The sequence below is a fragment of the Scardinius erythrophthalmus genome, assembly GCF_964197995.2.
Source record: "Scardinius erythrophthalmus genome assembly, chromosome: 13".
Lineage (NCBI taxonomy): Eukaryota > Metazoa > Chordata > Actinopteri > Cypriniformes > Leuciscidae > Scardinius > Scardinius erythrophthalmus.
Genome location: NC_138233.1, coordinates 14,263,884 through 14,552,241, shown reverse-complemented (window position 1 = coordinate 14,552,241; position 288,358 = coordinate 14,263,884). Strand labels below are relative to the sequence as shown.

At 38.1% G+C, this 288,358-nt stretch overlaps 17 protein-coding genes across 21 annotated transcripts in view; 6 read left to right on the top strand and 11 right to left on the bottom strand.

Annotated features, from left to right (window-relative positions):
- drp2 (dystrophin related protein 2) overlaps window positions 1-1,202 on the bottom strand; it is a 116,551-nt gene extending 115,349 nt beyond the window's left edge. Inside the window, exon 1 of the mRNA XM_081382144.1 lies at window positions 1,075-1,202. The gene's annotated coding sequence lies outside the window, so the exon portion shown is untranslated. The remainder of the gene's footprint in view (window positions 1-1,074) is intronic.
- Window positions 1,203-48,292: 47,090 nt separating this feature from the next.
- On the bottom strand, window positions 48,293-61,657 carry cenpi (centromere protein I). Its single transcript, XM_081382142.1, has 20 exons — window positions 61,344-61,657; window positions 60,959-61,096; window positions 60,646-60,764; window positions 59,569-59,676; window positions 59,381-59,429; window positions 59,214-59,260; window positions 58,988-59,077; window positions 58,774-58,905; window positions 58,102-58,227; window positions 56,604-56,724; window positions 56,353-56,447; window positions 56,014-56,131; window positions 54,402-54,466; window positions 54,031-54,140; window positions 53,080-53,215; window positions 52,770-52,894; window positions 50,596-50,644; window positions 49,899-50,117; window positions 49,437-49,478; window positions 48,293-49,304 (listed from the first exon to the last, which is right to left on the bottom strand). Exons 1-20 carry the CDS (start codon window positions 61,504-61,506, stop codon window positions 49,155-49,157), a joined length of 2,202 nt encoding a protein of 733 aa, XP_081238268.1. The 5' UTR covers window positions 61,507-61,657; the 3' UTR covers window positions 48,293-49,154.
- A 1,528-nt stretch (window positions 61,658-63,185) lies between these two features.
- tmem35 (transmembrane protein 35) lies at window positions 63,186-65,966 on the bottom strand. Its single transcript, XM_081383275.1, has 2 exons — window positions 65,782-65,966; window positions 63,186-64,842 (listed from the first exon to the last, which is right to left on the bottom strand). Exons 1-2 carry the CDS (start codon window positions 65,899-65,901, stop codon window positions 64,480-64,482), a joined length of 483 nt encoding a protein of 160 aa, XP_081239401.1. The 5' UTR covers window positions 65,902-65,966; the 3' UTR covers window positions 63,186-64,479.
- Window positions 65,967-68,001: 2,035 nt separating this feature from the next.
- arl13a (ADP-ribosylation factor-like 13A) lies at window positions 68,002-73,920 on the bottom strand. The gene is made up of 10 exons (XM_081382337.1): window positions 73,839-73,920; window positions 72,626-72,739; window positions 71,357-71,427; window positions 71,016-71,265; window positions 70,350-70,455; window positions 69,960-70,165; window positions 69,570-69,666; window positions 69,215-69,482; window positions 68,595-68,711; window positions 68,002-68,363 (listed from the first exon to the last, which is right to left on the bottom strand). The coding sequence occupies exons 1-10, from the start codon at window positions 73,856-73,858 to the stop codon at window positions 68,299-68,301; spliced, it is 1,314 nt and encodes a 437-aa protein (XP_081238463.1). The 5' UTR covers window positions 73,859-73,920; the 3' UTR covers window positions 68,002-68,298.
- Window positions 73,921-84,123: 10,203 nt separating this feature from the next.
- On the top strand, window positions 84,124-92,816 carry xkrx (XK related X-linked). The gene is made up of 4 exons (XM_081382171.1): window positions 84,124-84,381; window positions 84,458-84,967; window positions 89,739-90,004; window positions 90,917-92,816. Exons 2-4 carry the CDS (start codon window positions 84,615-84,617, stop codon window positions 91,717-91,719), a joined length of 1,422 nt encoding a protein of 473 aa, XP_081238297.1. The 5' UTR covers window positions 84,124-84,381; window positions 84,458-84,614; the 3' UTR covers window positions 91,720-92,816.
- A 345-nt stretch (window positions 92,817-93,161) lies between these two features.
- Window positions 93,162-98,094, top strand: nox1 (NADPH oxidase 1; the record flags this gene model as incomplete). Its single annotated transcript, XM_081382091.1, has 13 exons — window positions 93,162-93,206; window positions 93,301-93,396; window positions 93,519-93,629; window positions 93,716-93,800; window positions 94,465-94,616; window positions 95,232-95,413; window positions 95,506-95,632; window positions 95,723-95,815; window positions 96,080-96,321; window positions 96,683-96,845; window positions 97,005-97,151; window positions 97,259-97,383; window positions 97,477-98,094. 13 exons carry the CDS (start codon window positions 93,162-93,164, stop codon window positions 97,601-97,603), a joined length of 1,695 nt encoding a protein of 564 aa, XP_081238217.1. The 3' UTR covers window positions 97,604-98,094.
- A 70-nt stretch (window positions 98,095-98,164) lies between these two features.
- Window positions 98,165-109,671, bottom strand: cstf2 (cleavage stimulation factor, 3' pre-RNA, subunit 2). 4 transcript variants are annotated; one of them, XM_081383539.1, is made up of 15 exons: window positions 109,501-109,650; window positions 109,046-109,124; window positions 108,782-108,951; window positions 108,526-108,662; window positions 106,672-106,791; window positions 106,344-106,466; window positions 105,168-105,270; window positions 105,019-105,081; window positions 102,292-102,351; window positions 101,348-101,492; window positions 99,685-99,842; window positions 99,417-99,541; window positions 98,862-98,900; window positions 98,520-98,653; window positions 98,165-98,344 (listed from the first exon to the last, which is right to left on the bottom strand). In XM_081383539.1, exons 1-14 carry the CDS (start codon window positions 109,583-109,585, stop codon window positions 98,531-98,533), a joined length of 1,530 nt encoding a protein of 509 aa, XP_081239665.1. In that variant the 5' UTR covers window positions 109,586-109,650; the 3' UTR covers window positions 98,165-98,344; window positions 98,520-98,530. The 4 variants fall into 4 exon arrangements, with proteins under 4 accessions (XP_081239665.1, XP_081239666.1, XP_081239664.1 ...); XM_081383540.1 differs by lacking the exon at window positions 102,292-102,351 and having other exon boundaries at window positions 109,501-109,671; XM_081383538.1 differs by having other exon boundaries at window positions 98,165-98,653.
- Window positions 109,672-115,420: 5,749 nt separating this feature from the next.
- bcorl1 (BCL6 corepressor-like 1) lies at window positions 115,421-134,616 on the top strand. 2 transcript variants are annotated; one of them, XM_081382318.1, is made up of 12 exons: window positions 115,421-115,593; window positions 122,462-122,546; window positions 122,659-125,223; window positions 127,462-127,597; window positions 128,264-128,707; window positions 129,602-129,810; window positions 130,059-130,328; window positions 130,826-130,992; window positions 131,466-131,611; window positions 131,713-131,790; window positions 132,782-132,956; window positions 133,029-134,616. In XM_081382318.1, exons 2-12 carry the CDS (start codon window positions 122,541-122,543, stop codon window positions 133,339-133,341), a joined length of 4,509 nt encoding a protein of 1,502 aa, XP_081238444.1. In that variant the 5' UTR covers window positions 115,421-115,593; window positions 122,462-122,540; the 3' UTR covers window positions 133,342-134,616. The 2 variants fall into 2 exon arrangements, with proteins under 2 accessions (XP_081238444.1, XP_081238443.1); XM_081382317.1 differs by lacking the exon at window positions 115,421-115,593 and adding an exon at window positions 118,595-118,765.
- Window positions 134,617-147,313: 12,697 nt separating this feature from the next.
- mid1ip1l (MID1 interacting protein 1, like) lies at window positions 147,314-149,283 on the bottom strand. The gene is made up of 2 exons (XM_081382470.1): window positions 149,130-149,283; window positions 147,314-148,440 (listed from the first exon to the last, which is right to left on the bottom strand). The coding sequence occupies exon 2, from the start codon at window positions 148,431-148,433 to the stop codon at window positions 147,942-147,944; it is 492 nt and encodes a 163-aa protein (XP_081238596.1). The 5' UTR covers window positions 148,434-148,440; window positions 149,130-149,283; the 3' UTR covers window positions 147,314-147,941.
- A 327-nt stretch (window positions 149,284-149,610) lies between these two features.
- Window positions 149,611-155,392, bottom strand: tspan6 (tetraspanin 6). Its single transcript, XM_081381896.1, has 8 exons — window positions 155,112-155,392; window positions 153,609-153,797; window positions 152,604-152,678; window positions 152,434-152,523; window positions 151,313-151,474; window positions 151,138-151,221; window positions 150,967-151,051; window positions 149,611-150,825 (listed from the first exon to the last, which is right to left on the bottom strand). The coding sequence occupies exons 1-7, from the start codon at window positions 155,196-155,198 to the stop codon at window positions 150,983-150,985; spliced, it is 756 nt and encodes a 251-aa protein (XP_081238022.1). The 5' UTR covers window positions 155,199-155,392; the 3' UTR covers window positions 149,611-150,825; window positions 150,967-150,982.
- On the top strand, window positions 155,192-172,097 carry chrnb5b (cholinergic receptor, nicotinic, beta 5b). The gene is made up of 7 exons (XM_081381895.1): window positions 155,192-155,300; window positions 157,038-157,118; window positions 168,687-168,832; window positions 168,911-168,955; window positions 169,022-169,131; window positions 170,041-171,004; window positions 171,727-172,097. The coding sequence occupies exons 2-7, from the start codon at window positions 157,076-157,078 to the stop codon at window positions 171,871-171,873; spliced, it is 1,455 nt and encodes a 484-aa protein (XP_081238021.1). The 5' UTR covers window positions 155,192-155,300; window positions 157,038-157,075; the 3' UTR covers window positions 171,874-172,097.
- Window positions 172,098-175,856: 3,759 nt separating this feature from the next.
- On the top strand, window positions 175,857-180,970 carry chrnb3b (cholinergic receptor nicotinic beta 3 subunit b; the record flags this gene model as incomplete). The annotated part of the gene is made up of 6 exons (XM_081381940.1): window positions 175,857-175,917; window positions 176,556-176,704; window positions 177,937-177,981; window positions 178,526-178,635; window positions 178,719-179,586; window positions 180,827-180,970. 6 exons carry the CDS (start codon window positions 175,857-175,859, stop codon window positions 180,968-180,970), a joined length of 1,377 nt encoding a protein of 458 aa, XP_081238066.1.
- Window positions 180,971-181,400: 430 nt separating this feature from the next.
- On the bottom strand, window positions 181,401-191,441 carry itga6l (integrin, alpha 6, like; the record flags this gene model as incomplete). Its single annotated transcript, XM_081382090.1, has 25 exons — window positions 181,401-181,451; window positions 181,628-181,753; window positions 181,882-181,980; window positions 183,025-183,135; window positions 183,299-183,406; window positions 183,581-183,757; window positions 184,080-184,182; window positions 184,385-184,459; window positions 184,872-184,951; window positions 185,051-185,134; window positions 185,626-185,782; window positions 186,139-186,254; window positions 186,342-186,485; window positions 186,571-186,722; window positions 186,919-186,983; window positions 187,998-188,087; window positions 188,304-188,424; window positions 188,787-188,882; window positions 188,965-189,170; window positions 189,305-189,521; window positions 189,879-189,989; window positions 190,110-190,347; window positions 190,516-190,607; window positions 190,761-190,888; window positions 191,269-191,441. 25 exons carry the CDS (start codon window positions 191,439-191,441, stop codon window positions 181,401-181,403), a joined length of 3,120 nt encoding a protein of 1,039 aa, XP_081238216.1.
- Window positions 191,442-211,099: 19,658 nt separating this feature from the next.
- nitr13 (novel immune-type receptor 13) lies at window positions 211,100-216,456 on the top strand. The gene is made up of 6 exons (XM_081382379.1): window positions 211,100-211,178; window positions 211,558-211,905; window positions 212,211-212,537; window positions 212,769-212,885; window positions 213,100-213,143; window positions 215,498-216,456. Exons 1-6 carry the CDS (start codon window positions 211,136-211,138, stop codon window positions 215,651-215,653), a joined length of 1,035 nt encoding a protein of 344 aa, XP_081238505.1. The 5' UTR covers window positions 211,100-211,135; the 3' UTR covers window positions 215,654-216,456.
- nitr14b (novel immune-type receptor 14b) lies at window positions 215,862-218,758 on the bottom strand. Its single transcript, XM_081382380.1, has 5 exons — window positions 218,708-218,758; window positions 217,948-218,319; window positions 217,085-217,195; window positions 216,599-216,669; window positions 215,862-216,317 (listed from the first exon to the last, which is right to left on the bottom strand). The coding sequence occupies exons 1-5, from the start codon at window positions 218,754-218,756 to the stop codon at window positions 216,297-216,299; spliced, it is 624 nt and encodes a 207-aa protein (XP_081238506.1). The 5' UTR covers window positions 218,757-218,758; the 3' UTR covers window positions 215,862-216,296.
- Window positions 218,759-221,734: 2,976 nt separating this feature from the next.
- LOC308701364 (uncharacterized protein) lies at window positions 221,735-224,318 on the bottom strand. Its single transcript, XM_081383616.1, has 6 exons — window positions 224,036-224,318; window positions 223,812-223,853; window positions 223,694-223,723; window positions 223,436-223,561; window positions 223,270-223,331; window positions 221,735-223,053 (listed from the first exon to the last, which is right to left on the bottom strand). The coding sequence occupies exons 1-6, from the start codon at window positions 224,073-224,075 to the stop codon at window positions 222,919-222,921; spliced, it is 435 nt and encodes a 144-aa protein (XP_081239742.1). The 5' UTR covers window positions 224,076-224,318; the 3' UTR covers window positions 221,735-222,918.
- A 1,290-nt stretch (window positions 224,319-225,608) lies between these two features.
- On the bottom strand, window positions 225,609-261,278 carry fgfrl1b (fibroblast growth factor receptor like 1b). Its single transcript, XM_081381863.1, has 7 exons — window positions 260,958-261,278; window positions 260,613-260,702; window positions 241,312-241,584; window positions 229,497-229,589; window positions 229,030-229,308; window positions 227,897-228,250; window positions 225,609-226,966 (listed from the first exon to the last, which is right to left on the bottom strand). The coding sequence occupies exons 2-7, from the start codon at window positions 260,683-260,685 to the stop codon at window positions 226,587-226,589; spliced, it is 1,452 nt and encodes a 483-aa protein (XP_081237989.1). The 5' UTR covers window positions 260,686-260,702; window positions 260,958-261,278; the 3' UTR covers window positions 225,609-226,586.
- Between the last annotated feature and the right edge of the window lie 27,080 nt (window positions 261,279-288,358).

Genomic DNA, 288,358 nt, shown 5'->3' with positions numbered 1-288,358 from the left:
AGATAAGGGAGGATTTACTGGCAGATAGAGAGTGATTGACGCAGCTCATGCAAGGTCAGCTCACCAAAATGAGGGCTCACAGAGGAAATGTGGGTATTCTGTCTACCGCAAAGAGCCTGTGTGTTTGTGACTGTGAGCCTGTGTCTGTGAGCCCTATGAAATCCGGTTGATTGTGTGGGTGAGATGTTCCAGCAATCTCTATGTGAGCAATTATGCATACGTTTAACTATTATTATGTTCTCCACTGGAGATAAGAACTTTCATTTTTATTACTCAACACAGAAATCAGCATATGCAATTAAAAAAAAGTGGAACACAAAATAACTGGCTCTTTAATAGCTAAAAAGAGCTAATTACTAATTTAATTAGTAATTAGCTATTTAAAAAAAATGAATTGCATCTATCCATCTGTCTATCCATCCATCTATCTATCCATCCATCTATCTCTAAGGCCTAACAAACCTGCAAACATCAGGGTTTTTAAACTTTTCAAACCTTTTTAAACCAAAAGGTTGCATACAAACTTTGATTTTTACAGTTAAAATAAAATTTCTTTTAAATCAATTCATTTGAATTCTATTTAATTCATTTTAAGTTCACCATAGACTGAGCAGGGTGAGAAAGAAATTTGAACCAAAAAAAAGAAAGAAGATGGAGAAGAAACAGGTAAACTCATAAAGCCAAAGTCTTCTGTCTCATGAGGTTCCACATATTAGGCTCGGTAGAGTATTTTTGAAAGACACCAAAGGCTACTGGCTTAGTCAAGGTCTCTTCTCCTAAAGAGCATCCTTTGAAAATTCACAGGTGACATGTAGCCAAGCAGAAAGCTCTAAAATTGTGCACTGATATTCCCTACAATGAGTAGCCTGGATTCGAAAGATGCAAAAACAAAATTAAAAAAACTGATCCCCCCCCCTGGAGATTTGAGCAGAGCTTCAATGGCAAACTGGTCTGTAGAAACAAGCTCAGTCCAGAAAGCCTCAGGACTGTGGATAAACCGACTGAAGAGTGTGTGATCTCTTCTCACCCTCTCTCAAGTGAAGACAGCTACAATTTGCACTTGAAATTAATTACCCAGATGTGAGGACGTGATTGACGTGGCGGCAGTTTCCTGGTGTCCGAGGCAGCGTAGAGAGGAGGCGTTCTCCAGAAGCCAGGAGCAGCTAGTGGAGCGGAAAGGAGAGGATGAGAAGACCTGGCAATTTGCGTATCCAGGGACCTACAGGAAGAAGAAGATCATATCGTCACCCTATTGCCGGAGAGAAGATGCGATAAGAGACTAAAGCGAACAGAAAATCAAACAGCTGCTCATTGCTTCCCCATGAAACTCTTAAATCTGGGCTGCATGCCAAGGCAATGTCTCACAAATGAAACTCAGCCCAGGATACCAAGCTTTCCCATTTCAGAGTTTGACAAGATGCTGCTGACCAGGCCTCCTTGTTGTGCTAATCTGGCTAATGGCTAAGCAGTGGAGACTGCCTTATCAGGGGACAACATGCTTTGTTCACACAATCCAAACAGCCATCCAAGCTCACACATGGCCGATGGTGGGAAAGCTAGGCAGACAGTGAGCGAATGCCAATGAGCATTGCCGGCCAAGCTGAGATTTCATTACTTCCTGGATGTGCTCTCGAGCCACAAACAGCTGTAGGCTGGGCCCGAGGTCTGCCACCTGTGCCGAGTTCCTCTGTAATCCCTAAAGTCTCTTTGCCGCCTGACCTTTAAGAGTGTCGATGGGCACAAATCCTATTTCGATAGCGGATAAGAGACATGGTTCCATCTACAAAAGGGCTACGTGAAGCTGCGTCACATACAAAACTGTCAGCGCAAGTACATAGGTGAGCATAAATTCTGAAGTTTAAAACAGAGCCATAAAAGTTTAATTTGTGGCTGGTAGGTAGTAACTAGCCAAGGCAATGAGACCAGCTATTTTGGAGCTGTAGCTTTCATTCATAATTTACATTATAGTTTCAGCTGAGAGTAAAAGTCTCTCTCTGTTTCCCAATGTCCCTGTCTCTTGTCATGCACACAAGGCTGTGGTGTCACTTAGCTGTGTATGAGTGAACTGATATGTGCAGGGGCTCTAGAAACACAGGCCAAATGAGAGCAGGAACCAGAGTTCCTGAGGGCTGACAAGCTACAAGTAGTCATTAATTTTAACATCTGTAGGGGGGAGGGGGGAGGGGGGAAAACAGTTCACCCAAAAATTAAAATTGCGTCACTTTTTATGCACCGCCATTACTGTTACAAACCTTTTATTCTATAGAACACAAAAGATGATATTTTAACAAATGGGTCATTCTCATAACATGTTTCAAAGTTATCTCTTTTCAACAATGAAAGCAAAGACAATGGGAAGGAAAGAATTTAGCACTATTTAAGAGATAGTTGACCTGAAATCACCATAGGACTGGGCTATTCAACTAGCTTTATTCGAAGGCCAGATTATCAAATCGAAAAGTCGAGGTGGGCCGGTGGGTTGGTTTGGGGGTTTAGCTTATTATTGAAACATAACAGTTTCAATAAATAAGCTAAAGTAGCCTAAACCTAAAAAAGTATGGTATTTGCTTGGAAATGTGGTACCCAACAGTATGCAGATATATAAAACCATAATAAATAAAAACTTGATAATTTACAGCTGTGTACAACTATTTTCCTTGGAACAAATAAATAAATTAATAATAATTATTTTATTTATAATTGTTATGTTTAAATGAAAATATTCTGACAGTGAGACTTGATAACCACAGGCTACTCACTCCCACTGTATAAAAAAAAATGCTTAAACAGGTTAAAAACTATACGCACCTTTGCAAAGAAACTGACATAATTTCATAACAAAAATGAATTATTTATTCCTCTACCCACCTTATAAATCTAATGCAATATAAGTCACTATAACATAGTATTCAATATAAATATTGCCCATTTCTGCCCAACCCATGGTAAATTACTACAGTACATTCATGGTAAATGTTTGTAAGGGTGATTAGGGGATGTAAAGTCTTCTAATTTCGTTTATGATCAGTCTTGTTGGGAATGTTGAGGCTGATTTAATCCGATTTAATACTAGTTAAATCAGAGTGATTTGTGGTTTGTAACAGAGAGGTGTCTGTCGAATTGAAACGCTTCCCACTGGTTGTCGCAACGCTGTTTAATATTAGTGACCGGGGCTGGGAGTAAACGCAACTGTGTGCTGGGCCGTGTTGAAACAAATAGTGAAACAACTGAAAACAGCGCTATTTGTTGATACTGTACTGACCGAGAAACCGCTTCAGATGATTCAGTGACGGAGCGGTCCGAATGAATCCGAATAGTTTTAGACCGTTATGCAAGTATGTTTAGAAAGAATCAAACCAAAAGAATGATTCATTCACGAATGATTGGTTTCACTGTTTCAGTCGACATAAATTCAGGGCACATATAATAACTGCTGAAATATTTGCACGTAAAACATTTCTCAGGTCAAGCACGAGTATCAAACTAAATTTGCCGCACCGCCAGGAAAAGAGGAGGAGGGCGGTTGGTGCCGTTGGGCCGGATGGAGATGATTGGCAGGTCGGATTTGGCCCGTGGGCTGTCAGTTGAACAGCACTGCCATAGGACCCCACTGACCCCAAAAACAACATTGTGCCCAATTTAAAAAAAAAAGGTTTGGAAGACATGTTTGGAGATTATTTTTGTGCAAACTATCCTTTTAAAGTTAAAGCACAAACAAGTGCTAAATTCTTGAGGGAAGATAACTGTTCGCCTCCGCTCCATACATAAGCATTCAGCCGGCTGAATCGAGAGCGTTTTAAGACCCCTCTGCACATTTTCACCAACAAGAAGTCTCAGGTGGCCTGGAAGTGAAACTTGGAGAAGGTTAAAGAGATAGAGACAGTATGACAGATTGAGTAACTACAGTGAAAAACACTCAGGCTATGTACCGGCCAGCACCAAACTGTGCCGCAAAGGACCAATGGCGTTTAGTCACAAACTACACAAACAGAGAGCTTGTCACTTTAAGTAAGGCACCATGCTGAAGTGTATTTACCACACAAGATAATCCATCATTCACCATGCTAGCTCCTCTGTCATTCCCTTTGCGCCCAGATAACGAACCATTTTTGTTGCTAGGAATCAGGAACGTTCATTCAAATAAACTTCAACATGGCTTCAGGAGCATGAAATGCTTTTTGATGGTGGGTCAAATCGAATCAAATAAGCTTTATTTACAGTGCAGATTGTCACAAACATGGTTTAAAGGGAGCCAGGCTTATCCTCAATACCTTGAATGCTAAGAGGAAAAAACCTTCGGAAGTGAAAGGATAAAAGAGCAATCTTCTTCAGGTCAGCCTAGTTGAATAAGTAATCAAAAGGCTGTCACTTACAGGTGATGCATTAGATTGACCTGAATGGCTCTAATGGATGTCACTCTATTTGCAGATAATAGGGTATATAGACCGTAGCAGAGGGTAATGTAATTAATAAAAACACCCAGTAAGAGCACATAATGTGCTTTCCCATCAGCCAGGCACAAAGAGAAACACAGATAGGCTAGAGTGTGCATTTATGTCAGCGAAAGAGACATACAGAAACTGAAAAATAAAAAACAGAGGCAGTTAGAGAGGAAGAGAGTGGTAGGTTGGTGGAACAGGCAGTGCAGCTTGAGAAGTGCCTCCTGCCACTCTCACTTGCACAAAGCCACGTCAGCGTCCCCAAGGTTACCATCTGCCTCTCAGCAGAGCGAGGCAGCTCACCACGAAACACACTTAATCACCGCGCAACCTCTTATACACTCATTTCCTGTCTTTCTCAGAGGAGGCTGCTCCTAACAGAGGGGATTTTTCAAAGTGCTGATACGCACAATGGCTGTCTTACTCATTCCAAAAAACACAAGTCTTCACGTTCACACCGCAGTTTCGCTCCTTCTTAGGAGCTTTGTTTCAACTAGCCACTGGCATACTGGAATCAATTCATCAAAAGCTTAAGCAGCTAATGAACTGAAGCAGCTAATGAACTGAAGGATGGAGGAAATGAGAGCATTCAAGGAAGAAAGAATGGATTAGAATATTATAGGGCAGAGGTCCTGTAGTGTTTTTGATGGTGGTGTTAATATGCTATATTGCAGCGTTTTACATTAAAAACTTGGGAACAAATGACATTTCGCGAAGAGTCTGAGCTATTTATGATGAGAAAAATGTGTTTTTCTGAATCAGTCTTAAGCCTAAGGTCTCTGAAAATAATGCTGGAGAATTCCCTCTCGGTATGGCTGCTTCCTCATTCCAAGTTCATTTTCAGGAGGCAAGTTATTTCTTTGTTATCAGTTTCCAGAGAGAATAAAATATGTGCATATTTAGCACTGCGAGACCTCTGCAGTCAAGCTAGCCGCCTCAATACTGCTGCACAAAAACAGACAACCCACATCACTTTGTGTTTACACCAGTGGTCAAAGATTTGAAGAAAACAAACATATAGCCTAGCCTACATACAGTACAGCTGCATTTACATAAACCCACATCTTGAACATATATATCCTGACATATGTACTTTAATGCAAAAAGTATCCACACAAAGCAAGAAAGACCCTCATTATCCGACTTAAAAGAATTAAAAGAGAATGATCTATTAACTCCAAGGCATTTTTTTGGCTCAGTCACACTCAAACACACCTCCACACATATTGGCTCAGTCACACTCAAACACAACTCCACATTTATCAAAGGTTTCTCAGTAACTACGTATATCCTTCCTTATAACTTTCTTCACTGCATACACACAGAATGCCAATGTCTTATTCAAGTTCTGCACGCTGCACACTGAAATAGAGCCTCACCAGAGGGGGTTAAGTAAGCAGATGAGCCTGAGGTGCGACCTCCCATGACTTATGCACACTTCTCCGCAATGGAACCATCTTGGCAGGATACAGATTTACAAACGGGCTCCAGCGTACCCAGGCCGCTACGCTACACTGCACGCACAAAGAGAAAAACATGAAAAGCTCAGCAGAGCCGGGTAATGAAAGATTATATGAAAGATTAGAGGACTAGCTTAACCATCTCAGAATTACTCAACCTTTACAAGCTCTGATGTCTCCATAACTATATTGGGGAGGATAATATGATAGGCATCATCTCCATCACTGACAAGTGAAGCATGGCAGAGAACAATAATCAATCCGGTCACGTTGATATCCTCCATCCGAAAGCTATGAAACTCAATCATGAATGTTTATGGGCTTTAAAGAATAATTACGATGCCACTTCATGTTATTAAAACTTTAGATGCTACATCTTGGAATCTGCTTACCACAAACATGAGTGTTTAATATGATAATATGATTTTAACAGCTTTGTCTTGGTGACACCAATGACACCAACAACATTTTATTTAATTTACACCTTTCTACAATAAAATTAAAGTGTCTTAAAACAGTATGCACCACAGATCCCTTTGCAATTTCACATGCATCAAACCTCGTTTGAATATTCAAGAAATGGTACACGGTTACTTTATTTGCATATTTCTTCCACGCGCTGATTGTACATTCAGAGTCAAAAATGTTATGAATAACTACAAGTGCTCCCAAGTTCCCCCATTAAGAAGCACATCTCAGAGCTGTACATTTCCTCACATCTCTACGCAGAAAGAGCCCATCAACTGCATTCCAGCAGAAAAAAAAAAAAAAAAACAGCTTTTATCGGCCTCAGCCCCTATGTGGTTTTGTGCCGTGATTGTCTTGATGGAACAGCGAGGCTGATGGCCACTACTTTCCACATCCAAACCCAATAGATATGGGGAGAGTGATGCCCTTCAATGTGTATACAGCCCCAGTATCAGCCCTGTAATCACACTTTCTTTTTCCCTAATGGAGTTTTGGTCGACTCTGTGAGATTGTTCCTTCTTTCAGGTCGATGAGAATACATCATGCTCATATTCTGGGTGATATTGATCTAGGACTAGTCAATAATGCCTTTTCGGAGATACAACAAACAACAAACCATACCAACACATGCAGAAAACTGATATGTTTGTTGAAAGGGGAGACTCTAAGAGGGAGGCCACATCCAAACTCTTTGATAAATAATTAAATACAAGCATATTCCAAACAGTAAGATATGGATAAACTATAAAAAGCGTATCTTATGTGCGAGTTATTTTCAAATGGCATCCATATTAACAGGAAAGATCTCCAATAAAAAACGTTTAATGCATTGTTATTGAATTATATATTACATCTTGTATAGCAAACACAGTATCTTCTACTACTGTATAAGAAATGATCTCAGTACTGGAAATTGTGAAAAAGTGTGAGAAAATCAAAGCCTGGAGTGCTGTATAACTACTTTAAACAAGCCATAAATCATCTACGTTTAGACAGTTTTTTTTTTTTTTTTTTGAGGACGGAAGTTGATGGGTGCAGTTGTCCTCATCCATCTGGAGGTTTTGGACCATATGACAGCACACATGGACCAACTTCTCTCATGATGGGCTGATGTCTTAAATCGGCAAAACTGAATTCATACTCAAATAACTCTATACCAGCAAGTCAAAGGTAAGATAAATGAAAAGTATTTCAAAAATATATTTTAAGACATGTCATGCTATAAAAGTGATTGGTGAGGAACAAAGGGTCTATACTTGCTTATCCCCGGAATACTTCTGATATTACTAAATTCTGAGTTAAAATCAAGACTGCATAAACCCCAACAGGGTGTTCTTTTTGAATGATGACTGTGCATCATCTCTTATTTAATACCGTTGAAGAATAATTTGTGAGAAAGTTTCCTTTTTTCCTGAAAATCTCTTGTCTGAACATTTTCAAGAAATCATATTTTCCCACCAAAATGATACCAGGACTGTAAACGCTGTAGAAATTCGTGACCACCTTAGGGTGATGTATTCATCGATTCTTACACTTAAAGGATTAGTTCACCCAAAAATAAAAATTCTGTCAGTAAACACTCACCCTCATGTTGTTACAACCCCGTAAGACTTTCGATCATCTTCGGAACACAAATTAAGATATTTTTGATGAAATCTGAGAGCTGTCTCACTCCTCCTGCAGGCTTATGGACACCTTAACTTGCTGGCCCAGAAAATGTATTAAAGACATTGTTAATATAGTCCAAGTGACTCCAGTGGCTCAATCTTAAGTTTATAAAGCGACGAGAATACTTTTTGTGCACAAAAACAAACAAAAATAACGACTTTATTCCACTTTTCTTTTCTTTCTCGAGTCTTTTTTACGTAGTGTAATAGGGTAGCGCATCTGTGTTGCACGTCACCACGTATCACACATGACCAGAGTCGCCCAATAGTGAGCCTACGTGGTGACGTGCAACACAGACGCGCTACACTTAGACACTACGTAAAAAGACTCGAGGTCCAGAGAGAAGGAAATGAAAAGTGGAATAAAGTCATTATTTTTGTTTGTTTTTGTGCACAAAAAGTATTCTTGTCGCTTTATAAACTTAAGATTGAGCCACTGGAGTCACTTGGACTATATTAACAATGTCTTTAATACATTTTCTGGGCCAGCAAGTTAAGGTGTCCATAAGCCTGCAGGAGGAGTGATCCAGATTTCATCAAAAATATCTTAACTTGTGTTCCAAAGATGAACGAAAGTCTTACGGGGTTGGAACAACATGAGGGTGAGTAATTACTGACAGAATTTTCATTTTTGGGTGAACTAACCCTTTAAGTCCAATAATAAATATTTTTTTAGAGCTAAATCATATGTTGTTACTTACCATGAAGCACTAACCCCATCATCAGTAAATCTGGAATTTAAATGCTTAAAATTGGAATAAGATAACTAAACTGAACAACCACATTTTAATTTAACAAAACATATTTGTAATCCATGGCATTTCTTTTACAAAACATGTTTTGTGCCAACCTTGCTTCACTCAAAATGTGTTAGAGATGAAGGTCAACACAAAAATGGCTAATAATGCTTTTAACTAGCAAACATCAAAGCACAACACCACATTATTTACAGCCAATATTCTTGTTTTGAGCACAAAAAAAAGTTATCTTAAAAAAAAAAATCCCCATTTAAGAGTTACATCTTGACTAGGCTCATATAATTGTAAACATTATAAAATAAATACTGGAAGGTAAACTTACCAAAACGTACAAAAACGTTAAGGTATAGTAATAGGTAACAAAAACGTAAACGTACCCAACTTTATGATGCCAGTTCTTTAATATGTTCCAAAATATGTTAAGGTATAGTAATAAGTCAAAGGTAAACACATAGCACACAACAGACATTCTACTGACAATAAGTAACTTTTCAAGTATGTCAATGTATTCTACTGACATGTAGTTGCAAAGTTACAGTATAGTTAGAAAAATGTCTCAAAATAAAGTGTAACCTACAACAACAACAAAAACAAAATTAATTTGTTGAGCCCCGTTAAAAGATTTCACTATGAATCATGCTATTAGCTGGGTTATAGAAGAAAAGCCCTTTACAAATTCACAGACCAAACACCATTTTTATTAAAACATTTGATTAGAGTGTTCTTGAGCCGTTTCCATGGTGAGTCTGTGATCATTCTTCCACAGTGAACTTTAATGAAAACTAGTTATGGTTATATGGCTATATCCTATATCCCATCCCATCAACAGACTAAAGATACTTCAGGAGAACCTTAAACATCTTTTGGAGCTTAGAATTCCACTGATCTTGCACTACTCAAACTTCACTTTATTTAGCACAACAGAATGCCGTTCATTTGATAGTTTTCCAGCTCATTTTGAGATATATTTTCCATCTCTATTTGTATAATGTTTTATTCCAACACGCATTACAAGGGTATGCTTCTCTTGCACTATTAAAATCCTCTGTTTGCAGTTGCCCTGTACTATGAACTGAATTTAATATTATCCTTGTAACCGACAAGACTGTGCAAACATGCTTTTCATTGTTTTTCGAACAAATACACAAGGAATGTCTCTCTCTACTAAGTCTATTCCCAATCATGTCAGCATGGGCACAACTGCAAACAGAAAGCATGCAACATATCACATTTTTATATCTCTTTGAAATATACAAGCCTTGTCCATGCAGTGAGCCTCATCATATCCAGTGCCACAGATGTCATGACACCACACACAGATGTCATGATGTTTCTTGTCCACACACAAAAAAAAATCCTGCGTCCAATCCACTCAGTTTCATGTATTCACACTGATGTCACTGAAATGATAGTAATACACGTGGGACCATAGCTATGTAGAACTGACGATGAGTTAAATTATGTTGACAGACATGTTGAAACACAGCCTCCAAAATGATCCTATTCAAGTGACATTTAAAGGCACAATATGTCATTTTTGCCAATAGAGGTCGCTTATTTAAAACAAAGGCATAGCTTGTTGATGCCATGAATGAGCGTGGAATCATGGGAGTGGTAATCATCTCTACAGCTGATGGAAAGCAATCTGAAGACGGGACTCATCAGAAATCATGTTCATGGTTGAGCTACTGTATTAAAGTTTTATTAGCATTACTGTGGTATGAAGCAGGGCCTGGGATATTTTTACCTTGCTGTCTATTATGCATATATGCCGCAGTCAGTTGCTGCCACTCCTTTCGTTTTTTTTTTTTTTTTACGATTAAAAGAATGATTGAAATTGCATTTAATGTCTCCCTCCTCCTTCCCTGAACTGTTACAGTTGCGTTTGATCACTTCAATTCACATTATTTTATCTTATTACATGGCTTGGCTGAATTCCAATGTAGAATGCGGTCTGTTATTTCTTGATAACAGACCACTGCGAAGTATAAAGGCCCGTTCACACCAAGCACGATAACTATAAAGATAACGATAAAGATAACTATATATGCGTCCACACCAACGACCGAAAACGGTCTTTTTATTCTAAGCACGCGCGCGCCCGAAGGATCCAGATCCATTTTAAATGCGCGAGACCTTTAAATTAGAATGGATTCTGATTGGCTGTCAGTGTTTTATCGTTCGACAGCTAGAAAAAAATCGTTCTGATAGTGATCCCAATGATATCGTTCCTCATATCTTTATCGTTATAGTTGTGATGTGAACTCTGTTATTCTTTAATATGGAGAACGATTTTTAGAATTATATCTTTATCGTTATCTTTATAGTTATCGTCCTTGGTGTGAACGGGCCTTTAACAAACTTGCCATGAAAAGCAGCGCATTGCTATGGACGCGGAACAGACTATTTTCTTTGGCGGAAGCAATACAATCGTTTTTAAATCAATAAACTCCTTTTTAAATCAATAATTCGTGTCAAATTATTTATTTATTTTGTAGGTAGCCATGTAATAAGCGGCTACCTTATTACAACCATGTATAGAGAGGTGGTCGTTATAGCGAATAACAACCAGGCTGATTCAAGACCCCTCCGCTTCGCGTCGGGGTCCTGTTCAGCCTGTCGGGGTTGTTATTCGCTATAACGACCACCTCTCTATACGTTATCCCTTACTCATTCTATTGAAATAGATGCTGTGCTTATTAATACTCATACAGGTTACTTTATCTAATATATTAAAATTGTGGGGTAATGCAGCACTGTTTTACTTGGTCAAAACAATCATACAAATACATTTGAGTGTGTTGAAAGTTATGTTAATGTTACTCAGTGGCTGCGTTCGCTCAGAGGCTGGTATGAGAGATTATTGTTGCACACTGCAGTAAGCTAGATCGATCTAAGAATATAATTTCAAAAGCTGGATGGCTTGTGTTGCTAAGTGCCATGCACAATTAATTTAATAATATATTATATGATGGGGAAAATGCTATACTTTTATTTAATATATTACATTTTAAAATTTATATATTATTTAAAAATGTACATATTATTAAAAGCAAAACTGACACTGAAGCATTGGGCTCAAGTTGCCAACCTCTCTCATTCCCCACGAATCCAAATGTTTCCATATTCGTGATGTAGGCTAGGATGTTAAACTATTACATATTAGCCTAAGTATGTAAACTAGGCTTTGTACTTCACTCGCATTTCATTATTGACGTAAATCATCATTCACATGTGCAAAAATGTGGTTGGTATAACACCACAGTAACTACTTATCGCAGTTTTTTCCTTTCGGTTTGTCTCAAAACATTTTATTTAAGTGAAATAAATGTTGCATATTTATTCCTTTTATATATATATTATATATATATATATATATTATATATATATATATATATATATATATATTATATATATATAATTATTTCCATTCATAGAAGAGCTGCAGATGCGTGATGTGACGATGTGTGGAAACCTCATGTTCTGTTATATGCAGCTATTTGCGCATGTAAAACATAACCCCTGGAAAACTAATTTTGTTCTTTTTAATGGGTCACAGACACTTATTTAATTCTAATTTAACAATCTCATTTAATGGTTAATGAAAAAAAAATAATAATTAAAACTAATTTCATAAAAATATTCCATGAGTGCATGAACTATGTTTATACCACTTTGATGATAGTCAATATGAACTTGTATGAACATTTCAAATGAAATAAATATATATATATATATATATATATATATATATATATATATATATATATATATATATATATATATATATAGGTTTGATTTTAAGATGCAACCTTACAAAGTAATAGAGGAGGAACAGAATCTCTCTGTTGTTGACACATGGATCTGAGATACAGAATCATTTATTAAGCTTCCTGCAAGAGTGATTTAAAATAAACAAGATGCCTTGATGACACCTCAAAGGGGAGCAAAGATAGAAAAACCCCTTGCATATCATCTTCAGTAAAACTGCACAAAAAAATTAAGATGATGTGATCAAACATCAGGCAAAAGCCTGAGGAATCATCTCATTGATGTGGTTATAGATCTAAAGCATGTGATCAGAGATAGAAGTAGAGCTCTTCACATACTATTCTTTTCCCCAAAGTTCTGGCGACTTAAGCCCCGTTCACACTACAAGCGACAAAGCGGCGCAATACCATTCATTTCAATGGGGAGCGGGCGATTTCCGGCGACGCAACAAAGTTGAGATCTGTTCAACTTTATGCAAATGAACAGCGACAACCAATAGGAGTGAAGTCAGCGGAGCCGTCACTCTTCAGTGCCGCGTCCGACCGAGGCAAGATGAATGAGAAGTTTATTTTAGTAGTCAGAAACTTTCCAATAATTTATGATATGTCTCTGTGTACAGTGGTACTCGCCGTGCTGACGCCGAGCCTGAATGGTTTCGTGAACTCCAGACCAGTATTTGCCCATTTGCTGCAGTTAAATAGCCGCGATAGCAAAGGGCACTCGCTGTTTCTCATTCATCTTTAATATTATGCATTTTATGTACTGATTCCATTTATATTTAGACTTTTCCTTCCAAAATGTAAGCTTGTAGCGGCAAGAAAACAGATTTGATGTCTACAACATGGGGTAACATCCGTGAATGTCACTCACAAACATTACTAGGCAACCAGTAGTGGGAACGCCCACTAGCGACCTCACCGCCAGCCACTGGCGACATGCAGCGACAAAGTCGCTTGTAGTGTGAACGGGGCTTTAGGCACTTTTGCACTTTCTCCATGTGCTCAGTCATCAGTCTCCGAAAGAGCACAAGTTTGGCAGGGTTTTCCTACCTGTCACCTGCTGAACCTCAGCTCCATGTCCACTCGACATCCACTTGTCTAAAGCCCTTCAGCTTGACAAACTCTGAACCCGCTCCTAAAAATACCTTACATACAATCCCAAACTCTTCCTAGCCATATGGCAGCCATCAATACAAATTACATACGCAGGGTTCAAAAAAGTAACTTTAGCCATACCCACTGAAAGTGAGTGAATCCAGAAAATTTAAAATACACTAGCCATCAAATATTTTGAAAATACACTATAGACACTGGCCTCGTTTACACTGTCAATGAAATGTGACCCATTTCCGATTTTTTGCTCACAGTTCGGATGTGTTCTATGGCAGTGTAAACAGGAAAAAAACGCATGCATTCGGATATTTCGAGATCGGTTTCAGGCTTCATTCATATGTGGAAATAAATCAAATACAAATCAGATATGTGCCAATGCGACTGCCATGTAAACAGGCAGATCGGATTTTCTGAGGCATTAAGCTATCTCTAATGACGAGAGCAATCTCGACGCACATCTGCAAAGGGGCGGATGGCCCGACGAGACGTTGTCGTTGTAGGAGAGGAATGTGGACAAACGTTGACACAACATAGGCTATCAAAGGTTGGCTTGCTCATCCTAAAATTTCGGACCCGCTGCTCCTCATTAAAGCCGGCCACAATATGCTCCTACCAGTCCTGAGAACTCTCTCGCACACAATAACTGGAGTATATGCGCAATGATGCAATGATGATGGCATTTTTGTCCTCCTCTGCCTCAAAGGCCTCGTTTACACTGCAGGTCTTGATGCCCAATTCTGATTTGTTACCCTTATCCGATTTTTTCGATCGTCCGTTTACACGTTCTTTCAATTGTGACCCATATCCGATTCATGCGTCCGCGGGAAGTAGCCTAATGCTTTAGAAAATCTGATCTGCCCGTTTACATGACAGTCGCATTGGCACATATCTGATTTATATCTGATTTATTTCCACATATGAATGAGGCCTGAAACCGTTTTTTTCCTGTTTACACTGTCAAAGAACACATCCGATCTGTGTCACATGTGAGCGAAAAATCGGAATTGGGTCACATTTCACTGACAGTGTCCATCTGTGCAAGAACCCTCTTTAAGCATGCACAATGTTTCAGTTAGTTTGGCAAGTGTAAACGCATGAATTGGATATAGGTCACAATTGAAAGAACATGTAAACGGACGGTAAATCGGATATAGGCAACAAATCAGAATTGGGCATCAAGACCTGCAGTGTAAACAAGGCCTAATAAACGTTTTAAATGTTGGGGGTCAGTGAGATTTGAACTGACTTTTTTTTTTATGTAACAACATTTGTATATTTCAGATAAATACTGTTCTTTTGAATCCGGGGGGGGGGGGGGGGGGGTATCAGTTTCCACAAAAATATTAAGCAGCACAATATTTTATATTTTATATCATTTTTTTAATTTAGAAGAACTAAAAATGCTGCAGAAGTGGAGCAAAACCAATCATAATTTTTACATTGACAAAAACTATAACACTGGGTCAAAAACTTCATTAATTCACAGCTTCTAATTAAACAGAGAATTTTTTTTTAATTAATCTCGGTCTATAGGTACAGTCCTTGGCGCAGCACTTCATGTAACACTGAAATTTCTCACTTCAAAGAGTTATTTTATTAACAGGCTGTCAAACAGACAAATAACACGAAAACCTCTTTCCGACACTGAAGCCCCATAAGATTCAAATCAATAGGCATTTTCATTGAAATAACAGAGTACATTGCTTGGGAGTCACAGCTGGTGGAAACTCACGCCTGTTAGCCACACATATCTAACAAGAATACAGCATTTCCACCACCAATCTTACAGCCTGTGCAGCAAATTTCATACAAGCGCTTTGCCTTATGCCGATAAAACACTTTGAAATCCCAAACCACAAACAATGCCTGGAGAAGGGGAAGAATGCCACTTGCCTTTGAGCCAGTTCCCCCTCCCCCCCCTCTCCCCCTCTCTTTCTCTATTCCAGTGAAACAACACAAGAACAAGCTGAGGCTCTCTCATTCTAGCGGGTGACTCATTTCCCACAATGAACAGTTCAAATCACTTGGTACAGATGACCCCATTATGAGCACTGTATTTAGAGACTCAAATAAATATGACAGCATGCCAAGAGAAAGCAGTAATTGACTCTGTTTGAACGTGTAAGGTGCATAATCATCTTCAGTAAACAAAAAACAGAGGGACTGTAATGTGCAGCACAAAATTGTTCCAACTGTGGCCGTTCGTTCAAACCAGCATCCCACCACCTCAGGCCTTCATCGGTCTCTGCTGCGCTGAGCCTTTGACAAATAAAGTGACAAGGCTCAGAGTGTTTCAGCATTTAAAAGTTAATGTGAGGGAAAATTAAAAGTGCTCTAAGCGATGTTGGGTGACGTCACTTCTTGGTGACGTTCGAAGTATTGTCAAACAAAACGGAGGCTAGCCTGATCCTCCTCATCCCGTCCCCTCCCCCTCCACTCCGTCCTTCCTGAAACAGTCACGAACCATTTAGAAAAAAAAAACTGGATTTCCCCACCTGTCCAGCAAAAACAGAGCCACCTGAATGTCGGATTGGAAGCCCTTCTGCCGGCGGAGTTCTTGCCACCTTTTAAACGCTTTTGCGATGCAAATTCGGAACTTCGCGTTCCTTCTCCTTTTCCCTATTCTTTGATATTTGTTCATCAGAACGTCATCTCTTTGGTCGTGTCTCGGCCGTATCAAAATTCTCATGAATACAATTTTAACGTTAGTCCTTGTCTAGGACATCTCTGCTAGAGCTAACTTCCCTCTTCATGCTTCTCTCTTCTCCACTCCCCACACCCCCCTTCATGTGCACGCGCACTAACCACCCAACTCCCACCCCCAAATCATTAGGGTTGGGCATCGTTTTGATTTGAACGATTCTGATTCCGATTCCGATTCTTCCTTTCGATTTCGGTTCTTTTCGATTCTCGATTCCGATTCTTTGAGGGGTGGAGTCAAAATCTGTCACATGCTCATTTCACAGAGGAAATTTTATTTTGATTCAATCATGAGTAAATTAGGAATGCCTCTGCACCAGACCAAAAAGCATTTATATATGCAGAACTTGCACCCTGGTCTGGACTCTCTGGATATGTATAAACTAACTCAATGCATTAAAGCTTGCTTTAAAACGCCATTGAGAACTTGTATCATTTTCCGGTCGCAGCTTAAAATGATTTTAAGTTTTAAAAAAAGATGTTAAAATATGTTATATTTAGCATTTTATATGCATCTAATAGCTACCTTGCTTAGCACGCTATAAACATTCTCTATTCATATGAAAATACCCCAAATCGCGTTGGTCCACGTGAGATGATTGACAGCTGTAGGGTACCATGAATGAGAGCGCGCTGATCACACACTGACGCGAATCAGGAAGAGCAGAGACATACCTCGCTGTGTTCACTGTTTGAGCACTTCAGATCGCATAATGAATAGAAATGTGATAAAATTATGAAATATTTTACAAACGTGATGATAAATCATTATTTCTCCAAATATGCGCACCATTGGACTAAGAGCCCTGGCAGATGCTATTGCGTATTTGAACACAAACCGGAGAAGATGTGAATGACTGCTTTATAATTATGAATTTATGAGTGATGATTTTTATTCAAAATAACGAACGTTACCAAACAGAATCAAGGAATGGAACTACCCGTTTTATAATTATTATTTTGCACTCCTGGCGTTACTAATGTTGATCGCGCAGGGTTGCCTGAGGAGGACGAGACAGTGGACCGCGCAGCACGTCGAACTAGCGCACTCCTTGTTAATTCTGTACACCATGATGCAGGCGTCGGTGTTTAGTCATTTGTAGTGCATCCATTCCTCCCGTGCAAGAAATAAGTCACATGTATTGCACTGTGGTGACCCAGGCTTTTTTAAGGTGAAATAAAGCCACGCTTTTGAGCAGCACGTAATGGCTGCAACAGAACAAGCGGGCGCGGGCGCGGCAAGCACTTCCGGAAATCCAGTGGCCACTATGGAAACCAAAACTTGCGCGTTTGGAACCGATGATCGAAAACAATTTTTCTAAACGATTCCGATGGAATCGTTATTTTGGAACCGGTTCCAGTTGGAACCGGTTCTCGATGCCCAACCCTACAAATCATTCTTGTCGGTTATTGGTTGGAACACTGTTTGTTATGTTTCGTGGTCCAGGTTGGGCCAGTTTGTTTTTCTTGCCGTTTGTGGAGCCTGGGCTGTCTACAGAGACCACGTTTTTCAGGGGACAGGCAGCTAGCGGATAGTGAGGAGATGTTTGCTGGATGTGACAAAAAATATTTTGGCATAAAAAACGCATGACATCGCTTAGAGCACCTTTAAATGGATAACCAAGTCAAGGTTGGGGTAAATCACATTCTGTTTCCGCCTCATTGAAGTTCCTCATCTCTGTAAGGGGAGGAGACCAGTCTCAAGTGAAGACTTTCTTATGGGTGCAATACACTACTCTGTCAACACGAGAAGAGAAGCAGAGCGTAAACTGCAATCGCATGGCGCCATACCTCCAACCCTGGAGTCCAACGCGAGAGGGCATTCAATTATGAAGTTGATCTGTCTCCAGGGCAACTGTATGATGCACTACGGTGCACCATCTTTCCACCCGATGGCTCATTTAGAGACATGGAGAATGGTTGGCTTGAGAAAAGACTTATTCTCTTCAGCACATCTTGCCATTTGTTTATATAATCCATTTAACACAGTCATGGGTTATATAATCTGTTATTTAATGACCATTATAGACCTTCAAATTTCTGTATGAAGCCTACATATAATGCAAAAAATGTGTACATCAATGCAATCACCATTATAGACCTTCAAATTTCTGTATGAAGCCTACATATAATGCAAAAAAATGTGTACATCACTGCAATCGTGGCTAATGTCATTTTGCACATTTATTTACTGTCACCACTTCTCAATATTGCAAAAATGTATTATTCAAAAATACAATATAATACATAACGTAATATACTATTGTTCAAGTTTGGGTTCATTAAGATTTTTGATTTTTTGAAAAAAAAGTGTTTTTTATCAAATGACAGTAAAACAATCCATTTCAAATAAATGCTATTCTTTGAACTTTCTATTCATTAAGGAATCCTGAAAAAAAAAAGTATACATATATAATCACAGTTTCCAAAAAAATATTAAGCAGCACAACGGTTTTTAACATTGCTAAGAAAAAAAAAAATTATTAAGCACCAAATCAGCATATTACACTGATTTCTGGGGGATCATGTGACTCTGAAGACTGGAGTAATTGTTTTTGGAATAATAAATAAATGGAATAGATTACATGTTAAAAATGTATTAAAATATTTTACAATATTAAGATTTTACTGTATTTTTGATCAAATAAATGCAGCTTGATGAGACTTTTTAAAATATTACAAAAATCTCTTGAACGATAGCATATAAATGTGGTAAAAGAAAAATTTTAATATAAAATAAATGATTTAGATCCCTCCAAAAGGAAAAGGGCAGTGGTCATCACAGTCATGTGGAAACCACAAGCTGCTGAATCGTGCTGAAAGCATCCGTCCGGGACATTACCCCGTATCCCACTCACAGACTCAGCTGTAGTTCTGTCTCATTCAGTCCGACACCTACAGAAACCCTGGTGCTGAAATCTGACATTCAGACACACATTTCCATTGGCCGTTTAAAGGAGCTTTCAAGGTCAAGCTAATTCCTCCACTGGGGACTTTGGTGAATAACAATTCAGGTTTCAGATGTGCTTAGACAAAAGATGTCGATTAGCAGATGTATCATATTAAGCATAAAGCCAGCTAGTCAATTCTTTTCTATTTTTGTCAATTGTGAGTGCCCTAGACAGCAATTTTGCTCTGCAAATTTCACTTTAGATATGTTTTTTTTTTTTCCTACAGATGAGTGACTTAGTGTAGCCAGTGACAATGATGACAGGCCATTAGCCACTGGAGTGTTGCCCTAATAGTTTTTGATGGAGTGGACAAGGCTTGTGAATTCAAGGGTGTGCAGATCAAGTGTGAGTGCCGCCCAGGTGAGGCAGAATGTGCATCACTCTGCAGACTGTTAGACTGTTAGTCTGCAGAGAAAAGAGGAACGCAAGAGCACATCATACAGACATCCTTTCAATTGGCCTGTTTTCACAGCAAGAGGGCATTGAGTGCACTGCCTATAGAGTAAAATACACCATGGACACAGAAAGGGAACAAGGGAAGCCTGAATAATCACAAGGACAGCTTGTCCTTTAAAGAGCAATCATCAGGTATTCAAAGAACAGAGTGTGACTCTGAACACTTAATTTTATGACATGCTGAGCACATCAAAATGTGAATAAAGCTTTTTTTCATGCCAATTGAAGGCAATTACAGAAACACAGTGCTTAGTTCTTCCCCCACAAAAAAATAGATAAAATATATCAACTGAACTGTATAATTTTTCAATATTAATTTTCATATGGAAAATGAAATTCTTTCAACACTGATTTTTAAATACAGTTTAAAATGCTGATATGTGACTTTACAGTTGTCTAGAAATAACAATTAAATAACTACTAAAAGTAAATGGGCAAAACTAACACCATAATGGACTAATGGACAAAATTGTCATTTAAATCAATAGTTTTAGGGAAAATATGTCAAATTGAACATTCTGACTGTAACATTCAGACTGTAATAATACATCCATTATTATAAAAATTATGAGACACCAAAGTGTGTTGAAAAATGCCGGCTCATATTACTTACTGGAATGATTCTCAAGTTCATAAACCAGCACATGAGTCAACGAACAATGTCTTCTCTGCATGAACAAGTAATTATTCCAACAATAGCTGTTAATAACACCTAGGCTATAACCAGAATGACAGTAACTATAGGAATTATTAAAGATGGTGACTTCATAACACCGGAAATAATTATTTTTATTTAACTATTTAACAGTTAATGAGTCCAATCAAGGCACACATTCATCCATCAAATCTTAAATAACCAAGAGCTTTGAATTCTTCTTATTTTTAACTGAGCATAGAGTGTATTTAGGTCACAAACAGACCACAAAACTCACGGGAGCAGCTTTTGGTGGAAGGTAGTGAATGGATCTAAAATCTTCAGATGAGACAAAGCTCATATCTCCCAGAACTCCACATAAAACAATGCAATGCATGCAAGATACGCATGAAAAATGTAAGATTGTCAGTTCAGTTATTCCTCCTGTTCATAAATGAACTGAGTGTGAACATAACCATATTTAGGAGTCTAAAACAAAACAAACCACCAACTGTATTCTGCCCCAGTATGAGCGTAGTATTCTTAGTGCTGTACCAGTAGGCGCCAAACACAAATGTAAGCCCAGAGAATGCCAGCTAATTTTAAAAAAGCAATTAGATTTTTAATGCACCATTAGGAGCAATGCATTCCGACAATGTTATATTGCTGAATTTTTCTTTCTCGTTCTAAAATCTCTTCTCTGGAGCTGGAGAATAAGAGCCACAAAAGCAATTACAGAACAATTCTGGCAGCTGGAACGTCTCATCTTACTTCCACCCTTACATATTACAGACTAATTAATTAATCCTAGCAATCATCGTTTCCCAATCAGCGGTAAAAGGATTTCAGTCTTAATGTCACTTTCTAAGGGCCGATGGTGATAACTTTGCCATTCTCAATCATAAATCCAATTTAAGTTTGCTAAGTAATGGCATCCATATTTATTGAAAGCCTCAAATCAAAGACCAATAAAGCCTGTAAATCTTCTACAGTACATCACAGGAAGCAAATGAAGGCGTCTTCCTCCAGTCCCCACAAGACACACTAAAAAGCCTGTCTCTCTTGCTCATAAATCTGTCAACTGCCTATCATCTTGGTTGCGTTTGATTATGCAAACTTGTTTTAACTTCAGGCAAGAGCAATACAGCAGATATCCAAAGTATTTCTGTAAGCAGAGGAAAGAGAAAAGGGAAAACTTACTTGCAACATTTCCATGCTACACACAGCTAGAGTAATCTTAAAGATGCGTTGTGGTGTTGTCAAGGCCATGCAGAACCTTCTGCTCTTCTTATTAAAACCCCACCAACATTTCCTCCCTGCATTAATTTCACTGCACTGATGAGAAATGGAGACAGAGTGGTAACAAATTGCTTTGGTGTTACAGAGAGAACACCCCCTGGAAAGAGAAGAGCACGAGACGCCTCCTCTAATTAAAATGCTCCCTTGTTTAAAAATGATGAGACATAATTAAAACCATTAAGTTTAATTTAAAATGTTCTACTTTTGCCTCGAAATGGCAAAAAAAAAATGCTGAATAAAATTTCCACCAAAAGAACTGCAAGAGAAGGGAGTTGCTTTAAAGAATTCGATAAAGGAAAGATGCTGGGTTCAATATAATTTAACCTCAAATCAACAAAAAAATAATTGCCTCATTCTCATTAAAGAAAATAAATAAATAAAAAGTTAAAGTGAAGCACTTACAATGAAAGATTTAAAAGAAGAAATGTGAAGCTTAACCACTCAGATTCTTCTGAAAAAAATCAAGCGTAGCGTCAGTTCTGACAGGTCACGTCAATCTCGATTCAGCTTGATGTATCAGACTCTCAGCTGATACACGTCTATCGATAGGAATACAACGCCTAATCGCCTATAACAATTCTAAAATATATATTTTTTATTCCAGAATCGATATTAATTCAGATACAATTGCCTTATTTTTGTCCTTGCTTGTAGATAAGGTTGACAGAAGTTAGCCACTTTCAGAGGATGAAATGTGTCGTCATCTATGAGTGTTTAGTGACGTAATATCCCAAGTGGACGCGCCAAAGCGTCGTGAGACTGAATGCACTGAAAAGCCCTCATGCTACTCATATGCTGAGAGAGAGATAAGACAAAGCTGCACGATTCATCTTTAAAAGACTGATCTCGATTCAAACACCCACTCGATCTTTCAATTCGTCTGTCTATTAAACTTTGACAAAATCGTACCGCAGCATTCAAATCTGTGTTGGCGCTGGCGCTGAGTTGTCATAAAACAGCTTCTCAACCTCATAGTATCATTATTTCTGTGATGCAACAGTTAAAATTATCATAGAAGTACTTGGATAAAAGTTTAAAGTTCAAATATGAACATTGATGTCTACGATAGCGAAACTTGGTGCTTAAAATAACGCATTTATCGCATTTATTCGTTTAGTCACAAAGTGGCGAAAAGTGACTGTTAAAAAATGTATTTGTTATTGAATCATTTATTCAAGAGAATGTAGTATTGTATGATGCTTCTGAAATAAAATTCAGAAAGATGCGATTTGTTTTCGTAAATATGACTCATCTTATACATCATGTACAGTCTGTATAAGTGTATGATTTAACTTTTCCCGATGGTCTAGTGTTACAAAAAAATTGCAATATAGAATCGCAATACTTGTAGAATTGCAATTCTTAAAAAATAAATAAATAAATAAATATTGCAATACATATCGTATTGGCACCCAAGTATCGTGATAGTATCAAATCGGGAGATAGGTGTATCGTCCCAGCCCCAATACAGTATATAAGCTCCTTCAGTATTATCAGCAGCTATCGCGTTTCTCAGGAGCGAATTACCCTCCTCCATCCGCAGCTCCTTCTCTCCCCTTGAATCAGAATAAATTCTCGAATTATGTTGTACTTTAAAATCTTGAATAAATTATATCTGAATGCATTCTTATCCATGCTAGGCTGCATGAATGCACAGGGAGTTCTTGCCCATAACAGAGCCATACCACCAATCCTAAGTGTATGCTAATTGTCAATCGTATTTGACGATAGTGGTCCTGACAGAACTGGTGTAATATGAGTTGTCAGCCTGTTTAAATCATCATTCTTTTTAGTTTTTTAGCATTAATCATGGCAACAAAGTTGTAAAATTGATTGATTTATCAATCAAATTAAAGATTAGCAAGCAATTTTATCACACTAATATCATGTTAACATGCATTGTTAATGTCTTGTGGCTATATTATTGGAATCATAATAACTATTTTAATGTTTATGGATTGAACCATTAGATAAAAGTGCCTCACTGTAACCAAGAATTTAGCTTCTTTTTTTTCTTTTTTTTAAGAGGGACAAGAGGAAATAAATGTTTCAGCAATAAACATACAAATATTGTGGATAGATGACCATCACAGCAGATGGCAGGTCTATTCCTCAAGAGCACGTCATACAGAAGCAAACTAATAATGTACACGCACACACTTCCATCTATCATTCTCCTCCTCTCTCCATATGCATCCAATTTATGGCCCTTTCTACTTCATTTCAAGCAATATGCACTTATCACCCACATGCAGAGGGATTGCCTTACGCTCCAACCTCATTCCTCCATCAAAAAGCAAAAAGTCCTGTAAAACCTTCAGGTCCACAGTAGACCCTGAAAGGTGTAATGCATATTTTTGAGATTACTTAAGAAAAAAAAAAATCAATGTCTTCTGTTATTGATGTTTACTATCTTTTATCTGCAATGAGCGGAAGTCTTCTCACTTTGTCTGATTTCTTTAGGCTGCAGTGGATGAGTGAGAGGGGCTTGTTTTCCCCCCATTTCTTCTGACATAAAGAGCTTTACCTTTCTGTGGGCAAAATATTTTATTTATTTACTTGCTGCACTGAGGTTGAGTGATGACTTCTCAAAACAACATTTCTGTACATTAATAATATTTTTTTCCTTTTTCTTTGAGCTCTTAGTATTGATCAGAATTGCATTATGGAGGTCACAGCCGCTATTACAGCTTTTATAGCTTTATAAACTTTATAAAAGATATGAGAATTGCTTTTTTCAAGCTTTTCGAATAGGCTACAAACTTGTTGTGCTGTTTTTCTTATCAAAAGAGAAAATACCTTTAAAGACTTTTAAATACTGTGATTTTCCATTAAACTTTATAGCATGTTGCTGGAAATAATAACAAAAATTAATGACTTTTAAAATAACTTTTATTAAATGGGTCAATCTGACTCTGAAACCTGGTATTCCAACTTCAAAGCTATTAAAAATATACGATGCATGCTCACGTGTGACTGCACATGAATAGAATTCTATACTACAGTAAATTAAATTAAATAACTGTAATGTAAAACCTCTCGTCTTATTGCTTTATTAAAAAAACACCACTACCTTCATGGTGTGTGACCACAGATTACCATGAGTAAAACAAAATTTTTCAGGATATAAGGCAAATTAAAATTTGCAATGATTACCAAGGACTCACATCAAAGGGCACAGTTTTTGTCTTAATTTGACAGTAAAATGGATGAATATGATGCCATTATGAACATATTCTGGTTAATGGACTGGTAAATGCTGGCAAGCACAGAGCATCTTAATAAACCCATTTGTCAGAGAACACCAATGATGGTCCTTTGATCGATAGTTTCCAATGGCCACGTCTCTGAGTGCTGTGTTAAAGTAACGTTTCAGGTTCAATACAAGCTAAGTTCAATCGACAGCATTCAGTGCACGATATAGCAATTACCACGGGAAATACTTTTGACTGGTCCCTTTTTTTTAAAAGACAAAACCCACTGTTACAGTGCACTCAAAAAAATAAATAATCACCTGTACTTCATTTAATTAAAGAAAGTTTTAAATGCAATTTAAAGTTTAATCATTTTAATTAAATCAGTTTATTTGGGTCAACACCGTTAAGTTGGATTAGGTAAAATTTACAGTAATATGTCTAACCTAACTTTATTATATTTGTCAAACTACATTTTCTTATGTTGGTCCCACTTAATTTAATAAGGTTAATTTACTTAATTAAACAATACTCACTATTGTCAGGTAGGCTTGCTGCGATAGTCGGTGTTACCGATGACACACGGTGTTCAGCCACACACCGAAAATTACACTGTAATTTGGATTATTTTATAGTAAAAATCATTTCGTTTAGTAATACAACTGACACTACAATTAGCCTAAACTCTGAACACGTCTACTCAATTCAGCATGAGCCGAACTACACAGCACAGATCAGCAGCAGGAGTCAGATTTCATTTATCAAGTTTATCAGTCCGATTTAATTCAAAGCGAAATGTAAAAGTGCCTATTTAACAAGTTTGTCATTGTACCATTTTATTGTCGCCCCTAATTGTCGCTAATTCTGAATGAAATGAAAACGCTCGCTCTGCTCCGCTCGTTCCCGCCAGTTGAACACAAGTGATTTAAAAGCAAGGTGCAAAAGAGGGAAAAACTCCAACGTGAATTTGTGCCATCTAGTGGTTTAAAGAGAATAAAGTCAAATGCCCGTTTTACCCAGGCATGCCTTTAGCCCTATTGTAGCCTGTAGAAATTCTCATTAACCAAAGGGGACCCACTTCATATTAAGTGTCTTTAACTAGTACATAACATTTTAATTAATAATTTGATACAATGCACTTATTATGTACATGTTTATATTGTAATTTTAATATTTCATTTAAATACATCTAATTTTACTGTCTATCCCTACCAATAACAGCAAAAGTGTTCTGCCAAACAAATTTTTAAAGTACAAATTTTTTTTATTCAATTATTTTTTACTGGTATTTCAGGTTAGTCATTGCATTAATTAATGTTGACATACAGAACCTTTTAGTAATGCGTTACCAACGAGTGTATGTAAAAGCACATATTGTATATTAATATAAAATGCAAGGGATCTGTCTGCATTTGTACAGGTGACATGTTAGTAGCTGACTGCAATCCTTCTTAAGTCTGTCATCCTCTTTCCTGCTTGGTTGTCAAAGCATTCCCAGATAAAACTCAAATTATCCCAGACACGCATCACCGAAACAAGTAAAGCAATTCAAGTAGATGTGACACATGAAGACCTCCCTAAGAAAAGAGGGAAAGCAGCCTGTGAGCACATACAGATCTTTCTCAATGATGAAACAGGATTCACACCCTTAAGCTTCATAAAGGTACAAGCGATGACAACATGCTTTGATGACAACAAAGCACGATTCGTCAACAAGAGAGTATCACAAGAGCTAAGCATGACACTTCACAAAACACATCTCCCCCCAAAGGAGTGATGGAGCTTCAGCCTTGCCTGGAACCAAACACAACGCACGCCTCCTGCTGTGGAAAAACGCATAAGCTAAAAGTCAAAGCACGTGCACCAACAAATCTATGTCTGTGGAGAAAGAAAAACCCGTCCCAAACACACAGAAATCTGCTCTGTTTTGTGAGCAAGACTTAGACTCTGCAGTCAGACTTCATCCTTGTCTATCAGCCTCAGCCAGCTCACCCACAGACCACCCACAGTGTGTTTACTGACCGTCTGGATGCATATACCACATAAAACATGCAGAGAAATGGCTGAAATCCACAGTTCTCATCGGACTGGCTGGTGCTATGCAGGGGTGCATCATTCTGCCTAGAAACAAATTATGTTTATAAGGTATCGGGTTTAAACGAGTGGTTTTCAGAAAGAATGAATAACTGGATTTGTTTGCCAGGATAGTGGAACCAAATCTTCAAAAAGCTGTGCTTGAGAAACATGGTAGTGAGTCGAATAGATATTCACAATCAAAATGGTATTCGGAATATTGTAACCCCGCCACTAAATTGCAGGTAATACCAAGAGCCAGCCACAGCGCAAACCCTCTTTTGGCATTAAAAAAACTATTGTCAGGATTTACTAAAGAGACACAGTGAAAAAAATAGTGATGAAAAGGCGTGGGCACAGCTAAATTTGCAGCGGACCTTAATGCATAAGCATTTGTAAGAGTTTCCCTTTCAGACGCAAAATCTATGGGAGGAGAATGTAAATAAATAATCCAACATGATTTACTAAGATTTGTGGTTATCAATTTACTGGTATTTGTTGGGGGGGGGGGAGCATCAACCCATTGTTTTGTGCTCTTTATTGTTCTACTGAAGAAAAAGAGTCACATACATCTTGGATGGCCTGAGGGTGAGTAAATAAACAGCAAATTTTCATTTTTGGGTAAACTGTCCCTTTAAGGAATTAATTCACCAAAAAATTATCATTTACTCACCATCTTGTATGACTTTAGCAGGGTGCACACTGTACTATTTATAATAGTCCTTTACGATTATGGCTTGTCAGACTGTACGAAAATGATCCTCGTTGTAAGCCATGTCACACTGTAAGATCTCAGTAGTCATTAATGTCAGACTGTATGGCAGTCAAGACGCGTTAAACACGGACATAAGAAAATAAGAACGCACATAAGAAAACTCGTCTGGAGTTTTGCATCATCATTCAATGACACGTTCCGTGACGGTGAACTTCATTACACGCGAGATTGAAATGGTGGCTACAATGAAATCTCTAACGTTAATTTTGGTCATGACTTGTCTTGAAAAACGACAATTTGACGTCGTTGTAGAAGTCTCACTGCAGGACTGCGAGTCAAATCTTCTGACACTGCCAGAAGGTAAAACTTGATAGGCTGTCAGTAAACATGTACAACTACCGATCAAAGACTTTTTCTTCAGCCTAGGATCAGAGGAATCTTTTAGGATTTGCAAAATTTGTCCAAATCGTTGATAACATCGTAGTGTGTGCACTGTGCACCCGGCTTTAATGTCTGGGCACATTAACAATATTTCTGCAAAATACTGCAGGCAAAATTAGTCCATTGTCTACTGTCAAAAGCGTAGCAATGTATGAAGCACAGCTCACACAGAAGTCACTTTCAAACGAAGCAGCTTTCTGTTCATCGAATTTGGATGACCAACATGAACATGAGCCAAATCTGCAAAGGGAACTTTTTTGCCGTCACACAAAACTCCGGAATGCACACATTCTTACTGAAATTAAAGCATAAAAGAAGTATCTGATTATACCAACGTGGATGTTTGCACAAGCTCTGCAATTCGAAACTCCAGTAAAGGCACGTCACGTTTATTTATATACGTGTTTTCATCAGCTGGAAACATTGTTAACAAAAAAACGCTCAGCACTCGCTGCAGATCAAGTTGACCGTCTGGTTTTTTGACGAACAATATGTAGATGTGTAGTGAGTAGAAGTGGATTGTTTCTGAATAGAAGTTTGCTATTTTGTGTTCATGTAGTACATTACGCTGTCTGTTGAAGTGTGTTTTCTCAGTTTACTGATGCACTTACAGAGTTTTCTGCACTTTTGTTACCTAATTTTCCTTGCATGCACATTAAGGAAATTATATGTTATTTAAGAACAATTGTTTGAAAAGTTAATGCACTTAAAAATGTGAATGTAATTTCATTTCAATAAAAGATGCGTGCTTGATTTGGTTTATATTTGCTTATTGCACTCGCTTGCGCCCTCTTGCTGGCATAGAAGACAATACAGTACTTTTTCCAATTAACATTAAGTAACACTATGTAAAAGTGAATTTTGCATAATCGGTCCCCATTAAAATACTAATACGCAGCTTTTAGAGGTAAATATAAGGTACAAAAGTGTACCTAGTGACAAGCTATACCAATTTTTCTTACAGTAGAAGACAATTAGCTAATTCTATATGAAAAAAGGGCCAGTGAGTCGAGTTCATGAAGGCCAGCAGGAAGCAGTTAGAGATAGCAAGTTGTGGTGTGATGTCAGGTTTAATTAGCCAACAGGGCCTGAGGACTCATTACTCACTGAGCAGAGGATAGGAGACTCAGAGGGAGAGAGCTGTTTACCACACATCCTCCTCTCTGGTTCCTGTTCATCACCACAGGGTCTTGATAAAGGGCACACAAAACCACCAACGACCCCCTTTAAAAATATGTCACCCATTTCAAAACATAACAGGAACAATTATGTGCATCTACTGTTGGGTATGAACAAGTCAAACACAGGTCAGCGATGTTGTGAATCATGCATCTAATGGGGAGAGGGAGAGGGAGAGGGAGAGGGAGAAATGGGTTTCACTCACTTCTTTTCATCCTATCACCCTTCACATATTCCAAAGCCTAAGCTCTTATTAGTCTGATATCGAACTGACCGTGGTTTTAGAACTGACATGTTTGCTTGACAGCGTTCGATCGATACCGTTTGCCTTGATATGTGTGATCACTGACGTTGCAATTACAGAGCCCCTTCAGTGATCCAGATGTGGTTCTTTTGACATAAATCATTCAGGATTTCACTGGTGTGAGACCATAGTCCGTTTCGGATTGATTAACAGGATAAATTATATCAGCAGTATAATGTTGCCCAAATACAAAGGACGCATTAAAGTCTAGTCTTTAATGTCTCTGATGTGAAGCATACTGTGAATACAACATTAAAACTAATGGTTAAAAGTTTGAAATAATTAAGTTTTTTTTATGTTTTAGAAAGAAGTCTCTTACAATTTAAAAGAACTGCTTTCTATTTTAATATATTTTCCTATGTAATTTATTCCTGTCGTGGCAAAACTGAATTTTCAGCATCATTATTCCCGTCTTCAGCAGTGTCACATGAACCTGCAGCTCAGTTATTGTTTAGTTTGTTGGGGGTGGGAAAAAAAGGATAAAAAATTTAACTTAATACTTTTCTTCAGCAAAGATGCTTTGATCAAAAGCAGTAAGACAGTAAGGACATTTATAATGTTACAAAAGATTTCTATATAAAAAAATGCTGTTATTTTGAACTTTATATATATATATCAAAGAACACAAAAAAAAAAAAAAATATATATATATATATATATATATATATATATATATATATATATATATATATATATATATATATATATATATATATAAAATGGTTTCCAAAAAAAATTAGGGAGCAAAAACTTTTTTTCAGCATTGATAATAACCATTCATAATAATTTAGCACCGATATTAATGATATTATTAATATATTGTATTATATTATATAACATTGCATGATACAATATATATTATATAATAAATAAATTGTAGGGCTGGTTTAAAGTACTTCTTCCTGCCTCTATGTATTAATGTTCATGGGTAGCCAAAATGGGTTCCATTCAGACCTTAACATTAAGTATTTTACTGTTATGTGTCAACAAGATTCAACAAGACATTTTCACCTGGCTAGACCCAATGTTTAGATCTGTTGTGGTATTTATGCAAATTGGCACATACATAATTAGATTATGCACCATTTGTCCATGTTAACAAACAATTTAAAAAAACTTGTAATACAATTTTTGTTTGTCTTGATGTAAGTTATCAACTAAAAAATTTTACCCTATTCACGTAAGAAAAAGAATGAATAAGTTAGGCGTATGAATAGGCTATATTTGGGTCTTTTTCGAATCTTTCCCCTAATGGGATTCTTCAAGACTTTTTTTTCCTTGCTCAGGACATATTGAGGATACAAAATCAGTTGAGTTTGCTTCTGTTGCAATTTGTTCAACCTTTTTTTCATAAAATGACTGGACTATATATCGCTATCACAGATTCGACCTTCCCGGATCAATAACTCGTGAGTTATTTGACAAATTACACTTATTTACAAATCAAAGTAACGTAGACAATGAGCTACAACCCACATTTCTCTCAAAACGAGCTCTATAATATAAATTGATCTATGAGCAGGCGGCTGAGAGACAAGTCCGAAGGGACCGTCTGCAAAGTGCAATTCAACCCAAAAAACGTGACTACAAAAATAGCCATTAACTTCAATGTTGGACACTGCACTGTCACCCAATTCAGTTTACACATCAATGGTCTCCCACTGGTCATGCTACACTGTTTTTGCATATTTTATATTGCAAGGGAACGCATAAGTTTTAAGTGGGAACGCAAATAACTTTGCGAGGGAATACAAAAGTTTTGCGTGGGAACGCAAAAGATTTGGGGGGGGGGGAATTCTCCCATCCCAATTTTTTTCCACCAGCACGTCCCTTCAGGGGCTCCATAATTTCACAATCACGGAAACAGAACCACTGCACGTTTGCTGAGGGTTTTCACCATAGACAGTATGTAAACGGTTTTCACCAAGATCAGGTTTGGCGCCCATCGAACGCTCATTCACAAACATACCACGACTTCTTTTCTTTTTATGAGTGACACAGATACTGTCTACTGATATTAACTTTAATCACCATGCCTTCAACGTTCAATGGCAATTGACTTCATAACTTAAAATTAAAAAAAAAAAATTGGTTAAGCTTACCCGTCTGTTTGTTCACGAGGACATAGCTGGTCTTGTTATAATGCATTGTTTTTCATTTTCCCTTTGTCTTTTTCTGTTCTGCGCCACAAAACATTTCCCTCCTCTTTTTTTCTTTTTTGGTCATGTGACAAATGTCGAAGGGTGAGCGGTTGACAAAATACATTTTTGAACTCATTCAAAATGCTAAACAAATTAAATGTTAACTATTTAAAAAATGAAAGCTTTTGATTTATAACTTTGTGTGTTAAAGGTACACTGTGCACCCTTTAGTCTAGCGGTTAAAAACAACAGCGTGCTTTTGCGGAATAACACTGTTTTGGTTGTACTTCGGTTCTGAGTGACTGTGCGGATGAATAGGTTCTTTCTCGTAACTAAAAAAAAAATCATACTGCTCATAAAACATTCAAAACTAGGCTTAAGAGATACAACAAGTTTAGATGGAAGGATCTTAAGCTGAGTAGCGGTAGGCCTATTTGGTAGAAAATAAATTCCAGCGCAGCTATAACAATCCATAATGAAATGACCTTTCACAATAGTTAAGATAATGCTTTACAATGAACTCTGTTAGAGAGCAACATATCTGTTCAATAAAATACCTTACTCACCTGCTGAGTAATTAAAAGACCATCTCCAGGTCACCTTAACATTTCCCCTATCTTTGAAAAGCCAAGCCAATGATTCTCGTTTTATTACGAGCTCTGTGTGTTCTCTTTTTGCCAGCACGCCCAGCAGAGTCTCACACACACACCATACACTCGTCAAAGTATTCGCTCGGAGGCCGAGCAACTTTTTTCTATGTAAGGATATGACAGGAGAGTGACATATGTACGAAATTTTCTGCAGAATCTATCTGGCTAGATCTTTAAAGGCATACAATATGTTTCCATAGTTATTAAGGGTAAGATGTTTTGGAAGAAGGATCGATGATGTATTTATTAAATGTTTTGTTAATATTGAAAAAGAAAAAGGAAGGTAGGCTACATCATGTACCAATCAGGAAGATTTTACACCTTATTATATGCACTGCATAAATCATGCACCCCTTTTCACAATATTACTGTTTTTACTGTACTTTTGATTAAATAAATGCAGCCATGGTAGGCATAAGAGACTTCTTACAAAAACATTACAAAATCTTAATTATGATCAGTAGTGTGTATATGTGAAACAATAATTGGAGAATCTCAGACAGCCATAAACACCCATTTGTTAACAAAGCAGGAATCCATTTCATCCAATTAAATCACATTTTGGATTGGATAAAATGTATTTTCAGACCGAGTCAGACAATAGTAGGGTAAAATGATAAACCATGTCTGGAAGCTATGGATTGTGTTTAATTACGCTTAGCTTGGGGCATATTGGTTATTTCAAAGTCTTTGTGTTGGTTTGATTATTAGAATGCACCTGTTCATTAGTCACATTTACCTCCATATTAATCAGCACTCTCAAAGATAATAAAGGCCATCCATGCATACTAATTGAAACATAAAATGATAAATTGAATTGATTTTTGGCAATATCGCCAGATGCATCAAAGCAGAATAAATGAAGGTAAAAGAGGCATTTGAGGTAAATGATTATCATTTGGTTAGCATCCTTTATTTATTCAACTGACGGTATTTAACTGATCCTTCCTCAATGTGTTGCTAAATTAAATTATATATGTCAACGAAAACTTCCTTCATTTTAAACCTAAGATCGCCTCAAAGCAGATTCCATGAAAAGCCCAAAGCCGGTCCTCTGAGTCTAACACTCCATTATTGATATGATTCAGAGCCTCCTGTGAGCTGGTCTTTGGAGGATGTTCCAAGTCTCTAACTCTCTTCCTCTTTCAATGCTGTCGGCCCTGAAGGCTCAATCCCTCTGGCGCACACCTGCTAGTTACAAAGACTTGCCTAAAATCACCCATATTTGTCCTCTAGAGTCAAACAGCAACAGTGCATGCTCATACACTAAGAAAGCTGTGTTGGCTTATTCAAATCTACATCTGGTCTACATTTGAACATACTCTCAAGTTTATAGAGTATTAACGTAAGAATACTTCTTAGTACGCAACTGATGGCCTGTATTTGGGAGATAACTTTTATGTTGAGGCTCCATCAAAAACTGATATGATGGGAGCAGAGGGAATGTGGTACAGGAACAAGCCAGGCTTTCTAACATCAAAAAATACCTGCTGTGAACAAACATTGAGGTATTATTGAAGGCAGTGCTTTTTCAACAACGTTTCTGCCATCCATTACAGCTTTAGCTACAGACGCCCCGGTGTCAATCCTCCAATAAAACCAACTCCAATGGGGAAACATATCATTTATGAGGGTCATTTGCATTTAAATTCAGATCAAGAATTGAGGATGTCAAGCTGGAAGGCCATGAAACAGAAAATGAAGCTTCAATAAACTGGGAAAACTGTTACACACAAAATCAGATGATGATCAGATCTGCTTGAAGAGGCAAGGCGATAATAACAGATGAGAAACTAATGGATATTGAACTTACTAAAATACTAGAATAATTGGGACTTGATTATCTTGGAGAGCCTCTCTCTATCCAGGTTTAATGTGCCGACAGTTGGAATAAGAACAATGGCATGGACTGTCAATAGTGTTATAGAGAATCGTGTAGATGATGCTTGCCAAGGCTTGGTTAATGAATTCTCTCCTCATAAATATTCATTTAGTGCATTTACCAACTGCTACTGAATCTAATTAACCCCTTAAGCCCTGAAGGCATTTTAGAGTTGTTTTTTCTGAGTGATATACACAAAAGAAAAGACTCATCCTAACTCCAAACCTATAGCAAGGAGAGTCCAAAGGTAGGTATCATCTGATAGAAAATGTTTTAAATTTGTAGAAAAAAAATCATTACATTTGAACATTCTCATCCTGAGAAACTGCTGATAAAAGACAAAAATATATATATATATTTTTTTATAATTTCTACAAATCTTTCTTATTTCACATGCTCAGGAAGGAAATAAGGTAGGAGGACCATTATTTTTTGAAGTTCCCCTTTATCTGGATTTGAATCTGAATTTTGTGGTGTCAAAATTATCTGAATTTAGTTTCTTCACATACAAAAACTCGCTCAAAACTATTATGCTGGTTGTTTTCTACTCCATGATTCTACTCTGTGAGACCTTTCAAATGACATAAAACATACTATCTGAGCTGTATCATGTTTTGACATATTACAGTACATAGTACAAAAAAAGTATTTCATTCGTTCTGAATTTTCATTTTATTTTATCAGCAAATAACTCAGTACTACTACTTATGAGTTAATCAAATTGCCTACATTGCATGCATCACATAGCATGCATTGTAAAGTTCAAATGACACCTATTTTGTGTTGATCAAGGCAGTAGTTTTGAAAAATATTTTTTTTTCATAGCTAGGTGGCGTACGCAGGTGCTACACTCTGTTTTAGAGGGACAACTCAGCACTCTGTAAGAGTTGATAAAATGGTTAGATGCATTAAAAAAATGTATCAGTTTCTAAGCTTTCAAATTACACCTATTTTGCGTTATTCCATTCAGTGGTTGCTTAGTCATTTGATTAAGAATTTGTTTGCAGGGGTGAAAAACTTCACTTCAGGTTTAAGGGATAATAACATCAAGGATGGTTTAATAGAAAGAGCTGATAACTATTCCAGTCCTAGAAGACCAGATTTTATCAGCTGACCAAATAAACAAATCATTCAATCATTTTGCAGCCAGTAAATTGAATAGTCAAACTATGACTAAGTTTAAGTCTGAAAAATTACTTTCATACAATCTGGACTACTGGTTATTCAAAGTCAAATGCAAGACAATAATTTCCAGAAGTAATGTCATAGTGAACAAATTTGCCAACAGCTCAAATATTGTGCCAGTTTTAACAAGATTACAGTGAGAGGATTATACAACTATGAAGCTTTCTTAAATCTGACACCCCTGTCACAGATGTGAAGCCTAAGCAGTGATCGGCTTCATAAAAATGGCATTTATGTCACTGCTATATATTAAACGGGCTATAAAAAAAATACGCAATGTGAACGAACATTAAAGGAGATCAAATGTGCATAGACACTTTTTGCCTGTAGCGACTCAGCAGTAAAACCTGGTTAGCACAAGTAACTTAATACTGTTTAATTGAATCATGTCAAGGACAAAAGCATCCTAACACTACATTAGATACACTTCGCCTGCTCCGCTAAAATTGATGTTTTAGCCTTTCATAGAGGACATTACAAATCAGTGTTTGCACTCTAGAGGGAAAATACATCTCGTATAGCAACACAAGATTATGCCTTGCATAGTTTTTGCCAGGTTAACATTCATCCGCCTTTCTGTGACTCATCACATTCCTCATCAAAACAGATCAGGAGAGGGAGAGAGAGAGAGCGAGCACTCAGAGGAGATCAGCTCTATAAATAAAAAGGATAAGGCATGATTAGCATATACTTCCTGCCCCCTTACTTATGCCAGTGTCTCAGCAGACAGGAGGCAGCAGATTGTTTCAAATCTCCGGCCTCTCCAGAGCGCCACAGGCTGTGGCAAACACAGACCGCCTCTTCACGTTATTAGTGCTGTGACCTCCAGAGTGTTAGATCAGGTATTGGGTGCAAAACTAGTGGGGAAGAAGAAGGCTTTGTCACGTGGTGTTGAGGTGTCTGGTTTTAAACCGTCCTCAATCGTACGTGGACATTCAAAAAGGTCAAAGCCAATCCAACAAAAAAGGTCATGCTTTGACATAATCACACAGCCGAATCATTTGGATCTGGTCTGCTGAACAGCTTGCAGGCAGTTTAGAATTGAAAACTTTAGGTTAGATGAGGGAGAAGGTCAACATCATGCCCTGGTAGGTACAGAAAGTTTAACAAGAACGCCATCTGGAAAGATAATCTCGTAATTTCGCATATATATTAGCCACAAGAAACATTTGGACCTTTATGTGATCACTGTTTCCATAGGAACATAACGTTTAACAGCCATCAGGACTCTCAAAATGAAGCAACAGACAAGAATCAGGATCAACAACCAGAAAATGATGCGAGAGAAGATAAGGAGGATAGAAACAGATTATAACAATTGTTAGCAGATTAAACAAAGCGTCCCTTAATCTGATGCATTTCAGATGTAAGAATAAATTGAGAGAATATGCAGGATAAATAATTTAAAAAAAAAAGAAGAAAATAATAAATAATATAATAATAAGTAATAAAATAAAAATTATAACTTTATTATTGCTGTTATCGTTGCTATTTATTATTATTATTATTATTTAAATTCAGTTCTTCTACATCATTTTCAGTGATATACTGTCAAAAACTTCAGTGTGAGTCCAACTGAAATTCCACCTGCAGCTATAATTCATTCTCTTTAGTACCGCAGTGATGACATTTTATATAATAAAATATGGAGGTGCAATTTGAACAGTGTTTTAAGTATCACAGCTCGCTTGGGAGATGGCAAGCAAATGGACTCAATTAATAACCCAACAATAACAAAGACAAAAACAGATGCTGTAGGCAAAATGAAAATATTCTGCCCTCACTTTCTTGTAATGGTAATACATGGTAATTCTTGTAATAAAGATCAAATGCTCTAATGAGTCACCGCTTAATTAAAACTTAGAATGAATGCAAGATTATATTTAGTTATGCAAAGCGATACTTGCCTTCAAATGCGGTCAAACTGACAGGTTTAAAGGGATAGTTCCCCAAAAATTTAAATTGTTATTAATTACTCAACATCATGTCGTTCCAAACCCGAAAGACTTTCGTTCATCTTCGGAACACAAATGAAGATCTTTTTGATGAAATCTGAGAGCTTTCTGTCCCTCCATTGACAGCTACGCAACTGACACTTTGACGCTTCATGCTTTTATTCACATTCTGTATACATTGATCAGCGAACACAAACAGAAGCTCAACCATACATGCTTTAAAGCACGAGAACAAACCTCATTGGTTCTTGCAGAAGCTCAAACGTGCTGCGTAACACATGAGAATGAACCTCATTGGTTCTCACGCGGCAAGCGAACATGCTTTAGCTTCCGATTACCACAACTGAAGTGAGCGCTGATAAATAAAAGCTTAATTTAAATCTGTTCATTATATATAAAGCAATCGTGTCTCTTCAGAAGATTTGGACAAAACAGCTCAACTCAGTTTACGATCTCTTTAAGAACTTTTTGAAGCGTCAAAGTGGTAGTTGCATATAGACTCAATGGAGGGACAGAAAGCTCTTAGATTTCATTAAAAATATCTTGTGTTCTAAAGAAGAATGAAAGTCTTACGGGTTTGCAATGACATGAGGGTGAGTAAATGATGACAATTTACATTTTTGGATGAACTATCCCTTGGCAGGCAAGTTGCTCTGAACAGGTTTCGTAAATGCTAATTAGAGAAGAATAACTTCACGCCTGTAGAGGTCTATCTGTCCTCCAAATCAAAGAATGAACAACATCTTGATAGGAAATGATCTGAAACCATTCACCTTTAATGAATGCCGCCCCTCTCCTCCCATTCCAGCCGAGAAACTATGCAATGTAATGACACATGCCACTAATGAAGAACATTTTACAATGCAGACTCCAAATAAAATCAGACAGAATTAATTACAGTGAGGCGGACTGACCTTTTCAGCTTGATAAATCATAAAGCGGCATTAGGCCTGTAGACATCCTAGAATGCCTGGCTTTGATAAACAATATCCTCCCTCCTGTATTGACCCAAGAAAAACACTGCACAGATATTATCAAACTGAGTTCTGACTGAAAGCGACTGTCTATCCTAGGTATCTAAAGTATTTTCTTTCTGGACCCATCACATATTTCATCATTTAGGCTATCGGTTCCTCCAATTGCATTCCATCTAGGCCTGTCACGATAACAAATTTTGCTGGACGATAAATTGTCCAAGAAATTATCGCGATAAACGATAATATTGTCGTTCTGAGACCATTTTCATTTCATATAATTATAATGGCATAATAATGCAGGTACACCTTTTCAACGATCTATAAACTTTTATTTCTAAAGAATATTAAACATTGAAAACGGAAAACATTTTAAATATCCCAAAAAATGAACAAAACAACCAAAAACAATGAAAGCAATGGACTCTTAGTGTCTGTTAACAAAATAAATGTCTGTTAATAAATAAAATGAAACAAAATTGCACTTCAAAAAATATTAAACATTAGGCTTTAGACATTATTAAATAGTGATACATTCCATAACAGGCAAAACTGACAGTTAGGACCTTTGTAAACAAATAAAAAAAAGCCTCAACAAGCCATATCGCACAATTTTGCACTGTTACTCCTGTTACTTTGTCCTCCTGTTACTTTGTCAAGTGATTGTGTACTGTCGGGAAGACGGAGACGCACTTTATTGCGTGCATGCTACGCACTGAAAATACTTGGTTAGGATTAGGGGTGAGGAGTGCGTGCGTATTACACGCCATAAAGAGCGTATCATATGCACGCAAAAACTATTTTTGGCGTATAAATGGCACGAGAAATAACATTCGTGGTATAGATACGCATTTTCATGTGATCGGGCTCGCTGTCGCAACTCACAACTAGCGTCTTCTCTCTCTCCCGGCAGTAGCCGCAAACACTCCCGCCGGCGCTTTCCCATACAAAGACCATGTGACTGACAAGCGCCGCGGCGCCGCCTTCTCACACAAAGACCATGCAACTGACAACAAGAGGGTTCACTCCTCCTATACGCTAAAGAACCGAGCGAGAGTGGTCATCCAGTCTCTTTGGTAGAGAGAGAGAGACGAGGAAAACAAACAAGCATGCAAATGGAATTATCGCGGCCGGAAAAATTATCGAGCTCATTTTTTTTTATCGTGCGATTAATCGACTTATCGACTATCGCGACAGGCCTAATTCCATCATTCCAATTTGAGCCCAAACTATCTTTTTTGTGGGGAAAACGGATCCCATAGCTTTAAAAAATAATCTTTTAACACTATTTCTAAAGCAGCTGCATGTTCTTTATACCTCTTCTTTATGAATTCCCATTTTGATTGGTACATTTCAATCACAAACCTATTCACAGAACTCATGATTGACTGGAGTGGGAAAGAGATTGAGTACTTGACAGTTGCCAAAGAAAGTTTTTACCAATCCTGAAGGAAAATTAAGCTCAAATCTTTCAAAACCATTCTTTGATTTGACATTTAAATGCCAGCTACACAGAGAAGTATGTTATTGCCTGCTTGATATTAATATGGTTTTATGACTTCTTAAGGCGGCAGTTAATAGAATATCTATATTTTCTTGTTACCACAAACACACAAATACATGTACGCACTGCTGACTGACAAGCCTGTACCAAAAGCAATTACATTTATTTATTTTTTCTACCAGAATCTAGAGGTAAAAAAGCTCCAATAAATCTTTTTTAACACACCTGTGCACAAGGCTCCGTGACCTTAATACAAAGCAAATACAAGGCAATTCACAACTGCTGTGCTGATGACTATAATTAGCACGCACTGGCTTACACAATACTTGGACTGATCATTTCAAAACATTCACACCCATTTAAATGGGTACAGAAACCACCATAAAGACCACTGTGTTAGCTACTGTGCTTCCACGGAAAAAAAAAACATGTAGAGACGGTCAAACATAGAAATTTGCTAAATGCCTTGGGCCATTAAGACAAATTAAAAGCAATGCACTGCAGTAGTCCGCTCTAATGCACTAATGTTATTGATTGCAAGTCATGGTTCCAGTTTGAGTCTCAGTCCGTAACAATATCTCGCACTAGAGTAAGAGAGGAGAGTGCTGCAATATTTGAAAAAACAGCTCTAAAAGCCCATCCAAATGCTGGTCTAATGCGGTTTTCTCAACCACTGATGCATAATTGGATGTTTGTGGTGATATAAAAGTAGGTCTGTGTATAGAAGGTGATGAACTCTTCAGAAAGCCAAAAAACTTTGGCTGCATCTCTTTCTAAATCAGTAGACAATTTGGGGGGCTATCAAGGGTTCACTATATACGATACGGTTATCTGCAATGTGATTATAATATGAGGTTGAGGATTAAAACATAGCTGGCATTAGGGGTTGCACAGACTAGTCGACATTAACCCTATGCCATGAGCTTTAAGCTCGATGTCGACTAGTTGCTGATCATGGCCTAGAGAGGGCGCAACAGGATAAGAAATCTCTAAAGAGAGTTAGTTTACATGTAGTTAGAAAGTTACTTTTAGTATAAAATGTCTGTTGGGGGACCATCAAATTAAAGTGTTAGCAGATATAAATAGACAGTCTACTAATTCCCAAATGACTGCTAGTTGACATGTACTTGCAAATTAAAGAGAGATAGTTGGCATGTAGTTGCAAATTTACTTTATAGTTAATAGAATGTCTAAAATGGACTATCAAAATGAAGTGTAAACATATAGTGTAAGTGTAAATATATAAATATAAGACGGAAAAACTCATTAGAAATGTTGCCTTGACAATTAACTGAAATAAAATATGTACTAAAATTACTAAAACGTAATGACTGTGTGGATGAAAATGGTTCTCTCTCATCTGGTTCTTTCTCATAATTAAAAAAAGAGAGAGATTGGATTATCCTTCAGCTCATAAAACATTCACTATTAGGCTAAGAGATCTACTAAGAGATATAACCAGTTTGTATGGAAAGGATCTCAAGCTGACTAAGTGAAGTTATTACTGTATCTATACCCATTAATGGACAATACGCCCTTTCAGCACAGCGTTACAACAATCCATAATAAAATGACCCTTCATAGTAGACAATGATTTCCATTGAACTCTGTTAGAGAGCTACATGGCAATTTCTTTGTTCAATAAAATACCTTACTCGCCAGCTATAATACTTCAAAATTAAAAAGCTATCTCCTCGTTGCTTTTACAACATTTCAAATTCAGTTCTCGCCGTCTCTGAAAAGCCAAGCCAACGGTGATTCTCTTTTTGCCAGACGACTCTCCTCTGTTCGCCGTTTTATTAAAACAGGCTATTCCCCAGAGGTTTGAGATGCCACACCCACACCATACACACGTCAAAGTAGCCAAAGCAACATTTCTCTATTTATGGATTTGACAATAAACTCACGAGCGAGTGACGTATCTACGCAATTTACTGCGAAAACCATCTCCTCCTGTCTAAAATATAAACACTTATAATAGGCTTACTGTAGTGAATCAGGGTAAGACAAAAACAAGTTTTGGAAGAAGAATTGATGTATTGACTTATTTAAACTTTGTTAATTTTGAACAAAACAAAAAAATAGTTACATAGCTAAAGTAATTGTGAGCTGCCAATAAGACAATGGAACATGGCCAAGTCCCTGGACAGTGAATTAACTAGAGAGAAAATATAGTCAGATTGTTGTACAACTGCAGACCAAAGAAGGACTACTTATGACATTTTAAAATCAAATGTAACTGAACAATTAAATGTTCTTAACAGTCAAAACACAACAGCCAACAACACCTGAGTCAACATCTTCGCTCTGTATAGTCACCATTATTACTATCTGTTCCATATTCAATCTGTCCTTTGTCAGTCTTAAAAAAAAAAGGAGAAACTATAAATATTTATTCAAGGAGGTTACACTGCATTCTCCTCTAATCTCCCACAGCGTGTCAGGCAAAACAGGAGAGCAAAGGTACATTCATCAATGCACCTGTGGATGACAGGGATGAAGAAATAGTGTTGTTTCTCACTCAGCCACAGAAGCGTCAGGCTGATAGACCTTTCTGGATGCCTGATATCTTTTCAGCGCACACATCTGTAATACTGAGACAGTGGTGTCTCACTCAATAAACAAGAGGGCGGATAAAAGAGAAAGAGTGACCAGGATTCAAGTGCAGTCACCAGATCGAACACTTACTCACCCTTTATTCAACTTTGTCCTTAAAGGACTGAGTTCACTAAAGTTCTCTGGTACATTTAAATTGAAAAACAAGACTTTGCTCTCAAGGGGTATCAGAATATTAATTTTTTCTGGAAATAGTAGCCTATTTAGTCTTAAAGGGGCACATTTGTCTTTGTTTACTCACTATTAAGTCTTTTTAAACCAGTACAACAACATTTCTTTTGTGGAACTTCAAAAAAGATGTTTAGTTGAATGTCCGACCTGCTCTCTTCCAGACAATGAAAGTGAATGGGGAGCAGGAGCTTTCAACCTTCAAAAAGTCAAATTAAAATGAAAACAAATTAAAGTGATCCATATGCCTTGTGCACTATATTTCAAATATTCAGAAACTTTTCAAGAGCTTTGTGTGAAAAAAATCTTGTTTGTCAGCTGTGGTCACCATTCTCTTTCATGTTATGGAAATGAGCAGCATGGACATTGTGCATAAGTAACTCCATTTGGATTCCTCATTCCTCAAAGATTTTCATTTGAATTTTTCTGAAGACAAGACAAAATGGTCTTTTAAACTTTTACTAAAACTTCTTAGTAAACTTTTAGACATAATGGTGTCAACTTGTTTTGTTCCCGGGTGCAAGGATTCAAAGAGTAAACGTTTAGCTGGATTGAATTATTTTGGTTTCCACTGAAGGATCCAGCACATTGTTAGCAAAGAATCATAAACATGGAGAAAATATAGAGATGGAAAATCTGAAAAACTTCAGTGTTCGTATTTACCATTTCAAACTGGATGACAATGAACATATTGTTTTAGGCCAAACGGAAGAAAGAAGGAAACTGACGTTTTATCAGTTTTACCCAACCCCCTGAAGCAAAACAACGTCGCATACAGTATATCCTAAGTCTTTGGTACAGGTAAGAAAGCTGTTGACAGTGTTCCATTTTTACCATAACGCTGCTAGTATACAACCTACGATACAATTTTCAGTGATAACCCCACTCTTTTTACAATAACTGTTTTGTTAATAAACCCCTGTCTGCCCGTGGACAAGGATACAAAAAGCATAAGTATAATCTGTAGTTTTCACATAAGATCTGGAGCTGTCAACAGTTTTGCAGATAAATATACTTACATTTCTCAGTCCAGGTAACACGGAGAACGAGTTAACTCTTCGACATTGTAACAATACAAAGTGGGTTGAAAATTGGTGAAGTTACAACTTAAAATGACTTTATTAGTAGTAGTATTAGTAAAGACTTTTTCATTGTTACACAAGATTTCTATATTAATTAAATCCTGTTATTTTAAACTTTCAAAAACATTAAGTAACACAACTGTTTTAAGAAGAATTTTTTTAAGCTCCAAATCAGTAATTTCTAAAGGGATAAAGTGATACTGAAGACTGGATTAATGATGCTGAAAATTCAGCTTTTCCATCACAAGAATAAATGACATTTTAAAATATATTCCAGTAGAAAAAAAATATTTTAAAGTGTAATAATGTTTCGCAATACTACTGTTTTACTGTATTTTTGATCAAATAAAATGCAGCCTTATTGACCATTAAAAAATTAGAGCAATCATACCAAACGTTTACACAAACCTTCGAACAGTATACATTTTTATAGTACATACACAAATTCAATAAAAGGAATTTAAAATAAATAGTTAATTAGCAGAGGCTTTTATCCAAAGTGAATTGCAGAAGTCTCATAGGAGGTACGAAGGGAATAACTCATGACTTGCACTATGTGGGGATCGATTCAGAAGACTTATGGTCACTAGCCTACGGCTTTACCTACTACTACACCACCCCCACAAAATGGGGTTTATTATTTAATTTATTTTACATCACTTTCTCTCTCCCCATCCAATAAACAAACATACATACACACACATTTTATATCACCACCTAAAATAACAGAGAACAAGCTTTCACAGGCATCACCTTTGCGGTTTTAGCATTCTGCAACTTGTGATGTAGTACTTTGTGTCCCCTTATCAATCCATATTAAGGCCGTCTTCTGAGTTTCAGTCTAAAGTAGTTTTCGGGGGCCCTGCGCATGAGGCCATGCGGCACAAGGCAGTAAATAAAACACATAAATGTGCCACAGCAGACAACCAGCAGACACCAGCCCTTTCAATGTTAATAGGAGAGCATTGGTTACCAGAGTTTAAATAATGGCCTCCTGCTTCTATCTCTTGGGTCAGGTACGCTAGGTGGCTGGATTTATTGAGTTAGCAAATTGCTTTTCTATCCTCATTCTTTGCGCCTCTTTCTGTCTGGTCATCCTTTCTTTTAACACAGCACGAGGATGATGGTGGATGATAGGGGAGTGATTGGCCTGTTTTTTTCACTTCCAGAGCACAGGACGTGTCTCAAGGCCAGGGGAAAGCACGGAAAGGTGCTCATCAAAGGCGCGGCTCTGCTGACACGTACAATTACCAAACTGTTTTTCACAGGACTAAAATGCTTTATTCCAGCATGGTTGGAGATGAGGCATCGCTGATGCTGATGCCAGTCAAGAGTGATTGTGATGACCGAGGATGACTCTGCTTTTCAACTTCCACAACTCAGAGCCATATTTGCCATATCCCTTGACTACTGGGTCATATATAATATATTCTATCACAACTTTCCACAACTAAGGCAATCAGAGGTCATGTGATTGCAGGCGAAAATATCAAAAGCCAGACAGGAGGAAAACAAGAATAGCAATTTATATAACCAACATTATATGCTCTGTACCCATAGAACTCACAAGAATAGAAGAAGCTAGACAGATGTGTTTATCACAGTATTGGCAAGGCACTGTATTAATATTCGTCAAACATTCTAGTTTGATCCCAAAACTGATTCTTAACAATATTATTTTCTGCCTTGCAAGCATTGGCATTCCCTTCGTAAAAAGCAAATCTAGTTCATTTAAAACATATGTGCCATCATATCTACATATCTTAGTCAGTGCCATTGTTTTGTCTCAAGTAAACACCAGTGAGACACATTTATAAAAGCTACTTGAATGTCTTAATTTAACTAAGGTCTATGCCTGGCTTAATCTAAGCCATTTAATTATAGTATCATCAGAACCTTCAAAGCAAACTTTGAATAGTTCATAACTATTTTTCTTTCGCCGAATCTGTTGCTATAACTCCTGACATTTTTAGATCCCTCCTCTAAGTGAGGCAAAACAAAAAAACAAGGTAAACTTCCCCTGATACTTCTTTGTGTACAAGCCACCGTCTGAGCAAATAAATAATGTAGTCCAAAAGTACATGCTGATGATGTGCGTAGGGAAAACAAATCACTAAGAAAATGAGTTACAATTCAGAGGTAGAGGCACACACTGCACCAATAAATGTTCTTGTCAAAACACATTTCAGAACGTGTCATCAGACTACACTTGCTGCTTGTCACATACACAATGACGACTTCAAGAGAGGGAATGGACATGCATGATCTGGGGAAAAAGAGAGGGTTGTGACAAAGGAATACATTTTGAATGATTGATAAATGCATTTTCAGATTACACAGAATGATTGCACATTCATGGTTCCCACAGACTGAGACAAAATAATTTCAGTTTTGAACAGTTCATGATTACCGCACTAGTATTTTCAGAATCTTTTATAGAGATTGCTGGGGAGGATTTACAAGTCAGGAACCACTCTTTTGAATTACAGTTTCAAACATTTATTTATTTTATTTCAATGACTTTTCCATGACTTTGAACATATTTTCAGGTTTGCCATGAATGTGGAACATTTAAAAAAAAATGGTGACAGCAAGGGAAGAGGATGAACATGCATGATTTGGAAAGGATCTCTAAGTGGAAGAGGGTTGTGACAGCGGCATAAACTGAATGACTCGTGAATAAAGTGGATGAGCTGATGACTCAGGTCAGGCGGATGACTCTTGATCATTTCAGCAGTAGCCTACTGTATAAAGTATTAAGATCGGGTACACATTTATTACTTTTCCTCTTATTGTGGCTGTTCAGCATGAACCAGCTCCAAAGGCTGACGGCATTTCAAAGAACATCAAAGCACGAGTCACAATAGCGCTTTTAAAGAAGCTTCTTCAACCTCGGATTGCACTACACAACATTGAAAATTGATGAACGTGATTCGGGGACAAATGTCAAAACCCGCACACATTTCATTTTCATAATGAGAAGTTAGACGCTATGTAAGGCCTATGTCTGTCTGGAAGAGAAGAGAGGAGGGAAATTTGTGTTCGAGTAGCCTAATTACAAAGTAAAAGAAAAAACAAAGAAATACAGCCAGAAACATTTTCAGTGGCCGTGCTCAAAAGAAAACGTAAAGTGAACGGTGTTCATAGAACCAAGAAGGAATGATTCTATGAACTGGTTCTTTTAGTGAAATTAAAAACATTGTTATGCGATTTCTAATCGAATTAATCTGAGACAGTAGGCCTAGCTTTTTGAAGTTTGATGAATTCAATATGAGGCGTTTTTCTTGGTTAGCTACTGAGAAGAAAAAAAAAAGAAAAAAAAAAACCCAGTACATTAAAATAATATCACGTTTCCTGCACTACTAACACTGAATCTGCAGCTGAAACAAAACAACATTCTTTGTGGAGTCGGTTCTTTTGAATCAAAATCAAATAGCGTGCTGTGTATAGTCCGATTCTCGGATGTCCAGGCTCGTTTTAGTGCATCAAAAACACTTCTAAATCAGTCGGAGCGGTTAGTTAATTAATCTGACTCATTTACAGAAACAAAATTACTTAAGTCATAATATTTAACTCGAACCGCTGAAATTAACGATCACATAGCATAACTTGGCTGCCAACCGACAGCAAAGGGCAGTGAATGCAATAGGAATTACATTTCTTCCTCAAAAGTAGGCAACTAAGAACGGATGAAACGGGAATACGTTTCAAAACCAGAACGTAGTCTATAACGTTAACTTCCCGGTAACATATAATTTACTTAAATCAGCTCATAAAGTCACTGGCAGATGAATGTCAAAGCATCACTTGCAAGATATTTTTTAGACCATCGGAAAATATAAACCACAAGGTCTGCTACACTGGACATGTCAACCGGTAAAACAAGAAAGATTAAAGATTGACAGTTAACAGCAGGCCTTTACACGATATCGGAGTTGGCATTAACAATAATTAGCATTATGTACATCACTAGCATAATTTATCGCGCGTCTCTAAATTTAAACTAAACGCTTAACGGTTCAAACAATCAACACGCTTGTGAAGTACGGCAAATAGTGTCTTACCTTTTCTTTTGTAAGGCGAGAAACAGCGAAAGTAAAGCACTTCAGATTTCCATTTTACACGGACGCTCAGATAAAAAGAGGAAAGCTGCGGGATGAGAGTGGAGAAGTGATGAACAGGCAGTCGGCGGTGAGCAAATAATCTCATACATGAACAAGGACATCAGCCGAGCAAGGGAGATATCGCGTAGTTTTGCGCTCGTGGAATTCATCGTTTGAAGTTCTGCACCTGCCTCAATTCATGATAACGCATCAGCTGTAATCCCGGAGGAGTGCGCATATTCTTCATTCACTCCAGATGAAGTTTGCTGGACGACATCGTGACGAGCTGTCGCTGAAAATAGCACGGTCGAGAGAAGCGACACATCGTCGCGAGGAATCTCCAGAGCCCGTCATAAACACGGAGATGTGTCACGCAGAGTTGAAGGCGCTCGCATTTATGAGACGGGCTGTAAAACGTAAAGCCGTAGAGCTTTGCTCACACTGCCTTGATGCTGAGATTTCCTAGGATGCACTTGGACCAAGTTACCTAAGCTTACAGTGTTCCTGTGGAAAACAATGGTCTTTATTTAATTTTTAAAGGAGCAGTCTTTATAGCGAGAAGCATAATGTATATCCTTTGCAATCAAAACACAAAGTCCAGTTTGAGGTTTTTGAATAAACCAACCTATTCTACATTTTTACAATTTAGGTCATCATCAAATGTTGCAAATGTGTGTAATCAATCTTGAAATCATCAGTACAATCCGGCATTTTAAATCTTAAAAACAGACTTGTGTGATTTACTCTGAAAATAATACAACTATACTTTGAGTCAAATATCATACAAAAGCGCAATCATTACAAGTTAACAGGTCTCCAAACAAGTCCTGTTTCAAGTCCAGTGGATCCTGACAAATGCCTGCAACACACACAATGCTACATCTGAGAGCAAAGGATTAATTTTAATGTGAGACCGGTCAACGATACATAGCCGCATATGGTTTATAGGAATAATAAACAAGACTTTTCATCAATCTTTGACATCAGTTTTACATCGCTATAAATAATGAGAATTGTATTCTAGATGGCAGTTAAAACAGTCATAATCATGTTTTTTTTTTCTTCAAATATTAAGGTTCATCACAATGTTTTAGTTCTGTTTTCTGTGCACAAATTGTAAAAATGCAAAAAAAAAAAAAAAAATTATATACACAACAGTAGACAATACTAGAAAGTAACAAAATGGCTTGTAATGTACATTTAGTATTTACAATGATGCAAGTGGTTCCTTTCTGCCCTATTAAGGAGGATGATTACAAAATATATACACGTTTTATGAATCCCCTGACTCCTGGATTTTCGAGGGCTGCCTGTCATCTTGACAGCTGGAGCCGTGGCCAGTGTTGGTCTGAATAAAGTTGTTGAGGCCATCAAAGCCTTGATTAAAGAGAAACTCCATATACCAGTTCCAGTACTTCCCGGTCTGCAAACATGAAAAGAACAGTTACTGTGTATGACTGAGCTCAAGCATGCTCTCGTGTCGATCAGAAATAAAATCGATGAGAGTCAAACATCATAAAAGGTTTTTAATAAAAAGATGATATAACATTAGTACCTTTATAGAACCAAGATCCACATCCTTCCTCTCCGGCCAACACTGATAAAGAGAGCATAAATATTCATCGTTCTCCCTCTGCTTTAAATCTCAGTAGTACACTGCTGAATGTTGCAGTCGGACCAAAAAAGGTACTTGTATTATTAAAGATGATGAAAACTCCAGTCTCACACAGCTTCCATGAATAATAAAATGTGATTCTGTATTAATGGATCCTCTATAAAAGATACATTAATACCTCATTTGTCTCTTTGTCCAATCTTAAAGTTATTAGTGAAAAGAGGAGGCTGCCCTGTCCCCAGTAGTGAAACAAGGCTTTACACTTGATGTAATATAATCATCTAATTAGCTTGCGCAGCTGAGTCCCATTCCTTCTCTCCAAATGAGATGACAGTCAAGCATCACTGTACTATTACGAGCTCTTGTGCTAAAATGGCACTAGTGTGAGAATGTCTCACTCACCCTCTGATGAAATTCGATGGCATAGCTGAAAAGTGCCGGGTGGTGGATGAGGTCGAAACGGCACCAGGGTTCTGCTACTTTGCTCAGAGCAATTAGATCCTTGTCGATCTCAAGGTCTGAACCAGGGATGTCCCACCAGGAGTTCCACATGGAGTTCACCATGGCTTGAAGGTTACGATTAAACTCCTTGTATGTGTTTCTGCTAATGTGGAAGGTTTGCTGTAATGTAAGAAAACATTAAAAATGAAACTAAATAAATTCAAGACTTGTCAGACAAGTGTTTGTTGGTAAAATAACATCTGGTGCCACTAAGGGGATCTTCCTGATTTACACAGTGAGACAAGAACCACCTTGTTATGAGTGAATAAAAACCTTCACCCATATATTTTAAATGACATAAAATTGCAATGCTGTGATCAAATTATTTGTCCATTTTATTCTCTGTAATGCCAGTGCCATGCTCATATTTTTGAGGCTTCTTTGTCTCACTGGGATTCAATCATGAAAACTCCTTTCGTCCCCAGCAGGTAAGGTGAGGATTACAGCAATAAATTGTAAATTCTTAAAAGCACAGCTTAAAGGTCTTTCTAATTGGCCTATTATGAGTAAATTATTCAGACACAAAACCTCCAGCATACACAATTGGCTTTTCATGAATTTGCTGTGTTCGTTTTATGACACAGTATCCCCACATTACCTCTCTCTGCTGCTCTTGTTTCTTAGCCAAGGTCAGATTCTTCCGGTATCTGAGAAAATAATAAAACAACAGGATTTTATTAATAAAATGGTCATATTATACATAATTAATCGTGTTAATAAAATGAGAGATGCTTCGGATGTTTTGGAATGTAGTCATGAGGGCAACTTTTATGTTTTTTTTGTTGTTGTTGTTGTTGTTGTTGTTGTTGTTGTTGTTGTTGTTGTTGTTGTTTTTGGAGCTTAGCAGCATCCAGTGGCTCATCTCAATTTCTATTTCTTGATAACCACAAAGTCATACATATGGCATCATGGTGATTTTTGGATGAACTATCTAGGGCTGCATCTAACAATTATTTTTGTTGTTGATTAATCTATCGATTATTTCTTCGATTAGTCAACAAATCTAACGATTATTTTTCAGATTAATCTAATGATTATTTTGGGGATTAGCTGATTTATCCATTGGCAAACTTTCCAATAAATAATAAGTACAACAATATATAATCTGTATTTTGAAGAGGGTAGTGCATCTGTATATTGTATTAAAATATGAAATCTATGAATGATGACAAAAAAAAAAAATCAGAAAGGGTAATTGTCATTTTATTATGAAATATGCAAACAGGAAGCGTTTTAAACTTTATTTTTAACTAATGGTACTATTTCATAAAATGTAAGATACAGTCACAGGCCTATTTAGGAAATGTGTTTACTATAGTCTGTTATTAATTACCATAGTGGGAGTATGATTTACTCAATTAACTTGTCCATTAACTTGTCCGAAAATGCACTTGTGTTTATCTGCAAAAAGGTTCACACACACTAGATTGCAGCCTAGGCTACTGTTAATGTAAATATAACATTAGTCGTTTGTTTTTAAAGTCTACATTAGAGACCTGCACGAGACGGATTTCTCCCTTAATAATTCCTAAAAAGCTGACATCTCAGTTCATCGCGATCTCACAAATCTCTGTTATTATCAATGAAACTGGCTGCACAATGAATCTGTCATTAATATCTACACTTTTTTTGCTATAATCAGATGATTTGCCAGTATGCAGAATTCAGCACTAAACAAAAAGTCCATTTTGAGCGGTGAGGGGATTCTATCTTAAATGCATCTGATTGGCCATTGCGTTCAAGAAATCAACACATATGTCTGTGATTGGCTACACTGTTCAACGCTACAAACATGTTATAAATAGATAGAGACTCTGGCCTGTAAATCGTTTCTATTTTGTTTTAGTTGTTCTTGTTGCTTTTGTGCAACAGCTGAATGACAATTTATTCGTTTTTAGATGTTAAATTTATAGATAATTCTATTTTGCGGGAGTCCCGCGAATCGTTTTATTCTCCCGCAACCAGCACACACACGAGTGCATTACCGCCCACGCCATCAGATCTATATTCCCGCGCCGCACTCTGTTGCATTGGGTCCCGCGGGAGTGCAGGTCTCTAGTCTACATGTGCATACACAACTTTTAAAAACTGGCAAATGCACTGAAAGCTTTGTTGGTAGATTTAAGTTTAAGTTATAAATTAAAGTCCATTTTATTGTCGCCGAATGGGGCATAGTTTGCATAGTGAACAAAGCACCTTTCTGTTCGGCCGGTGTAGTTTAAAGTATTCCCATATTTTGGATGATCGTGGTCTGTCATTTTCACCATGAGCGGGAGCAGAAGCCGCCATTACTCGATATTTAAACGTAAATAATTAATGTGACGCGTCGTCGCATTTCATGCGTGTCGACGTATTTTCATAGTCGACGTAATCGATGACGTTGACGCATCGTTGCAGCCCTAGAACTATCCCTTTAAGTCTTCACAGCAGCTCTGAAAGGTTTGTGTGCCGAAGCAGATGAAAGGATATTCATACTTCATTTCATCTATTGCTTACAGGCATCATACCATGGCAATGTAATGCATTAGAAGGTTCAGCTGTTGTCCTCAGTTTAGCCAGCAGCACACAGGTGTCCCACTGCCATGGGAACTGCACATGCAATGAAGAATAACTTACCCTCACATGGCTCACTCACCCAAAAGTACAGCAAACTCCTCCAGAAGATGCCTGTGATCTAGTATGGTCAGGCTAACATCTCAAGCAGAAAATCTCCAGGATTGACCAGAGTGATAAAATGACCCATAAAACTTATTATAGCTCACAACATAATACCTGTACATGATGTAGCCGAGCCGATCCACACTGAGAGAGTCTGTGGCAAAGAGAGCTGGGTAAAACACCCCAGCCGGAGGCATGATGACCAGAGGCAAGCTGTACTTCAGGAACATGTCACACACCTAGACATGACAAGAGAGAAATATCTGCTTTAGCACAAATTCATCAAAATCAGTGTTTCTGGTACTAAATCTACTCTGGTACGAAAATCAGCACATAAATCTTAGTGAAACTCAGGCAGGAACTTCAGTGGATGTCACTTTGCCAATAACATCATGTTAATTAAGTTAATCATAGCTGAGTGTACCGTCTCATAGAAGGCAAGTGTCTGGTTGAGCAGAAGAATGTGGCAGTTCTCCAGACGGAGTCCCTCAGATGCCAGCAGTCCTACAAAGCGCACCAGCTCCATAACTGAGTCCATGAAGCCAGACAAGGTCATAGTCCTAAAAAGGGGAGTGTATTATTCTTTTCACTCAGATGTTTTTTTTTTTTTTTTTTTTTTGAAAGCATACACAAAATAACATGTGAAAAACAAGTTCTCCTTGCAGAGCGGACTATATTTCTCCAAAAGAGAACAATAAATCAGCTTTAAACCACACCTAGTATACACCAGATGTGTCTTTGTGCTATGCTTGGCACTCACACAATTCACGCAGCACAGAGACTCAGAGCGAAAAAGGGAATAATAGGTGCATCGCATTGATGCAGGGCACACTGGAGCAGTCAAACAAGGTTTGCCCTTGATCATAATTTCTCCTTCAGCTGTGCACTTCAGTAATGTAATAAAAAAAAACAAATCAGCAGTGAGAGAAAAGCAATACACGACAGGCGAGGGAAAAAATCCACCACACTTCATTACACACCGTTCCACAGAACACTTTCGGGGTAAACGAGGTTCAGACAGAGCCCAACCACAGGAGCAGTTCATTGATCTCTTTTAAATATAAAATATTAAAAAAGCCATAGTGGTAAACCTCAGGCAAGGCTTTTAAGAGTACAAATCCCTGGAGTGTGGTCCTATTTCTTCACTCAGTAAAGTGCAAGACATATTTTAAGACAACAGCATTCACAACTTTTATAAATTTAACTTCTATAAAGCAACACGTTTCCAAGAATATTCAGTTGGTAATAAGGGGAGAAAGTGATTTTATTTTGTTTTTTGAAAATCTGTTGATGATAATAACTGATAAATTGTGCTTAATAAGACTAGGGATTATTATTAAACATTTAATATTAAGCATGATTTTTGGATACTCACATGGTGCTGTTGCTGTTAAGACTGATATCCAAACCGCCCTCCGATGCGCTGACGGAATGCCACGTCAGCCACTTCACCAGCATGCTATTCAGACATTCGATGACACTACACTGAGGAGGACAATGTGAAAAGGCACAGATAAATCAAAACCTGCTTTCAACTGCTGCAAGCTTAACCACAACACCACTCAAACATCACAGGAAGTGCAAAGATGCTAAGGCTTAAGTGTGGAAAGACTAATTCAATTATGTCTGAACTGTTTGAGCATTCATTGACATAATCTGGCTCGTGTAATACTCATGCTTAGCTCGATACAAAAAATAGGAAGGAAACACATAAGAGTACATAAAAAAAAAAAAAAACATACAAACCTTGAAAAATACCGTGGAGGTAAAATAAAGTTGCTTCAGTGGCTCAAATAGAAGTTTATGCATGTCTATAGACAAAGAAAATAAACATTGTTCAAGTTATAGTTTTATGTACAGGATGAATAGAATTTTCTACCCTGACCAATAAAATGCTAAACAATAAAATATGATATATACCTTATCAATAAAATATGTAAAAACACCATTAACATTAGGGAGTAATTATCTATGATATTAGTGGTCGACCGATATATCGCCGAGGCCGATATATCGGCCGATATTTGGAATTTTTTACATATCGGCATCGGCCGATAAATATTTCCGTTTGGCCGATATATTTCAAAAAGGTTTGTGACTGTGCATTAGCGCTTTTTTCCACTGACGGGAACAGAGCGAGCCCCTGAATACACTCGCTCTGCTCCGCCCAGCACCGTAAGACAAGCCACTCAGAAGTGAAGCAGACATCTGACAGACACAGTAAATGACCATTCGCATTCGCTTTCTAACCTGACGCTACATTGTGTTACACACAAAAACACTCCGGCGTGCAGCAGAGTCTATTCAAACAGTAGCCTACCGTGATATGTCAGATCCGCAGCCCAGCGGTAGCTCCAGTGGGGGTCACAGATGTGATATAAACGAATTCAAACAAAACTGAAAACATTTTACCTCACAAACAGTCAAAAATCCTGTGACTGGCTGTTCCTAAGATACGCGCGTTGTTCTCGGGTTACATTTAAACTAGACGCTGTTTTCCAACGGACTCGCGTGCACGGAAAAGCTGGGTCGCGTGCACTACAGATCAGTTGGTCGCGTGAGGTAGATGAGAGGAGAACACTATGTAATAATATTACGTTTGAAAATAAATCCTTGAAAATGTTATTCACTATCTACTGTATTTATTTATCCATGATTGGCGTAATATCGTGTGTAGTATACATTTTCATATGTTCATGTATGCAAATACATGTGACGGCTTGCAACGTTTTAAAGAAACAAACAAGCAAAACTAAACACATAAATCATTATTATTTAAATATACTTGAAGTAAAACAACCTGTTTAAAGTAAATAGTGTAAATAAACTATGTGAGATTTATATTTAACTATGTATTGTACATAAAATGTATAATTTCACATACTATTTTGTCATTAATTTATGAATATTGTTTCGATTGGTTCATTACTGATAAATGTTATTTGTAACCTGCAGTAAGCAGCAGTAATTATTTGACTGAAAAAATGACTAAATATTAAAGCAGACAAGAAGCTGCACAAAAACTTTATTTATTGAAGTGTTACCTTACCTTTTTGTTTACATTTTAACTTCTTAGTAAATATTTTTTTATTGCAAAAAGAATTTTGCATAAATAGTATGTACAATAAATGTTCATTTAGTTTCACCAATTTTCTTTATGTCTCTCATTTACTGTATTCACATGTATTGTATCGGCCAATCGGCCAGATTGCTTTCTCAATATCGGCATCGGCCATTAAAAATCCCATATCAGTCGACCACTATATGATATTGCTACCTACTTTTGTTTTCAACAATTTCCACTAAACCAGCAAATGCAAACAGTTTTTTGAAGAACCAAGAAAATTGGGATACTTACAAAAGCTGGGCATCAAGGGAATGTCACTGAGAAGATCCAGGATCTGCGGCCGGAGCAGAGAGCCATCCCACACACTCAGGAACTTATAAAGAAAACTCTCCGTGCTGGAGAATCCCTCCTGAAAAAACGTAGACACAAACCCTGTCAACATGGGACTGGAGGATTTAACAAATAGGGAGATCATTCAGGAATTCAAAAAAGGAATAAAGCAAAGCAGAAAAATGATTGATAGATTTGTGGAATAAACTGCAACATGTTTCTCATAAACACATCCAACTTTGAGGCTACCAAGGTTAATTTCCTATTGGGTAATATATTTCTTCTGTTGCTCGGTCGTACCTGCAGGAACTGCTGTGAGAAGAGGATGGTGCTCAGAAAGCGACAGGCTTCAGAAGTGTTGTCAGAACTCCCATCCACAGGACATAGTAAAAACTCTGCCAAAAAAACATGAGAATTAGCCATATTATGGTACTGAACTCAACTCGTAAAACAGGACTTGCATTTTAAAAATGGTAACATGCAGGCTGGGAGTGACTACAGAACTTTACATTTGACTGAAAAGGTTTGGCATTACAGCATGAAATATTTACCCTCTTGCAATGAGTGTCCAAGCCAAAAGTTAAGGCGCAGGAAGGCAGATTCATCCTGTACACAATCCAGGTAGTGCAGAGCCAGCGCTGATCCCAGCAGCGAACCCATCTGGGCAGGAAGCTGAAAACGAGTTATGACTTCAGCATTAAGCAGCAAAATGCTATGCAAGGTGCATCCACACAACATAGAGACAGTATATCATATACAAGAGCTGTCAAAACAGCTGGAGGCAAATAAACCAATTCAGTCAAACGTCTGGCTCCTTCAAGACCTGCACTGAAACCAACAATTTGTACAACAGTTAAACATTCTGCCATGCTACATTCTCTCACTATTTCCAAAACTGTAATTTGTGTCACTCTACCAACAGCTGCCTCTCAATATGGGAATTCAGCAAATAATAAATTATTAAATCTAAGTGACAGATTGACAACGGGCATGGCTGATTCTTTCTGTAATTAACGAGCAAATGTATCATTCATCTGAGAAACGACTGGTTCTAATGATGGGGTTGCCACAGTGAGAAAGAATCAATGATCCTTCCCAACGGCCAAAACTGCCTTCTTTCTTGATCCCTCCCTTTTGCAGACTGCAATATCACTTAAAACGTGGTGCAGGAACACTGTGAAAAGGTTCATTTTGTCCAAAATTAAGCCTAAATGTCATCAGACCTTTAAAAGAGATTTAATAAGCCTTATGTCAGTGGATCCGCCAGGTAGACTGTTTGCAAGATGCTCTTAATTTTTTTTTTTACTTTGTCAATTGAGACTGCAATATCATCACCTTCCTAAAATAATTAATTAATTATTTAAAATTTAATTAATTACAAGTAATTTTTTCAGGTTTCTCAAAAAAAACCACAAAAACTGAACCAATAATTGAGGTTGAGTAGATTTTCGTTCTTCTTGATGCAGCTGCCATCTGGAAAAGCTTGTATAATTGCCTAAGTCTTTTGACTTATGCAAAATAAAATGGCCTAAGTCACACTTTTGACATAGGCCATTATACTACAGGGGTAGAATTGCATGATCTGTTCAATTGAGGATGTGGGCGATTTTACCAGAGGTGGCCAGCATTATGAGGAGATGACTTATACAAAAAAATCATGACGATGCATCAACAACAACAAAAAAAAATCACGAGAGAAGAGCTTCAATTATTTTAGGAAGGTGACGATATGTTGCTTAGTTACTTAGAGAGAAGCCAGAGTTGTTTAATGTTCATCTGCTGTGAAAGATTGGGCAGTAATATCAAACCAATATAATGAGGTGGAAGATTTAATGACATGCTCATTGGTTAGTCTTGTGAGGGCTTAGCTCCACCAAGTGGCCAAACCAAAGTAGTGCAGATCTTTGTTTACAAATCACATGAGGTGAATGCAATGTAAATACTATGCAATATGACATTCTGTATTTAACAATCCCAAGAAATCTATCCTGTTTTATTGCTTCAGTTCTATAGATGATGCATATTGTGAGAAAGAAAAATGTGCATTACCTCTATATTGTGAATGTTCTCCAGTAGCTCTTTGAAGGAACGGAGCTCCTGCAGACGGAACACCTTCTTGCTGGAGCTGCTGTCGAACGCTGAGCTCAAGGGAGGTATCGCTAGATGATGTAGTTTCTATGAACATTAGGTAGTGAGAAACATTCATTTCATAAACTTTGATTTACTTAATGTCCCCCATTCCTATGATTTCACAGCATAACTTGTTAAGGCTGGAATACACTAGACAACCTTTGCCAGTCAGTCTGCAGATTTTGGACCGCTGCAGTTGACAGATTTCACAGAAAACTGTGCAATGTAAGATGGGCACAGACGACTACTTTTTTTTTTTTTAAGACTTCAAACTATGATTCCACTCAGTCTGAGGTTTTATGCTTGTTTGTTTTGGTTTTTATGTATTTTGAGCCGATTTTAGAATATATTGTTAGCATTTGTCATGCATCTCCTGGCAACAAAGTGCATGTTTCTGTGCAAGTTTGATGTTTGGGAATATTTAGTTGTTTAGTACATGATGCCCAGCTTTTATCTGTAACCAGAGACAAAATAGACAAGTGTATGATGCCTATTGCTTTAAAATCGGTTCAAGTTGATGTATTCCAGCCTTTTGTTGACAAGTCAGAGTTCTGCAAAGCTCTTTACAGTATTACGCTGATCACATATTACCCTCTTTCTGGAGGATGGCTTCTCTTTCACATCTAGGCTCAGGCTCTGGTCAACTAAAACTGCACCCTTGTTTTTTCTCTGTACAGCACTCAAAGCCACTTTCCAGGTGGAGTTGTGATTCTTGAATCCAGTCTGGAGAACAAGAAAAAAAATTGCAGTCTAAGAGCCTGAAACATTGATTTCTGCTGGAGAAAACAGTGATGAAAACACTAACCCTCACTCTTGCTGGATAAGAGAGCATCACTAAGTCTGGGCGAAACACTTTGTAGAGTACTAGAAGTTGTGTGAGAAATGGTTGTCTGCCCTTATAGAGGAGAAAGGGAGAAACACAAAGCACTTGTCAGATGAACTGTATTGAGTTAAAAAAAAAAAAAAAAAACTCACACTACAGTAAGTCTACATTTATAACAATGGATATAAGGCATTTATTTTAACTGTACCATTTTGGCTTGAATATCCAAAAGTTTCCTGACTCTGTACGGGTGAACTATGAAGGTGGGTGGGTGGAGGGGGGGGGGAGATCAGAAAAACAAGCAAATAACATGTTCATGTTATAATGTAGCATTCACAGACATATACAATTTAAGCCACTTAGTCGAAAACTCACCATGTTCCCGCATTGTTAAAAGGTATAACAAGTGGCAAATAAAAGGACACTGGAAGAAAAAAAAAACATAGCACATTAAATTAACACTGAAAAACTTATATTAATGAAATTATAAAACATATGCCAGTGGACTTCACAACATGGATATATTCTAAATTAAAAATAAGCATTTTCAAAGCACAACCAACCAGATTTTCTTCAGTCACAAAGCTGAAAATGAAGCCATAAATGGATCTCAAGTTGTCTTTGCAGTCAATCAGGTCAAAAACAGTGAGCACCCAACGGACAAAGAGAACCTAAAAAGAAAATATGTTACTAAGAGAGTGAACTAAAAGTTTCAAGTCACAATGAAATGAAAGTAATGACAGATCTTTTCTTCTATATTGTGACATACATCAACTTGTACTGGATTTTGAAAAGAAAAAAATGTAGGCCGGGAACTTGGTTCTATGCATCGGTTGTTGATTAGATTTTGAGATCTTAAAAAATGTAAGCAGATGAATGTAAGTTTGTGTGAACTCCAATGATTGGAGAAGTCCTGCGCGTCACCAGTGAGAAGTCTGTTGTTTCACCGGAAGATCAAGTTGTGACATTTTTATTAAAATAATAATTAGAGGTGCTCTAAGCGATGTTGGGTGACGTCACTTCTTGTTGACGTTCGAAGTATTGTCAAACAAAACAGAGGCTAGCACCCCCTCCCCCCCTCGGAACGTCGTCTCTTTGAACGTCGTGTGTCGGCCATATAAAAATTCAAGAGAATATAATTTTAACGTTAGTCGTTGTCTAGGACATCTCTCCTCTAGCTAACTTCCCTCTTCATGCTTCTCTCTCCTCAACTCCTCAACTCCCCACACCCCCCTTCATGTGCTCGCACACTAACCCCCCAACTCCAAATCATTCTTTTCGGTTATTGGCTGGAACACTGTTTGTTATGTTTCGTGGTCCAGGTTGGGCCAGTTTGTTTTTGTTGCCGTTTGTGGAGCCTGGGCTGTCTACAGAGACCGCGTTTTTTACAGTGTGTTCAGGGGACAGGCAGCTAGCGGATAGTGAGGAGATGTTTGCTGTATGTGACAAAAAAATTTTGGCCTAAAAAAACGTGTGACATCGCTTAGAGCACCTTTAAATGAAACATGCAAATGAATAACATGTTCTATAAATGAATGCAATTAATTAATTAATTCTCATTTCATGCAGACAAAAAATGCAAAAATGAAATGGGCACCCATTTCACCAATGACCAGGTCAGACCAATCATCAGCCCTTACCTGTGCATTTATTGGCATTTTCCCTACACATAGCCATGACACCCCCTTCACGATGGCCTCCTGTGGCACCACTGTGGCAGGTATTAGAAACTTTAGCACTCGGGTACAGTTCGCAGTTCCTGTTGGATAAACTGAAGTTGATCATCTGTGTGATGAACCACTAAAGGCATTCAGCAGAATGGGGATGAGCAACCACTGACATTTGTGACTGATCTCATTGCTATAATGTTTCTCATGATGGATTCCTTCTCATGTTAAGCAAACAAATACAGGTAGCTGAATAAATCCGTGTATGTCCTCCTGATTATATTACCTGCATTGAGGCTCAAAGCCAAGTCCAGCAGCACTGTGATGACTTCCGGAGAAAGACCTTTACTGACAGCCACTGTCTCCACCACCACTATATTCCTCTCCAGCTCATCATTCCCTCTGACTACTGTGCCAGCTTCCACTGTAACATACAAAAATACATGTAAATAGAGATTATGACACTTGAAGTTAGATGTGATACAGCATATGATGACGAGACAGTCAATACAGATAAACAAAATATCTAAATGTCTGAATTCGTCCTGAGTAGTTGGCAGATTTACAAAATAACGAAGGAAATAAACAAATAGATATGTTCTCACTGTTAAACTGTAAACCTCTAAACTGTTTTTGTAATACGTTTCTGTTATGTTTTCTGCTGCACTCACCCTGAGACAGATACTTCACCGCGAGACCAAAGGGATCCGCCTCGCCTTTTCTTTTTTCTTTTTCTGCCAAACGCAGACTTCTGTTGCTCGCAGAAGAGGCGAAGGAGTCTATTTCTCCCGATGGTTCGGAGACTAACCCCGTAAGGTTAGATAAATCGGCCATTTTATCGCTACATAATATTATTTGTTATTTCTCTCGTGTTTGTCTGCAGTAGCCGATTCAAACCAAACGCCAAATCCGCCGCGACCGTTTGGACATGCGCACTGGATCACTTCCTGTACAACAACCACGCTACCTCAATGAACTGAAGTGGAACAGCTATACTAGCAGCTACTCCTATATTGTTAATTATCTACTTGTGTGTTCTAAAATATAATTGTGTTGTTAATTTATTTTTTTAATTTTCTCATTTAATTTGTAGTTTACATTTAAAATGGTGAAGCATATTTTCCGTTTTGTGTCTTTTCTCTCTCTCTCTCTCTCTCTCTCTCTCTCTCTCTCTCTCTCTCGCTCTCTCTCTCTCTCTCTCTCTCTCTCTCTCTCTCTCTCTCTCTCTTTTCTTTTGTATCATTCGAAACATTAATATATTTTTATAAATACAAAGTTTTATTATATATATAGCTGATACAATGACGAGCTAAACCAGATGACCACAGATTTGGCCAAACTGAGACACCAGTTTGTAAAATCACTAGAACAGGTTTAATTTTTTTTTAGGTATCACAAAAACATCTCAATGAATAAAAATCACTAGCAGGCCTACTACCAGCCCGTCTACGGAGAGCCTTGGCACTTCCTATTAGCCCCATTGTATCGATCTTGGTTGCAGTTCCATTAGAATTCCACTGGAGGTGATCGCGGGCGAGTGCAGACTGAATGGGAGTCTATGGGGCTAGACGGCTAAATGTGTCTCTTTCACCCGATTGCCGTTGAGAAATCTTAGATTTTATTGTAAGTTTTGCAAGTTCAACATGGGTTATAGGTCGAAAGTTGAATGAACAAGTACTTATGTCCTTTCGATTTCTTACAGGTTGAGTTGTTGTTGCCCATAACACGCTAGCATTCTGCTAATGACGTCAGCATTCTGACGTCATTGACATTTTAAAAGACTTTTAAACCAAATAAGTGACTCTAAAAAATCTGACACCCAGCAGTGTGTAATTTCTTTGCATCTCCTTTCGAATACAACATTCAAATTACTAGACAAAAAATTATATCATGAGAAAAGTGGATTTTGAGGGTTTTTCGCCATAGACCTCCATTCATTCTGCACTCGCCTGCGAGCGCCCCCGCATGGACAGAGACGTGTTACTGCAGCCAGTCCAGAAACCGGAAGTAAGCAGAGAGTGCCAATTCTCTTCCTATTAGACATTCTCTGCTACTACTCAGAGCACTGCCGATCCACTCTATTTCAAGTAGTGTTTTAACGTAGAAAGTGCACCTCCGCCACCTACTGGACTGGGGTGTACACTGCAGCGTCAAGGTGGTTGGTTGAAATGTGACATAATAAATATGCACTAAAGCAGCAGAAAATTGACAAAATCAGGCAGAATTAACAAGATAATGAGTTGACTATATTTGATAAACAGAGATGTTGCTATCAAAAGGTAAGAACTGTAAATAGGGTACAATAACATTATAGCCTATTTCATGCTTTAAACGCTACTATGTAGCAAAATGCTATGCTTTAAACATTTCTTTCGGTGGATTGAAAATTAGTTTTGTATTTTTGTTTGTAAAAATGTTTTCCACTGCATTGAGCTATAAGCATATTCATGTTAATATATAGTACAATATGATAACTGTATTCAAAATAATTTAGTGAAAAGTGTGCAAGAGATGAAAATCACAAGTGTTTTTAATACTGTTATCCAATCTCAATGGTAAACTGCATAGAGGTTTTATTCTCAGCATCTGCATGCACAAACATTTTCTCTCACTGTCAAGTGCGGAACATGACCCATTCTGTTTAAACCAAGAATGCACAATTCATTTCTTGGACTATCTAGGCATTCTGGAAAGGTTTTAGACACAGGTCAAATCCATGTTCTCAGCTAGGTATTTTTACTCAGTACAAACAGCATATTAGCAGTATACAAACAAACATATAAGACAATTTTTCCAATTCTACTCCTTCCAGCACTGTACATTTTGAACGTATGAATTTTTTAACACACCTAATTCAACTGATCATTTTCTTAGTAGAGATGCATTACATGGACATTATGCAAAATTAGAAAGACACCTCAAATGTGCAGTGCTGTGCAGAACAGTATAGAGGAACACACTGATCGAAAGAAAATACAATAGATGGAAGAAATCTCCAAGACACAAAAACAACTTTCCATTTTAGTACTGAAAATGGTTAAAAAAAGAAAAGAGAAAATGTTGTAGTCCTGTCCTAAAATAAGTGGGGAAAAAAAACATAAGATTCCAAGGATAAGATTTTTATTTTATTTTAAGAGTCAAACTAGAAAATCAAAATTGACAACAGAAACAAACCTTTTGAAAATCAAAATACAAAGTAAAAATACAAAAAATAACAGCTACATTAATATAATATGCAGAACTTCCTCGTCTCTAAACAAACTGGTTTTATAATTTCATTTTTGATGTTTGTAAAACATTTTGAGGCTACAGAGAAAAGGTCTACCATCTAAATTATTGGGCAAAGTTTAACCTTTTAACAAATGATGTACAGCATTTCTTAATTAAAAAAAAAAACTTAAACCACTGGTTTTATATAGTACTCATCTACAGTAATTCAAAAAGTAAATAACATCAAAAAAATGGCTGACATTTGAAGTTAATGTACAGTCTAAGTGGCATTTGGAATATTGTTCAATGCAGGGCAAAAAACATGATATTAATAAATACAGTCAGCAGGGAATAACAGTAGTTTAATCTTTTGCTGCAAAACCACAGCCAAAACAGTTGCCACAATTATGGTGACTGTGGTGAGGATTTAGACATTTTCAGGTGAGACACGAGGTAAAGGTAACATAAGAACTGGTTTTCGGGCTGCTGGGACATAAATCACCTTTCGGGACTACTGTCTTTTTTTTTTCCGAGCATCTTCTCTACTATCAGAGAAACACAGATCTGCTGCCCGGTGCTCTCTGTTAAACTGTGGAGCTAAGAAACTTTGACTTTGTTCTTTTCCTGGGCATTGATCTGCTCTTCTCGTCTCTCCTCCCTCTCTGGCCGATCCTCACCCTGGCGAGTAATGAGCAGCCGGCATGTCAGCAAAATACCAAATACCAGGGCATGGGCATAGCGTTTTAGAGGATCTCCAACCAGCTGGTGGAAGAAGAGCACCGCTAGCATGACCAGTAGCAGAATAAAGTTGGCCACGTCTTTTGGTCTCCCAGGCACAAGCGTCAGAACAATTCCACATCCCACCTCAAGAGTACCAATAATCTTGCGTAGAAGTACAGAAGAAATGCCCATTTTTTTCAACACTGGAAGGGCCTTGGCATAACTCTTGTACGCTCTTTTCTGGAAAAGGAACGTAATTATGGAATTTAAAAGCAGGTAAAATACAATATTATCAAGAATATATAACAATATATAAGATAAATACATATACATTTTTAAAAAAATTAGGTTGAGTATAGGTTTAGGGGGAGGGGTTGGGTTAATCAATAGAAAATATCATTAACCTGATATAAAATCAATGGAAATATGTCCTCACTAACCGGCTATAGTAAAACAAACGTGTGTGTGTGTGTGTGTGTGTGTTGGATGCAAACGTTTGATATGCTTTTTTTATGCTCACACTGACCCAAATGTACTGCACTGAATTGTAATTATGAACTTTTTATTAAAGAAAGATAAAAATGGGACTGAGTCTATGACATCACAGCAGTTGCTGCACCTGCAGATGGAAGAAGATAGCCTAGAATTTGCTGGAAAGCGCCGCCATTGCCTTATCATGATCCGCTTCAAAAGAATTGTTTTAGAACGATATCACAAAACGATCACACGTATTTGAGAGCGATTGTTCCATTTATCATACAGGTGATGCGCATTGTGATGTCATAATTGACCTATTTATGCGGTAATAAAACAATGTTGCGGCTGTGTGCACATAATTCGCTGTTCAACAGCTCCAATGATGTTCAGTTGTTTTACAGTCCGACTCATTATTAAGAATATAATTATGTCTGTCATATATTTTAGATTATAGTTAGAACTATTTGCAGTTTTATTTCTATTCAACTCGATAGCCAATACAAAGAATATATATATATATATATATATATATATATAAATATATTGAATACACAAGCAGGCACTAACAGCACTAGCGGACATTTTATAGAAAATGCATAAACAGACAATTACATTCGCACCCCTCCTAAAACAATGCCGGCGCGTCCAGCTAAAGCTTCATTTGATTATTATTATGAGCGCTGCTAAACGACGATCACTTACCATTTCACTATAAGCATCTTTGCTTAATCTTGGTGTGAGTTTAATTGTACCCATGAACACGAAAAAGAGACCCAGTGCAAAGGAAAGGGCGACAATGGTTACTGTTCTTGGCGAGGCCATCTTCTGTAAAGTCTCCCTTAGATTGGCATCCGTTGTCCCGCTCCAGCTTTCTTCACTGTCCTGCTGAAGATGCTGAAGGGGGGAAGGGCTTGAATACTGTCAAATATGGCTGCATGTCGTTCCGCTACACTATATTAAGAAGCACCATTAGAGGGCGCTGTTGTCAATGATGTCCAACTGCAGTGCAAGCATGTTCTCAACATCAACAAACTTCCAAAGTTCTGATCGGTTTGTAGTTCCAAAATTCCTCAAAAAACATTCAGTTAGTTGTTAGTTTAATGGTGCCTGATTAGAAATAATAGAAAATCACTTCACTGTGTGGATTTACTTTCTTAATAATGATTTTAATGTATTTTAAAATGCAGATGACATTATCACCTAAGCTAAAAATATTTCCAATTGTTTTTTTTTATTTTTGTTTTCCTTCCAGTTAGCCTTCAGATAGCAAGCGAACAGCTAGTCTACTGGTTTAAAGGGTTAGTTCACCCTAAAATGAAAATTATGTCATTCCAAACCCTTAAGACCTTACATGATATCGGCCCACCAATAGTGAGCCGGGGTTTTGACGTGGAACTCGGAAGCGCTGCATGTGTGTACATAGACATACTATGTCTATGTGACATACTATGTCTATGTGTACTATGTCTATAGACATAGACATACTATGTCTATAGACATACTATGTCTATGTGTGTTTACGTCAGCAGCGTACGAGTCTGGCCCTGTCCCAAATGGCACACTTCATAGCCTATTATAAGCACTTTCGGTCTTTTGGACTTTACAATGGCTCAGGGGCGTAGTTTGTGGGGGGGATGGGGGGGAGATAACCCCCCCCCCCCCCCCCCAATATTTAAATCTATGCATTGCAACCCCGCATACCCAAACTTCAACCCCCCCAATGTTCAAACCAAATCTACGCCCTTGCAAAATGGCTGCCGAGTGCGCGTGTCCGTTAAGTCCATAGACTGTAAAAAAAAAAGGAAAAGAAAAAAGATTGAGACCATATGGTGTCCCATTTGTCATTTTAGGTTTCAGAAGGGTGTTCGCGAGCGACATACGCCCTCGATGCATCCACAAGACCGAAAGTGCACACTCCATTTGGGACAGGCACATAAGAAATTGTTGAATATTTTTTTTTGCACCAAAACGTATTCTTGTCTCTTCATAAAATCAAGGTTGAACCACTGTAGTCACATGGAATATTTTAATGATGTCTTTACTACATTTGCTGTCTATGAAGGGGCCAGGGAGCTCTTCTATTTCATCAAAAATATCTAAATTTGTGTTCCAAAGATGAACGAAGCTCTTACGGGTTTGGAATGACATAAGGGTGAGTAAATGCTGAAGAAAGCTCTTAAAAGGGATAGTTGAAAAATGAAAATGCTGTCATCATTTAGGCTACTCGCCCTCAAGTTGTTCCAAACCTGTATGAATATCTTTGGGATAATATGGGTAAACAAACTACCCAAAACTACTTCAGCGGAAGAAAGAAATGCATACAGGTTTGAAACAACTTGAGGGTGAGTAAATGATGAATGAATGAATTCAGGCATTTATATAGCGCTTTCATATGATGCCAGAATTTTCACTTTTGGGTGAACTATCCTATTCTTTAAGTCTTAGAGTCAAACAAGTTTTACTCAAGCTATTTCATCTCAAAAAAAAAAAAAACAGGTGAAAAACAGGTGTATAAGCTTAGATCAGTTGATAAAAAAAAAATAACAATGTTTTAAACTGGATTTATTTGTTCATATCTGGTGGAAACACTTCAGGGACGAAAAATCCCATCATGCATTTTTTTCTCCTTATAAAACCATGACACTTCTATAAAAAGTACAAAATGGCTAAAATGAAATGGATTCATATTTTTAAAAAGGTACATGTACAAATAAATAAAATTTCACAAAAAAGGGTAGGCAACTTCTTATTCACACCTGTAAAGAGCATCTCAGGTTCAAAGATAAATAAGTCATAGATAAGTAATTGCAATGTACACCATGGTAAACCATCAGATTGATTCATCGTATACTTTCTTAGGTTTACATTGATAAAGATATAAGTATGTTAATAATATAAAAGTCTTCACTAATAATACACTATCATCTTCATAGGAAGGCTCTTCAAGACAGAACTTCCTGAATGTTTAATTCTTTCTCAGTCATTACTCAACAATCTCTTAATACAATTACAATACAAATTCTATACATATTCTTATTACAATTGCCTCAAAAAGTCTTTACAAAAGTATTGATGATGACTTTCTAGCCAATACAAAACAGTAACTAGTTTGCAGATGGGCTCAGCTCATCATCCATGGGTAAAAGACATCGATACGTGGTTCAGCAAGCCATCCATTTGTTCATTCTTTGTGATAACCTTCATGATACTTTTTCTTCACTATCCAGAAACAATGTCCTGTTCCTGTCGGGCTTTGAGAGCCAAAATTGCTTTTCGGTAAAGGTCTATAGGGAAATTAAATGCTTTAAATTATAGTCTCCTACTTTTCTACAGATCAGGGCTGTCTGTTTTGAGCAAATTCTATTGTTTGTTTTATTTTTTAAAAAATCAATGTATTACCAATAAGTATGAAGTTCATATGCATGTGTTTAAAAATTCCTCCCACAAAGCCAAAATTCATCCAAAGAACAGCCCTGATTAAAATGAATAGTGGTTTAGAGGTCACTGATGCTCACCGAATGTAGTTGAAAGATCAACAGGCTGTGCATAAGCAGTGGGAACTTCCTCTGTGTTAATCTTGTTCTTTCGTTTTACTTTGACAGTCTTCTTTTTTCTCTTTCTTTCCTCTTTTCCTGTGAATAAGTAGGTTAAAAGCATGAGAGGGAAATGTGATGCTGTATTTCACAGTTTTAAGGACATACACTCCTAAAAATGAGAAATGAAAAAGTTCCAAAAGGTTTTTTTTTTGTTTTGTTTGTTGCAGCAATGCCATAGAAGAACAGTAGCAGTTCTTAAAATAACCAGTTTCTTCTTAGTGTAAAAAAAACCAAAAAAAAAAAACCATTTTAATAATGTAAAGAACCCGCTTCCACTATGAAGAAACTTTTGTCAAATGGAAAGGTTTCATGGGTGTTAAAGGTTCTTCATGGAACATCAATGCCAATAAAGAACCTCTATTTTTAAAGAGATAGTTCACCCAAATTCTGTCATTAACATTAATTCATTTTGTGTTCCAAAGATTAACGAAAGTCTCAAGGGTTTGGAACGTGTAATTAATGACAGAATTTTCATTTTTGGGTGAACTAACCCTTTAAGAGTGTATAAGCTTCCGTATTCAGTTGCTGACACCATGTACCTCTGGAGGGTTTGGAGACCTCACTGTTGGGGGATTCAGGAATACCCGAGTTCTCCTCTTTTACTTTAGCTTTGCGTTTCAGCTTTCCACGTTTTGGTGGCAGCAATGCACTGCTGGCTTTCTCTTTCTGGCTGCTGTGTTCCTGTTCTGCTTCATTTCCTTCTGTCTCCTCCACCTCTTTTTCATTTACTCCTCTGCTTGGACTCTCCTTCTTAATTTTAACCTTCACTTTCTTCTTTTTGCTTAATTTCTTTTTTAAAGAGTTCTCCTAAAATGTCAAGGGGTAAATCAATAAGTGAACTGAGTTAAATAACAGTATAGATTTGTTAAAATTTCCATGATAAAGATTTTTAACCTTATTTAGAATATTTTTGATTGGTTGCAGAGTCCCATTTTTCCTCTCAGTTTCACTGTGATGTTCTTGACGGATATCTGTTTTGCTTGTCCGTGTTCTGCAAGACAAGAACATCTTATCTAATTATTATATGTATACAAATTAGCATATAATTCACTACAGTTAAAAAGTTTTGGGTCCTTACGATTTAAAATTTAATTCATTTGATCAAAAGTGACCGTTAAACATTTATATTGTAGCAAAGTTTTTCTATTTCAAATAAATGCTGTTTCTATTCATCAAAATATCCTGAAAAAAATTAGCACGGTGTGTGTGTGTGTGTGTGTGTGTGTGTGTGTGTGTGTGTGTGTGTGTGTGTGTGTGTGTGTGTGTGTGTAAAGCAGCACTCACCTCTCCTCTTTAGATTTGTTCCGGCTCTTCTCTATTTTTCCTCTCTTATCTTTTTCTTCTGGCCCTAACGGTCGCCTCCCGTCTCTCATCACGCGGGCACAGAGGTCTGGGTAGTCCAGGCACACGGCTCGCAGTAGCCATCTGAGGCCTCGCAGGGTCTTTCTGTCTGACCAGCGACGCAGGTCCGTTGAGGCAGAGCATGGCTCCTGTAGATTAAGATCAGCTCAAAGTATATGGTAATACACTACTGGTTTACAAGTTTACACATTTACAAGTTGATACAATAAAGGAACATATTATCAGTTCCTCTACTCTATAATCACATCCTGAAGGTTTATCACATGTTTTGCATATGTCAGATTTTTATTTTTATTGGTCCACAGTACTCACAATATGGCAAATGGACCGGCTCTGGTTGACCAGCCTCTCAAGGGAAAGAATTTCAATGAGTTCATTTCCCAGCAGAGCATTCATTTTGTCCTGTTTATTGGCCAGCCTGTTAGGAGATGTAGAAATGGGCAAAATAATCTGGCCTGCAGGCAAATTCCAATAGTTACAAATTAGACACTGAATATGGCTTAGGGAAGCAATTGCCCTAAGTACCTTGTTAAAATTGATTTTTTTATATTGATTTTGAAATTGCCTTTTTTCCATTGTGGAACTGGACATTGTGTTGCCATGGAAACAGCCCCTTTTGACATAAGATTTTAAAATTGACATGTACTTGCAAAGTTACTTCTAGCCAATAGAATGTCTGTTGGGGACCATCAAAATAAATAGTTTTAAGAAGTATTAAGCAGACAGTCTATTAATACTGTAATGACTGCTAGTTGACATGTAGTTGCAAAGTTACTTAAAGTTAGTAGAATGTCTAAAGTGGATTATCTGCAATAATCTGCTGTGTGTCTTCTTTAAAAAGCCTCTTTTTGGTCTGCTTTGGTCTTTTATTCCAAAGCATTCATGAATTACAGAAATTTAAGTTCAGATCTATGCTCAGAAAGGGGGTGACAGTGAACAGGTTAATCAGTATAGCACTTGTAAACAGAGGTATCTTACACAAGAAGAGGCTTTCCTGCTACTCTTGGATGCTTCAGCAAGTCCACTAGAGCTTCTTTGACCTCTTTCATTCGTTGTCTGTCACTGGAATCCACCACAAAGATGATGCCATGAGCTTCACCGTAATGCTCTCTCCAGGACCCCCGAACCTCTTGAGCCCCACTCATATCCAGTATGTTAACCAAGTAGTTCTCCAGCTTTAATTCAGTGCGGACACATCCATGGGTGGGGCCTACTTCTCCAGGGGGCACTGAACAAAGTCACATAACATTAAAATGCAACAAATTGCAGTCAATTTATCTACAAATCTCTCAATATACATTTTCATTTATTAAAGTTACCTCTCAACATCCCTCTGACACAAGATGTTTTTCCAACCTTGTCCAAACCAACCACTAGCACTGTGATCTTCCTGTGAACATTTTTTAAACAAGGTTAATTCAGTTTTCTATAAAACCCTAAGGTCTTTTCTATATGAAGTGAAATGTCTTAAAGATCCCCTGTGGGGAATATCAAGTTTTTAATGTTGTTTATATGTCTATGTGGTGTTTTTAATGTGCTTTAAGACAAACCATGAGCAAATTCATCAGTCAACACCATTGTTATCTTCGTCACAAACATGTTGTAACCAATCACGTCAACGTGCGGGCTGGCTTTAGCATATCATTAACTATGACCGCTATGAAGCAGGGGAGTCTAAAGAGAAGCCAGGTTCCCCCAGTATATTTTTCTGTTGAAATGAAAAACCGAGTACATTTAGCAATATAGCCGATGAATTATGTATTATGACGTATATTATGATGTAATGATGAACTATATGCCTTTCTCCACTGATGTTCTAAGTTGTTCAAAGCTTTTCTAAGGATACTGATTTTTTTGAAGGCAGCTGTGTGATTCTGAGATGGCGAACGTGAACATGGTTTGTAGCAACACATTATTATCTGTTTGATAACATTGTCAAGCCAAAGGCTAATATCATTTACCGTTATGTGTCCGACATAGAGAGCGATACATAAAACACATTCTGATACATCGGCTTGTCGACGAGCCTGTCTATAATTCGCTCTTCCTCTTCTTCTGAATCAGTTTCTGGTTCAAACATTAAGGCTGAATTCAACCAGTATTTCCACTTGCCATTGTGTAGCGTTTACTACAGTAAAGTTGACTGAGTGGATCAGGTAGTCCGGGCTGGTGTGATTGAGTGGAGGTGGGGACCAATTTGCATATTCCTGGATCCACATATACTGACTAAAGTAGGGGTGTAGTCATTCAAGCTATTTTAAGGTATGAAAAAAAAATCCACAGGAAAAAAACCTTTAAATATGTCATTTTGGTGATCAAAGATGAGTTTTAAGGGATACAATTATACAGGGGGACTTTAAATTATCGCATAGTACTTCCATGTTTAATGGGTTATTTAAAAAATTCTAGTGTTTACGAGCGGTTTAGTTAATAAAAGTTGATTAAAAGGAATTAATGAATTCTTAATTGAAGCAAAATCCATAAAATGATCCCATGATGGGAACCCCTAAAAGGTTATATATGAAGAACCCTTTCTGATCAACAACGAACATATAGAACTGTATAGGATTTGCTTGGATGACTGGCACCTCAGGGGTTGCTGGAGTTTGGAGACCCAGCTGCAGCAATTGCTCATGAGGTTGAACATGTTGACCTGAGGAGGAGAGAACCAGGGAGAGCACCATCGTCTCCTTAACTCGTACCTGAAAGCATATAATGGGACACTCAATCAATGTACCCAACGCCTTATGCATGTGAACCTCAGCTGTTGTCTCTCGCACAAGCATTAACCTCAAGAATTAAGGATTCATTAGTAACTTTGAATTTCTGTCACCCACTGTAATACCTGTAATGTTTAAAGTGGCCTAAAAATAATATATCAAGCAGTATGATAAAAGATAGGATCCGTTATGAGAAAGAGCTGTTTTCACTTTGGTTTTAAAAAATAATTTGGAATATTGCTTTTGCCTGTTTATGTAAATATTTTCTTCAACACTTTTAATTAAAAAAATAATTTTATAAACCCTTCATTTTACAGCCAAAAAAAAACAAAAAAAACAAAGCAAAAACATATTTCTAGCCATCTTTTCATACTTCAGCATTTTAGCATTTATTCTTTATTTTCATGGCTTTACGAGATCACAACACAGCAAAAGAGCTGATCAGGCATTGTTTTTGAGCTGACTAGCAGAATGAACTCTTGAATACAAAGATAACCTGGTTATATTCACATACTGTAGCAGCTGCATGTATAAACACACAGTAGTCTACATTCACAGGTGTCTGAGATGTGCTTGGTCCATCACTGGACATCTGTTCAGCCCTTTAAGCCTTTAAAGAATTGTCTGAGTCCATTACGCTGTTCTCATTCTGAACACATGACCCCTTTTTCCAAGCAGCATGTACTGCAACAGCCCACCTATCAGTTACACTGTCTGTCTGGAATCGAAAAATAAGTTTAAACAAATTTTCTATATAAACATTTGACTGACACCTAAGGATGCTGCCAACAACTGTCAGTTCTAAAAGGCACATTTGACCACAGAGACAGTAGTACATCAACATATTAATGTGGATTCATTTATAAATACAGTGTAAACTTATTCTAGAACCAAAACATTTTTAATTTCAGAGTGTTTAAAATTTGTAAACAAAAACCCATGTCTACCTTCTCTGCACGATCACATATGATCATTAACAGCATTGATGAGTACAGGAACATATGCAGACACACAATTAGAACATCATATCATAGGGTTTATACAGTTACTAAACAAAATATATACACATCACATTACTCACAGTAGTATGTCAGAATCCATGCGTTTTTGTTTGTCTGTCCAGAGACATTTTGCACAAGGCTGCTAAAAACTAATCAGGCTCTACTTATTCTTCTAATCCCGTCACCTCATGAGGGAGGAGCTTGGAAGGAAAACCATCACATCCTTACAGCCAATCATATGGTTGAGAAGTTGAAAATACTGGCAAGCTGCCATTCTCTTTAACTGGGTTAACTGTAGACGTCAGCCAGGTTATTTTAAGCCAACTGTATGTAAACATCCTAACAAATACTTCGATGTTTTCGTTAAATGTGAGTTATATGAAATGCCTATTAGACATCTGCTTAGAGTTAAATGAGAAATATTTTTTTTACTATTATTATTTATGTTATAACATCATGGAATGACATCATACTGTTGTTCACACCTCTGGCAAATAAAGCATCTAAATTCTGCAACTTCAGAAGATTATTGCTGCTTCTTATTCAGAGTTAAAGGAACACTCCGACTTTTTGGGACTTTAGCTTATTCTCAGTATCCCCCAGAGTTAGATAAGTCCATACATACCTTTTTCATTTCTGTGCGTTCTGTAAGTGTTATTTGACGCACACACCACTAGCCTAGCTTAGCACAAAGACTGGATGTGAATGGATAATGGTAGCATACTAATCCCAATTAGTGACAAAATAATGCAAACATTTTCCTATTTACATGTTGTGATCTGTATAGTCACAGCGTGAACAAATAACAAGGCTATATGAGACAGAGATCATTTTTAATCGTATAAATACTGGGAACTATATTCTCACTGGGCGTAGGAGCACAGCTAACGTTACTTGGGTGTTACTTGGTTACTTCCGTAGTTAACATTTTGTTAATAACGTGTGAATAAAAAGTTTCTGTGCCGCTAGATAATCATATCTCTGCTATCAAACTACAAAAATGGCCGAACGGGGTGGAGTTGAACCGAGTGTCACCGCTGCATCCTGGAGAGGGGGCGGGGTATGAAGTGTCTCAATTGTATTTAAAGAGAACGTACCAAAACGAGTTGCTCTCAGACGCACATCAGAAAAGGGATAGAAAAGGGGCCTGTGGAGCTATAATAATGAGGAATTCAGACCCAAGCATTGCAGTTCCGCTTTATAGACTACAAATGTATGATTTATATGTAAAAAGGAACAATTTAAAAGCATGATATGTCTCCTTTAAGTGTTAACGAAAGTTATCGAAAGTTATCATGAGGACTGTAATGATTAAAGCAGATGTCTTAACAAATGTCAGTTGACCGGGAATATTTTAAAATGAGCCATTCATTAATAAACACGCAGAATCGCTGTTAAAATGCAGACCGGAAGTCAAAAGACAACGAGCGCAGTGTTGAAAAGGGGCGGGGCTACATAAGGTCCTACCTGTTTGGCAGATGATATTTAATGTCTCCGACAACATCCTCTGTCATCCCATTAGCAATCGCATTTTTCAAGACATGTAAAAAAGGTTTAAAAAAAAAAATCAAGATTGTGGTACATAGCCTACTGCTGTAGCTGTTTATGTCGTAGAATAAAACGTGAACATATTTTGAGCTTGTTTTAAACACAGACCTTATTTCAGCCATGTTTTGGTAAATTACTTATAATTCCATCAAATAAGCTTATTTGATGGTATTATAAGTAATTTACCAAAACGTGGCCCATTTTAGCTGACTTCACTCCTACGTTTTTGTTTAAATGCCTGAAATTTACATTTACAGTAACATTTATGCATTTGGCAGACGCTTTTATCCAAAGCGACTTAAATTGCATCTCAAAGGTACAGTTACATTCTTATAAGTTCTTGCTTTCCCTGGGAATACTTATTTAGATCTTATTTCCCTGAAATACAGATAATTTCTGCTGAAATCCTTTTATTTTTAACAGTAAATTGACACTATTGTCATTAGCGTGCCATACCAACACAATGAATGTATTTCATTTAATAGAAAGTTGAACAAATATTTCATTAAAAAAAACAATTAAAAATGAACTGTTCATGTTGTATAGGTGTGTTTCTGTGCATTAGTGTCTTTTGTGTGCATGTATGTGTGTTTGTCAAATATTTGTCAAACATTTTGTTAGAGATTAGAACAACTCAATTTCTGTGTAACTTCTGTGTAAAAGTGTGTGTGTGTGTGTGTGTGTGTGTGTGTGTGTGTGTGTGTGTGTGTGTGTGTGTGTGTGTGTGTGTGTGTGTGTGTGTGTGTGTGTGTGTGTGTGTGTGTGTGTGTGTGTGTGTGTGTGTGTGTGTGTGTGTGTGTGTGTGTGTGTGTGTGTGTGTGTGTGTGTGTGTGCAGCCCATTTTAGCTTAACATGCCATTTCTATTTCAGCAGCCACATCACCCTGTAACCCAAGACTGGTTGCCAACTGAAGCTAAGCAGGGCTGAGCCTGGTTAGTACCTCTCCACCAATAGGTGTGTGGTGAGCATTCTGGCACAATATGGCTGCCATCGCATCATCCAGATAAATGCTGTACATTGGTGGTGGTTGAGGAGATTTACCCCTTCCATATAAAGTGCTTTGAGGACCTCAATATATAAATGTAAACGAATTATTATTAATTATTATTATTTCTACCTAAAATGTCCTTTTTCACAAAAATCTTAGTTTCTTTTTTTAAATTAAAATATTATTTGAAAGAGCATGTCAAAACGTTGCTCATAAACCTTGTAAGTATACATTTTACACGAAGTCTATCAGCATTATATGACAGTCAATTTCAGGTCAAAGTTTCAGCAACCACACCATGACTGTCTTTCCTGCCCTTAATTCATATTTGGTAGACTGTAATTATGATAATAATAAAAAAAACGTTGTCTGTGCCTGACTGTCACAAGATTTCAAGTCAAAGGTTGTTTTAAGCACAATAAACAAACTGCATTGAATCTCAAACTTGATCTAAATCAACTTAATTTGAATGTATGATCTGCTCTGATCACTGTTTTATCAGCTGCTTTTTATTTTCTAAGAATTTTAGAATAACAGTTTAGAACACAGTGTTTACATCTGATAGAGTCACTGAGGGTCTGATAAACTGCAGCATTTCCTGAAGTGTATGATATACTTTTGACCACCAGAGGTCTTTAAATTTCAATTCAAGACATTTATATTTGTTTAGTCATTTAGGATCTATTAATCAAAACTACACTTAATATTCAGCAATATTATTGATCTAACTGCACTGACACTATCGGAGGAGGACCAAACTGAGCTGGACAATGACATCATTATAGTATCCCCAGAGCTGCTTTACAGCTGAATTGAACTCATTCCATACTTGATTATTTTTTCACAGTTATTGAACAAATCAACACTGAACTGGCTAGAAACTAAATTCATTTTTCTTCTGATTCCTTAGTTCAAGCCAGCAGCCATATCACCCTGTAGCCCAAGACTGGTTGTCCACTGAAGCTAAGTAGGGCTGAGCCTGGTTAGTACCTGGATGGGAGATCTCCTGAGAAAACTAGGTTTCTGCTGGAAGAGGAGCTTAGTGAGGCCAGTAGGGGGTGCTCACCCTATGGTCTGTGTCGGTCCCAAGGCCCCAGTATAGTGACGGGGACACTATGCTGTCAAAAAGCACCGTCCTTCAGATGAGACCTGATGAGACGAGGTCCTGACTCTCTGTGATCATTAAAAATCCCATGGCACTTCTCGTAAAAGAGGGTAGGGGTGTTGTATTTTTTGAACACATTAACGTATTGTTACAAAACTCGGTATGGGTCATCATTAAGATGCCCTGAAGGAGCCTGAGAAGTTTCGAACCAGCACCACCTAGTGGTAAAATTTCACTCTGGGTGTGGCTGATTTTCACAGGAGTCATCTCCTTAGATTCCTGAATCCTTGCTGAGTCCAACGATACCAAACATGCTAGGTTTTGTCTTAAAGTTTGTGTAGCGTTGTGATTTAGCGCTTAAAAAACATTTGACAATATCTTCAAAACCGTTAGACCGATTGAGACGAAACCACAGTAGGAAGTTTGGAAACATAGGTCGTTGGCTAGAACGCTAAAGCCCAAATGTCAGAATATTGATAGTAAGTGGCAAGAAAATGCAAACAAAGTCAGGTGTGGGTATTTATTTTATTTTTTTGTGATTATACATATAAATGTCTATAACTCCAAAACAAAATGAGATATTTTCACCAAATTTGACACACACATGTATGTCTCACTCTGAGGACACATAAAAAATGGTGGGATTTGGCCTATTGTTGGCGCTATAATAGAACAAAACATGACTTGACTTCAATACAGTATTGTGATATAAAATGCTATACTTAACGAATGCATTGGTTTAACAATACGAAACTCAATATGTGCCATCAGCACCATGCCCTGAAGGTACTCAAAAGATTGAGACATCGCCCCCTTTTGGTCAAAAGTTCAAAAAATGCTAATGAATTTTAAAAAAATTCGCCGATTACAATGGTCTTAATAGATCTCTTGGGTCACGCCGAGAACATAGATACCAAGTTTGCCGTATTTGGCCGAACTTCCTGTCCGCCATTTTGATTTTCATTCAATACCTACTTTTTCCTAGAAAAAATAAAAACTCCTAAACCGTTTGTCCGATTTTCAGTAAAAAAAAAAAACAGTATCATCTCCAGACCATGCTGACTAAAAGTTATGGATTTCGTGTCGATAGACAAAAACATTTTCATATACAACATATAGCACCAAAGTTGAGGCATGATGCCAAAATGACTATTTAGGCTTTATCTCTACAATGCCTTGACATATTGACACTAAACTTTGTATGTCATTGTCAACTCACTCTGACCACACCACATACATTTTGTAATTGCGCCACCTATTGATCGAAAGTGATAATCCATTAAATCATATTATTGGTGGCTGTATTTATTATTATTCAGCACTTTTGCCTAAAATCATCTTAAAATGTCTTTAATTGCTCCTTGCTGCAGTAGATCGTACACGCCATCTTTGTATGTCTTATCGTCTTCTTGAGCTTGGCCCCGATAATTGCTGCTTGCAGCTATATTTATGTCTATTACTGTAAAGCTGCTTTGAAACAACCTGTATTGCATAAATCACTCCAGTTGACTTGACTACAAAATACTTTAGGCGTGCATCCACATCTAAGAACTTCCATTTAAAACTGGATGTGAGGCCATTGCCAAAACAAAACAAATGCAACATCCTCTTTTCTCCTATGTAATCTGATCTGATTAAGTAATTACTGGCAAGCGCTTACTTCATCTGCTGACTAAACTCATGCACAGACATGAACGCAGGCACAGCCCCTGTCAGCTGGCTATGACACAAATGGAAACAGCTCAGTGACCATGTAGCCAGTCCTTACACCCGATTGAATCACAAGCTGGACAGCTGCACATACCATATTATCTAAGGTACAGTTCCACAAGCTCATGTATTTCACTAATCTCTGCATTATCTTATGATTCACTGGGCATTTGTGAGCATGACGGGGGTGTGGATTGGAGTCAGAGTAGGCCATTTGCATTTGTTCATTGGTCATGACTTGTTCAGTCTGGGACAATGAATCTGTGGGGGTGGGACTGCAGAGCAACAACAACAGCATACTGTGTTTTTCTCCTCAAATAGTGAAGACATCCAACCAACACACTGAATAAAAATCTCTATACTAACATTTAGATTTGGAAAAAATGAACAACCATCAATGAACCAACCATCGGCCCAAATTTTTCAATTTAAATTTAGACTGTGTTTCTAAATAGGAACTAACCATAAATATTAGTTATGTTTTAATTGAGGTATTTGATTATTCTGAGTACCCATGTGATAATGATAATAAATGATTATGCAATTGTGAATCACGTTGTAGCCATCTAGCAATTCTGTGCTCCTGTACATGGTTTTACTGCAGCTATATGGTAAACAGTTTCATGTACGAGACAAACAAAATCAACATATTCCCACATGTAACTTTTGCTGGACAATTCCAGTTTTCAATTTTACACACGACACGTCTAGAATGCATAGCATCTACAACCTAACTTTAACCTAAGTTTAGCATACAACAATTACACAACAGCAGTTGTGTGTTTTAAAGAATAAATTAAACTAGTGTGTTTACATGTAGTAGCACAAACAACTATAATGTGTGTTCTATCAGCACAATGTGTTCACAATACCTGAGAGTGAAGAGACGCACAGTGATGTGTGAATGTTCTGAGTGCAGGACTGACAGAAACTGACATAGCACTGTGTGGGGGTTTTCTGGTTACAGAATCCCCATGACTCTTTTGCCATTGTCCCTTGAATACACTAGACAAGTGGCCTGTTGCCTGAAGCCGGTTTCAGTTGCTACCCATGTTCTAGTCTCAGATCGCACACACGGTCAGTTGGCTGAACATCTGATGCATATGGCACACTATAATTCAGATTTCAAACCTTCTGCCGTCAGTCTGAAGGTCTGGTTAAGCGAGACTACCCATGTTCTGATGCAATAAAGCCACTTCCCCTGTATCTTTCACTCCAAATTAAAGCAGTTTAGAGTGAAAGAATTTTAGATTTCTAACATCTTTAAAAAAAATGCTGCTAATTATTTATTATATTTCTATTATATGAATTGTAATTATGTAAAATTCATATAATATGTATATATTATAAAATATCACAAATTGGATCTCAATGAATAAAATATTCAACTTGAAAATCTTTTTATATAATTTAACAGTCAGTGAAAACCAATATCATCAACATAGCTGGATTCAAAATCATACCAAAGATTTATGTAAAAAAATTTACTCTGAAGTGTGAAGTCGCACCTAGCCAATATAGCCAATCACACGGAACACGGAGAGCGTCAGTTTGATTCACTTCTTCGAGAGAGCCGCGCAATTCACTTCTCTGCTGAAGATTAAGAGATCATTGTGAAAAAAATATTTCATGAAATTAAATGCATTTACATGGCAGAAATAAACACTGCAAACGTTTGAGAAGGCAGATTTGTCAAGTTTTGGTCCACAATCTCTAACCCAAAATAAAACCTGTTTTAGCCTTATTACCATAGCAATGAAACCCACTAAAAACCAATCCACCTTCTTGAACCTGAAAAACCAGAGTTTGCTCAAAGTCTTAATCTGTAGAAACTGAAAATGGCTTTGAGCAACAGGCCATACACTGTGATAATTGAATGTTCCCTTCATTTTTTTGAGCAGCATATATATCAGGCTTGTGCACAATTCAGAATTGATTTGAGAATGACTCCTTAATTCCAATTCAGTTCTTGAATTTGAATTGAATTTGAATTGATGTCAAAAACAGGATCTAGAATTACAATTCGAATTTGAATTAAAGGAAGCAGAATTGCAATTCAATAAAAATTCAATGAAATTCATATACATATTTTAAGTGAAGTGTTTAACAATGAAGCTTTACAGTATATGTCAGATTGCATTATAAATGAAGAGTTCAGATGCAAAAGCCGCTAAATGCCATCTGAAATTTTCTTCTAGAATGATCATTTTTATCAAGCTCGTATATTTAAGTTCAGTAATTTCACTTAAATGACAATTAATAGGTAATTTTCATTGCCATTTAAGTGAAATGACTGAACTTAAATATACGAGCTTGATAAAATGTATAATTTTATTCAATTTCAGATGGCACTCAGAGGCTTTAGCATCTGAACTCTTCAAATGATATTAGTTTTAACTACTTGTACAGATTAAATTAAAAGGATATTTTTTTCCCCCAGCAATGAATGTAAAAAGCTCTAGTCACAGAACAAATAATTAAATTTGATTTATTGTAATTGTATTTAGTTGTATTACTGAGGTAAAATGTTTAATTCAATTAGTTACTAATCAACTTAAAACAAAATTGCTTTGCATAGATAAAGTTATCCAAATAAAGTAATCCAAACCACATTTATAATGGGTAACTAATAACAGTAAGCAATAACATTTCCAGAGTAACCTTCCTAACACTGAATGCATGCGAGACTCAACACATTCTTTCTGTTGTGTGACTGTGTGGAATTTTTTTGAATTGCCATGAATTTAATTCCACTTCCTGTCATTCCAATTCATATTCAATTCAATGTCCTTTGGGGCAGAGTAAATTCAATTCAAATTCCAATTCATGAATTGAATGGAGGCCAATTCTGAAATTCTGAATTTTGCACAAGTCTGATATATATGAAACAAGCTTTAATATATAGCTTTTAAACTGATTAAGCTTACGTGTATTCTTTTGAGCTCTTTGTGAAACTAAAGGCCTATTTGTTTGATTCTCTTGCTTTAAAATAGTCAGATTTTCCAGAATAGTCAGATCTTTCCGCTGCCTTCTCAAACTCACTGCAGCCGCAGTTTATTCCTGCCATGTAAATGCATTTCATTTAATGATTTTTATATTTTTTTATATAATAATATCTTATCAGATAAGTGAATTGTGTGGCTCTCTCACATGTTAATTTAAACTGACGCTCTCCATGTTGCGTGTGATAGGCTGTTTTCCACACGTGTCACACTTTCAGAGTTAATCGCAAACTCTTGATTAAACCAGAATTGACAGAAAAAGTTGAGCGTTGTGAGCCCGTTGAACCCTCATATGGATTTGTCAATTAATCTGACAGACTACTCTGAAACTCAGAGTTTGTTCAACTAGCTTCGTGCAACAGGCCTCAGAACAAAATAATTGTATTTATATTTTTGGAATTTGGTTGCACCTGGTTTCAAGGGCGAGGAGCCATGGTTGAAGAGCCATCAGATAAAGACAGAAGTCTTGAAGAGACATCACCCAATAAAGAGAACATAATTCTCCTAAGTTTTCAATTTTTCACATAATAAGAGTGACTGCAGTCAAATTGAGACCATTTTACCAATCGCACTGAGACCTTGAAAATTATGCCAAACATGAAAGGGAAAAATAATAGATTCATAAGATGCATTATGTGGTATAGACATTGTTGGTGAACTTTTTAGTGACTTGAGGCAGGGTGAGTGGAGGGGAGTAGAGAAAGTGATGCATAGATAAGAGAGAAGTATGGGCAAGGCGGTGTCCCATACACTCCTTCTTTGAGATCTTCACTCCAGATTAATGTTATTGTTTTATTGTGGGGTGTTTGATCTCATGTCTTAGCAGGAAAACCAAGATGCAGGTGTTTTCAAATGTTTTACTGTGGCTGACTTGGTCAGTGGCTTGTTTGCATTGTGAGTATTTACAAGGATGGTTTATGGTCCTGTAAGGTCCTTGATTTGTAATTTCTAAAAACCAATAATGTACAAGAATGTACATTGCGAGAATGAAATGCACAAGTGTCTGGTACAGGTAACTTTTCTAAGCACATGAATTTCACTATGAACACATACTGGTGAGTACCAGCTGGTACTGCTGCTTTCTTCTTTTATTAGAAGTTTGTCCATTAAATCTTCAAGCAGTATCACAGCCTCTCTGCTGTCCCCTGCCCTAGCATTTCATGTGAATACACAGACAGCCAACAAAAGAAATACATGTTATTTCAAGGCCTCAAAGATACTGCCATATAAATTATATTCCCGTTTCTTAATTTGCTGTTTGCCCTCTCTTTTGCAGTGAAAAGAAAAGGAAGGCGTACAGAATATAGCCTAGCCTATAATATTAGATGTATGCAATGCACTGCACAAATAATTTGTTTAAAGTCCCCATGAAATCAATTTTTTTTTGCTTTTAGTATGAATATGTTAGCCTTACTGTCATCTATAAGTTAGTTTGCTCCAAAACAATGGCAAAATTCGCATTTAGAAGATAACCATTCAAAACTTACAGTCTCTCACTTCCGCCAATGGATCAATGTTTTTGATGACATCACTCTGCACTTCAGCTGTCCAATCAAATGCTCTAGAATCGCCCCTACATCATAAATATATGCTGAAACTGTGGCTGGAATCGGTCACTTGTTCACACATTTACTATTTTCTACCTGGTGAATGCACAGAGGCCTAGTTCACTATGGGAGGCCTAGTGTAAATATGCTTTCCATTGGGGCGAATGAAGTCTGGTTTCACGCGAACGCGCGCAGTATGCTCGATAGCACAGAATGGATCATATGATCGAGTCTGTGCATACAAGAAAACCTATCTTACCTATTTGATTTATGCACAGAATGCTATATTTTAAAGTCATATGTAGGAGATTAGAAGGAGAAACGGTTAGAGAGGAGGACACTGCGGCTTTACCGAACTCAACGGCTCTGACTGACCAAGCTGTGATATAAAATTAATACTATTGGCTATTAGCCTATTTTTAATAAAAGGGGAGAAGCTTTTCGATATGTCACACCCTGTCTTCCTGTTTCAGTGGAAAACACGTCAACAAAATGCTGCCGTTTCAAGGTACTTCAGTTGCCTTTTAACCGCATCCGGTGTGCACTAGGACCTGTGGGAATCCAGCAGCAATAATAACAGCGCAGGCTTTCAGTCACTCACTGCATTTCGGGACACACCTGGCTTTCTGATCAGAGACAATTCCGTTGAAAGTCTCTCCTCGAAATGGAAATAATCTGACAGTTTAATTAATCGATGTTGGGAGCATCGTAATGTCTAGATCGGTACGTAGCATGCTTTAAAACACAGAAGATCATTAACGTTATACTATATAGGTACTAATGTTACTTTCCTTCCCAGCACTGCATATGTGGCAATGTGCATATGAGCCGAGTTCACATAAATGGACCACGCAGACGGTCATTTGAGATACGAAACATCGACGATGACGTTTCATGAACAATGACACTAACGCTGCGAGGATCGAGAGATATAAAGCGCACGAGAAGTGGCAAAGATGGAAAACAACAAGCCGAGCGAGCATGACATCACGGAGGTGGTGGCGCAGCAGCCCGCCGCGAACAAGAGCGAGAACGGTGTCGTGATGGTGATCAGCCACAGTAACGTCCAGCCACCCTTCAGCGTGCTGTGGGCCACGGTCCTGTACTGCGCGGAGTTTATATGTGCCTCTCTGCTCAGCAGCAAGTACCATAACACCGATAACGTGGTGTGGATGGGACTGACTATTACATTCATGCTGGTTCCGTCGGTGCTGACCCAGCTCACGCTGACCTTCGTGCACCGGGACTTGGGGAGAGACCGACCTCTGGTGCTCTTCATGCATCTGCTTCAGATGGGGCCTATCATAAGGTATGAGTGTGAGAGATGATGTCACTTGATGATCGCATGACCACAATATTGATACATAAACATACATATCGTGGTAGCAAGCCTATGTTTATTTTTGAAAGTCAGTTTCACTTGAAACACTTTGCTACTAGGGGACGGGGTGTACCCTCATGTCACGATTTGATATGACGATACTGAACTCTCAATACAATATTATTGCGATACTCCAAGACATATGGTTAAAGGGTAACAAAAAATGTTGATTAAAATGCTAAATTGAGTAAAATTTAAATTAAAAGATTGCTGTAACTCAATGCACAAGACAATGGTGACACCAGAATACAAATATTCATGATTCTGAAGCTGAAAATACAGAATTATTATAGACGAATATGCTTGCACTCTGTCACTCACTCACTAGCCACTTTTTACTGGAAACATGACATTTGGCATTATCAGGACCCGCAGATATTTCCCCATTGCATTTCAACATTATACATAGTAGTTTATTGTAGTGCTGACACTAAAACTGTAAACTTGAATTTTTCTCACATAATAATTTTCATTTTGGGTGAACTATACACATATTGTCACTATCCATGATGCATATTGTTGCATTTCTGTATTGTTATATGTGACATGATATATTGTTACACTATTGGCTACAAAAAAAGCTACTGAGTATTTCCTCCATTATTGGCCATGAATTATTATTGTACAAGATAGTTAATTGAACACTCGTTGAGCTTTTGTGACAGTGTGTTCTAAAATGAGAAGCTGTCACAATAGAAACTGACATTATAGTTTATAGAATTATAGGCTTTCAGCTATTTATACATTAAACAATTAAAAACAATACAATCTTAAATGTCAACAGTAATGTAAACATATCAAACCAATATTTGGGCTCCCCAAAAGTAATTTTTGGGATCTCATTAGGGATGCACCGATACCACTTTTTTCTACTTACCACACTACTTTTTTCAGACCAAGTACAAGTACTTACATTTGGGTACTTGCCGATACCAAGTACCGATATGAGTACTTAATAATACCATACAGTTCTTCTAACAGTGTTTTATTTTCATCAGAGATGTTTTTCACTTTCTGACTGTAACAAAGTAAATATACAACTTGTATAATCAAATTATAGGCGCAGGCTATGTTCATGGTTGCATAGCAACGACAGACGCCACGGGAGCGCAAGCACTTGTGGAAGGAAGGAGAAAGCGGTGCTTTCCACGCGTTTTAGACGCGATATGTGAATGGCCCCTTAAAGTGGTATCAGGTGCGGTTGTATTGGGTAGTTTTACGAGTCAAGTACATGAGCACAGTATCGGACCGACACTCGAGTACCGGTAGATATCGGTATCGGTGCATCCCTAGTTCTCATATAGTAACAGTACTTTGGACCTCATTATGTAGTATCTATAATCACTATTGTTTGGGGTCAGCAAGATTTTTTTTTTTTGATTTTTTTTTTTTTTTTTTTGAAAAAGCAATTGAATATAAAAGGTTATGTTATTAATTGCAACCTTTAATATTATTCCACTAAATGAGGGTTCCCTGTATAGTTTGCAGCATTAGTTTGGAGAGAATTTTCTTTTTCTTTAAGATATTTACAAATGAATGAATGTTTAATCGAATTGTTTACTGCCATACTGTGATATTTTCAAAGAAGCACATTGTTTATATTAGCGCAAGAATTCAATAGCATAAGAACATTCAACAGTTCATTAGAAATCAAACACAGACTATCAGAAATATGGAAGTCACCCAAAACACCTTTCGGATACAGTAGGCCACTCCCATTGCTTCAGGCATCCATGCGTTTCAAATTTCAAAATGTTTAGTCTTGTTTACAAGGTGAATGAGAGTAAAACCAAAAGTTCCCTGCGGGATTTAATCTTATTCTTTGGAATTTTTAGGGTGTGCGTCATTTCTCTGTCTACCTTCAGTTATTCTACTGTCTAAACAACACTGTAATTTAGGAATATGTGGCTGATCCCACAAGGACAGATACTTTCTAGGTTGTGACCAGTGTCAAATCATATTTAAATATCTTTTTATAGGCTGTTGACTGTACAGTAGAAATAAATGTTAAGTCTTGTGACTGGTGTAAGCAATAGATTTATACTCTCGGCAGGGCACTACACTTGCTTTTTATGTATTTAAAATGTGTATTTACAACTCTCTTAACAACCACCAAATTAAATTGTTTATATTAAAAGCAGATCATTTCTTGCCAAAGAAAAGGCAAGTGGTTTGGCATTCAGTCTTTCAGGTCTGCAAGAGCTTTAGATCAAATTGAAATTGAAATTAGAAATGGTTATTATTATTTTTTTAGGTTTATTTATTAATATAAAATATTATACTATGACTGACTGTACATTACAGGCAACATGGCACATCTGCTTCATCGCTTATTGTCAAGTATGAAAAAAATATTAGAGGAATGCAGTGTTCAGGCCAAGTTGTGGACTGACTCCTCCTTTAGTGTGCTGAGCTGAGATCGGGAAGCAGTCAGTAGACTGTAAAGAGCAGATGACGGCCAGGCTCAGCTCTATAAATATAAAAACACAATGTCATAAAAACATTCCCTTGAATAGGAAATGTCTTATCTAACTCAGATCATCCTGTTTCACAGTAAACATCTTATTGTATTACTTGAGTGAAGATCTTGTGAAGAATGACTCTAAAGGGATAGTTCGCCCCAAAATTTCTTGAATTACTCACCCTTATGTCATTCCAAACCCGTAAGACTTTTGAATAAAACCCTAAATTAAATCTGTTTGTCATAAAGCGATCGAGTCTCTTCGGGAGATTTGGACTAAACCGCTCAATTTAAATGGATTAGTTTAACAATTTCTTTATGAATTAGTGTTTATGTCATGTGAATGTTTTCTCCTGTTAGTATTGGTCATACAATTCTGCATAGTTATATAATATATTTGAACGGTTGTTGTGTTTTGCCAAATTTGGGCTGCAAACACAGATGTTCCATATTGAATCCTGATATAGTACTATATCCTTTGATTAAAAAAAAAGCATCTGCCAGCAAGTATTAAATATATCAAGATCAAAATAGCCACCTTCATCATCTCCTTATATAATAACAGGCTTTGTAGTTGCCTCGTAGAAACCATAGGCTGTCTTTAGTAATCATTTTGCCAAGCTCTGAATAACAACCTTTTAACAGGCTCCTGTTTCTTTGTGCAAGTCAGGCCTAGCATTCTAATATGGCAGACAGCTCTCGCTTTATTAGATTAAAAGTGACCCGCACTTTGTAGATGTCATGATGTGCACATGATTGTGCATCAGATTATCCCAAAGTGTAACAAGCCTTAAATAGCTTATTTTTTATAATATCTGTAGGTGCTTTTCATGAATTTTACTGCAATGACTGAGGTGGCGAAAGGTGATTGAATGGTTTCATCATGTTGAACAAACTGAAAATCAACCATGTAATATTAGTGTTAGGGTTGTAAATTTTATTTACATGTTTCGAATAAGCATGGCCATTTATGCAAAGTGAAACAGCCACTTCCCAATGCTGTGTCTAAGTGTTATAATTCTTGCTCAAATCATCCTTCTCGTTTTAAAGCAAAAGAGGCTTTCACAGTGACTTAGCTGTGATAAAATGAGCGGAAGTCTTTTTTTTTTTTTTTTGAGTTAGGGCTAGGGTTAGATTTGAGGCAACATGGGCAAGAGAGACATTTGGTGAGGCAGCTGTGAGCAGGGTGAAGCTCACGTGATCCGTCACCTGATACGTTGCATACAGCAGTCGTGCATACTGTAAGTAGTGCTGACTGCCAACTAACTACACAGAGATGTGACAACCTCACACAATTTAATCACACAATCAGTGTGAGTGACTCTTAAAGGGATAGTACACCCGAAAAATAAAAACATCTTTGTCGTGTCATCCCAAACCTGTACAATGTTTTTTATTCCGTGGAACACGAAAGAAGATATTTTGAAGAATGTTAGTAACTAAACAGTTTTGGTTCCCATCTTGTATGGAGGAGAAACTTTTGTGTAAATTATCACTTTAATAATAATACTGTTATGTTTTGTGATTTTATATAGTAAATCACAATCAATTCATTCATATGAAGACACAAAAATATTATTAAATGGTTTTATTTATTTTTTGTACATGCAGCCATTTACACAACAGCCTATTGGGGACTAGAAACAGAGCAAATCAGTTGTATAAAGTTGATTAGCCTATACATACACACTAGTTCAAAAGTTTAGAGTCAGTACATTTATTTTGGTGGAAACCATGATACATTTTTTCTTCTTCAGTATTCTTTGGTGAATAGTAGTTTTAAAAGAACAGAATTTATTTGAAATTTAAATATTTTGTTACATTATAAATGTATTTACTGTCACTTGTAAACAATTTAAGGTGCCCTTGCTGAGTAAATGTAATTATTATAAAGGCAATACTTTATTTAAATTAAGGGTTTTAATGTTGTACTCAAGCCAGACATGCATACACCACTGTTGTGTAGTTTTTACCCAGCAACATGTTTCTCTTGTTTCAGCCAAGCTGATAAACTGGTTTGAAATGGTTTATCTCTAAGATAATGCTGCCACCTTGTGGAAAGTGTATGAGTAGTAAAATTCTGCTGTGTTTGTTCAAATTGGTAAATAGAATAATAATTAAGCTTATTTATGTTGTATATAAATCAGTAGCCATATCCTTAAAATCCATTGTAAACAGCAGAATCTGCTTTTTTTATTTCCAGTATCTGACTGATTCCTTTTTCTTTTCTTTGAACAGGTGCATTGAAGCTCTTATTGTTTACTGTCAGGCAGGTAGAAAGGAAGAACCATATGTTACGATTTCAAGAAAGATCAAGCTAAAGCATGGCAGAGGATTAGGCTCAGCCCTCGAATGTGAGATCGGACACTCTGAGCGGAAGCTAGCTGTCCACCGCAATGCCTTCAAGCGCACAGCTGTCATCCAGGCCTTCCTAGGCTCCACTCCTCAGCTCACTCTACAGCTCTACGCTACCATTCAGGAGAAATACATCTTTCCCCTACGCCGTGAGTTTCATTTATTTACCAGATTCCAATTGTAATATTGGTAACACTTAACATTTTATTTGACGGTGTCTGTGTTGCAGTGTAATTATTCATTTAAGTACTGAGTAATCATAATTAACTACATGTACTTGCCATTGGGTAAGGGTTAGGATGAGGGTTTGGTTTAGGGTTCGTTGATTTAGTAGTTGGGGTAACTAGTTATTACTATAATTACTACATGTAACACGTGTAACAAGGAAACTGTAAAATAAAGTGTTACCCTCTGCACAAAAAGTTCCCATTTGTTAAATAAGAGATAATGTACATCCAGCCGTGTAATAAGCGGGATAATGTACATCAAACTGGTTGTTATCGCAAAATAAACCCCAATCCTGAACTCCCTGTCTGGGTTTATTTTGTGATGACAACCAGTTTGATGTACATTATCCCGCTACTTGCCACATAAGTAAATAAGTAGACACAAAAGATTGATTTCAGTTGAAAATACGAAGTTTACACCAAGAAAAGCAGTTCCTAGAAAGTGAGAGACATGAAAGAAGAGCTGGCCTAAAATACCCAGATAAGTGGCCTTTATACAGCGTTGCTATTAACGACAGTCATTATCGGAGAATAACTGACCTCGAAATGTCGCGATTGACCAATCAGAATCAAACATTTCAGAGCGCTGTGTGATAATCTTTTAACAATAACATTAGTTCATAAATATACAAATGTCCATTAAATAATGTTAACAGATGCAACAGATTATTTTAATAATATATTAGTAAATGTTGAAATGAACACAACTAAGATTAATAAATGCTTTAGAAGGATTTTCATTGTTAGTTCGTGTTTAGTAGTTAACTAATGTCAACAAATGGAAACTGTTTAGGATATTGTTTACACTAATGCTCATCCTATTTGTGTTCACAGTTGCCCTGATGATCATTTCCTTGATATCAATCGTATACGGGGCTTTAGTTTGCAGTGTCCTGGCCATACAGATCAAGTACGATGACTACAAAGTGCGAATGAAACCTACCGCCTACCTGTGCATGATCCTCTGGCGAGGGTTAGAGATCGCCACGCGGATCACCACCTTGGTGCTTTTCAGCTCAGCGTTCACGTTCTGGGTGGTCCTGGTGTGCCTGACCAACCTGTTGATCTTCTTCTTCCAACCATGGGTTGAGTTCTGGGTCAGGAGGGCGTCACTGCCTGAGAACATTGAGAAGAACTTCAGCAAGCTGGGCACCACTGTGGTGCTCTGCATGATCACGTTCCTCTATGCCTGCATTAATATTTTCTGCTGGTCTGCCGTGCAGCTGGACCTGGCCGACCACGACCTGGTGGAGAAGCAGCCCCGCTGGAGATGCTTGGCAATTTACTACACCTTTCGCTTCATGGAGAACGTTACCCTTATCGTCTTGTGGTACTACTTCAAGTCCGACTTCTTCGTATACGTGTGCACACCACTGCTGGTGGTGCAGCTTATCGTGTGCTACAGCCTGGCTGTGATCTTCATGCTGGTCTTCCATCAGTTCTGCCATCCGTGCCGCAGACTCTTCCACTACAACGTCGAGGACTGTCTACGTTGTGCGTGCTGCTGGAAGAAAAAGCAATTCGAGCTGCCTGCAGACCATGCAGAAGGTCTTCAGGAACATGCACCTCCTGACCTCACTAACCACCTGACAGATAGAGAAACCGATATTTTGGATGATATCATGGAGGCAGCATGAATTAAGTTGGCTGTTTGTTATTGTAGCGCTGTTTGGGGCCATGCTAGGCGTATTTGCACATATCCTGACTCAGGAGTATTATTTCAAGGTGATGAACTATGCTATATCTACTGTACTTAGTGAAGGAACAATTGATTTTATATGGCCCTAAAAGCTTTAGGAATTTTGTTTTACGCCATTTGGAGCTGTCCTCCAAACAAGGAGGTGTAGAGCATGATAACCTTATTACGTTTACGTGGAGAGGGTAGCTCATAATTTATTAATTGTAGAGCGCTGACCACAGACTGACCCATTTTTTCTTCTTGTTGGCCATTGAAGACCAAAGAATGCCTTCGGTTGAGTTATGCTGTGATGATTCACAAAGGCAGCTTTCATTAGGGAGCTGAATGGCCAGGTGTGTGGGAAATGAGCCAATTTTGGAGGAATGAAAATAGTAACATTTTGGTACCTGCTGTACTAACCTTTTCCAGGAAACTGTGACTTAACTAGCCAAAGAGCCTTCTGAACTTTTCTTAGGTTTGCCTCATCAGCCCTGTGCTTTTTATTAAACCTTTAGATTTGGAGAGCCTTCTTTAATGTTGGCGATTGAACTCTCATTTGCCTTAATATTGTGTGATGTTGTAATTTTGTGCCTGAATAGACTAATATTCTTAATTTTCCACTGGCAAAAAGATCTGTTTGTTTATTTTGTATGGAAATATTTTTTGCCTGTGTTTGCCTGAAATATGTGCCTCTTAAGTACTGAGTTGGAATAAATGAATAAAGATGCATTGAATATTTGAATCATGCCTGATAATTTCATAAACAGAATTTTCAGGTGAATCATATGAAACTGAATATATCAGGGTCATATTTCAAGAAAGAAAAAATGTACATAGCTTATGTTTTACTGACTAAATGTTATTCATTATGTAAATGGTCAAATATTTTGCCTATATAATATAATGGTGTTTGTTGTGCTGTCTATAATATTAAAACTTTGTATTACACTTTGTTTGATCGTAATACAAATAGTAATGAGAATAATGACTGAGCATAATGTAAAGTAAAACGTAAAAGTAAAATGTCTGAACGCCAAACTAAAACAAATCTTTCTTAAAAAAAAAAGAAAAAAAAACTTAATTTCTTTACATAAGCCTACGTGTGACACGTTCTTTCTTCTTTTTTACCTTCTTTTGTCTTGTGTGGAAAAAATTGTGTAACGGCCGAGCCTATTTTTATGTAACCGTTTCCAGTCAGATACCAAGACGCAGACACGTTCAGGTAGCTTCCTATCGGGAATTTCTTCAGACATGCAATGCGACAAAATAATTTTTTTCACAGCCTATTTCCTGGTCAATGAGGACTGTAGAGGGCGGCGTCCTAAACGGGGCAGGTGAGTAAAATAGCACTCATCTGCAAGGAGTGTTGTTCATTCGTGTATACAGCGCTAGAGAGTAAAGATGGTCAACTGGATAATCAATCACGGGCTGAGCGCTTTCATCGTGGTATTTAGGCATTGTTTTGCTTGCTATTTGTATAAAAAATTGATAATGCAGTTAACTCTTTTTATCTTAAGATATGTATGATCTGTATTTGTAGGCGGTGTGGATGGCCATCAACATCTTTCTGTTTGTCCACTTCTACTTATTCTATGACCAGGGTCCACAATTTGAATACACTCGTGAACTTTTAGGGGTAGGTTTGACAGAAAAAAAGCATTTTTCAGAGCATTATAGGAAGTAAATGGTGTAGCCTATTTAATAACATCTTTTTATGTAGTAAAAAGAGAGAAAGTATTAAGGGACTGTTTCTTTTAGTCTGCACTGCCCTGGGCCAGAGCTCCAGCTGCTGTACTCAACTTCAACTGCATGCTGATTCTTCTACCAGTTTGTCGCAACCTGCTGTCTCTTATCCGTGGCTCTTTCATGGTGAGTTGCCGCACACTTGTACCTTTGTGTTTGAGATAGTATATGAGACCCTCTTTAAGTATTTGCCCTCATGTCCATTTTTTTAGTGCTGTGGTCGAACAGTGAGGAAACAACTGGACAAAAACCTGACTTTCCACAAATTGGTTGCTTACATGATTGCCCTAATGACAGGTAAACAACTTTTCCTTGAAAACTTAATAGGAAGTTGTTGTGCATAAAGTAGGCTAGGCTTTCACCTGAATTACAAGAAAGAGCTCACATGTGCCACCATAGCTATTCAAAACATTCACACTGGCATTTTTTATTTATTTTTTCATGCTCTGATGCAACAGGATACATATTCAAACATTTTCTCATTATAAATAACACATCAATCACAGTCTGAGTGGTAGTCTGAGTATTTCACCCCTGATAACCCTATAGCATTGCAGGTAGTGTTATTCTTCTATCTAGGCCAAATCTGGATAAACATTGACCAAGTTTTGATTTTGTAAGAAGCTGGCTGTAGTATTTAACACGTTTGTGTCTGGCTAAAGAGAGTTTTATCCATCAGGACATGTCAGGTTTTTCACATGTCACTGTGAAAAGACAGATCAGAAAAGAAACGTCCAAAGAAGCTTTAGTCCAAAATGCTGTATTTTAAGTTCTATTAAACAACTTACTTGACGGGGTTCTGCATTTAAGTTAATCATATTTTCAATTTAAATTCAGATTTGCCAGTAAACTATTTTAATGAACAAAAATTAGAATTGTTGTAACAGACATTTTATGTTTTTACATTTTTACTTTGACATGGTATCTGATTTTGACCTTATGAAATGCTTCTTTAATGCAGCGGTTCACACTGTCGCTCATTTGCTTAACGTGGAGTGGTACAGCAACAGCTTAGATGGTCGATATGGGCCTCTCGCCGGGAATCTGTCCATGCTTGACGATTCCTCTGAATTAAATACTACTTACCTTAATCCCATTCGCTCCACTTCTACAGTGAGTTGCTGTACTTTTCGTTGCTTTTATTAAGGTTTTTGATGTACGCTACCATTCAAAAATTTGGGGTTCAATAAGATTTCTTTTTTATTTATACATTTTTTTTCTCAGCAAAGATGCATCAAATTGATCAGAAGTGACAGTTGACATTTATAATGTTTAAAAAGATTTCTATTTCAAATAAATGCTGTTCTTTTTAACTTTCTATTCATCAAATCCTGGAAAAAGGGCATCATGTTTCCGCTTAAATTTTAAGCAGCTAAACCGGTTTTAACTGTGCTGATCATAAAAAGTAATGTTTATTGAGCACCGAATCAGCCTATCATAATTATTTCTGAAAGATCATGTGGCTGCTGAAAATTCAGCTTTGCCATCACAGGAATAAATTACATTTTAAAATATATGAAAACATAATATTTCACAATATTACTAATTTTAATGTATTTTTGATCAAATAAATGCAACCTTGTTTTTTTTTTTACTTCTTTCAAAAACATTTTTAAAAAACACTTACCAACCCCAAACTTATGAACGGTACATTACAACTGAGCTCTATACTGTATTTTTTTCTGAGGTGTGATATGCCTGCTCTAATCTTGTTTCCTTCTTCTCCAGACTCCAACGATTTTTGTATTCACCACTATCGCGGGTCTCACAGGTGTCATCATAACTCTTGCCCTCATCCTTATTATCACTTCCTCTATGGAAGTCATTCGCAGGAGCTACTTTGAGGTCTTTTGGTACACGCATCACCTCTTCATCATTTTCTTTGCTGGCTTGGTTTTCCACGGTGCAGGGTAAGGACTATTTACTGGTTGAGCCCAATTTTAAAACTGATTTATAGTAGATTATTAACAGCAAGTAAACATGTGGTTTGGTTTATGACTAGACGAATTGTGCGAAGTCAGCAAGAGACCGATCCGCCTCACAATAATTCCTTCTGCGAAGACCAGCCAGAGATCTGGGGGAAAGTACCTCAATGTCCAATCCCGCAGTTTGCTGGAGGGTTTCCTCAGGTAAAAGTTGCCAAATTTACAATGCACAAGCTTATTATAGATTTATTTTTGGTGGTTGCTGATTTCAATTTGCTGAATCCTCTGTTGCAGACCTGGATGTGGGTGATTGGACCGATGATCATTTACCTTTGTGAACGGCTGCTTCGTTTCATTCGCTACATGCAGCCTGTCAGTTATAGAAAGGTGTGTTGTCATGAACGTTTTGACAAAACTATAAATATATAGTTCTGATCTATATATATGAAGAGTTCAGATGCAAAAGCCTCTAAGTGCCATCTGAAATTTTCTTCTAGAATGATCATTTTTATCAAGCTCGTATATTTAAGTTCAGTAATTTCACTTAAATGGTCATTTTCATTTTCACAGTAATTTCATTCATGTATAATAGATCTGAACCCCATCACGATTGCTCTGTAATCAGAAACTGTATTCATGCTTGTATACTAGATTGTAATCCGCCCATCCAAGGTGTTGGAACTACAGCTGGTTAAGTCTGGATTCAAGATGGAAGTCGGCCAGTATGTGTTCCTCAATTGCCCAGCCATCTCTCAGCTGGAGTGGCACCCATTCACCATGACATCAGCCCCAGAGGAAGACTTCTTTAGTGTGCACATCCGCTCAGTTGGAGACTGGACTGAAAGGCTCATCAAAATGGTCGAAAACCTACCAGAGGGTGGGCAAGGACCTAAGTATGTACTCTTTGCCATTTTACTTATTCTCTGGGCACAACATATTCATGCAATCTTAAAATTGCAGTTTAATTTCAACTTTAAAATATGAATGAAACAGAAGTTGCGATAGCCTTTTCTTCCCCATTGTATGTCTGAGTGAAACAAGTAAGAATGTGGGGCGGGGGCGGGGGAAGTTATTTTGATCAACAATTATGAGGGCACACAGATTTCCAAAAAAATATGATGTGCATGGATAAATAAATCATTTATAATAAACACTGACTATTCCATAAATTAAGAATTGTCCATTTTGATTTCTTGGTGAAGTGTGAAAACAAAATATCAAGAATAATGTATGGATCTTTTATTTTTGTGTCAGGATGGGTGTGGACGGTCCGTTTGGAACCGCGAGCGAGGATGTATTTCATTACGAGGTCAGCATGCTAGTGGGTGCTGGGATTGGAGTGACCCCATTTGCCTCTATCCTGAAGTCCATCTGGTACAAGTTTAAAGACTCCAACCCCAAACTACGAACAAAGAGGGTAAGAACATTTGGGACTTAAATAAGGAAGTTAGTCCAAAGGTCAAGTACAATAACTCCTGTTGTTGCTGTTATATTACTAAAGTCTTTATGCCCTAGATAACAAAGTCCGGCATTCCTTTAAACTCAGTTTCTTACCATTTCTGACTTTTGTGTTTAGATTTACTTCTACTGGCTCTGTAGGGAGACACATGCCTTTGAGTGGTTTGCAGATCTCCTACAAGTCCTTGAGAAAGAAATGGAGGAACGAGGAATGAGGGACTTCCTCACATATAAGCTCTATCTCACCGGATGGGACCAGAGTCATGTATGTTCAAATAAAAAAAATCTCCTGGGATATGAAAAGTACGATGACCTTAATTGAAATATGAGTAATGTGTGCATGTCACAGAACATCTAATCTTGCGTTTACAGGCAGACCATGCAATGGTGCATTTCGATAAGGATACAGATATCATCACCGGCTTAAAGCAGAAGACTCATTATGGCCGACCGAACTGGGATAAAGAATTTGAGCAAGTTCGGCAAGAGAACCAGTCGTACGTTTTAAAAATCTTCATCGTGTTATTGCTTCCTACATATGACGCTCATAAAATATCCCAACACTAACATTTTATTTTAAATATCAACAGGTCTGTGGTTGGAACATTCTTGTGTGGCCCACAAGCCTTAGCGGAGGTCTTGGAGAAGAAATGTGCCAAGTATTCGGACGTGGATCCACGGAGAACCAAGTTTTACTTCAACAAAGAGAACTTCTGAGGAAATATTTTACAGGAAACATAATTCTCTTGGAAGACTTGTGCACTAGGGATTGTGTTCTTCAGCAGTATCATGATTTGTCATTTATCAAATCTTTCCATCTAAGTGATTCTCCAGTACTGTGACACTACGAGAAAAACTTCCTGCTGGAAAGTGAACAACTTGCTGGAAGGGACTAATTCCATGTCTGGGTCAAAAGTCCACTCATTGTATTTATTTTTTTTCAAGGTTTGGCTCTTCAAGTTCCTGGTTAGAAATGAATCACCAAGAATTAGGGAAATAAGACCTACACCAGAATGTATTGTGTTTATAAATGTCTCCTTGTTTAAATACGTGCACAGCTCTAAAATTAGCATGGCAAGAAGCTACTGAAAAGGTAGCTTTTGGAAATTTTTGCTCCTTATGAAAGTGAAGAAACACATTATCTGATCGTACATCACATTTGGTTAGTCACTGGTTGTGTAATCATACAAGAGTTTTTTTTTTTTTTTAAATCTTGTACATTATAAATATTATATATTCTTTATTCTAAATTGTTTTTATAAAAAAAATAATTTCCAGTTGTTTATTTCAAAATCCAGTTCTTTATTTTTTTCATTAGCAGTAAATTGTGAACCACTACTATCAATAAACAACTGATTTCACTTAAAATAAGAAAATATCACTAGAAAACAAAAACAACAATGAAGTTACAGATGTAGAACTCTTGGTGATGGGTTGTCCGACAGGATGCGCATGTTCCTGTAATCACATGAGTTGTAGAGTCAGATTTTCGCACTTGCACTTACCCAAATTAACCATGTCTCATTCTGTTACATAACAAAAAAAAAAACATGTTCCACTTTGTCACAGAGCCTGTAATTATCATAATAAGCTGTTTTAGGACAGATGAGAACGAAACAAAAGCGCTCATCACATGAGGAGTCTTCAGGGGGCGCCTGCTGTCTTCTGAATCTGCTCCTTCAGGATCAGGATACTCTGTCTCTGTTCTGGTGGCAACATGGCGATCTGTTCTGGGGTCAGCTGCAAGACCTGCATAATCAAGGCAGCCTGGGAATGTGGAAACACAGCACATAGATTAGCATCTACGTGACAGAAACCTTGTTACATAATGAAAGATTAAAATTGAAGTGTGGTTAACCTGTGAACTTTTAAATAAACATGTCAACAAGTAATTCTGGAAAATCTGGTCAGTGAAACACTTAAGGATGCAGTGATGCAGATCTGAAAAGGGTGTGAAAAAAATAAAATGACCCACCTTCTCGTGGTCTTGTGATGACACATCTGTCGTAGGACCCTGTTAAAAGACAGACAGAATTAAAAAGTCATTTTGAATTGTAATAATATTTCACAACATTAGAGTTTTACACTGTATCTCTCATCAAATAAATGCAGCATTGGTGAACATACGACACCCCAAACTTTTGAATGGAAGTGTACATTTGATAAAAAAAACTTTGGTTTTCTTAATAATTGTGTATAGTACTATTTTCTGTAAAGCTGCTGTAAAACTATATATATTTATATGTATAGTTAAAAGTCATATGAACTCAATACAATGTTTCTCTAATAATTTACTTAATGGGAAAAAAAGCTTATAACCTAATACACAGAAAATATTTTCCAGTTCATTTTTAATAATTTCAAGAAATTTTCAAAAATAATCACGTTTAGTACAACAAACAGGTTCTTTTGACTTGAACACATAGCTGCCTTTATATTTTAGGAAGGGGGTCCCTCACAAGGCTATGATTAAATTTTAAGTATTAAAACGTTTGAGAAAAGGCAAACTATAGGAGTGTGGAAATCTTACTGGTCTCACTGCTGGAGGTGCACTTTGTCCCATGCCGTGGGGGGGAGGACCCTGCATTCCACCAGCAACAGGAACCCTCTGGCCAGATATCGGACCCCGAGCATCAACAGCTCTTGGATCACGACCTTGAGGAATTAAGAAAATGTCTAAAAATCTTATTTGTAAGAGAAATCCTTCAATCAGAGTTTTCTTTTAGTAAGGAGCAAAACCAGTATTACAGATATACAAACCAAATCAACAAATGAAGTGAAACCACATCTTCAGGTACCTCTTGCCTCCATGGGTGGACCACGCTGGTCCATCATAGGGCCTCTAGGTTCTCCCATCATGGGTCCTCCTCTCATGTCATGAGGGCCTCGCATGTCTGGGGGAGCCATGTGCATGGGCGGCCCCTGATGTTGCGGAGGGCCTCCAATGTAACCACGCCTGTACGCGAACAATAAGCAAAATAATAAGCTTTCGTTATTAACTTAACAGACTGAAAACGCAATAAAAAAGATTTAGTGGTCAATAAATTGGCATAAAAGTCTGATGTACACTACCATTCAATAGTTTAGGCTCAGGTTTTTTTTTTTTAAAGAAAGCAAGGACGCATTCTATTGATCAAAAGAGACCGTAAAAACATTAATGTTACAAAAGACTTCCATTTCAAATAAATGTGGTTCTTTTGAACTGTCTATTCAAAGAATACTCAAACAAAATGCATCACAATTTCCACAAAAATATTAAGCGGCACAACCGTTTTTAACATTTATAAGAAGAAAGCACCAAATCAGCACAATAGAATGATTTCTGAAGGACCATGAGACACTGAAGACTGGAGTAATTGGTGCTAAAAATGTTTCACATTTTAGAAAACATATTACTTTAAATTGTAACATTTCACTATATAACTGTTTTTACTGTATGTAAATGCAGCCTTGGTGACCTTAAAGGAGAACTCCGGTCAATTTTAACATTGAGCTCATTTTATTGTACATTTGGAGTGCTGTCAATACAAAGAACAACGACAAAAATCGGTGTTGCCTACACCGAGTTATTCTATTTTTAAAATTTGCACCCTGTTGACTTCAATAGGGCAAGTACTAAACCTGCTTTTAGCCTCTTAACATCCTTGATGTGTCATTACAAGTGCACAGGTCATGTGAGTGATTCCTTCAGAGTGAACGCGAGTCAATCTGACTGCAGTAGATGTGAAAGATATGTATAAAAATGATGTTATTTAAGCCAGCGCAAATACCTGTTTACATCCTGTTTTTCGGTTGAAGTCCAAAGTAATCGATTGCCGAGTTGACGCGCGTGATCATAGGTAACTAAACCTATGCGCGTGAACTCGGCAATCGACTACTTTGGACTTCAACCGAAAAACAGGATGTAAACAGGTATTTGCGCTGGCTTAAATAACATCATTTTTATACATATCTTTTACATCTACTGCAGTCAGATCCACTCGTGTTCACTCAGAAGGAATCACTCACATTTTCTGTGCACTTGTAATGACACATCAAGGATGTTAAGAGGCTAAAAGCAGGTTTAGTGCTTGCCCTGTTTAAGTCAACAGGGTGCAAATTTTAAAAATAGAATAACTCGATGTAGGCAACACCGATTTTTGTCGTTGTTCTCTGTATTGACAGCACTCCAAATGTACAAAAAAATGAGCTCAATGTTAAAATTGACCGGAGTTCTCCTTTAAGACTACTTTCAAAAACCTTAACCCCAAATTAATAATTGTAAGGTTCTATAAACAATGACTTCAAATTATAAATATTTTTTCCATTATATTTTATTTACCTGTCTATTATTTCATTTTTCAGACTTTACAGGGTTAATAGCAAATGCATAAAGGGGGAATAAATTAAGCTAACAAACCGAATGACCTGTGATCTGCATCTATTCTAAATGTCACCGCAACAGTTTTTAGTAGGCATTACCCTGGCTCCACTACGTCTCCAGTAACATTGACCAAAGATCCACCTCGCGGGTCGTTCGGACCATCACCAAGAAGGCCTCTGGGTGGGATCCCTGGAGGGACTTGCGGGGCCCCTCGCATTGGGGCACGTGGGTCTACTATTGGCACTGAAAAGAAAGAACAATTATGATTTAAAGAAAAGTACATGCTTTGTAACTATGACAAGACTCTAAAAGAGAACTGTCTACAGAATCAAAATGATGAAAGAAACTAGTGACAAAGTGCATTACACAAACATTTCAAAACATGGACACGTCTTTTTATGCAAAAAAAAACAAACAAAAGAATAATGTTGTATTGTCAAGCACAAATTTCCAAGGTATGACACCGTTATGATACACCAGGGCATTTCCTCAAGTGTCAAGGAAATTAAACTAAAGGAAACAAAAAAGGTTCTATTTCACAAACAAAAGGATACTGTTTCACCTGTCACAGTGACTTTGATAACAGAGGGTTTCAACATCTTTCGAATGTAAAAAACATCAATATTCATCTCTATTCTGCTACACTGGCACATTCCATTAGGCAACAAGACTTCATTGTTCAGGTTTTGGATTCGGACACTAAAAATTCAAAACTGTTTACAATGCGTCAAGCACTTTTGTTTCAGAGACAAAGCAAGGCACACCTATGTTTCAACACTATTTATGAAAATGTTTTAATCAACAATTAATGCTTTTTACAATGTTTTTGAGTCATTCTCTCTCTTTGACATGATTGGAAGTTGCACTTTATTAATTGCAAACTGCCACAAAGTTCACATACTGCTGTCAATTCAGACGTGGTGTTGAGGGTTATGCCGAGAGAAGGAGTGGACTCCAAAAGGTGCACATAGGGGTAAGATAATGAGCTGGTGACAGCCTTGACAGCCCTGTTTTGAGCAGACCAGAGTTATACCCATAATACCTTGAGGCCGCTCGATAGCAGCCTGCCCAGCTGCTCCCACAGAAGAGTCCTGAAGGGTTCCTGGGTCAGCATTAAGTGAAGAGAACAGGAGAAAGAACTGAGACAGCGCACAGTAGCACTTACTGATATTACCCAGGGATGCTTGTACTGATGTTTATGGACATGGGTTAAAGTAGGGGTCGATATGGGTTTTTAATTGGCTAATGCAGATACTGTATAAATATCAAGAAATCAAGATCGATGTCTTGAATAAATTTGAGGTCAGTATTTTTTTTTTTTTTTTTCACCAACGATGCATCTATTTGACCAAAAATACAGTAATATTTTATATTTTAAAATGCAACTTATTCCTGTGAATTTTCAGCAGCCATTACTCCAGTATTCAGTGTCACTGATTTGGTGATCAAGAAACATTTCTTCTCATTAAACACATTTAAAAATGGTTGTGCTGCTTAATATTTTTGTGTATTTTTTTTTTTTTTTTACAGTTTTTATTCATTTAATGCATCCTTGACAAATAAACGTAAATAAATAAATATATATATATATATATTATATATATATATATATATATATATATATATAAAAGAATTACTGACCCCCAGATTTTTTTACGGTAGCATACACACAAAAAAATAATAAAAGAAAATAATATATAATAATAATAAATAAATAAATATATATGTATTGTATATAATGTATGTATAAATATAATGAATATGTAAATAAACATACATACATATATATATATATATATATATATATATATGAAGAGTTCAGATGCAAAAGCCTCTAAGTGCCATCTGAAATTTTCTTCTAGAATGATCATTTTTATCAAGCTTGTATATTTAAAGGTGCATTAAGCAACTTTTCATGTTAAAAATACCCGTTTTCTAATCCATACATGCTTAAACAATTGCCTGATGGGCTGAATGAGCCCTTCTATGATCTCTGCGATTGTCTCTATAATCCTGTAAAGTAAAATAAATAAGAGGGATTCGGGCCGGAATTTTAGACTGGGCGTGACGTCATGCGCATTCACGGACGCTCACCTGGCTATGTCTGGCAGGTTTGTGTATTCGCCGCCATTCTCCGTAGAAGATGGATTCTAAGAGACCGGCTTGTAGTTCATTTCAAACACCAACGCAAACTCCACGTAAGATAAAAAAAAGAAAACTTTTGTCCGTGAGCGTGCACACTTCTGGTTGCAGTTTCGCTTGCCGCCAGAGGGGGCATAGTTCTGCAAAAACTCAGAGACTTGCGCAATGCACCTTTAAGTTCAGTAATTTCACTTAAAGGGGTGGTTCAGGATTTTCAACATCGGACCTCATTTTCAAGTGAGCCTGTTTGTCATTCATCAGTGGAGACCGTTTTCAAAAAAATTCATCCAGTCCTTACTTTTGGATAGTTCGCTGGTGCTAGGCTAGCGCGAGGCAACGGTAGATGCGTTAGCCTGCCATTAATAACTGTTTTACCCACTCCACAGTACACCAAAAGCAAATCAATTATAACGCCAGACTACCGATATAAATGTCTGTTGAGAGAATAATGTTAGAAATCAAACTACCCTTTCATCGCATTGCAATAGTTATACTTTGTTCCCTGTGTTTATTAGCAGTCTACAGCAGCGGCGGAGTGATATTAAGTTACCTAGGCAACCGAGACTACTACTAGCTAGCTAGACGTCCCGACTGTAGTGCGCTTCTTTTCTGTGTTTACTTTTCGGCGCAGTACTAACTGGAGCAAAGTAAAATTCCGCCACTGCTGAGAAACTAGTTCCTGTAAATGTAATGCGATCATTGAGACGCAAGTGTAGTTTGAATTCTAACATTATTCTCTCAACAGACATTTACATCGATAGTCTGGCGTTATATAATTTATTTGCTTTTGGTGTACTGTGGAGTGGGTAAAACTGTTTTTAATGTCAGGCTAACGCATCTACCGTTGACTCGCGCTAGCCTAGCACCAGCGAACTATCCAAAAGTAAGGACTGGATGAATTTTTTTGAAAACTGTCTCCACTGATGAATGACAAACAGGCTCACTTGAAAATGAGGTCCGATGTTGAAAATCCTGAACCACCCCTTTAAGTGACAATTAATAGGTCATTTTCATTGTCATTTAAGTGAAATGACTGAACTTAAATATATGAGCTTGATAAAAATGATCATTCTAGAAGAAAATTTCAGATGGCACTTAGAGGCTACATATATAACAAATTAAACACTTTTTTTAATTTACGAAAAATATTTTAAAGTATATAGGCTTTAATTTTGGATCTAACATAAGCGGGAAATTCCACTTCTGCCTATCATGCACAGTCATCGGCTGATGGCAATCATCCTAAAATGGTGATTATGAAGGTGAAGTGTGTAATTTCCCAATTTTTCCAAATTAAAATATTTAAGACTCAACACTGACTCAACCAAATGTTGAGAGTTTGGTACAGGACTTTCTGACAAATTGAAAACTGAATTTTTGATCAAACTGTTTTTGTGGCTCCATTAGGTGACACCAACAACGTAGAAATCACACACTTCACCTTGAAGAGATGAGAATGAAAATGAAATATCTACATGAAAGCTTGCCCAATACTGCTTTCTTGTGGACAGGTTTGGTAATGGTGTTCAGGAGGTGCAAAGAAATCATGTAGCGATGTGATAATTTTCTCACTATGACTTATAATATCCTAAATGAGTTATGCACTGGTAATGCCTAAAATGAGTACCTGGTCCCCTATCCATGGGCACAGGGCCTCCTGGAGGGATCCCTATCTGAGGCTGCATCCCACCTGTAGAGGGAGGGAGCAGAGGTAAACTGTTATCGATGCACACAGATACACAAGCGCCAAAGTACTGCAAGGACAACTGGGCTTACCAGCTGGTCCCATGGGTCCCTGTCCTGGCATTGGTCCAGGTACTCCACCCCCCATCTGTGGAGGCTGCATCATTTGAGGGGCTCCGTTCACATGCATACCTGGCTGTGAGTCACAGGATCAATAGAAAATTACTCATTAGTGCCATGAATGAAGAGAACAACTTAACTGTCCATGAACCCAACTGAAACTTTTTCAAATATCAACCATGAGCTTTTTTCATTCACTGAAAGACTACAGAGCATATCTGACAATGAAGAAGAAAATTATTTTTTTAAGTAGAACAAATGCCATTTGTTCTACTTAAAACAAATGCCATAATGACTATCAGGTCATTATGAATATACAATTTAAATAAGAATGGAATAAAAACACTAACTTGAGATTTTGAAATGGTTTCAGTCTTTACATCAAAATAACAGTAAGACTTTCTACTTCTCGCATACAAAGTACATGCCAAGCAAAACTGAGTTTCAGGAGGAAAATATCCAAGTGCATTTATTGGGTTTTATTTAAAGCTGCAGTTCTTAACTTTTTTGTGTGTTCAAAATGTACAGAAATGATATATAATGAGTACATCATGAATCCATTTTCCAAACCGTGCTTTTGTCTTATCCTGGATCACTAAGGTACACCTATAATAAGTGTCTATATTCGGACAATTTTAGACTGATTCGGGTCGTAGTCGAACCGCTGCGGAGTAGCCCAGTACCTGCATGACTCATCATAGACATAAACAGAGAGAAGTAGCTCCGGCTGCAATGTTCTTCCACAAGACACATGCATTTCTGTTTGTTAACCACTAGAGTGCCAAAAGTTACGGACTGCAGCTTTAAATTGTTATAACATGTACATCGTTGGCATACTAAGCATAATCAGTGAAAGATTGTCCATGTAAAAGCACAAAAAGGTTAAAAAGTTTCAAAAGTTGGGGCCAGCAAGACTTTTATTCAGCAGGGATGTATTTGACAGTATTGACATTTTTAACATTCAAAATATTGCACAATATTACTATATTTACTTTTGATTAAAATGCAACCTTGAGCATAATAACCTTTTTTTTAAAGCATTAAAACCCCCAAACTTTGAATGGTAGTGTATCATAACAGACAAGCACTATGATTTAATGCATCTCGTGATACAAGTGTTCAGAAAGCGATGAAAGATGTAATACTGACCATTGGTTGTGGCTGTGAGACAGGGACATTGGGCTGAGGGAGGGGCTGGTTAGGTACCGGCACCGGCCCAGGCTGAGGGCTCGGGTTTATGGGCTGAACCACAGCCGGACGATGAAGCATTTTCTGTAAAAGATGATTTTTCTATTGACTATCTTACATTGTTTAAAATGCCACATACTAAACATTTGGTTAAAAACACTTTCAAAATCCTTGATATTTATAAAAGCGCTTATTTAAGAAGGTTATTAAGACATTCCCAAGTCTGTCCAATCCATGTACTAAGACACTTTCCATTCTTCTATGTAGCACTTCACTTTAATGATCTTACCAGAGCGATTTCAGGATCCACAATCCTCATGACCACCTGAGCCTGCAGCAAGGCATAAGCTAGCTGAGGGTTCTGCAAGAGCATGTTCCTGGCCTCCTGGGGACTGTTCTGCACACAGAGCTGTACAAGCAAAAAACAGGATCAGAATTCTAACAATCACTTCAACAATTCATTTTAAATCAAATGACTTGGAACAATAAAATTAAATACAAAATAAATAGCAGATAAAGGGTTAGTTCACCCAAAAAAAATTAAAAAAATGAAATGAAGATATTTTTAATATAACCCGAGTCATTGGAAGTCCATAAATTTCACACTTCAAAAAGATGATAAAAACACGGTAAAGTTAATCAAATCTAATCCGATCTAATCCAACTCTTCCGAAAAGAAACATTAGATTTTTATGATAAAAAGATTTATTTTAGGCTTTTATTCACAGAAAAATAAATATTTTTTTTAATCTGTGTTGATCAATATTTATTGATGTCTTTATGAACTTTCTGAAACGTCAAAGTTTTGCTGGAATGGATCTCTCAGACTTCATTAAAAATATTTGTGTTTTGAAGATGAACAAAAGTCTAATAAGGTTAGAATAGCATGAGTAAATGATTCATTCTTGGGTGAACTATTCATTTAAGTAACTTGCTTTCTCCAGCTATTTTTAGACCCATTTGATCTGAAATATCACTTTTAATGTTTTCCTTTAGTGTGTAATGTATCCGTTTGTGCATGAATATGATCCGCAAAGTTTTTGGTCTCCCACAAAGGGATCTAACGGATCCAAAACGCCTCGATCGAAGTACAGATATTACTTCCTTAAACGTCTACGTCACAATGTGAAATATTAGCATAATGACCACCCAATGGCATATGTAAAAAAAATAATAATAAAAAAAATAAGGCGACGCTTCAGTAAACTGTAGTGTTTTTGTGGAGAGCATTTTACAGAGGACAGCTTCCTGAACCTGGGACAGTACAACGCCGGCTATATACAACTTTCAAATATACTACTTACCACTGTGAAACGTTCTGCTCAAGTCATGCATGCAAAGTTGTTTTGATCGATTGGGTTGATCGTCTGCATGAATAAAAATGATGTTATTTCAGCCAGCGCACATACCTGTATTTTCTTCCTGTTTTCGGTCGAAGTCCACAGTAGTCGATTGTCGAGTTCACGTGCGTGATCATGGGTACTAAACCTATGCGCATGAACTCGACAATCGACTACTGTGGACTTCGACCGAAAACAGGATGTAAATACAGATGTGCGCTGGCTGAATTAACGTCACTTTTATTCATATCTTTCACATCTACTGCAGTCAGATTCACCCGTGTTCACTCTGAAGGAATCACTCACAATGGCTGGGCACTTGTAATGACACATCAAGGATGTTAAGAGGATAAAAGCAGGTTTAAAACTTGCCCCATTGAAGTCAACAGGGTGCAAATTTTAAAAAGAGGATAACACGGTGTAGGCAACACCGATTTTTGTCATTTTTCTCTGTACTGACAGCACTCCAATTTTACAAAATTTTTTTTAAAAATGACCGGAGTTCTCCTTTAACTGCGTGTTTACAATTGCTTAACGCCTTGGAAGCTGAAGCTTGGGATTATGGTGACATTACATTTCCGACACATGCCTGAGGTGTTTGGCCAATCACAACGCACTGGGTCTGCTGGCCAATCAAAGCACTATGAACTTTTAGTAATGAGGGGCTTTGGAGAAATCAGCATGTCTCAGACAGACATTAAAGCATGTTAACCTATTCTATTACACAAAAAACAACATAATGATCTTTTAAAATAGCATCATATGAGCCCTTTGAATTCAACAGGCCACTTTCCAAAAGTCACCTTCATCTGTTTCATAAGCTCAAACATCTGCTCAGGGGGCAGGCTGGCTACTGCCCGGCTGATGGACTCTGGGGCTTCTTCTGTTGTGCAGCCGTCTCCATAAGGGGACTCGATAATAGGGGCACCAGTACCCAAACCTGAGGAAACAAGCATGCAGATCAAACAAAACAGCCATTTTTATTACTCAAGATTCATAAATCAAAATTTCAAACTCTGTTTGGGTGGAATATTACATTTAAAAAGTACTGAAACTTACTTTTGAGCTCCTCTTTATTCTTCTCACTAGCAGCATTGTCGACGCGGAGGGCTCTGCCACTGAACTCTCTGCCGTTCAGGTTGCGCATGGCACTGAGCGCCGTCTCCTGATCCTGGTACTCACAAAAGCCATATCCCTTTGGCTTACCTGTTTCTCTGTCATACACCAACCTGCAAGATGTTTTTTAAATTCTAGATCAGCACCAGGTTTCCTCAAAGTAACCAAAGCATATCGTTGTTTCAAGCAATATCGTGACGTGCATACCTAAAACTGACGACAAGTCCAACCTCTGAGAAGATGTCTTTCAGTTGCTCCTCTGTGGCCTCATATGGGATGTTTCCCACTGTTACCAAAAAACAAACAAATATGGAAATAAGAAATCATGTTGCACATGCACACTGATGTACTGTTGCAGAATCTGTTTAGGAGCTCATCAATTTGTTTTATCACTTAAGTTACACCATTGAATCATTACGTCCAGTGCAAAACTTATCAGAGAATGAGTATGAAATCTGCAGTAGTTTTACAACTAATGATGAGTATGTGAACATGTATGCAAAAAATATTAATTCTAGTAAAAATGTAGGAGTCTAGCAAACAGTCAGATAAAGTGGTACATAATTTAAGGCAGGTTGTAGGTTAGTGAGGTTTAGCTTAGCGGCTAATGAAACAGAATGGTACATACAAGAAACAAACTAATCCAATCTCTTCGCACATACCGAAAACCGAACGCAGCGAGCGGTCCACGGCGGGATCCCTGGCGGCTGCTGCGGCTGCTGCGGCGGCAAGTGCTAAATTCGCCATGTTCAATGATAAAGTCGCAGTAAACACGACCAAAGCATCAGAATAGACCGATGAGAAGCCGGAAACCGTGTGGGGAAAATATAGATGGCGCTACACAAACGGTACATTGATATTTCAAAATAAGAGTCCGAGAAAGCGTGTTTTTCTTTCCCTACACAACAAAATTATATACAAAATTATAATTCAAATAAAATACTTTGTAAAGCTCACAATCATTTTTTTTTATAGAATATATAATATTAATGTGGCTGGTTGGGGTTTATGTTTATGGAATTTAGCCCACACTAACATGAATTAAATTGATCCGATTTTTTTTTTCTTTCTTAAAATAGAAATTGAGATGTCCCTCTATGGGTGTGGGTCCTCTAATATTACCTACATTTTGAGATTTAATTATTTTATTTTTTTACCTGTTAAAGAATTGTTACATTTTTAGTTAATGAAAACAAAATATGAAACAGCCGATTCTTGGTGCCACAGGTTCATCGGATGCAGAACACCAAGACCTTTTAAAGAAAACACTACATGAATAATATGCTTATCTCTTCAGTGTGAGAAACACCATAGAATGGCCCAGTACAAATGTTTTCCACAGACAATTGTTTTGACAGCAAATTAAACAAATTGTCACAGTGAGAGCTCAAGAGTGCATGTGTATCAACCTAAATTATCTTAGGGAGATTTTTCTCAAGCCTTTAGCTTAAGGGGTTGTTTTTCTTTTTCTTTTTCTTTTTCTTTTTCTTTTTCTTTTTCTTTTTCTTTTTCTTTTTCTTTTTCTTTTTCTTTTGTCTGCAAAGCTGCAGTACAATATATAGGCCTTATAAAACTACAAATAACTACTACAAATAAGCTATAAATTAAAATATTAAGGAACTAAATAGTTATCGATTTTTCTAAATGTTGTCGGTTCTTGATTTGTACAGTTTTAGAAGACTTGGAATATAGTGCATGAGTCGTCTCTTTATAATGCTTTTTATAATACTTTTGTATCCTTTTTGCAGCCTGACAGCCCTTGGTTCCTACTTTCAGTGTAATGAAATAGCAGAAATTCAAAACAAATTTCAAAACGTCTCCTTTTGTGTTCCACAAAAGAAGTCAGGCAAATGGGTTTGAAACAACATGAGGATGAGTACATGATTGAACATGGTTGAACTTTCCCTTTCCCTTTCAATGGTTACTGAGGCCCCCTGTGAACCATGGCATGTATCCAGAGAGGCACTGGAATAAAGAATCTATATTATTTTGCTTTTTTTTTTTTAAAGAAACCAACATTAAATAAATCTGAACTAGTCAAAACTCTCCGTTAAATATTGTTTGTGAAATGAAAAAAGAATCACACTACATGCGATCATAGAAAGATTTTGAATTGTTCTTGCAATTCTGTAAAATTAGGCATTCGAGTGTAAGCATCAAACAGCATTTGAGGGTCTTGTGTTTTGTGTGAGTTCACACAGTATAGTTAGTCAGTAGAATCAGCTGTTTTTTTTATTTCTTTCATCTTATAAAATATCAATTAATCAAGAGCATGTTGTTTTGTTTATTATTTACTGTAAATCATGTAATATGTTCCTTCAGAACCTTGGACAGCTCCAACACTGACATTAAATCAAGAAATTGCAATGACATGATAAGCTACATTTAACTATATTTCAGTAAATCTATTCAGTGAAGACAATCTTATGCCCTCTCTCTTCTATAAACTATAAATGAAAGGCAGAAATTGTCTATTGTTCAGCGTTTATTTTGCTCATCATTATAGAGAGTGGAAATTTGATATTATATATAAATTTATGACAACAGTAATGCTTACAAATGTGGATTAGAGTAACCTCTTTCCAGAAGTGATATCTATATGTATTAGATTGTTTACTTCAGCTTATTTTGGGCCTAAAATAGGTCTAAAATAAGACAGGCCTCACTTGCCAGAAATCCTTAAGCTTTTTGTTAGTTGCAATTTGATTGGTCTGGAAATTGTTACATATTCAAGGTCATTTGAACAAACTCAATTTCGGCATTACAAATATTCAGTATTAGCTTCATGTTCATTTTATGTCATTACTAATAGGCAACTAATAAAATAAACATGTATTTATATGAATGTAAGTGAATGTTCATTTGCCTGTGCATTCAGAATTAAACAATCATCGCCACCAATGAATTTCCATGATTTTTTTTTTTTTTCAGCCATTTCCCCCCAGTGGTCATTAGAGATTTTCAGCAGATAACATATTTTAGAGCTAAGTATAAAAATTTAGCAAGGCTATTTATGTTCACTTCTAAACAATTTTAAACATGCTTAAAGATTTCCTGGTTTTCCTTGTAGCCTACAATAATAAAAAGCATCTTAGCCTATATTTTATCAGTTTGTGTTTTTAATTACAATCTATGATAATGGCATTGCTTGCTAGCACTATGCCCTATAAGCTCAGTTATAAGTGTAGCACTGGGCCAAGTTGCATTAATTAAAGTCTACTTTAATTGGTGGCTGAATGTGTAGGAAAGGCAATCAAGCACAAATGTGTGATGCTGGGTCATCATTAAAGTTAACAGTAGGGGTCGCACAAACACTATTCTTCTTCACTTCACGCTAGCACGCCGCTAGTATGTTGCCTGCCGCCGTCATTACCAAAGGATTTTATTTACAGTTGAGCTGATGGCGTTGCGATTTGATTCATTTTCCACCAAATTATACGAATATTATTTATGTATTTGTTTATAGCACTCTTGAGTTCCATCGGCCTTATTCAAACAGCCTGGAATTTGCAGCCTATGTTGTTGTTCGGAACCCCAGTTGACCAGGAAACACTACGCTGTGCTTATAGAAGTATCGCGACGTCGTTCAAACTCAGAGGGGCAAATTTCTGCATCCTGTAACACGAAAAATGCTTGGTTCCACTGGGGCTCGAACCCAGGACCTTCTGCGTGTAAAGCAGACGTGATAACCACTACACTATGGAACCACTTGTGAACCTTCTGCTCTCGTGAGAGTAACACAAAACAGACAGGCCGACAAATTGCCCGGATTACGCCCCTACAGATCTATCTATCTATCTATCTATCTATCTATCTATCTATCTATCTATCTATTTATCTATCTATCTGGCGGGATGAATCAATAAGTGAAAATATCAGTTGACATCAAAATATTCAGATATTATGTATTTTTCAGAGACATTGTGGTTAATATGCAAACATCTCAATATATTATCTTCATTACATTTGCTTCAGGCAAAATGGGTGCATAAAGCTTGATGCACTTTTTAATTAAAATCACATGACAGTTCCTCATTAAGCTTTCTCGTGAATTTCTGTTGACTTGTGTTATTTTGGCTTTTCTGTGTGAAATAAGAGTTGACAAGGGCTGTAGTTGTACTTTTTTATCCAGGTTGTAAAAAAATAAATAAATGTGTGTGAAGTAGGGGTGTAACAATATATCGTGTCACAATACAAAAATGCAACGTATCGTGGATAGTGAGTGACAATATTTATTGTGTGCACCTAAAATAAAAATTACTGTGAGAATAAAATCAAGTTATTACAGTTTTAGTGTCAATACTACATTAAACTACTACATAATGTTGAATATAATATTTAATAATGCAGTGGGGGAATATTTGTGTCCTGATAATGCCAAATGTCTTCTGTTACCAGTAAAAAGTGGCTACATTATTTTAAATGCAGGGATAGAGCATATTCGTCTAAAATAATTCTGTATTTCCAGCTTCAGAATCATTTTATTCTGGTTTCACCATTGTGCATTGGGTTATCAGTCGAATATTCATTTACACCCACAATGTAGTGTCAAATTTAGCATTTTAATCAACAGTACATTTTTGTTAACCTTTTATCATGTCTTGGAGTATCGCAATAACATCGCATCGTGAATTCAGTATCGTGATATGTATCGAATCGTGACGTGAGGATGTCTTTACACCCCTACTGAACGTATTGTGGCACTGACGGCATTGCATAATTTGCTTGGTAGACCAGAATGAAGGAACAGTGAAGAACTGCCAAAGACAGACACTCAGTCAAGGCATTTTCTTTAATTTAGTGTTTGAATTCTTTAACGCCTCTCCGTTTCTGAAAGATAAGCAATTACACTTTAGAAAATGCTGGTTGTTGAAACAACCCAGCATTTTTTTACCACATGCCCATGTAATTTACAAAGTTTTCTCCTTGGTTTCACTCCCTATAAGACCATGCATGCTCTCTGATTTTACAGCACAGTCGAAACGCCAAGATAATGCACTCTTAAATGCACAGGGACAAAATTGGACAATTAGTGAGTAATTGCCCTCCCACCCCCCTTTGTTAATTATAAATAAATAACAGCATTGTTTTAATTGGCACTGGGGTTTACACATAGCAGGTAAAGTTCAGTGGCCTGCAGTGGTATCCTGAAATAAGGAGGCCAAGTCCTCACAGTTTCTTTTTTAAATATAAATCAAATGTAAATTCAAGTCCCGGTTACACTTAATGTTGTCACATGTTCCTGGTTAAATACACATTACATTAAAAAAAGAGAAACCAAATACAATTCTATTTTGTATTCATTAACTATACTAATGCTCTTTTTATCAAAACCAATTATAAATATCATCAAAGTTTTATTTAGGCTAAGCATTTTTTCATGTATTCCAAAATAATAATTAAAGGCAGTAACAATTTAAACAATATATTTTATTTGTGAACTGATGTTCAACTGTACTTTTTAATAATCAAGTTATTTTCATTAGTCATCAAGCAAGGTAACCTGTCACAGACACGAAGATGTAGCCTACCTTTAATTTCACCAAGCTGATTGTTTTCAGACCATTTCAGGTTTGATTTTGACGTGGCATAAAGCGGTTATAAGTGGCAGAGTTGTTTACTTTGGCTACTTTTTAACTTCCCATTAAGGACATCATTTTGTTCATTCAGACCGATTTGCACGAAAACAAGAGGCGGGATTTATCCCACGAACCAATCAAATCCAATCACAGCGCGATGGAGGCATTACGATCCTCTCACCTGACTTTCCCCATTCATTCTCAACTGATCCCCATCAAACCCACCCCACGCTTTATAGGGGGTCTGTTAAAACTCACTGGGCTCAGGGGAGGCAAGAGTGTCCTGATGTAACTTTGCCTGCTAAGTGCCGCTGCTGGACAGTGTTACTTTAGAAAAACAAGTGATTTATACATCACATTTTGTAATATATGCATTGCTTTATTTTTGTATTATGGATAATTTTCTCATTCAAATTTCTAAATGTCTCCCTTGCCTCCTCGGAGGAAACGCCCCTTCCATTAAATCAAATCTCAGTGGGAGCCCCCTCTTGTTGCAGTTGCAAGATGCATTTTCCAAATAATGTGAAATTACACTGCAAATGTGAGTAAATAAAGCTACAAAATGTCTATAATATTACAAAAGAGACAACAAAACCACGATAACAACAAAGCTGCAATAAAGGGAACATATTTCTTTCTTTATTTCACATCGTCTGTGTATCGGTTTTATTTCTACATAGCTCAGCTGGAGGCCCCTGACAGTCTGGGGCCCGTTGGTCCAGTCCACAATACCACATCCGTTAAACGAACAAAAGGGACCAAACATGAAAGCCTTCATTATTTTACAAATAGATGCACATGAAAATCGTACGCAGTATAAGCCTAATATCGAGTCTAGCCGTGTAGCTCAGTCTGTTCACCTATCTGCACGAGCTCCGACCAGGTAGGACTTCGGAGGAAGGAGAGCGTGCCTTTTAACCAGTGCACGCGGCAACGGAGCATGGTCACCTGTGGGAACGAGGCCGGCTTTAGGACCCAGCGTGCGCGATTTTCCTCTCCAGCTGCTGCGGCGATGAGGGAAGATCGCGAGGAGAAACCCAAAATTCACAGTGTTAAATCCTCCACTGAATCATACTATCGGACGCTAACGAAAACAACAGGCACAGACACTTTCTCTTGCATTTGGATGTATACGTCAAGTTCAGATGCATAGGAAAACAGTTTGGGGCCGTTAAGGTAAGGCGGCGCGATTCCATGCGATTAATAACAAAGGCGCTATACTGGCGAGCGAGGGGGCATTAAAGGGGGCATTGCACAACGCAATGGAGGGCGACAGTCAACTCTCTAAACTTTGCACTTGTACATGAGTGCATCAAAGTCCTAACATCCTGTCATGACGAGATCTAACTATGTGAAACGGTTGGATGTATTAATACAGCGCAAAGACAAAAATGCGGCAACATTTGCTAATATATGGATAATGTTGTGTCCTAAACTGACCGCACGCGATCACAAGAGCCAATGTCATTACGTGCGTTACGGCCTAGGAAAGTGATGCATCGCGCAAGATTTCACGGGGCAATAAGTTTAGATATCGTTTGCATCCCCTCAACCTGCCCACTTCATGTGCTCTCTTCCACCCTTGCGACATTAGGCTACCTCAGTCATCATGCAGTGGAGCATACTCCGGTCAGACACCTCAGTTTGCACTGTTGCACGGCCTTTCTGTTGTCATTTCCCGTGCAAGTTCTTTTAATTGTATTTTGAAACTAAGTTGTAAATGTTGCCCAAGCGGTGACGCTCATTTGCAGCCACCCCAGGCCTGTTTAAAGCAGATAATGGTGGCGATTTGACACTATCAAGTCAAACTTTCCAGAATCTCCTTTCTTACAGTTAACGTAATAATGTGTCAGCCTCCATGCTGATAGATAGATAGATAGATAGATAGATAGATAGATAGATAGATAGATAGATAGATAGATAGATAGATAGATGGGTTCACGTGTAGAGGAGCATGTGGCACGTTCGTCTTGTTTGGGATATTTTAGCTTTTAATAATGCAGTGACTGTCTGTCTGATATGATAGTTTTCCTCGTATGTTGCAGTCACAGTTAATACCCTGTATTTTTACGGCAGCATCAGTGTAAGAGCCCTGAGAAGACGTGATGCTCTCAGCGCAGTCTATACGGGGTCAGTTTGCATCGGAGCAGTTATGACAAAAATAGGTCACCGGCTCAAAGATGTTAAATTTCTGTTTAGCTGTTTTTCAGGAGGGACAAAACGGGAAATTTGTGTGATAGGCTATTGCATGTCGTCCGATGATGATGATGATGATGATGATGCAGTGTCATTTTTCTGTCGGAATAAAAGCTTAATCATCAAAAAGTAATTTATAAGAATACACAGTGCTGTCAGTGTGTAATCTTGTGCTGCTCTGCTCCTTAAGACTTCATTTGAAGAAATGGCTGAATGGGACAGGGACAGTGACACTGGTCTTGAAATATACAGTGGTTGCTGCTGAGCATGATGTCTAAATGGTCATTGTGAGTTACAGAAGATCAGGCTAAAACATAAAAAAAGTTGAACCACAAATAATGAAGAGATAATCTAAGTCAGTGATGCTTCAACCTGATGGAGAGATGTTATTGTTTCGTTTGGTGGTAGATAAGGTCAAATTGTGGTATACTGGTGTTTGCAGGTTCATTAAAAAAAGTGAATATTGTGAATAAGCGATTGTGCGAATAATGTTGAATATAGCAGGCTGTTAGGATGTAATAAAGAGTGTTTGGCTGACATGTTTACAATGCACAGTGTCTGAGGCTGAAAAGTAAGGGTTGCTTGTTAAACCTGAGATCAAAGAAGCCATGCAGCAAATGTCTACTGGACAGCTGATGGACCTGATGTAGCTATCATCATGCCCATTGTCTTGTCTTGATAAGGACGATAACCCCAGACTGTTTGTGTCTCGCTGCTGAAAAAGTGACTGATTATTTCGAGATAAGCATGAAAAATCATTAAAAAAATATGGCGAGAACAGACTTCATAGACCCACAGGAGAATTGCATGTTTGTATTATTGAGTTATCATCATATTCTTACAAAAAAACAAATATGACCAGTTTTCTTCTTTCCAAACACTTCATAAAACATGAATTATTAAAGAATGGCATAATAATGCGAAATACATTTTAAAATAGCACCAAATCTTATGATGTTAATATGTAGTTTTTGTTTTGTCTCCAGGTCTTGTTTGCATTAAATACTCAAACAGAAAAACTTTACTTTTTGATCTTATAAGTGACATGATTTAGCCTTCAAATGAGGGAAATTGCTCAGCTATATGGATTTGGATAGATGTTTCAATAAAAATAACAATATATTTTGTTCAACAGCAACTGAAGAGTAGGCTAAGTAACAGTCCAGCACAGTTGAAACATAGAGTGAAGCTCCAGAGATATTTTGCAACAGCTGATGCTTGTTGTCACCTGGCAAAAAACTAAAAAAAAAACTAAAATGTCAAGGTCAGTGGTGGGCTTTTTTAGAAGTTAAGAAGGGTAAATCCACCTGAGGATCCCAGTTTTAATTCTTTAAGCGTGATTCCTGTTCACCTAAAATAGATTTGGTTAGGCCTCATGATGGTGTTTTAATTTAACTTGCGTGTAAAAGCTCTTCATGTATTGCGCAGCATGTTAAAAAAAAAAAAAAAAAAAAAAGGTTTCTCGTTGGCTACTGAGAAGAATCTGTTTCATTTAGGTTGAAAATATAAATAAACACATCAGTGTGGATTTTCATGTGCCTCTACTATTGATGATCGTTCCCTGGGTGGGTGTCCGGTAGTAGACACCAGTCTCGTGGCTCTACTGGAATAGTTCGAGACTCAGGAGGCTTTTTATTAATTCCGCTGCAATGTTTGTCTCAACTCTTTTTGTGACGGCCCACGTGTGCGAATCTGAAAACGAGATTATACGAACATGCACGTGCTACTCCGCGACCCTCGCGTGTTGCGTCCGAGAGCAACGGTTTAATTGAGAGAGAGAGAGAGAGGGTGCATTTTCACTTTGTTACTCGGGTATGGTTTGCAGTTTAGCGCACCGTTGCGATCCCCTTTCCCCTTGAGCGGCTGGATTCTCGCGGTGCATGCTGGGACCTGCAGTCCTCGCTCCTCCCTTCTCAGGGCGAACGCGGTCAGGGCGTGGATGTCGGAGCACTACAACTCCCACACGAGCTCGGCTCCATCTGCCCCTCTCTCTCTCCCACCAGACCAGAGACAGAGAGATACGGTACGAACCCCCCCGGACTTTCAGAACCGAAAATCGTCGAGATTAGTGAACTGCGAGAGACAAGAACGGAAGACCGGATTAAAGCCCTTATCTTGATGCGCAAACATCTTCCAAATGTCGGTCAAACGGGTTGGTGCACGTTTGTACAATCTGACATCGTTATTTGGCTCGCTAATTGCCTTTTGGAATTATTCAGGGTTGTAGAGACGAAGGAGTCGGTTCTGGGGCTGTGGCATGTCATAACACTTTGATTGTTGGAGCTGCTTCGCTATGGAAACATTTCATGTCGTACGGTGGCAGAGTAATGCAGACCGAGTTGTTAGAGGGGAGACTTCGCTGCGCAGGGATCTGAAAATCGCTCCTTCAGTTTCGTACACCTTGCTCCGTACTAAATAACGCTCTCCCCGCGTGTCACGCAGCACAAGTGACGATAATAATAAGGAGCGAATGGAAAACTCGGTGACCCTATTAGTTTCCAAACACTCTTTCGAGGGCAATGTGGAGAGAGACAGCCAAAGTACGATGTTTCCTCGTGAAGGATATATCATCCAACCTAAATGTGCGCGTGACATTTCTCTGCCCGTGTATTTTTTGTCGAGTTCTAATTCAGACGTCATAGCTCGGCTCGCGCTTAGCGAAAAACCAACGGTCACTTTATAGTTTGACACTGGATTCGGCCAGTACGAACGTCGGTTAGTTGGGCTACATTGTGGCCACACGAACTGTGTAGGCTTTCGATTCTCTATCCGAAGGAAACGTCTTTTTCGGCTAATCCCAGCTCGCGGGACCAACATTTTGTTGTTTTTGTGTTTAAACAGCGGCGTTATTTATCACTGACTCCCATTTCAGCACGCGAGGCGCTTCGTGTCACCTGAGAGTCTCTTGTATTGTGTGATACGGTTTTTTAGTAGCTCCACTAGAACGAACGAGCGAGCGAGCGAGTGGGTTGGCCAGAGAAACAAATATTTTGGTCTGTTTTAGGACGATGCTCTGTCCTAATATTTAGCTGGCTGTGGATACGTGACATTGGCTGATCATCGACTGCTTTTCTGCATCATCCTTTGTGCATCTATAAGCTCCGGGCTGCGGAGCTCCGACGGACTGACCGGGAGACCGCGAGTCTGCTGAGCTCCAGTCTAGAGAGGAGAGACGATGCTTATTTCCTCGTCTCCGTTTATCATTGAGCTGGTAACCCCATTCAAAAGAACGAGGGCTAAAGAAAACACGGGCTCCCGCTCCCTCTGATCATGTGTTTTCAATAATTGAGATGCCTCGAGATGAAAAATGTCTCAACGAAAATGATCGGTTCTATCTTTAGCAGATATAATCACGCATATAACACATCATAAACTTTCCAATTATCAGACTTTTGCTAAAGGCCTATACGGCTTGGTTATGCCATACAGGCACTTTAAGTGTACCGACATCAGCTGGATCTCATTTTAAGACAGAAAGATAAGCAGTTCATATTTTAAGACAGCTGTCACTTGTATCGTCAAGGTGGTGCTGCTGCTGCGCTCACCTGCATTCTGATGCGAGTTTACGGTGCTCATATTGTTTGCATATATATGAGACTCGGGTGTTTAGATTTGGTTATTTGTGGTGGTTATGTATGTCGTTTGATCTTCCTAAGTAATATCCAGTCTTATTCATGTACATATTTTTTCAGTTAAGAACATAACCTTGAGAGATAGATTTGGATGATTTCGTCTTGAATGCAACAAGGTGTAACTTCATTTCGAGCTCAGAACATTCGGTTTGATTACACCTGCATGGAAATACAAAAAAGACATTTTAAAATAGATATTTCTTGGCGAACATAGTCATTACAATGAGTAAAAGTCATGGACATTTCTATAGTGAGTTTTAAGTTTTTTTCATTTTATGCTCTGCTCTATATTGCATTGCATTTATATTTAGTAAAACCAGAATTTACCGTTTTGTTAGATACAAATAATTACGATCATTTGAAAAGCTATTATGTGACACACAAATTGAAATCTACCACCACATTTTTCTAAATTATTTAAAAATCCCTATTCACTAATTATGCATAGCTGAAAAGGTTACTGAAATGAATTTGTCAAAAAGTGTGGGAACCCTATATTGATTTGAACTGTTGGGCTCTGCCAGGAGTTTTGCAAGGCCCTACACACAGCACTGTTAGAATCAGATTAAATCACAGCTTGACCACCTCATTATAAGTAAACATTTTAGTAATGCACACTCTGTGACTGGACATGAGTTGCTTCGCCTTTATCTATTGCCTGTAAAGAGTAAAGCGCCCGTGTTAGGCACAGCATCACATTAATGGTTGCTCTGTTCTATCTGCACTGTTGATATTGTCTTGATCTACTGCAGTTTGTCTCACTGAGGTAATCAGGCAGTAAAACCTGCATCAACTATTGCATGGCCCTGCATCCTTTATCCTCAACCCCTGGCATTTGTGGCCTGTCGTGCACTAGACCATTCCCCTCCGTTGAGCTGTGTGAGGGTTTGGGATCTGATCAGTAGGGTGCTCTGCTTCTTTAAAAAGGGGGGAATTAGAGGATGCAGACTTTGACCACATGCAATGTGGGTTAAGAGGATGTCGTTGCAGTAAAAACTGTCCCTTCAGCTGTGGGGGTTGAGGTTTTTACTCTTCTTTGTTTCAACTGAGTTTTAGGTGTTTATGCACTCTTGTGTACTTGAAATTGATTTGTTCACAATCTCAGTGAGAGTCAGGGTCAAACTCGGCGTTTTTCATCTCATAATTTCATCTCCTATGACCATGCATTTGCAAACTTAAAATTAAAAATGTAAATCGCTGGTATACAGTTCAGAGATCATTGTATTCTTTTCAAATCCATTATTTAAATCTGAATGCTTTAAGTTTAATATCTATTCCTACTCAAGCCGTGGTCTTAAGGAAATTGTGACATCTTGACTAAGGAAACCTCTGTTACTCACAGGAAGTTTCCAGCCTGTCTCATATCACTGACTGTAACAAGAGAAGTGACGTTGTGGCCTCATGGTTAGAGTGTCATTTTTGTCAGATTATAGGGAAAGACATTTAAAACATTAAAGTTATAGCCTAATCCATGTCCATCTTTTGTTAAAATTCTAGAAGTGTTAGTGTTTATTTAGTAATTGTGAGCGGAGTTGCTTGCTTTGATTTTATTCCTGGCAAATGAGAAGGATGACTAGAAATATTTATTATCTCTCAAAATAATTTGAAAGTTCTTGACAGTAATGTGCATGATACATGTAGTTCTGCACTACTAACAGGGTGTAACAGTTGTAAGAATGTTAGGGGAAAGTATAACCAACTAAACCATTTTTAATGAATGTGCTAACAAGATTTTAGTTGCCTTTTAGTTCAAATCCCTGTTTCCAATGTGTAATGTAGATAGTGCAGTGATCTATATTTTACATTTGCTTTAGTTAATGAGGTCTGAGTTGACCTTGGCTGAACTACACAACATTTATCCTCTGCAATCAATTATAGGTATATAAAAAAATTAATAAAGTGGAAATGAGTGAAAAATCAACAGTATGGCTTAGCTATACTTTTTCTGTTTGATGAAGCAAACAGATTTGTTATGACAAATATTAACTTTCATCATTTGAAAGGGTCAGAATGTTGTCCAATAGCAGATTATTGACTGATCAATGAATGATTTATATTTATTTTAAAAAGATTTAAGGCTATTAACGTTAAACAATGAAATTTTTATGTTCCAAATTGTAACTTTTCATTTGAAATAATTTTACATACTTAATGTGTGCACTTTTTAAAGCTGTTTTTTTTTTTTTTTTTTTTTTAATGATCTAATTCTACTACAGAACTGCAAACTACCCAGAGGAGAATCCCATAAAGAGTCACTTGTCCACACACACTGAGTAATGTGTTGAGAAAACGCCTATGCAGGTAACATATATTTCATTGTTATAGTTTCCCCTCTTGTCTCTTTCGTGATTTAAAAAAAAAAAAAAAACACTTTCCCCCTAAGTCAAACTTTCTTCCCTGTTTCTTTGCTCAGGTGGATCCCTCACCAATGAATGTAGGGGATGGAGGGACGGTGAGCAGAGAGAGCAGTGCCCCTACCCACGTGTCTGAGAGCATGGTGGGGAATCCACAGCAGACACTGCCTCTTGAACTTAGAGGTGACATACCTCAAAGTCAACGGAACAAGCTGAGGGTGACCACAGACTGTAAAACGCCAGACGTCTGCTCAGAATCCAGCAATTCAAATCATTGTCCCCAAGTTCAACCCCACAGCAATGTGTTTAGCACTGATCCCGTGAGCACACCGTTGCCTGATCGGACTGAGGTTTCCAAAGGCAAGGTTGACAGTGCTGGTATCTACTCGACTCATCAGTGGCCTTGTGGTAAAAAGGTCACCACAGAGGACCCTGTGAACTCTGTTCATTCTAGTATAAACCTAAACAAGAAGACTAACGCACCAGTACCCACCCAGCCTGTGATAAGCGTTCCTTTAGGGTTCCAGTGCTCCACGCTGTTTAAACCCGGCCAGCCTGTTGCTTTCCTTCCCCCTTCCAATTTTTCTTCTCCTCTCTGTAAGATCACACTGCCACCAGGATTAGGTCAGATTGCAGCACTGCGAGAAGCCACTGCTAGCCAGTTTCAAAAGGACTGCCCAGCGCAAAGCTCTTGTTCGAGCACGACACCTATGCTTAAAACATACCCGTATCACTTTTCTGTTGGGAGAGGACCCGGTGCTGAGAAGAAGCCTCAGACTTCATTATCCAAAGTCAGGTGTGACTCTTTGTCCAAGGGCTTTCAAGGTGGATCTGAGCATAAAGCCACAATGTCTTCTGTAGCAGCCCCAGCTCTAGCCCTTCCAGTACAGCAAGCCACACAGGGCTCGGCTCCACAAACCCATTATACCATTTCTCCCACTGCTGCCATCTGCTGCAGCCCAGCTCTGGCAAATATCACCACTCAAAGTCGACTGCTTAGCCTTGTAGAAAAAGGTTCGACGTACCGAGGTGCTGAAAAGACCTCTTTAACGTATCTGAAACCAAAAACTCTGTCCACTCCAGAGGAGCATAATGTTTCCTGCCCCGTTGAGTCAAGGGATGTGCCCCTTGATCTGTCTGCAAAGTCCAAGCGACAAAAAACCATTAAAGATACCCAGAACCACCCATCGTTGGCCACGGAACAGCATTCTGCTGACTCTCATCAGAAAAACGTTGCTGGTTCTAAAAAAGTTAATTCTGCTTCTTTTGGGTCATCCAGTACATATGACACCCATAGAAATGGTGCAACACAAAAATCATCTTCAAAACTAACTAATCACCATGCTTTGGAACCCAACGCATCCTGGGCCAAAGCCTCATCTCCTGGTTCCTTAAACAATCTCCCTGGTACATATGTTGGAGTGGCAAGCCCCATTCTAGCATCTACTTTACGTAGCAAAGATGGAAAAAGTGCTGCTTTTGTTGAAGATTTTCAGACATTTGCTAAACAGGAAACCATCTCCATCATTGACCAAGGAGAACAGCCGGTGTGTATAGAGAGGAAAGCACCATTTGCTGTTAATAAGGATAAGCATAATAAGGGAGGCAAGCTCTCGACAGTCACTCAACAAGGTTTTTTAGCCACCCAATTATCTACTACAGCAAATTCACAGCCCCACCGGAAGTCTGTTGGTGGAAAAGAAGGGACCCTGTTTATACCTCCAGTTAAATCCTTGTGGCAACCACCTTGTGTTCTTTCCCAAGGATCATCTCTGCAGAAGAGGCCAAGTCAGATTCAGGCCCCAAAGACTAAGAGCCCCCTTGGTTGTGAGAGAGCCCTGTTCCATAACTCCCATTTAAGCCCAACTAAAGTAGAGGATGAAAACTGGGAGAAGGCCAAATCCCCCCTGTCCAACCTGGAGTCGATAGTGAAGCAGAAAACTCTTGAGACCACTGCACTTACTGGTGAGAACTACTGTAATCTGTCTTGTGTGGGATCCAAGAGGCCTGAGGTAGCCAGCGTGCAGAACAGGTGTCAGGACTCCACGTTGCAGCAGACTCTTACAACTGGTTCTCCTCCATTTAGGGCCATAGAAGAACAGATCAACAAGTCAGACAGAACCTCTCCACAAACAGATGCTACAGCAGCTCTGAGCAGACCGGAGATCACAACCGCTCCTGTGACCAAGGATAAGGGACGAGAAAAAAAGGCAAAAGAGACAGAAAATCTAGTGTCTGATGGTAGACAAAAAAATAAATCTAGTACCCCTAGTAAAAGGACTGCTCCCAGTTTTAAAAGGAAATTGTCTCAACAGTTAGAGGATGAGATGACAAAAGAGGAGAAAGCATCAGAGAGGAAGGCTTCTTCTCATGTTAAGGTAGAAGGAAAAGCCTTTTCCCTCCTTCAGAGCCAGATTGTAGAAGCAGAAGGAGAGGCTAAAATGAATGGAGCCAAAGAGGAGATACCTTCCAAAGGCAAAGTATCCACCACCAAACAGAAGAAGCTGAAAAAGCCTGCCAAGGAGAAGACACCTTCTGAACTGCAAAAAAAGACTATTACAGTAACTAAAAAGCAAAAAGATAAAGACAAACCATCAGTCAAGCAAGGCCCCTACCATAAAAAGGTAAGATTTATTTTACTCTGAACATTTAGTGGTTAATTTTTTATTATAGCTAGTGTGTGTAATATATCTCCAACAATTGCATAAGCCATGACTGATTACGTTAAAAATTTCCTTAAAGGGATAGTTCACTCAAAAATTTTAATTCTGTCATATGTCATAATTTACTCACCCTCTTAGCCTCTATGAATTTCTTTCTTCTGCTGAACACAAATGAAGATATTTTGAAGTATGTCTGTATCCAAACAGTTGATGTTCCCCATTGACTTCCATAGAATTGTTTTCCCATACTATGGAAGTCAGTGAGCCTATTAACTGTTTGGTTGCCCATATTCTTCAAAATATCTTATTTTGTGTATGAAATTCATACAGGTTTGGAACAACATGAGGGTGAGTGACCAGATTTTCATCTTTGGGTGAACTATCCCCTTATTTCAGTCTAAGGGTAAAATCTGATATCACAGCATAAGTGATTTTGTCTCAAGAAAAGTATGTGACAAAATGATAATTTCTGCTTGACATTCAGCCAAGAATGGTTTAAAAACATGTGATAACATCTGTTTATCATCCAGTAAATTAAATACTTGAAAAATGAAATGTGCTTTATCTCATTTGATTATTTTCTCATTTTATTTGGACCTTGATGGAAAATATGCAAACTGTGTCAATGGAAAACAGCTTTAATTAACATTTGAGTTAAAAACAAAAGACTCAAATGATAACTCTAGTATTAAAGTGATTGTTTTGATTCAAAGTTATGATTGGATGAGCCACATTTGAACATTCTGTCGGTATATATCATCATGCTCCTCAGACCCCATGCAGGGGATAGGAAAAATCTATATAATATTCAAAGAAATTACATTTTTGATTCATCTCTTTGTTTTAACATTTTTGTTTTATCTTTGCATTGAAATGTAGAGAATATAAGTAAATTTGAAATTGCTGAAATAATAAAGTTTGATATAATGCAACATTTACTTTCAGCCAATGGCCCTCGGTCAAATTAGATTTTTTGACCCTTCATAGTAAAACGTTTAGTCAACTCTCCTTTAGGACTGTTTTGGGTTAAAAGGAAGTTAGTCTGTATTATCAAAATCATCTTGATTTGTCAGTCAGTTTTTTCTTAAGGCCTGTTCACATCAAGAACAACAACTATAACGATAAAGATATAGTTCTAAAAAAAATTCTAAATATAAAACAAATTGTGAAATCCACACCACAATTATATTGTTGGAATCACCAATCAAAATCCATTCTGCTTTAAGAGCACCAGCATTTAAAGTGGCAGATTACAAAACTCCAACGCATGCTTCTAATAAACAGAACTATATCGCCCGCTGGTGTGAACGCTAATATAGTTATGGTTATTGTAATCTTTGTAGTCATTGTTCTTGGTGTAAATGGCTTTTAGAGTTGACAAGACATCTTAGAGGATTTTAAAACAGAAATAGGAAGCTTGTGGTTTAGTTAATTATAAGAGTTTATATTAATTATTCTTTTTTTCATTTGATCTGTCTAAATTGTCCTTTTAGTACTCGGGTGTTATTCTCATCATGAGTTACAATGTAATTCCTATGGGTGTTTTTTCCCCATGTAGACAGTCTGTGGTATATGGTCACAACTGGAGTTTAGTAAGCAATTTTATCATACAATGTTAAAGTTTTGTTGTTATACTTTGTTTGAAACTGTGTTTTGTAATATGTGTTCTGATACAATTACGGGTGTAACATATTGTAATATATCGTGTCACAGTATAGGCCTATCGCAATACAAAAATGCTACAATATGTATCGTGGATAGTAACAATATTGATTGTGTATAGTTCACAAGCATAATCATCTAAAATAATTCTGTATGTTTTTTGAAATCTGTTTTAAAACAATGTTTTACCTCAATCAAAACCAGGGTATCAATCCAAATCAGGTTTCCCCCAAAATTTAGACCTACACAATTCAGCTTTTTGGGAATTCTGGAGGGAAATTAAAATAGTTCTTGTGAGATTATTGCGGGAGTAGCCTAGTGACGTGTGTTCTGCTGGGCAAATGAGCTGCATGTGTCTAAGCCCTGTGAAAGCGCTTGTTGAGAGATGATAGCATTACCATTATGAGCCAGTGATGAGTTTAAAGACAATTACATTTTACATTTTTGCTTTGTTTAAATAGCCATTTATCTAAATTACAAATATGCATGTGTTATTGACAGACGAAATGCTTTATGATTTTTTTTGTACTTTATTAGAAGAAAGATGCATTGCCTGGAGTTGGAAAAAATGTGCTGAAAGATGGAATAGGCCCAGCCCCCAAAGTAGGGGGAAAGACTCGCAAAGGGAAAATCTGTCCAGCTAATATGGAACACTCGGACTCAAACAAAATAGGTACTGACCCAGCTCGTAGTTAAAGGGTAGTTCACCCATGGGGCACCTCGTCATCATTTACTCACTCTAATGTCTTTCCATACCTAGGCCTATCTTCTGTATTAAAAGAAAATTATATTTTTAAGCAGGTCTTTTTCTTACAGTGATGGGTCATAGTGACCCTGGCTGTTAAGTGACAAAAGAGACCCAAAAAAGAATGAAAAAAAAGCATGATAAGAGTCACTAAGGTGAACTCTAATTTGAGAATAAATTGTTCAGCCCGATTTGTGAGCTGGATCAACTAGATCATTGACAAGAACCAGCTCAAAAGAACAATTAATGCACTGATCAAGGTTTACTTTCTAACTCAATGATCGGCTGCATAAGATCTGGATACAGTCAACAACTAGTGTAAAAATTGGTGTGTTTTGTTTTTTGTATTGTAATTTTTTAAAGTTTAACAAAAGCTGTGGTCACTGTAAACATGTATGGAAAAAACCTGTGTAAACCACAATATAACACCATACAGGTTAGAAATGACTAGAGTGAGTAAGAAATGACTGAATCAATTTTGGGGTGATTTAATACTTTAACAAGATGTTTTAGCTTTTTTGTCTTATTTAAGACAGTGGGATGGTTTTTCAGATACCAAAGTATTTCTCATGGATAATTGTGAATTGTCACCAGGGTTTATCACCGATTCAGAGAGGAGTCCATGCAGAAGTCCTCAGGTTGACAGAGATTCGGGCTCTTTCAGCAGTCCAGGCTGGCCTAGTAAGGAATCAGACTCCCAGGAGGAGGCCTCTCCACGGCTGAGGCGAGGGCGCAGACGGACTGATGAAGCGTTGCTCCGAGACTGGAGCTTCGCTACTCCACCTACTCCTCCCCCTCTCGATCCCCCCTCTACACCACCCCCTACTGTACCAGTCCGCCGGCCGCGCGGCAGGCCTCGAATCAATCCTCTGCCTGAGGAGGTGGATGCGGACAAGGACAGGCCCACTCAGGGTGGAGACACCTCTTCAGTAAAGAAAAGGAAACGCTGCAAGAATCGTAAATATCAGAATGGGGAATACATCACAGAGAAGGATAAGGTGGCAGATGGAGAGGAGGAGAAGCTGGGCGTGGAAAATGGTAAGGCCACTATTGAGTAAAGATGTCTGAGGCTTGATGAACATTTTGCTGAGAACGTCGTTCTGTAATTTCCCTGCCTGGTCTTGATATTTAGTCCACGGGCTGTAGTTGAGGCTAGCATAATTAAAATGTCAAATAAATTTTCCGTTGGGGAGCAATATCTAGCATGATTCAAACTTTAAAAAAAACCTTTTTGTTACAATTATTGACTGTTATTGAATGTGAAGATGTTCGTGAATTTCACGTACTGGGAATAAGATCGGTGTTGCTATTACTAAAATAGGAGTGTCCAATGTCTGAATGTGGGTGTTACCAAAGGTCTGTATGTCAGTGAATTACAAATTTACCTGACCTCCTCAGGAAAATAATTGTCCTGTTTGAATAGGGCTGAGGTAGGCATGTTTTGGTTATTTAGCAGAAGTCTATTTTTGATAATTGCTTATTATTGAAAGCAATTTATATAAGTTCCCATAAAATCAAAATGGACAATTCTTGTTTTTTATGAAATATTGGAATGTTTTAGAATTTTTTTTTTCCTTGCACATCCACATTTTTCCATTCATGTGCCTACATAATATTTAATAAATATACCGCCCACTTCCTCTTACAACGACATCTCTGCTCTGATGATGTGTTCACCAGCACGAGGGCGGGACAAAAACCTCTCCTCTCCAGCAACCTGTCACTCACATGAGATCTCAGCAATAGCAAATGACAACGATCCAATCAGTTCCCAATGGACAAAATCAAGTCCCGCCCTGGCTTTTTTTACTCATTCGAGAAGACTGTTCACTCGGATATATGTCACAATATGGATAGACTTTATGTCTATACTGCTTTAGGAATGATGTAATAAAAAGTTTGGTGCTGAAATGTCAGTCTATGCCATTGCAGATGAGAAGATGGGTGTGTACCCTTGTCTCAGTGCCACGCTGACCAGCGAAGTGCCCAGTCCAGACATCAGCCCTAGGCGGACCCAATTCACACGTTCTGGCTTGGCACGACCTCAAGAGAGTCCTCCCGCCACACATCCTAATGACAAACCCTCAGGGAAGAGGAAGTTCAAAAGTAAACACTTATGCGACACAGACGAGCAGAAAAAGGTTAGCTGAAGCATCTTATCAAACTTTCAAGCATTTTTAAACTGGAGCAATTAAACAGAAAATTGTGATATTTTTCACTGTAAAGGTACCTATTTTCAAGTAGTCTTATGCTGCCCCCTAGTGGCATTTTGAGTCACTAAGCACTTTCCTACAACAGCTGTTTTTATTGGGACCATGTAACAGTTGCCCTCCCCACAATGTCACATCCCTCATGCATGACTCTCTTTGTCTTTATGTCTTTATTTCAGCTCAAGACTAAGAAAGGCAGCTTGGGCAAACGCACAGGGCCCCTCATGCCAGATGAGGACAGTCCAGCCGCCAAGAAAACCCCAACTCTTTCTTATGCTTCTCCCAAGCAGTCAAACTCTCCACTCTCTGGTAAAAAAGGAATAGCTGGGAAAACAGGAATCCCTGAATCTACTCCAAGCCGTCCAGTGCCTCCAGAAGTCCGTCGATTGATTGTGAATAAGAATGCAGGAGAGACGCTGTTACAGAGAGCTGCTAGATTAGGTTACCAGGTAAAGCAACCCTTTTGGTTGTTAGCTGACATTGTAATGTTAATTATTAAATATATTCATATTTATTGTAAATTACAGAAAAGTTCTATTCATTAAAAAAGTGAATCCAGTGTGATTCAATTCATAATAACAAAATTTATATTGACTATTTTTTGTAATTTAAAAATATTCTTAACCTAAATTCTTTACCTTAAATACCCCTTGATATTTTAAGTTAATATTTCAGTAATTTAACAACTATTACTTGCATGTTGACTGTTCGCTGATGTCGGTTAATTGTCAAGTATGTCATGCAGGTAAACACATTTACCTTTTTAGTTATTGTTTTTATTTTTAAATATTTATTTTAATTTAGCTTTTCATCAGTTCATAAACCCCTTGCAGGTCCCTCACAAACCACAGTTTTGGAAACACTTATATAAATAATTAGCTTAACAGCCCTAAAAATATGAATGTTGGATCAATTGCTCATTATTTACATAAATGTTTATTTTCAGGATGTGGTTTTATATTGCTTGGAAAAGGATGTGCGAGAGGTGAACCGCCGTGACAATGCGGGATACACGGCACTGCATGAGGCCTGTGCACGTGGCTGGACGCACATCGTACAGGTGCTGCTGAAGCACGGCGCAGATGTGAACTGCAGCGCACAGGACGGAACGCGGTGAGCAGCAGGTTACAGTCAGGATATGATAGGCTGATACAGATAGATTCAGCGCTTTATTTATTACTTGAAATATTCATTAAAAGTACCTAATTCCACTGAAAGGCACCAAATTCAGTTCAGCCCGGTAAACCGCTTTGGGCTACTTCTTTTTTTAATTGTATAATGACAGTTTTGAGCTAGGTAGCTAATGGGCCATGTTAGATTTGGGAGATGTATTTTTAGAATCAGACTCTACAAACTAAGATTATATTTGTCCACCCACAGATACAATGTGTCCAACAAACTGTCCAATTACCATACTGTATGAAACTATGCTTCCTCCTACCACTTCCTTTAAGAGTTTTGCCATGTCCGAGTTTGCTTTTCCATGCTTTTTTCATCATTGCAGCCCATCTGCAGTAACAATAAGCGTAATTTTAGATAGGGTATTCAGTATATTATGTACTGACACGTCTTTCAAACCTTTGTAGCCCAATTCATGATGCTGTAGCAGCTGATAATCTGGCGGCAGTCTGGATGCTGTTAAATCATGGAGCAGATCCCACACTGGCAACCTACTCTGGTCAGACCGCAGTTAAACTAGCCCAGAGTCCCGGGATGAAAACGTTCCTCAAAGGTAAAACCGCTTCATTTTCAAACATTTTTGCATAATGATCTCTAAAATCCTTCTGGAACATTGTTTAGATTTAAACTGTCTTTGTGATTGTTTATCCACAGAGTACTTCTCTGATTTAGAGGGACGAGCAGACCAAGATCCTAGTCTACACTGGGATTTCTACAGTAGCTCTGTATTTGGTAAGAAATTAAAGTTAAATACACTACCATTCAAAAGTTTTGGGTTAGTAAGTAAAAAAAAAAGAAAGAAAGAAAGAAATTAGTACTTTTATTCAACAAAAATGTTCTATTGCAAATAAATGCTTTTCTTTTGAACATTCTGTTCAAGAACCTGAAATGTTTATTATCATGGTTTCCACAAAAATATTAATCAGCATTGTTTACAACTTAAGAAAAGATTCTTGAGCACCATATCAGCATGTTAATATGATTCCTGAAGGAATCAGTGATGCGGAAAATACAGCTTTGCATCACAGGAATAAATAGTTTTAAAATATAAAACATTAAACTGTATTTTTGTGTTATGTTTACTGTATTTGTGATCAAATAAATGCAGCCTTGGCGAGCATGAGAGACTTCTTTCAAAAACAATTCAAAAAATCTTTTTGAATTAAATAGTATTTTTGAATGGTAATGTGTAGTGGATTTAAAGTCAGAGACCACCCGTGAAATTTTCATTTTTGTGATTTAAATTTCCATCAGCAGCATAAAAATGTAAGTAAAGTTTATTTGAAAATGAACATCAGTTTGGTTCAGTGTTGGCTTTAACTGGCATCGCTCGGATGATTTGAGAATAGAAGCAAGAAAATCTGACCTATTTTGTTCAATGTCCAACAATAGTTTTGATTAGTACCTATGAGTAATGCAGAATATTAAATATTTTTTATTCACATTACATAATACCAAGAAAAAATGAATAAATGTAATTTTTATTTTAGATCCCAGATTTTAATATGGTCTCAGACATCATTGTATTGAATTTTTTAATAATCTTTACTCCAAATAAGCACAATCGATTGTCCAAGCGTCCCCTAATTCAAGCTGGAAGTGATCCAAGGATTCAGTGACATAGCTGCCCACTTGAGGGTAGCAGAAGCACTGTAAACACGCTGTGGTGAGGTCTTGTAACTAGAGGTTGACTTCTGTCTCTATTTGTTGTAAACTTATACAGAGACCGAAAAGGAACCTTGCTGGGACTTCCTGTTGTCTCAGCCTGAGGAAGAAGGCGGGGACAGCTTGAGCGAGCAGGTGAAGGAGAGAGACGCTGACACTGACTGTCTCCTGTTCGAGTTTTCCTCCGAGCCCCTCCTACCCTGCTACCATGTCCAAGTATCACTAACGCAGGGGTAAGTGGGAGCGGAAATATTTTTTTAAACATGATCATGACGACACCTAATCCGTTTGTTTCCTCTCCTCAGTTTTTGTAACTGGTTCTTGCTGGCAGACGTGCTGAAGCGGCTAAAGATGTCGGCACGCATTTTCCGGGCCCGATACCCTCAGTTCGAGGTGGCCAGCATCGCTCAGGCAGAGCTGTGGAAGCAGATCTCCGTCAGTCAAACGTGCAGCGCTTCGGACGAGCTCCAGCCGGGCGACGATGAAGACGGAGAGGAGACGGTGGAGCTGGTGCGCTGCGTGCCAGAGATACAGGGGCTGCTAGGCTCCACCATACAGATCCTTCAAGATGATGAGGACGACAGTTCAGAGGTCAACACCAGACCCTGCAGTCGATAGCGACTCCTGCCCTACAGCGAGGTGCCGTCCGCCGTCGTGCGAGGTCCATTGCAACCGATGGCCTGTTACCAGTACCAGCACTTTGTATGTTCAGAATCAGCCAGAAAGGTCCTATTTCCTCACAGACACTCTTTCTCACAGACGCCCTGAGCAATGAAAGGGACCCTAGGGAGCGACTTTTCCATGCCCTCACCCCAGGGAGAAAGGCTGGGGACGGACTCCACTGGGAAGCAACTTTCAGGTTCCTTCTGTAGGGTTTTGTTTTTTTCAGTATTCAATAATTTTTTTTTTTTTTTTTTTAAATAAACCTATATGTATAAGTAAATATATATGTATATCTTGACATCAGGGTGAACGCAACTGGTTGTAACTTATCATTAACATGTTTTTATGTTCGCTCATTATTGACTGTCCTTTAGAAGGAGTGGTAATCCAAGTCTTTTTTTATCTTGGTAAACTAAATGTGTGTTGCTAAGAGGCTTACGTCAAGCTAACAGCGGCGGGAATGCCTTTGGGCCAGATGGTTCCTGTGTAAACCATCGAGCCTCTCTCGGCTCCAAGAAGCCCCCTAACCTACAGCATATGTTCCTCATCCCCGGCCCTCTTTACCTCAGCACCACTGCAGCTCTGCCAGGATCGTTCCACCTTCTCTTAATTCCGTTTGTGTCGTAGCAGGCACGGGATTGCGATCCTGTGACGTCGCTTCGTTTTTGCTTTGGAAATCGGCAGGTTGATGAGCTGTTGGTTTTATCCACTGGTTTAATTATTTTAAGATATCAGCCGATGTCAACCTTGACAGTTAAGTGGTAAACAAAAAAAGAGCCTGTGGAGTGTGTTTTTTTTAAAGGTTTTTCTAGAGCTGTTTTTCTAGATTCCGTCTTGAACTGCTTTCCAGTGCTTCTGGAAGGGGTCCTCTCCAAGGTTTTCCTGGTGTACCAGATTCCAGCGTGCTTTGTGGCGCGTGGTGTGTTTTATTTACACTGATTGTTGTTTGTGCTTAATTTAATAGTCATTAATATATTTGACCTTTTTTTGTGTGTATCAGACAAATGATATATGAAAATTGCTTTGTATGGTTGGTGCTTTATTTGACAGTGTACAAATAATGATCCCTTTATCCTGAGGTTGTTTTGTTTTCCCACACTGCGAACAGTATTTTAACAGGCTAAAGTACAGTTTTATTGTACTGGTGCTAAGCTAGATTTTGTGTTGACAATCAATGAAGTTTTGTTTGAACTGAAACCAATAAATATTTAAATGAAGAGACAGAGATGTAAAGATAGAGTTTAGTTTCACTACTTATGGAAATACCGCGAGACATGAAGAAAGTACTTGGGTTTTGATTAAAGAAGGCATATTGCTTCAGTGATCTCTGCTCAAAGAGGAGAGCTGTTTATTTGATTTTTTTTTTTTTTTTTTTTTTTTTTTTTTAAGAAATCAACCAGAATAAAGCATGATTGTCAAGTCTTGCTTGTGATCTGCTGTGTGTTTGTAACACCGGATAAGCCCGCTGTAACTACAGCATTAAATACGTTTTTGCATTATGATTTAAGAGCAATATGATTAAAGATGACAAAGTTCAGTAATTGAATGTATTGATAAAAATCAGAAGTGATGTTCAGCTTTTTACAGTCAAATTCTGTATTAATCTATATTAATAAAAATCATTCATATAGATTTTACCCACATTGCATATTAGAAATTATGTCGCCAACCATTAAAATGTCATTTTGGAAAATAAAATATCGATATCAAAATGAGCACTGTCCTCAAGAGGGCACTAGATACTAACAACATGACTTTATCTGCGCTATGATCTGAGAGGGGAATCAAAGTGCACGTTTCAAACTGAAGAAGATTAATTTAATTTTAATTGATTTTGTTTAATGAAATCGTTTAAGTTATTACATGGATATGATATATATTTACACATTTTAACACGATATAGCCTGCCCTACACTACGTTTCTGGTGACCGTTTCTTAAAAGGAATTAATTGTATTCAGCATGGATGCATTGAATTGATCAAAAGCGATATTAAAGACATTTGTAAGGCTACAAAAGATTATATTTCAAATAAAAACAGCACATTTTAATCATCTGAAATAAATGAATCACAATTCCACAAAAATACTAAGCAGCACAACTTAAATGTTTCTTGAGCACCAAATCAGTGTATTAGAATGATTTCTGAATCCAGCTTTGCCATCACAGGAACAGTTATTTAAAATTACAGGCTAATATTCACAATGTTTTACTGTATTTTGATTTAATAAAATGCAGCCTATGTGAGCAAAAGATTTCTTAAAAAAAAATCTGTATAAGTTGCCTATCATCCAATTCAAAGGTTTGGAGGGCAGTTCGCTGCGGTAAAAGGTCAGTCAAAGTAGGTGATGCTGGTTTTCGGAGGAAAGGACAATCAATCTGTTGAGAAACTAGTGGACTGTATGGGGAAAGAGACGAGACAGCATTTAGAAATGAGAGTTGTCTGCGTAGTAGACTATGGCCTCAGGAGACCGGGTTATGCTGAGGTGAGGGAGTCAGATAATTCCTTAGTCAGGCTTTTTCTGCAGCAGGGACACATGACTTAATGTTGTAAAAAGTAATTAAACAATAAAACAGTCCTAAAATATACCTCTCTTACGCTATCTACGTTTTATATCCGAGAGTTAACAGATAACGCAGTCGCAGCATGCCTAAATGAATCACAAATTAAGTCGAATGCCAAAGTTTCAAGTTAATCCTCCATAAGATAACTTCGTTCACCCACATATATTTCTCAGCCTATGAGTAGGTTAGTTTGAAATGTCTCAGTGCTTCTTTATATGTCCATTAAAAAACACAGTTTAGCTAGAAAATGCTAAACAACATGCGCAACAGCGTAACTCGACTCTCAGCTGTCGGTTCGTTTGGTTGCCTGGTGCTGAATTGAAGCAGTGGGATGGAAGAGAATGCTGAATGGCTGGGGGCCATTTATATGCAAAAGAGCGAATAGAAATTGCAGCACGGTACAGCGGTGAGGTGTGTGGGAGAAAGTCATCATGAGGAAGATGAGTTAAGGATGCCGCTGGGGACAGGAGACCGAATTAAAGCAGAATGCAACGAAATGACGACATGCTTCAATTAACACCTCGACTGTATCTCTGTATCGGCGCCTCATGGACAACGAAACGTGCATTCAGTCAGTCAGTCAGTCAGTCAGATTTCTTCAGAATCCTTAAGTCACTTCACGGATTTGTACTGTTCTGTAATCTTAAATAATAATAATAATAAGGTTATTTATCGGCTGCTATTTACTGTATATTAATTAATAGGCCTATTTTGAATTATCTTTTAGTTTAAGATTTTCAGATTTCATTTAAGTTTTAATATATATATATATATATATATATATATATATATATATATATATACATATATATATATATATATATATATATATATATATATATATATTGTTATACTTTTGTAATTTTAGTTTTTTAATTTCTTTATTTTAATCAACTTCAACTTAAAGTTGGAAGTTGTGCTGTTAGGTGTGTTCAACTTTAAGTGGTGCTCACTGCAGAGTCAAATGACGTCCAGCTCCACCTCTCTGGACGTTTAATGGGCTGGAGTGATAGAGTTGTGGGTAGGGTTAGGGTGTGGATATTCTAGCTCCACCCATTAGACTCAAATTTCATTCAGTCCTCCTCCGGGCCCTGTCCCAAATGGCTCACTTCACGTGCACTTTCGATCTTGTGGACTTAAGCCTGTTTTATACTTCTGCGTCGGGCCTACGCCGAAGCCTCTACGCTGTAGGCAACGCGTTGGTTTTCATTTATACTTATGCGTCGTTGTCCGCGTTGACGCGCAATTACACTTGCAGAGGGAGCATGTGAAACCCGAGGGAGGGGTTCTAGCAGACCAATCACAGCGCTTGTGTCCGCGTAGAGTTGACGCGTTGTTACATTTTTGGAGAGGTGCACGTCAGGGTACGCCGAAAGGCCTCATTATACTTCTGCGTCGGACCTACGCCGGAGCCTATACGCCGTAGGCAACGTGTTGGTTTTAATTTATACTTCTGTGTCGTTGTCCGCATTGACGCGCACCTAGGGAGCATGTGAAACCCCGAGGGAGGGGTTCTGGCAGACCAATCACCGCGCTTGTGTCCGCATAGAATTGACGCGTTGTTACATTTTTGGAGAGGTGCACGTCAGGGCACGCCGTAGGGTACGCGCGCTACACACAGCCTACGACGTAGCTACGGCGTGAGTTCGACGCAGAAGTATAAAACAGACTTTACAATGGCTGCCGCGTGCGCGTGTCCGTTAAGTCCGTGAGACCGCAGTGTGTCCCATTTCTCATTTTTAGATCTCAGAAGGGTGCTCGCGAGCGCCCCCATGTGGTCGATTTGCGCCCTTGATGCGCACTTTTGCCGAGCCCGCGCTGATGCGGATTCCGCAGCAGACTTCTTCCCGACAGTCAAAGCGGCATTACGTCATGAAAGTGCGGACTCAGAGGAAGACCGCGAGTGCTTAGGGTTCCATTTGGGACAGGGCCAGAGAAATTCCAGACATTCTCTGACAGGGCACTGGACGTCTAGACGAAAGGTGCATTCGACATCGACATACGTCACAGTCGTGCCGTCGGCGCTGTCTCAAATAAAACAAAATTTCTAGCCGGCATACTCTGCTTCAAGTCAGACACTGATGGGTCAGCGCTGCGCTGTACGAAGTCGAACAAGCCCATAGTCTTTTTTTTGTCTATCAGTTTGATTGAATTGTTGGATCATTGTAGTTTGCTATTGCTGCGATGTCATGTGAGAGACACGTTGTCCAGCCCTCGCGCCAGAATACTCGTCATCAGAGAAGAGATGTTGCTGCAAGGGTTATTTTGATTAAAGATTAAGAAGGTACATGTTTTTTAAAAAAAAAAATAATGATGTGCATGGATAAATCATTTATAATAAACTCTACAATATTCCATAAAAAAATAAAAATAAATAAATAAATAAAAATTCATGGTAACTTTAAACATAGGTTATTTATTTCAGTTAGTTTCCAAGGCAACTTCTTTCATTTTTAATTGAAGTTTTTCAAGTTTAAGTTTCTAATTTTCTCATTTCTCATATTTATATTTTATTTCATTTCAGCTTTATTTCAGTTACCTAAAATTACTTCAGGGATTGCTTTACAAAGCAAAGCAAATTAACTACTGGAGGTTACTACAGTTCACTGGTGTCACATAGTTATTATAAAACAGACTACCACTTTATCGTTCCAAACCTTGGCTTATTGACATGATATTAAATCCATATATGGATTAAATGTGTTAGAATTAACCAAAATGACCAGTCATGTCTTTTTCTCTTACAAGCGCAATTGCATCATATGTGGACTCAGATTTCAGAGCCACTCCTTCACCAAACCCACAAGATCTACTACCTGTCATTGGTTGGCCCTTTTGGAGCTAAACCGTGATTGGTCTAAATCTAGGGCACGTCTTGACAAGACATACTGACAGTTATATATGCACATGCGGCCACATGGAAGTAACTGCAGTGTTAAAAATAACATAACAAAAGGAAAAAGGTTTCAAACCTTTCAAATAATGCACATGTCTTTGACTAAATGCATTGACTAAATATCATTAGCTAAACTCTGCTGGAGTGAGCTAATGGCAAAGTTACTCGTCAGATAAACCTTGAAACTGACCAACACTAAAGTCTAAAAGTCACTTGATTACATCAGTGGTTTATCCTCCCATCTTAAATATCTGCGTACAGGAGGACAAGAAGTTTTCGTCTTTGTTCAAACGGAGATTATGTAAGAGCTCTCCCACAAAGAGGCGGTCCTGCCAGCTTTGCTTCTCTCAAACACCACCAGGGAACTTCCCTTTTAGCATTCTGCTTTTATAGAGAAACAGCAACAGTTAGAGATGCCAGACAACCTGAGCGGGCACTGCTTACATGTTAATTAAGATACCCTTTCTCCTCGGTTAACCCAGATTCAGTTTCATCAGGGTTTACAGTATTTTAAAGCAATGCACAGAGATCTATTCACTTAGGAACACTCTGTTCTTATGTAGGCTATCTTAAACAGATGTTTGTAGAGCTGACCTTGTATTAGTTTAACTCTCCAGACATGCTGAGTAATGACTGAGCAATACTGTCACTGATCAGTGCTGCTAATTCCATTCTTTATAATTATTTATAGCCTTGCTAGCATGGCTCGATAATCTGTTGCTATTCTTAAATGACTCATCTCTGCCAGGGACAAATATTCCTGCGGATGTTAAGTATAGAATGTCATTCAAACATCATGACACGTGGCCCTTGAGAATCAAGATCACACTGATCACGCACAGATCACACACTTGAATAGTGTGACCACGTGCAAACTTTCACACTGCCAGCTCACAAGGTTTGGTGCAACACACAGGTGTTTCCTCAATTATGCTATAAAAATATAGCAGATTTCAAACCTAGCATCCTAGATACACAATATTATTTTCATACTCTTTGCATACGTTCACAAAATTAGAGCTTGTTTGGAAATGATGCATAATAAAAATATTCTGTTCACTAGAGTATTTAACTTGAGTTTCTTTTCTTTTCTTTACAAATCTCTCATTTCATCTCAAATACGCTCCATATTGACACTGTTAACTCCTTGGTAAAAATGTTTGTTGTGGAAACTACTAAGGGGCAGGTTTTTTTTTTGTGTGGAAATATTGAAAAATAAGTAAGCACATACATATTAGACATATTATTAGACATTAATAACACTCCTTGATTATGTTATCTTATAGTTTTAATCACACGATAATTTATATTTTTATAATGGTTTCATAAAGTCTGAGTTTGGGACTAGAGTAAAGCAATTAAATCTATACATTAAAGTAATTTGAAATAAAGCAAAAATAAATTACAAAAGCATAATAACATTTTTCCAAGACAGTTTTAATGTGACCCTCATATAACAAAAAATAAACAAAAGAAAATAAAATAATAAAATTAAAATAATAATAAACCCCTGGGTTAAAAAAGTGGGAAATATATGGCAGCCATACCGCAGCTTAAGTGATTAAACGTAGGGTGTGTATAGACACATGTGAAATGTAAAATTTGAGAAATATATTGCTTCAAACTGAAATATTGTCATTTTAAAGAAATACAATTTCAGTGCTTGAGTTCAATTATTAAAAGTTGAATCCTTGTCTGTGGAAGTTCCACATAATGCAGCATTACATGACTGACAATATCTAATGTTCCTCTTGTCCTTCAGATTAGATTAAATCACGTGAAGGAGTCAGCTCGACCTTTTCTGAGGACACACCATTCAATTTCTGAGGATAACAGGCTGAGAACAGTAGAGTAAATCTTTTTCTTGAATATTTTGTGTAAATGCACAAGAAATGCATTTCCCGAAATCCCAACAGGCAAATAATAATCACAAAAAAGGAATGTGTTCCAGTGAATGGGTGAGCACACTCATTTTACCAGAGAAACTATAGTGAACTTAACAGATATGCTATGATTATCCTAAGTAAAAGCAGATCTGCATGAGTTATTGGCTGTATGGGTGGAGGGAACCAATGCAACACTGCATGTCAGGTTGAAAACGTTCCAGCTAAGCGCCACACCTACAGTGTTATGTAACCTCAGTTGCCTTGAACATTCTTACAGCTACACGTTTTCCACAGAGCACCCTGTCTTATAGTCTGCATGAGCTGATCATGTACAGCAAGACAGCTGCAGGATGAATTCCTTGCCCTCTCTGACTATGTTGAATTACAGCATGTCTAGTGTTTTTTATAGTCTTTAACTTGCAGTGTGGCACAAAGACAACAAACATTTCATGATAAGATAGCTTGTATTCAATGCAATGTCAACTTTAGAAGTTTTTAAGGGTTACTAAGCACTTATTCTTTGCTGATTGTTTGTTAACATACACCTTTGCACTTTATGCAGGCCCTGTTTCCTGTGAAAGATAGGGGAAGGGTTCAGCCTTGCATCATGCATGCACAAAAAAATGCGCTAAATATATCAGAGGGAAAAACATCAGCAGTCTGAAGGTCATTATATAAGCATCTGGATTAGTTAAAGTGTCATGAAGTCAACTGTTTAGAACTGCTCATATATAAATATATTAAGATATAATGTGGGAAACACATGGAAGCCTGTTTCTTCTTCAGACAAATAAAAAAAGAATATATATATATATATAGCAGTGAGACAGAGTTTAAAGTAATAAATAAAGTCACAACTGTGAGACAGCGCTGATTACTAAAGCTAAAATGTAAATAAAAATAAAGCTACTGTAAATAGGAATATATATATATAAAAAAACTAATGAAAATGACAAAAGCACATAACAAAATTAATGACACTTAAACTGAATACTGTATATCAAAAGAAAAGCTAACTAAAATAATTAATACATATTATATTAGCATATAAACAATACAATATTTGGGGCTTCCAGACCGAATGAATAGGCTTCCATAGAACCTAATGATATTGGCTTTCACTCCGATCACTGTGAGATAGAGAATCACAATAATTATTTATTGTGTTCCAAAGCAGAAATGGGCTTCCATAGAAACATAATGCTGTGTATTTTACATAGGCTACTCAAATTACAGAGCAACGCATCACACATAAGAGTTTATTTACCAACTCTGATTTTACACTGACTTCTTAAGAATAAAATAAAACGGAACTATTGCTTTATTGCATTTTTATGAAATCATACCATTACCACAGACTATTGCTCTGTCAGGGACATGTTACTTGCAGACACAAGAGATATTGCCACATACTGTCATGCATCTCCTAAAAATCTCAATGAAAAAAACAGGACCATAAGGCATATCCCTAGCTGACTTTTGTGCTGCGTGAATGGTGTGAAAGCTCGGCCTCTAGTACTGAGAGGTCGCACACAGAGAGAGATTGGTAATGCTTTAATGGAGCACACAGGCTCTCATTATATAACACAAGGCTTAGTATTGTAAGGCTGAGTGGGGTGAGCATCTCCTTACCCAAACCAGCTGATCATCTCACCATAGCATCACTAACAGCTGTCAGCCACCCAACATTATGCCTTTAATAAATTACCCAGGACCACAACATTGAGTAGTAATCAAAACTATTCAACTCCCATTGCAAATCAGGTTTATTGGCAAAATTTACACACTTTCAGCTGTTTGCAATGAACAAATCAAACAAAAGTATTCAAAATAGTTCAACACAGCAAATGTTTCAAGTGGTTTCCCCAAATTCAACTGAAAATACAACTTTTAAATGAGCAACTTTCTGCAGTCTCAAAATTATTCAACCCCCTGAACAGAATCCCTCACAACAGCACAAATCTGCAAAACAGATGTTGTCTCAAGCACACCTGATGCAACTAATCAAGGGCTTCATTAGTTGCACCAGGTGTGCTTGAGCTAGAACACATGAAATATCTGAACTGGCTAGGTTTGTTGAGTCACGTTTGACTGCATGTTAGAAATATGGCTAAGTAAAAAGAATGGTCCAAAAAATTTAAGAGAAGATATCATCTCCCTTCACAAACAAGGAACAGGATTCAAAAAGATAGAGACACCTAGAGACACCATTGGAAGGATAGGTGGTTCAGAAAAACCTTGAGTGACTGCAAAAGACCTGTAGCAAGACTTGGTGGCAACAGGCAGAGGTTTCAGCTTGCACAGTAAGGCGCGTACTAAATACATGCAGTTCCCATGCCAGAACTCCAAGACATACACCACTACTGACCCAAAAGCACAAGAAAAGTCAGCTCCAATTTGCTCAAAATCATATAAATAAGTCACAGAAGTTTTGGGATTATGTTCTGTGGAGCGATGAAAAAAAAAACTGGAACTTTTCAGCCCTATGGATCAGCGGTATGGGGGAAGAAGAATGAAGCATATTTTGAAAAGAACACTCTACCTACAGTTAAGCATGGTGGCTCTGTGATGCTCTGGGGCTGCTTTGCATCCTCTGGCACTGGAAACCTGCAGCAAGATGGATTCATTTTTGTATATCAAGAAATCCTAGGAGAAAACGTCCTGCCGTCAGTGAGGAATGCGGAAGCTTGGGCAACATTGGACCTTCAAACAGGACAATGATCCCGAGCATACCTCAAATTCCACCAAGGCTTGGATGCAGAAGAAATCCTGGAAGACTCTATAGTGGCCATCACAGTCACCTGACTTGAACCCCATGGAAAATCTCTGGTGGGATTTGAAGGCGGGCGGGTGCAGCACGCAAACCCAAGAATATTACTGAACTAGAAGCCATTGCTCATGAGAAATGGGCTAAGATTCCTCAGAAACGCTGCCAGAAGCTGGTGTCTGGTTATACATCTCGTTTGCAGCAGGTCATAATGGCAAAAGGGTGTTCTACCAAGCACTAAAGATGCTTGCCATGAAGGGGTTGAATAATTGGTTGAAAGCCTGCAAAAGTCATTAAAAACATTTTAAGTTGAATTTGGGCAAAACACTTGAAACATTTGTTGTGTTGAGCTATTTTAATGACTTTTGTTTGATTTGTTCATTACAAACAGCTGAAAGTCTGTAAATTTTGCCAATAAGCCTGATTTGCAATGGGGGTTGAATAATTTTGACTACAACTGCACAGTTACTACGCCTTTCACGTACGACAGTATAGTTTTTTCACGACTCTCAGGATAGTTTATAAAACGTTTTATTAATTTAAATGGAATGTACATAGGTTTGGTCTTGGTGGACTATAGCTATTGTGCTGCTGCTGCTGCAGAGCACGTACAGCTTGCTTTCGCTAAATGCTCAGAACATAAAATAAATGTAAACAAGCTGGAGAGGAAGACCCCCATAACAGATCTAGGCAGGTGGTGCTGGGGAGGCGGAGGACTAGAATAAGAATTTGCATAGCGTGCAGAGTGCATTCTTTTGGATGCATCGTGGTTATAAAGGGAAGTAGTAATAGATATGTACAATTTTTGTCAGTGGAAGTTACATTGAAACAACCAATCAGAAATCGAATAGAGTTTCATGCCTGAACTTACTTCATTTAAACAGTTTAGTGTAACTTTTCAAGTAACATGCTTCTTTTTTTCATTGAGTAGCTCGATTAAATGCTACGTTCTTAAAAATAAAGATTCCAAAAAGGGGTTTTCGCAGTTATGCCATAGAAGAACCATTTTTGGTTCCCCAAAGACCTTTTCAGTGAAATGTTCTTAAAATATTTTTTTTTTTTTAGTGTAGAGAACATTTTAATAATCTAAAGAACCCATTTCCACTCTAAAGAACCTTTTGGTTCCATGGATTCTAAAGGTTCTTCATGGAACCTCAAATGCCCAAAAAATTACCTTTATTTTTAAAGGCCAATTCACACGGCACAGACAAAAGCCAACAAACAAGTTGGCCATAGGAGTTAGAATTTTATGAAAAATTACTGTCATGTTCACACCGCCCCAACAGACACAGACAAATGCTGATTGAACATGTTCAGTCAGGTGAAAACAAACCCCGACCAACAGCAACAGACGCCGACAGGAGTAACACACTGATCTGACAAAACCCAACAAACATGTTTGCTGCCGTTTGTCTGTGCAGTGTGAATTGGCCTTAAAAGTGTATAGCTGTAACAAGTTGACATGCTCATCTAAATGAACCTCTATCTCTCTATTGTTGAAAAGTTTGATTCATTCTAATGAATTGGTTCATCATAAACAGTCCTCTCTCATACTGGAATAGTTATAATTTATTATTTAATTATATTATTATTTTTATATAAATTTTGATTGATTCAAGTCTTTTGCTAGTCAGCCTTTAACTATATATATAAATAATCTGTTTAAATCAGTTTGACCCATATCATAAATCTGATGGAACATTCTGCCACGTCTCACAAGTGAATGCCAGTCACTAGCATTACATTTGTTTAGCAACGTTCCCTTGCGTGTTCCAAGACGCTCTGGACCACGTAAAGGGCAGCTGCTAGATATCATCCAGCAGACTGGATGTGCCCGGCCAAGTCTGGATTGCCTGATCACGTAGTCGCTCAATGCACCATGGCATGGGGAAGAGCTGATCCAGCCAAACATTTAGAAACTGATTTATGCTTTTATGAGTCCCTTTATGATTTATGATGGTTTTATCGTCATGCCAGTCTGTCACGGTTGCATATCCCTGATAAAACAGTTCATGCACATCAAAAAGGAAATCTTGTTTAATAAAAAATGTAATATATATAAATACATAAATTCTGTTTATATAATATATGTATATATATATAAATAAATTCTGTTTATATAATACATGTGTGTGTATATGTACACACACACACACACACACACACACACACATATAACACAAACTTTTAAGTTAGATGCGAATAATTGCTTTGACAGCACTATCATATATATAGGCTAGATAACGTTTTTTCCGCAGCATAATATCCTTTTCATTCTCTAGTATACATGTATGTGAATCCTGTAAATATGCTCTCTGGGTGGATAAAACGACATAAATGCCTTTTAAAAAATTTTCTATCTATGCTACATGTTTGTTCAAGCCTCAAAATGATATTTTAAGACAACTGCAAATCCCTTATTTAGTTGCTAGTGTATGCATCATGCAGATTAGTTCCTTTGACCGCCTGGCAGTATGCGCATCTCACGCTGACCTATTTCACATGAATGGTCAGATCGTTGGACTACATTTGGTCTGACATACCATAATGCCCCTTTGTAGCTACAGCAGCCATTTTGATATTTAATATATACAGCAATTCTCACATTTGCTTTGCTTTTGTCTGTGCTTTGTTTCCATCCACCTACATTACTTCAAAGGATGGGTGCTACCATGATTGTGGCTTGGGCGGTTAGAAAATTGTATCGTTCATGGTTCAGTGAACGTTTAGTATAAGATGAAAAACACAACTTTGGTTAAGAAAGGTGAGAAGGTTTTCAGAATCAGATAGTCTATATCTAATCACAAAGGATAAAGTCAGGAATATAAAATGCATGACAGGGAAATGCAAAAATAATTTCTTAAACATTACCCCCCAGGTTTCAGACAAGGCATAAGCCTAGACCCAGACTAAAATGCACATTTGAGCTGTTTTAACTGAAAGCAACTTGCACAGCCATATCTTAAATCATGTCAGTGTCATTGTTTTGTCTCAAGATGCACACCAGTAATGGTTTCCTTTTCAAAAATACATGCTACCTAAATGTCCTAATTGAACTAAGGCCTAATCCTGGCTTAATACAAGCCCTGCCTTTGAAACCATGCCTACATCTTTTGAGACTTAATTCAGTTTCAAACTCTCACAACATACGAGAACTGAAGATTAAAACTTCGTCTTAAAGACTAGATATATCATAATTAGATTAAAGGTCATGAACCGATAAGCTCCATCAGACATTTATGGATATAATACACTTTGAACCATTAAGAATTATGTAATGTCTCGAACTGTCTGCGTTAGCATTTACAACACTGGTTTTAATGCATTTTAAAGGAGTCAAAACGGTTGAGAATGGAGAATAAAAATGATACTTTAGCCAAAAAATAAATTGTCACACATTCATTTAGTTATAAACTTGTTTGACTTTCATGAGAAATGTTTTGGTTATGTCCATACAAATGAAAAAGTCAATAACCAAAAACTGTTGGTTTACACTCCTTTTGCAAACTTGAGTTGCCGAATTTCCCACTCCCTCAAGACGTCACAAACAAGAGAACACCTTTAATGAAAACAAGCTCAAACCTGCCTTTGCAAAACCATCGTCACACACGCAACTCTTACGAAACCAGATTAGCAGACACTCACCTACTCCATTCAGGATTAGATTTTGAGTCAAATATCTAATCCTGAATGGAGTTAGTGAGTGTCTGCTAATCTGATTTCGTAATTTGACCCAGCCCTCTGGTAAATGTTGGCATCTTATTGCACTTGAGAGGAAGCCACGCAGTTCTCTGGAGGAAGACAGTGCATTGAGGCAGTTTAAGTTAATACTTTATTTATAAGTCACTATATTACATAACAGCACAACATAAAACTTGAAATCTTTTAGAACAAAAAACAACCAGTGGCATTACAGACTCAAATGGGTCCTGTTCAAAAGGAAACAATGCATGACAAGCATACATACTTGAACAGCACAAGTGGGAAATGAAGACAGAAGGCACGCCATGACACATGGACAAGTGCACAAGAGCAGCATTAATGCATAAAAACCCCCTCATTAAAAGGCAAATTGGCTAATATGAAGAAATGAATTACCAGCATTCAGATTCTTCTACAGCTTCAAAATGACAATGTCAAGGGCTTTCTGACTTGGCATATAGAGATTTAAAAAACAAAACCCAAAACTAGCTGGAAGAGATTCACGCTGCTGAAATGGTCAGTTAAAAAAATAAAATAATAATATCTTTACTCTCATAGCCCTTTAACTTCCAGTGGAAACATCCTGAAAGCACCAGAGACTGCCAAAACAAGCAACGTGACAACTAATTTGGGTAAAAAACCCTTTTGATGGCAGAGGGGGATCTTTAGGTCCACTGCTGCACATTCACTTCCCAGTCCAACAGTTCACGAATTGTCCATTAGAGGTTAGCGAATCAATCCTATCGCAGAAGGCTACCTCCGCCAATTTCTCTCTTGTAACGACTTGTGAGATGATCAGCCTGGACGGTGAGCTTGGACAGAACGGCAAACAGTCCATGGAGGTGGTAGTGGAACTGGCCCTCCAGGTCGGAGCCCTCCACCTCGGCTCCTCCGTTCACCTGTGGCGGCTCTTCTTGCTTCACTGCCATCTCTAGAAAGCTGGCACCACCACCCATCTCCCTCTTCAGCAGGCCCCATTCCATGTCGTTCTTAAGGGACTTCACCAGCAGGTAGTGCTCATACATATCCCTCTGTTTGCTGGGGAAAGGGGGGACGTTGTTGTTGTTGTGGCTAACAGAGGCTTGGCTGTCCTGGTCCTCCAGAGGCACGTCCCGCAGTAAGCTTGGCACCATGATGGTCTCGTCCATGTTGTTGGCAGCGGCGATAAACCGGTTCATAACGTTGAGCAGTGAGTGCTTGTTGCAGTGTGTGTCGTTGCTGAGTTGCATCATGGCAAAGCTGAAATTAAAAAGGTGAAACATTCAGAACTTCAAAACGCATTGCGATGCAGGAAGTGTACAATAGGCTATAATCTCTTTCAACTAAAACCATTATAAATCGACGAGTGTGATAAACTGATTCTTTTAACGTTATGTCAGAGTTACGGCATGACATTGTCGCTGACATGCCAGTATTGCACATTATATGCTCTACAACAGTCCAATAAAGCGGTTTATTGTGGTTTGACGGGCCCTAGTTCAATTTGTTGCAGCCATGATGCAGCTCGAAATAAAATTTGCATTTATTTTAAACACGAATTCATTTACGTTTCAGCAGAAAGGCGTTAAAACGTTTGAATAAAGCGCGATTTAAATGAAACCAACTCCGCGTATTTTCACCAGAGAATCACGCAGATTCAGAGCGACCATTTCGTTCCGGGTTTTAGCGGTTCAATCGAGTCATGGTAAGATAACTCTAAAAAAATACAAATAAATTAGTTTTAGTTCCTCGCGTCGCTAGTGCAGATGGACATTTTGCATTGATATTGTAGACTTTCAGATATTAAACCGGTAACTTAGTACAGAACGTAACACTACTAAAGAACCTTGCATTTGAAAATTAACGTTCCAAGAGACGAGCATCGCTTCACCGATCTTGCAATGACACGCAATAAATGTAAAAAAAGGATTTAGATGCAATTAACTTACCTGATTGAAACTTAGTAATTGACTGGTATAGCCCAATAATAAACTATAAAAGACTGACGAAGTTGCCAACGCTTTATATCGTTCCAATAGAGAAGAAAGTTCCCTTCTTCTGAGGGTGCAAGGGGAGACCGACAAACTTATACTGTTGACGTCAGGCGGTGAAGCATCATGTCCAATGATTATACCGAGATGCAAGTGATTGACAGGGCATCGGACCAATCAAGCGCCTGCTTTTCATCCGCATCCATGTTTGTCGTTATCTTTTACAAAATACAACCTCTTTACATGATGTAGGTGAGTAAATGATAACAGAATTGTCTTTACTTTAAAAATGGCTCGTGGTGATTAAATAAATAGTGGGATAACCCACAAACTAGTATTTCCCCGGTGTAGTCGTTTGGCCCGTGTCGTATTATCAATAATGCGACCTTCTTTTAAAAATACTATTTCTACTACAGTAGTTTTCATTACTAGTGATAGTAATAGCTATTAACATTTCTTTATATTAAAGTCTTCCTCTGTTCTGAACCATGTATGCAGAGTACAGGTGAATAAATAAACCGATAGCGCCATCTGGTGGCTCTGTGTCTGAAGCTTATGCGCATATAAAAACAGTTTATTATTCCTATGCATTTTACAGTTTGCAAAAATGAAAAATAAAAAACAAACACACGAAAAGGCTGTTGAAAATGTTGTTTTACAAAGACATAAATATCTATAGTCTTTGACGTGCACATGCTCAAAAATAAATCCATATGCCGACAAAGACACAGAGGGTGGTTTATCCGACTTATGACAAAAATGAATGAGCATGAATATGCTGACATAAGTGAAAAGAATAATAGTTTCAAACATAATCTGGATTATACATCACCTTACTTTTCTTACAAATGCAAAGATGTTTTAAACACTTTTCAACCCTGGCATGGATAATTTTGATAGTTGTAGCCTTTTATGTACATGTTAAATATTGTTACCTGATCAACCAGAGTGACAACAGATTTCACATTTCACAGACAAAGTTAAAGAGAGACTACACATTTTCTGTTCAGCACATTACAGCCATGACTTTCAACAACCTTATAATAAACACTATCACTGCTACATTAATAAAGACAGCAAAGAAATTGCAAATAAACATAATTTTCAAAGCAGCAATCCAAATAGAAATGGACATACATGTATTAAAACTAGTTCTTGAAAATGAACTGGTGATGATAAACAGAACTCCATATGTAACATGTGAAGTGGATAACACCTTAATGACCCAAATTACTATAAGGTCATTTTCAAAACATCCTTTTTGGAAAATGCTGAACTTTAAGGTTGTATGCAAGAAAAGTTACAAATATTTTTAATAGATGCAAAGTTTTAGCATGTGTTAATTCCAATGAAACAAAAGTCAAGGTGTACAATACATTATTTACGTCATAACTGACTGTGTGTTCCTGGTTTAAAACATATGCACTTTCTACAAACTTCTGTACATCTAATCACTGTTACATTTACACTCTGGCAAAACGATCGTATCCCTTTGGAATGGGTTATTTCCCTTCAATGTAATTACCAACAAGAAATATTCTTTAAAAAGCAGTCAGAAATCCTCTAAAATGAAATGTTTAGCTATACAGAACACTGAAACTAAATGGTTTCCCTTTGTGTCATGTTCAGCCCTCTGTGATCTGCAGATGATACCCTGTAAACAGACAGAAGTGAGAATAAGAACCCCTAGTAATGCATTTTGTTCAATAATAATAATAATTACTAAAATGACACGTAATAGAAAACTGTGGCATTTAAAAAAGAACACCCTACAGGGAAGAGTAAGAAAATGAACCTGTGGAGGAGAATCGCTACACCATCTCATATTGGTTGTTGGTGATATAGCGAGACAGGCAGCATGCCAAGAATATCCCAATGAGCTGAGGAATTGAATGGCACATAAAAGACATAATTAGGTGCATTACAGACCAGAAACATTTAAAAAATAACTGGGCTTGACGAGTACCTGGAAGAATGCAATTCCAAAAGAAATTCCAGCAATAATACCAAGATTGGCCTCCATCGTTGTAGTCATCAGAGCGAAGCAGCCCTAACAAGAGGAGGAATACATGATTTGATTCCGGTCTTGCAAATAAGGATTATGATTGTGTTGATTTAGTATATTCAGAAACAGTTCTTACCTGTTGATATACCACTGATGCAGCTTTTTTAAGATCCCTAAGTTCTTCAGATGTACAGTTTCCACCAGCAGTCACGTTACAGCAGCTTTTGGGGATGCCATGTTCTCTGAAGTAATCAGTGGTTTCCCAGCTGGTGTAGTTCTTGTCTCCACAGCATTGCAGCTACAAATAACAAAATATTGAATTATGCTCCTCAAAACATTTAAGCGGATTAGTGAAGTTTTACGTAGTCCGGATGTTGTGTATAGAGATGTGCCAATCCGACACGGACCTTTTTTTTTGTTGAATCGGGAATCAGTCAGATGGGACCAATCCAAATTCAATACTGTGCATTATGGTTGTTACTGTTCTGGTTGTAAGTATTATAAAAGCACCATGAATGTGCTCTACACTTTTTCATTATGGTATACTTGGTTTGCTTTAAAAGCATCATCATGAGGCCAGAATGCGCAAAAGTGCCTTTGTGCCGCTCTGCATTGAAGATTTTCATGTGTAGCCAATATATTGGTTCTATCTTATCTACCATTTCTGTTGTCCTATTTCTGTGCCATACATTCCAAAGAAATGCTTTTTATAGTGTGTACATTCATGTAGTAATAACTATCACAAATATATTGTTCATAGGATTTTTCATGCATGTAGCACAAATAGTAATTTGAAATTGTAGTTTTTGTTTTTTTAATTCAACATTTTTTAAACCCATAATTCCACAAGTAAAAATTTTAACTCACATTCACTTAATTTTTATTGTACAAGATTATTGCTGGATATAAGAGGTTCACTGGAACAATAAACAATAAGCAGTAAGTTTAATAAACAAACCATTTAGATACAGCTTTAAGGTTTATTTCAAATCACATTAATATAAAAACCTGTTTCCACCTTACAGGAAAAAAGGTAATTGGGAACTTTTTTTTGTTATTATCTCTCTCTCTCTCTCTCTCTCTCTCTCACACACACACACAGACACACACATATATATATATATATATTTTTTTTTTACTGGTATCACATAGGCATCTGTATTAGCAGATTCTCATTGTTACAGTATCGGTATCAACATGAAAAAGTGGTATTGAACAATTTCTAATTTTGTACTGCTTCCAGTAATACATGCTTACTGTTCTCTGGATCCTGTCCAGATCTTCAGTGTCTTTACCAGTGTATTTTGTTTCAGCACGTGTATATCCTTCTTTAAGCACTGCTTTAATCTAAAAAGAGTACAAACATTATTTGGCTGTAGACAACAGATGGCATATGAATATGTAAAGGTAAAAAAAACCCCAATTACCTCATGTCTGAAAATAAAGCCGGATATACCTGCCACGATTTCAGCTAAGAACACAATAATCAGGAACATAGCATACTACAAGAGAGGAGGGAGAAAGGGAACACGCTTAAAAACAATTAATAATAATGTTGATTGAAAACACAATGCACTTTCAACAAATAGGAGACAAAATACAACCTGAATATCTAAAAATATTCAGATCTTTCAGAAAAATGTCAATCGTCAAACTAAATACGCCAAACTAAATAAATAAATATATAGTTACTCAGTAGGGCTAGCTAGTCTGGGACCAAATGTTGGTCTGCTCCATAGACTGTAAAAAAATGTTGGTCTGCACACATCCGGAAAAGTGAAGCCAAATAATTTTGATCGCCCCCTGGTGGTTGACTGCAATATAGGTCATAAACCCAGCCCTCTCCATGTAATTGAATGAGACCAAAAAAAAAAAAAATTACACTTCAAATATTTTTTTTCTAAAGACGGTTTCTGTTATTTTAGGTAGTATCACGCTGAGTAGTAAGTGTTAGTAATGTTATAAAAACCGGGTGTAACATGATTTACAGCTGTGCTTGTCATTGAATCTGTGGGAGGGGGAGTGTGCGCGGGACCTTGATACCGCGGCTCCACCTCAGGATCACTACTGCGCAGACTCAGGCTCCAAATGATGTAATCAGTGCAACATATCAACGGTTATTTATGGAATGTTTTGGCTTCATTTTTCTATAGTGGAAGGAAGTGGAGAAATGTCACCTATCTTTTTTTCTTCTTTTTTTCAGTCTATGGTCTGCAGTAATAAACATAAAGAAAAAAAGTTTTTATAACAGGTTTGTAGGTTGAAATTAGCATTTTAAGGGGAAATTACGTGCATTTTTCTTGATAGGTCAATTTTATGTCATATAAGAGGATTATCACTTAAGCCATCAAAGTGTACCCTATTCATAAAATGTGCTCCAAATACTTTTTTTTCACATTTATGAAACTTGTTTTATTTAGTTTAGAACGTACCAGCTTTAGCATCCATGGACTTCCACGGCAGGTCGCGAAGCAACCGAACAATCCGAAGATAATGATGATGGCTCCGGTCCCAATGAGGACATATGGTGCATTAGTGCCCTTGTCTGAACTCAGCAGGAGGTCGAACTCCAAATTAACCTTTCCCCATACTCCAACAGCCAACAGGATCACTCCTGTGAACTACAAATGAAGTTAAAAACTCTTCAAAACGTGTTTATGGATTTGCCTGAGGGATTACGGCATCCTGATTCTTGATGACACCCTTGCAATTTCAGCTTCAAAACTCAGACAGTTTAGAGAGAATTAAATAAAAACAGGGAATCTGGGAATGCTCAAGATCCCTGACAACTGTTGTTAGCAAATATAAGCCTTGACCTATTTAGAAAGTGCTCAAAATAAATAAAAGCCAAGTAAAGTAAGATTTTCTTGGGTAGTGCTTTTCTTCTTTACAAAATAAATCACGATGTTGGTGTTTATAATATCTTAATGTCTTTGTCACATTTAGCAGATTAGAGCTTGACTAAAATAATTATACATTTTGCAACAATATAAACAATCAAGCAGTTGTGATTTGCTATAGATTGCGTTATATATATATATATATATATTGTGTGTGGGTAAAGTTGGATACGTTTATACCCAACCTTATATATAGAGCTCTGTGATAATATAGTTTAGATTTTGTGATTCTAAACAATCAAGCACTTGAGATTTGTTAGTACATAGTTGCTTAACGTGAATATACTTTATGTATGTGGATAAAGTATAGTTTTATAATGTATATAAAAACCGGGGTTCAATTTTCGACCATAAGCAAATGATTGCGTCTAAGACTACTACTTATCTTTATCCACTTTCCTTTCTCAGCAAGGCAGCAAGGGTTATAAACATGACCATCTGTCCCCTGCCTGCTGAAAATCACTGTGAAAAGCAATAAATAGTCGAGATAAAAGTGCATCATCGGACTTCGCACCCATTTGGGACACGTTTGATGAACTATTATTTAGTCTATATCAGTTTCCTAATTGAATACGTTATTTGAATAGATCAATGTATTTGAACATCGATCAAAACAGCTGTGTTCCCAAAGTACAAAAAGGCTGAAAAGTTTCATAGGTCTTCCTCTGGAATAAATTATAACTTGTATACTACAATTATGTTTTACTTTATACTTTTGATATATAAAATGTAAAATACAGGAAAAACATCGAATTAATCGACGCATCTTAAACAAGCCGGTAAACAATAAAAGGTCGTCGACGGGATTTATGCAAAGTCTTTCGCTAATCAGAAGTAAATAAACAACTAATTAAAACCTAGAATGGCATCTTGTTTTTGTAAAAGTTAAACGTAGGCTTAGCCAGTTAAAGTCTAAATTAGGATCAAACTAAGAGTAAGACGTGTTAGTTGGCTGAGCCCATTGTTCAGATTGAGTTAGCTGTGCAGATGTAGCCGCCTCAAGCTAACGCAAAGCTGATGAAAACACAAACTCACCCAGAAAATCAGACTGTACGAGATGAGAAATGTCTTCAGACACGTTATCACGGGCTTGGTTTGCAAACGTTCGGATGGAGGGGACATTTCTGCTTTTGTTTTCCCAGCGGATATGGCTGGCGACAGGATTTTTCGATGGAGAGTGCTGGAGGAAAAGTTGCGGATCGGAGTGAGAGAGACTGCGAGTTGGTAAAGTTTTGTTTAGGAACTGAAGGGTGAGGAGGAGGAGGGTGCTGTGGAGTCTTTTCCAGACAGGAAGTCCCAATACAAAGATACAGGACTGGGATCTAGTCTGGGAAAGCTATAAATATAACATTAAAATGGACATACATAAGTTACATAAAAGAAAAAATAGCTGAAAAAATATTGTTCTCCGTTTGAATTGATTGTGATAAAACAAACACTTGCAAATTGGAAATGCGTATTAACCGGATAGAGGGAGATGATTTATTTATATTTTAGATGTAGCTATTAGCCTATGCATTTTTTAACGCATTTGATTAAAATAATAATAATAATATAATAATAATAATGATTCCAATCAAATATTTAACATTAAAAAAACTATCCAAGTAACAACAACAACAACAACAACAACAACAACAACAACAACAACAAAAAAATACTACCTGCATTGATAAAACTCTTTTGAACCCTTTAGAGAAGTTTTGGACTTTTGAATAATTGCTGTAACCAATGAATTTTATTGGAAAATGTGCTTGTATTAGGCTTTGAGTTAAACTATGTCGAAGGACAAAAACAAACAAATAAAGAAATGGTGGCACATTTTTAAACGAGCTTATACTTATCCAAATGTTAAGGGCTTTCTTGTCTTTAACAAGTTTCAATGATTTTACTAATAGTTAACTCTCCCTCTGGTTAAAGTTGGGTTTAAATTTAAAGCATCTGCACGTATCTATAAAAACTTCCCGAGTGACAGCAGGATGTTAAGAACATATATATATATATATATATTTTTATATATATATATATATATATATATATATATATATATATATATATATATATATATATATATATATATATATATATATATATATATATATATATATATATATATATATATATATATATATAAAAAATCTTTGTGTAACAACACAAAGTGTAACAGTGTAACAACTTTTCACCACAAGATGGCGCTATAAGACAAAGACGTGAATGTGCCACGCAATGCGCAAGTAAACAAACACACCGTGACCGCGTGCAAATTATATGAATTGCTTATGACTGGGCAGCAATTCGTTTTCTTCGTAAAAATCAACATTATGTTGTTTTATCACGCTTTAGGTAGATTTCGCCTTTCCCTGTGTCTTTCATAATTCCCTGTAGCAGTCTTCCAAATCAGGCACATTATTCGCATGTCATGGTTTAGTTATTATTAGCGGATCTTACACGTGGTATGTTTTTAGCTCCCAACTAAAAAAAGAGTAGACCTATGTTAAAAGGTTTAGAGGCTAGCATGGGATTCCTTAAAATGATAGTTTCTATGATTATTTTGATTGAATAGTGATCTACAGCTGGTAAATGATTGGCCTGGTTATTAGCAAGGGTTTGTAAGCCTCCAAGACTAAAAGTGAAGAATGAACTTTTAAACTGCAATAATCATTAGCCTACATTGTTCAGTTCGATTTTCAAACAAGTATATGTAAGTGAGTATTTGTTTATTTCATATGTGGCTACACTGTAAAAATATATATTTTCATGATTTACACCTTTTTATTTTATTTTGTCAAATCAACTTAGATAATATGGTTCAGATAATATATTTTGCATTTCCGTAGCATTAACTTAAGTTAAACCAACAATATATTTTTTTTACACTGTACATGGTTTGAAAGGTTTATGTGCACTTTTTAAAATATTTTGGAGATACTATTTTAAATAGATTTTTTTTTCTTTTCTCAGACTGATGCATTTGGCTAGTGTTTCAGCCCAAGCAGAGGATGAATGGAGCAAATTTCACCTGCTGGAGATCAGATGACCGAAGTGAGTAACCATCAGCCAACAGATGCTGAAGAGTAAAGTGGTTTATCCTGGATATGTGGTGGTAAATGCTGTGTTGGAACATGTTGAAAGTCCATGGATGAGTGCTTTTGATGTGTAAACATATAAGGCATCCGAATGGTGAGCTAATGTCAGTTAGCGTTTAAATCTTTATACTGCAGTCTGCTTCAGGCCCCAGACACCTTCCAATGGGGGAATTGGAGCATGAGAGGGATGGCTAACCACACAGTGCTGCAGACAGTCAGTAAAGGGCAATGTGTATGCAGACACGTATGCATTTACAACCGGTCACTCACATTATATCACAACCACAACTATCCAACCATTTCCCATAGGACAAAATCAAGTCCAGTCCTACATTTTTTGTTCTTGTTCGAGAAGCTGTTTTACTCTGATACACGTCAACAATATGGATGGAGAAGACTATCGCAACCTGCTTCATGCCTACTCTACTGCAATTACTGCAGTTTGTTAACTTAACATACATTGTTACTGTCGGTCCCAGAAAATATATCTCCGATACAAAAGAAAGGCTGTGCATTGTTTGTGTATTTAATTATTTCTGTTTGTATCATGTTACGTTATGTGAGATCCTTTCACTTTCACTAAATTAAATTAGCAGCCATTTACCCAACACATTTGGGCTTGGCTGAGTGAGAGAGCCTCGAGTATGTGTTTGTGTACGCATGCACGGCTTAGGGAGTTTAAAGATCCATAGCCACTTTGTAGAACCACTGACCTTAAAGCCTCCTTTGCTCCACACAAACAAATCTCCCTTGTCCTTTCCCTCATTCTTCTCATGCTTTCTTGATTTCTCTCACACTGCACATGGTTTGTAGAAAGACAGGGAGTCCTATTTTGTCCATAACGTCAGGTCTCTGCTTTATACCTCGCTTCAAGGGTCCACTGCTTTGCGCCGTTTTGTGTTATGTCTTTCCCCGTGAGATTTTATGTGTGAGAGATTAATTTGCTTGCGTGATTGGGGTTTTGGTGGTTAATTAAGTTTATCGAAAGTTAATTAAGGAAACAATGCTTTTCTAGCTATACATTTATCCTTTGAAGTGAGCAGCTATTTTATCTAGTGAGAAACTGCAGTAGCCTAAACTGCAATAAGCTCTCCTCATTCTGAACTTGACACTCTAAGCTCTCGTCTATGGATAAAGACGAAAAAGAACCTGAGAGAAAGTGACTGGCAAGAATTGGGCGATCACTCTTTCACAGTGATTTTACAGGTTTTAGTTTCTGCAGTGACATATATTAAAGTCTTGACTACAATTTTTGGGACTATTTCCTTCGTTATTGGCCACCAAAATGATGCTGTTAATTTGACATGTTGACTATAGCGTCACACTACATGGGGTAAGTTGTCACTATAACAACCTGCTATTAAACAGTCTATTATAGGCTATTCAGCAACATTTAAAAAGGAAAACAATTCTGAAATACAGATTGAAACGGCAAAAATAACATTGAAAAATATTGAACGACCTGCAACTCATAAAACTTGCGTGACAAACTGCACATAAAAATACCTTGTTTATTAGTTGATTCCTGTCCGAATGTACATGACATTGTGGGTTTATGGTGTTTTCCTGTTTACTCAGCAGATATAGCAAAAAAATATGATGAAATTGGAAAGTTTGGTGGGCAAACTTATTACATTTAAACTAGCAATATACAAAGCCACTGCTAGAGAAACTTATTTTTGTAATGTCAATGCAATGCCAGTGTCTCCCATAATGTGGCAAAGTGAATAACCAACTAGTGTAAATATGTAGGCTATTTAATAAAGTGTTGTCTTATGCTTCATGGTGCAGAACACACAACCAGTAAACTCTCCTCCCCCGTGACGCACACTTAGCCAATTGCCCATGCAAACCACCGTGGCAATTTACAGTCCTTTTAACGTGCAGTTGAGTCTGTAATTATCATTATATTAGCACACCGGGCCAACAACAATTGCTCTCGCTCTAAAACGCTAGGCTATAATATTTAAAACGACATTAAAATCGATGACATTCGACATATGGGGAAAACAAACGGACTGTGAAATGTATTTAAGTTTTAGAAGCCTTGTTATTTCATAAGTTCATGACTTGATTGCATTCGCGGATGTCAAGTCTCCCGCGCGCGCAAGAGAAGGACAGTCTGCCGAGTGCGCGTGAGTCAGTTCGCGTGCAGAAAAGAAAATCCCATAGATCTTTTATCATTACGCACGTGTTTGTGGGAGAATATCACTGAAAAGGCACCGGACAACTCTTCAGGCGTAAGAAGCGCCAATCTGAGTGCGTAACAAGCCTGGATTGCTCATTATCGCGTATACAAATCTGTTTGTCTTAATCGCAGGGACTGTCGTGAAGTGTACGGGGAAAATGGATCTTTAAAGGCGCGATCTTTGTTTGTCAGTTGACGTAAGTGTGGACGGAGAGGCTCGTACAGGAGATGGCAGTTCCGATGGCTTCAGGACTTTGGTTTGTCGCGCTCACCGTGGCGAGTAAGCAAGCATCTCTTTTTTCTATTGGTGTGTGTTACTTGCAATGGTCAAATGCATTATCATTCAAATTTACGCTCTTAACGTTACGATTAAGTCTTAAATGTGCTTTTTTTTTTTTTTTTTTTTTGTATTTAGGTTTTTGAATATGGTTAGTGAAAGCGTGTTTTTTTAAAAATTATTTCTGGTCAAAATTTGTCGTCCAAAAATTGCCAATAAGACAACTGAGAACAATAATTTAGCACATTATTATTATTTTTTAAATATTTAAATATATAACAAACAACTATGAGGAAAATGCAAAAAATAAAAAATAAAATAAAGATTGTTTCTTTTAACTTTAACTAATTGAATAATTAAAACTTAATGTACCGCTATATTGTGAATCAGTCAGTTGACTGTTTTCCCACTTGTAACAAATGGTGAAATGAAATTTATATTATGGGCATGATGACAAATATGAGATGGATCTAATTTTTATATTGAATTAATAATAGACATTACCTAATGTTATACTAAATATGCTAGTTGGCTGGACAGGTATTGCTTTTATGAAGTTTTGACAGACATGTTTTTACAGAAGGGAAAACGAGAATTAAATGGCTCTGGGTATGTGACTATTTACACCAAACATGTAAAAGATTCACATGACATATCAATACAGTCTGCACTTTCATTTATAGTTGACAACTCTTTGCAAATTAAATCAGCAAGTGTCTAGATCTGTAACCAGTGGGATTAAAGGGGTTAAATTGGGCCAGTCCACACGTTCTCTGTGCCCCATAGCTCAGTTCACTCACAGATCCGTTTCCAGCTGTGAAGTACCACGTCAGTGCCCACACAGCAGTCTTTTGTGAGTGCATCATGTTTCATTGAGTACGAATGATGAAGTCTTGACTTTTAATCATTTAAAATCATCGATCAGACTCACACTGAACATTAAATAACTATAAGATTATTTACAGTTTGGTTGCCACCAAAATGTTACATGCATTTGCTTGATCCACAAGTAGTGCAGGTAAACTTGAGCAAATGTACAATTCAGTATTAGAGTGTCTTTTTCAGTCAGTTTCAGGACATGCATTGTAATAGCATGTGTATATGTGTGTGTGTTTTGGTTCTTGAGGCATGCTTACTCTGTCATAACTCTGATTAAATCTTTTGCTCAGTGAGTCAGAGTTGCAGAGGGTCTCTTAAACGCGTTCATGAATGCGCGTACACGCACATACAGAACAGAACTTCAGGATAGCTTGTTTCTGTGGACATCTTGTTTTGAATGCATTTCTTGCACTACTTTCTTTCCACATGCACATACGAACAAAACTCCTTTGAATGTATTTTTTCATTAAATGCCTGAATTGACTTGCTTTATTGCTTAAACATTCCGTGTACAACCCCAAATCCAGAAAAGTTAGGACATTTTGTAAAATAAAATCAAGAATCTGTGAGTTGTTAATTCTCTTTCAACTTTAAAGTACAAAGAAAAGATATCCAATGTTTTCAGGTTTCCAACAGGTGAATTGGTAGTAGGTGAGGGGATTGTGATTGAGTGTAAAAGGAGCATCTCAGTCTTTGCAAGCAAAGATGGGTCATGGCTCATCACTTTGTGCCAAATATCATGAGAGAATTGTCAATTCAAAAATCATATTTCTCAATGGAAGATGGCAAAGAATTTAGGTATTTTACCATCTACCCTACAATCTCAGTCTGTGCAATGCAGGAGACCTCTGTTGAATCTGCTTGACCTTTGAGCCCTCAGGTGACATTGCATGAGAAACCGTCATGCTGCTCTGTTAAATACAGCCACATGTGCTCAGCAGGACTTTGAATAACTGAACACAGTCTGACGCTGCATCAAGAAATGCCTCTTGAATCTGTTACACAAGGAGAAATCTATACATCAGTTTGATGAAGAGATGCTGGCAAGTTCTCTGTGCCCGAGCTCATCTCAGATGATCCGAAACACAGTGGAAATGTGTGCTGTGGTCAGATGAGTTCACGTTTCAGCTGGTTTTTGGGAAAAACAGACATTGAGTTCTCAGTCTCAAAGACGAAAGCGACCATCCAGACTTTCATCAGCGTCAGGTACAAAAGCAAGCCTCTGTAACGGAATGGGGATGCATTAGTGCAAACGCCATGTGTGACTTGCATGTGTGTGAAAGATTTTACAGACATTTCATGGCATCAAGATGACATCTTTCATGGGAAGCAAGACAATGCCGGGCCTCATTCAGCATGTGCTACAACAGAGTGGTTGCGCAGACGCTCTTTTGTAGAGTGGATGTGCTTGACTGCCTTCCTAACAGTCCAGATCGGTCTCTTATTGAAATTCCATGGCCCATCATGAAAAGCAGAATCAGACAATGATGACCTCAGACTGTTGAGCAGCTGTCATGCATCAGGCGAGATTGGGCAAAAATTCCTTTTAATAGTAATCTAAAGTTGCTTTGAATGCAACAACGACATGCTTTGCCCAATAAATGGAAGTCAGGTTATCTAAACCAGGTTTTCTACAATTTGGTCAAGTTATAATCTCTGTTGGAATTGAGAAAATATTCTGTTATTGCAGAAAATGTGTGACATACTTAAAGCCCCACACAGTCTTAGATTCTTAATGAAAACTGAAATGTGGTGAAAAGCCTTCAGCAGAAAGAATGCGTCTGATCGAGAGTGAGAGAAAGCTCAAAACGCCCTCTTTTAGAGTAAAAGGGTAGCATGAAGTGGAATTGACACTCACACGCTGCCAAAGCCACTACCATAAATGGTGGCATTAGGGCAACTGTAGGGCCACAGCTACTGAATATGTGTATAAATGTTTGTGTAAGTTGTTTGATGCAGTAAAGCTTGGCCACAGATGGAGAAGCTTTTAATAATTTAGTTGGTGGATATTTATGCCATTCAAACAATAACGCATTTGCTGATACACACTGGTTAAGCACCGCCCTGTCAAACCGTAGAGCACTGTATTGAACTGTATTAACTCAGAATGGGAAGTGTTTATGTGCATTATGTGAATGCTATGCTATCCCCAGTAAAGTATTCTGAGAGTTAGACTAGGTCTGTGTGTGTTTGTCTGTGTTGGTGTGTGTATCTGTTGTTGCTGTCTGTGTGATGAGGTAGGTTTTATTTTAGTGCAGTTGAATTATTCACGGAGCTGAAGTGCACCGGGGTGGAAAAGGCAACTGTGTGTGTGTGTGTGTGTGTGTGTTTTGTATAATCTTGAGATGGTGCAAGTTTGTGTTTCTTTCCAAGGCCCTGGCCTGTCCTGCCTCGGTTGTTTAGGAGTGTGTGTATTTTTGTGAAGAGCCCTGTAGCAGGACATGGGGCTTGTCTGAGCAAGTCAAGTGTTTTAGAAACACTTTTTTTCATAGGGTTTTAGATATTAGTCACCACTGTAGACAGCATTATCCACACTGAATAGTCATGTCAAGTTATTGTGTTTATGCTGAGGATGGTGTAATCTCTAACAGTTAAATAGTGTTGTCACAATACTGGAATTTCTATATCTGGAATTTCAACTTCAATACGATACCTTGAAAAATGTTGATATTCAATGCCATTTTCGATACCATGGATATATACTGCCTTACATTTGTTATGTCATCATTTTTTGATAATTTGGGTAATTGATTTGAATCGTTGAACTACATAAAAAAAAAGACAAGTAAAAAATCGGTAATAAAATAAGAATAAATAAACAAATTGCAAACGATAGCACAAATATATACAATAGAATAAAGAGACAAATAAAATAGTCATGGTTTTTGAGTTTTTCAGGTGGGTCAAACAGTATTCAGGTAAGAAATACTAATTAAAGTAATCAAATATAAAATAAAACTGGATAGTTTCCATTGTAAAAATTAAATACAGATTAATGCTTACAATTAAAGTTACAAAAGTTATTCAGTCAAGAGCAGCAAGTGATTTTCTCGTTGTCTTTTGTTCTTTGATTAACATGACAGATGTCCGCAGGTTTATTAGGCTGCTGTCACTTTAATAGCTTATGCACAGATCCAATACATTGTTACACAACATGCGTTTCCTCTCAACTATTTCCATTCCAAAACTGACTATTTACATGAATATTCTACTCGGCAAGACAGGCATTTTGACACTGTTTTGTAAAAGTAGTCAATTTGGTAGCCGTGAGCTGTTTGAAAGGCGCTTTATGATATCTCCACTTATAAATAGATCAGTGGTGCATGCGCTTTTGGTGTAAGCGTGAAACCAGCGAGAATGACTAAAGTTATGTGCAATACATACACAATTCAACTGGAGCGAATGAGACGAGTGAGTCCATTCGCGTTGGAGAGAAGAGTGAGAATGCGCAGCTGTTATCTGTGTATCGATACTGCAGAAAAGGAATATTGGAACCGTTTCAGATATTTCAATATCGATACATATCTAAATATTAGAGATGCACCGATATGAATTTTCTCAACCGATACCGATAGGCGATTATTCAGAATGATATGGCCGATGCAGATACCGATAGTTTGTTTTTTCTTAAGGATAAAAAAATTAATTTCTCATTTGCTACACTATAATATTAGAGGTTAAAATTAACAACAGAGCTATTATATTCAACTGCTACTTATTTACAGATATAATATTTAAGGTCCTTTCACACTGGATGCGATTTTGACGCACGAATAATTCGCGCAATGGTTTTATTTTTTGATCAGCTGTTTGTGTAATGAGCGCTTCCACACCGAACGCGAATGTGCTGCGGCGAAAAAAAGACTTTTATTTTTTCCGCTTCGATGGCGATTTTTTTTTACTTTTGCGGCGACAGAAAAGGCTTCAGCCAATCGCATACTACACTGACAATGATTGTGTGGCGTAGCGTTGCCAACCAACTCGGTTATAACGGTTATGCATGTTGTGTGATAGTTTTCGTTGTTGTATATTCCTGTGCTGTGTTGGCTAGAAGGCTAAACTACATTTGGAATAGAAAGCTAATCGTCAAAGATAGAGATAGAGACCGTGTTTACGCAGCTCATGTGATGGGTTTTGACGCTAAAGGCCCTTTCACACCGGATGCGTAACGAAAAAGCGAATAGTTCGTGTGCGAATAGTTCGCGTCAAAACTCATCACATGAGCCGCGTAAACACTATCTCTAGTCTCTATCTTTGACGATTAGCTTTCTATCCCAAATGTAGTTTAGCCTGCTAGCCTACACAACACAGGACTATCCAACAACTTTTCGCCACAGCACATTCGCGTTCGGTGTGAAAGCACTCATTACACAAACAGCTGATCAAAAAATAAAACCATCGCGCGAATTATTTGTGCGTAAAAATCACGTCCAGTGTGAAAGGGCCTTAACTGTTCGCACACGAACTATTCGCTTTTTCGTTGCGCATCCGGTGTGAAAGGGCCTTTACTTACAAATAAAAGCTGAAATGTTTGTATAGGCTACAACTCAGTTACACATATAAGGTAGTTTTCATAAGCACTTGCCTTCATGGCAAATTTATTCAAACATACATATTTAATTAACAGTAAATAAGTGGTTTTTTTTTTAAGCATTTACCTCAGGAAAGTCATCCAAGCTAACTAACAAACGGATGACTTTCCTGAGGTAAATGCAACATTAAGTGAAATTGTTTACAAGCTTCACAAGCAAGTTTTATTGACATCTTTCCACGGTTGAAACACAAATTGAGTGATTACATGAGACATCATACAGATTTCGGTAAGTTGTACTGTAACTTTCAACTTACCTTTCTGATATTCATGCATGTTTTTCTAGATATAATTTGTATTAAAGTGGAAGAATAGACTTGCGCTCCGCACTGCTGTTTGAACTGAGGCACTGTCACATCACATAAAAGAGTGTCAAAACGGCATTTATTGTTTGAATTTCGTGATAAAGATGACACTGTTTCTTTTTAGAAGTAACAAAGCACAGACCTATTTGTGATTAATTGGGTGAGAGGTGCGCTACAAATAATGTTTAGTAAGTTAGCTATAGACCTTATTCAGAGCAGTGCCATGACAGGTATGAAAGTGAGGCTGTGAGGGATAGTCTTGCCTTGTTTCCAATGGCATGCACTGTAAAAAGCTGTATAAAACTCCTAGATTACTTACAATTTTCCACAGCTTATATTGTCGGGAGTTTTTTGTCAACTGAAATGTCTTGGAAATATATTTTTCCAGAGTTTCATGAGCAGAACAATCCAAAAACACATTAAATAACAGTACAGCCCGTCCCTCACAGCCCCGCTTTCATTCCCATTAAAAATCAAAGATGGCGCTGCTGTGAATAAGATCTATAGGGAAAATCTGGCAACCCTGGCTTGAACTACGGGTGATAGGGTCAAATAGAGTCTGCTTTTATGTAGCTATTTTTAGCTGTTAATGCGTCATTGTCACATTAACTTGCCCTAACTAACTCAACATGAGAGATTTTCTTCACACACAGTGTGAGTTGCAGTCCGTAATGTTTTGACAGGATATAATCGGCGCTGATCATCGGCTGTTTTTAAACAATCCACCGATGGCCGATGCTAGTGAAAATACTTACTTTTATCAGCCGATCCCGATTGTTGGCAGATACATCGGTGCATCTCTACTAAATAACAATATTTTTGACTACACTACTAAAGCTTAGTAAGTTATATTATATAACCCGTAACATAACAGTTATATTATATATTTTGATGCACTTTTGAATATGCAAGATAAGTAAACAAACACAGAACAATGAATAGAATGTATTGGTTTACATTCAAATTCACAATGAAAGTCACTTCAAAACTTTTTTTTTTTAATATTTAAATCTTATAGTAATCTGATATTTACTATTGACTAGAATCTGTTCCTGTATGTTTCCCACAATGCGTAACATGATGCAACTGAAAACAAAAACTAACATGGTTACTGCTTTGTTTGTGGTGTTCATTTATGGTCATGCCATTTTGCTCACTAACCTCTCATTAGGATAATTACTGTCAGACTCTTATTCTGTAATATGAGAGCTTGTGATAAAGAGAATGTGTGCTGATGGAGCAGTGATGGGCTGAACTGCTGACTCATGTTTGGCATTAAAGAATGATCGTCCCCATAGGGTCTTAATGGGAGATGTGGCATAGGGCTTCTATGACCCTCTGCAAGCTGTCCCTGAATCACGAGGATTGTTGCTTCTGTGCATCTTATTTACAAATGAATGGGGCTCATTATGTAACTGTCTGGATTCATAATGGATGTGTCAGTTCTTTTGAGGGGGGTTAATGTAATTTGACATTTTAAAGAGACATTTATCACAGGTAGCATCAACATGCGCTTAGAGAGATTCTTACAACAGATTGTTATTGCCTTGTTTTTGGAGATATGTTTCTAATAGAGCTGTCAATTGATTCATTAATTATATGATCATTTCATGTCACTATTTGCTGAGAAGAAATACAGAAGCTAAATACATTATTAAGACAGGCCATAAAGCATTGAAAAAAAAGTACTGTGTCTTTAGTATTTAAAAATAGTTAATTTATCTGAACATACGCAGTCTGGGACCTTTGCCATTTCAATGACATAAAAAAGTGTTCTAAAAAGGTGGCTGACTAAGATAATGTTTACTCTCATCTTTGAGATATTCTTGGAGAGTTTCAGAGGTTCTGCTTCATTTGCACATGGCTCCCAAAATTGCTTATCATGGTGTTCATTTAATTTCTCGCATGTTTCAGCTGTACTTGTTGAGCTGTTAGTCAGATGGAGTATGTCTCGCTGAGCACAGGCTGGGTGATTGTGTGTTGAATGCTGACTGCTGCCCCAGTGCTTCTTCTGTCAACTTCAATCTTGTAGTCTCTGTTCTCGTTGTCCCTACAGTGCACTGCTTTTCCGCAGAGTGATGTCATTTGTCCCGACTTGCTGTCCCTTAGAGACAGTGGTACAGAAACACCAGTAGAGTTTTGGGCTTTCTCTTTTGCTTCTTTCTGAAACTTACTTTTTGGCCTGCCTATTTTGATGTGCATATTGTATCCGTTAACTCTTTTTTTTTTTTTTTTACACGTTTACACGTTAGATGTAAATTATGCATAATTGCATGCAACTAGGCCTAATCCAAACCTAATTTAATCCTATAGTAAATACATGTTGTTAAGTAATATTACTCTGTTCTTAGATGTATAACAATAACACCCTAAAATAAAGTGTAACATAGTGTATACAATTACCCTTTTGGTACATTTGCTAATAATGGGTAAATTTAGAAAATCCATCAGTTTTTAATGGCCATGAAACTATTTTTCTTATTATTTCCTTAAATTATAATTCTATGTATATGACCATGAATTTATTTAGCTGTTATTTGAAGTAAAAAAACAAACAAAGAAATATTCTGAAGTTATGACAACATTAGAAACTTGAAACCAGTAGAAAAGAGCTTTGTTAAACATTTGATGGTCAATTTTTCTTCTACGTAAAGGCTGTTAGAAGACACATAAAAATAATTGAGTTTTATTTATTTAGAAATTTTTTCTTTTTCTTTTTTTTAAGTTACACTACCATTCAAAGTTTAGGGTTGCTGAGTTTTTTTTAATGTTTTTAAAAGAAGTCTCTTACACCATGTCTACACTGGACACAACAGTTGTCGCAACAGCTTAAGGCTGTCTACACAGGATGTGATGTAGCTACTGTTGCAAATTCATTTGTTCTTCATGCCAGAAGGAGCATGAGCGCTTGAAGTATGTCAGAAATAGAACGGAGCATCAGTTTACTGTAGGAGATTGAGTCTGAGTTGCGCCGCATTCAGTGTAGACAGCATCGTTCATTATAATGTGTTCTATTGTCTTTTGTCGATTCACGGCGATTGCGTCCGGTGTAGGCATGGTGTTATGCTCATTGCTCACCAAGGCTGCATTTATTTGATTAAAAATATAGTAAAAAAATCTTAATCTTATACCGGTAGAGTATAATATATTGATGGTGTTTGAAATTCTGTGCTTATTACATACGTATGTGTAGGTTATTTAGATAAATCCCGAATAAACAATTACTTCCATTTCAAATTCAAAACCTCTTTTAAAACAAAACAGTGTATGTCTGTGTTTTTCAGCTGTATGCTGTGCAGAGGTGGAGGAGCGGTTGATAAACTATTTACTCTCCCCTGACCGATACAACAAGCTGATCCGGCCGGCGATCAACAAGAGCCAGCAGGTCACCATTGCAATCCAAGTGTCCCTTGCCCAGCTCATCAGTGTGGTGGGTTGAAACGTGAAAAGCTGCCTCACATTGCTTATTTGATTATATCAATGTTATATGTTAATGTTTGTATTTCAGAATGAAAGAGAGCAGATCATGACCACCAACTGTTGGCTTACTCAGGTATGAGCAGTGAAACTTTTTGTGTTCGGGTAGTAGTTTTCTTTCTAAGGCGTGTGTCTTTTGCAGGTATGGAATGATTACCGGTTGATGTGGGATCCAGAGGAGTATGAAGGGATCAGGAAAGTCCGCCTTCCTTCCCAGCATATATGGCTGCCTGACATTGTCCTGTACAACAAGTGAGAAACTTTCTAGCACTTAAAGTACACCATGATATTTTATTCTGATTTAATTTGAACTTGTTAACACTTAAAGGGACAGTTCACCCAAAAATCTATTTACTTTACACTCATGCCATTCTAAACCTGAATGACTTTCTTCTGCGGAAAACAAACTGTTGAAAAATTTTCACACTGCACTTAATCCCAAGTTATTGTTGTTCTATAGACTGCCTTTAACCCCGGGTAAAGGAACGTTTCACAATTGGAATTTAGAAGCGGGGTTAGCATCGCTTTTTACCCTGAGTTATGAAACCCTGCTCCAGAGCAGTGTTAGCACTGCTTTTGTGGTGTTATTCATGTGCTGTGGACAGTCAGGGAAACAAAGCATGTTGTATAAACAGTAGTTTCTGTGTTTGAGGGGAAAAATGGCGACAGAAAACTGAAGAAGAGACCGTTTGATTCTTACCTTTATAGACCCAGGGTTAACTATTTAAATTATGAAAAGCCCTAAAGTCAGTGGGGTCAAAAACCACACTGGACCTCATTGACTTTCATTTGTATGGGCAAAAAAAAGAAGTCATTTTCAAAACATCTGTTGTGTTGTGCGCTGCTGATGCTATCTCTTTAAATAATTTAGAAGAGGTTTTATTTATGCAAAGGTTGAATCCTTATTAAAAATACAGGTGGCAGTAGGTGACTTATTTTGCAATCTTTTTACAATGCTGCATCGACGCAGGATTTGGGCAGGGTTTAACTTTGTCCAAGGACAGTTATTGCGTTAATCTCTGGAACATGATGATGCAAAAATAAACACTCGGGATAATAGTATCAGCTTTGAGTTTCACCTTTATTATGCACTTTATCATTCACAAAATAGGATACTTATTTAAAACAACAAATTTAAAACAATGTGTTTGTCATTTTTAGTGCTGATGGGACATACGAAGTGTCTTTCTACTCCAATGCAGTCGTGTCAAATAACGGTGAGGTTGCCTGGCTACCACCAGCCATTTATAAGAGTGCCTGTAAAATTGAGGTCCGGGACTTTCCCTTTGACCAGCAAAACTGCACACTCAAGTTCCGCTCATGGACTTATGACCACACAGAAATCGACCTCATCTTGCTGTCAGACTTTGCCAGCCGAGATGACTTCAAGCCAAGCGGTGAGTGGGATATTGTCTCCTTGCCTGGTCACAAAAATGAAGACCCTAATGACATCACGTATTTGGATATAACTTACCATTTTATCATCAGACGCAAACCTCTGTTCTACACCATTAACCTAATCATCCCCTGTGTTCTTATCACTTCACTGGCCATCTTAGTTTTTTACCTACCGTCAGACTGTGGGGAGAAGATGACTTTGTGTATTTCTGTTCTTTTGGCCTTAACTGTGTTCCTCTTACTGATTTCCAAAATCGTACCTCCAACCTCACTCGCTGTGCCCCTCATTGGAAAGTACTTGATGTTTGCAATGGTGTTGGTGACTTTTTCAATTGTTACAAGTGTGTGTGTGCTAAACGTGCACCATCGGTCCCCAAGCACACACAATATGCCCAAGTGGGTCAAATACTACTTCCTGAGCCGTTTGCCTGATTTTCTCTTCATGCGACGACCAGGAGAGTCCAACAAACGAGAGAAATTCCGCACGAAGCACGAGCAGTGCTCTTCATCTGATCTCCCAGCGAAAAGTGAGACTGATGAGACTGATTCCACCTTCTTTGTCAATGAAGATTCTGCCAAACACATTGGTTGGAGACCTGGAGAGTTGCAGGAAAACACAGAGTTTCGTAAGCGAATGGCAGTAAAGTGCCCTGTGGACATCGAGGAGGCTGTGAAGGGAGTCCGATACATTGCTGACAAGATGAAGAGTGAGGATGATGATGAAGGGGTGAGTGCTGGATTGGCTTTCACTCAAATATACTGAAAAAAAAAGATCGATGGACCAAATTAAATTGAGGACATCTGTTCTCAGTGATTTAAACTAATAATATTATTATTAATAATAATAATAATTATATATATATATTCAAACAGATGAAATATATATATATATATATATATATATATACACATACATACCTACATACATACATACATACATATAAACAGATGAATATATATGTGTGTATGTATATATATATATATATATATGTATATATATATATACTGTATATATACATATATATATATACACATACAAACACAATATATATAGAGATTTTTTAATTTTATAATATATTGTTAAAAATATATTTTTATTTAATATATTTTTATTTTACACATATATAAAATAAAATATATTTTTATTTTATTTATATATCTATGTATTTATGTATGTATGTATGTATGTATGTATGTATGTATGTGGGACATTTTATATATTTTTGTATGCTTACAAAATTAACTACAATTTTACAACAACCACCCACGCAAAATGAATTCCTGGTTTTGGTGCATACCTCATATATATGCTAAATAATAATCAACACTATAACATGTAACTTCTAAACAATACAGATCATTTCTTTTGAGTTTTTCAGATACATTTATTTACATTTTATTTCACAAATGAATTCAAATTAATCAGTGCATATTCTGTCTTTCTCACAGATTGTCGAGGACTGGAAATACGTGGCTATGGTGATTGACCGTCTGTTTCTCTGGATCTTTATTTTAGTGTGTGTTACAGGAACCCTCGGCCTCTTTACGCAGCCGCTCTTCAAGAGTTATAACACACCCAGCACTGATGATTTGTAGATCACTTAAAGTCAGACCAGCTTCAACCCAACCCACATATGTTTATTTTCAGTGCACACCCCACAACCCTGACTTATCATGAACTTGACATGACATCCTGCTTATTTTAGTAAATACTATAGCAAACCGAACAATGGACTTCAAACCTGACACATTTCATAAAGCATTAAGCTCTGTGTACCATTCAATGCACAATGACACAAAGTTCTTAGATGGCGTTGAGTCAGAGCACAATACTGGACACACACTGAATATTTATCTGCCTCTAACACTGACCCGAACTCAAAAACCCTTCAGAGCTGTCATTCATCCACAACATTTAGCCCAGGAGGCCTCAGCATTCTCTAACCTTTCATAGAAAATAACTCCCCAAATCCCCAAATGTCTCCAAACCAACACTCCTCTTGACTTGATTTGTCAAAACTGTTTTTCTGAAACGTATTCTAATTTTCAGAAATTCTCAAAATGTTCATGTGCTGGATGAGGAACTCATTATAGACCTGAAACCTGTTTAAGATGCTTTGATGCATCAAGACTACAGTATATACTGTCTTTTAATATAAGTCAATCCTAGCTCAAAAGAGACGTGGCTATAATAATAATAATAATAATAATAATAGTAATAATAATAAGCTGTCTACTGGAACATAGATTTCACACATGCATGTACCGTTCTTTAACACACATTTTCAAGACCCCCCCCCCCCATTATACTGTTAGATTGGTTTAAAAGTTAGATAGGCAGCTTCTTGCAATAGCATTTTGATTGACAGATTTACAGACAGATTTTTGAACTTGCTGTCGTTGGAATTACTGATGAGTGCTTAACATATAATTATCATGTCATTTTTTTTATGATGATTATGTGATATATTAAGAGAAGTAAATTAAAACCATACAAAATTGTGTCATGTTTGCGCTTTCATTTACGTACATTTTACTGCTGATGTGTAGTATGCATATAATTCATTTATCTTTAGCCATAAGGGCCAGGAAAAATCTCTTCAGGTAATTTGGTTAATTAGTTAACATTAGTTAACTATCCTAAGAATAAACAATACTTCTACAGCATGTATTAATGTTAGTTAATATTAGTTTCAACATACATTATTCAAATCAAAGGTTGTATTTGTTAACATTAGTTAATGCACTGTGAACTAACATGAACAAACAATGAACAGCTGTATTTTTTATTAACTAACTGGTTGAAATTCTTTTATTTTACGTAGGCTATGTCGTAATAACGAGATGTTATATGTCGTTTTTACGACATAAGATCTGGTTATTACGAGAAAAATATGTCGTTTTAACAACATAAGATCTGGTTATTATGAGATAAGATCTCGTTATTACGAGAAAAATATGTCGTTTAAACGACATAAGATCTCGTTATTACGAGAAAATATGTCGTTTAAACGACATAAGATCTTGTTATTACGAGAAAATATGTTGTTTTAACGACATAAGATCTTGTTATTACGACATAAGATCTCGTTATTATGAGAAAAATATGTATTTTAAACGACATATCTCGTTATTACGAGAAAATATGTCGTTTTAACAACATAAGATCTCGTTATTACGAGAAAAGATCTCGTTATTATGAGAAAAATATGTCGTTTTAACGACATAAGATCTCGTTATTATGGAAAAGATGTTGTTAAAACGACATGATCTCGTTATTCCGACATAATTGAGGGGAAAAATAATATGTATGTGGCAGCAATGCGTCACCGTAAGTTCATGTTAGTTAATACATTAAGATTAATCGGTAACACTTTACAATAAGGTTCATTAGTTAACATTAGTTAATGTTAATTTCAGCATTTACGAATATGTTTGTAAATGTTATGTAATAATATATTTGTATTTAAAAGTTGCGTCTGGTAACATTAGCTAGTGCACTGCGAACTAACATGAACTAACATTTTATTAACAGTTTGACAAGCAAAATAAGAGTCTATTTAAAATATTGTGCTAAATACACTGTTATATAAAACCATAAAATAACACTAGAAAAGAGAATCTGTTAAAACAATGTTTTTTTTTTTTTTTTGCTTCCACATGACTGCTTATAACACTACACTAGTAGAAACAAAAACAAAGCATGCATCTGCAATGCAGAAGGGGGCCTTTTCACCCTTCTCATTACTTTAATCACCAATCATTCTTGCTGCGGTTTAGGACTGTATTATTGCTGTATTCATTTCTCAGGACTCTGAGATATTTTTAGTGTTTTTTCAGTGTTAACTCATCATGACTGTGGCTCTGCTGATCTGACAGGTGGAGACAGTGAAGTCAGGGGAGTGTGCAAATGGAGGCTGAGATGCATTATTTAAAGGAGTGTATGAATATTTAAGTAATATTCCAGTCTGTTTTGCTGTCTTCTAAAGACAGCAGTCTATGTTCAGATGCATGCAGACATGCAGTGTGGATGAAGGAAGCTAATAAGCACAGAATGTGAGTCAGCAAGCATTAAATAATGATGCCAAGTGCAATAATGCCAAAGAAGACTTCACTTGACTTTGCTATTGCAATGTTGTTTTCTGATTGTATCAGTGCATTTTTGATGTGTATCAGAACATTTGACCATGTTTTTGTTATCCAGTGATGTTTTTCCCATGTTCCGAATGATACAGAATAACATGCGATGGCGTGAGAGAAAAGTGACACAGACCCTCACGGAGGCCACAGCTGGTTCCAACTGGAGCAGAAAATCATCTGAGCTCAGACAGTAGCCATGAATGCTGAGGAGATATGTTTGCCTGAGCTGCTGCTTGGACTCAGTGTGAGGGTTTACACAAGAGACGCCGCTGAGTTTTTATTTGAATTTGTCTGCAAGGTTGTTGCAAATAACAAAAAGAAACATTAAAAAAAAAATGTTTACACAAAACTGGCCAAAGCTGAAGAAAGGCTATTCTTATAATCAGCTCTCCAGCAAATATTCTGTATTTACAACAAATGACATTGTGTTACCCAAGTGGTTAGTTGATATTCTTATTTTTCCTGGTCCAAAATTCATCCATCCATCCAAATTTGTGTTTGAATGATGCAAAAAGAGTTGTTGACAACTATATTTCATTTTCATTTTTACATGCCTTTGTGCCCACATTCCCATGTCAAAATTCCATAAAATGAAACATATATTACAACTAACATTTCTGGAACATGTATTTAAAGGGTCTGTTATTAGTGTATTAAGATTGCTCTATCTATCTATCTATCTATCTATCTATCTATCTATCTATCTATCTATCTATCTATCTATCTATCTATCTATCTATCTATCTATCTATCTATCTATCTATCTATCTATCTATCTATCTATCTATCTATCTATCTATCTATCTATCTATCTATCTATCTATCTATCTATCTATCTATCTATCTCATGCCTCATATAAATCATGCTCAAAATACATTCAAACTTATCAGTGGTCGCATTTGTGAGAAAACACAGCCTCGTGTGATTAATTTACATTAGAAAATGCATTTATTATAACTTTATGTAATTACTTCTTCAAAATGTCTATTATAAACTTTAACACATTTTTTATGTATTTAATATCTTAAATATTGTTGTTGACTAGCAATTTTTTTACTAACTTTTAAAAATCCTTTTCGATTTTCTTTCTTTTTTTAATGCAATTTACGTTCACTCGAATTGTGCTGTTGTTGGCTGGGCAAAAAATGACACTCTGCTGCATTTTCTGTGGATGGTGGTGATCTACTTGGTGAAGCGATACATTCATCTGTCCCTTTAAAAACTGGCACGGTGCGCGCTCCTCCTCTCCTAGTGTGGGACCGGAGCGCGGGCGCGCGCACCTGGATGGATTCTCTCTGGGAGTGATTCGCTCCCATCCTCTGCTTTTACTAACAGCAAATAACAACTACAAACTTGTATCAGTTGCTATGAAAACTTGTTTTTAAAGAGCAATTAATGCGTTGTCACGTGTCACGCCAATATAATACTTTCTTTCGAAATGAAGTTGGCAGTCGTTGGTCTTTTCACCCTGTTTATCAGCATCATCGCCGCCACGCCTGGTAAGTGCAAACCAATCCTCGTCTCTCTGCCTTGTAAAGTACTTTCTTGGTTATGTCAATGTGTTTAGCATCCTTTTTTTATAGTTTATGAGTTATAGACTATAATGGATGTTACTAAAGAGATGAGTTATTTTATTATCTGAAATCAATTTGTAATCGTTAATTATTTATTATCAGAATGATTTATGTTCATACCTTGCACATCTTGAATGAGTCGTTGAACAAAGTTTGGTTCGTTGTATCAGCAATAAAATCTACAAATTATAAGAAATCTTACAGATAGATAGATTTGTGATTCTATTTGATTTACTTGATGTATCTCAAAATGCTATTTGTTCGCTATGTGTTGCTGATGAGTGCACTTGTCCTCAGTTGAGGTCAGTAAACAATTTGTGGAGGACGCAGTGAGCGGACTTCTGCTGACTGCCATGTCTATGAAAGTGTCTGGTTTCTGTCTGTCCTTGTGTGTCATTACACTTAGTGTACTTAGTCTTACTCTCAATTTTATAACAGGACTCTAATAGTATAACACTATTATTTTATCTACTATGTAACATTAATCAATTGAGATCGTATAAACAGTGATTGTTGTAGAAATTATATCAATAATGTAATGTAATAAGTATGTGTGTTAGCAGCTAGAGAGTTTGTATCTCTGGCAGAAAGAGAAGATGCTCTGCTCAGGGACTTGTTTCAGGGGTACCAGCGCTGGGTCAGGCCTGTTCTGCACGCAAACCACTCTGTGAAGGTCCGCTTTGGCTTGAAGATATCTCAGCTAGTGGATGTGGTAAGACAAACATACAGATCCAGCTATTTTAAACTTCATTTGGAAGCCTTACTGTGGACGGTACTCTGTCCTTGGTGCTGAAACACAGCAGACGGAGCTGTCCGTGGTTCTGAACGCTATTGACTTATGAAGTCAATACATCTCTCTACATTAGGCATATTAGGGGCATCTGCTTCCTTAGAGTCTATAAATAGAAAATATTGCCTTACTGCTGCTCTCCTCCTCCAACTTTTTTTTCACATTCTCCTGGTTTTATTTTGCCTTGCTCTTTCTCTGAAAGGGGTTTGCTGTTCTGAAGACTCATATGATGGGAGGCTGAATTATTAAAAGTGCAGAGATCCAGTGAGCTTTACGTCTTTAGCAGTGTGCACACACTCCACACAAATCCATCAGTGTACCATTTCCCTTTGTGATTATATTATACAAAATAAATTGACAGGAATTCAGCCTGAAGAAAATATATTTCCTAAGTAAATGCTGCAGGTATTAATTTGAGCTAGATTGCTAGCTCAAATAAATGCATAGACACAAACTAACATCCAATGCAGTAGTGATCCAATATGATTTGAGCCTGAATGAGCAAATAATGTGCTCTTTGGATAAAACCTTCTTCAGTGCATGATACTGACAGTCCTGAGTGAAATCTCTCAACTTCAATGTGCATTTTATTAACTGTCGACAAAGCAAATTAGTAATAATAAACAAAGTTGCGCCATTAGGGCTAATTGTTTCTCTCCATGATGATAACAATAAAAAAAGATGACGTCAACTTACTGTTGTTACACGTACATCTTGCAATTTGATTTACTTGATAAGGGCTCAGATGTGCCTGTTTGATGTTATTGATTTAAAAACTGCCTGAAGGCACAGGTGCCCAAGTGCCTCGTAATTCAGAGTATAAGATGGCTTTGAAAGTGGTTATGCTGGACGTTTATCAAAAGATATAGCCAATGATTTTGAGGGCTATGGAAAATAAATAAAGACAGCTATTATTATGTGGGCTCCAGTCACCCCTCTCAGCACCACTCTGCCTCAACTGTCTCATAATCTCAAGAAAAATAGATAATCATATAATTCTGTTTTTTGATTGATGTGTCTTTTGTGCTCTTTTTATGGTCAATTACTAGAATTTAGACTTGAGTAATGCAAAATAATCACATATATTGAATCTCACATATATAGCTCAGTTGTTTATGGTGTTATCTTTCTTGTTTCTCTGTTTATGAATTTAGGATGAGAAAAACCAACTCATGACCACCAATGTGTGGCTATGGCAGGTAAATAACCTCAAACATCCCTGTAAAAATGTTTCGCCAGGTAAATTAATAATGTGCTATATGCAGATAAATGAATTGGTTGTATTCAAGTCAAAAGTATTATTTTTGCCCTGGCTGTTGAAATTATGAACACATGCAAAAGCAATATGGAACCAATGAAATATAAACAATGGATTATGTTATAGTCAGTGTATGTCAGTGCATTTTTTTGTTGTTGCATTGAATAAAACCTGTAGCTGTAATTTACCCCTTTTTTTACCAAATAATTTTGTCAGATAAATACCTTAACCAAGTTTAGTGTTTTGTTCTTATTTAAAATATTGAAAAATATAATTTCCTCAAATTCTGATGGTACAAATCCCCAAACGTACATATATACCGTATGCTTGCTTCTAGCAACATTATTGAAAATAACAGAACATGCATATGATGTAAAAGACTAAATTAGCAGTTCTCTGCGAATGATACCAGACATTGACAATAGAAAAGTAATGAAACAAACACTGGCAAATGGGATATGTTTTTCATAATAAACTCTTTGTAGGAATGGCTGGATTATAAACTGCGTTGGAACCCTGATAAATATGGTGGCATCACCTCTATCAGAGTCCCGTCAGAGACCGTCTGGCTCCCAGACATTGTTTTATACGAGAAGTAAGTTTGTGTGGCTATCTAAATACAACAGTAATCCATCATTTTGGAATATTAAACATGTCATCCTGTCCACTCGCTTTTAGTGCTGATGGACGTTTTGAAGGCTCACTTATGACCAAAGTCATTGTGAGGTACAATGGCATGATCACTTGGACCCCCCCTTCCACCTACAAATCAGCCTGCACTATGGATGTGACGTTCTTCCCGTTTGATCGCCAGAACTGCTCTATGAAGTTTGGCTCTTGGACATATGACGGAAACATGGTTGAACTAGTGCTCCTCAACCAGCAGGTGGACAGAAGGGACTTCTTTGATAACGGCGAATGGGAGATTCTCAGCGCGACTGGGGTCAAAGGAAGCCGGCGAGACGGCCACCTCTTCTACCCGTACATCACATATTCGTTCATCCTGAAACGCCTTCCTCTCTTCTACACACTCTTCCTCATTATTCCATGCCTGGGCTTGTCCTTCCTAACAGTGCTGGTTTTCTACCTTCCGTCCGATGAAGGGGAAAAAGTCTCCCTCTCCACCTCCGTCCTGGTGTCTCTCACCGTCTTCCTCCTCGTCATTGAAGAGATCATCCCTTCTTCCTCTAAGGTTATCCCGCTGATTGGGGAGTACCTGCTTTTTATCATGATCTTCGTCACTCTCTCCATCATCGTGACCGTGTTTGTCATCAACGTACACCACCGCTCTTCAGCTACTTACCACCCGATGTCTCCATGGGTGCGTACGCTGTTCCTCCAGCGACTGCCACATTTGCTCTGCATGAGGGGGAACACTGACCGCTACCAGTACCCAGAGCTGGAGCCCCACAGCCCTGACCTGAAGCCCAGGAACAAGAAAGGCCCTGAAGGAGAAGGCCAGGCTCTGATTAATATGCTGGAGCAAGCCACCAACTCGGTTCGCTACATCTCAAGTCACATTAAGAAGGAGCATTTTATTAGAGAGGTAAGGACTTGAAAATGGCGGTTACACTTTATTTTAAGGTGTCATCGTTACAGTGTAATTATATATTTAAGTACTGAGTAATATAAAGCAACTACATGTACTTACTCTAGGGTTAGGGTAGGATTAGGGTTTGGTTGAGGGTTAGTTGCATGTAATTATGCATAATTTACTGTTATTACTATGGTAAGTACATGTAGCATATGTAACAAGGACACTGTAAAATAAAGTGTTACCAAAATGTCTTAAGTGAATGACTGCAAATATTAATAGAAATAAAGCTATTTTTAGATATACCTTAAAGTTTAAGTTCAGTTGTTACAAAGAAACTTTCAAATAACAAACAAACAAATAAACATTTTATTCAGAAAGGATGCAATAAATTGATCAAAGTGACAGTAAAGACATTTACATTGTTATAAAAGATTTCTATTTTAAATAAATGCTGTTATTTTCACATTTCTATTTATCAAAGAATCCTGAAAAGGAAAAAAAAAAAAAAAAAATCCACGGTTTCCACTAAAATATGAGACTTCTTTAAAAAAGCATAAAAATTACCCCAAGTTTCTGAACAGTAGTGTATAAATCTAAATATATTTATCTTGTCCAAAACACATTTAAAAAATGCATTTTGCCCCATTTTTTTTTTAATTGAATCTTGATTCAATAACATTCTGTAATATATTTTGCCATTTGAAAGTTTATATAAAAATGTATAAAACTATTTTCAGTTTGAAAAATTCTTTCTTAAGCTGCACTGAATACTTGGTATATTTACCATATATTTTAAATATATTTTGGCCAGAAAATGTATTATTTTATAAAGTTAATGAAGTTTTGCAGTAATAAGGTTCCTCTTGCATACTGTTGATGAATAAATAGTCAGGAATAAAAATGTTAACGCTAATCAAGTGTTATGCTGACTATTATTTGATGATGAATATGCCAGTCGTGACAATTATGATGCAATGAATATTACAATAAGGTAACATTAGTTGCATTAACTAACACTAAATAACACATGCGTTACAATATTAATAATAATACAACTGTTCATTGTTAGTTCTAGTTCACCTATATTAAATAATATTAACAGATACAATCTTTGATTTGAATAATACAGTAGCAAATGTTGAAATGATCAAGATGAATAAATGCTTTAGAAGTATTTTTCATGGTTAGTTCCCGTTAACTAATGGAACCTTATTGTAAAGTGTTAGTGAATATTCTTTGGCTCTTGCAGGTAGTACAGGACTGGAAGTTTGTGGCCCAGGTGCTGGACAGGATTTTCCTCTGGGCGTTCCTCACTGTATCTGTTCTTGGCACCGTCCTCATCTTTACACCTGCCCTGAAGATGTTCATGAGCACACCCCCTCCTTCTCCATGAGACGTCCAGAATTACAGTCAAATCCATCACATTACAAAAGGGAATATTACTGTACTTCCAATAATAGTGCAGACAGCGCACATTACAATGTAGAAGTGTTCTTTCACTGCATTAAATACTCAGATTTATGATTAACATCATAAGATGACCAGCAATGTTAGTCAAATGTAAAATGTGCAGAGTAGCATCACCTGTCCTAAGTGATACAACATGCTGTTTACAACTTTATTTTGTAGGACATCTATTGTTTGTAGATAATTTAGTTATACATTATTTTTTATTTACAGGCAACATTAAAAAACAGTTTACAAAAAAAAAATATATATTTTTTTGACCTGTGCAGGAAAACAATTCCACAGAATCAGAAGACTGTTTTGTCCATCTTTGAGAAGACGCACCTCTGTTTGGTCATACGTTCCTCTCTTGATTCTTAATAAACCTTCTTCTCTTTGGCACATATTCCACAAGTTAAGCAGTCAAACTGAGGAGCACAAAAAATACAACACGGTTTAGTCAAAAACACTAATATGGAAGCATCTTAACATGTAACTACACTTGTTTTTCTATATTTGTATCTACAATGTAACAGCATTAATTGCTTCAGGTAAATCAAGTATTAGTTTTAATTAAGATATTGTATGAAAAGGGTCACCTTACCTTCCATAACAAGTAGAACAGCAAAGCTAGTAACAGCAGAGCTGTCAGTACGCTGAGCAGAATGACCCACCACGGGACTCGACTGAGCAAAGCAGGCTTCCTTTCACGAAAAACAGTTAGCTTCACCTGTATCAGTCATAAAAACACTGAGTGAGCTTTGCCTAATACACTTTTTATTAATCACTACTACTACTACATCAAATAAAAATAGCTCTAATATGCTTAAGAATATACTAATCTACATGACACGTAACCTTAGTATTGGATGGCTGAATCCCAATATTCTCCTGAGTCCCATTAATGGTCAGAGATGCATCCAGTACAATATCCAAGTAGTTCAATGAGTTATACTCCTGTAAAAGAAGCCATCTTGTCAATAATCAACTAGTTATAATACATTTGTTACCACAGATGGACAGTAACAAAGTACATTTACTTGAGTACTGTACTTAAGTACACTTTTTAAGTGAGTTTTTAATTTTCTTGAGTATTATTATTATTATTATTTTTTTTTTTTACTTTTTTAACTTTAACTTCACTACATTTGAAAGACAAATATCATACTTTTTACTCCACTACAACTCTGTCAACGTCCTTGAGTATAAAGTAGTAATGTCAGTCAGGGGATGATTTTGGTTGCAGGGTTTGCATTTTGGTTGGAAATGAAAGTCGGGCTGACATCAAATTGACGTCAGCATCCGACGTCGTACAGACGTTGGATTTTGGTTGGAAATGAAAGTCGGATTGACGTCAGAACCCGACTGATGTCTTTCCAACGTTGGAGATTAATGTCAATCTGCCGTTGGATTCGAACATCAACCTGATTTTCATTTTCAACATTGGGTTTGGTCTTCAAAATGCAAATTTTGTTATTGTTTTGGAGCACACTAGCTTATAGATAACAGTAACACCGTGTCCTAACTACACGTGACGCGATAAAATTCCAGCGACAGATTTTATATTAATACCTATATTATATACAACAATGCAACAATAATAAAACAATGCACTGACATTTACTTTTTAATGTCAACAACAACAATAAGTACAAGTATAATTAAAATATTTGGGTGAACTAACACTTAAATAAATAATAAAAAAAAATCTTGTTAATTATTAGCTGGACACATGTTTATGCTACCACAATTTTCAAATACTGAGGAATTTGCTGCATTAATCAACATAGATTATTATTTTTTTTACACATATGCTACTAAACCAAATGAAATGCTGTAACTAAAGTCATTTGAATTGAAATAAAATTTCTCTTTCAGTTTGAGTTGTTTTTTTCTACTACCTGCAATAAACATTCAATATTATTTAAATGAATTGAACTCAATAAATTTCACTTTTAAGTCTTACAGTGCAGAAATAAAAAAGAATGTCAGCAAGTGTACCTCAAGAAAAGTATTGTTCCATAAGCGAGCATGGAGGACGATGCCTGCAGTGCTGTCCAGTGCCTCAAGAGGGCACTTTATCTCCACACATTTTAAGTCGTCAGCACACGTCTGGGGCGGCAACGTGAAAGGTAGAGATACATTTGCAAAGAACTCGACAAAGATAAGTACCTTAAAACCTTTGATATATGTTTTATAACTAGTGATAGTAGTGAAATGAAAATAAAGCACTGGTCAGTGGAATTGTGTAAAATCATGTGTAAAGTGAAATTACCAGAGTTTTATACTTTCTTTTGTTGCCCAAAAAGGGGAAAAAATCAGTAGTCGAGGCAAGAGCCTTCAGGCCTGATTCACCCTCTAGTTCACGCCTTCCTCTGGATGCCTAAGAAGTGAGCACATAGAATCAGTGACCTCTACCAGAGTGTCATAAGTCATATTGTGTCTGAGTCTCAAGGATTTATCATTCATCAAATACAGAAAGCTGCAAAGTAGAACCAGTGGGAGTTGATGTTAATAACTGATAGTTATTTAACTTTATATCCCATGAAGGAATTACCTTGATAAATCTGAGTGGGTTTATAGCCTCTGATGGTGTGCAGTGAATAATATTCTTTCCTCGATCGCTGATTTGCACAAGGTACATGAGCCATTTTCCCTCCTTGGTTGCTTTTGGCCACTGAATGTTCAGCACTGCAGAACCGAAGGACTTCAGAGGCCGACCAATGTTAATAATCTGACATAGAAAGTACAAGCACAAGAAGCACAAAATCAACAGGCTTTTAACTGTACTAAACCCAATAAGTATAATATACATCTAAATACTGTTTATTTACAGATATAAATGCAATAGCACTCTCTGTGATAAGCTACTGATTTATTTTTGATTGGAGATATGATAATATCTACAATTTAGGCTATTATTATAACCATTCATTTTGTAAACCTAGCAACTAGCAAGTGTAAGGGATTATGCCAGATTAAATTACAGTTAATGATAATGAATAGCAAAACAGAGAAATTCATCACTGTAACATTAGGGGGACTGAGACACCAACCCTGAACTCATACTGGACCAAAGAGCCAATATCATCTTCTGATTTCATTGATTTATCATCTTTCACTTCTCCTCCAAAGTACAGCTGGGAAGGTTTAGCAACTCTACAAAGACACAATACATAATAAAACAACCATTCATTATTAAAAAACAGTTGTGCTGCTTTTGTGTTTTTAAAGGATTTTTTTTTTTTTTGATAAATAGAAAGTTCAAAGGAACAACATTAATTTGAAATCTTTTGACCAAATTAATGCGTCCTTGCTAAATAAAAATATACATTTCTTTAAAAAAATTAATAAGACTTACCCAGTGACATTCAGATGCAGTTCAAAGATAATTTTCGCTTCTGCAACAACTATTGGAATATCTTGAATGCTAATCCTTTTGACAAAAAAAAAAAAAAAGAGAGAGAAAAATGAAACATGTACACACATATTGGGTTTCCATAGAAATAAGGAATTATATACTAATCAAACTTTGTATTTTATCCCCTAACCCTACACCTACACATCATAGAAAACTCTATGAATCATAGAAAGCATAGTTACCTTTTCAAAAACAAAAAACAAAACATAAATTAATATGATTATGTAATATGAAATTTTGTCCCCGTAATATAGAGTTTACCAGGACACACACACACACTAAAACATATAAACTTTAAAACTTTATTAGCTTGTTTTTTATGCAATAAAACTTTATAGTGCTACTTCTATAAATGGATTATGTTGATTAACAGTTAAACTAGAGGTACCTAGAAGATACCATCATAGCTAAGCAAGACTCTTCTTACGTTTTAAGGGACATTGTCACATTAGCGCCTGTCACTCTCAAGGAAAGCCTTTCCGTGTTAAGTATCAGGTAGAATGAAACCTGAAAGTGTTGAAAAGAACCTAGGTTAGGAGACTGACAGATTTGATTATACTGAAAGCATGCTTGATGGTTTGAGAGAATTTTAATTACTCTTCATACCTCCGAGTCTCTTTTAAAAGGATTTCCAAGTTGGCAGTCAGCCTGTGTTTTGTGTTCATTGGGGTTACACTGCACCTGGGTTTCCTGCACAGCGATAAAAACGAAAAAACAAATGGTATTTGAAAACATCTGTGCAAAATCTGAAACAGTGTACATTAAAAAAATCCCCTTGTTACTCCAAAAATGTGCGTAATCAAGTGAACTTAATTTAACAGATTTATTTCATTGAAAAGCTTTAGCTTTACTTGACAAGTGTTTGTTCAGTCAGTGTTTAGTGAGTGAAATTATAAATATAAGGCAGAATGTGTACATCATAATGAGCAACATTTTAAAATATAAGAACCATACATTTAGTGCATACAATGTAATTTAATGCATACAATTTAATTTAGGAACTACTTTACACAGTTGTATGGGACAACTTGAGACTTTTTTTCAAATCCAACATTCTATTTTTTCAAGTGTACATGCCTAGGTATAGACTGAATATGACAGTCCTTCAAAACAGATGCATTGAAGCATTATACAAATGTGTCCATCTTTTTGTATCTTTTTCAGTGAAATAGGACACTCACACTATTCTTCTTTGGCATGACTGATGATAGGTGCAGAAATTCTGGAAACGTCACAGACAGTTGACTCTGGTGTGCATCTTCTCCACCTATGTTGGTTACAGTGACCTCCAGGGCGACGTTCTCATCACCAGGAGAAATGACAGAAACACGATTTTCCCTTCAACACACAAAGATACATCCAAATTTAGCAATTCCAAGGATGGCTACTTAAGTCTATATTACAAGAAGGCCAAACACATGTCAAATATGTAGCTAATATGCAATTTGCATATACACAATATGATTATAACTGAATGCAATGAATGGATTTGCACGCTATACCCCTGAGATATTTAAACTCCTGATTTGGTCCTGATTTGTCAGTACATGTTTTGCAGTTACAGCAACAAAACTTTAGCTAAATAATATTGAGATATGCAAAATGCCAAATATCAATCATGTGGTCTTTGAACTGTAAAAAACAGTAGTGTGTTGTTCTAAATCTTGCACAAGCCACATAGTTAATGACATTACATGGATAGAGGGTCACATTTTTCTTGTTGTTGGTCTTTGGTGCAGAAGCTATACTGAAGCTGCAGGTTACTGTGGCAGATGTTGTCACTTCCACAGTCGGCATTCATAAAGGTGACCTGGGAGATAAGAGGTATGTGGTAAAGAAAGCCATGTTTGAGACAGTGGGATATTACAGCAATAAAGGAAGTGATATGGCAATATACCTCTGCTTTGGTTGTGTTTTCTTGTAGAGCGTTTAGAACTGGCTCTAAGTCAGGGAGGTTTCTGATTGTCTGTTTTGGATTGTCAGATGGCAAAGAAACAGATAAGCTGATGGAAATGCTGGTCAGCTTGTCCTGGATATCTCCCTAAAAACAGTACAATGGTTTTTAATCATAAATTCTCACTTTCAGTTCTTGAAACCAGCAAATCAAGAGTGTGAGTAGATAGTACCAGCAGCCTGAGCTCGGTCTGGACACACTCTCGTTTGCCCTGGCCAGGCAGTTCCCGGTCTCCCTGCGCAGCCTCAGAATTCATAAAGACCACTCGTGAAGGAAGACCCCTCTCTCTGCGCACTGTATCAGCCTTCAGCTTGTACTCGATCCCTAGAGAAAGGTGACTATCAAATGCTATCTCACATGCCTCAAAAAGTTCCAAGAAATTGCTTTGACAAGAAGCTGTTTGCCAAGATATAATAATTAATCAAACACACCCAGCTGGAATGACTCATACAGATTGCTGTGGGACATTTATTCTTGTTTTGATATTTAATGCAGTATGGAGAACAGGAAATGGACTCACTCAGTTTGGGATTGTATGTAGGTGGCTTGGCAGTGTAAGTGAAACAGGACTGAGCTGTAATAATGCTGAAAGATTTAAAAAATGTATATAAGTGTGTATGTTTATTTTTATAACTCAAATTATTATTATTTTAAAATACACATGTATATATATGAAGAGTTCAGATGCAAAAGCCTCTAAGTGCCATCTGACATTTTCTTCTAGAATTATCATTTTTATCAAGCTTGTATATTTAAGTTCAGTTATTTCACTTAAATGACAATTAATAGGTTATTTTCATTGCCATTTAAGTGAAATTGCTGAACTCAAATATACAAGCTTGATAAAAATGATCATTCTAGAAGAAAATTTCAGATGGCACTTAGAGGCTTTTGCATCTGAACTCTTCATATATACACTGAACAAAATTATAAAAGCAAAACTTTTGTTTTTTGCCCCCATTTTTCATGAGCTGAACTCAAAGATCTAAGACTTTTTCTATGTAATATTTTTTCTCAAATATTGTTCACAAATCTGTCTAAATCTGTGTTAGTGAGCACTTCTCCTTTGCCGAGATATCCATCCACCTCACAGGTGTGGCATATCAAGATGCTGATTAGACAGCATGATTATTGCACAGGTGTGCCTTAGGCTGGCCACAATAAAAGGCCATTCTAAAATGTGCAGTTTTATTGTACTGCCAAATTCTCTGAAACGGCTTATGGTAGAGAAATGAACATTTAATTCAAGGGCAACAGCTTTGGTGGACATTCCTGCAATCAGCATGAATGAATGTGTTTGGGATGCTCTGGATCGGCGTATACGACAGCGTGTTCCAGGTCCTGCCAATATCCAGCAACTTCGTACAGCCATTGAAGAGGAGTGGACCAACATTACACAGGCCACAATCAACAACCCTTTTTTTTTTTTTTTTGGTCTTATGTGTCAGTAAAACTGCACATTTTAGAGTAGCCTTTTATTACATAGAAAAAGTCTTAGATCTTTGAGTTCAGCTCATGAAAAATGGGGGCAAAAACAAAAGTGTTGCGTTTATAATTTTGTTCAGTATATATTAGTGTTAGATTTTGCTGTTATCTCACCATGGATTTTTCTTGCAGTCATGTGCCTTGAAGTCAATATTATTCGGTGTTAATGTCAACGTCTTTTCTATGTTTACCACTGGTTTAGTCCTTAAAAAAGAACATATTATTTATTAATAATATTAATGTAATTAATTTAGAATTCTAAAATGTACAGATCCTACAAAATGATATTTAATGAAAGTATATTTTATATAGTGTGGGGTGTGTCTGGTTATTCTTTCACTTCATATGATGAATTATATGAATGCAAAAGATCTGATCAGCATTGAATCTATAGATTTATCAGAATGGGAAGCATCCAACCTGTAAACCAGCACAGTATCTGAAAGTGAACCCACAGCAAGGTCTGGATAGCCGTTACCGTCCATATCCATGTTTCCAGCCAAGGAATAGCCAAACAATTTGATACCGCGGTCTCTGGCATCTAAAACCTTTTAAAAGAGATTGTTTTAACAGTCACTTTGAAAAAAGTTGCAAATGCAAAATTATTCACCAGATCTGTATAATGAATCATGCTGAATAATATAATATAATATAATATAATATAATATAATATAATATAATATAATATAATATAATATAATATAATATAATATAATATAATATGATATAATATAATATAATATAATATAATATGTAATATTTTGTAAATATAATATATAATATTATGAAATTAAAAAGTGTTAAAATATATTTTAAATACAATTTAAATCTAAAGCAAAATAACTGATAAAAAATGTATACATAAATTAATTATATTAATAATAAATATGCGAGTCCTTTTACGAACCACTGGTTTTTGATGAAAGCCTGCAGCTGAACCATGATGTATGTACACTCGACCTCTCCCTGTATCCTCATTGGGAGCGCTCACTGCAAAATCTGTTCATCAGAAAAGATCATTTGTCAGATGTACTGGAAAACTGAGGCTCAAGACTGAAGTATATATAACCTTTTGTTCAACCTTGGTGTCCATCTTGATTTATATCCCCAATGTGCGCCACTGCTAGTCCAAACATGGAGTCCCTTTTCCCGTACAGACACACTGGTTTGATTTGGTTCCAACTTTGTCCATTGGCCGGGTTGATGTAAATATACACAGCCCCTCCTACATCTTCATCCATGTTTTTCTCAGAGAACTCAGGTGCACCCACCACGATGTCATCCCACCTGAGACAATGAGGACATTGTCATCTCTAATACAGACTAAACTTGTAAAACAATAATTCCCTGTGATTACATAAGAAACTTTACAGTCACATCCTGTTTGGTCATAATTGTATCTGTTTCTAGTGTAAACTCACCCATCTGCGTTTAAGTCAAGAACAGCGAGGTCATAGCCAAAGGAGGAGGCCAAACCTGGACCTCGAAGGATGTGTTCAGCTTTCAAGTTCCTTTTTTCTGCCTTTTCATCCGGTCTTAGCAACAAAACCTCCCCACTGTGGTATGAGCGCGGAGCCCCCGCCACAACATTCAACTCTCCTTTCTTCATAAGGTTCATCCCAGTATCTAAAGCAAAGCCTGAGAAATAACAGAAGGAAAACTGTTGATAAATGGATGATATTAGATTGAAAAGAGTCATAAAATACTTATTTTATCATTAAATGTTTCCCCTGAAGTCCACTAATACTCACTAGTAAGTTCAGAATGAGTCATTTTTTAAGCTTATTTTTAATAAATGCTCTTTGAAACTTCTTGAAGTTACAGTATGATTTAAAGAAAATGTATTCCTCATTTTATAGTTGCTAATGTATTGCTAACTACTGCATCAGATAAGTCAAAATTCACAGTAATATTTTATTTTGAACAGATCTGGATTCTAGACAATTGTGCGATAGATTGGCCTCTGGTACACAGTAGTATGTTGACCATGATCACCTAAAAAGCTGCTGATGTCCACAGGAATAAGCTCGTGTTGTTGTTGGTTATGATCTCCTGTTTCATAGATCTCTAGAGAGAAGTCATCTACAGGCTCCATGTGCACAATGCCTTAAGTGTGAAAAGGAGAAGAAGTCATTATAAATGATAGGTTGCGAGGTAATACTACAGACTTTACTGTTACAGTATGTGTGAAGTTTAACATTATCAATAAAAAATGCTTTGCAGTACCTTTCCAGTCATAGGCTCCTGGAGCTCCATATACAAGATATTTGCTGTCTTTGGAAAACGCTACAGAGAGACCCTGTTGACAGTATCCAAACTTGTACTTATCTGCTTCCCGATCCCTACAAAATGATCTTGTGCCCACTCCATCCGTCACCAATTTAAGGTCCTGTTCCAAGACAAAACATCTGCCCAATAACCGCTGGTTGGTAAAACTCCAATCCTGGTACCTGTGGGCACAAGTCTAAATAAAACAGAGCATATTCATTACACATTCATTACACATAGCGTCAATTAAAACATTGAGATAACATATGTAGGCCTACGCATATGTTTACGTTTGAGGTGTCAACTTTAAATAAAATACTTTCACAATGAATAAGAACTAGGTAAAATGAAAAGCACAATTTACCACTACTTTGCCTCCTGGGCCCTGACTTCGGACACGAACACCTAGCCATTGGTTTTCTCTATAGTCTACTCCTGTCCTTTCCCTAGGACGAGCTGCCAGTATAGAAAATTGAGTTTAGAATGCTTTTTTAGGGATACTTAAACTGCTTGTATTATTAAATAATACACATAATAAAAAAACTATTTGATCATTACAATATTAAAAAAATTAGGAATAAAGAAACAAATCAAGTAAACCTCACCAACCTTCTATATCAACAGTAATGCGTTCACAGTCATCAGGTTGTGTTGTGAATTTACATTTGTACAGACCTCCAGATATATTGGCATTTTGAACGGGCAATGCTCTAGCATGAGGCGCTCCAATCAGCAATCTGAAGATGCAAGTGATGTCAATAGATAGATAGAAGTTAGTTAGATAGATAGATAGATAGATAGATAGATAGATAGATAGATAGATAGATAGATAGATAGATAACCTTTATGTATTGCGTAGTAGCATATCGTTATCTAATATTATGTTTAGCAATTAGATATTATTCAATTATGACACTAACATATGTAGCCTATACGAATGCATGTGAGAGACGTAATGCAGGTTGCTACAAAGTGTTGTCAAAGTTTGTGCTGCTGAACATATTTAAAAAAAATAATAACATAAAATTTTGATGTAACACAATGCTGCAAAGTTATTTAAACAATTATCACGTGTTCGCTATAAAAAAAATAAAAAATAAAAAAAAAGGTTTCTCACACGCGCTCCTCTGCAGGTTTGAGCTGATGGTGCATGGCCATAGAAAACCCAAACAAAGTGTCTGCTTCTCCACGCTTCTTCATCACGTTCTGTGTGTCCAGGTTAAAAGCCGAAACCTGCGGTGGCCGAAGCATCCACACGGTCAGGAGGAGACTCCACTGACTGAACAACATGATGGTGGACCTCTCTGGAGCTGGAAATGTATAAGAGATCTACTCCAGAAGAAAAACTATCACCGTAGGGCGAGGCGATGTGACGAATATAAGCCTTGGCTGTTTTATGTTCTCAGGGTGTGGATAAGACCAACTGTACAATAAAGAAAGTTAATGTTTACCTGCAAAGGAAACGTGAACACATGCCCTTTAATCCTCGATCATTTCCTGGGAGTTTAATCAAGTTCAAGATAAGAATCAACATGTTATGACGGTGCAATTTGCAATGAGAAAGAAACTTTAGTAGGCCTACACGAGCAAGCCACAAAGACATAATTTAAAAAACAAACAAAACATAGGCCTATAATAACATATAGGCTACCTTTATAAACCTCAAATAATCAGATAAATACCTCGAGGCCAAATCAAATTTTGTTGTTTTTTGTTTGTCTTAATGGAAATTAAAATCCGTTTTGTCCGGACAAATAAAACACATTTCACCAAAAGATGGCGCTAGAGATTTCTAGACTAGAATGTCGACTGTAGCCATTGACTTCCACAATAGGAAAAACATACTATGGAAGTCAATGGCTACAGTCAACTGTCTGGTTACCAACATTCTTTAAAATATCTTCTTTTGTGTTCAACAAAAGAAAGAAACTCATACAGATTTGGAACAACTTGAGGGTGAGTAAATGATGACCAAATAAACATTTTTGGGTGAACTATCCCTTTAACTGCGACGATGACTGCACAATGAAATAATTATATTCATTTATTTAATTTCAAATAACACGAAAAGGTGACAACTTGCCTCAACTCTACATCTAGGAAAAATACCTTTAAAATTAGTTCAAGTTAAATAATGTGACAAATTCCATGTGTGACAACTAGTGACACAAAATCTGGTACACTCTCAGAAAATAAAGTACATAATTGTAGCTTAAGGGGTACAATGGCTTGTCACTGAGGCTGTACCCTCAAGGGTACAATATTGTACCTTAACCTTTAAAAGAAACGGTACATATGTGTACCTTTTAATGCTTTTTGACCCTCAAAAAGGTACCTTGAGGTCCAATAATAAGCCCTATGGGGTACGCTAGTATAGATTGTACCTAGATTGTACTCCTACTGTACCCCTATTTCTGACAGTGTATGATGGTGCGGTTGTTTGGCCTTTGTTTTGCATTACTTTATTGAGTAGCAGTACTTGTCTCTGCATATAGTGGTCATGGTTTGGAAACTTAAGCATCATTGTGGTTTTAGCATTGAAAGCTTTAAGGTCTCACGAGCTGCCTTCCGGATGATTAACAACATGCAAATGACAACTAATAATGGTAAAAATTTATTTTCTCTTATTTTCAACACATTCTGTTTACTATAGTTGCACCTACAGTACATGTCAACTAGCTCCCATTAGAGTATTAGTAGACTGTCTGCTTAATATCTGCTATTTTATTTATTTTATTTTATTTTGATGGTCCCCCAACAGACATTCTACTACTGACTATAAGTAACTTTTTAAGTACATGTCAACTAACCCTAAACCTACTCTAGTCAACTAATACCCTAATTTAAAATTAATTCATATAAAAGTATAAAGAGTGTTTCTAAGATATTACTTTTTATAAGTAGACTATTCCCTTAGATGACAGCATGCATCTGAGCACTAACAACTTTAACTGTGGCAAAAATAGCTGTACATCCTGTGGAAACTTTAAATGTTGTTGCGGCAAGTGAGTTGTTTACTGAGAAACCCACTGAGGATGGTGTAAGTCAGTAGAGATGAGTGGTCATGGGAAACTTATGTGTGGGTATGGGTGACAGGAGGACAAGAGCGGTACAATGAAACCGCTTAAAATAACAGGTCTCATGATCTGCACCACCTCACACACACTTACACACGTATAAGCACAGATGCACTCCTGCACAGATAGAAGCCCATGCACATAAAAACAATCATTCACACATGCAAGGCCACTTCAACAGTGCACCCCAAACACAAGTTGATATTTAAAAATATGCATGCATTCTTGAAATTGACATTATGGTCCCAAGAGACACAAAATCTTGTTTTGCTCCTCTCTTATTTGTGTGTTTTAGGATCAGAACTAGTGACATTCATACAGTACAACAGGATGGACTTTTTACCAACACTTTATATAATATATTTATATATTAATGTTTTTATTCCTCCCTTGAAAATGACAAATACTAACGGCCTGTCTGAGAAACTGAGGTCAGGCTAATACACTTAACAAATAGCAGACTTTGAAACACTAGAAACCAAGATTGGTGTTTCAGCCGTGCACAGCGGTGGAGGCGGAGCCTAAGTCAAGACTGAATTTTAACCCTCCCTCACATAATCACAAGTTCTCATAGGAGGTGTATTGTGTATACACTACATACAAATATTTGTCAAAAAATTGAAAAAGTTGAAAGCTTGAAGCTCTAAGCTTTATTTATTTCAGGTTACAAGGCAAGGAAACATTCTTAATTCCTAAATTTGTGGAAGAAAATGTTCCAAACAATTAAATAAATCAAATCTTAACTGTAAGCAACATGTAACATACTTAAAGGTATAGCGGAGGATCTTTCCGAATTTTAGATAAGACCCGCCCTCTACACTTTTTGAAAAGTTTGATTGATTCACCAGAATGATTGACAATTAGGAGGACCAATAGTATAGGTGATCCACCCGGAAGTAAAAAATCCTCCGCTATACCTTTAAATATTATGGTAACACTTTACAATCAGGTTCATTGATTAACATTAGTTTACCTCCTTAGTTAATATGAACTAAGAATGAACAATACTTCTTCAGCATTCATTAATCTTAGTTAATATTAATTTCAACATTTGTTACCATTAGTTAATGCACTGTGAACTAACATGAACAAACAACGAACAGCTGTATTTTTATTAACTAACACTGACAAAGATTAATAAATACTGTAACAAATGTATTGCTCATTGTTAGTTCATGTTAGTTCATAATGAACCTTATTGTAAAGTGTTCCCAATATTATTTCTGATTAAGAAATTGGAACTCGCTATAAAAGTATTACCAACAGATGTTTACAAAATATAAGACATATACTTTTTTTTTTATCCAGACCTATAATGATAATAATAATAATAATAATAATAATAATAATAATAATAATAATAATAATATCTTACAAGTTAAAAAATAAAAAATAGATAAATAAAAAGTTAACCTGTGGTCGCTAGGGAATATTTGACTATTAACTGTCAAAAGCTAGAAAAACAGTTTGCAAAGCTGTCCTGTTCCAGAATACTAAATTAAAGTCATTGTGGTAAGTGTTCTGATTTTATAATCCATTTACAATTTTTATGTGCAACTAATTCACTCACTTTTAAGTAGCCATATTAGATTGACTGATCCCCTTTCCTTCTGATGGTCATCAACTAGACCTAGACAAGCCCACATGAAAACTTAGCAAACTAATGTAACCAGTGCTCGCTGCAGTTTAGTCCAGTTTATTCCAGTTTCAGCTACAACGGAACACCATTACCACACAATCATCAGAGCAGCAATCACACATTTGTGCACAACAACACCTTCATGCTAGCATTGCTTTTACAGGGCAGAAGAAAAAATCCATTTACTGCTACATCAGCTGCTGAGTCTGAGTGCGAAGAGTATATGAAGTATTTGTGCATCTTATCAACAAACATGCATAAAATTGATTTGTAGTTGGTTAGCCCTCTTATTTTTCAAGTGTATTGTTTCAATTAGAATTATATTTAGTTTACCTCAAGATAATCTTTTAAATGTATTTTTGGATTAAACAACAATGACATTTATTTCTTAGTCCTCCTTAACAGTTGTAATAGGACTTATATAGGCATATAATTTATTATCAATGCTTATATATAGCCTATATATAATATATAAGAAAATAACGGAATAAACAAAAAAATTAACGTTTTCTCATGCTGAGAGATAAGCTATGCCTAATTGTGTGAGGAAATTTCACAAATTGTGTTGTAAAAAATAAAAAGAATGAGACAAAGTTTCAGAACGGTTTGTTGTTTTTATTTGAGCTTTCATGCATATAACGTTGTTGTTGTTCACGGTCAGGAACTATTTTTTTCTAGCGGAAAGAATGCTTTTATTGATTTAACTTCATGAAAGTTGCACTACATATACATTTTTTTTACTTTAATATTGTGTGGTATTGGTAACCGTTTTATAAAAGCAATAAGGTAGCTACTCGAGGCAAGTGCTGTATCGTGAATAAGTAACGGCTGAAGGGCGTTGTTAGGCACGACGCAGCACACTCTCTCGTACCTTATTTTTTACACACACACAGACACGCACATACAGACACATATGAAGAGTTCATATGCAAAAGCCTCAAAGTGCCATCTGAAATTTTCCTCTAGAATGATAATTTTTATCAAGCTCGTATATTTAAGTTCAGTAATTTCACTTAAATGACAATGAACATTATCTATTAATTGTCACTTAAGTGAAATTACTGAACATAAATATACGAGCTTGATAAAAATGATCATTCTAGAAGAAAATTTCAGATGGCACTTAGGTGCTTTTGCATTTGAACTCTTCATATATATATATATATATATATATATATATATATATAATTTTTTATTTTTTGCTAATGAGATTAAATATTGTTGAGTAAAATATTGTAACGAGACTCTTCATGTTGACTAAATCACAATGGAATAACACTATGTATTTATTCAACTCATCATTTTACATCTTATACAGCACAACAGAACAGATAATAGCTGAACATTTAAAGAATTAGATATGCAAACACATAGACTGCTGAGATGTTTCACTCTTTCCCCCAGATTTCATTTTGTTCCGACTGAATCTCAAGGCTGCGTATGTCAAATTCTCATCATCAGTGTCCTGAAGAGAAAAAGTTAAAACTGACTTATTGCATGCTAGTTCACCACATTTATAAGATTAAAGCAAACCATTAACAGTGACAAATAACAATAACAAATAATTAAAAAAACACTATTAAAGGCCATTATTAATTTCCAGAAGCAACATGATAAAACTAACTGTAATTAAATACAATTTTTTGTTGGTGCTAAACAAAACACACCCTGCCTAGTTTGGCAGAACTTGTGGTCTGTGAAGGGACCTGTCTAGAAGTGTCTGTTCTGCTACAAACTAAACTAAATTAAACTAAACTAAACTAAATTAAACTAAACTGCTGCATTACTAAAACTATAGATTCCGCTTTATTACAGATAGCAAATCATCCTCTTACCTGAGCATTTGACTGCCCTCTAACTTGGTTGTCTTGTCCAGAGCCTTGCACTGTATGAAAAAGATGCAGAAACAACCATAAGCATTTTCAAAGACAAATGCAAAAATAAAGAACAAAAACTACTCCCAGGCTTACCTATCTTAAATAGGAAAGCCACGAGAGCAAAAACTAGAACTCCACAAAATCCTAAAGCACATGCCAACCCGAGCACTGCTGGATAGAGATTTTCTTCTGAAATGTGTTCTGAAATATGCACACTAAATGTTTATATAAGGGATTGGTATAAATTCATTTTTGTCTCAAAAGTTATTGAATGAAAGCAATAAAATCTGTTTACCACTCTTGACTTGATTTGTACTGTTTTCATAGCATTTTTGTTGACTCTGCACGTAGTCATTTAGATGATCAGACGTTGAAATATTTGATGCTAAATTTTGTTGACCTACAATCAAACACCCAAAGGGTTAACATTTTTCTTTAACTCATTGTTTTAGAAATGCATAAATATTTCTTATTTTACAGATGTACATGATAGACTAAATTCAGATGAAATAATTATAATGAATACATTGTTTTTTTGAATTAAGTCATTGTGATCATTTAATTAGTTAATAAGTTGTTTTACCTTTAATTATCAGATGTGTCCCACTTCCAAACTCAATATACGATGTTCTTAATCCACAATAGTACACTGCTTCATCTGACTGAGTGATGCCTGAAATTGTCAGATTACAGTTGTGGCTCAATCTCTTGCCCCGGAATCGATCATTTTTGAATTCTTTGTAAAATATGGGTTCCGAAAATTGAAAAAATGTTGATATGACTTGAGGTTGTTGTCCAGCAATTTGCTTATACCAAAGTATGTTATCTCCATTTGCATAACACTGCAGAGTCACAGTGTTGCCAAGTGCCACAGTTATGACTTTATTTGGCTGATGAATATGATGATGTGCAGTGCCTGAAAAAACTGATAATGTCCACAGGTTAAGACATGAAATGTCCACACTACTGGATATGCAGTATAAATAAATTATTAATCAAACATCTCAAAAATGTAAAATAAATCTCCGCAATCACTGAAAATAAACATTTCATAAGAGAGGTTTAAATAAGTAAAAAATTAAACATGACTTACGCAATATACAAACAGTAACAAATGCCCAGTGAATCATTGTAAAATTACTATAACAATTTTTCTGCTGTCCATTTACTTTTTCAAACAGGGAATAGTTTTCTTGCAAAGAAGAAGTTCCTTATATACTTCCTGTACTAACCACACTGGAAACTAGATCAATCACCATTGGTTGAGATACTTAAAAAAAAAAAAGGCCTGTCCTCCTCACCTCACCAGTTATCTTTTTGATATGTAAAACAAAGATCTGTTTACCAACAACGTTGTGACAGTGGCATAGAAATCTAGTCCCACCCTAGCGGCAGCAAAATTTTTTTGCAGCCAGGGTAATCTAGCAACTCTCTGTTGACTTTTGGAGCTGTAAAAACCTAAATTGGGTCAGGCCAATCACATCGTGTATAGAGTAGGCGGGGCGGGCTTAACATAATGACGACAGAGGCGACGGTTCCCTGCTACTTGAAAACAAAGAATGGCGGCTGCTGGCGAACAGTCTTTCGAATCGGCTTTTAAGTTTTTCTTTGAGAAAAGAGCAAAGAACGGCACTTAAGTCATTCTTAAAAAAAGATGTCTACGTAGTTTTGCCGGCCAGATTCAAAAGTTGAATCTATCAACTAACGTTAGCTCCGCTGTTGGGAAAACGCTCTGGTTGGTTGAAGCGCTGTCCTATTGCGTGCAGAGGGAATTTGAAAGTTTATCCCGTCCCTCGGATTGAGCCGTGTCTATGGTGAGTTGCCAGACCAAACATCTTGATGTAGGTCTGGCTTGCCAGGCTATTGTGACAGTAGACAATAAAAAAAAAATAAATGCATTCATTTTTTTTTTCTTCATAGGTTACTTTAAAATGATCATCATCATCTTCTTCCGCTTATCCGGTGCCAGGTCGCAGGGGCAGCAGTCTAAGTAGAGACGCCCAGACTTCCCTCTCCCTAGACACTTCCTCCAGCTCTTCCGGGGGATACCGAGGCGTTCCCAGGCCAGCCGAGAGACATAATCCCTCCAGCGTGTCTTAGGTCTTCCCCGGGGTCTCCTCCTGGTGGGACGCACCCGGAACATCTCCCCGGGAAGGCGTCCAGGAGGCATCTGGAACAGATGCCCGAGCCACCTCAGCTGGCCCCTCTCAATGTGGAGGAGCAGTGGCTCTACTCTGAGCTCCTCCCGAGTGACTGAGCTTCTCACCCTATCTCTAAGGGGAACCACTATGCGGAGAAAGCTCATTTCGGCCGCCTGTATCCGGGATCTTGTCCTTTCGGTCATGACCCACAGCTCATGACCAGGTGAGAGTAGGAACGTATAGATTGGCCGGTATATCGAGAGCCTCGCCTTGCAGCTCAGCTCCTTCTTCACCACGGCATCCCGGTACATCGACCGCATTACTGCAGAAGCTGCACCGATCCGTCTGTCAATCTCCCATTCCACCATTCCCTTACCTGTGAACAAGACCCCAAGATACTTAAACTCCTCCACTTGAGAACTCTCCACCAACCTGAAGCGGGCAAGCCACCCTTTAAAATGATGATTACTTTAAATGATTTCATTTTACTTTTAGGGCGGACTGTGCAGAATTAGCTAGTAGCAATATATTTAGATGACATGAAATTAAAATATCACACCCAGTTGCATCATAATCACGGCTATGCAAAGTGAGAATTTATTTTCACAGTAAAGCTGTCTGAGTGTGGTGTCACATGTTGGCTTGTTTTGAGAGAGAGAGTTTTGCCAGAGAGAGAGAGATAAATATACTGATCTGTTTACATGCAGACCACCAGAATACCTTTTTTTTTGCACAAAATCTGTTTAAGTAACCTATGCACTCTTTAAGCGGCACAAATTTTAAATCTCGTATACACGCATGTGTCGTCAGTATAAGCAACTTTCTCCACACTTTTGCGTTAGCCCAGTGTTCCCCAACCTTGAGTACCCCCAGCACTGCACATTTTAGAGATAACCCTAATTGATTCAACTCATCAGCTCATTAGTAAAGACTCCAAGACCTCAAATATGTGTGTTAGATACGAGATATAAAAAATGTGCAGTGTTGTGCCTGTGTTGTGATGCGATCGGTTGTAACATCCGCTCTATTGTGTTGTCATTCCGGCTCGACGTGCTGAGGGAAAAGGTATGTGTTAGTGTCTGCGGTTGATCTATTTTCTTAGGATATGACCATTAAATATTTTTTGTTGGTGCTGGTATAGACTGGGAGGTAGCACGCAAATCAGTTGGACCACTTGATACAGGAGCAGATAGGTTGGAGTTGGCTGGTTGTTTATTCAGGTGAGTGGCGTTCACGTGGGTTTAAGGTTGGTGGGCGTGCGTTTATAATGTGTATCATTGCAGCATTCTGTGGCGTGGGTCGTTTAGTGGCGTTTGTGCACCAGCTGCAGTTCACCTCAGTGAACAGAATCGTCATCTTCGTGGCGTTTGTACACCAGCTACAGTTCACCTAGGTAAACAGAATTGTCATCGTCGGTATGTATGGAACATTTATCCCACTAGGATTGATTTGACTATATTTTGACCTTTTATCTTCGTGTTGGATAGGTTGGGCATGACGTGCTGCAATATTTGGCAGTAGTGTGAGCGGCCCGGCCAGCGCTGTTGTCTCGCTCGGATTTTTTTTTGATTTTATTTTCTTTTGTTTCCAGTTAATCTGTTTTGTGTTGTCTGTCCAAGAAGTGCAATGGTGAATTGATGTGTAGTTTTTTCCTTTTTCTTGTCTTAATGATATTTTGTTTGGTTGTTGTTGTATGTGTCTGTGACTTAAGTTGATCTATTCATTATTTTGTTTCTTTGTAAAGACTAAAAGGAGTTATTCTCCTGTGTTTGTAGATTGATTAGCGTGATTTCTTTATATATCTGATTTTGATGATATTATTGGGGATGCTGGATTTTTGGGCTGTGTAAGTCCAGCTAACTGTTCCATCTTGACCCTATTTTTGTTTTGTATTAGCCTACACTGCTAGTGGTGTAAAATTGTTTATTGTATTTGTATTTATTTCTTTTTTTTTTTTTTTTGTATTTCCATACAGGTGCTGAGGGCCACTTGCGTGGGTGTCCTGGGGCTGTGGTAGTGGGGTCTCCCGTTCACTTGAGAGTGCTTTATTTCACTTGTGTGGTGTGGTGAGGTGTGAGTATGGAGTGAGCTTTTCTTTTTGCTTTCTTTGTAGGCCACTTCCAGCTGGGGGTGCCCAGAGTAGATGTCCTCCAGCCCTGTATGGTTATGTCAATGAATGTGTTTTTCTTTTTTTGTTTTCTTTGGTAATTTACCGTTGCCGTTATTGACATCTCAACTTTTTTTTGATTTATTTCCTTGTCAATTATTGTGTGTCTGTTGAATTAGTATTTTGTCTAATGCTCCGTTGAGGGGTGGTTTTATACTGTGACTGAGACTTGTAATAAAGTATCTTTTTGTAGAACCCATGACTCTGCCCAGTTACTGGCTGATAACGAACCTGTGTGCTCTGAGTAGATAAAAGCCGGTGGCTTGTAATTCATTCTTAGGGTGCAAGTCCCTAGGTGGCGTAGTCGACAACCAAAAATTATATTAAAAATCATTTCTTTAGGTTAGGCTGACTCCCTTGTTGGTAACCGTTCGGTCACAATTGGCGTAGTCGGCAGGATTTCGGCAGTCTTGGCAGAGACGTGGGTTCTAGTGTGTGGTGATAGAACAAGGGTTGAGTTTTGTTTTTTGTGCTTTGTTGGTGTTTTTCTGTTTTTTTGACAGGGGCGAGGCAGCAGCGCTGTGCGGGCTGGAGAGTGGATATTCGGTTCTTCTCCCCTGATATTGGTTTTTGCGGCTCTCCTTTTTCGTATTGGGTAAGTGATGGAGGAAGAAGTGCAAGAACTTCGAGGGCTTATTGCCCAGCTTAAAGCAGATAATGAGAAGCTACGACAGGAGCGAGTGGTGGCTGTTGGGCATGGTGCTGCTAGTGCAGTGGACCCTGCACCCACCATTCCTCCTGAGCGGGGTGGTGGTAGTGCCCCAGTGACGGATCGTCTCGTTTTGGTACCTAGGGATAGGAGATGTCCTAAGTTCAGTGGTAAGTCAGGGATAGGTATCGACGAGGGGGTGGAGGAGGCTGAAGCCTGTATGCGTGCTCGATAGCTTACCCCAGCCGATCAGGCGTTCTTTTTGGTTGATCATCTAGAGGGGGAAGCAAGGGAGGAGATTCGATATTGCTCAGAGCAAGAACGTGGTGATTCTGGTAAGATTATTGCCGTGCTACGCGAATTATATGGGTGTTCGACGTCATACATAGCCTTACAGGAGGCTTTCTTTTCCAGGAGGCAGCAGGAAGGAGAAACTTTATTGGAGTTTTCTCTTGTTTTGTTGAGCCTTTTGGAAAGAGTTAAGCAACAGTCTCCAACTGTGTTGCTAAATGCGGATGTTTTGCTCTGAGACCAGTTTGTAGAGTGTGTAGCCGATAATTCCTTGCGTCGTGAACTTAAGCAGCTGGTGCGCCGACAAGCTACTATTAGTTTTCTGGATATTCGTGGGGAGGCTATTCGCTGGGAGCGTGAAGGGATGTCAGGTGCAGTAAGGACCCGTAGTCAATCTGTCCCATTGATTTATGGTACCCAGTATGGGGTGCAGGGGGAACCGCATACTGAAGTCCATAGCCTCTCCCAAAGCTCCGAAATGAAAGAGTTAAGAGAGATGCTGAGGTTGCAACAAGAACAGATAACCCAGCTCGTTCAAACTGTGGCTAACTTGCGTCGCCCTGAAGTGCGCGGTCAATCGCCTCATAGGGCACCGGTGATATGTCGGAGGTGTCAGAGACCTGGCCATTTTGCCAGGGAGTGTGATGGGTTGCGGGTTCCCCATCGCACTCAACCTTCCATTGCTTCAGGGTCAGCAGTAGATCGGAATAGCCAGCCGCCTCCTTCCGGTCCTTCGGGAAACTAATTCCCTCCGAGCCGCAGAGTCAAGGCTCGGGTAGGGAATTTATCGGCTCAGTATTAAGTGGTCCTGTGTTAAGATCTAGTCTAATGTCGTCATGTCCTTATCTCGTTGTTTCAATTGGAGATATCTTAGTGTCGTGTCTAATAGACACGGGGTCTATGGTATCTACCATTACTGAGAGTTGTTTCCTGCAGCACTTTGAGCCTTTGGGTCGGGAGAAGTTGCAGTCTTGTCAGTGGCTGCAGCTTCGAGCGGCCAATGGCCTTCCTATTCCTTATATTGGGTATATGGAGGTGGATATTGTATTATGTGGGCGATTGGTCCCAGGGTGCGGGGTTCTTGTTGTCCGAGATCCTCCTGATGGGTTACGTGACCAAGCACCGGGTGTTTTAGGGATGAATGTCCTAAGCCGGTGTTATCAGGGACTCTTTGGACAGCATGGCCCTGCCCTCTTTGATTTGCCCGAAGTGTCTGAAGCCCCTTGTTTTTTGTCACAAGCATTGCAGGAGTGCCAGGCCGCTGGTGCCACCTCCCTTGGGGAAGATCATGGAGGAAGGGTGAGATTGCGGGGCCGCCAGTCATGTCGTATACCAGGGGGTACTATGAAGTTTGTTCCAGCTACCTGTTCAGGCCAGTTTGCAAACCAAGTAGTATTTTTCGAGCCTCCTGAGTCAGGGCTTCCTGCTGGGCTGTTGGCCCCTTCATCCTTGGTACAGGTGGTGAGAGGGACAGTGTATGTGCCAATGGTAAATGTTGGGGTTATTGATGTAATGCTTTACCCCCGCTCTGTTATAGGTACCTTGATTGGCGCTTACGTTGTGAGCTGGCCGGCGGGGATTACTGAGGTGCCATCGATGGTGGCTACTGTTAATTCGCAAGGTGTTGAGAATGGCTTGGGGATACAGGAACGAATAGAGGCAGTGGATTTATCCAGCTTGCCTGTTGTGGGGCAAGGGCAAGTAAGGGCATTGCTCCACCGTTTTAGTTCTGTGTTTTCTAGCCATGACGGGGATCTAGGTTGCACTGATTTAATTTCGCATGAGATACCCCTCGAAGACGATACCCCGGTCCGTCAGCGCCATCGCCGGGTTCCCCCAACGGAGTACGAGGTAGTCAAGTCCCATATTAATCAGCTGTTGGAGGCGCGGGTTATAAGGGAAAGCTGTAGTCCTTATGCTTCACCTATTGTGCTGGTCAAAAAAAAGGACGGTGGTCTCCGTATGTGCGTGGACTACCGTCAGTTGAATGCAAAGACCAGGAAGGACGCTTTCCCTTTGCCCCGCATTGAGGAGACACTGGATTCTCTGGCAGGGGCCTGTTGGTTCTCCACTCTGGACTTGGCCAGTGGGTACAATCAGGTCCCTGTCATGGAACGGGATCGCCCAAAGACTGCCTTTTGTACTCCGTTCGGATTGTTTGAGTGGAACCGGATGCCCTTTGGCCTCTGTAACGCCCCAAGCACTTTCCAGCGCTTAATGGAGAGGTTGTTTGGGGATCAGCAGTATCAGTCGCTGCTTCTGTATCTGGATGACGTGGTAGTGTTCTCCTCCTCTGTTGCCCAGCATGTAGAACGTTTAGAGGTGGTGTTAAGCCGCCTGGAACGTGAGGGACTGAAGGTTAAGTTGTCGAAGTGTGCATTCCTCCAGCGAGAGGTAAAGTATCTAGGGCATGTAATATCAGCCGCAGGGGTTTCCACTGACCCCGGTAAAATTGAAGCTGTGGAAAAGTGGCAGAGGCCAGGGACTGTGACCGAGCTGCGTTCATTCTTAGGTTTTGCCAGCTACTATCGCCGGTTTGTGGAGGGTTTTGCCAAGTTGGCTGCCCCTCTACATAGGTTGGTGGCGGAGTGTACTAGGGTGGGGCCTGGGAAGCGAGCGAAGCAAGGGTTGGGCGAGGCGTGGACAGAGCAGAGTCAGGCGAGCTTTGAGGGGTTAAAACGTAAGCTTACTACAACTCCAGTTCTGGCTTATGCTGACTTTTCGCTCCCCTTTATTCTTGAGGTGGACGCTAGCCATGCGGGGTTGGGTGCGGTCTTATCTCAGGAACAGGAGGGGAGGGTACGACCAGTGGCGTATGCCAGCCGTAGCCTTAGGCCCACTGAGCGCAATATGAGTAATTATAGCTCTATGAAGTTAGAGTTTTTGGCGCTCAAGTGGGCCATGGCTGAAAAATTTCGAGAATACCTGCTCGGCAATCGGTGCGTGGTGTTCACGGACAACAACCCCCTCAGCCACCTTGCTTCTGCGAAGTTGGGGGCAACAGAACAGAGGTGGGCCGCTCAGTTGGCCTCGTTCGACTTTGAGGTGAGGTATCGTTCGGGTCGCAGTAACCAAAACGCTGATGCCCTTTCTAGGCAAAACCCAACGTGGAGTGTGGAGGGGGAACAGTTGAAGGTGGGGAGTTGTATCCCGGCACTAGTAAGAACTGCCACAAAGGTGGAGCTAACTGCACCTGCTTGCCTGGCTGCTATTACGGCTTTACCGGGTTATGTGGCTACCGATTTGCATGTGTTGCAAGAAGAAGACCCAGATATTCAAGTGGTGTTTAGGTGCTGGGGCCAAGAGGCACCATTGGCTGGAGAAGAGTGGCAACAGCTCTCCAGACCAAGTAGAATTCTATTGCGCCAGAAAGACCGGCTAGTGATGCGGGATGGGGTACTGTACCGTAGGGTGTTCCGCCCGGATGGAGGTGAGGAAAATTTACAGCTGGTTTTACCAGCCGCTATGAGGGCTGAGGTCCTCACACAGCTCCATCAGCAACATGGGCATCAGGGCGTTGAGCGGACAACGGAACTGGTACGCCAAAGGTGCTACTGGCCAGGTATGTCGTCAGCGGTGGTGGAATGGTGTCGGCAATGTGAGCGCTGTCAGGTGGCTAAAACCACTCAGCCATTAGCGCGGGGGTTTATGGGTCATGTGTTGGCTGCTCGACCTAATGAAACAGTGGCCATTGATTTTACGGTGTTGGAGCCAGCTCGTTCGGGACATGAAAATGTTCTAGTTATGACCGATGTATTTAGTAAATACACTCTAGCTGTGCCCACAAGAAATCAGCGGGCGGAAACTGTAGCTCAGGTGCTGGTAGCTGAGTGGTTCTTCAGGTTCGGGGTACCGGCTCGGATTCATTCTGATCAGGGTCGGAATTTCGAGTCGGCTCTTATACGACAGCTCTGTGGCCTTTATCAAGTTGAAAAATCACGAACCACTCCAAATCACCCCGCTGGCAATGGTCAGTGTGAGAGGTTTAATCGGACTCTCCATAACCTCTTGCGCACCTTGCCTGTCTCAAGGAAGCGTGACTGGGTCTCCTGCTTACCTCAGACATTATTTTGTTATAATACCACCCCGCACCAGTCTACAGGCGTATCGCCGCACTTCTTGATGTTTGGGCAGGAGCCACGTCTCCCAGTGGATTTCCTTCTGGGAAGGGTCCCAGAAGTCTCTGGAGGGGAAGTGCATGAGTGGGTGTTGGAGCACCAAACTAGGTTGCAGGTGGCCTTCGATGGGGCCCGTGAACGGTTGCGGATTGAAGCAGGTAAACGCAAAGCTCAGCACGACAAGCGTGTTAGGGATGTCCCTTTGAGGGAGGGCCAATTGGTATACCTCAGGGATTATAATCGGAGAGGTCGGCAGAAGATCCAGGACCATTGGAGTTCTGTGGTGTACCGTGTTGTCCATGCCCCCAGAGAAAATGGTACGGTTTATACCATTGCTCCAAGAGATGACCTCGGGAAGATAAAACGGGTGCATCGTTCATTACTGAAAGTTTGCTTGTGCAGGGACCCCCCCTTGGAAGATTCTTTCTCTGACTCACTCACCGGTAGTCTCGTGATAGAACAGGAGGAGCTGCCTGGGGATGAGGAGGAAGACCTATGGGTTGTTGTGCCTCATGCCCCACAGGTCAATACAGCCCCCGTAAGTGGCACTACTTCCCTTGGAGTGGGTGGATCAGTGACTGGGCAGGAGGGCTTGACATCCTCTGGACTGGATGGGGTTGGTGTCACTGCAGGGTTAGGCCGTCCAGTTGTACCGGTGACTGCATTACCAAGTCAAAGTACAGGTAGAGAAGGTATAGATAGAGAAGTGCGGCGCACTACACGGGCTACAGCGGGGCAGCATCCCAATCTTCATCGACTCCCTAGGGCGGTGGTGGCGGAGACTGGGGCCCCTGAGGTTCTTGGGACTACAAGTAGTGTTTCTGTCATGTTTAGACCGTGGGATTGAAAGCTTTTTCTCACCGTCGGGCCGACGATGCAAAAGGTGGGGGAAGAATGTAGTGTGTGGGTGACGTAGATGTCACTCATTGGTTGTCAAATCAGGAAACGCGTATTTAAGTAGGCTGCGCCTGTGTTGTGATGCGATCGGTTGTAACATCCGCTCTATTGTGTTGTCATTCCGGCTCGACGTGCTGCAGGGAAAAGGTATGTGTTAGTGTCTGCGGTTGATCTATTTTCTTAGGATATGACCATTAAATATTTTTTGTTGGTGCTGGTATAGACTGGGAGGTAGCACGCAAATCAGTTGGACCACTTGATACAGGAGCAGATAGGTTGGAGTTGGCTGGTTGTTTATTCAGGTGAGTGGCGTTCACGTGGGTTTAAGGTTGGTGGGCGTGCGTTTATAATGTGTATCATTGCAGCATTCTGTGGCGTGGGTCGTTTAGTGGCGTTTGTGCACCAGCTGCAGTTCACCTCAGTGAACAGAATCGTCATCTTCGTGGCGTTTGTACACCAGCTACAGTTCACCTAGGTAAACAGAATTGTCATCGTCGGTATGTATGGAACATTTATCCCACTAGGATTGATTTGACTATATTTTGACCTTTTATCTTCGTGTTGGATAGGTTGGGCATGACGTGCTGCAATATTTGGCAGTAGTGTGAGCGGCCCGGCCAGCGCTGTTGTCTCGCTCGGATTTTTTTTTTATTTTCTTTTCTTTTGTTTCCAGTTAATCTGTTTTGTGTTGTCTGTCCAAGAAGTGCAATGGTGAATTGATGTGTAGTTTTTTCCTTTTTCTTGTCTTAATGATATTTTGTTTGGTTGTTGTTGTATGTGTCTGTGACTTAAGTTGATCTATTCATTATTTTGTTTCTTTGTAAAGACTAAAAGGAGTTATTCTCCTGTGTTTGTAGATTGATTAGCGTGATTTCTTTATATATCTGATTTTGATGATATTATTGGGGATGCTGGATTTTTGGGCTGTGTAAGTCCAGCTAACTGTTCCATCTTGACCCTTTTTTTGTTTTGTATTAGCCTACACTGCTAGTGGTGTAAAATTGTTTATTGTATTTGTATTTATTTCTTTTTTTTTTTTTTTTGTATTTCCATACAGGCGCTGAGGGCCACTTGCGTGGGTGTCCTGGGGCTGTGGTAGTGGGGTCTCCCGTTCACTTGAGAGTGCTTTATTTCACTTGTGTGGTGTGGTGAGGTGTGAGTATGGAGTGAGCTTTTCTTTTTGCTTTCTTTGTAGGCCACTTCCAGCTGGGGGTGCCCAGAGTAGATGTCCTCCAGCCCTGTATGGTTATGTCAATGAATGTGTTTTTCTTTTTTTGTTTTCTTTGGTAATTTACCGTTGCCGTTATTGACATCTCAACTTTTTTTTGATTTATTTCCTTGTCAATTATTGTGTGTCTGTTGAATTAGTATTTTGTCTAATGCTCTGTTGAGGGGTGGTTTTATACTGTGACTGAGACTTGTAATAAAGTATCTTTTTGTAGAACCCATGACTCTGCCCAGTTACTGGCTGATAACGAACCTGTGTGCTCTGAGTAGATAAAAGCCGGTGGCTTGTAATTCATTCTTAGGGTGCAAGTCCCTAGGTGGCGTAGTCGACAACCAAAAATTATATTAAAAATCATTTCTTTAGGTTAGGCTGACTCCCTTGTTGGTAACCGTTCGGTCACACTCAGTTTCTGTTATTTCGTTTGCCTTGGTTCACTAATCAGTCTAGTTGGTGTTTATAGTTCCCTGTCCCTTTATAGTTTCTGTTTACCTCTTGTGTTTATAAGCCCTGAGTTACCCTTAGTTCATTGTCCTGTATCGTCAATGTTTGTTGTGGTTGTGTTCTCCCGAGTTGTATTCATTATTAAAGACTATTATTTCCTCAATCTCCTTTATCGTACGAGTTGTGACTACAGCCTCCAGTGACAACAGCCAATAATGTATTAGGATGCAGCCGGTTCCGTTTGAGAAGCACCATATTTGTTCTCCAACGTTTTCCCACATGTGAACTCCCTTATAAAGGTCACTTATGCATTTAATGTCACAACAAGCAGGGTTCTCTGGCAGAAACTCAAGTCATAAACAACTGTTTCTTATGGCATAAGGTTCACATTTACATGATGTTTGCTACACTACACTTTTTTTTTTTTAAACCATCTTTCAACCTGTGTTTCTGCCTTACCCTAAATCATGGCAAGCCTAAAATAATTATTTATAATTAGATGTTGAGACTGTAAGTAATTATAGTCTGCTCTGATCCAACTTTCACTCCAATATATACATTTAAATATGCTCCTTCCCTAAAAAGAGCTTATTTATCATAGAGACAATTCCTTCTGATCTCAGTAATATGTAAATAGTATCACCGGAGTGGGGCCTTGGCTAGAGGATTCGGGGCCCCCTGAAAAAATATTGATGAGGGCCTCCACTACCCTCCACCAATATCATATACTGTACAATAGATGAGCATGAAGGCCCGCATATAACAGAAGATGGTGATGTTGTTGTAAAGTTTTTATTTTACTTTATTTTAAAAGTTAAATGTTTATATAAAATTGCAACTAATAAAAACTAACAAAAAGCAAGAAATTGTTAAATAATAATAAAACCAATTCTAAAAAAGTAACAGGAAAATAATGTGTTTTTTTCCCCATCAGTCTGTTATAATTCATAAATCAAAAAGTAAACATTTAGAAATTGACAAGAATGCAGTCAAATTTAAAAAATAAAATCATTTATTGTCTTATTTTTTAATAAAGATAATATGGAACTGGTAATATTATTAAATAAAGCTTATAATTCAAGTGCAGTGTGTTGTATTCGTGTTTTCTTAATGTAATAAATATCATCAAGTATTCGACAGTAGCCTACTCGGCAGGCTGTAGACGATAGTTTTCTTGTTCCCAGCGAAATAACAATACAACCTGTCTTTAAGAACGTCTAGATCGACTGGGATACAACAACTCTCCTGGCCTCCCTCTCCTTCTGATACCCTGATTTATGTTTTCTTTTCCCCGAGTCCCCGACATTTTATTCTCCTGCTCCTCCACCAAGTTCAGCGTTAACTTCAGGCACTGCCGCCTCAACTCTGATTGGTTCTGTTCACGAGCTGGGGTGGGACTTACAATTGTATTGAGTCCATCATATGTTTGTCACTGACTGAATAATTAATAAATACTTTAGATCGGACTAAACCATTTTTATCAAGAACCATCCTGAATACAGGGATTTCAAACAGTCTTATCACCTTAACATTTGGCTGTTCTTATTTGAAAGAATATCGAAAATGTGGGAACAGAAGGCTATCTCTTTCATTGTTATCTTCAGTTTACATTTAAGACTTAGACAGAGCTTTAATTTACATACTGAGAGAGAAGACGGATGTGATCAAATGTTTGAGCAGAGATTGTTATCTGTGTTCATTCTGACGCCAGTGAACCCAAAGTGCCTCGTGTACTTTGCTACTGCTATGCCCTGTAATAAACTTCATTTTTGAGATCTTCGACGTCCACATAATTTTTTCTTACAGGACGGATTTTGTGGAAAAAATGCAAACTTTTGCCACTCGTCCATGCGTGTTTACGTTATATAAAGGAATATAAAGAAAATAAGACGGATGTGGATGGTGGCCACCAAAAAGAGTTTGCAAGAAAAAAGGGAAAGTGACCGCATGCAATCTCCAAACATTAAGTCTTGATTTTTTTTGGTAACATTTTATTTTAAAGTGTCCCTGTTACATGTAGTTACTAACTATAAATTATGCATAAATACATGCAACAAACCCTAAACTGAACTCTAATCCTAACCGTAACCTTATAGTAAGTACAAGTTAATTAATATTAGGCTACTCAGTAGGCCTACTTAAATGATTAATTACACTGAAACAAGGACATCTTAAATAAAGTGTAACCATTTAATTTTTTTAATAAACACTTGCAATTCTCGCAAAATCAAAGTGATTTAGTTGACCTCCATGTTTTTATGTTTTTATCTCTTAATTTAGCAGTTATCCACTATTTTACCACTAAATTGTGCTGTGCAATTGATGTGGTCTATGGAAATGTTTTCTAGAAAAGGTTACAGGAAGTCTGTGATGTCACAAAAAGAAAGACACAGAGGTGTACAGTATAATCTTGCAGTAGTTTATCAAGGCAAGCCAATCACTCAAAGACTGCGGAGACGATGGTGATTATTTGGGTTTCTGTCATGCTTCTAAGTGAGATGTGTAAGTGTAGAATACTGTATCTAAATGCGTTACTTGATTGTCAATGATTTTCTTTAATAGACAATGTTAAGTCACCTCCAATTTTCAGATATTTAAATGCTATTTCATCCCTTATTCTACATAATCATTTTGTCATCTGCAGTGATTTTATTCAAATAATTTATTACCTTAAACAATTTTGTTTGTTTTGCATATTGTATTTATGTGCATCTCATAAATTAATTCCATAGTTTATGTCTTTTGGGGCTTTATAAACTTAAAAATACTTTAAATTTAAATTTAAGATGGAATACATGTTTTAAAGTGAGACTAATATGTAAAGCTTTCTCATACAGATGAATTAACATTATTTTCTTATTTACTCTTTTTCTCCCTATAGACTCAACACATTCAGAGGTTGTTTCTCAACCGGATCGAGTAATGTTGGTCTCTGTTGGGGATGATGTTACTCTGCGTTGCTTTATTCTGAAAGATCACAGTGATCCAATTTCTTGGTACAAGCAAAATTCTGGACACCAACCACAAGCAGTTGCAATGGTGCAGAAATTAGCCAAAACCCCTCATTTTTTCAACAGTTTTGAATCCTCACGTTTTAGCATTGAGACAGACTCAGGCAAATGTCATTTAACGATTTCAAATGTCACTTCATCTGATGAAGCAATGTATTACTGTGGCTGGAGAATGTATGAATCAGTTTTTGCTGAAGGCACATATTTAGCTTTAAAAGGTTTGTGTTTTTATTCTCGAGTAAATTTATTGAAGATTCAATTGTGATGTAGCCAACTTTTAAAATTGTATTTCTTACAACCATTATTTTAAGGGAAAAAAAATCCACAGTATACAACAAATAAATTTGGACACTGTGAATAGTCTATTTGAGAGATTATTTGTTACATATGATTATTTGCAATATTATATTCTAAATTATTTTATATTCTAAAATCATCAGAAAAATAAGTCCTTTTATTTAACATGTGACTTTGTATATTTCAGATATAGTCCTTTGCATAAAATGTCTCCTTGTTTATTTAGGGTCACAAAACAACCAATATAAATCCAACGTGTCTGTTCTTCAGCATCCCGAATCAGAGACGGTCCACTCTGGAGACACCGTGACCCTGATGTGCTCTGTGCTGTCTGAATACAACACCGCAGATATCAGAATGTTCTGGTTCAGATCTGAATACGGAAAATCAGAAATCCTCTACACTCAGAATAAGAGTGAGACTGATTCTGCTCAGAACTGCACATTCAGTCTGTCCAAGAACATAGTCAGTCAAGTGGACACTGGCACTTATTACTGTGCTGTAGTCACTTGTGGAAAAATTCTGTTTGGAAATGGGACAAAATTAAATATGGGTAAGTGCCTAATTATTTTCTTTTAAATAATATTATTTTTGCACATGACAAAATAGAGAGCATCTCTCTATGGGAATTCACATGGGGAATGTCTCTGTATACCAAAAAGCAAACGTTATATTTAAATGCATGTAATATTATATTCATGCAAGTCTTTTAAATATATAATATAAATGATAAATGTACATCTCCACATCACATCACAATGTGTTTTGTCTTACTGTCCTACAGTAAAGCCAGTGGATCCTCTGGTGATGATCTTGGGTGTGTTATTGGGTGTTTGTGTGGTTGTGATCACTGCACAAGCTATTTTAAATCATAAAAAGGAAAAATATTACTGCAACAAAGGTGAGCATTTTGATTTAATTTGTCTCTTAAAATGATTAGTAATAATGTAAAACACAATTGTAGGAAGTTTTTTTTCCTTGATCTGACCTATTAAAATCTTTATTTAGATATTACTACATGGCGCAAAGTTTTTTTTTTTGTTTAAATATCTGGCCAAATATTTTTTATGCCACAGGCTTCCATTATAAATGTTTTTTTTTTGTCTTTCAACCAGAAAATGGGCAAAAAGACACTGAAAAGGAACACCCCAGCAGTCAGGTGTGCATCATAAATTAATTTTGATTAATTGTTTCATGTATTTAATAAGATAATACGGTAACATTTTCCAATAAGGTTCCATTAATTAATGTTAGTTAATGCATTAACTGACATAAAAAATTAGCAATAAATTTGTTACAGTATTTTTTTAGTATTTGTTAACATTTATTAATAAAAGGACAACTGTTCCTTGTTTTTGTCAGCTCAGCTCAACTTAATATTAACTAAGATTAATAAATAATTTAGAAGTATTTTTATAGTTCATGTTAACTAACATAGTTAACTACAAATGGAGCCTTATTGTAAAGTGTTACAGATAATTTCTTATTATGCATAATTTTATATTTCTAATTTAATTTAATTTAATTTTGTACAAATTGTACATTACATTGCATACGTTGGGTTTTCATGTTTTATGGGGACTTTCCCTAGACGTAATGGTTTTACTGTACAAACTGTATATTCTATCCCTTTACACTAACCTTACCCCTGAACCTATACCCATTACAGAAAATATCTCGGGTTACTTGACTGTAACCCTGTTACCTGAAAAAGCGGGAACGAGATGCTGCGCTTGATTTTAAATGATGTTTTATTAACAAAGTTCGGGAGGAGCACGTTCAAATAATCAAGTAATCAATCAACTCATCAAACAATTACCATGTCTACCCTATCAGCATGAGAGGAAGCATATATATTCACTCTGTCAACTCATCTAACTTCCTTGACAGTTTTCAGCATCCCTCCACCACCCCGACTCCTCACTCTTGGCTTGTTCTTTCACAGCCAGGAATACGGGGGGAGTACTCTGGGTTCGGGCCGAATACCGAGCCCGGAGCCCTCTCCTCGGACAGCACGCCAAATACGCATTTATTCTATCTGACTTATTTGTAAGTGTGAACTCGTGAATTGCTATAAGGGAAAAACTTCTTCGTTTGACCGGTTGTGAACACGTGTGTTGTGTGTGCGCACAAACATGAGAACGGCCACAGACATGAGCCTGGGATGTCTACTCAAGGACGTGAGAGCCCATAGTATGTAAACATCCAAACTATAGAATCTAATAAATGTGTGCATAGAGGACCAGCCTGCCGCATCACATACATGCTGCAAGGGGACGCCTCTGGAGGAGTCAGCGAGAAGTAGGGGACAGTGCGCTGTTTCTTGTGAAGCGAAGAGGTCCACCTCTGCTTCGTAAAATCCTTTCCAGATCTGACTGACTACAATGGGATGGAGCTTCCAATCCTTGAATCTGGACAATAGATCTGCTCCCACATTCATGCTTCTGGGAATGTAAATCACCCTGAGGGACAGGAACTTTTAGAAAGTGGATGAAGTGCTCAAGCATGGATTTTAGAAAGGGCACGAAGCATTCTGCGTGTGCCCTTACCCTTATTTGCCTCTGGGGATTAGCCCTTGGACGAAATCCCCTGGCTCTGAGCCACAGGTATCACCATAGACACAGCTGCCATAAGACCTAGAACTCTTTGAAAGTGATAGAAAGTAATTTCCTAACCTAGCCTTATATCGATCAGGGTGTTTAAGATGGACTCGACACGTGAGGGAGACAGTTGTGCCCGCATGGTGACCGAATCCCTTACAACCCCTAAACACATAGTTCTCTGGGACGGAGAGAACGCTTTTCTTGGCGTTGAGTCTCAACCCCAGATACACAAGATGAGACGAAATCCAATGTTGGAGTGCAAGCTTTTGATTATGGGACAAAATCAACCAGTCGTCTATGTAATTTAAAATGGGGATGTCCTGGCATCGCAATGGAGCCAAAGCAGCATCCATGCATTTTGTGTATGTGGGGGGTGATAAGGCTAGGCTGAATGGAAGGCTAGGCTGCACGTCTATTTATAGCCTCAGACGTGTGAATTCCGTATTTGTAGGAGTGTTTGCTACATGTTCACAACCGGTCAAAGAAAGACGTTTTTCCCCATAGAGCTTAAAATCAAGCACAGCATTGAGAGTAGCTTTTGAAATGGAACTTTCTGCATTTTTACATTTTCAAAAAAATCATGTCAATCATTCTGTATGATTTATAAGCTTGTTTCCTCATGGGGAACTCAATTTAGGTCTCCACGGTGACACAAGTCCTCATGAGTCTGTGTGCATTCAGGGTGTAGTCCACACCGGAATAGAAAAACATGTTCAAACACACACACACACACACACACACACACACACACACACACACACACACACACACACACACACACACACACACACACACACACACACACACACACACACACACACACACACACACACACACACACACACACACACACACACACACATTTTCATCATTTTCTTTAATTGAATCTTTCTTTCTATGGCTCTCATAGGACCATGATGCAGTGGAATTGAGTTATGCTGCATTGAAATTTAAGGAGGGAAAAACCAGAAGAGTCCGAAGGAAGGGGGAAACATCTCAAGAGAGTTTTTTCAACCAAATCAATAACCCCACTGACAATACTATAGCTGAGTACACAAATATCTAGAATTTATTAAACAGCAAATTTAAGTTGCACTACACTTTTTTTGTAATTCATTTACTAACTAGCAGTGTCTTACTTTTCGCAAATTCTATTACTGTATCTTATTTTGTAAAAATTTGTACACTCAACATATTTAAATTCACACAATTGTGATCATTAAAACGTTATATTTTTATATACCCCCCCCCCCCCAATAAAATAAAATACAATACATATTGCAATCCTTTTAATGAAACATATTATAACTGTTATGAATCATAATCATAATTGGTCAAGTCACCTTTATTTATAGCGCTTTATACAATACAGATTCTTTAAAAGCAGCTTTGCAGTGATAACAGGAAAATTATGCATTTCTGCTGTTGGAAAGATAATCCATTATTAAATTAGCTCATTCGATCTATAAAGCAGTTCTGCAAAAAATTATGTCATCGTCCAGCTATTACAATTATTAGGCTACTATTAATTATTGCTATTACAATATTACACAAACACAGTTGACAAGTAGATTCTATATGTAGAGTTGTAGATTTGTAGAATATGGCCAATTTTTCCTTTTTTTTTTTTTTGACCAGGATGTTTCATTTGAGAATGATTGTCTTTTATTAGGCATCACTGTTCCCTTAGGATTTGATCTTGATTAGCTTCAAAAACTGTATGTATTACTCTGTAAAACAAATAAATAGATACAATAAGTTAGTGCAAAGTTTGGAATTACTGTTTTATTGAACACATTTTCAAATCTGTTAAAACGAAAGCTCTCATTATGGTGTGATTTTACAGTGATTAAAAAAATACTGAAGTACATAAGCAGCAGTTTTTGTGATGTTATTGACAGGTTCAAATGACAAGCTTCTCCGAAACATTTGTTTCTAGAAATTAGAAAATTTTATATTTTGAAAAAGTCTTTCAAACAGAGATTTGATAAATACAAAAAGTTTACTTTACCTCTGCATCAGGATTTTCAATATGGATGGACATGTGGTTTCTATGAGGCCGGCTTGGAATGGAAGATAAAGCTATAAATAGACAAAGATATGAATCACTTTTTGTTTATGAGTGATTAAGGACAGCCAGGTCTGCTTTTTTACCCATTATAAAGGAACAGTTATGTAGTTAAAGCACTTACCTTTCACGATTACCTTTCAAATGTAACGATTACTCCTATTTTGAAAGGTCATTTCTTGAAAGCATTACTTACTTTTACTGTAAGCATCATGTTTAAGATAATCAAATGACATTACTCTTTCTGCAGAAGATAGTGCCAAACAATGTCTAATATGTATAATGTTTTATTTTCTGTTCATACATCATTATGTAAAAATATGGTCTATATTTACAGATGTATTATTTGAGGTTATAGGAGTACAGAATATAGTATTGAAAATTTATTTCACATATGTAATGTATAATACAAAATATTGCAATACAGACCCTTTTCTTGTCTAATCCTGATGCAGAGACATATGATCCACACAGCACATATTCCAATAATGTTGCACTGAAAGATGACCACTGCAATCCAACTCTCTGTTGGACTTACAGCTGAAAAACAAACAGAACAGTGCAGTTATGATTTTTATTAATTTTATGACTAAAAATCACTCTTACATGCACACTGAATTACTTAATGTAAATATTGGGGGTGTAACGACACCCTCATGTCACAATTCGATACATATTACGATACTGAACTCACGATACGATATTATTGACATGGTAGAAGCTTAACAAAAAATTTACTGTTTATTAAAATTATACATTTTATATTACATTATGGGTGTAAATTAATAGGCTTGGACTTGGTGCTGATAACTCAATGCACAGGACAATGGTGACACAGGAATACAAATATTCATGATTCTGAAGCTGAAAATACAGAATTATTATAGACGAATATGCTTTCACTCTGTCACTCACTAGATATATTTAAAATAATGTAATGTAATGTAGGCCACTTTTTACTGGTAACATAAGACATTTGGCATTATCAGGACACAAATATTTCCCCATTGCATTATTATACATTATATTCAACATTAATGTATACTGACACTAAAACTCTGAAAACTTTTCCTCACACAGAAATTTAAACAATACATATTGTCACTATCCACATACATATTGTTGCATTTTTGTATTGCGATATATTGTGACATGATATATTGTTACACTCCTAGTAAATATAGATTTTGTTTTCATTTTAATCAACTGACAAGTTCAGTACAAACAGTCAATTTATGTTCTTGTTTAAAAATCAGAAATGATTTAATTTCAGCTAAAGAACAAGAACTCACCTGTAGAGTTAAAGGATGATACATTAAATGTCAAAAATACTCCATTTCCAAACTCAATATCAAAGAAAATCTCCACTCCACAGTAATAGACCCCCTCGTCCCAATGACTAGTGTCTATGATACTAAGAGAAAGACTATTCTTTGATCTGCTGAGATTGAAGCGTGTGTTTGTATATCCTTTATAAAAAATGGGATCAGCAACTGCTCTCGCCATAACGACAGCACATGGCTGCTGGCCCTTGATTTGCTTGTACCACAACATATCATAGATAGTGTAGTTTTCAGTGAAAAAGCATTGCAGAGTCACATTGGCACCAGATTCAACTGTGACAACAGAGTCGGGCTGATGGAGAACCGTGCAGTGCGTAAAATCTGAAACAAAGAAATTAAAAATGATTCACACCAGCTTTGCAAGCATTAGTATACATTAAGCACCTTTAAAAATGAAACCGAACAATGTAAAAAAATAAAATAACAAATTCACTCAAATACAACAAACTTGGATGTTTAAGTCATTTAAACTTAAATTACATTCAACCGACTTAAAAAAAATCAGTTGAATCTTGTATAACATAAAAAAAGTTGAAACTTGAATACACTTATTTTGATGAGTTAAAGCAATGTAAAAACATGTCATAACTTATTGATCATAAAATGTTTTACAGTGCAGATATAAAATTCATAATGCCACTTTTTTCAGGTTTCACAGTCTGCTGCTGCTGTACAACTGAAATACTTTAAATAGTAAAACAACACTTACACATATTAAGATAAAGCACCACAACCGCCTTGATAATCTGGAAAAACATCATACATTAATTCATATAGCAAAACGTGAGACATATAACACCTCATTTGCTGCTGTGGGCTTCCTGTTTGACCTGTGAGACATCTTTGCAGCCATTGGTCTCTGATCAAAGTGTGATGTAGGTGTTCAATGGAAACCACAAGTTTCCATAGCACATATATTATTAAATATAAAGGCCATGCGTTTTCTACAATTCAACATTGGACTGAAATATGAAGTTAATGTATGAAGTTAAAATTAAATAGAACTCAGTTACCTCACTGAGAATACCACCACATATTAAAACATAATCTTTGTTAAAAATAAAAAAAGAAAGAAAGAAAAAGTTGAATGTGTTGTAGGCCATTATATGTTTAGGAATGGTCTTGAAATAAAGGATACTGTTATTTTTATTTTTTTATTTTAAGAACTGATATATCTGCACAAATTACAGGGTGTCCATAATTAAAAAGCAAAATAAAAAGTAAAACTAGAGAGGCCCTTTGTCTGGTGTTGACTGCTGGTAATGCAAACGCTAACACCATTTGTCATGTTAAGGGCATCTCCGGGGTCAAGCATGCAAACCCTGAGTCATCCCGCAGCCTCAAAGGACACACTCACGTGGATGAGAAGCTGCCGCCTGAGCCAGGGAGGTTCAGCAGGTTGTGATGTTTATCTGGTGTGGCAGATCTTTCAGTGTTCACTGGAAAAATAGCTTCATAATTCATCTGAAATTGCTGGGAATATTATTAAGTGCAGAAATGCATTTTTGCATCTCCTATATCTTTTTACCATTTTGCCCATGCAATCTCCAGTGTAATACATGAACATTTTAAATAAACTTTCACATAATCATAATAAGGAATAGCCTACTAAATTATTGTCTAATTTTGCATATTTTATTAAATATATACAGTATATATTTTCCCAATCGTTTTCATTTTGTAAGTTTTGCTGCCCTCATAAGGTGAACTCTGAGATTGCAGGTAATGACAAACCAATGAACCGGTGATACACGCCTAATTCCCAAACTCTACAAGATACGACTGTGTACAAAAACGGGAGCATTTAAGTCAGTAGACGTTTTAGTTTTAAAGCGCTTTAAATAGAACTGTTTAATGGTAATTTATATAAACATCATCATTTGACATTAGACTGAAGGCCTGAACTAATTTAACCCTTTCATGCATGAATTATGATAACCTCAGTCAGGATTTTTTTCCTATGTGTTTTTATTGCTCTTAGGGCATGAAAAACAAGAATTGTTTTTTTTTTTTTTTTTTTTTTTACAAATTTTTCAAAGAGATCTTCAGATGTCCACTTGAGTGGACAGCATGCGGTTATGGTTTAAACTGAAGATATACTGTATTAAATAAGAAAATAATCAAACAGATAAAGTATGTGAATTTAACAAACTAATCAATACATTTATATCAAATCATGTGAAAACTATAAAATATATACAAAAAATAAATGCAAAATATTGCAAAGGCTTCATACAACTTCATACAAGTTGCACTTCGCGTATCTTTGATATCAGAACATGAGAATGTGATTCCATCAGAATTTTCTACAGCCTGTCAAGGTACAACTGTGGAAACCACTCAGATGCTCCCTCCAGTGCACCAGAGTATGGAGATTTACCCTTATTAGCTGATAATTCTGATGGACATGCACATTTCTATCATAGCCCTCCTCTGAGAAAACCTAGCGATATGCTTTTTCAATCTCATCTGAAATGATCAGTGTTGGGGGTGATGCATTACAAGTAACATGCATAACGCATTCAGATTACTTTTTTGATGTTACAAGTAAAGTAATGTGTTACAAGTAACATGCATTACCTAATCAGATTACTTTTTGATCTAACAAGTAATTAACTACAAGTAATGTGCATTACCTAATCAGATTACTTTTTGATGTAACGAGTAAAGAAACACATTACAAGTAACATGCATTATGTAATCAGATTACTTTTTGATGTTATGAGTAAAGAAACGCATTACAAGTAACATGCATTACGTAATCAGATTACTTTTTGATGTTATGAGTAAGGAAACGCATTACAAGTAACATGCATTACGTAATCAGATTACTTTTTGATGTTATGAGTAAAGAAACGCATTACAAGTAACATGCATTACGTAATCAGATTACTTTTTGATTTTATGAGTAAGGAAACGCGTTACAAGTAACATGCATTACGTAATCAGATTACTTTTTGATGTTATGAGTAAAGAAACGCATTACAAGTAACATGCATTACGTAATCAGATTACTTTTTGATGTTATGAGTAAGGAAACGCATTACAAGTAACATGCATTAATCAGATTACTTTTTGATGTTATGAGTAAGGAAACGCATTACAAGTAACATGCATTACGTAATCAGATTACTTTTTGATGTTATGAGTAAAAAAACGCATTACAATAACATGCATTACGAAATCAGATTACTTTTTGATCTAACAAGTAATGCATTACAAGTGTCATACATTATGTAATCACATTACTTTTTTCGATGTCAATGAAAATTACATTCTAATAATACAAATACATTTATTTACAGTAAAAAAAGTCACTGCAGATTAAGTTTTTAAGTTTTAATTTTCAAAAACAATATTCACATTATAATAATGAATTGTAGCTGAAATATAGCAGTTGATGCATGACGTCCACTACAGTGGACATGTGATTAATCAGAGTTTTATCTCAATCTAAAATCAAACCTTGGAAAATTTTACTGTGATATGACTCATTAGATATTGCTTGATGCTGCAATATTTTTTTTACCTACAAGAGTCTCCTAGGATAGAAGGAATGGGTGGATATTCCGGAGCAACTTGGCATGTCTGACTGACCCTTGGCCATCTTGGTTTGGAGGGGGAAAAAATCGAAACACAAAGACTTGCCACTTGGTTGCAATTTATAGGATGATGCACCAGGGTCAAATGAAGAGGCTGATGTGCAACTTTACCATAAAAACCTGTGCAAATTCAAGAAAATGCTTTTTTAATAGCTGTCCACTGTAGTGACCACTATGCATGAAAGGGTTAAATTTTCACAGAAGTATGCTGTGAAAACAAACCTACATCACAGAGACAGAGCCTACATCACAGAAAAGACTAAATCACATTAAAAAACTCTTTCAAAGGTAAAATTCACAAGCTATGTTTGAACTTCTGACAGCAAACCCTATCTTTGAGGTACATGCTTCTATGTAATAGCCTAAAATAGTGCACAGAAATGTGGAAACAACTAACTTGAGTTTAGACAGGATATAGAAACTACTGCACTACTAATAGGCTACACTGCTTAACAACCAATAACTATCACTATCTGCCCCAAAATGGTAAACCACCAGTGTATAGTTAAACCATAAATAATCTACCAGACATCAGCCGTTTGACTCTTGATTCTGGAACAAAAGTTCAAAAGCATCAACTTTTAAGGTATGGTAGGCAATTTTATTTTTTTTAAAACAGTGTTGGGTAAGTTACTCTGAAAAAAAGTAATTAATTACTAGCTAGTAGTTACAAATTACATCTTCAACAGTGTTATTAGATTACTGTACTAAATACTCTCTCTAAAAAGTATTGGATTACTTATTACTAATTACTTTATAAATGCCATATCAACCTCAGCAAGTTGAACAGTACAAGAACAGACACAAAAACTACAATTTCAAATAAACAATATACATTGCATAAATTATTACAAATTATTCTTGAACATATCAAAGTGTGTAAAAAGAGAAATTTACATTAAAACATTAATTTTAACATTAAGTTTTGATGTTAAATCCACTATTGTTTTATTATTTACACTATTGTTTTTATATGCAATTACATCAGAAGTAACTGTAATTAAATTACAGAAAAATTAGGAGTGATCCCTTACTTACTTTACTGTAATTAAATTACAGTAATTAGATTACGTTGTAATTAATTACACCCAACACTGTATAAAAACATTGCCCTGTAATCAAAACGTTTTAGTTTTTTCCTCAGCAAACTGCCAAACTTTAAAATATTCAGAAAACCAATTAACATAATCTTTAAAATATTTAATGACCCACTTAACAACACATTAAAACATTTAAATTAAAACTAAAATGCCAAACAACAAAGACAGGAGGGGAAAAAAAAGCAGAATATATCAGCAATTTTTATATATGCATATGTTTATGATGAGGTCTCTGTTCCAGAGTGTTTTACATCAGAGTACACACACACAATGGGGCTCTCTTCTGATTGTCCCTCACGCTCCCTTTTCTCACTGAAACGATGTATTGCAGAGTATTGTGTGTCATCTTGAACCTACAAGTAAACATAAAATCTGTTCAGCAGTGTGAGGCTTTAATATAGACTAATCAAATGCATAAAGAAATCAAACCCAGTGGTATATGGCTGCATATGATATACTTTCAATTTATACCTTGTATATTTCACATTCATCAATCACATCAAGTATATTTAAGTATATATTTTAGACATTTAAGTACATATTATGATACAAATCTGTTAAAATTGTACCTGGTCATCTGATTGCTCAGGCTGATTTGCTGGGCCACAGCTACACCCGGAAGCAATATAATCTGTTGAATAAAAAGAAGACGACAAAACTCATATGATACTTAGTGCTAAAATGTTATGTAATATGACTAATGACATTTATGGTAATGAAATAAAAATGTCCTACTGTAAAAGTTCTGGCACGGCTCTCGATATCTCATCATGCAAATGAAGTAGACATTTACAGCAACAGAAAGCAGTAAGGCTTCACAGAGGATTATGATGACGGGAATCAATATGTCTCTATTATAACCTGAGAGATAAAAAAAAAAAAAAAAAAAAAAAAAATCAGTTAGTTTCACACAATCTAAAATAACGTTATTACATCCACAGCAAAATGACTGTAATATTCTTACACATCATCAAGATAGTTGCAAAATAATACCTTTTTGACATTCCCCACCCTTCTCACAATCTACAACAAAACACGTTTGTCAAGATAGACAGACACACAGACATGCTAGATCTTTTAATAAATATTTTAGAGTTAAAAAGTTCCTTACTTTCGCAGGAATTATTGGAATTATTGCCTTTGGTCTGGGAGCCTGAAAAGAAACAAATTTTCTTTACAGCAAAGTAATTTCTCATGCACATTTTTTCCCCCTCACAAAATCATAACAAAGTATTTTGATAACCAGTAAATCTTTATAAGCACCTCATTACATAAGTAGGCCTAAACACTGTTTTTTTTAGGCTCTAGCCTAAAACATTCAAAAATGATACTTACAAAAAAAGCTCAAAAGTAGAAGAACATAGAAGGGTCTCATTTTTAAGATGCGTTGCGTTGGTGTCCAAATGTAAGATAAAACTTGAAGCCCCTCCCTTTTCCACTCCAATTTAGATGAAATGTTTCATAGCATCATGTGACTTAGTTGTATCAGACAGAAAAAAAAAAAAACACATTTATGCAAATCTAATAATATGAATAAATTTTTCATATCATACCAACATGTCACTGTGCAACATGCTTGTTCAACAAGCCATGTTTTCAATGGTCACTTTGACAAAGGACTGATCAAAACCACAAAAAGGATGTTCTGTATGATCACCCGTTACCTAAAAGCAGAAATGCATTTTATTTTTAGATGCACATGTGCTCCATTTGAGACCACTCATTTGTTTGCTCTTTTGCAGCTCTTAATATATGAAAAGCTCTAAACTCATTCCTGTCTCTGGATTTGTTTTTTTGTTCATTGTTCTTGTTACTCTCATTTGTTGGTATATACTTTTAACCAGTATTTTTTTTGTAATCTTTTTCTGTAATCCTGTCTGAAATGCGAAAACCATAGGCGTACTTTATATATGCTGTGTACTTATTCACATAGCCACAAATAACACAAGCTGTTCCTGTTGCATGTTTTCAAGATCAAAATCTTGATCAGCAGTGTCACACACACACACACACACACACACGCACACACACACACACACACACACACACACACACACACACACACACACACACACACACACACACACACACACACACACACACACACACACACACACACACACACACACACACAATTATAACCAGCTCTAGTTAACATTTTAAATATCACAGGTGTCTATATATTTTTGGTTGTGGTTTGCTATTGCTCTGATCTCATGCGAGTGACAAGTTGGCATCACGATAAGAGATTGCAAAAGAAGTTATTTTAATTAAAGATTACGAGGGCACACGAATATTAACAAATAATAATGTGTCCGAATAATTAATTTATAATAAATACATTCCATAAAACAACAAAATGGTTTCATTTTTTAATCATTTTGATTTCATGGTGTTTTGAAACGGGCATTGAGTGGTAATAGCAATTATGGCCTCTAGATGGCACCTTAACCTTTCTTGTCTATATTAACAGTGCAATTGGTTTGGCAGGTACTGAGTTTCTTCAGCCATGCAGCTTTTTCAGTACACTTAAACAGTCTAAATCTTTTTCTTTTTTTCTAGTAAACGTTCAAATGTCAATTGCTCAGTCAGCGCTCACCTCTGGTGCATTTGGTGTTAGTGGAGAGTTTTTCTTGCCTTTGTCATCCACAGGGAGCACAGAGGAAACAGCCTTAAGAACTGTAGCCCCCTCTTTGTAACCCTATCCGAATATTAATACCCATCAAATCCTTCTGGGAATATTTCCCTACTTTCCTGGTGTCGAAAAGAATAACTTGATTTTCTCATTGCATTCCTCAGCCCGTTGAACTAACAGTGGTCTGAGGCCGTGTTAGGGAGGGCGTCGAGAGTCAACAGCCACTGCGGTGGCATCCAATTTTCAATTCCCACCGAAAATACGCAAGGTTTTGAGGGTCGAACTGTAGAAAATTATTTATTTATTAAAAAAATATTAAAATACACTTACATGAGCACCAAAGTGAAACACGCAGCATGCAGTAGCCTATCTCAGATACACATATTCTCACATTGATAGATTAAGAGATTTGTATATTGGCTCACAAGGGGTTTCCAAAGACCTGCAGAACTGAATAGCTTTTGTTTGAATCTGAAAATATATTAGCCTATCATAACGCCATGTTAACTGCTCATCTATAAATTGCAATGGTATACAATGTGTTGTAAATAAAATAGTTTCCTCATTGTAACTAGCAAACAGTGAGATTGCATTGACATAGAGAGGGTATGTTACATAATACTGTAATTATCATAAAGTTGAGCTGAATACATATACAAAGTACCTTTTTAATGGTAATACAATAGAAGGCCTTGCCCCCTTTCCGTTTAGTCATCCATCTAGTGTCCCTGACATTTCCTTGCATAATTTCTTCACAATATAATGTTGCAAAACAGAAACAAACAAACAACAACAAAAAAGAAAACACCACATTTGAGCTAAATTACTGACATTAATGTTCAGAACACATTGTAAACAGGGCCACCAGTATTCTTAACACACATCACAGTTTCTCCAAAAATAAAACATCTCCACTCTACTTCCTGTGTAATGCTTGGCTTTGGAATAGCGAAAAGGTCCAAGTATTTGTCTTGGACTGTTAGCACTTGCTCGGGTTGCTTTAATTCACTGTTATTGGATTTTGAACTCCAAAGAACCTAAAGGAAAACTGAGGTCCACTGCAGCTCTACTGAGTGCGAGTCATTTTCCTTGACCTGAGACATTTCAAGGTAAACGGGCTAAATCAGAACTCCTCCACGCTTGTGTTCGGGTCATCCTCGCGCAGTCCTACAGTACGGTTGTGGTCCTCAAGTGGTGGCCCTTAGCTCATAAGAACAGAGGCAGCAGCATTGGTCACCTGATGGTAACCTGTTAACACTGGTAATGGAAATGCTGGTGTACTTTTCCCTCCATGTGTGCATGGGAGTGTGTGTGAGTGTGCATATCTGTGTAGACCTTGGTATAAATCTTTGGTGGACTGCTGAGAGCTGGGGGCCCCATTGCCATAAGTCTCTGGTTGGGCAGGTCAGGGTTGATGGAGCTTTGCATGCTGGGCTCCTTGTCAGGAATGTGATGGTCTCGATAGGTCGTCGGTCGGGGAGGCAAAGCGCTCTGGCGTCTGCGGCTGTGGCACAACCAGAGCACGATGGTGCCTATGATGAGCAGGGCAGCCGCTGGGATCCCAATGATAAGCGGCCAGGGAAGACCGGGGCTGATGTGGCGTGGAATCACATCTTTTTCCACCTTGGGATCTGTAAACAAACACTGGCATTTATTCTAGGGCTGCGCAACATATTGAAATAAAACTGACATCACAATATGGCTTAGTGCGATTTAATGAAGTAAATATACGTGCTTTTGGTTCCAGAGTGAAGCATGTCATTTACACACGTGTAGTTCATGATACAGTGTTTCAGAGCCACATAAAGGCTTGGTTCATTTACTGTAGCATTTACTCATTTACTTTTGAAACCGAGCTTCACTCTGAAACCGGCAGTGCATTTATTTGTTTGCCAGCAACCCGTCAAAATAAAAGCTTTATGGTATTTTTAGATATTATTCTATAGCAGTGGTTCTCAGGGGGCCGGAGCCCGCTATGGGGCCTCAACAAACTTCCAAGGGGGCCTCAAAATGAAAACAAGCTAAAACAAGTACAAATCAAGATATGGTTTAAATACATCTTTCTAGGTATGTCAAGCTCTAAAATATTTTATTGAGTAGGTATTGAGTGTGTGGGGGGCAAATATTGTAGTGGACAATGGAGGGGCATTGAAGTTTAAAAGGTTGATATCCACTCTTGTGAATGTGACCTATGAAAATTCAAGTGGAAAGAGATTTTTTAAGTTGGTTCTTGTAAAGAGTAAACCCAAGTACGAATATGAACACCTACATTTTTCAAGTTTTTCCTAAATCTTTCACCCCTAAAAGGATTTCGCACTTAAAACATTCTTTAGAGTAAAAAGTAATTTCTCTGCTCTCTAGAACTATTCATTCTTTTCAAACAGAGCGATTCAAATAATTTGGTGAAACTTTCTGTATTTTTCTGCAATATATATCACACAAAGCCAAAATATTGCAGTCAGTTTTTTTTTTTTTACAATACTGTACAACCCTAACTTATTCACTGCAATATTAGTGCTGTAAAGCCACTTAGTTTGGATGGGAGAATTACAGGAACTGACCTGAGAGAACGGTGAGGTAGGCACTGCGGAAGCTGTAGCCCATGGTATTAGCCCCTAGACAGATATACATTCCAGCATCCTCGTCGCGTGCCTTGACGATGGCCAGCTTGTTGAGGTACGAACCATCAGGTCTGGACCACACGTCTCCAGTGGGCAGCACCACAAAGTGCTGGCCTCCAACCTCCAGCGTGGAGTTATAGCGACCCTCTGTGCCTTGATCCACGCGCTTTAGCCACTGGATTACAGGCTTCACGTCACTGTGGACTTTACATTGGAACGAGGCTGTTCCACCAAACTCCACAGTTGTGTTGACAGGATGGGTACCAGTCAGAATGGGTTTGGAGTTGGTGCGCTCTGTAGAGAAAACCGATCAAAACTTAAAGTAACTTTAATATTCAGTCTAAACTACCATTAGAACACTTTGCACATTTGCAATTGAGTATAGTGTAATGGTAAACAGAAACAGTGTTCGGAACTATAGCTATTGAGCTGTGGTGCTAATGCTAACATAAGTACCTGCTCTACCAATAATTTTCAGTCAACTCTGAACTATCCATATCAATAAAATTGGCAAAAAGTAGGCTATTAATACATATTTTATAATGAAAAATATATATTTATATATATGTGATTTAAAATATGTATATATTTTTATTAAAAATGTATATATAAATATTTATATATATTTTAACAAATATATTCCACGCTATGCTAACATTCAGTTTAGATATCACAACTCATTATTTATTATTAAAAATATTTTATGTATTTTGAAATTAGCAATATATATATATATATATATATATATATATATATATATATATATATATATATTATAATGTATAATTATTTAAAAGATTTGTTTTTAAAAGATTTCACAAAAATCAATATAGCTATATTATTCAAATTTAAGACACAAATATTTCGTTAAATAAGTCACATGTAACAAAAATCCATTAATACCTTTGCACTGGATAACAAAAACAAAGTTGCAATTATTCTAAAATAAGATATATTATTATTTAATAATAAAAAACGTTCATTATATATTATAAAATTAAATATTTACTGTATATATTACCAACAAATAGATAACATTGCTGCTAACAGTCCACTTTGGCTACCAAACTCACCAATTACATCCACTTTGTAGGTGGCATTGATGTGTCCAGCTGCATTGGAGACGTGGCAGGTGTATTTGGCACTGTCCTGAGGCTGCAGGTTCTTCAGACTCAGCGTCCACTGTGGCCGTTTACTCTGCTGAGGGCTGGGCATCTGGCTCTGGTCTTTCCACCATGTAATGACCGGTGTTGGATTTCCACTGGCCAGACACTTGAGACGCACCGAGCTGCCAACAGGCTGCTCTAGCACACGCCTGCGCATCTTTGTGGGCTGACTGAAGCATGGCTTCACTGCGGAGGAAATAAAACATTTACAGCATGAGGTTATGGCTGAATGACAAAACATATTCTGTTAGATAGTCACACATCAGTGATGAAATGATCTCTCTTAAGCTCTTTCAGGATGCTGGCACAAACAAGGCCCATGCTGTTGAGTAACACTGAGTGAAAGGTGACGAGGGTGTGTATCAGTTGCTCACCCCATGGCTCTCCGGTGGGGTCCTGCAGGGTGAGATCTGCGTTAGGTTCTGCCTCGTCTGGCGGAGGCTGGTTATGTGTCACAGCTGCATCGTCTGAAAGACACAGTCAAAAGTGATGAAGCATGAGATATCTCTACTGTTTCATCCATGCTTCACTTTAGTATTCTACACATGCAGATTCAAATAATCAGTAGGAAGAGTGTGTCACATGTACTGTATGCTCTGTTTTTTTTAGCTTCTGTGTTCCCATTTGCCTTGGTTACTTAGTTAGTGTCCCTGGCTGTTAATTAATTTCTACACACCTGTTTCTGTTCTCCCTAATTACGTTATTTATCCCTGTGTATTTAATTCACGAATGTCCTGTGTTTCTTTGTCTGGTATCGTCTATGTTAACATGGCAGTTTGTTAGCTCCCCTACGATCTCCTGAGAATTCCTTGTTTATTTTATTAAAGTCTGTTTTTGTTATTAATGTCGTTAGTCGTGCGCTTCATACAGCCAACCGTGACAGAGAGGAGGAAAGAGATTTCTCAGTATGAATCATTGTGTATTTCTGTAAAACCTTATTATAACATTAAAATACCCAGTGGTCCTTAAAGCATTTGGACACTTAAGCCACACGTAAAAAAGTATCTGCATTAGATGCCAAATACTGAACAAATTGGCAATTAGAGAGGGGGAAAAAAATTCTCACAAAAAAATAAGTTTCAAATGATGTATTATTCAATAGATATATTATTCAAAAATAAGACAAATAGTCACACGCACAAGTCACATCTAAACAAAAATGCATAAATATCTTGCATTGGAAAACAAAATATAAAAATATGGCAATTATTATAAAATATTATATCTTTATATTTAATTAGCACAAACAATTTTCAGGGAAAACAACAAAAATAATTTTTAGGTTAAAAATGATAAAACAATAGCCTCATTGTTCAAAATTAAGACAAATATTTGGACACTTTATGGTTGTCATACTTTGTTGCAGATCAGTTAATAAGATTTCGCACTAAAAAAACCTTTGGTCCAGTTAGAAGTAAACAAAATGTCTGAGAGTTTAGTTCTGTCATGACAACTCTTGGAGTGTTGGCATGGTAATGGTTATGACAATGTTGTTATATTTGGTCTTGGCGGAATAGATCTGCTACGTTGCTGCTGCTGCACAGCAAGTGCAGGACTTGCTACTGCCAATGCATTCACAGACACGCTGCTGTAAGCAAGTAAGACATGCTGTTGCTGTACAATATAGCGTACATGAATTACAGGTAGCAGATCTATACAGGTGGAGCTGGGGAAGTAGGAGGGTTTCTGAAAGAGTGCTGCACTGCTAAGGCAAATGCTGACCATGTATTTGAAGGTTGAGCATGCAAGCTCATTGGCTACTGATACAGCAGAAACCAATCATCTGTGCCCTATAGAGAATGATATGATTGCAAGCGTTTGAGTTAAGGACCTATTAGCCTGTGTCATAGAGTTTCATGACAGAATGTTGTATTTCTGAGGAAAGGTTTAGCATAATTTGTTTCCAAGTGACATATGCTTTGACATTTTTTATAAAAACACTTTCTTATAAAATAGGATTTACTTACAAATGATTTCAAGCAAATCTCTGCTACTCAGAGAGCAATTAAAATGTCAGCTTGTTTCATTATCCGTGGATTAAATTCAGAATGAAACTATTTAATTTTTTTAAAGCATAGCCTAAGTTAAAGTACTAAAATCATGTTTAAGAACCACAGTCTAACACGATGGATCTAAAAAATCCTCAAGTTCTCATGCATACTTTAAAGGATAGTTTAGATATTGTTCCATAAATCAGCAGTCAGATGTTGCTCTAGCAATATGAGCTCTTTCATCTTCATACCCACTATTAATGTCTGCAATTGGTGTAATGTAAATCATGTTGAATGAGCGGGTCAATGCAAAGGCCAACACTTGGTGAGATTTATTTGTAGTGCTTTGAGAGCCAACAGAACCCCTCTGTGCAAAAAAAAAAAACAACAAAAAAAAAACCTAATGATTTTGCTTGGAAATCAGTGGGCTGTGAGGTGTGTAAAGGATTGTGTGTTTTGTTTCAGAACCGTTGACATTTAAGAACTCCATGGGAACGATAACCAGGTCGAACCAACTTATTATTTTGGAGGGGTTTGTGCGCAGGGGGTGAGCAAACACTGCTATATTGTTTCTTCTCTCCGGTTTCCACACTGTTTAAGACACAACACTGTGTTGACTTAACCCTGGACAGGAAACCAATTAACTGGCTTTAACCTAAACTGTGCAGACAGAGCTGAGAGCGCTGCTTTGTTTGGGATGAATTTCTCTGGCTTGGTTCACAGGAATGCACAGAGAACCCTCTTACTCCCCTGAATCCACAGCAAACTGATCGTCAACACACACACACACACACACACACACACACACACACACACACACACACACACACACACACACACACACACACACACACACACACACACACACACACACACACACACACACACACACACACACGTGTACAAGTGTGTACATGAGCCGAGCACAACATCTTTAAGTACACATTACTTATTCTGGGCAATCCCAAATAAACAAGCCACGAATCAACACTGTGGCAACAAATGGTTCTCACATGGGAAGGTGATGAAACTACTTAATAAAATGCCTTCTGAATACTTTCCATAGTTCTGTTCAGTCAGCATCATCAGTGGTTGGTACAGCTAGTACTTCACTTAAGAAGAAAAAGTGAAACCAAATATTATTATGTTACTTTTCCCCCTCCATGACACATAATTCAAAGCCTACAGCATACAGTCTCACTATGATTCTGGTACCAGTTTGGATGCCATATATACTGTTTGGTTGACTAAGTATTGTAAAATAAGCAATAAATGGTAAAAAACGTTTAAAAAAATTATTTAATTTAATTACATTTAAATTTGTAAACTTTGTAAACAAAAAGAAAAACACCCTTTTCTTTAGAGTGCATGAAATCTACGAAAATAACAAAACAAATTTGTCAGATAAATCCCATACTTCAAATACACAACCAGTCTTAAGTTTAAGCACAGATGACTGAAATGTTCCCCATGATCTTAAAAATCTTTTGATGTAAAGAAAATAACTTATATATATGTTTTTAATTTCTTTAAAAAAACGTATGTAATAATAATAATAATAAAACCTTAGACTGTTAGTGTATATGCCTGCTTTAAAGTTTGTGGTCAGTAATTTTTAATGTTTTTGAAAAAAGTCTCTTATGCTCATCAAGGCTGCATTTATTTTTTATAAAAAATATAGCAAAGCAGTAATATTGTGAAATATTGTATATAAAATAACTGTTTTCTATTTTAATATGTAATGTATTCCTGTGATGACAAAGCTGAATTCAGCATCATTACTCCAGTCTTCAGTGTTACATGATTCTTCAGAAGTCATTTTAATATGCTGATTTGCTGCTTAAGAAACATTTATTTTGATTATCAATGTTGAAAACAGTTGATACAGAGCTGGAAACTGTGATTTATTTTTCATTATTCTTTGATGAATAGAAAGTTCTAAATAACATCATTAATACAAATAATTTTAACAATGTAAAAGTCTTTGCTGTGACTTTAGATCAATTTATCAATGCTCAAGGCATGGAATTATTAATAAATAAAAGTTTTAATAATTCATTATTGCTTCAAATTATTTTATCAATGAATAGAAGTATTTCTTTTAAAAATCCTTACTGGCCCCAAACTTTTGAATGGGAGTGTATTTTCACAGTACTGAACATGATGATGAAAGGTTGTGTCTCTTCAGCTAGGAAAGCCTTCAAGCTCTCTGTTTTTCTTTAGTTCATGCTGTCCCGAGGCTGTGTGTGTAGCTGCTGTGGAGAGCGCACTGCACCTTTGTCCCTGCTAACCCCTCTATGCCAAGCACAGGCCTTGCATGTTCAACACAGACATTCAAGCCAAAGCTAGCAGAAGTGTTTTCACCAGCCTTCAGTCCATTGTTACCTTTGGCCCTGGGGTGTAGGAGCAAAAGTAAACCATTGGCGCTCTATTCAGCACCAGTAGAGTGGAATAAGAGGAGCTTTATGTGGGCTCAAGTGGTCTTACTGAGAACCCAACTCCAGACTCTAGTTCTCTGGATTGTGAAGGGCGAGTTCTCTAAACAGGTGTCCAAAAAGACAGATGTCTTCCTGACACAGCATTCTAGAGCTGTATGGCATTGTGAGTATTACTACGCATGTTTCTAATGGAGTGAATTCACAGTTGACTTACTCTCACTGATGTTTTTGCACTGGTGAGGCAGGAAAAAATTGGTAAAGGAGCTCTGAAGATCTGAAGGACAGGCAGGTCCTTTTCCTCTGCAGCCCTATAGAGATACATATAGAGAGGTGGTGCCCAAAGAAGGTGGGCTTGGTCAAGGTCCAAAGGCAGCCCCACAGCTCAGCTTTCAAATGGTCTTCATGAGGACTCAGTGTTAATAAGGCTCACATATTATTTTTTCCAACTGGGATGAAGTTGAAAGCAAAGCCTTCAAAAAGGTTAATTCTCCATTCATACCTGTGCGCAAACATACAATCCTTTAGATCTGTCATATAGAGCTCCACATGCTTGAAAAAAAAATCTAAGCAAAACAAACATTGAATAGAAAGTAGGGTGAAACATTTCTAGTGATTTTGACCGACAAGGGCGACATCTAAATAAAATAAACATCAAAGGAAAAAAAGGTCTTGTTACCTTTTTTCTATTAAGGTCGTAATGAAGATTGAAGATGGTGTAGAAACTCACTGAGTCGTTTGACTGAGAGTGATGCTGTGTTTTTAAGGTAATAGCCTATCACTAACTGAAACCATGTCTGTTCCAGTAAATCAAAAGAAAACACAGCCAATGCCGTTTACCATGGTCAGATTATAATACTAGGTATGAAATAGTACAATATTTTTTTTTTTTTTTTTTTTTGTACAATAACACTTTGGAGTGCTTGCCAGCCCTTTTGAGCTCTTCCAATAATTTTGTTCTAGATGAAAACATTACAGAGTTCTAATCTTCCTTGAAAGAAGCGCGGTTATGTGTTTTCATGTATTCAAATGTATTAAAAAAAACTGGAGAGAGATGAGAGGGAAACACAAAGGAATAGACAGCTGTTATAAAAGCAAGTGCTTATTCCTGCCAATAAAATCAAAACAAAAAAATGAAATCAGATGGGTAATGTAGATAAGCTTTCATGCTTTTAAACAATATGATTTGTTAGCTTTACAAATATACCTCATTTCCATCTGTATATTTGGCATGGCATATCTCTATAAGTGCTGACTGGAGGCAAATTAGAGACTGTTGGTACATTCACAGCAGGCAAAGACAGAGAGAAGCAGAGGAGAAAGGGTAATTAGAAGTCTCCTTGTATCTTTTATAGAGCCATAAGTGGTTTGCTGCAACAGTCATATGGCGACTCGGGAGGAAATTGGCCAAACCTAATGTGCCTGTGTTCTTTTCTTCTGTTGTGAGTGGAGTGGGCCCGGAGCATCCTGCAGAGGGCCCGGCCCAGCCTCTGGCCCCTCTAATGAGGTGGATGAAAGGCCCTTTAATGTGGCTCTCTGATGAAGGTGGGTAATTTGCATCCCTTTAGTTTAATTAAAACCTTTGCTACCCCTGCAGCTCAAAGAAGGCTCAGTTGTATGCCATGAAACCAAAGCCATGATGTGATTAGGATCTGGTTTGAATTGCACATCGAAGAAAAAACAGGGTGGGCATGAGATGCATCAGGGAAATACTGGAGTCAAAATATTTAGTGCATTTACTGGATGCTATAATTTAAAAAAAGTGGGGTCTAAAAAAATGTATAAATATTGGAGAAGGACGAGGAAGATGTGGAGCAGACATGAGGTAGGGAGGAGCCAAGGTTGAGCCCTGACGGACCTCTTGGGTGGAACCTTGGGGCTGACCAATGTAAATGGTGCTGTCAACCTTGGAGACCCCTGCGGAATTGAATGGTCCAGTGCGACATCATGGGTCAGAAAGTCCCAGACGATGCCTCCGGCTTGAGTGGATGAGGCGACGATGGGGTGAGAAAGAAGGGGGTGACACCGGGGGGAGTGAGGACTAAGGTGGAACCGGAAGGAAGGCGGAGCCCTGCGGAGCCAAAGGGGTGGATTATTAAGTTTGGCCTCTTCCGGGGGGGTGGACTTCCGGGCCTCGGTCCGCCGTGAAACCTGGGTAATGAGAGACCTGGGCAATGGTGGAGCCGGAGGGACTAGGGAGCCTGGTGGAGCACTTAGCGTTGGCTGACCACGGTGGAGCTGAGGAAGCGTAGAGCCGAGGCAGAGCCGAAGGTCTGACAGGCTGAGGTGGAGCAATGGGACTGGAGGTGGGGGGTGAAGACAGGGGATCCAACTCACAGCGTCGCGTTGGTGGTGAGGGGGTCTGAGGCGATGCTGACGAGCTGGAATGAGTCAGCGGAGCGGGAAGAGCAGAGGAACTGCGAGGCACCAGCGGGGCAGGTAATTACAGGAAATTAGACAGGCCTGTGGTGAGGATGGTGACATTGGGGTGGGCAGGACCTTCGGTGGCACTGGGTCATCCATGATGCAGAGTGTGGTGGGCTGGGAATGGACGTGCTCAGGGGTGAGGACATGAATGGGAGCTGGCCCAGTGGTAAAATTGATAAGCCAGTGCTCCTCTACTGGCTCAATGGTGGACTGTCTTACTGGCGCTAACTCCTTAGTGGACCCATCAATGGGCTCCAGCCTTGGGACGGATCAGGTGAATGTCTCTGGCTCCGGGGTGGACACTGTGGCTGGGTCTGTCTCTGACGTTGGAGGGGGCTCAAGCTTGTGGTCCGCGGCAGGCTCGGGCTCTGGTTCCATGGCGGGAATTGGCTTTGTCTCTGGGTCCATTGTGGGGGATCTCTCTGCTTTACTGGGACACTCCGGGCTGGGATGAAGTGTCCTTTCTTAAGTAGTCAGAGAGATAGCTGCTGGAGGTGTTGATAGTCCTGGGGAGTCGGAGTTAATGGTGTCATCGTCCCATGTTGAGGGAGGATCTGCACACCCATAAGGCATAATCAATGAACTCTATGAAAGGACGGTGATCCTCCCCTAATAGGCCCATCCCGGTCTAGAGTAACTGTTTCAAAGTTTTGTCGTTCCAGTGCGCCTTGTGGTAATCCAGGCTCCAGGAAGTCCTCTCCAGTGGATTCAGAACTTTAGACTCCACTATAGGCATGAGCAGCTAATCTACAAATGTTTCATCCAAGTAAAGGAATGATGAAATACGAACAATATTATTATATCAAAATAGAATTATATCAACATTAAATCTTTTCTGGCTTTCTGCTGCTGAAGTTACAGACTGTCGTTACAAAAACATAAAAAAAATCTTAATTACTCAAAACTTTTGTCCAGTATGTGCCCTTACATAATATTATAACTTCAAAAAGGTGCTCCTTAAAAGGTTGGAATTTAATGCTGATTTCCACTTTTCAATAATCAATTAAGGGATCACTTCTTGAAAGGATGGAGTTTTTATTTATTATTTTTTTATATTATTTATAGATTTTCATAATTACCTAAAAAAAGTGAAAATATAATGTAACAGGGTTGACGGAAAACCAAGTTGGAAATAAAGAGAGATTCTGACTAAACGCTACCTTTTATATTCATGTACTGTTTTCCATCTTGCATAAAAACAAATGCTGTTACAGGGTGAAATAATTTTTTTGTACACAAATGTATATAAAACACAAATGGCACCCGTTTGTAGAATCTAAAGAATCTGAATTAGTATCTAAAGAATAGACTGTAATACAGTAGTATTTATTTGTTTGATGTCAAACACATCATAAAAACCGTCACAAGCACTGGAAAATGCTCTTAAAGCCCCCCTTTGATCATGCGTCACTCTAATACTGATGTAATTCGTAATTATGATTACATGTAATGTGACACGGAGCTTCACAACTTGAGCTCTCAAGAGCGTGTTTGTTTCATTTCTTTCATTGTAGGGAAATAAGCTTGGGCAAGTTCAAAGCACAAACACATATGGACACAAATGAATTCATGCTTGTGAATAGCAGAAGAAAAGACATGAAAAAGGGAAAGATGAAAGGATGCTTGATGGAATTGAAACCAGTCTGGACTCACATGAAATTAAGCTGAACAGAGAGAGACATACAGAGTTTGCAATGGCATATAAGAGTGAGTTCAGGCTAGGAATTGAGAAGCATAACTGAAAAAAACAGTCTGTAACTTCAATTAACTTGAATTTTTTTATAAAAATGACCCAGTTCATGGTTCTTCCCCCTTGGACTGTTCAAATAGGAAAGAAGTATTTCCCAAAAGAGGAGCTGTCGTGGAAAATAGGTGTAAATCAGACTAAACATAAATACTGCAGCAGTGAGGCTGTTCTGCTCTCAGGCTTGCCAAGGCAAACGGGTAAACACATGTCTATTGGAATGGAAAAGAGCTTGTGTAGTTTAGCAGCGGGAAAGGTTATGAGCAAATTATCTCGAATGAATGAACGTCAGTGCTGTAATTCCCACTCAAGCCAAACCTGGTCAAGGTAACATGACCCAAAGACTGGAAGGCATATCCATGCTGTCCCAAACTTTCTGCCCTTCCCTTATCCCACCTACCACGTCCCTCCGCAGTCTTGGGTTGGCTTATGAGTGTAATTTTGATACAATTATCCATTTAGGTGAGGAGGACGCTGGCTAAACTGCAACACATGTAACCCGTGGCCTGCAAACAAAGAACAAAAGGCCACTGCTGGAAGCTCTCCACCAGTCCCCTAATAAAACAGGGAGCCCAAACCACCGTCTGAGTAGAAGCCACACTCTCTCCCCACTGCGTCCGTACACAGTATGGCCTCCTATACGATATAGGTGAGAAATGCAGACAAGAGGGATCCAATGCCAGGGATCCAGGACTCTACAACAGCGCAATTGTGTGTAGACTCTGTTACTGTTGGAGGCAAACTTGAGATCTTCAAATCCACTCACGGACACATATATCCAACATAAATTTAAACTCTCACAATATAGACAATTAGGTTGTGGAGAAAAGCCTCAGATCCCTCGCCCTGGACTCCTGCAAAGCAGCGCTGGGAGAAAACAATGCTGGCAGTGTGTGTTTCACTTTAGAAACAGCAGGGGTGCAGGGTCTGGGACCCCGCGGGGGAAAGAGGGAGAGGCCCAGGAGCTGTGGGACATTTTAAAGTACAGCGCTTTATGACACGGAGACTGATTTATTTGACTCCATGACACGTCAGTGAATGTGGGAATGGTCAGTGTGAGATGATGGTGAAGCATTTCTTCAACAGCTTCCGACACCCTCTGGTAAACAACACCTTTACTCTGACCTTTAAAACCCAATATGCCATTCTTACAAACCCACATTCCCAGAGTTACTCGTGCCAGATTGCAAAAAAGTAGTGAATATGTGAGCAACATTGGAAAGCAAGTTAACGATCCTATTAAAATGCCTTAAAGCTGTAAAGCTGCGCTAATCTCAGTCTATATTTAAAACTTGAGTTGTTGTTCTCATGTACAATTGCAGACATGATTTTGAAAAAAATGTGTTTCTATTTACACATGTGAAAAGCACAAAGACTTTTCAGTGACTGTGGTCAGGAAAAACCGAAAGCTTAAATTATAGCCGTTACCTCAGCTTAGGTTTATTGCAAACTGATTACACCAAGCCATCAGCTGTCTGGTTTGATAGGGGCACAATATCAACTAAAAGCTAAAATTACACTTTCATGAGGAATTATGTGGGGTATAGATTGCACAGACATTAAAATATGAGGGCACGGTTCTGCCCATGCTTGCCGTGAGTGCAAATCCTGGTGCAGATTAGATCCGCTCTGATGACAACAGGTGCTATTTAATGTCACCAAATTCCTCAGTCCTGATACAATCAGCCCTGGCTGGAGTTTCCCTGTTGTGTTTTTGGTGTACAGTACATTCATCTACATTAAGTAGCTGCTTCAGAGGAGGATCCCTGAAAAAAACACCTGTCAGGGGTAATTCTGTAATTTGCTATGCTCTCAAATTTATGTAAAATTGGCAAAACCTTTCTTAAATAATTTTATTACTACTTTCATCAGTTTCATTCACATTGACATTTACATGCACATCATGTTCTGAAGAGAGTAGTGATGATGCTTTAGTAACTATGCACAGCAATCAATTCATTGATTCTCATTCATGTCCTTCACAACTGCACACAAGAGCTCAATACACAGCAAAAATGTATTTTGCTTGAAAGACAACTAGTTTAATAAATGCTTCTTTTGAAAATTAAAAAAGATTTTTTTTAACTTGTAACTTGTATGACTTTCTGCTGTGGAAACATTCTTCAAAATATCTTATTTTGTGTTCCACAGAAGAAGAAAAGTCATACAGGTTTGAAACAACATGAGCGTGACTAAAAAAAATTCATTTTTGAACGAACTATACCTTAAACTCTTCTGAGGCAAGGCCCACTAATCTTTACTGAAAAACAATGGCGCTTCTTAACCATTCTTCAGTTAATTAATAGTGGCATTCGCTCCAGCAAAAGTCACAGCTTTAAACACTCAAACACTGCAACAGGAGGGCCTAATGGGCCTTTTGTTTTGGGGCTGTTGGTCATTGCAGTTAATGACTTCAGTAAACTATATTCCAAAGGGAGTGAAGCAGTCCAATGCACCATAACACTGAGTTCCAAAGAGCTCTTGGGGACGAAACAGGAAAACAGCAGGCCACCATCACTCCCCATACAGGAGGCCCAAAGCAAAGACATGAAGGGGAGGGAACCTGAAAACACTGGCTCGGCCAATTAAGCAGCTGCCTCGCTCAGCAGAATAATCATCCTTTACATCCGCACACTAGTTGCCTCGGTAGCCTCCCCAAACGTGGCAAGCTGTACAGGAAGAGCCGAGGGCTTCTGGGTCTCCAAGGCCTCTCAACTTTGCTGGCCCGGTTCAGATTTATGGCAGAGAAGCCTGTCTCCTGTCTCCTCTCCCTGTACAGAACGTTTGGCTGGAAATGCCTGCCCCATAGTCCCTCAGCAGTCATCAGGAGAACCACACGCTCCGAGCTGCAACGGTCCAGCACAAACCCCCCATTGCTCCAACCGGTCTCACAACAGCTACATGACTCTCTACACCTCATTTTCTTTCTCCTTTCATCCATCCATCCAAAAAGGTGTGTATTAATTTCCTTGCCTGTCAGGTTCTAGTGAAAAAAAAAGTCTCAACTACCTGGGTAAAAGTACGAACATGGAATTAAATTACAGCCTACATAAACAACTGCAGGTATTGTGTGACAGATGACATGAAGCCATCCTTTGTTCTCTAGATTTGATAATGCAAAATGGCATCAGTGCCATATGCTCCAACAAATGCTAACAAGTCATACATTTAAATCAGTACAATGCTCTCTTGTGCTTTTCCAGTTAATGTTATGTACATGAAACCACGCTTGCTTTAAAGTACCTAGCCAGTCACGTCAGTTTAGTCAAATATGATTTAGGAGCAGCTATATGAGCCCGACTGCCTTCCTGTGCACCCATTAGCTTTTTGTGAGGGCATCTAAAAGATCCTCTGCTCTTTTTTGATTTCAGTTGAAAACTCATGCTATAGTTCTGCTGTTTTGAGAAGCCATCTGTCTAGTTGGGGCACTATCCCCTTAAAAGACTACCTCAAACAGTAGTGTGTGTGCAACGGTGCAGGTTTTGATTAAGCCTTGATGACTGATGTGGCCTACAAATGCTCTGGGTGTGCAAAAGTATAAAGAACTGAGATATAAAGGGTTGTGGTGTATGGCGTGGGAGGCAGTCTTTACCAATTACAATGAGTGTGAAGTTGAGGGCGAGGCTGCCAAATCCATTGGTGACGCGGCAGATGTACTCTCCGGCATCCTCCAGTTCCACTTCTTTGATCTTCAGACTCTTCTTCAGAACCTTGTAGCGGCTCCAGCCTGGGTTCACGTTCCGCCCATCCTTCACCCACAGGACCAGCGGAGGGGGATCACCCTCCACAGGGCATGGAAGACGAACCGTGTGGCCCAGTTTTGCAGTCTGTCTGTCCTCTACTTTACGACTCACCCATGGAGGACCTGGTGTAAAAAAAATATACATCTTAAGTAACAGAACAACATTTGTTAAATTTACATAACAAATAATAACCATCTACCTAACATATGAATTTTTTTTTTGTGTTTTAGTGTATATATATATATATATATATATATATATATATATATATATATATATATATATATGTGTTTTTGTGGTGTTTTGCTTTAATAAATATAATACATTCTTTAATAATAAAGAATTTTAAAAGTGAAATTTAGTATAATAAAATACATTTTTATTTTTTAATATTTAATGTTTTTAATGATAATTGTTCACAAATAATTGTTTGTGGTGCATTTTCTTTAATAATTATTAATACATTAACAATTTTAATAAATGTATGTATAAATGTATATAAACAAATAATAATAATATTATTATGATTCAAATAATATGGTGCATTTTGCTTTTAGAATTCATTTTGTTATAAAAGTATTATAATATACGCCTTGTGGACTGAAATGTTCCTTTGCTGGCATTAGGGCACAAGAAGCGCAAAGTCAACACTGCCAAAAATGTCATGGTGGGGAAAAAAAAATCTCTGATATGAAGAAAATATTTTTCTCTAGCTCCTAATACACCATGTCCCACAAAGACATTTTATAAGTGGGGAGGTTAGGCACAAGCATTTTATGGGGAATTTCTTTCCTTGCATGCACAAGGTCCTTTTCATCCCCTGCTTGCAGCTTGTGAAGACTCCCATGAGCACTTGCTTTCCATTTCCTTCATACTGGCTTGTGTGTACGTTGGAAGGCACCTCTCATTCATGCCTGGTACTGTCACATCCTGTTGCTGCTCTAGCAGCTGCTGTGAGAACCACCAAGATTATAAATTGAAAAATGACACTAGCCCTAAAATGAAGTGTTTTCACCTGAAGTTGCTGGTTGCCATCCAGGAAAGTGCCATGACAAAAGACTGGAGGGAAAAGAAAAGGTTGTTTTGGTGCTGGAATTAAATTACAGTAAATTCCAGAATGTTAGACTAAGAAGGGCAGAAAAATTCCTCTCTGGAAATAGAGCAGAAAAAAAGGTGCCGGAGATCACAGCTGGAGAGAAGTCTATGTTAAATGAATCACACGACTAATTCACAAATGTTAGTGTATAAAACAATTGGTGAGTTCATAAACATTCGGGAGGCATTGGAAAGGAAAACAGTTGTGTGTTTATAATGAAGATTTCATGTAATTGGTGGGATCCTCGAACAAACAATGGGTCTTTTCACTAGCGGAGAAGAGATAAGGAGTATTGCACGGACCATGTGAGATAGATCTTATGAACCTGGTGGCTGAATGAATGAAAAAGAAGAGGAGAACTCTTGAGTGTTTGTATTGAATATTTGAATATTAAAACAACCTTGTGAATACCATAGAGCAGAAGCTGAAATAGCTCATTCCCTTTCCGCTAACAGGCCACGCTTTACACACGGCACACACATGATAAAGAATGTGTTAGAAGAAAAATGTGACTCAGAGAGATTCAAGGAAAGAACGCTAGAGACTTCCTTACATAGCGCTCTTACCTATTTGTCACAGAGCTGTGTCTATGCTGACTGAAAAGCTTTGATGTGAGGCTGAGGGAGGCGTCATGCGTGCTGACAGACAAATATTGCCCATAACAGTGGAAAAGACAAAAGATGACAGGGTCCACACACGCCCCATACATCAAAAACATGTATGGTTCAAGCTGATGGCAGACAGGGTGGCAAAAGAAATCTCCTATCTGAGTTGGAAATAACATCACTGTGTGCTGAGAATCAGAGTTTACCTCAAAGGCAGATGTTTAGGCAGAGAATGAAGTATTTTCGGTTAAGGTAAGGATTTGTTGTTTAGCATGCTGACAGTAGACTGTATATATGTATACCTAAAATATTAGGTAAAATGTCTCTAAATGCAATCCCTTTGCAGCACCACAGTTAAAAAATAATATTAAAGCTTACTATTTTTTAAATATATCTGGATGAACTAGTAGCAATCAACTACTAGTTCAAGTGTAACAGTAAACTCTTTTTTAAATAAAGGCTGTCCAACAATAAAATCCTGAAAAATGAATAATGATCATGTGACACTAAACACTGGAGTAATGGCTGTGGAAAGTTAATTAAAAAATCATTTTAAAATATAGCTATTATAAACTAATAATATTTCTGTGTTTTACAGTATTTTTGATCAAATATAAATGCTTGGTGAGCATAAAAAACTTCTTTCAAAAACATTATAAAATCTTACCAATCTTACTTTTGAAAGATACTTCATTTTGGCTAAATTTGAAGCTATATCAGATGTTTCTTTCATGATTTAGGCAGTCTGAGAATTATTTCATCAAACAAACATTATACCATTATATATCATTATACAAAAAAAAAAAGTATCGCCAAAAAGAGTTACACCTAATTAAAACTAAACTCTTTTACCCAATATTTGAGGTTGCAAAATATTTGACTGCCTATAGATTTAGCTTAGTGACATTAATGTGCATGTCAAACTATAGCCTCTAGACAAAGAAAATGAGAGCAAGACAAAAACAGAAACAAAGAAAAAGAGACACATCATCTTGCGTCCATGTGCAGGCATCGCATGCAATGAGTTTTTGACAGACCTCCCAGGAAACACGCTCAGCGCATTCGAGACAATGTTAAAGACAAGATCAATGGATTGATGCTCCATAAAGTTCATACACATTTATTGCCACCATAACTGTACAATAAATGACTACAATTGCATAAATCACTGGACTAATTGCTGTCTATAGCTATATGGACTAGACACATGACCCGTTAAATCTCTACTGTCAAAAAGAAATTCTAACTATATGGATTACAAGCTACCAAGCATCCACTTCTTCACTGGCCCGTTTTGTCTCAGACATCTTGATATGGTTTTTTGAATCCTCAAAGGATTTATGAACAGGTCTTACAGACCGCAGTGCAAGTACTTTGAAGCCACGGCAGCCTCCACAGCTTTAGATGAACATCACTGGTGTCACAGGAAAAGCTTCAAACGGACCTTGACAGTATGCTGCATGGATAAATGATTAGAATGGAGGAAGTGACATGACCATCAAAGGCCCAGAGAGATGGAAAGAGCGAGAAAGAGAGTGCAATGTGTAAGAGAAGAAGGTGCAGGAGTAACACTGAAGAGTCCAGGCATGGCAGCCAATTAACTAACTGGTTCTGTCAAAAGACATGTGTACACAACATCCAAAACAGTCCAGCCCATAGTGAGATCAAGAGCCTGCGCTGCACATTTCGTCAGCGTTCCGGGCAATTATTTAGCTGTAAATCTCCTGCCCCTGTTACAAATCTGCTCAAGATAGCTTATGACTGTATATTAAAAACTGTTTGGTAGGAATTGAACAAAACATGTAACAGCATTTTAGTTCCTGTAGCTTAACTTGATGCTACTAACATTAAGGTCATGGGTTTGATTCCCAGGGACTTTATAATAAAGTTTAAGTTGTTAATATTAGATAATGCATTAGGCACGAAGAACTAAAAATGAACAATGCTTTTACAGCATTTAATCTAAACTAATGCAATGCAATATCTACACTTGCGTTCAATAGTTTAGGATCTGTAAGATTCTTTACTGTTTTTAAAAGAAGTCTCTTATGTACACCAAGACATCATTCATGTGAACAATAAAAGTATTAAGTGACCCCTGACCCCAAACTTCTGAACAGAGGTCTATACTAATATATTTTTTGCATTTCAAATTGTATAAATTAGTTAATATTTTATGAACACATAAGACAAATTACTGATTATTTAAACTCTTTTAAATATACTGTTTTTTCACATTTTTATATGATACTGTTTTTCACATTTGATTAATATAGTAATATATAATGCATTGACTAATTTTAAAGAGATACAGAAGTCCATTAAAAAATGAAAACTCGTTCCATCGTTCTGACTTTCTTCTGTGGAACACAAAGTAGATATTTTGAAGAATGTTGGGGGTACAACCTACATTTTATCCCAATAACTTTCAATGTATGGACACAGAAAAAAGTACATAAGAAAGGTTTGGAACAACATGAGGGTAAATAAGTGATGACAATTTTCATTTTTGGGCGAACTATACCTTTAATGAATTGAGCCTTATTGTAAAGTATTACCAATTATTCATTTAAAAATAAACAAAGCAGAAGTCTTCAAAAAATGCATGATGCATCTAGATGTCCAACAACACACCCCTCTATGAAAAATAAAAATAGCACTGGCAGCCAATCAGATGGCAGCTTCTGCCAGGTCATCTAGAGTTTGATCTACCACTGCCATGTGATCTAGACAGTAGCTTTATCTTCTACAGTATGTTGAATCTCCTGAAAAAGCTGAGGAGAGCTGCTATAGGACTCAGCATGTGATCAGTGATAGAGACAGATAGACCAAACACTGCAGTGCTGGTCTTGGCGATGGAATGTGACTTTTATCAGGGAGAGAGATAATGCCAGAGATTGAGGCCTGATTCTGTTTGCACAGAGCCTCCTACTCTGACACAAACAGAGGCAACTAGGTAAACAGGTTCACTTACACCTTCCCTCACTTTTAATTCTGGTAATCTGAACACAGAGTTGTGGTTCTGTCACCACCACTGCTCACAGCTGTCTCTCTACTGTGTGTAATCAGATCTTGAGCCAGACTTTGTACTCGACCAACTGCTGCCTCTGGAGCCAAGCTAACTCAATAAGGCACTGCTGAAGTCTGACATCATGTGTGCGGTTCCACACAGACTTCCTTGTGGGTTTGTGCTGCTCTTTGTGCCCTAAAGACGATGCAGAGCAGCTGCCTATCATCCAATGACCCATTAATTCAATTAAACACAGCAAGGCCCAGCCTGCCTTGTCTCATTTTGTCTTAATCTTGACGACATTCTTGTACATGTACTACATCTTACCAAATTAAGCACCAAGAGGTTTAAATTTTTGCACATGCAATCCTGTTTTATTTGAAAGCTACGTTTAAACCTCAAATGTACATTACCGCTCAAAAGTTTTGGGTCACTAATATTTTTAAATGTTTTTCAAAGAAGTCTTATTTATTTATTGTGTAATATTGTGAAATATTGCCATTTAAAATTTGTATTTTAATACATTTTAAATAGAATTTTTGTCATATGTCATATGACAAAATCAGAAATCATTCTAATATTCTTTCTATTATGCTAAAGAAATATTTCTTATTATTAATGTTGAAAATTACAAAATTGTGGATTTAATATAGTTAAAGCTGCCGTCGGCAACATTTTTTTGATCATATCCAGTGAAATCGACACTATAATCAGACTGAACAACATAAATAAGGTGGTTCCACCACCTTAAAAATCCAAAAAAATCCACCGCTACCGGATCATCGGGTCCAATCAGCGCGGGGGGGGGGGGGATCTGACTGTCAATCACAGGTCGTGCACACGCCACAGATCCCCCCTCCCTCGCGCACGTTACAATATCACATGCACACGACACGCCTGAAGTTCGCCTGAAGATTGTACGAAGCGTGATGCCGGAGAGAAAATCTACTAACAAGCTTCCAATTCCTCGGTTATTGCTATCTATGGATAGATTAGCCAGGGCAGCCTACCTGTTGATCGATGCTGAAGAGACGGGCGCGTTCACAGAAAATCTGGTGCACACGCACTGACGAGCACGACCTCGATGGAAGGGTGCTCGCTGGTAGTGGGGGAGGGGCATGAGAGTTGTAAACATTAAAAATTTTGGCTAAGTCGACCCAATCTGCCAGACTTGCCGACTGCAGCTTTAAGGAATCAAATAGGCTAAATCTTCACAAAGCTTTCACTAAAGGCATGTCTGCATATATAAGACAAAAGTGGGTTTACAAAGACTTTTATTTAAAGCTATTTAAATGCATTGAGTAGGTCAAACAGAAAATAAAATGTAAAATATGAATGTGTATAAAAACTGCAGTAAGACTGCCTTAAAACTGGTAAAACCAGCAAGATTAATTTTAAATCAGTACAGCAATCTTACTTGCGTCAAATGGCATCTGCAGATGACGTCCTGACTACCTGTACATCATATTATGAATGCTTGATGGTTAAGAAAACATTGATTTGTTTATTTATTTATTTATTTATTTATTATATAAATAATATGAATATAATATAAACTACAGATATAAACTAATAAGGCAGGCAAGGAGAGAAGTAGATCTAAATCCAGCACTTTTAATTTATTTTACAAATCCAAAACAATCGTAAATATGACAACTTTACATAAAAGCAAAGACAATAGCCGACAATGAACTAAGGAAACTAAGGGCATTATATACAAAGGTAAATGAGGAACTAAACAAGACATAGGTGAAGATTGGAAGAATCAGCCAGAAAATGCAAACTTTTAAAAACGGGTTTCAAAGTGCACATTTTTGAAAACGATATGGTTATTTTCTGACCGACGAGCAAAACGGCAGGCATAAATGTGTAATTTTTTTTAAATACAACTCAGGTTAGTTTTTTTGGTTCGACACGCCGCGTTAAAAACTGGCCGACCAATGAGATTGCCGCTTTTGTTCACGTGCCTGGAGCTGCTGAAGTTACAGTACTTAATGGTGCTCAAGCACAAAACGGTCTTGCCGAGCACACATTGATAGAAGAAGACAACGAAGAGGAAGTAAGTATACGAAGAAGAAGATGTAACAAGGCAAGATGAATGTAGAGCTGCTGGTGTCTGAACAGAAAGAACTTTATGACAAATGCCACAGCGACTACAAAAATCTGTAGCAAAAAGTGTGTGAATGGTTTTGGCAAGCATGTAAATACTGGTTCTCTTTTTTTGTGTGACAAGTGAGTGTCAGAAGCGTAAAGTTGCGCAGTGCCACCTTGTGTACCAGGGTATTTCTACTTAAAAATACCATCCATAAGTGACATCTACTTTCAGGGAGTGAATTTGCACGTTCACTTGACGCGTCACCAGTGAAAATTGCTTGGGCATGAACACAAAGACGCGTCGAAAGCACATGCGATAATCGTCCCGGTGTGCACAAGGCTTAACACATACACTTCCCCTCAGGGGAATCCCCGCCGCCATTTTGAAGTGCGTTCAACTTCATCAAGTGGGCGAGGTAAGTTTATTTAGTTGATTTTGACCGAGGGGGCGAGTCTACTGAATATGTACACTTCAGGCAGATCCACAGACCACAATACAACATGAGTGTGACGTCACAGCAGATTAAACTTAATTTACCCCCACACCACACAACTCTAGTGTGTGATATTTCAGTTATTTCAACATTTAACTGCATAATACTTGTAGCTACCTTTAGCTTACTGTTTTTTTACATAGTTATAGTTTATTGTATTGTTATCATTTTCATTTTGTGAAATTTTTTATATTTTCTCCAACATCTCAAGCATACATATCCTACAGAATGGTACGTAAAAAAAAATTAATAAGGGAAAAAAACCCTGTAAATAATAAATCAGCACTATAGCGGATTCCAAGTGATCAAGCGCTTAGATCGTTCCATTTAAACACATTGCAAGGGTTCAACCAGTAGTGGGCACTCATGCAACGTAAGCAATGACGTACATCCGAGTGAATGAGAAAGAGGGAAGTTAGCGAGGGAAGGGTGCAGAAAAGGGACATAAGCCATGTCCCACATGGCACACTTCATCTGCACTTGTGGTCTTGTGACACAAGAATGCAGGGTTTCCTATTTGTCAGTTCATATAATATAATATAATAAACAGTATGACTGCTTTTAGTTCAGTTAACTTAATGATAGCTTTACTTTAGCTTACATTAATAATCGTGTTAACCCCACTTGCCAGAGAGGGGATGATGCCAAGGATTTCAGATGAACCCCTGACATTTAAACTGCCAGCTGGGGAATTTGGTTCAACGTGTCCAGCTTCATCAACCTCGCCCAACCCTCACCCCGATAGAGATATTTTGAGAGCTTGAGATGAGATACAAGTAGCATCCATTGCTCTAAATGCACAAAAATTGCTGTATTACATTGCAGTAAATGCACAAAGTGTCCCTGTCTGTCATCAAGCTGCCATGGTTCTCCAGTCCGTAGTTCAACGAAATGATCTACAATGGAGGATATGTCATATTATAGCTAGACCTAATGGTTTCAAACTGCGAATTGCAAAGGCATATACATAGAAGGCCCTATTCAAGTATGACTGGTGTTTCATTGCCGACTGTAATTACAGGGAACCAGTATACATTACGATTCATTATAGATACAAAGCATATCTGAGATTTATCTCGCTCATGCTTTTGAAAATTATGATGGTTTTCTGCTTTTTTATTCCGTATTCCAGACCCCCCAAAGTGAGGTTGCGATCTAACAACCTCAGAAACCCAATGTAGGACATCATCTCCAATTTCTTCAGCGTAGGACAGCATTCCCTATTTGTTTCCTCATATGGACCACCAGCAATTTAGACCACAGGGAAAGGGCACTGCAGCGCGCCAAACCAGCCCTCGTAAATAGACCAGCAGCTCTGCAGGGTTTCGGGGGTAATGTTGAGTAACCTGGTCTCCAGCACTGTAATGAGCACCTGCCTATTAAACTCGGCCTTTGTGTCAAAAATCCCAGCCGACAGCCATCACACGCAAGGCCTCTAATCCTGCTTTGGCTCTCTTTTTGCTGCTTCTTTTTTTTTAAAATCTATTTCTCTCTCTTCTTTCTTTCTCATTAGTGTTTACTTATTGAGTTATGCCTTGCAGCGTGAGCTACTGCTGTAGCAATGACACTGGCAGAATTGCGTGCCAGAGCAGACACAGCTGTTCGCAAAAAGACAAGACTGCACAAAACGCATTTGCCAAACTGATGCTATTAATCACTTTTGACCCTATGTTACACCAAGAACACGAAGAGTTCACCCATTTACTTTTATCTTCCCTTTTATTTCTCAGATGCAGAAATAAGCTTAAGGCCTCTTTTATGACACCGACCATTGTTTATAATCCTTCTCTCTGTGCTTTTTCTATCCATGGCATTTGACCTATGGCAACGACCCTAGGAAAAGTGGACCTGAGTTACCAATAAAGGTGAGAAAAGAGGCCCTTCCATCCAGGTTTTAAATTCCTAGAATGCTATAGAGCACACTAAATGGGATGTTGGATTCACTTTGCGACATCTCTCACATCTGACAATGAGAGGTTGATCCTGGCTGTGTTAGACACCTGTAATCCTGTGAAACACAAGCTAATCCTTCTTTTAAACAGAGGATAAAGAAACACCCAAGAAGCCTCCTATATTGAAACAGGGAACCTCCCATTCACAGCAAATTGCACATGACAAACGCATTGGCCTGGTCTTGCATGAGGACACTGCTCTGACAAGCTCAGTCCACTGGAATGGAGAGAACAAAAGTGGTATTGCAGCTCTCAATCTCTCATTCAGTCTCTCTCAGTGTTGCCCTCTCCCACCTGTGCAAACACTCCAACTCGGCATGTCACAGGTACCTAGACAAGCAGGGGATGAAACACGGTTGAACTCTGAGAACTATTCAAGCGCTGAAACTTTTAACTAAGCTCAAGATTATAAAAAAAATGTTCAAAGGCTTGGCGCGCTTCCTTTGAGTTTTAATACCTCCTCTATAAATACCGACACTTAAAGAGCCGCGTCGACGCAATACAGCACCGACAAATGCAGCTCATTAGCTGCTTTGTTTACGTAAACTGACTTTTCACCCACAAAACCGACGCCGTTTGTGATGTGAGCACACGTTTAACATAGATCACAAACTACAAAGAAAAGCCCTCAGACTTCAGAGGAGAATAATGGGCTAATGGTTCTGGTTTTCATCTGGGATTAAAAATATGGGGTAAAATACAGCATTAGTTTTTGCCAGGCTGGGTTCATGCTGCCCTGACATTAATGTTCTAGCGTGTGCATGTGTGTTTGGACTCACTGCAGGACCTGATATTACGAACATCATGTTCAAATTTAACAACTGCACTATTTCCCGTTGAAATGTGCTGGATAACTTGCTCAGCATTTACAATGCCAAGGAACACACGCACATGTGCGCACACACGCAAATAGAGGTATTTGCTAAATAATTATTTTTTGAAAACTCAACTGCCACATAGGTACACTTAAACGACTCACACTTCAGGGAACTACACTAACCTTTTCCACTGGTGGCACTTACGCTACTAACTTTTTCAGTTACTGGTGCAAAACATGATTTGGTCGCACAAATTATTTATAGTAAGATGTGCTTTTTATTTTACTTGCCATCTTTTAAACCACATGCCTTCTTGTTTTCTTTAACATTGGTTGGGATAGATTTACTGCAATAGAAAATACAGTACACAACTGTCTCTACACTTCACGTGCTTCATACTGTCATTGTGAAGCTTCAATGATTCGTGTTTGAATTGTTTTGACGCAGTTACAAATTTGGACAGTCTTGCAATTGAAGGCCCACAGAATTTACAGTACAAACAGTGCATTGCTCCATCTTGGTACCTTAACCACTGGTATTCTTCGAGCCACTGGTGTCAAAATTCATATGTCTGTATGGGGTGTAACAGTTCACAAAATTCATGGTTCGGTTCAATACGATACACTTGTGTCACGGTTCAGTACGTTTTTGATACAGCAATAAGTGTGCGGCTGCTGTATTTGTACAATTTTCAATGATGATTTAGTTTAGCAGCACCTCACTACAAGACTTTATTGACGGATGAGCGGTGGCTTTTTCTATTTTCTATTTTGATACAGCAATAAGAAAGAAATGCCAGAGAAATTTCCTTGATTTCATTTTTTTAATTCTTTTTTTTTATTATTAAACTAACATCATAAAGTGTATATATATATATATTTTTTTTACTTCAATTCTGCAATTCTGGAGCTATAATTTAAGAGTATAATTTACTTTTCTTAGGAGCATATAAAACAAAACAGCTCCTTGACATGAAATGTAATATTGTAGTAGTTATAAACAAAGGTTTATTATGACCGCCGCTAGCGTAGCTAGCGAAAGTGGTCATATAGGGATTGTCAAAGTTTTTTTTTTTTTTTTTTTTCGTCACCTTACTGAATTTTTCGTCAACGATACCAGGGACACCGAAGCACCGGGGAACATGAAATTTGGTGGGCATGTAGCCCCACTAGACTTCTAAGGAAAAATTTCGTTTGGTCCCCGGGGGCCACTCCCCCCCCGCGCTGGGCCCCCCCAAACCCCAAAAAATGCAGTTTTTCCTAAATAACTACCTGAACCGTGGCACCGAGGATGAAGAAATTTTTATGGTATGTTGGTCTACTAGACTTTTACGGAAAAATTTCGTTTGGTCCCCGGGGGCCACTCCCCCCCCGCGCTGGGGCCCCCGTAAATTTTTCGTCAACGATACCAGGGACACCGAAACACCGGGGAACATGAAATTTGGTGGGCATGTAGCCCCACTAGACTTCTACGGAAAAATTTTGTTTGGTCCCCGGGGGCCACTGCCCCCCCGCGCTGGGCCTCCCCAAACCCAAAAAAATGCGTTTTTTCCTAAATAACTACCTGAACCGTGGCACCGAGGATGAAGAAATTTTTATGGTATGTTGGTCTACTAGACTTTTACGGAAAAATTTCGTTTGGTCCCCGGGGGCCACTCCCCCCCCTCGCGCTGGGGCCCCCGTAAATTTTTCGTCAACGATACCAGGGACACCGAAGCACCGGGGAACATGAAATTTGGTGGGCATGTAGCCCCACTACACTTCTACGAAAAAATTTCGTTTGGTCCCCGGGGGCCACTCCCCCCCCGCGCTGGGCCCCCCAAAAACCAAAAAAATGCAGTTTTTCCTAAATAACTACCTGAACCGTGGCACCGAGGATGAAGAAATTTTTATGGTATGTTGGTCTACTAGACTTTTACGGAAAAATTTTGTTTGGTCCCCGGGGGCCACTTCCCCCCCTGCGCTGGGGCCCCCGTAAATTTTTCGTCAACGATACCAGGGACACCGAAACACCGGGGAACATGAAATTTGGTGGGCATGTAGCCCCACTAGACTTCTACGGAAAAATTTCGTTTGGTCCCCGGGGGCCACTCCCCCCCCCGCGCTGGGCCCCCCCAAACCCAAAAAAATGCAGTTTTTCCTAAATAACTACCTGAACCGTGGCACCGAGGATGAAGAAATTTTTATGGTATGTTGCTCTTAAGGGCCCACATCAACCTAGCCCATAATCACTCATTTGTGATTTGCGCCCCTCCCATAAAAAATGAAAATGCAATATTATTCTGCTTTAATCGCCCCTATCTTCAGTGGAGATGTTCAGAACTGCACCATATTTCATGTGTATGATTAACTTGACATCCTCTGGGGGTATCCTCTGCTAAGTTTCGTAGAATTTCATCCATGGGGGGGTATAAAATAAATTAATTTATGTGCACATTTAGTGACTGTACACTCATCGGCCTGTAGATGGTGCTGTTGAGCGAAGGGTTGCTGTTTTAGGATGATACTGTCACACACACACATGCAGGAATACACAAACGCAAGCATGCACACACACTGACTTCCACACGCACAGACACACACCCATACATACACATACAAATCCACATGCACATGCACAGACACACACACACAAACACACACACACGCGCGCACACACACACACACACACACACACACACACACACACACACACACACACACACACACACACACACACACACACACACACACACACACACACACACACACACAGAGACAGACATGCACATACTACTACTTTTTTTAGGTATATACATAAACACGCAATACAGCCAAATTACTCCACGTCATTTATTTTTGTGGAAAGCCAGTGCAGGCCTGAGCGGCGGTCATATTTTGTACCGTGATGCGGTACATCTAGTTTTAGTTCAGATTAACATTTGAGGGCAGCAATTGTATTCATACTATCAAAATAAAACCGACGTAATGTTATTTGAAGACATTATAGCCTACTATTCCTGCCAAACTTCCATGGTTGCAGTTAGTGTTACTACAGTAAATCCATGGTGAATGTTGCTGATCTGTGGACACTGGATAGTTCATTAATGGCACAATGTTTCTTCCTGGTTTCAACCTCTATTACTTCTGTGGTGAATTCAAATGCTTTCTTTACTGAATCTCTTATTAGCGCTATGTAGTAACAGTGTTGCATGATCACGATCGGCTCGCGCTCCACTGGTCCAAACTGATAAACGGTCCTTCAACCACACAATAACGAGCAGCTTCGTTCCGCTTGCATTACATTTGCCATTTGATGTTGGGCAATGTTGTGGTCGCGCCGGCGTCTCTTACATTATGAGCGTGTTTACATTTGAAATAATGAAATTTTGGTCGGCAGGAAAAATGGTCCAACGAACCGTTCGGTTTGAAAATGCGTACCGAAAACCGAACCCAACTTGATGTGTTGAATGCTTAGAGCACGTTATAAAACGTATTCTTAAAATACACATTTCTGTTTTAATAAATGCTCATAACATATTGCCTAAAACATAAGGTAGGTACAAAAATAATCAGTGATACATTTGCGACCCATTAAAAATTAGGGTCGCAATGGCATTTCAAAAGGTCGCATATGCGACCATTTTGGTCGCAGTGTAGTTCCCTGCACTTCCTGTGGCAAGACAAAGTTCAGCAAGAAAATGTGTTAATAGTGAAATCACCGCCGCCAACATCATAACTATCTTTGAATCCTAGCCAAATTAGAAACACATGTACACATGCATGCTAACACACACATTTAACAAAATGTTCCTCTCAAAAGCATCATACTGTCTGTGAACTACATACTGACATTTCCAGATAGATCTCTTCAACGAGAGTGGTGCATTTAGCAGATACAGTTTGCAGCTCTTTCAGACAGACAGGCAGACAATAACTCTGTCTCCAGTGCATGCTGACATACAGGCAGATAAGAACAGCTCTGGTTACAGCTGTTTGTATCCTTAGGCATTTTCAACTCCGTGCCAGGTACATAATTTCTCTAACACAGGACATGTTAGATGCAGAGCTCAATGATAAGTGTAGCTCATTGAAACTGCATAAATTTGCAGCTTATAGTACATGCAAATAAAGTTCTTCACAGCTCTTTTTCATACAATACATTTTAATGGTGACCAGGGACTGTCAAGCTCCAGAATAGACAAAAAACACAATTAGGTATAACAAATAAGTAATCTTTATTCCATGTCTTCTAAAGTCACACAATATATGTGTGAAGAGCAGACCCAACTTTATGTTTTTTTTTGCTGAAAAACTTCCGCAATGCTGTAAATATCCCAATTGGGATACAAAATGTGCAGAGCAGGTCCCGAGGACTGGAGTTGAGAACCACGGATATGAATTACACACACGGATATTTTTTTTGAAAAAATAGCAGGCTGTTATACAATAGCTCAACCAAGAATATGTAAAAAAGGAAAAAGAAAAAAAAAAAAAGGAAAGAAAGATGGACAAGTATCTCAATAAGTAAGTCCCAACCAAGTGGCATCCCACAAAGACCCTCTTGTGTCTGAAACTACTATTCAAAGAATATAGTCATACAGGTTTGCAACAACTTTCACACTTTTTAAATATGCAAAAAATTGCACAGAGTGGAGAGTACTACGCTCTTACTCGCATTAGTAGCTGACAGATAGATCAAATTAACCCAATATTTCACAAGCAAACACATAAGTTGCAGGAGATTTGTAGAACTTTGCAAATGATATCCATTAGAACTCTCCATTATAATATAGGCACATGCCTACTAATCATCCAAAGCTTAGTATATGAAGCAGCCAATGCTTTTCCATTGCATTTGGCTTCTCTCTAACTTGGCCAAAGCGGCCAGAGACTGACGCCTGCATTACCGTTGTCCTGCAGAGGCAGATCACAGACACAGCATGGCTCCAACAGAGCTGCTCCATTATCATTTGTTTGATAAGCAGGGCCTGCCTGCAGAGCTGCATTATCTGTCTAATAAACCCAGAGATCCTGACACCTGCTGAGAAGCCAGCTGAAGGGAGCGCTGCATAACTGAAGCCTGTTTTCCCTGTTCTTATCAAAGCTATTTCTACTTTAAAAGGTAGATCATTGAGGTAAATGGAGCATGAGGGCCAACATCTCCTGCTTACGACCCAGAATCTGGAACTGATTTAAATATCGGAGGAGAGGAAAAAAGAAACCCTTAAAAGAAAGAGCGAAAGTCTTTTCCTGTGGCTGAAAATAAAAAAATATACCACGTGTTACCGTATCTGACCTCTTTAAAGAGCATAACCCAGGCCTTTGATACATGTGCCACTCTAAACAGCTGGTAACTGCCACGACTGTTGGATACACATTTCTGTCTTTCATCAAATTCTACAACCGGTAGAATGCATAAATCACAGAGCTATATTTATTAGCATGGATACAGTTTGTTTCGCTTAAACTTCAAGTACATGCTCTGCAGCGGCAGTCATCTGCCAGATCAGAACAAACATAAGAAAACCAGCCAAACATTAAGCTGCGCTGCTCATAACGGCCAGGCCTGGTGCCATAGGAACCTAAACTGTTTCTTGGGCGGAAGCAGTCAGCTTCTTTCCACCAGCAAGAAGGTTAGTGAGAAACAGGAAATATCTGGCCACAAGAGAATAGGAAAGCAAGAGCATTTCTCGGACCGCTGTGTTCACACTTTGTCTGAGATGACTAGTGGGTTTATGTGTGTTGTATGTGCTGGAGGAGTGTCATGCTAACCTAAGCTGTCCATACTCAACTAATGAGTATGAGATTTAAACAAGTAGCCTATACTTAGTGTACAGGCATCCATGTTTATATTTTAATAAAAGCCTAAATTAAATCTTTTCATCATATAAAGTGATTGTGTCTCATCCGAAGACTTAGATAAAACCAATTGATTCATATGGATTTATTTTACGATCTCTTTATGAATGTTTTTGGTGAATATACTTTCAATGGAAAGACAGAAATCTCTAAAATTTTTATGAAAAAATATCATATGTTCCAAAGTGAACAAAAGTCCTATGGATTTGTAGTGACACAAGGGTGAAAGAAATGACGACAGAATACATTTTTTTTTACAGTCTGACCGAAATAAAATAAAACTGAATAAGAAAATCCACATTAATTACTCAGATGAAAAAAATATCTTACATATATCCTACTGTACATCAAGTTTTGCGTTGTCTTGCAAATTCTAGGTGAGGATGCTAGAGTTGATGCTTAAATTTCTCAAACTTTTATTGAAACTTTGGAAAAGTAAAAGAAAACTGGCAAATAAAATATATTAAAAGTTGAATGTAATCAAGAAAGACCTGCTCTGATCAATCTGGTTTCTTCTCTACAGTGAAGTCACGCCTCTGGTCTTCCAGAATTCCAGGGAAACAAGTGTTTGTGTCACAGAGTAATGCTCTTGACACATTGTACCTAAGTCTCATTGGAAACACATCCAGTAACTGTCTTGCCTTAAGCTCCATATCGTATTGCTCTACAACATAATAGTCACTTCACCCAACAATGAACCCTGTTAAATGAACCAGGTGCACTTGTGTCTGACATAATCTATTGAAGCAATTTCCGAAAAGCAATTTCCTTATTGTTTATTTAAAGCTGCAGTCCGTAACTTTTTTGGGTTAAAAATTATGCAAAATAAATTTTTGAGCAAATACATAACCAGCCAGTGTTCAAAACTATCTACTTGCCTTAGCTCGATTCAAAATGGTAAGCTTGTAATAATATTTTTAATTCAAGTGGTACAGGTGGATTTCCGCGGGAAATTCGAGCATGTCTTTGCATCATGACGTCACATCTGTACACATAAAGAAGAAGTCTCGGCTAGTAGGCTATATTGCGTGCGAGGATGTTGGAGGTGGAGATTTATAGCCTTTATTCACAGCACTTGATATAATTAAACTTATCAATTTGATGGCGGATCCAGAAAGGTTCAAACGACAATCACCAGTGACAACTAGAGATTCACCCGTTGTAAAAATGCAAAAGACTTCGGAGTGGCTACAGAAAAAAACAGACCGCAAACTGGCCCACGTGAAAACAAGGATAAATATCGGAAAGGCATTAAATGTAGTCATGCAATGCTGATGTTGTTAATAGTAACAATTTGAGAACATAGTATAATTTGCACGGTTTGACATGATATGATAAGCGATCGTTAGATTTAATCAGCGCGATTTACTGCAATGCTTTTTTCCCCTTAGTTGGTCAGAACAAAAGTGGATGTTGCTTGTTCAGATGACATTTTCTGGTGAAAATTCTTATGTTGGTCAGATTCCGAATGACAGTATCCACACATTCACACTGAGAGCCGAACATTCTCCTCAAAACATTGGAATCAGCTGTGCCGAGGTGCAAACCATGTAAAGTTCCGCGGATAACTGCAATTGCAGATTTCAAACAGAGATGGCGACAAAGAGGAAAAACTACGGACTGCAGCTTTAATATTAAAGCTTGTAGAATGCCACTGTTTTAGCAATTCTACCAACATACACCTCATTCAACTCAAGCCAAAGAGAAGCTGTTCACACACATGCCATATATCGCACTCCTGTTTCCTCATTCCCTGATTTTAACACACAGATAGTGGGAGAACAAGGATCCAGCATTCCAAGAATGGCTGACAGGGAAAAAAAAGAGCAATCCAAGGACAACATGAATTGGGAACCCCTCCTCAAGAAGGGCTTATACGACACAATGAGGAATAGAGTCAACAAATGGACCAATAAACAGAGAAGACAATGGATTGTTTACTTAGTAGAGGTCAGGCTCTGACTTGTGGGTTAACCTGGCATTATATGGGCGCAATAATAGTAATCACCTTTAACAGAGTAAATACCAGAGTTAACTCATCCAGATTTATTATGCTAGACCCAATAATGTTGTTTTGTGACATAAATGGCCATATCTACAGACCATAATAGACCATAAATGGCTAAGCCATCATAAAGGATAAAAAGGTCTGGTTTCCCAGCATGAGTTCTATAATTAATGTATTCAGTTTAAAAGACTTTTAACCAAGGATAATAAAAGATGAATCTATAGCATTACCTAGAAATGGCTTTATCTTTCAAACACATTTATTTATTTCCTCTGGGAGACAGAAAAATGTCCTTTGGGCTCACAGCAGGGAGATGACCCATGTGGAGAAGTTAAACACCTTTCTGACTCAACTCTCCGATACACAATCTCCAGCACAGTAGGTGTCTTTAGTTTGAGTTATGTAAATTGCTTTTCAACTTGGCAGGGAACACTGAATTATGTACCTCTAAATTTCTGTTACAGTTCAAGGAACAGGGACCTCTTGTTTGGTCTGAGACACCCCAGTGCAGATATAGATGTAGGACTTCAAAAGAATGACTTTATGTGTGTGTGCGGTTAGTCTGCTGTGTCAGTAAACACGGCACATGGCTGGGCCCTTCCCTAAGTAGTCAATAAACATATTGGGCTGCAAAATGTTGCTTCTTAATGTTAATGTTAACCTTATAGGCTAACAAACTAAAATAGGTTCAGTACCACTAACAATTTTCTTGTAGTTATGTTATAACATCATCTTTGAGCTTGTAAGATTAAATTGTAACAGTAGCTTCAGTAATTTCAGCATAAACATTTAACTCTGCAATTAAATTCAAAGAGGCTGAAAAAGGAAAAAGTGTACTGAACTTCTTACTGCAGGTTATCACTTTAATTAATATATAAAAAACATTAAGGCAGAAATTAAACTAAGTGATTTTGGTAAATTTGAAAGTTACAGGGCAAAATACACCCACAATTCATAAAAAGCCATGTGTAAAATGGAAAACGATGTGCATTTATTTATTTGTGATAATTGGTTTTGAACATTTATCCTTGAATTTCTTTCTAAATTTAGATGAACAAAGGTTAAAAAAGAAAAAAGTGGTCTTCTAAAAATCACACTGAAAGCTGTTATTTATAAGCCAATAATATAAAATCTTCATTAGACGGCTAACTATTTCTTGTATCGTCAAAGGAAAGCTCTCTAATTATGCCCTAATGAATGAATAAAAGACTCGTAACAGACAACACGACTCACCTCTCGCTTCACATGACAGCGCCACGATCAAAATCCCACTGAGAAAAGTCAAGCTTCCTCTCTTTGGAAACATTTTATGATGACACGCCACTAAAAGAAACAATGAGAATCAAAACGATTCTAAGTTTTACACAACATACACACTGCCAGCAACCCGACGCGACAAATTAAGCTAAAACTCAACAGCAACTTTTTCTAATAATAATGGTCGCGTCGTGTCATGGCGTTCGTTTGCAGAGTAAATTCAATTCAATTCAATTAGCCAGGTTCAATTAGCCTATAGCCTAATAAAGTAAACAGCTAATCTGTACAAGCAGTGTTAGGCTACTGTAATTAACTACTTACATGTCCGCCGAAAGGGTTTTAATATTGCGAATGAATCAGTTGAGACGAGCAAGATGAGACGAACACTCTTGAGCAGCAAGGTCTTCTTTGAAATAACTTCAGATTTATTAGTATATTGTCCAGGAGAAGAAAAGTTCAGGAATAGTTAGGTTCCACTCGCCTCTTCTCTTGACATGACCCGTCAGCATCCCTGACCATGGAGAGAACTGAAGCTCTACAGCTGTGAATCACAGCAGCGCTCCTACGAGCCAACAGCTGGAGACCAGCAGAAATTACACTCGAGCGCCCTCTGTATGCGGACAGATACAACGCAACTCCACCACAACCTGTAGAGAAGGCAAAGCCATAACAATTAATATCCATCAGACTAGAAAACATACTAATCCGTTAACAATTTATAGAGGATTATGCAGAACTCAGAGGATTTCAGATAACTATGCAACATATTTTCTAAGTTTTACCAAATAATTGAGTACAACAAACAAACAAATATAAAAGCTGCACTAGGCTACCCATTTTACTTTTTCTTTTTTCTTTTCTCTTTTGAATGAAGGTCCAACACCCTAATACCACCTGCAATCAAGTAGCAAGAAGCAAATAATGGTTCAAGATTGTGCTCTAATAAAAAAAAACTCTTAATTTTATACTAACTGCTTCGATGGTTTAAATGACTGAACATTTGTTGCATTTTAAACGTATAAAATGTCTTAAACTTACTATTTATACATATTTAAAAGTAAACCCTGGTGAAGGGTACCTATATATATATATATTTACTATCTGACCTTTGACCCTCTTGGCCTACTTGTTCAAACCTAACACTATGGCTGTATCTGAAATCGTATACTCTCTTGAGTAGGTACTTAATTGGAAAAAGTAATTACTTCGTGGCTGCTATAAAGTATGTTTTATATAGTATGCATGTGTGTAGTATGAATGTAATGTGGGCGTACTACATTCACCATGTTGTCATTATCATGTGATCCACCAGTGACATCGCTCACCATTCGCAAATTCTCTCCCGTGGCCTCATGGGATTGAAAAGTGTCCATCACATGCGCAGTAGGTCACCTACTACAGTAGGAAGGAAGTGTGCGATTTCGGATGCAGCCTAACGCATGAATTTCCACCTCTTAAATATTTTCTGAGGCAGAGTAGGCTTGGTTTCCAGTTTATTACAACTCTCAGCCACTAGATGGTACTCTAAGTATGTTTGATTTCTCCAATCTCCATCAGAATTCCCTTCCCATCAAAAGACATTAAATTTCAGGTTCCTGGGGTGTCCCGAAGAGCTTTTAATAGCTAGATGTATTTTAAAATTCTCAAAAATGTCTTCTTTTATGTTCCACTGACTGCAGAAATACACAACTGTGGCTTACTTTTCAAGAACTGTTATTTTCAACTGGTTCGCTCCATTTCTATCTCCGTAGCTGTGCAATTTGGTGTCACTGCAACCTCTTCGTGAATCAGAAATGAGATTCTGTGGTGTGCAGAAACTCCTGGGGGGCTTACGGTTTCTTCTCCTCCTTCCCTTGCACATGATGCGGATTCCCAGAGCGATCTGGCACTGGATTAGAAACCTCTCATATAGGTCTCCCACCACCCCCGTGGCCCCCTGGCAGTCCTGCTCAGATATCTGGGATGAAGATGTCCTCAGCATCCACCCACTCTGGAGTCTGATGGTGGGAGGTGATTTAACGTGCTTTGTAGCCATAGGAGAGTCTGGCTCATTTCCTCTCTGGTCTCATGCTGTTTTCTCCTCTTGCTTTTTGGATCGCCTAAAAGTTTGGAGCTTTGGAGTTTTACGACTCTCAGCAAGTGCTTGCATGGCTCAGCACCTTATAAACACGTTATATTTGATTGTCTGGTGTTTTTACAGTTACAATGGCGTTTAAAATGCTTTGCAGAGATTTTCACACAAGGCTGACTAGACATTCGTTGAAAGGAATTGTCTGCTCTCCTGACATGTTCGATTGAAACTCTGCCGCAATACAGCGCATAGACACATTGAAAAGATGATGTCAAAACTAGCAGGTGAACACAATCATTTGAGCTGTTTGAAGGCATTTAAAACCTTGATTGCAGCTGGTCCAAATTGTCACAGCATTGGTAAATATTGACAGAGTTCCCACCAAGACCACCTGAGGGAAGCTTGGATCACAGAGACGAAAATCCCCAGACAAAGGCATCTTTCTACCTGGGCTTTGTGAGCTAATGTTGTGTAATGTAGAGCATGAGCAGTCCTGGCTGTGGTTGTGACAGGACCCGCTGTCATTTTTAAAAGTGCACAACTGATTGATGGCATGAGATGGCATGAAATGTTCTCTACCACAATGATGCATGCATTTGTAAAAAAAAAAAAAAAGAAAGTGTGAAAAAAACATCTAAGCATCACGTTTCTCGACTTGAGACAGAGAGAAGAGAGGGAACGCAGGCTAAATCAGGTTAAGATATTTGAAGCGCAGATAAGAGAGACTTGAAGATTGAAATCTCTGCAGTGTGTGTCTGTGCATGTTTAAAAGCAAAAGTCCAGCCAGACAGAAAATGCTCTTATCAAACTACTCTGTTCATCACATTAACAAAAGTGAAACATAAAATGTTGGATGCTTCTGTATGTGCTACATCTGGACAAATCAAAATTGTCTCATGCTCACCAAGGATGCATTTATTGGATAAAACATACAGAAAGAACAGTTATATTGTGAATATTTTTTTAAAATGACTGTTTTCTATTTTAAAAAATATATTTTAAAATATGATTAATCCATGTGACGGCAACACTGAATTTTCAGCATCATTACTCCAGAAATCATTCAAATATGCTGATTTGGTGAAATAATAACATAGAAACTATGTTACAGTTTTTATTTTCATGATTCTTTGACAGAATGTTCAAAACTAAGAACTATATATATATATATATATATATATATATATATATATATATATATATATATATATATATATATATACACACACACACACATATATGTGTTTCAATTCTGATATATGCAAGTCATTCTCATGGTTTAAATAGTCTTAGATTCACATGCTTGGTTCAAAGGTCTCTCTCTCTGTCCATCAGAAAGTTGAAGTATGATAGAGGCAAATATGGGAAGAGCTTTACAGAGCTTTAATCTCAACCCCAACAAACCCCCTCCTGTGTCCTCCATCTACACTTTTCCTTCCCCTGATCTACCTCATGTTGAGAGTCGCTTGCTGATAAGCCTTCTATTTTGCCTTTCAACTTCTGATCCACTTATTTTTACCACAGTTTCTGAAGATCTCTCACTCACATTTAAACACTGTTCTTATCCTCAACGTCCATGTGTCGCCTTGTTTGCTGTATTTCTTCGTCTTGCATTCTCGCTCCATCGTTCATGCACACAATCGCTCTTTCCTGATTAAAGAAAAAAGGAAACACTCAACAAATGTGCATGAGTCCATGCAGCATGCTGTGATTATAAACTTAAGAGCTTCCATGCGCTTGACCTGATATCTGGCATAACTCAAGTGGGCCATTTTACTTTCTTTCTCCAGTTGACAATTCCATTATAAAATCTCATTATGACTGGTTTGTATAATGGGACTAAGTGCAGCATTTGTCGAATTTCAAGTGCTCGTTCTGTGTGCTTCAATGAGACGAGGGCCATCTGAACATGCATAGTAGTGAAAGGTGCAGGTACAGACATTTAAATTTGGTGATCAGCATGAGGATCCAGTCATTTCTGTAATAACTCAGTGGTCTGTTTAACTAACTAATCTTACACCTCAAGGATTTTAGATATTTGATCTTATTCATGTCCAGTATAGGCAATCAGTTGTTTGGAAAAAAAAAATCCTCTTGTTTTCCCCCTCTGTGCATGTTATTTATAAAGTTGAGGACAGGGTCTTTCGTCACAGAACCACTCATTTATTCAACACTGGACAATGAGTGTTTCATTACTGGGCTTTACAGTAAATAACAGATGAGACAGGTGAGAGGTGAATAAAAAGAAAGCAAAACAAATCTCTTTTACAAATAGATGATGCAACGGGTGAAACCACAAAATAAGCAAAATACAAATGTGCAGCAGAAAGTTCTTTTATCTACAATTTATAGTCTATCATTACACCAATAGATGGCACTGTTGGTCCATGTGGAGTTCTGAGTGTTCATAAAGTCTTCCGAACTCTTTTCAGTCCTACAGACATGCATGTGTCTGTTTATACCAGTATGCTCTAAAGCAGAAACACAGCACACAGACACTCACAGAACAAAATGGCAGAGACCCTCTCTTAGATTAATAGCTTTGTAAATCTCATTAAGAGAATTAACGTTTTTGTCATTTTTTACCTCAAGCCATTTATCATAAAGAGAAAAGAGAGATACAGAACGACTCAAAACCCCATAAATAGTTGGTCATGTACACTGAAATGTGAAGTTATCTCCAGGTCTAATCCTTTAAGTTCTTTCCACCTTGAAAATGAAACGTATAAGACTGAAAACCAAGCAAAAGTCGGGAACCATGTGCCAATCTCTGCTGTAGCCCAGGCTCACTGGAAAAAATTTGTGTGTGGCGACACTTCTGTTAAAGGCACACTATGCAAGATTTGTACCTTAATATAACAGCCTCAAAACCAGCAATGCAAGTTTGAGAGGTGGCGCCCTGACAAATCTCGCGAGAATCACAAATTGCTTTACGGCACGACGTCACGTACATCAACAACATATGAAGCAGCCTCTATGGAAGACACTAGCACGCATTTCAGACGTGAATCATGGCAGAGTCAACGAAGAAAACGAAGAAAGCCCGGTCGGAAGAGTGCAGAGACGGCTCTGCGTGAGTGGTATTTACGACAGTAACGTTAAATTCAAGTACTCCACAGAGACTCTAGGGGTCGCTGTTTGAGAAAAACGGAAACTGCATAGTGTGCCTTCAAGCAATATTACAATGATTCTTGCATGTTTTGAGGCACTTTCAAAGTGAAATGTCCACTGAGTGGCGCTAAACGTGCTTTCAGATTGCAACCAGTAGCATTAACAAAAGCAAATGCAACACACAAATACAATTACTGAAGTAACTATGCAATTTTGGCTTGCTTCTACAAGATTTTGATCTCTTTTACCATAACTAGAGTGCTTCACATCGCATATTGAATGCTGTACCAGGTAAGCTACCAAGCAAGTTTACTATGTGGTGAAAAAATCAAAATTGTTAGTTTACAAATCATGAATTATGGAAGGCTATAAATGTTTTGAAGTGATAACATAATACTATGTAAGAAACCACAAGTCTTTATTAATCGATAATCTGCCCCTGTAATCAAAATCTTTGTGAAAAGGAATAAAGGTTGTTGCAATTTCACATCCTCTAGAGATAATTTCGGCTGGGTATGCAGTGAACTGTTTGTATAGGCTAGTTACATTTTTAGAGTTTTGTAAAAAGAGGCAAGTTATCCAATGAACCCATTGCTCTCTGTATAGCTTGACGCTATATACGACACGTGATGCAAAATGCATGCACTTTTGGTGGCTGAATTAAAGTGCAGTGGTGACTTTGGATGTAAGAGGAGACCAAATTTGCATACTTGAAGAGATGGAGTGAAATAAGATGAGTTTCGAGAAATGTTAACCTAAGATGACCACACATCACATTGTCTTAATTCCCCTTTGAACATGTCGAATTCACCATTCTCTACTGTACAAGACCAACAGTTATCTGTTGATTTCATTTCACAGACTTTAAATGTTATGCACTGGCACATTTATTTAAATCTTATTCAAGGCTGCATTGGTTTATCCCCTTTAAAAGGTACTTGCAGAGCAAGATTGTAGCTTCAAGGAAAGAGCAAAATAGGTCCATATTTGCAATTTACAGAAAGTAGCTAGTGAAAAAACTGCTTTCAAAAAGAATAGGCAGACAAAAGAAGCAGCAACAGGATGTAAAGTTTGGCTTTCAACAAATCGATTGCTGAGCAATTTCTTGTGCCAGCGTTGACAAAGAGAATTATTTATGGCCATCGCTCATAGGTTAACATTGTGGCCTCTGTCTTTTCTCTGGACGCAATGGAAGATTTCATAGGCTGAATCACAAGACTGGATACTGACCTTGTCAGATGAAATCTCACAGAAGTCATTGGCTGCCCTTGCAGATTTTAAACAACATTTGCAATATATTACTACAGCTGCACATCTAAATGGATTATACATACAAAACTGCTATGGAAAGGACTTATTAGTGGTAGGCTATCAACGATGACAAAAAAAGTCAGTTATTATTAAACCGGAACCATTCCTTTCCATTCTTTCAACCGTTGGCCTTTTTGGTCTGAAAGCACCACACCACTCAAAATGATGGGGTTCACTTTATTTTGATGGTCCCTTTGACACATTCTGTTGACTAAGATGCACCAACATGTCTACTAACTCTCATTAGAGTATTAGTAGAGTATTAAGAGACTGGTAGGGTTAGGGCTAGAATAAGTTGACATGTACTTGCAAAGTTACTTATAGTCAGTTTTATGTCTGTTGTAGGACCATCACAATAAAGTGTTAGCAGATATTAAGACAGTCTACTAATAATGAGAGTTAGTTGACATGTATTGCAAAGTTACTTGTTCAAAAGGGACCATCAAAATAAAGTGTTAAATTATGTTTTATTTATTTTTTCCTATTGGGGATGGATATAATGGTTATAAAAACCAAATAGGAACAAATAAGTTCAGCCAAGGTGTAGGTTTGAACAGCCAAGTAAATAATGAAAAAGCAATAAAAAATTAAGACTAACTGGGTGTTGGTGTTGTCAGATCGACATAAATAATCCTGTCAATTGACTGCATGTGTAGTATAAGTTTCTTGAGCAGTCTGTAGATGTAATATGTTAAGGCCTATCAAAATGTGAAACAAACATGCTGGCAGCTGACAACTGCTGAGGCAAGGAAACAAAATTAAACATGTAAAAGAAACTTAATTGGGTTACCATTAGTCTGCCTGACAGACTCAGGCCCACAACAGGAAATTATTTGGGATCAGAGCCACATATTCATTCATAGGAACAAACATACACCTACACACAAATAAACACACACAATTATGGTGTGCTAAATATCAAAAGCGAATGTTTTGTTTACCAGTGTCTGAATGCATCCGCATACAATTGCATGCAGTGAACAAAACAGTCATGGGGTGAGGACTCAATACAATGTTTTTGGGGCAAAAACGGGCTTCTGTTAAAGTCTGAGCTTGTAACCTAAAGGTCAGATGAAGAGTTGCTGAGCTCCTCTTTCACCGTTGAGCCCACTAAACCCCAGGCTGCTCCGGGGGGACTGTCCTTGCTTTAAAAATGCTTTGGATAGAAAGCACCTAAATGTAAAAAAAAACAAAACATATTGAGCACAGATCCACAGTGCATAGAAATCATCAGCAGAATGCCAGTTTACATACATCTATCAAATAAAACAGACCTATATCATCTGTAAATCTCTCATCTGCTTTTATGAAATGGTTAGCACATTATAAAACTGACAAAAATTACATTTTATTTCAACTTTTGAGCATTACATTGTTAATTCATTAAGTGTCATCATCATTTTTATCATTAACAGTCTACCAAATGCTATATCTGTGCGGTTGGATTTTTTCATTCAGGAAGGAATGAACCAATTAAAGGACTACAATGACTACTGAAGTTTTAATCCAATTATGAGAACAGAGAAGTCCACACCACAGTTATAACAATAATGAAATCACTTTCAGAATTATTATTATTATTATTATTACAGCTGATAGCTGACAATAAGAATTCGCACAATTTTACAGAGCTTGAGCATTTAAAGTGATAGATGATAAAATAAACACAGTTATACACGGATCTGTTCGGGGGGAATGGTCATAGATAAAACGTGGCTATTTACCAATCAGCATCAAGGAACTTTCCAATTTTTAATTATCTATAACTATCATTATTAATCAAATCACTCAGCGAGTTTTTCTGAAACACCAATACATTCAGTACCACCATTACTCACTTTGTGTTGTCCAGAGACGTGCAGTCTTTAGCTGTGCTGTGGCTTTGTTTTAAACTATTTTCACTGGTGGACCAAAAACAGACACTTTTCTTTATAAGCTGCTATATAAGCTGCTCAATATGAATTTCTTTTTTATGTAACTGTTCTGTAAAAGCAATCTCACACTTGCAGTAATGCGGTGAAATGCTGATTAATTTTTTGTTCAAAAGAACAACAAACCGAACCAATAGTAAAAAAAAAAACTAAATAATAAATAATAATAACTTAAAAGCTAATAGTTACAAAAAAAAATACAATAAAACATAAAAAAATAAATAGCACTAATATTTGAAGATGTGTGAGAGAGGTTTCTTTTGACATTTACACATGTGTGTTGGTAGGGAGGAATTCAGATTCAAGAGAGTAATTGGTTTTAATCATGAGCTGCACAAGCTAAAGACAAGGACAGGAGCCAAAATCAAGACTATTCTTCCACACGCTGAAGAGGCACCAATCCGTCTGCTGTGTGGCGTCCCTCTAAACACACACACACACACACACACACACACACACACACACACACACACGCGCGCGCGCGCGCGCACACACAGCGTAATCCCGTACACGCACGAGCACACTCCTTTTTCGCTTCTCATTTGTATCATCATCTTAATGACTGGATTGGGCAGTTTGCCTGAATCACTCTCAAGCTCAGGCCAGAGTGCCGGTGGCTTTATTAACTTGGTCTGTTTCCAGGCTTCCCATTACCAAGTCCGGCTGTAATTCCCATCCCATTCTGCCTTTCCGCTCTGCATCATTTCACCCGACATCACCCTATCCACTCGCATGGCCTATTCTCACAACCCTCCATTCCAAAAATTAAATTTGCCCTGCAGAGAGAGAGATAGAGAAAGAGAGAGTGTGTGTGAGAGAGAGACATAACTGAACTATGCAGTATATATATATATGGTGCAGTGAAACATGCTTGGAAAAGCTCTTCCTTTTTTTCTCCAGCAGTTAGAGTCTCACTTTGTCTGTGTTTCTACTGAGAAAATTCAATTAAACTATAAGAGTACAGTGAACACACACTCAGCCCCAGACAGTTTGAAAGTTATACACTTCTAATGCTTCTTTCTTTAAGTAGATACAATAAAAGTTATCTTTTTCTACTTCTCTGGGAAAAGACTTTGCTTCTGTTTTTATTGGTTTCCTCTGGCTTACAGTGAGGGAGCATATAACAAAACTATTTTAAGCAGACAAGACACTTAGGAATGACAGCAGTACCAAATTATTTAATTGGTCAAATGATGCATACCATATTAGAGTTATATAAAGGTGTTTTTTAATCAGAGTTTTTTAATACTGAAAGATAAACAAGTAATATTGAAAGATAAACAGTGCAGAACACACTCAGAACATCTCGAACTTCACCCACCCAGGTATATTTGATAATAAAAAGGCATATTTGAACATTTTTAAAAAAAAAAATCAAAATCAGAAGAAACTTCTGACTTCAGATCAGGGTCCAATTCTCACTATTAACTAGTTGCTGATTAGCATGCATTTTGCTAGGATTTTGTACTATTTAGTACTTATAAAGCACATATTAATGCCTTATTCTGCATGATATTATACATCACTTAATCCTACCCAGTCCCTAAGCTAAACAACTACCTTACTAACTATTAATAAGCAGTTATTAGGGGTTTATTGAGACAAGAGCCGTAGTTAATAATGAGGACTCTAATCTAAAGTGTGATCAAAAGGGTAAATCTTTGAAATAGCATTTTTTTTTTTTTGTAACAATGTACAAGTCTTTCCTTTCACTTTTGATAAATTGAATGCATCCTTGCTGGATAAAAATAAGCATTAACATCAGCAGCAAGAGTGTTTTACTCTCAGCCATACAATGCCGTATATCTTATAGTGAAATAATAACAGAGAACAAAAAATACATTTAGGTGAGAAACTAAATCTGTAATTCTTTATTTTATTATTATTATTATTAGTTTATTTTATTTTTGTTTATTTATTTTTTTTCTCACTTTTATGTACTACTTTATTTATTTATGCATGTGTTGACCTACTGTGAAGTATGTTACCATCTACAGGAAGTGAATGCTATAATTGAAAGTGATTTGTGGTGTCTTATAATCCCGAAAGGGATGGGTCCTATTTGGACATGACACAATAATAAAATTCATTCATTCATTCATTCATTCATTCATTCATTCATTCATTCATTCATTCATTCATTCATTCATTCATTCATTCATTCATTCATTCATTCATTCATTCATTCATTCATTCATTCATTCATTCAACAAATTATCTTGAATGTCATATCTAAGTGGTTATAAATTGCAAACAGGAGTCCATATTTTGTAAAACTCCTCCATTCCTGCCAACTTTTCCTAGGCAAGACAGCAAGACATTGATTTAACCCACTAAGTAGAGGAAGGTCTTTTGATATCTTTCTATTTTAAACCAATTACTTGTTTGGTCTATATAACAAAAAATCTATTACCTTGCGTTTTCTTCCATCAACTTCTGAAATTACAGGGTATATATATGCAATACATGTAATTTGGCTTCCACAAGAACAATTTCTCAAGTTAAATAACACATCAAAAACTTCCTTCCAGTATGTTAAAAGCTCTACACTCCCACACAGTTTAAGTTGTTATGATGACCAGATACACTGCAAGCTGAATTAGACATTCTAAACAAAGTTCCTTTCCATCCCTGCAACATAATGATAAAGACCACACAGATGAGCGAAAACATTATGACCACCTGCCTAATATGCTGTTGGTCCTCTGAATATCTTACACCAAGACGTTAGCAGCAGATGCTTCAAGTCATGTTGCGAGGTGGAACTGCCTTGGATTGAACTTGTTGGTCCAGCACATCTCACAGATGCCCAATTGGATTGAGATGTGTGGAATTTGGAGGCCAGGGCAACACTTTGAACTCTTCATCATGTTCCTCAAACTATTCCTGAACAATGTGTGCAGTGTGGCAGGATGCATAATCCTGCTGAAAGAGGCCACTTCACAAGGCTACACCATTGTCATGAAGGGGTACATCTGGTCTGCAACAATGTTTAGGTAGGTGGCACGTGTCAAATTTACGTCCACATGAATGGCCGGACCCAGGGTTTCCCAGCACAAGTACGATGACATGTGCAAAACTCAGTTCGTGGAGGGCCATGCAGAGTTTAGCTTCAACCCTAATTAAACACACCTGATAAAGCTCATCAAGTCCTTCAGGCTTATTTGAAAACCACAGGTATGTGTGTTGGAGCAGGGAACTGTCCAAAGTCATAGATTTATTCATAGATGAATTTTTAGTAATTTCTGGTTTAAAATGAGATCCCTTTCCTTTATAACTCATTTATACTCCGCCATTCTCAAGTCAAAGGTCATATATACTGACCCAATAGCATATCTTGAAATCTAGAGGCAATCAACAATTTTAAGCATGATTTTTGTTCTCAATGACCCAGAATTAGTAAAGTTTCACTACATTTATTTCGGAAACATTTTGACTGAAGGCCAGTGTAACGCCATTGCACTTTCTGCATAGGTTTATTCCTCCTACACCATTCAATATTTCATGTCTGTTAAAAAAGGGAGGTCGGTAACATTTAGTATCTAACACGTAGCAGCTTTGATACAACATCAGGTGTCTTAAGCGCTAAGTCTGTCACTTAGTTTGAAAAACATCTAATTATGGCCTGCTAATTTGCATAGTCTATTTAATGAATTCCATTCTAGCATTTCAATGTGATTCATAGAATTGTCATTCTAATTATAGTCCTCTTTTGCGCCTCGCCAGTTAAAACATAACAGTAGCTAATCCCACTAAACATGAGTGTTTGCACATCCATCTACATTGACAGTAATAGGTTTGGAAGTGAGTGCTCGGTAGATGATGTAAATTCTTTGGCTTTCATTGTGCAAGTATTCATCATAGATTTTCTCGTCTTTGCATTGGAGCATCTCGTTCCCCAGATGATACTAATCAATGATGTCATTGTTGACCTTTAAAATGCCAGAGTCCATGGCTGAGGGTCTCTGTCTCTCCATCCTCATTCTTGCACACACACAAACACAAAGCACAGAATATTTCGAAACTTCTTTATGGTGTGCCATTTGAGTAGAAGAGCAGACCCGATCAACATTTTGGATCCCATCATAAGCAATACATAGACTGACAGAGATGTAATTGCTTTGTTTATTAGAATGTCAAAGAAGTTGTCAACATATTGTGCGATTTAGTGGATAACGCGGATATCAAAATCCCTGTATTGCCTGAAAGCAAACATTAATCACAGGATGATAAGAAGTTAATGGGATTCACAGGTGACAGTGTGGACACCTCCTAGCAGCCATGCTGAAATGAGACCAATATCAGCTCATAACAGACAGACACACACACACACACATACACACTTATTACACACTCAATAAATCTTATTACATTGGAGATAAACTTTAACGACAGAGAGCAAAACTTCTATTAAGGACCACCTTTAGAAAGCGCAATGGAGGGAAACACAAAAAACAGCCTACAAACAAACAAAACATGACCTATTGATATTCACAATGCATCACAAGAGTACATTTTACTGTTTAATTCTCTATAGATTGACTAAAAAGGTTTTTTTTTTTTTCACCCAACAACAGACAATTCTGTCAAAATTTCCCTCTTGTGACCGCACTGCTATTTCTTTCAGAAAATGCAAATTTTGTTGTAATCTCAGCTAGTGTGATTCTGTTGGAGCACCATAAATACTTTATGAATAAAGAAATAATTCTATGCACATCATATCAACTATCATTATATATCTGATACCATCACTGATTATGCAAGCTATAACTAGAGTACTTTTTTTGTAAGAGTATGAACAGAAGCATCTACTGCGTGTTTCTGTATGAAGAGATCAGGACTAAGACAGTCTGTTTCTTTGATGGCGGCTTAAGTCTCTCACATGGACTGGTGATCAGCCCACTCAAGCCATAAGCCATCACACTATCATTTCTCAGGAAGTGAAGGGGAGGAGACTAACCTTCTCAAACTGCTTTCCTTTTCTCTTTTCTATTCCCTAAGCTTCTCTCCTTCCCTAAGCCTCTCACTCGGTTTCTCTCTCTTCTCTCGTTCTCACGTTAATGGTATGATTGACAGCCTCTAGGATGGGTTTTTAATGATGTCTCATAGCACATTAGGCTGATGGCTGTTAGATTGGGACAATGTGACCTCCTCTCCTCTTCTCAGCACCTGAACTCTCCATGCATAACACACATATGCTGCTGTGCGTGTGCATGATGCACACACACATACACGGACACGAACCACAAACTAACTTATCGAATCATATTGCGCACCCCATTTCACCTCAAATGACTGGAATCTATATTGAATTGAAATGATTTACTTTCTATTCCAGTTATCTTAATGACAGTCCGTTTTCTGGGAATATGTCAAGATAAAAGTTTTTTCCCCTTCTTCTCTCTAATCAAATTATAAATCTGATTCTTTCCCCTTCGCCAGGCTTGTTCCCCAACGGTGGTTCTGTGCACTCTGTCAAGTGATTGTCATCCATTGCCTCTGACTTGCAAAAAGGTCACATTGACCGTTTCTCAATATGCGTTTTTAAAGGGTTAGTTCACCCAAACCCGTAAGACTTTCGTTCATCTTTGGAACACAAATTAAGTTATTTTTGATGAAATCTGAGAGCTGGCTCACTCCTTCATAGGCTTCTATGTAATCGATATCTGCCATCCCAGAAAAGTTAGTAACGACACTACGTGAAGTCACGTCAGAGGCCCACACAGAAGAAAATGAATAGTTGAATAAAGTCGCACAAAAAGTATTCTCGTCGCTTGATAAACTTAAGGTTAAGCCACTGTAGTCACTGCTATTTTAACAATGTTTTTACTAACTTTTCTGGGATGGCAGATATCGATTACATAGAAGCCTATGAAGAAGTGAGCCAGCTTTCAGATTTCATTAAAAATATCTTAATTTGTATTCTGAAGATGAACGAAAGTCTTACGGGGTTGGAATTACTGACAGAATTTTCATTTTTGGGTAAACTATCCCTTTAAACGATCTTGCGTCCTTGTGTTCCCTTTCGTTGTCACTCCGAGTTACGTCGGATGACGACGAATGGGGTTTCGCTTAGAAATCCTATCATCTTCGAGTATTAAAACACGAGCCAATGGCAATGAAATGCCATGGGTCTGCGGAATTTGCATAGCGTAACTCCGCCCCATGCAGGGGGTATATAAGGAAGTGCGCGAGCAACATGCAGACTATGTTTTCGCTTCGGAGCCAAGTTCAGTACTTCACTCCACAAGCCTTTTGAGTGTCATCTCAAATCTCTTCGAGACGAGCGGCTCTTCAGTGTGTTGGTGTGACGGCGCTTCCAGCGAGATCGCATTTCCTGCTGCTGATTTGTGCAGTAATCTGCCGACAGTGAGTGTGTTTCTCCCTGGGTGCTTCAGCACTCTGCTGAGCTTTTCCACTCTCTAAAAGAGCTGCACGCGGCACGTCTTTTTCAAGACGGTTTGCCCGTGTATTTTCTGGATGTGTGTGCGTCAGTCATCTGCCTAACGGTCGCGAGCGCTGTTTTGCGTGTTGGGCTTAATCACGCTTGGCAGCGCTCGTTGATGAGTCATGTTTTCATTGCGGGAACATGACCATCGCGATGTTTATAGATCAAGACTCAATGATCTCCATGTGAGTAGAGTCCCCTCTGCCACACCCCAATTTATCTCTTCCTCGAGAAGGGATACTTTGGCTGGTGGCCAGGGTGATCTGAGGGTTTGGTGTGGCACAACAACCGACGAGTCAATTCCTCGGGCCACACCCCCCTCCACATCGCAGACCATGCACTCACAGCATCACAAGGCGGGCTTGATTCCTCTGGAAATGAAGTTTCGACTGCGTTGCCTCCCACGGGAGTGCCATCGTTGCCGGGACCGATCCAGAGCTGTCAGCCATGCTTTCCCGGGCAGCTGAAAGCATCGGCTGGAGTGGCCCCGCCCTCCCCCCGAGCGCTGTAAGCTTCTCCCGGACGTGCATCAGGACACCTGCGCTGCGCGAAACTCCACGTGACTTTCGCGGCCCGCGGGTGTCCTCCGCCTTCGCTGCTTTCGATCGCACGGCGATCATGGTCTGTATGTTCCCTGTCACTATAGTGGCACGGTCATGCAGTGCTGTGTGTCGCCTGCGCCTTCGATGCAGTGCTGTCCCGGGAGTTCTGTCGAACCGGCCGCAGTGGAACGCTAGTCCTTCCCTGGCCAACCCTGGCAGAACGCGGAAATTCTAACCACGCCCCTATGCTGGGACGCTATGCCTCCCATGCCCGGCCTGGTTGTTCCGCCACGCACACTACTGACCTCGCTCTCGGGCGACATCGGTACCTGCGTGATCCTGGGTCAGGTGATGTCCACTATGTGGTCCAGACATGGGCTTAGCCAGGTTGATGTGGCAGGGTCTGAGAATTCATTTTCTCAGCTCCCCCATGTCCCAGGCTGAGCTCTTTGGCGGTGTGGCTTCGACCACCTGAAGCAGACTCGGGTCCGGCACCGATGGTCATCCATCCGTGCGGCCTCCTCAGTCTGCTTCCCGCCAAGCCCCCATCCATGCGGCTGCTCCCCTCTGGCCTGCAAACGGACCTGAGCAGGAGGAAGCCGCAGGAGGGCGGCGCTGCCCGTCTCCGCCCCTTAGACTGCCACGCCAGCCTAAGCAGCACCTTGAGGCGGGCTGCCTGGTCGGCGGGGTGGTTGAGGACTGCGCCCAACAGTCTTCGATCAATCCACAAGCAGACTGAGGCTTCTGCACTGACGGTCATCTGTCGGTGTGGTCTGCTTAGTCTGCTTCCCGCCGACGCCGCCTCCTTGCGGCTCCTCCCCTCGAGCCTTCACTGGCCTGAGCACAAGGGGGTCGCTGGAGGCTGGCACCGCCTGTCTCTGCCCCTTAGCCGGCTAACACCTGGCTGAGCAGCACAAAACCTGAGACAGGCAGCTTGGAGTTAGGGCTCAGTTCTTCAGGAGCTGGTAGCAGGACCACTCCTTCCCCCACTTGAGGGCTGGGTGAAGATCTCTACAAAAGAACTAATGCTCTTTCTCTGAGCCCCAAGAGGCTGTGGATGACAGCACGCGCCGCCCACGGGCCACGCTCCTCTCATCCCCCTCTGTCGCCAGACCCCTGCCAGAGCACGCCCCCGTGGGACGCTGGTCCTCCCCTGGCCTCCTCTGGCAGGACGCGGTTTATGGCCGTGCCCCCGCACCGGGCCGCTATGCCACCCACGCCTGGGCCGGTCATTCCGCCTCGCTGCACCCCCGACGGTACGTCTGTGGTTCGAATAACCCCGCTGGCGCAGTTTCTGGAGGCCTGGCTAGAGCTTTCCGGACTGTCCCGCCGGGTCGGAGAACCATCAGGCTCGGCTACGTGATTCAGTTCGCGTGGTCTCCTCCCCACCTCAGGGGAATCCACTCACTATGGCCGGTGGCTATGCCCCTGTCATGAGAGCGGAGGTCGCTACCCTACTGGCGAAGGGTGCGATCGAGACTGTCCCTCCAGCCGAAATGAAGTCTGGGTTTTACAGCCCCTACTTTATTGTACCGAAGAATCCGGTGGGTTACGACCAATCCTGGACCTGCGCGTCTTGAACCGCTCCCTTCAAAAAAGAGGACGCCGTTCAAGTTGCTCACGGCCAAACGCATTTTCGAATGCGTGCGGCCGCAGGATTGGTTTGCAGCGATCGACCTGAAGGACGCCTACTCCCATGTCTCCATTTTTCCTCGACACAGACCGTTTCTACGGTTTGCTTTCGAGGGACAGGCATACAGTACGCGGTTCTCCCTTTCGGGCTAGCCCTGTCTCCTCGCGTCTTCACGAAGGTCGTCGAGGCAGCCCTTGTTCCCCTCCGGGAACACGGGGTTCGCATCCTGAACTATCTCGACGACTGGCTGATCCTAGCTCACTCTCGAGACCAGGTTTGCGAACACAGGGATCTTGTGCTCCGGCACCTAGCTCGTCTGGGCCTTCGGGTCAACTGGGAGAAGAGCAAACTCTGCCCAGTGCAGAGGATCTCTTTTCTCGGTATGGAAATCGACTCGGTCGCCATGTGCGCGCAGCTTACGAGCGAGCGCGCGCAGTCACTGCTGACTTGTCTTCGCCAGTTCGAGGGCAAGAGTGCGGTCCCACTGAAACTTTTTCAGAGGCTCCTGGGGCATATGGCATCCGCAGCCGCAGTAACGCCGCTCGGATTGCTTCATATGAGACCGCTTCAGCTGTGGCTTCGCGATCGAGTCCCGAGGTGGGCATGGCAACACGGCAAGCTCCGGGTCCCAGTGACTCCGGCCTGCCGTCAGACCTTCACCCCGTGGTCGAACCTCAGCTTTCTACGGGCCGGAGTGCCCTTAGAACGAGTTTCCCGGCATGTTGTTGTCACAACAGATGCCTCCACCACGGGCTGGGGCGCCATGTGCAATGGTCATGCTGCCGCGGGCTCCTGGACAGGACCCCAGCGCCTTTGGCATGTCAATTGCCTCGAGTTGCTGGCTGTACGTCTCGCCCTGCACCGTTTCCATGCGTTGCTCAGGGGTCAGCACGTACTAGTCCGATCAGACAATACCGCAACAGTAGCGTACATCAACCATCAAGGTGGTCTACGCTCCCGCCGTATGTCGCAACTCGCCCGCCACCTCCTTATATGGAGTCAGAAGCATCTGAGGTCGCTTCGAGCCATTTATATCCCGGGACACCTGAACCAGGCGGCCGACGAGCTGTCTCGAGTTCAGCCTCTCGCTGGAGAATGGCGACTCCATCCCCGGACGGTTCAGCTGATTTGGGATCAGTTCGGCGACGCACAGGTAGACCTGTTTGCCTCCCACGACTCGTCCCATTGCGACCTGTTTTATTCCCTGACCGAGGGCACGCTCGGCACGGATGCACTGGCGCACAGCTGGCCGAGGGGCCTACGCAAGTATGCGTTTCCCCCAGTGAGCCTTCTTGCGCGGACCCTGCGCAAGATCAGGGAGGACAAGGAGCAGGTTATATTGGTTGCCCCATACTGGCCCAGCCACACCTGGTTCTCAGAACTCATACTCCTTGCGACAGCACCTCCCTGGCCAATTCCTCTGAGGAAGGACCTCCTTTCTCAGGGACGGGGCACCCTTTGGCACCCTCGTCCCGGTCTTTGGAACCTCCACGTGTGGCTTCTGGACGGGACGAGGTAGGTTTGAGTACCCTACCACCAGCGGTGGTGGCTACCATCACTTCCGCTAGAGCATCGTCCACGAGACATGCCTATGCGTTGAAGTGGAACCTCTTCGTCAACTGGTGTTCTTCCAAACAGCAAGAACCCACGAAATGCCCGATCAGTGTCGTGCTTTCCTTCCTGCAAGAAGGGTTGGAGCGAAGGCTGTCTCCCTCCACCCTGAAAGTGTATGTTGCCGCCATTGCCGCACATCACGATGCAGTTGAAGGTAAGTCTCTGGGGAAGCATGACCTGATCATCAGGTTCCTGAGGGGAGCGAGGAGACTAAATCCTCCTCGCCCTCCCCTCGTACCCTCTTGGGACCTCTCAGTGGTTCTGACTGCCCTGCAGAGTGCTCCATTTGAGCCTTTGCAATCAGTGGAGCTTAAGTTCCTGTCAATGAGGACAGCGCTCCTGGTTGCATTGGCCTCCATCAAGAGGGTAGGGGACCTGCAGGCATTTTCGGTTGACGAAGCGTGCCTGGAATTCGGGCCGGCTAACTCTCACGTGATCCTGAGACCCCGGCTTGGATATGTGCCCAAGGTTCCTACCACACCCTTTCGAGATCAGGTAGTGAACCTGCAAGCGCTGCCCTTGGAGGAGGCAGACCCAGCCTTGGCACTGCTCTGTCCAGTACGCGCCCTTCGTGCTTACGTAGACAGAACGCAGTGTTTTCAGGACCTCAGACCAGCTCTTTGTCTGTCATGGTGGGAAGCTGAAGGGAAAGGCTCTCTCCAAACAAAGGTTGTCTCACTGGATAGTGGACGCCATTGCTTTGGCTTACCAGCAGCAAGGTCGACCGTGCCCCCTTGGTGTGACGGCCCACTCCACTCGGAGTGTGGCATCCTCTTGGGCTCTAGCGCATGGCGCCTCGCTAACAGACATCTGCAGAGCTGCAGGCTGGGCGACACCTAACACATTTGCGAGATTTTACAATCTCCGAGTAGAGCCAGTTTCTTCTCATGTACTCGCTTCAACTAGCCGGTACTAGATTCTGCTCAGGTGTCTTCGCTTGCTCGCCATTCCTCTCCACGGACGGGATACGTGCGATATTTCCTCAGGTGAGCCTAATAAGCCCTGAGTCTCCTCCAGCACTGACGACGTCAACGCCAGAGTTATGCCACCGGCAGCTTTCGCGTTGGCTAGGTGCCTCCATGTGCATGGTTCCCCTCCGGGCGACCCCCACATGTGTATTCCACTGTAAGCCTCCTTGAGCATGTGTCTTTCCCTTGGCAAGCCACCTTGCCACCCCTGGGGTTGAAATATTCCACCTGCGGCTGGACACCACAGTGATTCTCCTTATGCAGTTCCTTCGGGTCATATGTGTATTCTTAAGTCCCCCCCTTCGGGCTGGGCATGATTGCATATTTCTACTGGATATGCTTCCCAGTGTACCTTGGTATTCCTGTGTTAAGTAGGAGTCCTTCGTCCGTGCTAGTCTCACGACAGGGAGCTCAGACTTACGCAGGGCACTGGAAGACAGTCGAGAGGTGGCGTGATTACACTGGGAACCCCATTCGTCGTCATCCGACGTAACTCGGAGTGACAACGAAAGGGAACGTCTCGGTTACGTATGTAACCCTCGTTCCCTGAGTAGGGAACGGAGACGTTACGTCTCCCTGCCACTTCCGCTGTACCGCTGGAACGCCTGAGTTCAGTCTCGGCTCCTCAGCGAAGACATAGTCTGCATGTTGCTCGCGCACTTCCTTATATACCCCCTGCATGGGGCGGAGTTACGCTATGCAAATTCCGCAGACCCATGGCATTTCATTGCCATTGGTTCGTGTTTTAATACTCGAAGATGATAGGATTTCTAAGCGAAACCCCATTCGTCGTCATCCGACGTAACGTCTCCGTTCCCTACTCAGGGAACGAGGGTTACATACGTAACCGAGACGTTCTCTTACTACGTCGTCATCATCAACCATCGAAGTTCAATTCCAGTACTCAAGAACGCAAGTACAGAGGACGCATGAAAGCACCCAGATGTGTTCTTGATATCGAGGATGCATCAAATGCAGACTTGAGAGAATCTAACCGCTAGAAATCCCAGAAGACGCTGCAGGCGGACAGTGCTTTAAACTTCTCGCTGTTACTTCAGATTCACGCTGCAAGGTCGCAAATACGTGACAGATCGTGAAAGTAAACATTTGTCCATTTGTTTTGCTTAATCATTTTAATGAAGTGATAAAAACCTGAAGAAAGCAAGCAGTATTTTTATTGGCATGTTAAAAAGGATCATAACATTGACAAAGCATATAGGTAACACATAGACTAGACATTTTCACATATACATGCGTTCAAATAAAAAGATACAAAATTATATAAAAATAATGTCTATAATAATATGAAAGAAACGTTTTAATTGTGCATTAGCCGCTACTTATAATATGCTGGGATGGTCAGTTGAGTAACTCAATTCTCACAAGGGTGGGTTCTGAGTCCTCACATCCTTCCGAGTTTGCTCTTTTAAGGTAGCCTGGCGAGACCAATTTCATTGCATTCTTGGAATTGAGAAACAGCCATTGACTCCGATTCCTGCATAGGCCAAGGTTTTACTCATTGGAGCTCCAAAATGAGATGAACAAACCCAATTTGCCTAATATGAAACCTAATGAACTATTCAATTAGTTTCAGATTAGGTCAGAACTTTACCTCCTTCAACCTACGAGGGCTATTATTGTTTTAAATGGAAGAAGTAATGACTTGGGTTAAAGTTCTCTGGCTCTGGAACTCTCCACAACCCCCCCCCCCAATTCTGCTGTTGGAGTGAATGTTGAGTGTTTCAAATTTCTTCAGCTTGTTTTATAGTTTGTCTGTGCTATGTGTGTCAGGAGGAACTATATTTAATCTATGGGATACTGTTTAAAGGAATATTACAATACTATATGTATTTATCAAACAAACAACAAACAAATAAACAAAATAAAAATTATTTAAACAGCTTTACACTTAAGTCTTCAAAACTGGTTCATTTCCACTGTAAGTGTCTCAACTTAACTTAAGAAAACAACAGACTTCAATCAACAATAATCAACATTATGCCACAAATGCTGTTGATTGAGCTTGAGTTAAACCTGGAATACGTCAGTGTAAAATGCAGAATATATCTTTATGACACATTATTTCGTTTTTGACACTAATGTTGACAAATGACTTCAGAGACCAAGTGTCTATAAGGAAAGACCCAACAAGAACATGATGGACATGTCCTCTCATTTAGGGATTCATGAATAATTTGATGTATAACAGTGATTGCACTTCATAATTGCAGCAATAATGTGTGTTGTTATTTTTGGTTGATTTGACTGTATTCAGAGACCTGCCAGGTACTTTACAGCTGTGGAGCAATTCCCAATCACAACACACTCCATTACTCACTCTTCCATAATTATGGTAACCGGGATTTTCATCTCGAAACCAAATTAATCTCTTATTTCACGCTGGTGAGCCCTTAATTCAGAGACACTCCTTTGTTGTGATGTGCATATGAGTACTCAATCACTTTCATTATATGTGGTGGATACATTTGAGTATTAAAATGCATATGTTGTGTACACATGTATATAGTGTACAACTATATAACTATATGAACTGTAACACATCATTGATGTTGCGGTAACATTAAAATGAGCAGATTTGTGTGTGTGTATGGTTACAATAGTCACAATCATTAAACCATTTTAATGTTAAAGGTATAGCGGAGGATTTTCTTTTTCCGGGTGGGTAGTGTAAACTATTGGTCCACCTAAGTGTCAATCATTCTGGTGATATGTAACGTAAGGCCGTCGTACGTGCTCGTCCCTTAGTTTTCGCTTTCTGCGCATGCGCACTTTCAGGTGTTTATGTGTGGTTGTGAGCTAGAGTTACGGTTTAAGCCATTCATTGAAGCTCGCCGTTTCACCGGGTCCTTTGAAAATGTCTGAGGGTCGCAAGAGAAAAAGTTTGTACGAACTGTATGAGAAGAAGAGAAAGGCCTCAGAAGAGAGAAACAAGATCAGAGTGTTTTTGGGAGATTGTTTCACACGATGGCGTGCGCTGAAAACACAGGTTGGGCTTCCCACTGATGCCTCAGTCGCGAAGTTTCTACTCGACAGGTAAAGTTTGGCATGCTATTTGGTGAAAAAGTGCAAATCTTCTTTTGGAAAGTAATCTTGTATGAGTGATGCCGACAGCAACTTGTAAACAGAGCGTGCACGAGGAGAACCTCGCACACGTTTAATAGGCGTTCCCTCTCGGGAGCATGTAGTGTGTTGCGCATGTGCATTTTTTCAAAAAGTGGAGAGGGCGGTTCTTATCTAAAATTCGGAAAGATCCTCCGCTATACCTTTAAATTAGCTAAATGGGTTAAATAAACGGCATATCATTAACCAAATTTAATTGTATTATAAATATAACATATAGATTGATAAAGTAATATTCACAAACATTTGTGCGTCTCTAAAGTTATTATGTTAAAGAAAGTACACTGAAATGATACGTCTCAGTATCTCTGAAAATATATGAGTGCTAGAACCACAACATAAAAATATGTCTGAATATAAATGAGATCAAATTGTTTGTTGTCACCGATACGAAAGTTTCATTTTTTATTTTACAATGAAAAGTATGTTTACCCGAGCTTCAACCAATTTAACCCATCAAAAAAAAAAAAAAAAAGAAAAATCTTTTATTTAATAACATCTTTCTATTACTTTGTTTGCTACATTTATGCCGGACAATCTATGTACACATGCAGTGCAGTCTTATTGTTTTGTAGTCAATGCATTTGAATGTCATTCAGCCTGTTATTTATGAATGCATATCTTTGTAATTCAATCTATTTTTATTTTTTGGCTCTGGCATTTTTGATGTGTGAATGGTTTTGATCCAGCTACTGTATGCTTATGTTCTTACATTTTCTCTCTGGGGGCCATTGTAATGACTACCCTGGTGTACAATCAAAGTAAAATGATCATGCCTTATATTCTAAAAAAGCCTTGCAAGTAATGTTAAAAGATGAAACGCCTCATCGTCAGCCGCTCATGTCTCTAGGTATTCAGCGAGTGCTGTTTTCACGCCTGCCGCCTCTTAAACGTTTTCTTGCTGATGACTGTCAGAAAGAAAAACAAAAACAACAACACCTAATTAGACAATAAATGTGCTCATGAGACAAGATATCCCTCAAATGACCTTGGGAGACTGCTTACAGTTTATTAACATCAAAGAACGCTTACTCCCAACTCAAAATTTAGCCACGCCGTCAGCATAGAGCCGATTTCTGCGGATAATAGATTTGCATATTCTTGCACAGAGGTCAAATATATGTAAAATACCTTGTTTGTCCAAAGATCTGAATCTGTAGCCCATGTAATGAGGACTCAAGTGCACAATCCACCAAGTCAAGCTACCAGTTAATTAGCCAATGCGCTAGTTGACACTCAAGAGAGATGTTTCTCCAACAAACAGCCCACATGCTATAATCGACTATGTTATATTCTATCATACAAAAATGCTGCTGTTTGTGTCCTCACATTCATGGTATAGTAATATTCAAATGTCACTTGCTTGGCTCGGCAGGAGTGCACTTGTAAAGACAGCCACCAAGCGTGATGAGCGGTAATCACTGAGAGACAGTGAGGAGAATCAATATTCCAAAAACAGACAGCGATTTTTCTGCATTAGCAGCTGACAGGGTTGATCCGCATTAACCTTTGCTCACATAACTACATTGTTCAACTGTGAAAAGAACTGTCAAAAAGCACAGCAGAAAAAAATCCATCTCCAAGTCACAGTAGAATCGTAGACCAACACAGTAATCTTGATAGCTAGCACAACAACGTTGCAAACTTTTTTTGAACGAAAATAATGACTTCAAAAATGCTGCAGAAGCATCATTACATTGTTGGTATGTTCTCTTTTGGCACATTTTATAAACCTCATTACCATGTTCAAACTCACACATTTGTCATCGCCAAAATGTTTCTACCACATATAATATCGCTGAGAGAAAAAAAGAGATCAGATATGAAACTCCACTGTTGTCTTTTTATAATTCTTCACAACTAACTTTGAATGGCTATGTGATTCATGATAACATTTGATTTGTTTATCCAAAGAATAAAAATGCAAAAACACATTCTGACCATGACATCTTGCATCTTGACAGATGGATTTTGTTTTTAACCACCTACAGTATAATCGTTTCCCTATTTTCCCATTTACTAAGAAAAACTAAACACATTCCATCTAAATAGAAAATCAAAAAGAGAAGTACCCAGAAACCCATCAGAGAAAAAGGTCGTTTATGATTCTGGGACCACATGGAGGTGTGGAGGTAGCTTTTTGCGTTAGAGCATGAAAGGAAATGGCTTTGAGTTTATCTGAGCTCTTTTCCGTAAAGAGGAAAGGGAAAGGCCTGCCATTTTCATCTCCATAAGAATTACTAACCCTAAAAATGAGGCAGCGCTCCATCTGACACAACACTCCATCTTCATTCGGACCACCCTTGCAAAACAATTCTGCAGAGCTGGAGAAGAATACTTGTGCCGCAAGGACACGACAGCTCGTTCCATTAAAAGCCAATGTGCAACGTTTGAAAAACTAGTTTAATTCAAAGTTTGATTCCACCGCACCTTTGCACACTTTCTGCCATTATATATTAAGCTGTTTAATTCATGGATTATTCCTTCAGAGCATTTGTTTGTGAGACACAATCTGTCTTTCTTGGATTTGGAGGCTGCCTGAATACCCAAGAGTGTTCTACAACCTCAGGAACTTCCACTTGGGAATAACAGAACTCTTTCTTCTGCAAGATTAGTGACACACAAATGAGATTTTCTGAATAAAGAAACACAGACACAAGTCCTTAAAGCAACAGTTCACCCCAGAAATAAAATTCTGTCATCATTTACTCACCCTCATGTCTTTCTTTCCTCCATAGAAAACAAAATAAGAAATTCACAAGATTATACAGGTCATTCTTTTTGATGCAATTAATATGAACGAGGACACACAAATGTGCTACATTCCAAGTACTCTATATTCTTGCTTTGTGTAAGAAACAGTGTTATTACTAAGAGAGAACATCTTTTGAAATACTAAATCAAATAAGTTAAAGTATTAAAATTACTAAATTAAATAAAATATGAAATAAAACTAAAACAAAAATTTTAATAAATGAAATTAACTATTTATGGTAACACTGTAGTTTAGTGTCCAATTCTGACTATTAACTAATTGCAAGATTACTATTGACTGTTTATTTACAAAGCACTTAATTAAGCACTTTAATGCCTTATTCTGCATGACTATTCGATATCCCTACATATTCTACGTTCCATAATCCTACCCAATACCCAAACTTAAAGGGTTAGTTCACCCAAAAATGAAAATTTTGTCAGTAATTACTCACCCTAATGTTGTTCCAACCCCGTAAGACTTTCGTTCATCTTCGGAAGACAAATTAAGATATTTTTGCTTAAATCTGAGTGCTGGCTCACTCCTCCACAGGCTTATGGACACTATAACTTGCTGGCCCAGAAATGTATTAAAGACGTTGTTAATATAGTCCAAGTGACTCCAGTGGCTCAATCTTAAGTTTATAAAGCGACGAGAATACTTTTTGTGCGCAAAAACAAACAAAAATAACGACTTTATTCCACTTTTCATTTCCTTCTCTCTGGGCCTCGAGTCTTTTCACGTAGTGTTTATGCGTAGCGCGTCTGTGTTGCACGTCACCACGCATCACACACATGACTAGCATCGCCCAATAGTGAGCCTACGTGGTGACGTGCAACACAGACGCACTGCACAAAAACACTACGTAAACTAACTCGAGGCACAGAGAGAGAATGAAATGAATAGTGGAATAAAGTCGTTATTTTTGTTTGTTTTTGCGCACAAAAAGTATTCTGGTCGCTTTATAAACTTAAGATTGAGCCACTGAAGTCACTTGGACTATATATTAACGATGCCTTTAATACATTTTCTGGGCCAGCAAGTTATAGTGTCCATAAGCCTGTGGAGGAGTGAGACAACACTCAGATTTCATCAAAAATATCTTAATTTGTGTTCCGAAGATGAACGAAAGTCTTACGGGGTTGGAACAACATGAGGGTGAGTAATTACTGACAGAATTTTTATTTTTGGGTGAACTAACCCTTTAACAACTACCTTACTAATTAAGCAGTAATTAGGAGTTTTTGAGGAAAAAGTTGTAGTTAATAGTTAGTAAATAGTGAGAATTGGACCCTAATCTAAAGTGTGACCCCATTTATTAATATATAAAAATGGCAAAAGCACAACAAAATTCTAAGAATTAAACTAAAATTAAAATGAAATACAAAAATGAATTAAACATTAATAAAAACTGATATCACTGGGAGAAATAGGCCGGAATTTCAAACCACTCTTGTGAACTGGATCAACTGATTCCTTAAAACGATTCAAAGAATGATTTGTTCACAAGCAGGAAATGTCAACTTTTCTAATGAAATTAAAACCAATTTCAATATCAGTCTCTTCCTCACACAAAGATACTGAAGAATTAGAGAACTTTAGCATGGAGAACTGTCTGCAAAATTTTCACCTTTCCCAGAAGAAATAAAGTCATATGGGTTTGAAATGACATGAGCGTGAGTAAATGATTTGAAAAAAAAAAGATCATTTTTTTAGGTGAACTATTACTTTAGCCATTGTCTTTTGGAATATTGCTTCCCATTCCCATTTTTACAATCTAAATGAGTCTCACAAAATCTCTCTCTATAGGTGTCTAAAGTCATAAACTGTTCACTTCTGTCTCCAGTGGGACTGATTCTCTGATGGTCACACACATATACATATACACACCTGCGCATATACACACTGTCACCGCAGTAATTGAGTTGTGGGCTCTTGGCAGCTGAGGCAGTGTATGGCAGCGAGGCGATTACGGAAATGAAAAAGCTCCATCTCTGAGTGGGGCTCGAGGCGGGGGTGGGGGTGGGGGGAAGTGGCAGGCCAGGGAAAAGCCCCCTGGGGGGTGATTTGATTTGGGAGATGATGTACAGCCGTAAACTGATAATATCACTCTATAAACTCTGCTTGCCTCTCTCAGGCGGCACTGCTATTTCAGACCCACAAACCATCCAGCATTCACTCCTAGAACACACACACA

Coding starts and splice junctions, on each gene's coding strand:
- tmem35 (XM_081383275.1), bottom strand. CDS start 65,901: ATGGCCTCGCCAAGAACAGTAACCATTGTCGCCCTTTCCTTTGCACTG. Junction 64,843..65,781: donor AAGATGCTTATAGTGAAATG/GTAAGTGATCGT, acceptor TTCCTTTTCCAG/AAAAGAGCGTACAAGAGTTA.
- nitr14b (XM_081382380.1), bottom strand. CDS start 218,756: ATGTTTTTCCAGATTATCAAGGCGGTTGTGGTGCTTTATCTTAATATG. Junction 218,320..218,707: donor GGTGCTTTATCTTAATATGT/GTAAGTGTTGTT, acceptor TCTTTGTTTCAG/ATTTTACGCACTGCACGGTT. Junction 216,670..217,084: donor CAGGATTAGACAAGAAAAGG/GTCTGTATTGCA, acceptor GTCTATTTATAG/CTTTATCTTCCATTCCAAGC.
- nitr13 (XM_081382379.1), top strand. CDS start 211,136: ATGGTGATTATTTGGGTTTCTGTCATGCTTCTAAGTGAGATGT. Junction 212,886..213,099: donor AAAATATTACTGCAACAAAG/GTGAGCATTTTG, acceptor TCTTTCAACCAG/AAAATGGGCAAAAAGACACT. Junction 213,144..215,497: donor AGGAACACCCCAGCAGTCAG/GTGTGCATCATA, acceptor TGGCTCTCATAG/GACCATGATGCAGTGGAATT.
- xkrx (XM_081382171.1), top strand. CDS start 84,615: ATGGAAAACAACAAGCCGAGCGAGCATGACATCACGGAGGTGGTGGCG. Junction 84,968..89,738: donor CAGATGGGGCCTATCATAAG/GTATGAGTGTGA, acceptor TTCTTTGAACAG/GTGCATTGAAGCTCTTATTG. Junction 90,005..90,916: donor ATACATCTTTCCCCTACGCC/GTGAGTTTCATT, acceptor TTGTGTTCACAG/TTGCCCTGATGATCATTTCC.
- cenpi (XM_081382142.1), bottom strand. CDS start 61,506: ATGGCCGATTTATCTAACCTTACGGGGTTAGTCTCCGAACCATCGGGA. Junction 59,261..59,380: donor TTTAACAATGCGGGAACATG/GTGAGTTTTCGA, acceptor CCACCTTCATAG/TTCACCCGTACAGAGTCAGG. Junction 54,467..56,013: donor TCCCTTGATGCCCAGCTTTT/GTAAGTATCCCA, acceptor CTTTGTCTATAG/ACATGCATAAACTTCTATTT.
- chrnb5b (XM_081381895.1), top strand. CDS start 157,076: ATGAATGGAGCAAATTTCACCTGCTGGAGATCAGATGACCGAA. Junction 157,119..168,686: donor CTGGAGATCAGATGACCGAA/GTGAGTAACCAT, acceptor TGTGTTTTTCAG/CTGTATGCTGTGCAGAGGTG. Junction 168,833..168,910: donor TTGCCCAGCTCATCAGTGTG/GTGGGTTGAAAC, acceptor TTTGTATTTCAG/AATGAAAGAGAGCAGATCAT.
- bcorl1 (XM_081382318.1), top strand. Junction 128,708..129,601: donor GAAGCTGGGCGTGGAAAATG/GTAAGGCCACTA, acceptor ATGCCATTGCAG/ATGAGAAGATGGGTGTGTAC. Junction 131,791..132,781: donor CTACAGTAGCTCTGTATTTG/GTAAGAAATTAA, acceptor AAACTTATACAG/AGACCGAAAAGGAACCTTGC.
- tspan6 (XM_081381896.1), bottom strand. CDS start 155,198: ATGTCCCCTCCATCCGAACGTTTGCAAACCAAGCCCGTGATAACGTGT. Junction 153,798..155,111: donor CGTACAGTCTGATTTTCTGG/GTGAGTTTGTGT, acceptor CTTCATTTGTAG/TTCACAGGAGTGATCCTGTT. Junction 151,475..152,433: donor TGGACAGGATCCAGAGAACA/GTAAGCATGTAT, acceptor TGTTATTTGTAG/CTGCAATGCTGTGGAGACAA.
- cstf2 (XM_081383538.1), bottom strand. CDS start 109,585: ATGGCGAATTTAGCACTTGCCGCCGCAGCAGCCGCAGCAGCCGCCAGG. Junction 105,082..105,167: donor GGGACCCATGGGACCAGCTG/GTAAGCCCAGTT, acceptor CTCCCTCTACAG/GTGGGATGCAGCCTCAGATA. Junction 98,654..98,861: donor CATCACAAGACCACGAGAAG/GTGGGTCATTTT, acceptor CCACATTCCCAG/GCTGCCTTGATTATGCAGGT.
- fgfrl1b (XM_081381863.1), bottom strand. CDS start 260,685: ATGTTTCCAAAGAGAGGAAGCTTGACTTTTCTCAGTGGGATTTTGATC. Junction 229,309..229,496: donor CCCCACCGGAGAGCCATGGG/GTGAGCAACTGA, acceptor TTTCCTCCGCAG/TGAAGCCATGCTTCAGTCAG. Junction 228,251..229,029: donor CTACAAAGTGGATGTAATTG/GTGAGTTTGGTA, acceptor TTTTCTCTACAG/AGCGCACCAACTCCAAACCC.
- LOC308701364 (XM_081383616.1), bottom strand. CDS start 224,075: ATGAGACCCTTCTATGTTCTTCTACTTTTGAGCTTTTTTT. Junction 223,854..224,035: donor TCTACTTTTGAGCTTTTTTT/GTAAGTATCATT, acceptor GTTTCTTTTCAG/GCTCCCAGACCAAAGGCAAT. Junction 223,054..223,269: donor CTGAGCAATCAGATGACCAG/GTACAATTTTAA, acceptor GTTTACTTGTAG/GTTCAAGATGACACACAATA.
- arl13a (XM_081382337.1), bottom strand. CDS start 73,858: ATGGATTCTGACATACTACT. Junction 69,483..69,569: donor TCAAAAATATTCTAAATAAG/GTTAAAAATCTT, acceptor TTGACATTTTAG/GAGAACTCTTTAAAAAAGAA. Junction 68,364..68,594: donor TGATCTTTCAACTACATTCG/GTGAGCATCAGT, acceptor ATTTCCCTATAG/ACCTTTACCGAAAAGCAATT.
- mid1ip1l (XM_081382470.1), bottom strand. CDS start 148,433: ATGATGCAACTCAGCAACGACACACACTGCAACAAGCACTCACTGCTC.